Source organism: Lepisma saccharinum, chromosome 1, assembly GCF_977018435.1.
Source record: "Lepisma saccharinum chromosome 1, izLepSacc3.1, whole genome shotgun sequence".
Taxonomy (NCBI): Eukaryota; Metazoa; Arthropoda; class Insecta; order Zygentoma; family Lepismatidae; genus Lepisma; species Lepisma saccharinum.
Window position 1 is genome coordinate 121,513,340 of NC_139229.1, and position 288,358 is coordinate 121,801,697.

At 39.0% G+C, this 288,358-nt stretch overlaps 1 protein-coding gene across 2 annotated transcripts; it reads right to left on the reverse strand.

Annotated features, from left to right (window-relative positions):
• Positions 1–16,658: 16,658 nt before the first annotated feature.
• Positions 16,659–240,867, reverse strand: Tk (Tachykinin). 2 transcript variants are annotated; one of them, XM_083138140.1, is made up of 4 exons: positions 240,810–240,828; positions 156,902–156,976; positions 34,896–35,578; positions 16,659–20,029 (listed from the first exon to the last, which is right to left on the reverse strand). In XM_083138140.1, exons 3-4 carry the CDS (start codon positions 35,575–35,577, stop codon positions 19,962–19,964), a joined length of 750 nt encoding a protein of 249 aa, XP_082994266.1. In that variant the 5' UTR covers position 35,578; positions 156,902–156,976; positions 240,810–240,828; the 3' UTR covers positions 16,659–19,961. The 2 variants fall into 2 exon arrangements, with proteins under 2 accessions (XP_082994266.1, XP_082994257.1); XM_083138131.1 differs by lacking the exon at positions 156,902–156,976 and having other exon boundaries at positions 16,722–20,029; positions 240,810–240,867.
• Positions 240,868–288,358: the final 47,491 nt, after the last annotated feature.

Sequence of the window (288,358 nt, forward strand, 5' to 3'; positions counted from 1 at the left end):
GAAGTGACACTCACAAAGAACACACGCGCCCAGGCCTAGATTCGAGCCCGTATTGTAGTTAAAATATTTCACAATTACAAGTAATCACGTACTTTTGTCACGGAAGATGGAAATGTTGTCTCTGTACTGCCTCTTTTTCAAATCTTTTGGGAAAGTTCCTCTAAAATTAACACTTCTGCACAAGTTTGTTTTCACATAAGAATCGTACATAAAATTTCATTGGTCTAGAGTGTACTTATGTTGCTTTGATTGATTGATTGGTAGATTTGGTGTTTTAAGTCGACTTTATGCACAGTGAGGCTAATCGGGACTGTACCTACAGTTTAAAGTGGGATCCGAACCACTTGTGCCTCCACCGGGTATCGAACCTGGGACCCCTTGATTTCAAGGCGACGACGCTACCGCCATCGGGGAGGCCTCCATTATGTTGCAGTATTATAACAACACTAATAACATTTATCAACCCTCAATACGGCTTACCATTTTACACTTTAGCAAACTACACAGAAATGAATATACACCATTCTTCAACACACCACTTCCGGCCGTATGGAAGCAAATTTTGGCAGACAGAGGGGTGCCACGTTTCGATAGCATGGATCACTTTTTCATAACATGTTGCTGATCAGAGTTACCTCTATTGCAGTGTGCTTACCCAAGAGAATCTTTGCGAAACCTCGACTTGGAAGCTACCAGATGCGCTATGACCTTGAGTTAAGGGAATACGTACATCCCATTTCGGCGGCAAGCAGCTTGCTTCCAGTCGCTAAGTGGACCGCGTTCAAGCGGCACCTTAACGAAACTATGGCACTGTGTGAGGTCGGCCAACCGGTAGGATTTCTCAGAAACCACGTTTATTTTTTACACTCACTTCGTTCTTGCAACACTCAATTCAAGTATCATTCTCGGTACCAAAAATTCACGAATAATTACAGGAATTCGTGGCAGGTAGACATCCTGTATTATTAAATTGTAGCCCAAGCAATGTCAAAAGAATTGGGCGATTTCGGTTCAATTTCTACGAAAATGTTGCCTAGGCTTAGATTTGAAAATAATAAAATTTTGAGCAATCTCAAGTTTGAAAAAATCGTCTGCTGGACGTGTAAAAATATCTTATATCTCTGTGCTTGTGTAATTCTACAATTCTCGTGTGTTTAGTTAACCGTGTGCCATGTGAGGTAAGTACCGTTTCAAAATCATTATCCATGCGACTACTGAAAATGCGAAATTACGAGCTGGAACGGGCTAAGCTCCTCGACAATATTTCGATAGACTTTGCTCAAATGCAATGCCAGATGAGCCAGCTTCTACAAAATTTTGTGCTCAAAGCTATAAAATTAGGGCAATTATAGTGATCACAAAACTGATGAGTTGCCCACCATGGATGTCCGGAAGGGGGAGGGGCATGACCCATATGGAAAATGAATGTCCACTTAAAAAATATATTATTTCACACATAATTTGATTTCAGCCACAGTAATTTATTTTAATTATTATAGGAGGGCGTTGGAGGAACATGACGATTTCTGACTGAAAGAGTGTTTTTTGAGGAGGCATCACTATTTTGGGGGAAAATATGCCTCCTTTGCGCCCCCTGGGGGAAAAAATACCTTATTTGCCCTGCCCCTCCCTGGAAAAAATACCCCCAGCCTTCCTAAACTAAGCACTAGCTATATTTCAAATATTTTATTGTAAAATAGCACAATTAATATTGTATCACTACTTTTGTTCTCCACGTTCCACAATAGTCTTTGCAGGGTATTGAAAATGTCACATGGGAAAAAGGTCTCCGTATATTGCCATATCCGATTTCACAAGACAACAAACAAGCAAGTGGCCAATGTGAAGTTTAGAAGCGCGGTTCTTTCAATTTGTGAACGTCACACTGCTCCAAAGTTGATCACCGTGGTAACCAACATCGAACGCCATTGAAAATTTTCCTCTCGACTCTTCACATCGAACCTCACGCATTCTGCCAAAAATAATAAACTCTCTATAAATGGAGACACTGCATTTTTTTTTTTGGATTTATTTCCAGCACGACACATGAAAAACAACAACGGACGGACTGGAACGGTTTGAAATAGACAAACCGTCACAGAATCTGAAACCAAAAAGTGTCAACATCAATCCGTGGATTTATTTCGTTACGGACGGTTGATTACGTTTGACGTTGTGCTTTTATTTTTGCCTGATGAAGCAATAAAAACGAAATAAGAGTGGAACAGTACGTGTAAAAAAAAAAAAAACATTAAGAAAATGAAAGCATTTTTAAATTGAGAAAACATTTCGTTTAACACGACAATATGGATAGAGTTAACTGTTAAAAGTAAATAGCAATGGTAGCTTTAAATGCAATGACGCAGTTAGACAAATATCGGATCAAATTATAGCAAAATGAAAAAGAAAAGTATTTCAAAATATTTTCATCATTTAAAATAAGAGGAAACAATTAGTTATTCAGTGAAAATGCAGATCCACAGAAAATTTGGCTGACAATCACTATATCAGTATTGTAGAAGCGTTACAATAAACTAATTACATCACAGTAATTTTTTTAAGTTCATTCCATGAGGATTCATATTATTTTAAAATTTAATCCGACTTTAATAAAGTATTAACAGTGCGAATTGTAGAATATACATTGAAGAATATACGTACAAGGGCAAGATGTTGATCTCTAACTAGTAAAAGGTTATTGATAATCTCATGGAGTATATTGTTTACCACAGTTTCTCTTTCATTGAATTTCTCGCAAATTTTTCTAAGTTGTTGACATCGGTGGCATGCGCAGGTGGATGGTTGATGATGGTTAGGAATAGAGATGAGCCGTCGAATCAGAATCGATTAATGTGTTGTTTTAAGTCCTTTATGCACGGAAAGGCTAATCGGGATTGGTCATACAGTTTAAAGTAGGATCTGAACCACTGTGCCATGTTCATCCGCCTGGTATTGAACCTCTTCATTACAAGAGAAAAAATGTTGATCGATTGGGATTTCTTTACTTCCCTTTTCTGCCACTTTTGACTAATCGCAAAGATGAAGATGAGTGATGATATGATGAAACTGACGTAGGGGCACTCACGAAGAACACCCATATCCAGGCCAGAATTCGAACCCGGTACCTCTGGCGTCGTAGCGCGCTGTGCTAACCACTCGGCCACGGAGACCGGCCAGAGAGAAAGAAAAAGAAGATCGCCACGTATGTGAAAATACAGAAGAAGGTCTATTAGAACACTGAACATTAAAAAGGGAAACTGTAACTGCTGCTTGCAAAATCACCGCACCCGATCGACGTATTCTGGCTAACGTCATACGCCAGATCTGAAATTAATATCTTGTCATTCGTTTCCTGCTTTTCTGTTGTTCAAAAATCGATTCTCCATCATGGTTATTCTAAAATGTATGTAGCTGTAGCCTAACACTCTCGTATTGTCTTGTTCGTTGTCGTGGCCTTGCGTTCGACAGATCTGAAGCAGAATATACATATTTGTTTGCAAATCTTATAACAAGTTCTAACTTTTCCGTCTCGTGTGAGTAACTAAGGTGAGACTCATTCATCTCCTCCCACCAGGAGAGTAAAATCCAGCTTCTTGAATTACTCCTTTCGTGGTCGAACAAACTCGAACAGCAGCAACTCGAGAGAAACACAGCAACTGCAAATTAGATGCTCCTTTTGCAAAATTGCATTTGAACTGCACTAATTTCACGCCCAGAAGAAACTCAAGACTTCATTAATGCCTCATAAACATTAATGCAATTAAGGTTGAGATACCGTTACTACGAAATTTTGGGGAAGAGAGAGCAAATAAAGGTTAAAGTGAAATAATCTCTTGCTCTCTTTTAATTGAGGGACAGGTAAGGAAAATTAACATGTTAATAACAACAAGTAATGTAGAGTGTGCTGAAACACCATTTTCTTCCTTTTATTCAAAAGAGACTTCTCAGGTATTTCATAGATCAATTATTTGGAGTTTCCAACAGAAGCATTTTACGAAGATTCGCTTTTTTTTTTTTAAATACGTATCAACATCATTTTCGCTATTTTTACCATGCTTTCTGCCTTGGTCTAGCCTCCTTTTGGTCCAGCTTACCCAAAAAAGAGAACACTAGATCATAAAAAGATGGAAAACTACAGTGTAGTCGCCACTAGAAAAGAAGTAACGCTTTACAGCACACAATGGAGTAATTACTGCACAGTAAATGGAATTAAATCGATTGATTGATTATTTTACATCACTTCAATTTTCTGCCAATTTCGGCTAGCGAAAATGAGGATGTATGGTGATAAGATGAATTAGATGAAAGGATAATCACAAAACACAAATGGACAGCACACAAGTCTCACAGAGGATTACATTGGTTATGGGCCCAGACGCAGGATACTCGATAGTCAGCAAAATGCAGTCCAGGATGTACTACGTAGAAGTGATGTACTCCGGCATACTCTTTATACAGCATATTTGCAGAAGATACAATTAAATACGTATCAATATACGGTGTTTAAAATACACCTTGTTACTAACTTCGTTGTACGTACTACGTGGAAGTGTCTGTTACCTCTTACATCAAAATACAGATCTAATCCACATCTTTGGTCCACAGTGTAAGGGAGGCATCTCATAACGGTGTGGGGGCAGAGTGACATAAAACACAATAAGGACTTGTACAGCGGAATCCATGAGTATTACCATGCAAATTGTCCATTACTATTATCATTAATTTTTCTCTTACATCCTATGTGTTTTTAAGCGATGGATTTTTATGTATGCTGGTGCAGAACTTGTCAACAGCTTGTTTTGAGTTTTCTTTTAATTCTTGAAGCTCTTATTGGATCAAATAAAGAGCACGAACATGGTGATGGACAATCTGCACGGTAATAGTCATGGATCCAGTGGCGCAGGAACAGGGGGGTACAGGGGTACATTGTACCCCCCTAAATTTTTGAAGGGGGGTACTGTACCCCCCTAAATCCGTAAATCGAGTTGTACCCCCTGTAACCCCCTTGCTAATTTGACAGCAGACGCAAGGTGCTGTTTTAAGTTCGCCCAATAAAAAAAGTGTATATTGTTTATAACTTATAGGCCTAAACATTATCTTCATTACCACAGAAATTCAAACCATTGTAAATTTATTCTACTACATTGTGTTTGCTACTAGTTAGTTCATTGACCTAAGTTCGTGGAAACCTCTTTAAGGAGGTGAAAATACTTTAAAATGTGTGCGGAACGATGGAATCAGATTGCTCTCAGACAATCAAGCTGCAGAAGAATGCTCCTTTGCGTAAGGAGGGTGGGGGGCACACTTTTCTAAATAAGTGGTCGCGTCGATTCGAAGATAAGATACAAATCTTCATCAGAAGAGTATATGACTGATCCCATTTTTTTTTTTGAATATTTAAAATGGAATTTTCCAAAGCGAAATACTTACACGAACGAGACGAGACACTACAGACCAACTTGGGGGTACAATGTACTGCTGTACTTCACCCATATTTTTCATAACTTTGTAAGGGGGTGTTCGGAAAACTATACTTAAACCTATATATTGAGAGATTTTGAAAATAGAGTCCCGATCTGAGCATGAAGTGAACCTAAAATAAGTTTTAATAACTTCTGAGTGTAAACCGAAACAAAAATAAACACAAACATGAACGAGAAGGACCTCGCCACACAGGAGACGAGATGAGGCTGTGACAATTCTCGACTCATCGCATCGCGATATCATTCCTAGGTGAAATGATTTTTTTTTTTTTTTAGATATTTAAACAGGGTTCAATTTGCGATATTATCAGAGGAGAGAGGAGGGAATTATTTTTACTTATGTATTAGGTGTACTTATAATTGGACATTAATTACTTAAAATCAAATTTTGATATCGAATGCAACACAAACACAACGCCATTTTAAGTTATCCCCTAAATTTAAACTGTAAGAAAATTACATTAGTCAGATGAATGCACGAGATAAATTAAACTCACTGCAGGTTCTATTGGTAGATTTTGAATTGGATTCGGAAGGTCTTTGAGTGAGATGGGAATGTTTGATTGAGATATTTGGTTTATTTTACTTCTCATTTCTGCCATTTTTGGCTAATCGCGAAGTTGAGGATGAGTGATGATATGATGAAATTGAGGAATACTCACAAATAACACCCATGCGCAGGCCGGAATTCGAACCTGGGATCTCTGGCGTCTTAGCACGCTAAGCTAACCCCTCCGCCTCGGAGGCCGGCGAGGTGGGAATGTGTTTTGGATTTTCTTTGTAGATGCGAAAATATTTAACTGTGACGCGCACATGCTTTTGCTTATATTGAAGTTTACCTTTTCACATAAACGAGAAATTGACATGTCACTCTAAAATACACGCATGTATCTGCATTTAATACCACTACATACAAAAAGAAGCTTTGGCCGGTTCTTCATATGGTCCACCAAAGATTGAAAAGAAAACAAAACTTTTGAGCATATGGCTTTCATTGCTTCCTCCGAGATCTGAAGAATTTCGGTTTTAGTATATGTAATAATGGTACTTTCAGTGCTTGGAGAGTGTCATTAGGTACAGCTAATTATATAACAAATAAATGCTTTGTCAAATGTTTCACAAATATTTCAAAGTTAGACTTCTTATGAGTTGATCGGGAACCATCTCAAGTCAGTCTTTTTCTTTTTTTTAATACAACGCCCTACAGATGTCTGAGAAAATACCAAATACATGGCTTCTAAAATACATTGAATGTGGTACACATCTGTCATAAATTGTTTAAAGATATTTTTATGCGTAGCTATGGGAATTTAAAATTAGAATTAACTGAAGTGGAACTCTATAAGTATGATATATTCAATAATGTGGTTTCTATATCCAGATGATTATTCCTGGTTGGGGTGGCTCAAGATCCTCTTCACCCCCCTTTAATCTCAACCTGCATTAAAATGAATAGCTGTATCTTTTTTCGCAATTTTCACATTTCGAACTCCTGATTTTCCGTTCCGGTAAATTCAAAATGAGCCCAGAACAAGGTTCAGAGCTTTATATGTTTCGGAATTATTATCTGGTCTTAAAATCTGTTTAAAGAAACATAAATTCTAAGAAAAATAAAGAAAAAAAATAGTTATGCAAATTTTGCATTAAATAACAGGACATTCGTGTGTGCTGTTCTAAAATAGAATATTTCCCATGCCTTCACATATACCTAAGTATCAAGAACGTATTTAGGAGCGGGTCCAGACACTTCCCCGAAAGACTTACCAAGAAGTAAAAGTAAATAATCAAAAAATAATTGTTTAGCATTTGTTATATAATCGATGGTTATTTTCGCTGAACTTATTGGAAGTCAAGGAATTTGGCTCATACGGCTTTCAAAGGTTCCAAAGATTTATGCACACAACTAATGATATAATCCATAAGATATTAATCAGAAACTTTACTTTTCGTTAATTGGATCTAACTTTCGTTTATTATTCAATAAATATTCAATTATTTTTCTATTTGACATTAAATTCCTTGCCAGGGCAGTTGTTTTATGCAAATCTTGGCGATCTTAACTACATGCAAGCTATATTCTGTTATATCTCTATTCTTTTACTATATTTTACCTACTCACGTAATAACAACAATACAATATTAATTAACTTACATATTTCATTAATATTTTAATTTAATTAAATGTAATTATTATCATCATTATTATTTATTATTTATTATTATTATTATTGCAACAATTGGTTGGATCCCTCGAAATGTATTTCTAGGTGCAGTAGTATGTGTGTTTATAGTATATATGGGAGGCTGAATTTTGTACCCCCCCCCAAATGAAAAACGTTCCTGCGCCACTGCATGGATCCCATTGTACTGATCGACACCAAATAGCACACTAGCGGGGAAAAGTGTCAAATTTCTCCTCATCGACATTAATGCCACGGACACGGTTCTAACTTGATTTTAAATGTTCCTCTAGCGAGCGAAATCTGATGTAATCTATCTGATTGTTGGTAATACGTTTGTGCTCCAGAGACCTGTTTGAATTCAAGCACTGGGTCAAATAAAATCCCCCACAGCTGTGCATTTAAGAGCACCTCGGTGTCATGGATCAATGTGTGTTGCGCGTACTCTCTCATTGTCTGCCCCAGCCCAGCTCGTCCTCAGGGGATCTCATGTTGTAGTTCCGTCGCTCTTTCTCGTTTCGTGACATGAGGAACAGCCACAGCATTAATTTTTAAAATGGCTGTGTGCAGGTTAAGTCTCGTTCGTACCATTTTCGCCCGTTCCGTGTTGTGCAGTTAAAAAAGTAAAAGGGTGCACTGGAACATACATACATTTCCTGTCTCGTATATTGAATTACATACGGCCTTTACTTCAATTGGGAGCGGATGTTTTTGTACACCACGAGGCATAACTTTCTCATTGTTCCCGCGGAAACGTTTAATGCAGTAGCGCACACGTGAATCAGGTAGCCAACCAGCTTAAGTAGCGGTTAATTTATGAAAAATTTAATGGAAGAAGTTGCTGTTATTATAATTTCTGCGTATGCACGGAGACACAGAGCCAGCAATGGATGACATCTCCTGTCCCCTCCACGTAAAAATTAAAGTTGTATTAGAACCCTACACTCTGTCCTACTATCTCTGGAGTAGGCGAACGAAAACAAGTAGTGACGCGAGACGGCTCCACCAACGAACACGTCAGAGGAACGGGATTGCGTGGAGGGGTGGGTGGAAGCGACAGCAGTTACCAGCTTTCCCAGCAGCCTATACCGCTTTGCTCTGCCCTTTCGATTTCTCCCCCTTCTCTGCCGCAATGCGCGGCCTTGCTCCAGAGATACCTGACACAGGGTATAGATACTTTTTGTCTGGTGCATGCGTAGATGTGGTTCCGTACAGAGAGTACAGACCATTTAAAGCTACGAATATAAAATTCTTGTCATTAAACGAACTTTATAATTGTCGCCCTTGAAAACATCGATCACCATTGGTTTTATGCCAGTCAGTCAACAGACGACATGTTACGGTCGTAATCTAGGTCAAGCAGATGTTTTCTTTGAAAAATCTAGACTGATTAAACTGAATTCCCCATTCGTCTGAAGGAAAAAAAAAAAAAAAAAAACTGGACATTTTCCAATAAGTTCCCAAGGTTGTCTGCAGGGAAATGGTATCACTCCCCCACCCCCAAGTTTGCGACTGATGTTTTACAAACTGTCCTCATATGAGATGTATCGCTTGAGGGAGATGTAACAGGCAATAACACAACCGCTGCCATGTCACCGTTGTTCCTCTGGTCTAATTTAATTCAATATTGCTCTAGAAAAAAATGCCGGCACTCAAAGTATTTACATGCTTGTAATTACAGGCCAGAATACATGAAATAACTTCGGAACCTTCAGCTGTATGATGGAACTGAATCGCTAGAGTAACATTAAAACCATCTACATCAATACAGGTAGAAATGCATAAATTTTGCAAAGCAAATCGTTCATCTCTATGTTCGCTCACTTTATTTTACGCAAGACGAGATTCGAAAACAAAATGAAAAGGAAGCAGTTACCAACCTCTGCAGCACCATCAATGTGCAATTACATTATATTAAGAAGCGGACCTTCGTGGCGGAGTGGTTAGCACATCGCGCTACTGTTTCGGATTAGAATTCCGGGCTGGGTGTTCTTTGTGAGTGTCCCGTCATAAATTTCATCCACTCATACTTTAGCCAAAAGTGGCAGAAAGCGACGCTAAATAACAAAATGAAATCAATCCAATAAACTATCTTACAAAAATTGTGACGGGCTCTTTATGTCTTGCAATATTTATGCACCACACGGCGAGTCAAGATATTTAATACTGTCGTGTCATGTATGGAGAGTAATACAGAAACACATTTACTGTGCTAATGCTGCAGCACAAAACATTGATGCTAATTTTACAACGATGCCCCACCACATCAGAACCGATGTAGAACTTCAAAGTAAGTGAGATAAAAACAACTCTGTATTGCTGTTATGTTTGCACAGAATCCACAGTGACACCAAAACTGCTTTCTTTTAGTTACTTAATTGCCATAAAAATCAACATCATTTCATCTTGAAATTAGAATTTTTAACAGAAAACAACTGACCTGTTCCGAAATGTTGTTAGCTGTGTAAGAAAGCGATAACAATAAGCTGTACCGGTCGTAAGCATCATTATCTTTGACTAATTTTGGGGAGGGGTGCAAGGTTTCAATTCAGCAAGTTCAAAGATATATATATATAAAACGTTTTCCAGAATGATTGGGGAGAAACGTCGTCCAGTGTCTATCTCTCATGAGGCCGGTGGAATGACACAAAAACAATTACAGGTAGACAAAAATACCAGACCAGGCCACAGAAGTGGCCAAGTAACAAACAAGGGAACAGGGAACAAGTCGAAATAAACTTTAGACCTTTTTGTAGTAATTTACATTAGACCCTTTTCAATTCACCACATATCCATTATCTACTAATGCTTTTATTGATAATATTGATTTTCATGATAGAAATGCAAACCTATTGCTGATGAGTTAAAATCAAATATTTTATTGACGTGTACAGTTTCAAAATAATGTACAAAAAAGTTTGCTTTGCCATTATGTTCGTCTTGTATGCCCTTTTCGTCGTGTGATACACATAGTAAAAACGTTAAAGTATAGATATATCAGCCAATACGTATGTGTAGTTTTCTTTGTCATATTTACACATGCATTAACTATTTTTTAAAATGTATTTTTCTGCGGAGGGGGTGGATACAAGTTGTATTTTGAGGTCGAATGGACAAAAGTTTTACTTTCCATGACGACTACGTTGTTGTGTGTGTACCTAAATCTTTCACGTGGAGAAATCGTTTTTGAGAATATGTAGCTGAAACAGAAACTGTATATTTCATCCATCTTGTAGTTCAAAAATGAAAATCTTTATCATACAATATTCTTAAGTAAACTTAATCGTACTTACTCTAGTGCGGTAGCAGGGCACATGTAAACAATGCCATATCTGCATTCCCAGTCCTGGAAGCAATTTGTTTCCTTCTAGAACGACCGAACACCTGAATTCGGACGTTCACAGCGGTTCACATAAACAGCACAACACAATCAGAGCCGTTGTACACTTCAATGTAAAGCAGTTCCTACGTGATACGTATATGCTGTACAGTCACCTACAATAAATATGGGACACATATATCCTGAAATACTCGGCTCCTTGCAATGCGTTGTGTGTGTTTTTAACTGTACGGAGATGAATGAACGTCAACAACAAATTTTCCATAGCCAGTTCTGCCATCGCCGTAGAGCTAGGCAACACACAACTCATTGCACAGAAACTAGTATTTGAGTTTTTTTCATTTTTATTGCAATGACTGTGCATTTGAATGCATCGAATTCTCTCCTGCATACTGTATAACACTGCTGCTAACGCCACGTCACCAGCCAATGCGAAGAGAATTTCTTTATATCATTTTGTTGTTCTAAGCTTTAGATAGCGATACTGCGTGCCAGTCAAACGTTATTTTGAGCCTCCCCGATGGCGTGGTGGTAGCGTGTAGCCTTGTAATCAAGGGGTCCCGGGTTCGATAAGCACATGACACAGTGGTTCGGATCCAACTTTAAACTGTAGGTCCAGTCTCAATTAACCTTTCTGTGCATAAAGTGACTTAAAACATCAATTCAATCAATCAAACGTTATTCTTACGAAAGTAAATAGTTTTTCGCCTAAATCGATAAGAGCATGTTTTGTAAAGATTTTATATAATGTAGTCATACGTTTTCGAAAATGACATTCTTATGAAGGAAAGAAGTAATGAGGCTAAAAAAGTAAAGATCATGTACTGAAGCGCAATGGTAGGGTAGGTCGGACGAGCTATGTAGCGTATATTTGCGCGCAAAGAGCATTTGAATCATTATCAGTCGCCCCCGTTTGGTAATACTAACATTTGGATTACACACTGGATTGTATGTTCTTTTCATGTTTGCAAGTAATTGAAATCGAAAAAGCACTCTGTTGTTGTGACAATTTCAAGAGCAAAGAAAGGAATTCCCCGTGCTAAAATTAGGAGAAAAGTAAGGTATTTAAATAATTCAAATTTGCAAAAGAATTTTTGCATTATTTACCTTGGTTATTCTTCCTCACTTTGATAATGAATGCTGACTAGATGAAGTTGATGCACTTCGCCACCGAGGCGTTCCGTAGAGGTATCATTAAACTTCATCATTTATTTCACCATTGTTGCAAGGTAAAATAACGAAAATAGGAATAATAGCAAGAAACGTATTCTGGGGTGGGTTAGATTCTTTTAGGCAAGTTAAATTGTTCGTTTTTAAGTTTGAGTTGGTGTTTTTTTAAGTCCACTTTATGCACAGTAAGGCTAATCGGGACTGGACCTGCGGTTTAAAGTGGAAACCGAACCACTGTGTCATGTGTCTCCACCGGTTCGTTTTTAAGTGTTTTACACAATTGGAAGTTTCGTCTTACGCTGTTTTTGACCCTTTGTCCTGTTCAAGTTGACTGTTCGTTCCGTTAACATCTGTTTCTTTGTGCACACTGAGGCAATAGTAACAGAAAGAGGTCCACTCTGAAAGAGGGGAAAATATAAGAAAAGAACATTGTACAGATTTCGTCGATGATTGAAATTATGCGCAAAACATTTCGATCGGCAAAAAGAGAAAAAAAAATACTATTTCCGATAAAATTTCATATGCTATAGTATTTTCAGCAATCTTTGCAAAACCAACATAGCATTCCATTACACACAGGCACATGTAATATACACACATTGGCAATACTGGTAGGGAGAAAGCGAGACAAGAGACCTTAAGGTGAAATATGCAGGCACCAACATCCGTGGCGGTGTAGTTAGCAAAGTGTGCTACGACTCCAGGGGTCCCGGCTTCGAATCACGGCCTAGACATGGTTGTTTTTTGTGATTTTGATTTCATGATATCATCATCACTCATCCCCATCTTTGCGACTGGCCAAAAGTGGCAGAAAAGCGAAATAAAATAAACCAAATCATTTAATTGTGCAGACCCGAAGCTTCCAAGCTTCCAGTGTACAGAGGTTCGCTCGCCAGCTTACACAAGAGCGAATGAGTTGCCCAAGTCTGGTCTAGAGCCAGCAAATTTCTTTGCGATTCCAAAAATAAGGTTATTTCTTATTCAGATAACTAAGCCCGCGACAGGTTAAGTTTTCAGCAACCCAAACGTACGCGCAAACGTACGCGCAGAATATAGTTCCGCTGCAATACTTCCGATTTTCTCACTGTGTGTGATATGAACAGCTCGCTGGTTAAGCAAGACTGGCATGGGATATGCTGAGCGCCGTTCTCGCGTGGATTAATATATAAAACCTGATGCAAACTTAATCTGTCTTGGGTCATAGCTTGTTAGATAAGATTTTGAAACCGGAATGACAATGTTGTACGTTCCCCATAGGCAGGAGCGTCGCCAGAATTTTGGATGACCAGGCTTCGATATGATTGAATTGTACGTATAATGTGAACAATTAACTATTTTATAAAACTCTACTCATACACCAGCTGAATGAATATCCGGCACTATTTATTTTCGAAGAACTTGATTTGAGTGATGATATGTTGAAAGGGATGAAGGGACACTTACAAAGAACACCCATGTCCAGGCCGGGATTCGAACCCGGGATCCCTGGCGTCGTAGCACGCTGTGCTGATCACTCCGCCACGGAGGCCGGCTTTGGAAGAACTAAAGCCAATTTATGTATTTAAAGAAACATGATCATGACTTTGGTAAGACGTTTCAAGGAAAGTTTGGCATTAAATAGTGCAAAAAAAAAAAAAAAAAAAAAAAAAAAAAATGCTTAAAGAATGTTAGTTGTTGTTATCATGAATAAAATTAGCTTATTATAACACAACCACAATGTTCATTATTTTCAGTAGAACTTCCCATTCTCCACTTAAATCTTCAATTATTTGAAACAGTGATGTGCGTTCATCTGTGCGAACCTACAGCTTTAAAGCATGGAGAATTGGAAATAAATGGTCCAAGGGTTGAAATGTGTAGGATTAAAGTATTGAAGCCAGTTGCAATACGCCATGTGCCCTCGCCCGCATCTCATCACGTAGCTTCAATTGTCCAGAAATCACGTTCCGAAACAAGAATTGCTTTCATCAATAACGTGAATAATTCATCGATCGAAAAACTTTCCTACAGAATCAGTATTACAATATGAAGGCGACACGTGTACAGGGTGAACTTAAAGTTACCGACAATTTTAAAATATGCACTCTGCAGCATGTATAACAATACTTGTACCACGTGTGTTCCGCTAGATGTTCATATTGTCGGATTACAATAAAGTTACATTCTGAAACCACATTGCAATATATAAGTGAATATTTAGTAACAGGAATAGCCTACACTTCTGCCCACAATAGAACAGTTAAGTAGTTTAATAGGTGATGCGGACTGACATTTATTCCACCTATAAAAAAGACTAGATTATTAACTATTTCATAATTACTGATTCTGACTTAAAGGTGAACGTGTGAATCAGCCTCTGAATTAAAAGTTCTCAAAAAAGTGCTGATTTCGTAAGTCTTGTTAAGTTCCGGACATGTACTGGATGAGAGAATATATTTATCAAGAACTGAAAGAGGACATTCTGACGAATGTCCACGATTACGTGAACAGTATCAAGTGAAAAAAAAGTAAAGTGCTCCCCTGTGCTTAGCACCACGCCATGAAGGCGTATAGGGGGTGTGGGGGTAACTAACAACTAACAAAACAACTAACCCAGAAGTTCAAGAATTCAATATACTCCAACAAACGAGACAAAGTTATTTGCGTAAAGAGTGCCAGAAAGGCTCATAGACTTCTTAATGAAAGTGAACTCTTTGGACTTTTCTTTGTACTTTGATTTTGACTTTTATTATTCAGCGTCGCTTTCTTCCACTTTTGGCTAATCGCGAAGATGAGGATCAGTGATGATGTGATGAAACTGATGAAGGGGACACTCACAGATAACATCCATGCCTAGGCCGGGATTCGAACATGGGACCTCTGACGTCGTAGCGCATTCTGATAACCATTTTGCCATGAATGCCGGCTGAACTGTTTGGAATAGAAATTTTGATATACTTTTCTTCTCGCTCTCATTCTCCTAAAAATAAAATTTGCATGCACGTAATCTTTACCAGTGGTAACAAATTTGCGTGAGGAATGTTCAAAGTTTGAATGGAGAGGTCGTATCCTAATTGCGAACAATGCCTAATTGTCTACCCATAAAAGTGAAAAATAATTCCATGTCAAAGCGTAACTAAGCGTAAATACCTGTTTTCAAAAACAAATAAGGACAGTGACTCAGTGAGACAGGTAGCAACAACAGCAGCCAACCTGACTGACCAATCATGTCGAATCCCAGCCTGGACATGGGTGATCCTTGTGAGTGTCCCTTCATCATATCATCACTCACCTTCACGTTCATGATTAGCCAAAAGTGGCAGAAAAGCGAACTGAAATACACCCATCTCGCTTTCCGTCTGTCGACGTAATCTAACTTTCATTCGCGTGTTGTCTTACAAGTGCAGTTGTTTTAAAAATGGAGATCATCCAGACAGAGAAAGAAGCCCTGCGTTTTGTTCGAAAACCTCTTACTGCCAAAAGAGACGTGGAACTGCTTCAACAGGAGGCATCGGACTAATAATGCAGTGGGGGGATGGAACCACGAAATCAACAGTGAGGTGAGACAGATAGGTCACGTCCAATAGAGGCAGAGAAAGCTTAAAGGTTGATGCAGAATAGTATAATGACAGGATTCTTAGGAGGGAAATTAACATGGAAGATGTAAAGAGTAAGAAGATATGTTTTATGTGACAAAAAGATGGCGAGTGATATTATTCCTAAATTTATAAGAACAAGAGTGTCATATGTTTTCAAATTTGACAAAGCAAAGTTCACATTGTATTATAAATTGACGAAGTTCTATTCAGTTATAAACTGTTTTGTATGTAGTCGTTTGAAAACAGGTCATGTTTTTATCATTAAATTATATATACTTGATCATGTCGGATTTTCTCTTTGTTCCAACTGACATGCTTCAATTGGAACTGCAACTTTCAAACCACCAGTGACCCATAAGATACTGACCAGACTGAATTCCGGAAATGAGTCCTTTTAAAATCTCGTAGTTAAAAAGACTCAGGAAGTGTGAGAAAGTTGTAGGTCCCAAGTGAGAAAAATGTGTTCGGAATTAGGAGGCACGCATCCATGTAATATGTAATATGGTGTTATTCGTGTTCGGGCAGCAAGGATTCCCAATTAGGACTTTTCGGAAATAGGACGACAACGATTTTCGTGAATCTGATTGTTTAAAATACGTATAAATATTATTGACGATGTTATACTGTTGTAAGTACATAATCTATACTGAAGATTCATTTAATACTTTTCACTTTAAATTTATCTTGTAAGAATGAGCTCAGGTGGCATGGTAACTAATTCATAACTTTCCTACCTCTAAAATATAGTTGAGATTAAGTAGTTATTTCAAGAATATATTCACGTTTCTCAAATTAATTTAAGAATAAGTGAGGGATATAGAAGAAACCTTTCCGAAATTCATCATTTTGTTACCTTGAAAAACAGTTAATAATGCTACACTTGGGTTTGTATTGCACATTTACATACATTGCACCAGTTAATAGATAATGTTCTTACACATTCACAGGCAATTATAAGAAATGTAGATAGAAAAATATCATGAAAGCACTTCAATCATAAAAACAAATTTCAATGTTTATTTTTCAGCTTAATATCGCAAACAAATATTAATACAGAAAATATTGTTGTGTAGTAATTTGTACAAATTATTTTTATGATAACACAGTTACTACAATAGAGACTCCTTTATACATTGAATAGTTTCTAAAGGATAGAACCAATTCATTGTCTTACTTATAGAAAGAAACTTTATGGGAAAAACATGGTTGCTATTATTTTAATTGATGGTTACCTAAGGTGTTTTGGTACGGCTATAACAATATTTTCTGGAAGAGTTCAGATTCATGCTACCAGTCACTGAATATTAATACAACAGTAAAATGAATGGCTTTGGATTATGAAAGGATATAAGAGAGTTTTAAGTTCATTCAGCTGCAGACAGTCACTGGTTTGGTATATTGTGAAGGAAGTTGGAAAAATATTTCTCAAGAACTGTTTCGTAAAATTGACTTGTGACTCATATCAATGCCAATGTCGATACTGTACATAATTGTGTAATTACATTTATATTCACCAATTTGTTATTAAAAGGTGCAAGGACGTATCGCTTTCGGCGTCATTTAATTGTAAAGCTGCAGATTTAATCAAATTAGACGAAATGCGACGGTATATAACTACACACTTTAAAATTAAAGGTGCTTGAATGTTACACATATTGAATCAGATTATTAAATACACACACACACGCACAATATGTTTCAATATCATATTCTACATATTCGAATTCGTTTTCACTATAGAACTAAATTAAAAGGTTGATTTGTAAACGGCAAAATTCATTCCTAGCCCATAATGTGAAGGGTTTTGAAATAAATCGAGACTCATATTGATTGACGCTTCTATTTCCAACTCACATAAAACAGCTTTTTAAGTCGTTATATTACCTTTTATTATATGTGTGTTCATGTTAGAAATCTGAAACCAGGTATTAATTGCACTCGGAACATACATTTTATTCGCCTCTTCGATTTACTGACATCCAATAATGAAAACCGACCGAGGGTTTATTTCAAAATATGGGCACTTCTAAAATACCTGAAACTGGATGAATATAGAAACAAAAAAATTAATGGATTAAATGTTCTCTTATACAACAAATAACCATTTGTTCCATTCCTCATGACCTTTGTAAAACGCTACATCTATAAGTATATTTATACTTAATGAATGTACGCAGTTTTCATTATACAAAAGTTTTTCGGAACATATTAATTTGGGTTAGTTATGGAAATCATCTCTTAACTTAAAACTGTACAAGTCAGAAAATTTCTAGAGGCAATAAAATCATTCCGACTGAGATAAATCATTACTTGTTACATATTAAGCAAACAAATCTATTATACGGAAGTAGCTTATTTATGAATCATGCTATTCCAAAGCCATCATGCATCCATGCAAAATTGTGCAACCATTATCATTGCCTAAACCAAAAAAATAAATCCTGTTCCTTGTTTATTGCTAATAACGATATTTATTATATTTCATTTCCCTATGAGACAAACTACTTCTATATTAGTTAATGTTTACTATAGTAGATATTGATCTTTAAGAAAATTTGTATAATCCCATTATTTACAAATTAATATTTCCCTCATTCCATCGACGATAACTTAGGAGTTGCAGATTAATTGTTAAACAACAATAATTATGAAATGCTGGTAGCCAGAGGCGCCAACTAAAGATACATTTCTGGAGGCAAGGTAAATATTTTTGTGTGAAAGATCGGCATAAACAATACTTTATATATGTAAATATACATAAAATGTAACTTTCTACGTAATTTTTTCGGGGGACAGAAAGTTCATTGCCCCCCCACCCCCAAAGTCGGCTCCTATCTCAACATACAATATCTTTTGGAACTTATATGGCACTATAGTAATGAAAACTAAACATATTTGACAATATAGAGCCAGTAAATATTTGCATCCAGCCTCTTTATCAGTTAATAGAAACAATTGTGGTATTGTCAATGAAATGGTCTTTTATTAACCTTTTCGCAATTGTTTCTCATGTTAAAGGAATGCTATCTTAAGAAATTTTACTGTAATGGTTATAAAATGACCATAATATGTTTGAATATTAATATAGCCAATTAATATTGAATGGTTGCCTTAATGTAATGCTATGTGATACGAAATATTTAATACACGTATTTATATTTGTCTTCGTAATGGTTGAACTTATTTATTCATATCTAGCACTCAATGGAATTGTGTTTAAATATATGCAAGTCTGCGAGAAAAAGTAGTAATTTAGTTTTAACGAGCCTATGAACTGCGAATTTAAAATATGTTAGAAAACGTATTCCCTTTCTTACCTTAAAGTTGAATGCAACGTAATTTACATATCTGGTCACATACTAAACCATCGCATTGAAAAAATTAATATGTAACCTTCGTAGATATTTTGTGCAGTGGTCATGTTCAGTAGTGGGCTATCTATCATGGCAATGTAATTTTCAATTATGTCAAGTCAATAAAATTATGAACCAAATTTAAATATTTAACATTTTAATCATCCAAAATGAAGAGAACTATTTTCTCAAGCTAACATTTGACAAGCCTTATATCTAAATGTGATACGCTAAATTTAATGTAAGATATAGCACATATACATTTTAAAATATCTTGTACTTTTTAAAAATATAATTTTCGTGAAGTGACTTCGTTAATAGAACATATACTAACATATTTTATTTGTAGACATGTGTGTGTGTTACAAATAATACATAAGACAAAACAAATGAAATCTTGCATTTTTTTTCAATTGACAGTGAGAACTAACAAAAAGTATAATTTTGAGACATAACTTAGATACAAACATTCTGTACATTTACATAATAAATATTTACTTTAACCACTAAACAATGAATAGTGCAAATATAATTCTTCGTTTTTCTGTTCTTTATATTTCACTTACGAACAAAAATATATGTGAGAGAAATAAATCATAACAATTAAGAACGCAGATTATTGGTTTGGTGCACAAATCCGTCATAGTAACATAACATGCTTATTGTACATAATAATTTTAGTCTATCACATTTCAAACAATGATCTGCAGCGTTGATGGAGCCGCAAGGTATCGAAGAATAGTTCTAAAGAACGTCACCTATGAACGGGATGTTTTGTTTGAAAGGTCACAAGCCAACTTCAGCCTTTGAACTTCAGACGATGAGAGGTTGTGGAGGGACGGGACATGTTCACTTCTTCATTGATTGCCTGCAACTAATTGGTTTGTTGCTTTGCCTTCCCCTTGTGTACCACTCATGTTATCATCTGTTGAGAAAAATAAACATTACAAAAACTATACATGGCCACAAGTCATTCAATTATGTGAATATAATAGTTATGTTCACAAACTGAATTAAATAATTCATATATATATATATATATATATATATATATATATATATATATATATTATATATATATATATATATATATATATATATACTATATATTTTGCAAATACTTAAGTTATCACTACCAGAGAGTAATGCAACGAACACATTGTACAATCAGTAAATAATTATGTAATTAAAAACACTATAACACTCAATAGCTATATGAAGTGCACAAACATGTGTAGGTCTGTATGAATGAACTTTCTCTGTCACTTTAGAGAATCTTTCTTTGAAGTTGTTTCGTAACCACATTTGTTCAATTTGTTCCGGTGGCAGGAACTCGTCAACATATTCTCATTTTAAGTGTTAAATTTATTTAGAATATATGTATTATCTTGCGCAATTTTATCTTTGGAAAACTTTTCATGTACCCCAGGATTCTTATCAACAAATGTAGTTAGTACACGTTTGTTACCGATAGTAGGAATGAGGAGATTCGATAGATAGTGGGCGTAGTGAAACTGCAGGACAAAACTAGACCAGGCAAGGTTTAGGTGATTTTGACATGTGGGGAGCATAAATTGCACATGGAGTGAGGAAAAAGACCAAAGAAGAGAGAATTATCAGTGTAAATATCAGGTACTGGAGATTATGAAAGAAGAGGAAAGTACTAAAGGGATGATGATAGGACAGATGAAGACGGAGAGGTTTCACTTATGCCACCAATCCAAAGACTGGAACTGTGAAGATTACGTTTTGACTCTCGATAACCAACAAAATGTTACAAAATCTAAAACTACTTCATTATTTTTCCATCCCAGTTATGCCATTATCCAAGCAAGGAAATTATTCTTAAGGTAACGTATGACTATTCTAAAACTTGGGCCTGTGCTCATGTTCACTCACCACGCTCAGTTCTCTCCACCACTTTTTCACTTCCTCCTGTCGTAGCCACCCACCATGACCATTTTCTTTCTGCTCTCTTTCTTAATTTTCAAAACTTTCTATAGAGGATAAACATCTCCGCAAGTACAGAATTCGAGAATAACTTTGGATTTTCTTCCAAGGCCCATACAGGGTGTTTCATGATTTCCTCCTGAATTTCGGAAGTCGGTTGCTTAGAAGCCAACTCACCCACGGGGATGAGAGAATATCAGTGAAGAGAGCAGGCGAAGTTTTTAACCCACCAATGTTCGATATATTCTCCTTGGTGACTCGACAGACGTCAATTCTGCTATCTTCCTCGTGTGTGCTCCACAGTGTCAAGCGATGGCCCCGACCTACTGTTCGTTTTCCGTCTGTCGAGTCACCAAGGAAGGACATATCGAACCTTTGTAAGGTGGGTTAAAAACTTCGATATTTACACTCTTCACTGACATGCTTTTATCCCTGTAGGTGAGTTGGCCCCTGGCCAACAGACTTCTGAAATATCGGAGGGAATTATGAAACATCCTGTATGCTATTACGTCGGAAAAAGGCAAAGCTATGTCCTGTGCATTACACCGTGAGGTGTGGTGGTAAGGCTGACACATTCTTTTTGTCACAAGAACACGGTTTAACTAAAACACCAAATAATAATAAAGGACGTGTCAAGGCCGCACAGTACCGACTGTACAACGGCCCTTACATCACACGCACACACACACATACATTATATATAACCCGAGAACACTTGTTCAAATATATACAGTGTGTACAAAGAAGAATGTCCTAGTTTTAAATTGTTATAACTTCTTGTAGAATACGTGAACAGTGTTCATTCAGTGTTCATTCATGACTTGAATGTTTGAAATTTTGTTGGTGTTTATTAGTTCTCCGTTTTCCAGGTTGGCGGCGCTGGCGTAGCAAAGGAATATAATAGGCGAGATGGCGAGCCCAGAGCAGAAGCCCTTCTGTGTTCTGAAACTTTGCGAAATGTGAATCAGTGATATTTGTGCAGCGTGCTTTCCGTGCGAAGTTCCATGTTGAAGCTCCACTTGCGAAGAACATGAGACGTTGGTATAAGCAATTTGAAACGAATACGATGCTTGTTAGAGTGTGGGAAGAGTTGTCTTATCGTTTGGATGTATACCGGGTCACAAAAGGGTCACACATTGAACATTTGTGAGTGTTACTCTTTCGTTTAATATATATATCATTGTTGTACGCCAAATATCTATGAAATAACAGAGGTTCAAAACTAGGACATTCTTTTTTGTACACCCGGTATATCTGTACATATGATTAGATGTGTGTATGAGAGCTGAGAGTAGCTACGGTTCTAATTTCTTGTTGTTTAAAGAAACTAGAACATATTCTTCGCGTACATATTCTTTCATAATTTGGGGTGTCGGGGTTGACCTCTTCCGAATGCATCCAAATAACAACCCCTCTACCACGTAGTACACCTTGGACTGCATTTTGTATACTAATGAGGCTCTGTCCTCTCTACAGCTGTAGGGCTGTGATTGTCCCGTGCTTCCCTACATGTGCTGAGTGCCCCTAAACAGCCTCACCTTTTACTTTAGCGATGAGACTTTAGTCCTCAGAGACACTTGATTTTAGCGGGCATAGTCCCATAAAATTGGACGGAAGCAAATAAATGTTGACGAACCTATAATTTCAACTTCAATCAATCTTTCACAATGTATAATACCAAATCTTTCTGGCCATTCTCTTCGCGTACAAGGGAGAATCCGTATCAGTAGCAAGAGAATATCCTCGACATTTCTCTACCAAGATATTTAGATTAGATTGCAAACACAGAAAAGTGTTTGCAAGAGCGTGTGGATAGATATTCTTCCTCAAATAATAAAGTTCAAGCATAAAGCATTAATTTCGGAAGAGACTGAGGGCAACATTTTTTTAAAAAAATCTCTTAAATCCATTGAATAATTAATGTAATCGCATTAATGCTCACTTACTAACACATTAACGTTGTGACATTCCAAGAAAATATATTTAAGATGACTACAGAAAAATACGCCAATCCTGCATTGTAGTGTTGCTTTTTTCTCTTTCTTTCTTTCTTTTTTACTGAAAAGAGTTAGCATGGAATAGTTAGGGTCAAGTATGATAAATGACCTCCAATGACTCGTGTCGTATGAAAGCTCCATCTGACTACGCCGAAGGTAGCTAGCTATCCATGCCGCTGTTTTTTTTTCCCCCGGAAAGCTCGATCTGATTGCGGTCTATTTCACAATTTCAGTGAAGGTAAGAATCTATTTGTAGTACCTAGTAAACGTTAACTTTCATAATATTTTACGTGATTGTATCCCTCATTGTATGTCCACTTAGAAGGGTGTATTGCACTAAATGTTTAACTTGCGGATTTCACTTCTGAATCCTCTAAACAAATTAGCCCAGCGCAAGCAAATACGCCATGCCAAGTATGGCGTATATTGCCGAATTCACTTACATTGAATGAAAATGTTTTAAAAACACGTTTTCAACTTCGCACCGTTATTTTAAAATGCATTGTCCTAACTGTTCCAATTAATCAAATTGGATTATTAATGCCTTATTTTTTTTGAAAATGTCCTCTATAAATTCTAAATGTCTATATTTTGATTTACATCACCTTTCATTATGTAACTTCCACTTCTTAATTTCGTTTCTTACTTTGGACACTCAAATTCATGATAATATTTTCATTCAATAGACATATTGCAAGAATTTACAATCAGTTTTCAGTAGGCTACTATTCTAACCCTGGAGTATTCACCTGCAAGTGTTTGTAAATACCTAGGTATGCCACTTTGTACCAATTCTTTCTTGACTAGAGTGAAACCATGAGATGACATTGCAATTTTTTAAGCATGGTTAGGATTACTCAAAAAGGCTCATATGCTATTTTATTCATTTGCTAAAAAATATGATAAAACAATTAAAAACCTAACACTGAATATTTACATGCATCTAGATTATACTCTCTCTCATGTATTTCAATGTATAAATCGCTTTGAAAGCTGAAAAACCTGAGTTAAAAGGCGGTTATGCCAAGTACATAACAATAATAATAATAAATAACCTTGCAAGAATTCCATGCCACCCGCGACCCGATGCGAGAGTTTTAATGTGGGATAATAAACAATTCAACTTCCTTGCAACATAATTCCAGGTGATTTCTCTGTGAAGCGATTCAACATGCAAAAGGGTCGCATGACTTACATCTATTAGGAACTTGTTTTCATCTCTCTTCGGAGCAATTGTCATGCAATATCACAATTAGTATATCGAGTGCTTGTCTACTCGTTAGCGACATTGGTTCTTTATTAGCGTCCAACTTTGATTGGACATTATCTATTCTACAGTAGTAGTTAGTTCACTGCAAAGGTCTCTAGTAGGTTCGATCCTAACCAAAGGCAAAATGAGAACAGACGTTCACCTGACAATACGAGAGGAGGTTCTTTTGCGAAACATAGTATTAGAATGGACAAAGGGTAAAAGAGACAATGAATAATGTCTACTTCAGTTTGCGTCGATTAGGTGGTCGAGTGCTTTAAGTTATCGTCTTTCAATCTCGTCACCAAAGTCTCTGTGTTTGAATCGCGGCCGCTATAGTTTGTATGTGTCCCTTCATCAATTTCAATTAATCATAACTCATCCTGATCTTCGTGAATATAGAAACTTGTCGGAAAAACGAAGTAAAATAAACAGACACATAACAGACTTAAATTTACACGATAAATATCTTGGAATTGAGTTTGGGATAATTCCTTAGCTTGTGACGCAATGATCCATTAATAGTTACATTTATTTCTTTAACATCCAATTCCAGATATATACCCTAGACTGATATATATTAACCTGGATATGAATTTTGTTTGAATATGAATTGAGTTGGGACCTTCTTTACACTACGGTTTTTTTTTGGCGGGGGGGAGAGCGATTGAAGATACTTTGGAGCCAGTGGGTAATGTAGTTTTCTGATACAATGTATTTTGAACAAGTTTGCTTCCTGATAAATTGCATAACACTCTACAGAGAAAGTTTTGTGACAGTATGTGACAGATTGGAAGTACTAAATAAAACTGCACGAAACAATAGCTGTGGAATGTCTCTTTGGAATTCAGGCTTTCTAATTTAAATTCAATGTTGTTAACTCATATGCTAGAAATCAATTGCTTCAAATGGCACAAAACAGCTAGTTTTCGAAAACTCGCGTTCCTCCACATGACGTCAATAGCCATGCTCACTGAATTTTTCTGGCGGTTCCATCTCTATATATTCTACTTGGATCACATAGAGATTCACTATTGTTATAAACAAACATTGCCAGTTTTGATAAACCTCCAATTAATACTTCTAATAACCTTGGAATATTGTGAAGAAAATGGAGTCAGTTACAAGTTTATCATTCATGATGCATTGTGGTAACCTATTGTTTCTTGCAAATTAGGTGACAGAAATCTGGAACTTTTGTAAAACACATTTTTGATAGATATCAGCAAGATAAAGTGTAAAAAGAACTTTGCAGGATGTTCAAGATAAGTAAGAACGCCCCAGTTTACTGGATACCACACGATCACCAAAGAACACGGTATGGACAACTCATACTTTTGTTGCTTCTCTTGGTGTTTTGTGTCTTATTTGGAATATATGTAGCAATGCATAAGTTGACAGAAGTGGAAAAGACCGGCAAAGGATCTGGATCCTTGGCAAGACACGTGAAAAACAAGAATATTTCCTTCTACATCTCAAGTGTGGCAGAAAATCTTCAACGAGTAGCCCCAGAGATAATGAAAGAAGGTTTCGAAATACAAGGTGGAGATAACGTTGACCCTGTTACTTTCCAAAGGAGAAACAAAGTAAGAAAAATGATGCTGCATGCTTGGAATAACTATGTTCTTTATGCGTGGGGAAAGAATGAACTTAGACCAATTAGCAAGCAAGGATATAGTTCAAGTGCTTTTGGTACCGCAACTCAACTGGGAGCAACAATAATTGGTAGCTTGGACACTTTGTATGTGATGAAGTTGATGAGAGAATTTCAAGCAGGTCGACAATGGATTGAAACAAGTTTAATCACAAATATAGCCAACTCCAATGCATCAGTATCAGAGATGATACACACGATAATTGGCAGCCTTCTTTCATGTTACTCAATGACTGGTGACGCCATGTTTCGTGAAAAAGCTTTGGAGGTAGGGTTCCAACTTTTGGGTGCATTCAATACGGACTCGAATATTCCTCTCAGGACATTAAACGAAGCATCTCCGCGCAGTGTACGCTCCACTTGCTGTAGTATCTTATCCGAGTTCGGAGCAATCCATTTAGAACTTGAGTACCTCTCCCAGGTGACCGGGGTGGATGTTTTTCGGAAGAAAGCTTTGTTAATTCTTCGTACGTTGAAGAACATGAAAAAGCTAGAAGGCCTTTACCCAAGCGTTTTTGATCCCAGAACAGGCCAAGGTAATCATTTGGTTTCGGTCGGATATAAAGGTGGCAGCTTCTATGCTTATCTATTAAAGTCGTGGTTGCAATCCGGGAAACACAAGAAACAAGTTAGGTACATGTTTCAGAATGCAACGATGCACATTATCGACAGAATGATTCGAATAAGTGATGACGGCAAATACATGTACTTTTCGGATATTAAAAATGGAAAAGTTGTACAAAAAATGGATCATTCTGCATGTTCTCTTGGTGGACTTTTCGCGTTGGCTTCAGTGACTTTGACAAACAACATGTCGAAGATCTACTTGAACATTGCAGAAAGAATAACACGTACATGTCATCAATCATACACTCAAACTCCTACTAAGTTGGGGCCACCAGTTATGAGATTTTCCGGAGGAATCGAAGCTAAAGGATTCCCAAACGATCCAAAATCGTATACACTCAGACCCGAACTTGTGGAGTCTTACTTCGTGTTGTATAGAACAACAGGAAAAAAGAAGTATAGAGACTGGGCGTGGGAAGTTGTTGAAGCATTAGAAAAATATTGCAGAGTTGACAACGGGTACTCGGGAATAACCAATGTGTATAGTAACAAACCTTTTAAAACAGATGTCCAGCGAAGTTACTTTCTGTCAGCAACGTTAAAGTATTTATACTTGCTGTACAGTGATAACACACTTTTGCCTCTGGATGAGTGGGTTTTCAATAAACGTGGACATCCTCTATTAGTACTTCGTGCCAATAAATCACATATATATAAATACATTAATTACCCATATTCACAAAATTTCTAATCCGATAAATCTGCTTACTGATTAACAAGAGATACGAGAATGAATTGAGATTATATGTATGGCAAGAATTGGTGTGCATATAACATTTAAGTTACAGCGATTTGCCTTCCAACTAGCATTTTGGTTACAATGGTTGCTTCCTCTTTAATTTGTTAATATGTTCTTCACTTTATTCATTTGAAGTTTTTGCAGCCATATTTTGACTTGTTTTACGAAATCTATCTTTACAAAAATAAAGATTATACTACATAAAGATGGTATTATTTCAACCTAAGTAACGACACGGAAGCGTAGTTCTCTATATTTGTTACATAAAATCAACTTTATTTAACTTTTGTATTCGTTTGAAAAGCAATGTTTATATCATAACTGTTTAAAAATTTTAATGTTGACAAATACACCAAGTATGCATTTCTATATTGTGTCTTTAATTAGTTAAATATTCGGCTTATAATCAATCACATCACTATCAAAATATTTTTGTGTAAAGTTTATTTAATATCCATCACTCACATGTTGTTACATACAGTAGGTGTGTGTTGATTGAAGATTGATGGATAGATTGAGATGTGTAATTCTGGCAGCGCTTGCTATTTGTAGCTACTCAGAAAATGATTAATTATGACATACTAGAAACTACATATTTAATCAACGAGATAGTTCTGATGGCACTATGAATAGTTTTGTCTGATAAGGAGAAGAAAATACAAGGGATGATGGGTAAACTTTATAACAATTATTCCGGAATTATGCCGCAGAATAGTATTTCACAGAAATCAGAGTTTCATTGAAGATGGAAATGAATATTCTGACACTTGATGTGTAATTATTTACAATTTACAGCGCACGGGAAGTTTTCCAAAAGTGGTAACTGACTGTATCTTTATTGTTTTTTAAATATTTCTAGGGTGTTCAAGCCGGGCATCCCATTTAACTATAACTGCGACTGTGCATATCTCATTCATTTTAATAAAAGCATACACATACCTGCATGTGCCGTTCAAATATCATCAACGAATCACTTCACGACCTTCACCGACTCGCCTGTTATCTGACCATCGTGACGTCATCCAAATTCAGTGAGCAAAACCAAGTATCTATTGTAGGCACTTCATTGACTTTGGCATTGTTCTATACTTACTCTCTCTCGTTGCAGTTAAGGTAGATAGTTAATAGGGAAACATGAAGAAGAAATCGCGGAGAAAAGAAATGAGCGGGTATCATATTGCATCTCATTATTTCAAATTGGAGCCGCATCAGTTACTCACTCGACCAGCTTGCCGTTATAATTACTGAGGAGCGCGTAACTTCACATGATGTTGAATCTCGAAGCAACAAGGTCTCAACTTTGAACTTAGGCGGCCAGCTACTAAAAAATATACTCCGTGGCTCAACATATCTTGGGGCCAACGCCTGCCAAGCAGCGTTTCATTGGGTGACATTCGGAGACCTTAGAAAGGTCTTACACGTAGCGACCTTTCCATCTGGAGAAGTCAGCGGTCCTTACATTGATGTAGACCGAACCTAACTGCTAGTACGTACATGCAGCATAACCATTGTTATTTATGTATCTGTCTGGAAGTCGACAAGCATTTCGTCAAGTGCAGGGTGCGAAATCATTGAAGACTGCTGGTAGGGGAATGAAGATATGACACACACACACACACAGACAGATTATATATATAACATATTATATATATATAACATATATAAGATCTTTATGAAGTATCAAACTAGTTCCTTTACTACACTGTTTAAAAATGTCAATGCATTACAAAATAGTTGTAATTGTTTAATATGTAAGTTTTTTGTTAATATTTTGCTTTCAACTAAATGAATCAATTAGATTTCATACATATATTTGTTTTTCTTTTACTTTGTATAAAATTGTATGGTGTAGTGTCTTTAACGAGGGACAGAGAAGCATGCAACACTCAGAAACACACACAGAGACATTCATTATCCTTTGTTCTTTGTGCTTGTTTCCAATCTCTGTTATAACAAAAACTCTCCCCCGGAAATTTTTGGTGGGGTCGATTTTTAGGACAAGATTCTTGGTGGGGGTTATCCCCCTGTCCTCCCCCCAGGATTTTACACCCGGCTTCAGCGGAACTGAAGTCTATTACACTTGCTTGGCCATGTGGAACTCCACGTAGAGAAACAAAAAATAGAGGATGTCGTTAGCCCAATAGTCTCTTAAACAGGTAATGTGCTTTTAAATGCAGCACAAACAAAAAGAGTCAATTTTACAGTGCTCATAATTAATGACTCCGCGGGTAAAACACCTTTGGGTTTTATTTACACAGTGAGTGTGTTTTAGCTGAGTGGCCCCCAGTACAAACTGATTGGGAATTTGAGATTAGCTTTAAATAAAGATTTTTTGTATGCATTAGTGTTGTTTGGTTTCCAATTACACTGGAACTTCGATTTGGTAACTGGTTCAGGAGAGGGCGAGGGATGGGGGCCGATTGGAAAATTCCGTTTGATGCTAAAGAACATTGACAATTGCAGTATTTGCTTTACCTTCAATTCAAGTGTTTCGATTTTTGCGCATAAGAGATCGCATAGTATCTATAATATACTTTGTTTCATTTAGTTCTTTTCTTTTAACCAGTGAACTTGTAATGGTAGAACCAGTACATGACCCTTTTCTTTATTAAATGTTGGTATATTTCATTAATATTATTTTTCATGGGTTGGTGAAGGTAATATTTGTTATTCAGTTTCTAATGTAACCTGCTACACAGCTGGCCTACGTGTCTGGGAGAGCCAGTTGCTCAGAAAGCGGGTAGTTTTAAAACTTGTCCTTTCAAAACCCGGAGGGGTGAAAAATGAAATCGTTTACTGGCTTTTTCGAATCGCCTATATAAGAGATTCTATTGAGTAGGGGGGGGGGGGGTGGAATTTTTTCGTTGCTTGGGCAAGAGGGGAGACCTTGGAAGTTCTCTCGATGCCGGTAGTGACTGTGGCTAGTCTAGAGGGCTATCGGTGACGACTCAACCATTCTCATGGAGATAGTACTGCTGGCAGTGGCGTAGCAGCCGTCCCCGCAAGCCCCGCAATGCGGTGGGGGGGGGGGAGCTCGAGCTGCAGGGGCCCCGCTATGTTCTCTCTCTGTGATCCTGAAATTTTATATAATCCCAGAAATTCAGTAGTTACTGTCACTTAATAAATGGATTTACGAAACATAAATTTGGTTCCCAGTAACATATCATATGACGACGTCTGCGATAATAAGCATTGGTGGGTTGACTCAGCCAGAGGGGCCCGGGTAACTTGACATTATAAGTCTCCTACGAAATTCAGAATTAAGTTACTTGCTCATAGATGGCAATCGTTCTCTCATCTCATACCTTTATAGCTACGTGGTTTTCGTAAACGTAGTATAGTGTAGTGCAGTACAGTTGTGAATCGAGTAGAAAGATTCAGTTGTTCCACCGGTCGATGCTGTATTGTTACACAATACTTACACAAACAAACTTCATAATTTATGACTTTTTTATTACCATTAATATTACGTGATATTTAAAATGTAACTTCCCACCAAATATTTTCATGGGGGCTCCCCAAGCCTCAGTATGATTGATTGATTGATGGAATTGGTATTTAAGTCCACTTTATGCACAGTAAGGCTAATCGGGACTGGACCTACAGTTTAAAGTGGGATCCGAACCACTATGTGCCTCCACCGGGTATCGTACCCGGGACCCCTTGATTACAAGGAAGCATCAGTATGATATTGAAATAAGATGAGAGATAAATTTCCCACATTTTCCACACCTATTACATTTTACTACAAAGAGGCCCAAAAACTCAGGATGTTGAGCCCATGGGAAATTTTCCCTTTGCCCTTAGGTCCAGTAGCCAGGCCCGTAGCCAGAATTGATTTCCATGGGAGGGGGGGGGGTCCATTTTTCAAACGTTTAACAGTGTTAAATTAAGGTAAATTATGTGTGTTGGGGGAGGGGGTCATTAAGTTACATAAAGTTTAGAAATATCACAGAAATACTACATTTTTCTATATCTTTTAAAATATCACTTGAAGTGCTAATTGGCTGCTACTGAAATCATCCCATACTACACACTCCATAGTACGTTTGATGATACAGATATTTATATCACCCAAGGAAAGATGGACAATATTCAACCATAGTACCTACCGTACATTCCACTCCCCGACCGAAACAATAGAACTCCCCTTCGTTCCCAAAACTTGGGAGCTGTTAACCTTTGACGCAGATGCGGAGAGAATTTGCGTAATGACATCAAAGTCACAGATTTCTGTATAAATGGGAGGTTGCAACAGGGGCAACGAATGTACAGATAAAGATGCTCCCCTGTGAAGAAACTTTCTGAAGTCTAGAGAAGAGAATGTCCTAAATACTTGCCGCTACTTAGACTTCTTCTTATAAATAAGATGAACGAATGTAATAGCTGCTGTTCATGCTCCCTGAATTTATCCTTCACCAAAGTTGAGAGCAAATAATATCTGCTGTCTACATTTTCACTTTTCACTTCAAACAAATTACACAAAATAGTTTTACCTAATGTCAAGAGGGCTGACCTCAGTGCCAGGGGCTCAGCCCCCTCTGGCCCCTGCCTGACAACGGGCCTGCCAGTAGCCCCAATTTCGCCACGCAGGATATACAACGTATGCAGTGGTCAAAGTGTTCCAATCCCTCCAATCGGCATTTCATTGAGTGACAAATTTTCAGTGAATCAAGTCCAGTCGCTGCTTAATTTGCTATCACTCAAGACTTGAGTCCGCCTCTATTTCTTAGCAGCAGATTGCAATTTACCCTTTGATATTAGCTCACCATTGACAATGTAGAGGTCCAGTTCATCTCTCGTAACTGAAATGATACTTTTGTTTGAGTATATAACTCACTATTAGTATCAGAAGCATAATGTGAGCGGCTCTTTCATTGAATCTTGGCCTGGCATAGCCAGAGGATGGCTTTTTGGGCTGAAGGTGCATTCACCTCTGTCCAAAAAAGGAATGTTTACTATCCTTTTAAACAATTTCCCCAAACAGTATTTTTTAAATATATGTTTATTATATGTAACCTACATTAAAAAAGAAACGTTTCGAACAAAAAAAAATACAAAGGATCACGAACAAAATGGTTGGCTGTGTGAAGCCTTTACCCTCCTTATAAAAGAATCCCGGCTGTGCCACCGCTTTGAAGTAAGAGAAAATATTTCTCATTTCTTCATCCAGTTATGTATCAGAGATTCAGACAATTCTGATTTAGTTTCGACAAACTACTAAACTGATATATAGCCTAAGTCTATGACAAAAAATGGAAAGGAAGGGTTAAAGTTAATTCATTTTACAACTGGGAGGGGGTTGCCATCTATTGGGTCTGGCATCATCTCGATGTTTCTTCTTTCCACTGAGGGGGCCCCAATATTTTACTTGCATGGGGGGGGGGGGGCAGAGAACTGCGCTAAGCCACTGACTGATGGTCTAGGCCAACGTACAAATCTCGTTTTGCACCCAAATTTGAATTTTATATTAAAGAAAGGGTGTTTTTAGTAGTGGCTGTGGCTAGTCTAAGAGGGCTAGTGGCCACGGGGTAATCATATTTAAATAGAGATAGTTCTGATGGTCTAGGCCAACGAACGAACCTCTATTCTATATATCAAAAATATGTCATTTCAATTAATTGGGATCATGTGGGGGTTGTTGCATTTGTAATTCATTTGTACATGTTTAAATAAGAAATAAATAGTCTCTTTATATGTTTTTTTAATCTGAACGTCCGAACTTTCATTCATGAGAAAAGAAAGAGTTTCCCTTATATCCATGGTACAGAAAAATAACAAGAAATCGTATGGTAGTTATTCTAAGATGTGTTATTTCGAATGAACCGTATTGTTAGTTTATTATGTTTTTGCATCTTATTCACCTGTTGCAGTAACGGAACAAGTAACAGGTAGAGCCAAGTCAGGTTACTTTCGAAACCAGGGAAAAAGAAGTAAAAGAAACTTGAAAAACACACTATCTATACGCAAAAAAGTACTAGACAGACCTAGCAAATGATGTACGGTGTGTTACAGCGCTTGTTTTGCAATGTTAGCTTCTATACAGTTAAGAGAAACTACCCAGAGTACAATTTGGGAACTTGTATGTACAACGATTGGCGTTTTAATTCCCAAGTCAACAGTTAGGTACTAGCAAGCGAGGTATTTGCAAGTTGACACAGAATGTTTGATCGCATAAAACGCTGCCTCACAAGATACATAATTATTTCATGCAACCACATTTTTGTTCCGATGTCAACTCATGCTCGATTCATTGACTGATTGGTTTGGTGTTTTAAGTCCACTTTATGCACAGTAAGGCTAATCGGGACTCTACCTACAGTTTAAAGTGGGATACGAACCACTATGTGCCTCCACAGGGAATCGAATCCGGAACCCTTTTATTACAAGACGACAACGCTACCACTGCGCAATTGGAGAGGCCATGCTCGATTCATATCTACATACATAAATACATATGAAATACACGAAGTTTATGAATCAATTAATCTTGTTGACCATATAAAAAGCACACTCTCTGAAAGGAGAAGTGTTCAGTTTATCTTTAGATTTACTGCACATTGCTCGACGTGTATTTTTACGAACCAACTGGGAACACAGTGCGGAGGGGAAGGGGGATAAACAATATAGTGTTTCGTAATTATCATTTTTAATCTTAGTTTTAAAAGTTGTTCAAAGGCAAGAATGGTAATCGAAGACATGTTAACGTGGGTTGCATTTGCTACTTTCGTTTTCATGTGCTCTTTACTGCTTTCATTTATTCTCTTAAAATTTCGCAGCGGACTTTAGCCCGCTCTGTACGCCAGTGGACCGTGGAAAATATACAATATGTCTCTTGAATTTGGCTCAGTCGGTAACGCGTCTGACTACCATGCTAAAGGTCACGGGTTCGATCCCCGGCCGGTTCAAATCCGGGAACTTTTCTAACGATGGAAGCGGCCCCGGCGCCCACCCAGCTTCGAATAACATGGGTACCTGGGGGAAACCCTGGGGGGTAAAGGCGGTCAGGGGCGTGATGCTGATCACATCACCCCCACCCACGACCGGATCAAGAAAGTGTGGGGCGTTACCCCCACACCCCCTAAACGCCTTCATGGCGTGGTGCTATGCACAGGGGAGCACTTAACATTTTTTTTTACCAACAAAAATTTTGTAGATACCATGATATAATTGCAGTTAGTAGTCGAGTTGTGTGAAAGTGAGTTGTGGGAGATTTTAGAATTGGAACATTTTCACTATCTAGTCCATACTTTTGTTCGTCGGGGCATAAGTGAACTACTTGTTTTTATAATTTGATGATATTTCAGTGTGGAATTAATCAGGACACAGGATAGATGAATATGCCTAAGGCAGATAATTCATTCTAGTTTTTGGTTTTAAGTTGTCTAAATCATGCTAGCTTGTCCGTTTAATTTTTAGTCATTCTAGTATGTGTTTTGTCTAGAACCTACTTCTTATGTAGTTTTCTCCTTCAGCGACATCCTGTGGGCCTATTTTATATTACCCTGTCTTTTTTAAACACTCTTCTTCCACTGTTGTTACCTATGTAAAAGAAAAAAAGTGGACGAAACTCACCTGCATCAGACCAAGAAACATCCTTCTTCCCCCTCATGCCTAGAAATCCGCTCGGGGCCTTCTTCTGCTGTGCTCTTTTGGACAACTGCGATTCATAGAATCCCTGGATGTCTTCCGGTACGTCATACTCTTCGCCAGAACCATTGAGCAAATAGTAAAGCAGAGCGTCAAGGTTTGGGTCGTCGGAGCCGTCTTTCTTACCCCTCATGCCAAGGAAACCAGAGGGAGCCTTCTTGCCCCTCATGCCAAGGAAACCAGAGGGAGCTTTCTTGCCCCTCATGCCGAAGAATCCAGACGGTACCTTCTTGCCCCTCATACCCAGGAAACCGGACGGTGCCCTCTTGTTGGAGTACCAGGAGTCGCGGTCGTAGAAGTCTTCAAGATCATTGTCGTCCCTCATGAAGCCGCTGTCGTAGGATTCCTTCTTGCCCCTCATGCCCAGGAAACCAGAGGGGGCCTTCTTCCCTCGCATGCCGAGGAATCCGCTGGGGGCTGCCCTTTTGTCGTCGTACGAGAGGAAGTAGTCGCTGTTGTCAGCCAGGTTGTCAAGCTCGTCCTTCTTCCCGCGCATTCCCAGGAACCCGCTAGGCGCCCTCTTGTTGATGTCATCTGCAGAGCTTTGGGCAAGGACGGCGAGGGTGACGAACGCAAGGAGAAGAAGCAGGGTCATCTGGATGCTCATTCTGGAAGAGACGAAAGAAAGAAGTAAAAAGTTAAGTTGCCCCACATGTGATGACTACATGTTATACAGCAAAACCAAACAATAATCACGGGGGAAAGGGGGGGGGGTCGTTAGTTGTAGGACAGTGTGTATATGCGTGTGTGCGTTTTTGTGTGCATTATGTTTGAAAAACGCATAGTTCATCGCTCTGTACAGTTTGGGGACTCATTTGGTATGTAGGTCTATGTTGTTATATAGATGAGGTTGGCTTGCACTGGGATGTTCTGTATGTGAAGACATCTTGCTTTGGGATTTGCTTCTAATGTTGTGAATTATGGTTCGATTAAATTTCTGGAAGTCAATATTGCGAATGTGAACCACCCTGTTGTGTTGAGTGTTATTGAAGATCCTGGTAGAACTGGTCACTTACGTGGAAGGTATTGTAAGTTTGTATTTCACATTTTTTATTGTTGAAGGCTGAGCCCACAATTTTGAAGAATATTGGATGGTTGTTTGGAATGTTTTGGCTTTCTGTTACAATTTATTTGTGCAATTTTATGATTTTGTATGGTTTACTATTGTGCGATGTGTTCTGTAGTACAGCATTATGTGATCTTTTGTAATATTAGTTGCAAAAGCTTGTTTTTATAGTCGAATGATATCTTTTTCGGGATCAAAGTTCAGCCTTCGCCATAAATTTAGGTCGTGATTCCGTATGTTTGGTGTAATATGATAAAGAGGTTCAAGTTGAAATTGGTACGTGGCCGGTCAATCATCCACAAAAATGCTGTAAGTATATTAGTTCATACCATCTAACAAGAACTGTCCAGACACCATTGTCACGGTCAATGATACAGGTGTGAGTCACACCCAGTGGCGGTGACTGGGTTCCAAAACCGGGGGCCAAGGTGCCAAAACTGGGGTCAAAGACAGTTTATTTCCCTTTGTAGATAAGTTTTAGCATAGTACGGGGGCAAAAGTGGCGAAAAGTGTGGGGGGGAACTGCCAGCCGCCAATCGCCGCCACTGGGTGTGACAGACGACAAAAATACGTTCAGTTCAACAAATCTCATCACATCCTAGTAGTTGAACAGAGGCAACAGGTAAATACGAAGTGAACTGAATGGATTTGAGAAACACATCATTATTGGTGGTATGTTCTTATTTGCTATTGCCACTATTGGTTGGACACGATGTGGTATTACCAGTGCAATAAAACTGCCAGGTCGGCCTTCGAAAATGACGAATACGTACGGGAGGGTGTTGAAGTGGGTAGCACAGAAACACAGGCACTAGTCGGTGTAGACTATCATTGAAAATTTCCAGAACACACCAGTAACACCAATACGAGCATGAATACCGTCCAAAGAACATAATTTACTGGGCTGTCGTGGAAGATCGAAGGCACACAAGTCGACCAAAACTGCAACAAAACAGGTGGCATGATGCAAAAGAGCGCCTGAACTTAATTAGATAGTAGAAGACATTTCTATGGGGTCCATGAATCCAGATTTACATGTTTCCAGTCCCATACTAGGATATGGGTGCGGATACCGCCTATCACAGCGTGTCTTGTACCCACAGTGAAGTTTGGTGTGGGGTGCATTCAACTTGTATGAACTTGGACCTCAGGCCGTTGTCCATGGTATCATATATTTTGCTCAGTACCTTAAGGACAATCAGGTACTGCTCACACTGTGGCAGCTCTATGGGCGCACGTTGATGCAGACGTTATGCAACGCTACGAAAAGATGGGTGTACAACATCTGTCCTGGTCCCAGCAGTCTCGACTTCAACCCCACCGAACACCGGTCGAGGTTAAGTCAAATGCGTCAAAAATCTGTGACGGACTGATTACGACTCTACTACAGAAATGGAGATACATTCCTCTTGATTGAGGATTGTGGATTGAGGACTGACTGAAAATTGATGAAGAGCCTTGTGCAAAGTGAACGAGCCGTGATGTAGGTTAAAGGCGGGCATATCAGATATTAGGGTGCGTACAACCGTATTGAAAGTTTCTTACCCTAGTGTCCTGACAATTCTTAGTAGATATTGTAACGTATTGGTGTATTATACTGGCATGCTCCTCTCCCCAGCCCCTATAAAAGGGTAACGATGCTTATGGCGAGTGAAAAGATAGAACCGCTCGAATGTTCTGAAGTTCCACTTGTTTCACCATGGTTTATACATTAACCTTTTCCTCTCTAGTATAACAATTCTGTGCTAGCATGTTCGAACGGATAAAACGAGATGTAGTACATTCAGGTCTATAGAACAGTTTTTGTAATCTAGATGTAGGTTAGTTACTTCACGAAATAATGGATTGCACAAAAATATTAATAATATTAATAGTCACATTATTCTTCAGAAGATCAAGTGCCCGCATGCGATACAATCTTAACGTTGAATATCCAGGTGGAATAATCCATCTTGTGGAGAAACCAATAACTAGAGCTTTATTTTTACTTGATTCCTATATCTCATGCGGGTAAATTAGCTGTAATAGAACTAGATTGACACGGTATTTACCTATTAGTCTTTGTGCTGGTGGCATATTTCTAGCAGAAGTGGTTATTATTTCGTAATGACGAAACAATTAGCTAAAGTGTGCAATAAATCATGCTTTGGTATAACCTTACACATAGGGAGTATCTGATAATGACGACAAATTAATCTAAAGAGTGACATCTGGTTTTGTAGACATATGCAAATCTAACAATATGTCATCTATATTTTACCCAAACTATATTCGACATGTTTGTTTGCTATTATTATCCATGCAAGCAGTTCAATGAAATCGAATTTTTTCTTTCCAATTTATTTACACATTGAAATGTGACATGTAAATTGCACTGATATCGCGTAAAATACCATGTGTGATTTGTTTGATTTGTAATGTACACATTGTTTCGAAAAAAAAAGAGTTTATATCTATGGGGAATTGAACATAGACGGAAATAATGATATTAAATTTAAAAAAAATATTAAACGGAAAAGAAAATCAATTTTGAAAATGCGGGAAATGAAAAATGTTGTATATCCTTATGAAATTAACAGTAACTTAAGTTGGTACCTAGGATGCCTCGATGAAAAAAATACTGGAGTGTTGTTATGGACTCTATTATCTGACCTACATCCTGTTTATATCATCCAACATTGTTTGATTTTCATTGGCACACACACACCGACAGATGGTTCGAGATATTCAAGATCATTCAGATATTTGGTATTTACATCTGTCTACGGACTTTCATCTCTGCATTTGTTGCATTTTCTGAGAAATAACGAGGTATCGAATGGTTCGACTGTGGACGCAAACAGCCAATAGACTGTCCAATAGGCGTGCCAATGTACAAATGTGTATCTTCAGTTGATTCTGATCTATCCAAAGTTCGAAATATATCGATCGTTTCCTCCCATAGCGAGACGGACGTAGCAATGAGATTATTTATGGCGCAGAATTTTATTTAATACTAAATTATATCTTGGTATTTCGAGTAGTTTCTGATTAATCGATAGCTATCGATTGAGTTCGATTGTCGATTAGGAAAAATAAATGGACGGATCGATCGAGGAGGTGAATATCCAATCACGTTGGTAACTCGCATAGTTTCAAAGCAATTGCAACTTTAAAAAGTAACCGTTCGTTGATGTTCGATTTTGTTACGACCACACTAATCGAAACACTCTATTATATTGCTTTACGTTAACATTTTTACATCTTCAATTGTAGAAAATTGTAGATGCTTGATATAGACAGGTCACTTTGGGTCAGTTGTATCTCACTGGCAGGTGGAGTTAATTATGTTTCGTAGAGCCCATCTATAAAATTGCCTTTATAGCTCTGGTATTTTCTGATACTATACTGGTAGTAGACATAGATCGACGGGCATAGCCATCGCATACGGGTACTTTTTAAATCCTCGCCAGTTAGTGAAAAATTATTTGGTTAGATTAACAACAAAATAAAAATGTTAAGCTGAATTTCTTGGTAAATATTGATGATTTTGATCAAATTATTTGGCAAATCTTAAGCAAATATGGTCAGAATTTAGAGAAAGAAATTTGGTTAACAACCATTTCCTTGTCACTTAATTACAAACGTTTTTGGTGATCGGTGTCTGTTTTTGGAGTAAACATTTCTCTTCTTGTTCAATTTCATGCATTTGTAATGAATTGCAAGTTTCTAACTAACATGGATGGATAAACAGATTTCAACGAGGATCTGGTGTGATTTCAACACATCAGGCCTCGAAGGGAACAGAACTAGATGTGGTCACAGCAGGAAAGTGACTCGTTGATGGCGTTTAGTGTTTGGCTAATGCCAAAACAGCTTCCAGGCTAAAACTAACCTGTAGTAAACACGAACTGAGCCCCCAGATGACATCCGCAATGTAGTTGAAATGCTGGTCCAGTAATGAGATCGTCAGATAATTAAGACGAATAGTGCTTCACAGGCATGTGTCAAAGTACGGTACATTAGTTGTGAGCAAATTACTTCAATACTGAGAAGAAAGCATTGCAAATTTACCCAATGTTTGTTGTTAATTTGGTATACAATGAGTGAAAAATGAACCAACTAGCTCTAAAAGTGATCCAGAATAAGTGGGAACATTTATGCAACAGCAGTTCAAAGAATATTATTATCTCTTCTAGGACATTTAGTGCAGGTGAATTTATTATAGGTTTCTGTAGTATTTTGTAACGTTCACAGTCTATTGGAAACATCTTAAAGCTTAGAACTTAACTATTTTATGAACTGTATTATCGAAATAATACCCTCTATTAGGTGAACAATAAAAGACCGAACGAATTTCAGAACTTATTGATCTTGACTTATTTAACGTTACTTTTTGGACCGTCAGGCTTACAACTACAGGAAATATGATAGTGATGGAAGAAAGCAGAAATGGTATTTTTAAAGATACAATCCCAGGATCCACCAAAGAAAAACCTCAATTAGGATGAACGACTGCAGGATATGAACCCACGACCTCATGAATGTCAATCCGTCGCCATAACCGCTCGCTAAAATTGTTCGATCTGCAATAAAAAAATTTGGATGGAGAATACATTTTAAGCTTATCAAAGGCATTTAAACAGAAAGTTTTGTCAAAGTTTGTTCAAAGTTCAATTCATGCTGAGATAAGCTAACCGGGACTGGATCTATATTTTAAAGTGGGATCCGAACTGCTGTAAGCTATGCCTTCTCCAGAGTTCGAACCCTGGACCCCTTGATTACTAGGCGGCAGCGTTAACGCAACACCAACGGGAATGCCCACATTCAAGTTGTTGTAGCGTAAAAGATCATCAGTATAGTGAAAGAGTTTTTTTTGTTTTTCAGCGTCGGTTTTCTGCCACTTTTGGCTAATCGCGATGACGAGGATGATTAGATGAAAATTATGAAGGGACATGAAGAACACCCTTCCTCACGTCTGGATTCGAACCCGGGAAATTCGGTGGCGAAATCGAAAGCGGACCGCTTAACGTGCTCTGCCACCAAGCCGGCTAGTGGAAGATAAGTATATAACTTTTTGGTGCACGAACTTCACCTAAATTAAGACACGAGTTTACTATGTTCCCAAAAAAATTGACTTTCTTGTCAATTTGGGTAATTGGGAAAAAATGCCAGGAATTCTACGTACCTTTCCGAGAAGGACACCTTTTCCAGGAAAGCATCAGCAATGAACGAATCCAAGTACCTTTCAAAGTTTTTAGGCGGGAATAAGACAAAAAAGCATCTATAAACCTTTCAAATGTTGCTTTAGGGGAACATGAAACTCTACGAAAGACCATTCGTAACTAATGGAACATATACGATATACGTATATACTCGTACATCTATGACGCAGAGCTTGGGAAACCAAAGAGGTGCTGAAGAGCTCATGAAAAGAGGGCGAAGTACAGCTGGCGTATCCAACTCCATCTCGCGGTTGAGATTTGAAGTATCGTCCACGGAGTCACAGCCTTAACTGTGACCCAAAATGAAGATGGAATGCCGCAGAAAATATGCATGCATAGAATTATCTATGTGCTGAATTACACACCACAAACTTAATTACACACCTCATTGCTGTCACTTAGCAATTCTTAATCATCATCATCAAGGCATCTATCAAGATATAATTACTTCAGACTGGACGGAGTCACATGGACAGGCGCCTAGCGAGATAAAAATAAAAAATGCAATCTTCAAGGCAATATCGTGCTTTAGAAATGCAATATACAATACAGGATATTTTCATCGCCTTGTCAAATTATGAGCTATAAATTTACGAAAAATAGCGCAAAAAACTTCATATATTCAACTTTTAAAAATAGAACTGGACTATTTCATGCACATACTACATTCTTGACATTAAAGCAATAGTTAAGCAAGATTTTTCTTACAGTTTCTGTGCAATAAATTATGAAACTAAGCACTATTGATTAAACATAACTACCATTAGAATACTTTCCCAGATTTATAGCTAGAGGTGAACAATTTTGTTGTCGCTAGTAGAACACTTTCTATTTAGTTAATAAGAACTTTATTTTAGCTTCTGTGAATTTTCAAGTGTTGAAAAATAAATTATTTAAGACAAAGAGAAAGTAATTGACCTTTGAATATTCTGGTGAAGTTGAAGGGGAACATAACAGTTAAAGGAGAAATTAGTTGTTGTCACGGGTCGGACACAATAAAAAATACAAAACAAAAGTAAATCAAAAAGTTATAATAAACAAACAATTTGTAAAGTACCTTCTACTATCAAGTAAAATATGTATAATAATTGAATTTCAATCCAAATGACAAATTTTAGATTGTTGACTCAAACGATAGAACAAAATTACAGCATTGCATTTATGTTTTAACATAGTAGAAATTTAGTGGCACTTTGCCATGGAATGCCTCAGCTCTTACAGGATTCTTATCTGGGGAAGGGAGTAGACAATTAGGATATGCTTTTAAGCAAGGACTTAGATCTAATTGGATCATATCCAGCTCCGTTGTCCAGGAGTACAAAAGTTTCTGATCCTACGTCAAACATTGCAGATTTGACTTAAGAAACTGAAAGCCAAAACTTTAAAAGACATGGAAATTGTGCAAGGTAAATTGAAGTCTCCTTGTGATTCCTGTCGGTTAAGCAGTGTTTGTTAATCAGCCTTCTTAACGACACATTTTCATGTTTAAACTTCATTACTTTGTAGCAGTGGCGGCAAGCAATCCACTACTTCTAAGACAAGTTTTACCTTCAATTGAATGTTTGTTTTACTTCACGATGTTTTATTCTCCATCAATTTCTTTTAGCATTCATTATTTTGTATGCTATCGAAATGTCCGACTTATGAACGTCGAAGTAGAAGTGAAAACATGGATAGACGAAAAAGTATTCACACTCAACATAAAACACAAACCTTGGTTTAACGACACATTAGTAAATATAAACAACAGACTGCTCGACATATTTGTTCTTCTCATTATGATTATATCGTGATTATACATGATAGTAAAGATACTAAACCATAACAGCAGCTATAAGCTCCATAACGTCATATTTCTGTATTGTCTCACCTTCCATATGCCGGCCTCCGTGGCGGAGTGGTTAGCACAGTGCTCTTGAAGCCAGGGATCCCGGGTTCGAATCGGCCTTGGCATGGATGTCTGAGAGTGTCCGTTCATCAATTTCTCATTTTCATCGTATCATCACTCATGCGCATATTCGAGATTAGCCAAAAGTGCAGAAATGTGAAGTAAAATAAACCAAATCAAAAACTTTTCATATAACTTCAATATATATTTCGTGGTTGCATAATTTATTTCTCAATTTTCTCACATTCCTATCGCTCTACTTTCGTTCCGAGATCAGCTTGAAATGTACTACGCCCTCAAATAGATTGTTCCCAAGCAGGGCCGGATTAAGGTGGGTGCTATTGATGCCGCAGAATTAGGCCCAGATGAAAACAGACGAGAATTTTTCGAAAGCTGAAAAGTTTTCTTTGCTATATTAACCTGAAAATAAATCTTAGAATGAAATTTGGAGCCACAATTTCGGACGCCTAGACACAGCGTTACTTATTATACAGTTACTATTATTCTTTACGCTGTGATGTAACTATAACGTCATTGTTCACCGAAGATTTCAAGCATCAGGCCCAATTTAGTCTTAATCCGGCCCTGTCCCAAGGTCCGTAGCTACAGGCGTTCAGGATGGACATTGCTCACCCTGGTTTACAAACTGATAACACCAGTACATATTTCCAACATAATTGCCCCTCCCCCAAAAAAATAGCCATCCATTCTCTTCTAGAAACCTGACTATGGCATTAGGCATTCATTCATTGTTTTCTGCCTAATTGGCAGGTTTTTCACTGCAATCTCCAGCTTTCCCTGTTCTCTGCCTTACGCTTCGTAATAGCATACGACCCAGTTAATTTAATATCATCCATAAGCTGATATCTCTTTCTTCCACGGACTTTTCTTCCTTCAACCATTCCCTCCAAGGCATCTCTTAGCAGGCAGTTTCTTCTTAGACAGTGTCCTAACCAGTTTCTTTTCCTCTTCTTGATGGTCTCCAGTATAGATCTTTTTTCACCAACTCTTTTCAGTACGGCTTCGTTTCTTACCTTGTCCGTCCATTTTACACGCTCCATTTATCGCCATGTCCACATTTCAAAAGCTTCGAGTCGTTTCTCTTCATTTCTTCTCAACGTCCAGGTTTCTGCACCATATAGTGCTACACTCCACACAAAACATTTCACTAATCTCTTCCTTAGACCTATGTCCATGGGTCCACAAAAACATTTTTTCTTCTATTGAAAGCTTCTTTTGCTATTGCGATTCTCATTTTCACTTCTTGGTTGCAGCTCATGTCACTGCTTATAGTGCATCCGAGGTACTTGAAGCTATCCACTTGCTGGATTCTTTCACTGTTTGCTCTCACATTAATATTCCTTGGTTTCCGTCCTATAACCATTGCCTTTGTCTTCTTTACATTAATCTTCATCCCATACTGCTCACAGCTGCTGTATAACTCTTCTAACATACTATTTAAGGTTATTTCATCCTCAGCGAATAATGCCATGTCATCAGCAAATCTTATGCAGTTTATTCTTCTTCCTCCTAATTTGACACCTCCTGTGCCCTGGAAACAAGCTTTCACTATATCTTCTAAATAAATATTAAACAAAGTAGGCGATAGGCAGCATCCTTGTTGTACTCCTCTTCCAATTTCACAGCCTTCTGTCATTTCGTCTCCTGTTCTCACTTTAACTCGTTGATTCATGTATAAGTTGCTTAGAAGTCTTCTCTCTTTCCAATCTACACCAATTTTCTTCGGAATTTCTAAAAGTTTAACCCAATTCACTCTATCAAAGGCTTTCTCCAGGTCTACAAATACTACAAACACCTCCTTTCCTTTCTCTAAATATCTTTCCCCAATGGTCCTCAGTAAACCAATTGCATCCCTTGTACCTCTTCCTTTCCTGAAACCAAACTGTTCTTCCTCTAACTCGCCACTGACCTTCGAGTATAGGCGTCTGTTCAGAATTCTTAGAAGAATTTTTGCCGAGTGAGATATCAAGCTGATTGTCCTGTACTCAGAACATTTTCTGGCATTGCTTCTCTTCTGCAGAGGTACCAAAACAGTCTCCGTGAAATCTTGTGGCCAATCCCCTTTCTCATAGATTTCATTGCATAAGTGCAGTATTTCTCTTTTTCCATCTCCCAGGCATTTGATAAGTTCAACAGGAATTTCATCAGTGCCCGTTGCTTTCCCATTCCTCATTTCTTTGAGTGCTTGCTCAAATTCTTCATTCAGGATATAGTATCCTTTCTCATCGTCAGGCACGTCGTCTTCATTTTCTACATTCAGACTGTCTGGGCGATTCTCTTTCTGGTAGAGCTCTTCAACGTACTTTCCCCACACATTCGATATTCCTTTTCTGTCTGTGATTTCACATCCTTCCTCGTCTTCTATCATCCACATAGTTTTCCATTTCTTCTTTTGGAAGCCCAAGCAGTTTACTTCACGATACATCAAGTCATACCTTCCTCTTTTTTCCAGTTCTTCAATTTCTTCACATTTTTGTTTCATCCATTGTTCTTTTGCCCTGTCAGTTTCTCTTCTTAGCTGGTTATTCAGTATCTTGTAATTATGTCTTCCCTCTTCTGTATTTACATTCTTCCATTTTCTCCGTTCCTCCATTTTTTCCAGCATACTTTCAGTAATCCATGGTTTCTTTGCACTTTTCCTTTCCCTGTAGCCTATTGTTTCATCCACTGCCTTCTGTAAGCAGCTTTTTATTCCATCCCACATCTCATCCTTATTGTTACAACTAGCTTTAAACTTATTATAGTTTCCTTGGAAATGTTCTGCAAATTTTTGTCTTTCGTCTTCTTCCCTTAGCTTCTCTAAGTGGGGTTTCTTGCTCACCTGGTTTTGGGTTATCTTCTTCAATGTAAGATTGATTTCTCCTATTAGCAAGGTGTGGTCTGAATTAATGTCAGCTCCTGGCAATGTCTTCGCATTTTTCAAACAATTTCGAAATCTTTCTTGTACCAGTATGTAATCTATCTGGTATCTTTTACAATCTCTTGGACATATCCAGGTGTACCTCCTTCTCTTATGTTGCTGGAACAGTGTGTTTCCAACAATTAGGGAGTTTCTTTTACAGAAATTTACCAGGCTTTCCCCTCTCTCATTTCTCTCGCCTAATCCATATCTTCCTACTGTACTTCCATCCTGCCTTTCTCCTACTACAGCATTCCAATCACCCATTACGATAATGCACGAACCCTTTCTCTCTTTTTCCATCAATTCCTCTATCTTCTCATAGTTTTCCTCCACTTCTTCTTCTGACAACCCACTATGTGGCATATACACTTGAATTAACACTAAGTCTTTCTTCTTTCCTTGAAGTTTCACCATTATAATCCTGTCATCCACATAACGCACTGCTATAACTTTATGTTTCACACGTGGTCCTAGCACTATTCCCACACCACGGTTTCCTTGTTGATCACCTCCAGAATAAAACATCTTGAACTCATCACTCACTATTTCACCATTTTGTTCCCACCTCACTTCTGATATTCCCATAACATCTACTTTGTTTCTTCTCATTTCTGCCTTTAAGTTTTCTAGCTTTCCCGACTGTAACAGGGTTCTGACATTCCACGTTCCAATCCTTAATCGTACCTTCTGTTTGCTTCTCTTTTCCCCATCAGTGTCCTTTGTCATAACGTGTCCTTCCCAGACATCCCCCTCCCGGACATCCGAATGGGGGGCTAGTTTACGTCCGGAATATTTTGCCTTGGAATGACTCATCATGATTGCAGTTTTTCTAGGGAAAAGATATATGCGGTAGCTTCCCGTTGCTTTCCGCACACCACTCTCTCTTTCGCATCTTGAAAGATCCCAGGGGGCCCCAGCGAGGAGGTGAGGAGAGTGGATTTGACTAAATGAGCCCTCCGGACTTCACCGAAATTCACTGCACCAAACGTATGGTGTTTGGATATAGGTTGCATATCAGTTCCATCAGGGTTTTTGACTCAAGGTCGAGAAATCCACCTCAAAATACAATTATCCTTACCAAAAAATTTTGGAGGTTGTAATTAATGTAATTTAAAGGTATTTTTATTGGAAATTTCGATTTTTTCTCTTTACTCACATAAAATGATCATTTCTGTCAAGAAAAGTTCTGTAACCGTTATAATGACACCATTGACCTTTGGAAAGGATTGTTAGAATCTAAAAATGTGCCTAACTGTACATGTAAAGTACCTGTAAAAAATTTCACGCGCCTTTAAAAAAAATCATGGAAAAAGAGGTTGATATCAAGATATCTTCGTTTGCACTGAAATCCGACCAAGAAACAAAGAAATCAAATGTTTTCTCCAGAGGTCAAAGGTGGAAACGAAGAATGGTGGGTGAAAGAGAAGACCGAGGAACGTGCTTTGTAATTAAGAGCAGCTGTTGGATGGTCCTTCCGGAGGCTGGAGCGGACGATTGAGACAAGAGAGATGGGATCTTACGGTCATGAAATGTGCGAGGCCTTAATCCCACTTAAAACTTAATTGCTCGTTCGCTAGGCACTAAAAGCGCGTGGGCAAGCTTGTAATAGAAACCACATCCATCCTGTCATCTTCTCTTCCTGCGATATAAACAATTTAAGAAAATCCGCCAAGAAATTTTACGTCAGAAAGTCTTCTATAATTCACTGAAACAGACGGAACTTTCTTTATCTATCAAGGGAAAACAAGCTACTTAGGGTGCGCGAGTTATAAAGGAAATTACCGTTTACCTTTAATCGGGTTATTTTATGTAGACTTTATAGTTCATACCTGGGTAGCTGAAGGGTTATTGTTCTTGCCTTTGGTGAAAGTGGTCCTGGGTTCGATCCAAAGTGTGAGCCCCAAAGTTTTCAGTGCTGATCCGGATTCATATGGACAATTGGGAGTTACTTGAAAAAGAAAAGATGGGCTCTATAAAGCCAGTAAGGAGCGACGATTCCACCGCAAAAACCAGTGGCTGCTGTGGAGTATGAAGTGTATTGAGTCGTGGAAGGTCAAAGGTCACCAACTCTCCCACACGATATTCCAGTCATTTTGAGGCTATCAAGTCTATACTCTTATTTGCATATCTAGATCGATGATATAACCCACGATAACCATTGCTTATTGCCAGATTTCGAGAGGACCTTAATTTCTTCAGCGTTTGCATGTTAGTGAATACTGAATGTCGGCAATCAACAACGTTACTAGCAAGTACATGCATAACCTACGATAGGCTCACATTCAGAGTTTATAAATTAGTCCTGAGAAGCAGTAATGGTGTGTCGTGGGGATCTGCCCATATTTGACTTTCCTGGCAAACATCGTGCTGTGTGAAAGGGAATTATTTACTCTTCGCCGTCTTATCTCAAAAACGAAGACTCTTATAACAAATTTGTACGTTCATGTTTGCTCTGTCGATAATATGATTCATAAAATAATTACTGATAACGTCTGCCCTGTGACAATCGTTCCAGTGGCGTGTGAACATTAGCAAATGGCGCAGAAACTAATAATATATTAGTGCATGTACTCGCTTTCTTTTCTCAGTACCCAAGGAAGCAGAATCCTTTAGACAACGACAATTTTAACTGCTTGATGTCTCATGTGACTTTGCCTTTACATAGTGGATAGCACAGAGAGGACACGAAGATCTGAAAATTGTATTAATATCTCGGGCTAAGCCGATACCGATGCCGATACCAGTGCTATCGGTATCGGAGAGCATCGGTACTTACTCCTTCGGCGTTTTGATCGTTTTCGATATCCGCAAAAATGCCGCGCGATACTTGCGCAAAGTCTAATTATCCTGAAAGTATTCAAAATTCGAATTACCAGTGATTTTTTACCAATTTTATGTAAAAGAACTATATTTTGCGATTACGTATGAGATATTGTTTATATTCTGATATTTTTTTTAACATTAATAACAAAAATTTGTAAATGAGTACTTAATTGGAATGGAATACTCACCGACGAATGTTAATCAATATTTTGAACATTATTTAATTGTTAAGATTTTCAAGTATCGTTATCAGTGGGAACCGATATGAGTATGGGCATCGGTTCAAAGTGGTATCTGTTCAGCCATATTACGTAATAACTTTTCTCGCCTCTGGAGTTTTATTTTAAATTCACACTATGAGCAGATAGTTTATGAAGTTCCTGGTCGAGCCTACCTTTTTCGCTGAAATTTCTACGAAGAAACCTTCATGAATTAACATCTATACGCTGGGAGGAACTAGGCAACGTCGACGTCTACAGTGTTTCAAATGCAACAGATCCCGTTGCAGTAGCACTTGCAGAGACGATCGCACGCAGGTAAAACAGCGACAGAGAAAAATCAAGCGAAGCCAGGCCGGCTCGGTAGCCCAGTGGTAGAGCAATGTCACGGTATGCCAGAGACCCGGGTTCGTGTCCTGGTCGAACCTGGATTTTTCGCTGAAATTTCTATGAAAGGATAAGTTAATCGGGTCTGGAACTAAAGTTTAAAGTGGGATCCTAACCACTACGTGCCTCACCGGGTATCGAACGCGAAACACCTTGATTACAACGCGACAACGTTACCACTGCGCCATCAGAGAGGCACGGTGTTCTTGTGGATGTGGGGTGTAAAAATAACTAGTATAATTTGTGTTTGTTTATGTATGTGTACCTTCTATAGTTAAGAGGTCACCTCTGTTCTAAGGTAATAGAAACTACAACATACCCTGTATGTATACACCCCCCCCCCCAATCACAGATTCACGGTTGCCAGTGACATGTAATCTTTCTGACCAACGCTGTACTAAAAGCTGTAGTTCTTCATGGACAACCCGGAAAACTAGTCAGAATAGTAACTGCCTCTGGTGTGTGAAAAGTCTCTGGACAACATTTGTATATTTCTTGCACTAACAGCTACGACGTGTCTCGCTCACAAATACACATTCACGCCCAGGCCAGGACTCGAACCTTGAACCTTCGGTGGCGAGGTGAGCCAATCACTCAACTCGACGCGACTTTCGAGACAAAAAATACTGGTGTTACGGCATCTGTCTGCCGCTAAGGAGACAAGAGTTCCATTTTCGGCCTGGGTGATCCCGTGTGGGAATATTTGTTGTGGGTTGTCCTGCTTTTCATCAACAGGTACAGCAAACTTCGAATATAGTAGAATATAGTAAGCATATACAGGGAGGTTATTTCAGTCGTTCACCGCCATCATGTCGGCCGGTCGGCGCCGCCTTCATGCAACAGGTCCCGGCAAATTGCGTTAGAGGAAGTCCGTAACAGAAACAGCTTGTTTTGTAATGTTTCCACTTTTCACAATTACAGTTACAATTACAATTGAATAAGCACGTACCTTGTCGCAAGGATGCTGGAAAAGGTGTCCTCCCAAATACAAATATTTCTGGCACCTTATTTCTGACATCTAATCTTAGATTAGACATCGCTACTTTATCCTCAGTTGTCGCGAGAGCACCGGCAGCTTATCGGGGGAGTTGTCAGCCGCGAGACGGCGCTTCATACTGCACGAATGAGACAGTGTCGGCAGTGATACCAACCTTAGGGACTTTTCACTATATTTCGCCCGCGTAGATTTTGCCAAATGAAGGAAAACGTAGGGACTTTTTTCAATCTTGGAAAATAACTTTTTATTGCGCAAAGGTGCAAAGCTTACTCGCCAGTCAGCTGCACTTTCTTCGTGCTCGGTTTGGAATGAATGGATTAGTTTATCTGGATACTTTAGTGAGGAAGAGAAAAAACAACTAACCAACAAGTCTCCATCAGAATTTTGGAACATGTTATCGGTTACCGAGAACTTTCAAGGCAAGTTATTTTTTGAAAACATTTCCACTCTCGCGAAAATAGTGCTAACATTGCCACATTCTAACGCGGAAACTGAAAGAATATTTTCAATGTTACCTAAGTGATACAAAAACAAAAAAGAGAAATAAAATGGGACCAGAATTGTTAAAGACTTCAGGAAATACAGCATCACCAACCAACATCTATCTCTTCACAGCAGCAGCATGTATGACTTCAAATAACAGTAAATGACTCAACGTTATTCAATAGGGGTGTGCGGGATCCCGAAAAGTCGGGACCGGGATCGGGAAAAGAAAATTCCCTTCCCGATCCCGACTTCGGGAAATGACTTCCCGACTTTTCGGGATCCCAAGCAGTCGGGAAATACCGAATGGTCACTTTAAAAAGTCGTTAATTCTCGACGTTTTCTTCATTGTAAGTTTCTGGAACTTATCATAAATTGTAAGTTTTTATTCTAGAAATGCAAAAACAATCACTTAAAGTGAAAATGACGTGTAGAATTCGAGATTTCCTGAGCTTCGGGAAATTTCGAAAATTTCCCGACTTGGTCGGGAAATTGCAAATTTTTCCCGTTGCGAATGTCGGGATTTAAAAAAAATTCCCGTCCCGACCCAAAACATTTTGTCCCGCACACCCCTATTATTCATTAAGGCAAAAATTTACAATACCGGACCCTTCTGTAATTTCTATGCTACGTCTTATACTCACGAAATAATTAGTCGTGATGATTTATCTCAAGTTAACATGTTGGGGTGAGGTGAAAAAATTGTTCATTAACGTGTAGAAGTTGTAAAATAAGCATTTCAATTCTCGCAATGATTCTCCGTATACAAGTATGGTAGCCATATTTGTTGATATGAACAATTGACGTTCGCAATTAGTTACGCTGTCTACAGCGTTGCCACACTGTTGATTTCATACTTGGAGAGCATGGATCGTGTAAGAATGGCGGAAGAGAACAGTAAAAAAGTTGTTAATGTTGTACAGATTTTTAGGTGGAGTGTGCAGGAGGATTTCGTGGGGTAATTAATAAACTTATGGATTTCGGTATATTGCCTAAAGAAGGGGATTACATGTGACAGTGACAATCACGATGTAGAAGAACATGTGGAATGTGGACTGATTTGATTACAGGTAAGCTTGGCAACAGTGCATCGATCGTAAAATTGCAGGATACGAAAATGGTGTCTTCGATGATGAATACGATTTTTTTATCGGTTCGTAATCACAATTAGCGCAAAACCATTCACGGATAGCCCCACTGACCATTCTCGGTAAGGTTAGGTTAAGTTAGGTTAGGCAAGGCAAACATAATTAAAATTTGGGGTCGAAAAACCAAGCACGGGTAGCCCCACAAGCCATTGACGGATAACCCCACGAACCATTCACGGTAAGATTAGGTTAGGTTAGGATAGGATAGGATAGGCAAACATAGTTCAAATTTGGGGTCGTAGCAATATCAGGAATGTATATTTCATTTTTTAAGTATTGGAAACACAAAATCTTCCGGTAAGTAATGAGCAATCGTGCCGATCACGGACCACTCAAATTCACTTATTTTGCTATTTCTACAGGTGACCCACAAATTTTAACTTCAAATTCGTGATTAGGAGGCCTCAATTAGTGAGTATGCGAAATATTACAAAAATCGGGGAGGGGTCCTGTATTGTAAATTCGCTCCTCCATTAATTGTGGAGCACCGAGCAGAAAGATTTGGTAAGTAAATGTGTATATTTTCTCTTCTGTTTTGCATGCTAATGAGGTGTTGTTTTTTTAGACGCTTTACTTGGCGTAGGGACATTTGGTCAGTTGTAGGGAGATTTTTACTATGTCTGTAGGGACATTGCCGGAAAATGGTTAGCAACACTGTCGGCTACCAGACGTCGTGAGTGTAACGTACCCTCATGCTCACTTCTGTTTGCGTTTATCAGTACGCGTCTTTTTTATACTGTGTTATTGAGTTGGTGTGCTAGTGCTTTATTGTGTGTTAATTGTTATTCATTCATTAGTTATTCCGCTAAACAAATATAGTCTTGAACATCGAGTTTTTATGTACGATAATTACGTGAAAACGAACTCTTGCAGAAAAGTGGTCAGGTAATTACGAGAGACAGGATCTCTTGAACCTAAGAAACGTGTTGTATTGCTGTTGAAGGAGGTCATTTTCAATATATCTTATAACACACCAGGTTAGTGATCACTATTATTAATTTTAAATATCATTTTACGGTTTCGGTTCGCTTTATGCGCCGGGATGCTGTCTTCCCTTTCTGTCAACTGACGATAAAGTAGCAATGTCTAATCTAAGATTAGATGTCAGAAATAAGGTGCCAGAAATATTTGTATTTGGGAGGACACCTTTTCCAGCATCCTTGCGACAAGGTACGTACTTATTCAATTGTAATTGTAACTGTAATTGTGAAAAGTGGAAACATTACAAAACAAGCTGTTTCTGTTACGGACTTCCTCTAACGCAATTTGCCGGGACCTGTTGCATGAAGGCGGCGCCGACCGGCCGACACGATGGCGGTGAACGACTGAAATAACCTCCCTGTACATGCTTAATCATTTGCTTTTCAAACAGAAGGTTCAAGAATTGAAAGAATAAGCCCAGGACATTCTCTGTTCTAGCACAAGAACAATTCCATTCACTACAAGCACATAGAATGAGCAGAAAAGGAACAAATATAACAATGGATTATTTGCCTATTGTTATCTTTGCGATCTCCACCATAATGGAATATTTATGGAGGTACTTAGTTCCCCCACATATGCCTTCATGGCAACTTGCAGTGCACAAGTGACATTTTAGAACACTTAATATGGTTAATGAATTAACTATAATTGAGAAACTTATGCCATGAGTTGCAAGGACTAACAACAGAAGAGAAATATTGCAATCTATACCAGAATTAATGGATTTGATACAGATTACAGACCTCCGTCGTGGACAGGTTACCACAGCGCGTTACAGCAGGGGTCCCGGGTTCAAATCCCGGCCTGGGCATTGGTGTTCTTTGTGAGTGTCCCTTCATCATCATATCATTACTCATCCTCATCGTTGCAATTAGCCAAAAGTGGCACAAAAACGACGCTAAGTAACAAAAATGAAACTATCAAACTATCCGTTACACAAGTGCTGGCCAACAGAACCATCTCATGATTGTTAATCATGAGTACCGTTGATTCACGATGGCCGAACTTTCACCCTTCATTAAGTTCACCACGTTAGGCCATGAAACGCGGACCCATCTTGCTTCCAAATTGAGACAGTGGTCATGCACGATACGATTGATTGATTTGGTGATTTGATTTGATCCGAATCACTATGTGTCTCCACCGGGAATCGAACCCGAGACCCCTTGATTACAAGGTGACGACGCTATCACTGCGCCAACGGGGAGGCCCATGCACGATAAGAATAAAGCTATCCCCGTGTACTTCGATGTACTTTTGACTCTCTCTGCACTCGGTTACACGGTGCAACACCGACTCGTCTACTTCGTTGATTTGGTGTCAAGGAGTGTATTTGGTGTCTGCACCGTTTGCACTACATTCTGGAGCTGTGTAATGTGTGGTCCATGGTCAGTGGCGGCGATTGGGTTCCAAAACTGGGGACGGGGGCAAGGACAGTTTACTTTCAAGTTCAGCATAGTGCGGGGGCAAAAGTGAGGGCAACTGCCCCCACGCCCCCCCTAATCACCGCCACTGTTTATGGTCACGTGGTTCGTGCTAACTATTCAAACGAACGTTTAAAGTAGCAGATAGGTATTTGTTGAATCTTCTGAACTTGAACACCGCTATTCATCTACTTGGTTGAATGTCATTTCCTGGCACTAGTCTGACACCGGGCTACACCTGCACTACATCTAGCGTCAAAAAGTGCAGCGAACTAGACGGAGCTAGTATGTGGGGTCAGTTCGCTTCTTCCAAGAAAGCAACGGGACCTTGGCGTGAGTTGCCTAAGAGAAAAGTTGGAGGAAAAGCGCCATTGCAATGTCAATTTCGAAGAGCAAAATTCCACGAACGGCCACAAAAAGAAGCTAATGTAATGTCGGGAGGAGGTAAACACTGAGCGCAAACTACTCTTTGCCTTCCCGAGGGAGAAGCAAGGGGGAAAAACCTGCTTTGAAGGCACGGGATGTGTTTGAAATTGCACAACTCGAGGCTGATTTATACATGAGCAATCCTGTTAGGGTTTCTTGTGCTCCGTCGGTGGCCATCACAGATGGAAAACCGTGCGTAAACATTCTGTGTATAAGGTACGATGGTGGAGATGCTTCAGTGTTTTTCTATAGTGACTAACTTTGGCATGTGTAGCAGAGGACAAAAAAGGAACTAGGGCTGAGACATAGGTGGGATTCAAGTGACGTCAACGACTGCACCGCTGCCAATAAGGTACTTTGGTAGATTCAATTAACTTATTAATTAATACCATGCGTTGCAATCAAGTATTATTACGATTACTTCCAAACAATAAAATTAAAAGTTTGTTCGGATTTGACTGTACACTCTTGCAATAGGAACAATTTGGTTCATATTATTATCTCGAACTAACAGATGCAAATTTTAATGATTGTAAAGAAAAATTAAGATTATATTTTCGTTCATAGATGACAGCACAGTATGAATACTTTTTTCTTGGCTAGAAATATTATCTAATGATAGCAAAATCATTATTGGTATACAGTTTTTAAACAGGTAATTGAACTTTAAAACGTGTAGAAAAAATACAATGTGCTATTGTATTCGTAATAAAAATTCGAAGTTTATAATCACTTTTTTAAGTGATAAATTTCAGCCACAAATTGATAAGAAAAGATCTGAGGCGAAGAATTCCCAGTAAACTGTAAAATATTGCAGAATTTATTACATCCTTCAAGAACGCCAAGTAGCATTTAAAAAAAGGCAAAAGTTAAGTTTTTTAAGCATACTTTATACTACTCAGATAGGCAAATGTGCGTTAGACCTATAGATTGCAGTGGAATCCGAACCACTGTGCAATGTATACCTCCACCGGGTAATCTAACTCGGGACCCTTTGATTACAAGACGACAGTGTACACTGCTAGAAATTACCGGAAATTTTTACAATATTCTACCGTTAAAAATAAAGCTGTATGTTAATTTACAAGAACTGAATGCAACCGTTTTTTATTTAAACTGCAATCTTTTTTCATGCATAAGGATAGATAATGATTATAAATTACAGTTGCTTGCGCCATAAATATATTTCTTAAACCTAAATCATTGAAATTACAAAAACTAGGGGTGCAAGGTCAGTTTAATTTCCCTTGGTACATAAGGTTAGCATGGTGCGGGGGCAAAAGTGGCAAAAAGCGGGGATCAACTGCCCCCCTCGCCCCCCCTAATTACCGGCACTGTTACTAGGGTAGCAAATAGCCGATAATACTTTAAAAACGTCGTGGTACTTTTTTTTACAGTAGTTTGGATGGTAGCGAAAATTTTAGTTGTTTTTTACAGTATAAGCCACAATGACATCGGAGAGGCCCAGATAATAAAAGTAATATATTGCATTGCTATTTTCCTTCGCTTTTTCGTCATTTTTGCTAATCGCGACGTCAAGAATGAATAATGATTCGATGAAATTGACCCTCGCAAGGAAGTTCTCAGGCCAGGATTCGTACCAAAAAGCTTCGGTGGTGAGATCACATTATGTTGACAGCATAACGCGCTTAGGAACATATTGAGTCTATTCATGTATGTGTGTGAATACACATATATAACTATATGTAGGTGCACGCACAAACCGATTCCACAAAGCGGGATAATATTACAATAAACACCCCTTTACCATCAGCCGCAACTTTTTAATCAGTTAGGCATTTCGGTAATTAAATTAAGTATCGCTAACCTGGTTTCCACTCGGAAGGAACGGTACATAAAGAATCTTTCGAATCGATTTATTAAACGTTCCAAACCACGCCAATATCCACGACCGTGCTCGCGTTCGGTAACGAAAGCTATTTGTCGGGCGTGTACCGGTTTTGGAAAATATGCAATTCGCATGTAAACTCACCATTACAGATTCGTTCACTCGCTAATTTCCTTCCCCAGCCGAGAGGAAGTTGACGGTTCTTGCGGCTGAGTCATCATTCGTTGATAAGGGACATTTTGCATGCTCTTGGTACGTGGAAAGCAAGTTGAAAAGATATCTTTATTTTAATTGGCAGTTGTCGGGATGATAAATCGACAAGAGATGAAACTAGAGAGATTAAGGACCTACACATGGTTCTCATCCAGTGACAAAAGGGTTTTATTTTATTTACTTATTTTTCAGCTTCAGTGGTAGTGCTGGACACAAGACAAAAAGAGAGAGAGAGAGAGAGAGAGAGAGAGAGAGAGAGAGAGAGAGAGAGAGAGAGAGAGTATCCTTGAAAAATATATTTTTATCTGTAGATATGTAATCACGCATTACAAATTCATGGTTACCACCGACATCTATTTCTTTTGTCTGGAAGCCACACAATTTTTAGCATGCTATGTACAAACTGTGTGGCAAATCATGGCAATTCCTGTGAATTTTCTTTGGACAAAACCTTAAGTCTCTCTTTAATGCAAAAAGTACAAAACACGATAAGCAATATACGCTTGAATTGAATTGTTGTTTTAAGTCCACTTTATGCACAGATAGGCTAATCGGGACTGAACCTATAGTTTAAAGTGGGATCCGAACTACTGCGAGATGTGCCTCCCCCGGGAGCAAGAAATATATGCATGGAAGATGATACATATAGTGACACACACAAGATTTGTGGGATAGGGTAAGCCCGACGACTTCGCCATGAATTCTTCTCTGCAGAAACATGACACACTTTCAATCACTTTTAGTGTATTACGTATTTCACAAAATCTAAATGTCAGTGGCAACCATAAATCTGTGAAGCTTGGTTGCATACATACAGCATAAAAATGTAGTTTTTTTAAAGGTTTGTAGAGTCTGAACGAGAAAAATTTATGAAGGAAAATTGTTTGTATAGAACAATTGTTCACTCTGTGAACGCTTGTCGTTGTAGTACGGCGAAAACTCTTTTACATGCAGTATATAATGTAATAAAACACAAGCAAGATGCCAGCCAGCCTCGGTGGAGTAACTCGAGAATAAAGCTGCAAGAAACTCAAAGGGGATGCACTGGCAGAAACATTTGAATTCTGTTAGCTTCTTGTGTACGAGTTTCAGTTTTGTATTTAAGTCCACTTTAAAAGCAAAATAGACTGAAAACCAAATTGCAAATATAAATTAATATGTATTCGCTCCTGTGAACAGTCCTATGTTGTACGAGCACAGGACTTAACAACTTAATATGGTAACAACACACTATATATATACAGGGTGACTGGTAATTAGATGTATTCCCTGAAAGGGGTTAAAGTAGAGACAATTTGCAATAAAGTTGATCATATGATACCCCGTCCGAAAATTAGTAGTTTTCGAGATAATCGAATTTCTATTGTTTTTTTTTTAAAAAAATGACAATTTACACATAAAAAGATGAATTGAGAGAAAACTGCTCATTGTATGGAACTTTTTCAGCGTTTTCTGATAGCTAACAAATAAGTGGTTCGTTGAAAAAAGTTTTTCCCAAATAAGAATCACATGTAAGTAACGGGTGGGTCTAAACTTACAAGTGATGATAAAAAAATGCACTCTTAGTTTACTTGGCAACGTATTAATAACAAAAATGGTATGACACGAACCGTACAAATTACTTAAATTACTTCCTTGTGTCATCTGCTATCCAACAAGGTACAAATGTTGCTAACATTCACATTTGTGTACAAGAAATAATACTTCGTTCATCTTCATGTGAATGGAATCAAAGAACATTATACGTCTTGCTCAAAGTGGGCACCTCCGTTACGAATGCAGACACGCAGGTTCTTACGGACATTTGTTGTCTTAACTCGTGATGTGATGGTGTCCTTGATGTGTTGACCAGCTGTTAAGATCCTCTCCCTGAGTTCATCTTGCGAGTTTACCGGTGTCTTGTAAACTAAGTCTTTCATGTGGCTCCAAATGTTAAAGTCGCAAGGCGTCAAAGCGATCGGGGGATCGAGCTGGGCAGTCATCATGCTGATAAATCATGCCACGTCTTGTAACTAGAGGCACATCCTCCAACAACATTGCCATCCCGTTCCTTAAAAAATATTCATAAGTGATGCCATTTAAGATTTGGGGCAGGAGAAATGGCTCGATCAAATGATTGTTGATGACGTCCATCCATACTTCTGCCTGGGCGTGCGACAGTGACTGGATGAAAATTACCCAAAGAAATGGATTGGTCGAGGCGGCCCGACTCCCTGGCCGGCTCGATCCCCCGATTTTTCGCCTTGCGACTTTTACATTTGGAGCCACATGACAAGACACCGGTAAACTCGCAAGAAGAGCTCAGGGAGAGGATCTTAACGGCTGGTCAGCACATCAAGGACACCATCACATCACGAGTTAAGAGAACAAATGTCCGTAAAAACCTGCGTGCCTTCATTCGTAACGGAGGTGCCCACTTTGAGCAAGACGTGTAATGTTCTTTAATTGTATTGTTCATTGATTGCATTCACATGACGATGAATGAAGTATTATTTCTTGTACACAGATGTGAATGTTAGCAACATTTGTACCTTGTTGGATAGCAGATGACACAAGGAAGTAATTTAAGTAATTTGTACGCTTCGTGTCATACCATTTTTGTTATTAATACGTTGCCAAGTAAACTAAGAGTGCATTTTTTTTATCATCACTTGTAAGTTTAGACCCACCCGTTACTTACATGTGATTGTTATTTGGGAAAAAAACTTTTTTCAACGAACCACTTATTTGTTAGCTATCAGAAAACGCTGAAATAAGTTCCATAAACGTAAAGTTTCAACCTTCTAGCAAGGTCTTCTTCATACTCTGTATGAAGTACAAATGTAACAAGATACAAAAACAGGGCATTATATATATACACACAAACATTACTCCCTCCAGACTATTAGAAAGTTTTTCTGGAAACGTTACGTTTAGTTTATGTTTTTAATAAAATAAATTACTGCCTTGGTCAGCATATTTAGTTTCTCATAATCATGGAAACAAAGCTTAATGGTGTTATAATGTGGTAAACGTGAAATGTGGCTGGTAGCCCTCTAAGTAGTTCAAAGGGCATGTAAAGAGGTCACTATTGTGCACGTTCTTACGGGCTGATGTGCGGAACGATGCGATTTCCCAACACTTTCGCTTTTGGCACTTACAACGTTTACCACTTTTAGTCCTCAATTACCTTCAAATGACTTTATCATCTTCAAAATAATCATTAGAGCAGGCAATACACTTTGACCAGCGTTTGTACAGGTCTTGGAAACACTGTTGATAGTCATTGACAGTAGGTTTTCGCAAAATACGCGTAACATTTAATTTAATGTCCGCGGCGTCCTCAAATCTACCAATGATGCATTAAAATGTATTAAATTACACGTCGACATGAATGAAACACTCACTTGCATCATACGCTGCACTTTGTCGTTACTTTGAAAATTATATGCAAAATATATTAAACTGCAAACATGATTCCTAGCAAAGGCCAATTGATGCGCTTGTGGTTCTTCTATTAGATCTGATGCATTTAATTTTCTCTGCGTACAATTTAAAGTGGGATTCGAAACAATATGTGCCTTCACCGGGTATCAAATCTGGGACTCCTTGATTACAAAGCGACGACGTCACTACTACACCATCGGGTAGGTAGTTATTGTGTACGGGTTCATTACCTCAAACACTTTCCCAAATTCGTTCGGTTTGTGTAGAGATTGAAGACGTCTAGTGATAATCCTTATAAATTAAGAGATGTGTTAACAAGACCCAATTGCAAAAAAAGTTTCAACTTGAGCAATTCCTAACAGAATAAAAAAAAAATCTTGGAAGAAAACTTAACAAAGCGAAGAACCATTAATGTTCATTCGTTGTTATAGAGTGCAAGAACAAAAACAAAACAAAAAAATGACTGACACTTTGTTTAACACCAATGTTTCGTTTTGACAAAGTGACTTCTTCCGATAATTGGGTGAATTATTGACAAAGCAGTTTAGGGGGGAAATATTTAAGTTCCCCCTAGGGATTTGAATTTCAAATGCGGAGAGAATTCTTTCCGACTGTCGGAAGAGGAATATTTGAATTCCAAATTCGGTGGAATTATCGTCGGTACTGGGAGATGTTTGCAGCACGTCAACGCCAGAGCTTCAAAAGATTGACGGCAAAATCGTGAATCAAAGTCTTCCCGAATAAATTAGCTGGTTGTTTTTCCAGATGGCCGAGGACATTAGAAGAGGATTTTCCTCACGAATATAAAAGTAGACGAATTGAACCGTATTTATTACTGGATCTATCGTTATAACTTTCGGCCTTGATAACTTCGGCACATAAGTTATCACTTGTGGCTATTTCAAGCGAATCTGTAAGATAAAATGTGGGTCAAAAATCTGTATATATAGTAAGATAATCAGTGTAAAGTAAACTGTAAGCTTAAGTGTAACTCTGCTTCAAGTAAATAATAATAATAATAATAATAATAATAATAATATGAAAAACTCAATGTGCTGACCAAGGCAGAAATTCATTTTATTATAAAACAAACTAAACATAACGTTTCAACCTTATAGCAAGGTCTTCTTCAGACTCTGCACCAAGTACAAATGTAGCAAGGTACAAAACAGGACGATATATATATACACACACACACACACACACATATATATATATATATATATATATATATATATATACACACACACACACACACACACACAAAAATTACTCCCCACCAGACTATTAGAAAGTTGTTCTGGAACATTCTAGCAACTGTACTTTCACCTTAAAGGGTTTTCTTTCATCTGGAATGTGGTTGGACTCTTTATCTCACGCTCCTTTTCTTCATCCTTCTTCTCTCCTCTTTTTCTCTTGTCCTTTCCACTCTTTCTAACACTTTCTTCCATTCTTTATTTATCTTCAGTCCCCCATTCCAGTTCATTGTGTCTTCTTCACCTTTCTTCTCTATTTCCTTGGCTTCCTTCCATTTTCTCACTAGCATTCTCTTCTCCCTTCCTATCTGCTTAGCCTCATCCCACTCTACTCTATGTCATGTCCTATCCTGTTTCTCTCGTGTGTTTAAATATCGCATTTCTCTCTATCTTAAGTCGTACATCATCCCTATGTTGTTTCAACCTGTTTTTCAGCCTCTTTTTCGTTTCTCCTATGTACACACTCTGACATTCTTTACATTTTACTTCGTAGACAATCCCTTCCTCTTCCTCTTCTCGGTTTTCTTTTTCTTGCAAACAAGAAAAACAAGAAAAAAGGAAAAAGAGCCTGAGATGAAGAGTCTAACCACGTTACATCGAAGAAAATATGTTTAGCCTTTTAGGTGAAAGTACAGTTGACAAGGGAAAGTCACCTGTTAGAATGTTCCAGAACAACTTTCTAATAGTCTGGAGGGGAGTAATGTTTGTGTGTATATATATATATCGTCCTGTTTTGTACCTTGTTACATTTGTACTTGTGCAGAGTCTGAAGAAGACCTTGCTATAAGGTTGAAACGTTATGTATAGTTTGTTTTATAATAAAATAAATTTCTACCTTGGTCAGCATATTGAGTTTTTCATATCATGCAAACAAGGCTTAATGGTGTTATAATAATAATAATAATAATAAAAATATGCCGCTATGAAGTCCAACATATACATGCGTTACCAAATACTTTTTGATTCCTATCTTTTCTGGAAAAGAACTGCTACGATTTTCCAGCTTAGATATCTGCAACTAGTTTTGATGTAAAGTTGAAGTTCTGCTTAGAAAGCCACTTTACTTCAATGAAAGTTCCGCAAGATCAGTTTCGCTCTGACCACGACATGTCAAGTGTACGTGCGGCCCAGTATATCCTCGCCTCAAACCTTTCCCATCAATAGCGTCTTTTTTAGGAATGACAGTACTTGTTAGTCCACGTGGAGTAAATGCGATGTCAATTGAGTTTCTTTAGAGATTTCATAGTGAGTTTGCGTGTATCTTTGCTAGGTTATGTTATTGTGTTGTGCTATATATATATATATATATATATATAGAGAGAGAGAGAGAGAGAGAGATGCGTTCACTGGTTTCATGAGCATAAAATGCGGGGATCAAGCTAGTGAACACTTAGGTACCAGATGGTAGAGCAAGGTACGTTTAAGTTCCCCATACAATCTCAGTAACAAGCCCTCGGCAGAGAGTGGAAGGAATCAAGGGATGTCGTCGATGCACATTTTACCTCTCGGCCAAGCGGATGTGTGCAGACGTCAGGCGACAGATCAAGGAGTCCTGAGTTCGACGGCTCACAGTCTTCCGTTTCCGTGGCGGACGATGAAGCTTGCGCTGGTTCTGGCAGGGTGCCTTTTGGGAAGGCGTCTGAACGACGGTCTGACCGACGGCTGTACCTTACGAGCCGTGGTACTGAAGTCAGCATACTCGCATCGAAGCTTAGCGGTTACCCTCTGTGAAAGCGGGGTCTCGGAATCTCGAGCCTGGCTTGATACCTGAATAGCGTGCGGAGGTATCTGCCTGGTAGCTGATATCTTACTGAGGTCCTACTGAGGTCTGAGATCATGAATTCTGGACGATACCTCTTTTAAGCTGCTGGCAATTACTTCCTAGCCGCATACTCAGCTCTTCCGGATTCGCCAGTCGATGACGGGTTTGAACCCGGTAGTATAGAAGAATGCATATGACGTCTCCTGACGTCATATACTTCCGCTATTGCTGGAATGTTGCCTTGTGCAGTGTATTGTCGCTTGGCTGAATATCGATGGCTGGATTGAGATTTTAGCTTTTTACAAAGTCTCCCTTGAGTCTTTCCACAATACACACACACACACACACACACATACACAATGTGGATACCTTGGGAGTGTAACGCCGTCGCAGTTCGTGTTGTATGTCTGAACACTGCAGGTAAAAGTGACAACAGCGCTTCTCAGAAAAACAGGCGTGGCTCGAAACCAGATACGCGTCCGGTCGGCTTCCTCTCGAACTGTGTCAAAGATACCGAACTGGCGTTCGAATCAGAACTTCAACTATACTGTAAATTTATTCTCTATCATAGATATCTAGACAACAACAAAAGTTAAGTACATGAAAAAGCGAAGACAAGTGTGAACAAAACGTACAAACAGTCGTGATATACGTTAAATATAATTTCAGAAATTTCGTTGGTGATGCAGAGCGTACCTACCAGCAAAGCATATTGGTCCGCCACTGGTTGACTCGAAACCACGAAATACTACGCTCCTTTATTAGTTCACGCAAATTTGCAAGGAGTCCCGGGTTCGATACCCGGTGGAAGCACATGTTAGTTAAGTAGCTGCCGGTCCAGTCACAATTAGCCTATCAGTGCATAAAGTGAACTTAAAAAAACAAAACTTCAAACTTAAAGCAAATTTGCCACCAAAATGCAACTGCCTCGTAATGGCTTTGACCGCCGTTCCATATGTCGGAGGTGTCTAAATTTCCGAATGTAATGAGAATCTTGTATTTCATATTTGCATTTTAGGATATTTTATGCAGCTTTTCTAGCTCATTAGGTTAATCAGGACAATGAAACATTCGTGCATTACTCAAGATTCGAACCTTCGTTCCACGGCTTCCTAGTGCGATACGCTGACTATTTCGCCACGGAGTTGGAGATTGTATTTTTGAGTTATACACGATAAGCAGCCACTTAACGCTCAGATAGACTAATCGGATCTGTAGCTACCGTTTAGAGTTGAATCCAAATCACGGTGCAACATTCCTATAACGGGGATTGTACAGTCAACGGTAAAGATAATAGAAAGCAAATTGTCCATCGTTATTTTCATAATTTTTTTATTCTGAAACCTGTGTTGCTTTCAGGAATGAAATTCTGTTGATGCGAAGCAGATGTTGTGCGCTGCTTTTAGACGTTTTCATTTCAATATTGCGGAAAACAGAGTGATTGAAAATGGCGATGGACAATTCGCCTACTACTTATTTTGCCGTTGGGTGCCAGCTACTCTTACAAGGTGACAGCTTAACCACCACGCAGTCGAGGAGACGATTGGTGAAAGGAAGAAACTTCAGGATCAATGGAGACAGTTAATTATATGTGCCGCATTGGAAATGAGAAAGTAATTGTATTACAGGCACGGGGAGGACAAGAAGGTCCATTTAAGCATGGAATGAGAACAGCTGGTAGCGGTCACGCATCTCGCACTGGTCCTCTCTCTACTTTGCCCGAGAGATGCATGGGTTGAGCAGAGGATCAGAACCTTGATTTCATTCGTTACATATATGTGTATCTATATATATATATATATATATATATATATATATATGCAAATATAATCCTATCATATATATACATATAGCCTACACACAAATACTATTTACTTACACATACTTTGAATTAGTTTAATTCCACCTGATGCACATACAAGCTAATCGGGACTGAATCTACAGTTTAAAGCGGTGGGATCCAAACCTCTATGTGCCTCCATGCGGTATGGAACCCGAGACCTTTACAAGGCGACGAAGACAGCACTACATCATCGTAGAAGGCCCTATTTTTGTCCTTTACAGGTATGTAAGAAATAATAAGTTATGTCAGCGTTTCGTTAAAAAACACAACTGATGAAGTTTTATAGTGGCTAAAAAACTTAATTTTGGTTTTTGCGACTAAATCAAGTCTTTTTTTAAAGTTTTTATATATTTTTGAAGGTTTTAACAGGAATTTTATGTCACACAGAGGCATTTGCTTTGTTTGGTTACGAAAAAAAATCAATGACGAATATGTTTGAAACGTAATCTCTGTCGATTTCCCTTCCTCCAAGTACATGGTGATTTTTCAAAGCTCAAATGTCTGGTGCCACTGTTACCTGTACAGTCCAAAGTGCAAACTTCTGATCTGCGTGGTCTTGCTCACTTTCGCGTGACTTCGGCGCTTTGTGGCATTCACGCCTTGCAAACTAACATTTCAGCATTGAAGTTTGCACCACTGACTATGTTTTTGTAAGAAGATTATTTTCAGCATATAAGGTGATCCTCGCAGACAAAATTGCAGAGTTTGACTGGATAACATGAAAAGCGATTGTTTATTTATTTATTTTATTTTATTTTATTTTTATTGCCTAACTATACGGTGAAGAGTGGATTTTAATAGCAAATATCCAATGGTAAGTTCTGCAATCGCCGTAGGGTTAGGCAACACACATAACGTTATGCAAGATAGTGCGTATTTCAGGATATAGGTGACTATACCTAATCAGTACTTTTCAGGAATTTTGAACTATTTTAAGTTTTTTTAACAATTCAGGATTTTTTTAGCCTAACTTAAGATTTTTAGGACCTATTTTAGGAACTTTAGAGCCTATTTTAGGGTTTTTTGAACCTATTTTTGGATTTTTAGAGCCTATTTTAGGAACACTTTTGAAAACCTAAAAATCCGAGGTCTAGTCATGACTGATCGACTCACGATCTTCCCACGTTCCGGGTTCGAGCCTCGGCCTGGACGTTGGTGATTCTTACATAATTTCATCCATTTCATCTAATCATTCGTTCATCCTCATCGTCGCAATTAATTAAAAGTGGAAGAAAAGCAATGTTTACTAACATATACAAATATTCGAATGAAGATATTCTCTCATGTTATTAACCAGTTCAGTTCCCGATATATTTCTGAGCTTTCGACAGCTAACATCACTCTCATCATCGGTGATTGAAGTGAGAGTGATGTTAGCTCTCGGAAGCGTTCGGAGAGTTAACGTCACTCTGAATATCAGTGACGTTAACTCTGGAAACATTCCCGGAAGCATTTAGCTCTCGAAAGCCCGGAACCAAATGACGATCACGATCTCGTATTACGAAAGAATCTCCTCTTTATTCGCCACCAGGAAGGCTTCAAGGATTATTTCAAACATGCAAATATGTACTTATACAGACACACACATACAAGCTTCTGTCGATACTTTGGACACGCATCGCGAAAGGATCTGCTTATTTATGCCTCTATGCTAATCAAATCAAAATAAAATGAAATTGAGAGCATCTTCCGATCAATATAATTCGATTCTGTTGGTGCTTTTTCATCGAGCAAATTTCCCCCTTTCCTCCCCCTTCCCACAAATATGAAGGACCAGTCGCATTGTTTTCAAAAACATGGCGTGGGAACAGCCGTCTCCCCTTTCTAATCCGGCTTTTTGTGGCCCCCAGATGCTCCGAGAATCCACTAATGAGTTCTTAATTATAGCTACTGGACCACAGAGAACCGGCGTTGTTTCAGCAAAAAAGAAAAAAAAATGGCCATTTTAAAAATTATTCTCAAACGAATAGTGGATGTGGAATGGAAGCCAGGTCATTTATGGCTGAAGAATGGAAAAAGGATTCCGCTCTTTTATTTTGTCTTCATACACAAACATACACACCCACCCACACTTATATATACAGGGTGACTGGCAATTAGATGTATTCCCTGAAAGGGGTTAAAGTAGAGACAATTTGCAATAAATTTGACCATATGATACCCCGTCCGAAAATTAGTAGTTTTCGAGATAATCGAGTTTCTATTGTTTTTTCTAAAAATGACAATTTTCCACATAAAAAGATGAATTGAGAAAAAACTGATAATTGTAGGGAACTTATTTAAGCGTTTTCTGATAGCTAACAAACAAGTGGTTCGTTTAAAAAAAAGTTTTTTCCAAATAACAATCACATGTAAGTACCGGGTGGGTCTAAACTTACAAGTGATGATAAAAAAATGCACTCTTAGTTTACTTGGCAACGTATTAATAACAAAAATGGTATGACACGAAGCGTACAAATTACTTAAATTACTTCCTTGTGTCATCTGCTATCCAACAAGATACAAATGTTGCTAACATTCACATTTGTGTACAAGAAATAATACTTCATTCATCTTCATGTGTATGGAATCAATGAACAATACAATTAAAGAACATTACACGTCTTGCTCAAAGTGGGCACCTGCGTTACGAATGCAGGCACGCAGGTTTTTACGGGTCATTTGGTCTCTTAACTCGTGATGTGATGGTGGCCTTGACGTGTTGTCCAGCTGTTAAGATCCTCTCCCTGAGCTCTTCTTGCGAGTTTACCGGTGTCTTGTCATGTGGCTCCAAATGTAAAAGTCGCCAGGCGTCAAATCGGGGGATCGAGCCGGCCAGGGAATCGGTCCGCCTCGGCCAATCCATTTCTTTGGGTAATTTTCATCCAGCCACTGTCGCACGCCCAGGCAGAAGTATGGATGGGCGTAATCAACAATCATTTCATCGAGCCATTTTTCCTGCCCCAAATCTTAAATGGCATCACTTATGAACATTTTTTGCGGAACGGGATGGCAATGTTGTTGGAGGATGTGTTTTTGCTACAAGACGTGACATGATTTATCAGCATGATGACTGCCCAGCTCGATCCCCCGATCGATTTGACGCCTTGCGACTTTTACTTTTGGAGCCACATGACAAGGCACCGGTAAACTCGCAAGAAGAGCTCAGGGAGAGGAACTTAACAGCTGGTCAACACGTCAAGGCCACCATCACATCACGAGTTAAGAGACCAAATGACCCGTAAAAACCTGCGTGCCTGCATTCGTAACGGAGGTGCCCACTTTGAGCAAGACGTGTAATGTTCTTTAATTGTATTGTTCATTGATTCCATTCACATGAAGATGAATGAAGTATTATTTCTTGTACACAAATGTAAATGTTAGCAACATTTGTACCTTGTTGGATAGCTGATGACTCAAGGAAGTAATTTAAGTAATTTGTACGGTTCGTGTCATACCATTTTTGTTATTAATACGTTGGCAAGTAAACTAAGAGTGCATTTTTTTATCATCACTTGTAAGTTTAGACCCACCCGGTACTTACATGTGATTGTTATTTGGAAAAAACTTTTTTTTAAACGAACCACTTGTTTTTTAGCTATCAGAAAACGCTTAAATAAGTTCCCTACAATTATCAGTTTTTTCTCAATTCATCTTTTTATGTGGAAAATTGTCATTTTTAGAAAAAACAATAGAAACTCGATTATCTCGAAAACTACTAATTTTCGGACGGGGTATCATATGGTCAAATTTATTGCAAATTGTCACTACTTCAACCCCTTTCAGGGAATACATCTAATTACCAGTCACCCTGTATATATATATACCTAGTATATATACCGGGTGAGTTTTTTAGCTTGACACAACGAAATATCTCGAAAAGTATGCATCTGATCAAAAAAAAGTTCTGAATGAAATTTCTTCGTCACGAAGGTGCTCATCCAATGATGCCAAACTCCACACCCACCACACCTCCTGGGGCGAGGGGCAACTTTAAAATCTCAAATGGGAACCCCCATTTTGTATTACAGATTCGGATTCTCCAGACAAGAATACGTAGGTTTTGTCTTAAACTTGTTTGTGAATTTGTGATAGATGGCGATGTAATCGCAAAAGTGAAATAGTGCGGAAATGGTAAAAAATGGACTTTTAATCGCAAAATGACGCGAGGCATGTTGAATTTTTATAAGAAACTGCATTTAGCATAACCCAGGAACAAGGACTAGGACGTAGCAATATTTTGTTCAAATCGGGGTGCTTTTTTAAGGTTAGTCCCCTCGCCTCTTACCATCGGGGTGCTTGCTTTTAATAATCATTTTACAATAAGTGCTCGAAAATGTCACCACCCACTTCGATACACTGATTTATCCGCACTTGGAATGATTGGACACAACTGAGAAGCGTGCCCGTTGTAATCTTTCGACATGCATTGGTGATTCGCTCAATCATGTTCTCACGCGTTGTTGGCAGTTCATTATAAACTTCACTCTTCACGTAGCCCTACAAACAAAAGTCAGTAAGTAAGATCTGGCGATCTTGCAGGCCAAGACACTGGCCCACCTCTTCCGATCCACCGACGCTTGTACACGCGATCTAATACTTCCCGTGCTGCAACGGAATAATGTGCTGGACAATCGTCATGTTGAAACCACATAGTTTGTCGCACGTCCAAGGGAAGGTCTGCAAGCAATACTGGAAGTTCGTTCTGCAAGAAGTTTCGATATTTCTCACCATTTACTGTAAGTTCCCATCGATAAAATATGGACCAATAAGTTTATCGCCAACTATTACACACCAAACATTTACATTCCAAGGACGCTGATGTTCAACTTGGCGTAACCAATGCGGGTTTTCGACACTCCAATAATGTATGTTGTGTCGATTAATCGTACCGTGGTTTGTGAAAGTCGACTCGTCATACAACAAAACTCGAGTAAATAATTGGGGTCTCCTTGTATTTGCTGAAGCGCCCATTGACAGAATATCACTCGGTTCTGAAAATCATCGCCATAAAGTTCTTGATGCAACGAAACATGAAACGGATGATATTTCCTACGCTTCAGTATTTGGCACACAGTAGTCTGCGAAATTCCCGATTCACGACTTATCTGTCGAGTACTAACGTGGGGGTTATGAACCACTGCAGCTAATACCGCAATTTCATTATTTTCGCCAGCAATTGTTCTTCGGCGATTCCTTTTTTTTGGTTGTACAGTTCCCTCGGTGGAGAACTGTTGAACAACTCTGCGAAAAGAAGCGTGCGATCGCACCCGGTCTGGAAAACGTTGAGCATAAAGAATCACAGCATCATTCCGTTTGAATCATCAAATTGATAAAGCCGAAAATTTGTTGCATTTTTCAAGGAACCCAACAAGTGTTTTGTCCAAATTAATCCTTCTTTATGCTCAGATAGGTTGACCGAAACTGAACGTACAGTTTAAAGTGTACGGTCTCTGGACCGGATTCGAACCTAGGAACCCTTGATAACATGGCGACAGTGATAGCCATTACACTAAAGGGATGTCCCAAGGAATTAAACAGAAAAGACGGTTAAAATGTCCATGTCTCATGCACCAGAGGAGAGAAGTTATAATGTTATTGGAGAAGGTACCAGATCGTTTAAAGTAAGCTTCTTCTTTCTACAAATATGAGAACGTATCCAATTCTAATTACAAGAGACAACGCAGAAGGATTGTAATGGGCACCAAGAGAGAAAACTGAAGATCCTTATAAGGTATAATAAGATTTACCTCTAGGAACTAAAAATGATGAAACATGAGAATGAATATTGCCTTTATCAGAACGCCAGCACAAAAAAATCTGCTGTTACGGACAAAATTGGAGAATATTTTTTCGCTAAGAGCTGCAAGAGACAAAAGATAGTTTTCTTCTCGAACCCATGCAATGCCAAGGGGAAGAACGTTTCATGCTGTTAACAGCATGAGAGTCTTTCCTGCTATATGTTCTAGAAGACACAAAACGGATAACTTTAGAACACTACGTACGGAACCAGGCAAAAAGAAGAAAACATTCCTTGCCATGAGCAGTGCATAAGCAGCAAAACTGTTTCCTTGTCTAATCTCTAGAACAGTTCAAAACTTAAAGAAACCCCTGTTCTAAGCACAGCACAGACCAGACAAACACAAGCACACATTTTATGTCCCGAACACGGTCATAGTCAAATCACAGAGTTGGGTAAGCTATTCAAAAAACTAACACATTACAGCTGCCGTTACTTTACTTCCAAAAGGTGTTACTTTGCACTTACCGTTATTTTGTTTCCAACAGTAATTCTTTACAGTTTCCGTTACTTTGAATCGAAAAGTAACACGTTAAATTTACCATTATTTGCTTCGAAAAGTAAAGCGTTATACTTATAGTTACTTGCTTCTAAAAGTAACATGTTACACTTGCCGTTAATTTTGCTTCCAACAGCAACACGTTACATTTACTGTTACTTTGCTTCTAAAAGTAACATGTCATCGTTACTTTGCTTCCAAAAGTAACGTGTTATAGTTACTTTAATTCAAGAAGTAACACGTTACACTTGCCGTTAAGTTTGGCTTCCAACAGTAACGCTTTGCAGTTACAGTTACTTTGTTTCCAGAAGTAACACGTTACAGTTGTCGTTATATTTCTTCCAAAAGTAACATGTTACGGTTACCGTTATTTTGCTTCTAAAAGTAACACTCTACCGTTACTTTACATAAGGGCATGTAACCGTTTCCACAAGTATCTCATAAAGTCCCTGCAGTACATGTTTTCCCAGCGTAAACTTACATGCACAAGTTTAAAACACCACCACAAAGCATACTTCGTCCCAGTTCTGAATTTATCACACGGAACTGGAAATTCCAGTAGGAATGCCCTAGTTGGCGCTGGACACGCTACCCATTTGCTTACTTTCGCCTCACACGATACTTATTACCATACTTGTCGATAGACTTTTGTTCCCATAAGACATTGCGCAGAGCAGACAATCTGTAAAGATGGACGAGCAATTTGAAGAATGTAGGATAATTGCTGCTTTGTGCTTCTATTAAAAAATAAAAAAGGAAAGTATGAACTCGAGATTGACTCGAAAAAAATATGGTAATCAATGCGTACCGAACAAGCTTTTTAATTAACTCGGGTATGCATATTCATACATGAGATTCGGAGAATTCATTCGAAAAAAAAATCAAATATTTAATACACTTGTAGTAACAAGGATTTTCATTTTCGGCAAATCAAAATTGACACGTACACATCTCATCGCTTTGCATAAATACATAAATGTCAATGAACTGAAAACGAATGCACTGCACGTCATCTCTTTACCTTTTTTTTGATCGAGAAACTAACAAAAACAGCCAACACTCGGAAACCACAGACAAAAAACTCTTCTTTGTAAACTCAAAGATTATTTTCACATTGCCAAACTTTGCTCTGATTGGCTGTTCCACAGAATCCAGTCGAGGAAAGCCAGTAGCAATTAGAACATGTCCTATTCCTCCAAACCAGCCTAGCAGCCAGCCAGACAGCCATCGCTTCCGATCAGGTAGCCAGTTCAGCGCTAACTAACTGGATATCCAGTTCCGTGTGATTCGGCCTTTAATAAGAAAGTATCGTCATAATTACTCTTGTAACGCATTGTTAATGCAAGTACCGAAAAAGTAATGGTTACTTATGTTACGATACTCTGATGTCCGATTGTGGAAGACAAAATGGCCAATACATCAGATTATATTTCCGATGTAATCACTGCAGAGGATAAATCTGTAAGAAGAACATGATACGTATCTGGGACGCAGCTGCACAATGTCCGCTGAAGAGTAATAGTACGATACGATTCCATTAAAAAAGAAAAAAAAGACACGACACTTGAAGAAATTATGGAAGAGGTCCCGTAATTCAAGCTCCGCCACTTTCCACATTACACTTAACACATTTCCGTCCATTTGTTTTCTCCCGCCGTCGCTTCCCGGAAAGGTCTGAAGATAGAATTACAATAACGCGAAGGAGAAGATGGAATTTATGAAACCACTGCAAGAATTCGTGATAGAAAAAAAAGGGTAAGGCATCCAAACTCGAAAAAAGTTCTCGTTCGCCTCTCTTTTCTCTCTCGCAGCGCCCGCCAAAGGAAGAAAAGTCTGGCGATCTCCGTTTCCATGGCAACCGACCGCTCGAGAGGAGAGTGCATTCCCAGGTGGTCCACGTCCCACTGAGAATTTCGCGCCAAGTCAAGAAAATCCCTCGGGAACCTGAAGAAACTGCCGGGGCTTATGGAAATCACTACCACCAGCCGCCGAGTACAACCGACACCATGTATGAGGATTCCCGCTACATTCGTTTAAAGATGCTGACGTCAGCTCAGCTTCTTTCCCATCCTCCGGATGAATCTTTCCTGCATCCACAGATAAGCGGATGCTGCGTTCGCGGTAAAATCAATCCCTGTTGTTCGAGACATTCTGCGTTTGTCCCCAATGTCCGTGCACGAAATTTGGAGCGCTAAATTAACTTTTCGCATGGCTCTAAATCCGAGCTCCCCGTAGCGGACTGTTGTGTGAATGGTCCGGGTTCGATACCCGGTGCGAGCTCCCAAATTTCGGCGCTGGCTTGTGAGTACAATTGCGGAGTTACTTGAAGACAAGTAGAGGGAACCGACTAGAAAGCCTGATAACAGCGGAGACTGAAGTCGGTGCGCTGCCCAGAAAACACCCAATGAAAAGCTGTCTAGCAGGATTTAACCCACCAAGGCCTCTCACGTCACAGAGTGAGATAAATTTTATAGTCTCTAAATCCAGAAAGTTCAATGAGCAATTCTACAAGACACAGATTATCAAAAATATTTCTTAGGGTGTCTGACTGTCTCGCGGGAGACCCGGGTTCTTTCCCGGGGTGGGTGATCTAAGGTCGGAATTTTTCCGGCCTTGTCCCCGCATAAAGCGGCTCTGCGGTTCACCCAGCCTCAAATAAATGGGTACCTGGGGTAAACCCTAGGTGGTAAAGGCGGCCGCAATGCTGATCACATCACATCGGAAATGGCCAAGATCGAGAATGTGTTGGGTCCTGCCCCCACATCCCCTAAACGTGCCTTCATGGCACGGTGCTATATGCACGGGAAACTTCACATTTTACCTGCCTTGTTGAAACACTAAATCAGACTATACAGTTTTATTCTTCTAACTCAGAAGGGACTGCGCACAAGAAAATATAACAGGTTTAGTTTAAAATATTGCAAAAGGAAAACAGCAGAATATTATCTGCTTTAAACTCTAAAACAAATATCCTCTAAAGCTATGCACTGTGCAGGCTGGGTATCGAACTCAGGGTCTGCGGTAGCAGAGTAAGCTATACCAACTGAACGACCGTGCCTGACAACAGGTAATAGCAAAAAAGTCTTTCTGCTCCAAGAATTACAACAGAACTTCAAAAATACAATAAAAAAAATAGTTCTGTTCTAGACAACGAAACAGAAATCACAAAGTTTCTAGTTCTAAAACGTAGAGAATTTAGAATAACTTAAAATGTTTAGAATGTATTTTAGGGAAAGTGTTTTCCACTACACTAACAAGAAAACTACCAAATTACATAACAGTTGATAAACAGTATGAGCTGAGAACTGAATTTTAAAAACTTTCCATCAGCACTTTCGTTAAGCTGCTATTTATTACTTAAAAAAGAACACTACATTGTTGGAATTAACTGCCTCATAACGTTCCCACCTGATTGGTCGATCGATAAAGCAATTAGCCTGTGGCGAGGATAATTTTTGCATTACATGCGCTTGATATTTTTTTTCTTTCAAAATGCTGCCTCTGGGGAGGGAACAGGCCATGCATGTGGTCGCCAATCTAGAAGTAATGGTTGCCCTCTGGAGTGTAATTTAAAACTTCAATATTTTTTTTTCAAGCGCGCTCACAATTTCACACCACTACACATCGACTTCAAAGCGTGCATAACTGTTTTATACGTGAAAAAAGAATTCTGCAAAATAACTTCCGTTGTTTAGAAAGATTTATATTACGTTAATACGAAAAACCTAGAAGCGTGAAGAAGTCAAATTGTAAGATACCTTGTTTCAGACGAGATTCCTTTTTCCAGTCATACAATAATATACGAAACAAAAGAGACAGTTTTCAATATCACGCACGTTTTAGATGGCTGTTGTGTAAAAAAATGTGAGTCACTGTACCGCATAAAATTAAAATTGATGTTGCTACGAGGGAGAATCAAATGAAAACCGCAATTAATTTTTTTCCACTATTTTAATGCAGGGATAATGTTTGATTGTTCATTACTTTTCTATATAGTCCCCTCCCAGTTCAATGACTTACGCCATCGGATAGGTAGTGCTTCGATACCGCGTGAGAAAAGTTCTTTCGGTTGACTGTGTAGCCACTCGTGCACCGCCGATTGGGCGTCTTCATCAGGTTTGAACCTCTGCCCTCCAAGGTGCTCCTTTAATGGACCAAAGATGTGGAAATCAGATGGTGCCAAATCTGGTGAGTATGGCGGATGTGGTAGGCACTTGAAGCGTAGGTCATTGATGGTTTTCATGGTTGCATGAGCAGAATGAGGACGGGCGTTATCATGTTGAAGCAAAACACCTGCACTCAGCAATCCCCTTCGCTTTGTGCGTATCGCTGGCCTCAAATGGTTCTTGAGAAGGTCGGTGTAGGTGGCACTAGTCACTGTCGTACGTGGGGGCATGTAGTGTTCCAGAATAGGACCTTTCTTATCCCAGAATAAAGTCAACATGACTTTCCCTGCAGAGGGCTGCTTTCGGCGAAGACGAATGTCGCCATTCTTTGCTTGCACGTTTCGTCTCCGGTTGAAAATGGTGCACCCAACTTTCATCCCCGGTGACAATGTGAGCTAGAAAATCCTCACCCTCCTCTTCATAACGCCTCAGCAGCTTTTGACATGCGTCAACCCGACGGACTTTCAGTTCCTGCGTCAGCTGTCGAGGAACCCACCTGGCGGACACTTTTCTGAAGCGAAGTTCGTCATGCACACTATGTGTTGTACTGAACCGAAGCTCATATTCAGCAAGGAAGTCATTTCAGCCAGGGTGACACGCCGGTTTTCCTGAATAGGCCGATCTGCTGCGGCTATGGACTCCTCTGTCACAACTCGCTGAGCCTGACCCGGACGGGGAGCGTCAGTCAATAAAGTTGTACCTTCTGCGAATTTCTTGCACCAATCGTAGAGTTGCCGCTGTGACATACAGGCGTCCCCATACTTCGTCTGCATTCTCCGATGAATATCAACCGGTTTCACACCTTCACTTCATAAAAATCTAATAACTCCACGCTGTTCCTGCTTGGTGCAACTGCGTAGTGGTGCCGCCATCTTGAATCAGCTCTTACTCACATCCAACCCCACCTACCGGCACTGCTTCGTACTACCAGCTCAAAAAGACGTCAAGGACTGTGTCTGCAAATTTCCAAACGCCTAGGAAGAAAAAAATATTTTTAATGGCATTTTTGCGGTTTTCATTTGATTCTCCCTCGTATTTTCCCTAGTTAGTACATTCTAGTTAAAATGGCTTTGTTATATTTGAAATCCTTTCACCCAGAAAAGTGAATGCTAGGGCTGGGCCGATACCACTTTGAATCGATACCCAATACAATGCTTGAAAGTTGTAACAATTAAAATTTGTCACATATACAGGGTGTTTCTAAAGTTATTTTCCAATGCGTAGGAGGTGATTCTAAAAGTGAAAATAAACACAGAAGTTCATGTGACGAAATGCAGAAAACGACACCCATTCGGATTTATTGAAATGGGAAAAATTGAGAACTTATATTTACAAGGAAATAGTGGCTGGACATCACTCCCCTGGACTTCTTTCTATGGGGGGAGATGAAACGCCTCGTATACGAAACACCTGTCGTGTCAGCCGAGGATCTCGTTGCATGCATTAATGTCGCTGCAGCGACGATAGCAGACACCGCAGGGTTGTCTGCTCGCACTAGACAATCGTTGATTCGGTGTTGTCATCTCTGTGTGGAAGTTAATGGTAGAGAGTTTGAAAATAGTCTGTGATGTGGTTCCCTCGGCACTTCCACTCTGCACACAGTGAACATGTCGACACATATGTAACCTAGCGCAGCACCACCAACATCTTTGTTTTTCTACGTAATGGTGATGTCCATTACGGATATTTGTTTTCTTCTTGGTTGTCAGTCTCCACATATCACTTTCCCGTGGACATCTCGCTAAACCCTTCCCTACCCCCATGACTTCAACAGACCCATTCGCTTCCTTTGGGGAATCCCTTGCGCATCAACTTCACACATCTGCCATGTGCTTTTTTGAATAGAGCATGCTGCATTTCTTTGTGGAACGCCCTTCGCCGCGGTCATATGGTTGGCCGTTGTGCCATTATTTCCTTATAATCATAAGTTTCGCACTTTTTCCCACTTCAATAAATCCGAATGGGTGCCGTTTTCTGCATTTCGTCACATGAACTTCTGTGTTTATTTTCACTTTTAGAATCACCTCCTACGCATTAGAAGCGAACTTTAGAAACACCCTGTATATAGTGGGCGAGCATTCCGCTCCAATTAAGCTTCAATATTCCCAGAGTTATGCTTCAATATATTAAAAACTTACATCAGAATATAAAAATGTACGTTATGTAATCACAAAATACAGTTTATTCCACATGATATTGGTGTAAAACCAAGGAAACATCGAATTTTGCATAAATTCCGGGATATTTAGCAGGATTTTTTCTCAAGAAGACAGCAGTGCTTAAAGTGGGGGGAAAGGTGGGCACATGCTTTCCCCCAATTAGGAGAATTCTCATTGAGCATCCCCAGTACTAGGATACGCTTACTCTACATAGCGTTACGAGCTAAGGTTCTGTCCCAGAGCTGGTCCCTGGAGACACAATTCGTGGCGTTGAAACGTTAGTCGTACCGGATTTCACCCTCTGTATTAGAGGGTAGGACCCGTTGACCAATGGGCGACGAGTCAGAGGTAGGGCAGGAGTTAAATTTAAGAAACACTAATTGAATATTTAAGTGACTGAGTTTATTGTTTGGAAAGTACTTCAATATATTATTAAGAGGGAGAAGTTAGGGAAGAAGGATTAGCACCATAAAAGGGCAGATATTTATCTCCGGATCGGCTGGGCACTGGTTCCGCTGGCTGGCCTGAGGCGTCGTCCCGCCTCTGGACAGCCCCCTGCTTGAGCCCCACGGATTCTGGGTGGCCCTGTAGACGATTCTCCTGTCCGGCACTGTCGCGCTCTTCGCGACCCGATCTCGATCCTTGGCGTCCTCGTTGGCTTCTCCTCTTGAGGCAGGTTGTTAACCCCATTTATAATGCTCTCGGGAGTTGGGAAATGCTTAGGATAGGGTTTCCGGGTATGGCCGGTGACGATAGGCACTTCATCTGCTATCTCTCACGGCACCCCTCGTCTGTTTTAACGCTACAACTCCAAAACTGATTTATATAAAGTCTCGAAATAAACCGAGGGGGCAAGTGCCCTGCTGCTCCTCTCTGCAAGTGCCCTTCATAATTAGACTCGGCGAAAGTGTTCTGCGGCATTTTTCGTGGACCCCTCGAACTGTGAAAAAGTATCGGCTGGTATCGGTAGAAGAATTCCAACCGATACTTTCTGATACCGATATTACTGGTATCGGCCGATACAGATACATCGGCATCGCCTCAGCTCTGGTAAATGCATCATTTGAAACAAAAAATGGATCAACATGAAGAAACTGCAGTGGACTGGAGATTTCTATGCAAATTATCTTATTATTATGATAATTTTCTTAATTGTGGGAACAGTATCCTGCACGCTCCGCCTATTTCGAGCACTGCTGCTCCTCCTGGGAGAGAAAAAAAATCCGAGGGCTCTCACCTCCTTAATCCGCCCGTGTCCATCTTTCTTCCAATTCACACTCAGCGGTCCGTCACGCTCTCAACGTTGCTGACATGCATAGAGCTAGCGGCATACCTTCACCTCTAGCTGTGCCATTCTTCAACATACAAAGTACACTGATGGACATGTTGGACCTACAAAACCTTTAAGCATTATAGTTTATAGAAACAATGGAACTGAGATAAGCTACTATCGGGGAGTAGTTTTTGTGGCATTCATGAAAGGACAGAGACGAGGTTAACCTCTTAACTGGGTAATTTCCTCGTCGAAAGCCCAATCTGCCCTGGGAATTTTTGTTGATAAATTGATGAATTTCGTAAACCAATATTTGAGTTAATATTTCTGTGCTCCATGGCATACCATTTAGGTATTGTTTATTCTTTTATTGGTCCTTCTTGTACTTTTTACAATATGCGAGATTTACAACTACAATATATCTCGGATTTCCTCAGCAGGAAAAACACGCCGTCGCTTCCGATTTGCCTGAGCCATTATTGCATACGCGATAGAACTGAACGTCGGGCTGTGCTCGTTGCTTCCCGCTAACTCTAACGGTTAGAACAGTCTGGAAGTCAGAGCCATCTGGTGAAACAAAGAAGAAAGTAATTGTACGAAGTATCTCGTCATACACAACAGATATCAGCAGTAAGAACATGAGAACGTAGTATCCCGTCATGCCCATTATAAATCACTAGAGCCAGAACGGAGTATTACGTCATACCCAGTTAAGAGGTTAAGAGAAAGAAAGGAAAGAAGGCTTACGATGTGGCGCTCTGGGTAGCATTTCGTTTGGGGTTTCCTTTGTTTTCTCCAGTCTCTCGGAATTGTCACAGCGACGTACAGAGGTCAGTTTGAATAGCTCTTGTCCTCATTGTCCTCACCCTTCAGAGTATTAGCACAGTGACGTAAGATTATCTTATTCTCAGAAGAGAAGCTTAGGTCAGTTATCTAAACAGTGGTGGTGTGATAACAGCCCCTGTACTTATAAATCGAGTTCCATAATTTTTCCCACAGTTTCCAGTACGTAAGGTACTACGATATTTCATTTTTCACATTAAAAAATATAATGAGTATTTAAAAATTAAAAATCACGGTGATGCCGTTAATACACAAGAAGAATTCAATAAATGAAATAATAATAATATAGTTACATCGTACAAACTACGTGATTATGATGATGTAATTTACGCACAGATAGTTTAGTTTAAAGTGGAATCCAAACAAGCATGTGCCTCCACAGGGTATCGAATGCGGGTTCCCTTGAACAAGGTGAAGACGTTACCACTACGCTATCAGGGAAGCCCAAACAATGTGATAAATACTGAAGTAGGACAGAATTAAAAATCAGTCTGTTGGTGTTTTCAAAACTTTGAAAAACAAAGCAACGTAGTTTCTGCATAGCCTATCGATCATTTTGTAAAATATTGCATGTTAGCATTGTGTTAATTTCTTATTGGTCAAAAAAAGGAACCTCTATAATTAAACTACATATTCGACTATATTGTCCATAGTGTTTGAAATATATTTCATGTATGGAATTATGAATACAATATATTTTAAAAATACAAAATTACCAATGGTTAGAATCAAGGTTCATTAATGACAGTAGTACGAAATGGGTTCCCTCTTTTTAAGCTGGGGTCTTTTGCACTGCGGGGTTTGAGGGTTCCGTATTGCCGCCACAGTATTCAAAACAGGTAGTGTTTTTCTGGTTACTATGCCCTCATTCCGAAAAAAAAAAACAACCAATTCAATTTACTCTTCACAACGTTTGTAACCAGTAGCGTAACAAACAAGATTTCCCCCCACGCGCAACCTTCAGTTGAGCGCCGCTACTAGTTTCTTCCTTTTTTTTTTAAAGCTATCTTTTCTCAAATTCATACATTTATATTAGGTATGTACAATATGAAAATACATACATGTAATTTGAATCAATGTAAAAACTTGGATGAAAGGTAAAAGCAACAGATAAACTGTAAACAATTTACATATTATAATTATACATGAAAATAAACTGTTACTACAAAAAATTCCATATTGTTAAATGAACATTACCAGCCCTCTGCTTTTTTCATGCTTGTGTTAGTTTCATAAAGTTCAGTTTTCGATCCCGATAGCTTTCGATACTTAATAGCCCTATATTCCTCTTGCCATTGTGCTTCTCAAGTAATTTTTGATCAATTTTAGCTTGGTAAATGATCTCTCAGCTGATGAAGACGACATTGGTAGAGCCAAATACAGCATATAAGCAGTGCATAGGTCAGAAATGCTACTAGCCAGAATTTTGTTTTCAATCAAGAGGCAGGGAACCTGGGTTCGAATTCAGGCCTGGGCATGGATGTTTGTGTATGTCCATTCATCAATTTCTTCACATCATACTCATCCCCATCTTCGCAAATTAGCCAAAAGTGACACAAGAAACGAAGTAAAATAAAGCAAATCAATCAATCAGTCTATCAAGAGGAATTCTGCAACTTCGCCGATGTTCGACATGATTCATCTTTTGATTTCAGTTGACACTACATTCCAAAAACAAACAATTTCTGTAGCTATAGTACAAGATACATCTTCATATTTCTCTCAGAAATTGGTAGCGGATTCCATTAACTGTGTGTCGGTGTGTTCCGTTAGGGGGGTGGGGCTTAAAAAGGTGAAGCTTTCTTTGATTTGTTTCATACTCTGATAACTATTGTTTACTTGATTTACTAGAATATCTAAAGCACGGTATAAAATCTGTACTTTAAGACAATCCAATGGGTCGAGAAAGTCAACATCTGTCAGTTCTTCGAAGACATTTTTTAAATTTCTTTTCCGTTTTGTGGAAATTGACGTTCCTATTTGCCACCTTCAGGCCATTTCTTTAGCTTCAGTTTCTAACACCCCAAAATTATTCCGAGGTTCGTTAAGTCCACGTACAGACTTTTCTAGGAGGCTGCATGCCTCATCAAGGAATACGCTGGGGTTTTGTAAAGTTTTGGAAACAACATTTACATGTTCCAAGATTATACTTTGGAATATAAGCCTTAAGACGTGTGGAATGAAGACATTATCTATCTTAATGCAGATGCTTCGGCCATTTCTGTATTTTTCTTTCATGTTGCGATGAATTTTTGACAAGCAGTTTAAGATTAAATGGAAACTGACTTGAATTGTCAATTAACATTTTCCGTTTGCAGTTGTAGGGGCATACAAATATAATATCTTTGGTTAAAATATATTTTAACGCCGAAAGAAAAACTTTTGTGAACTCTCAGTCTTTCTTAATTTATTTTATCATTTCTACTGCGCCCCCGAAGCTCGTACGCTACCCCCCGCGCCGCGGGGGCTGCGGGGGTGTTATTTACGCCCCTGTTTGTAACTTGTCTACTTTCTGTTCTGCGCCTTTGGTGTTCATCCATTCCCATAATTAGGACCCTTGATCAGCTAATCTATTCAACGTACTATGACCTGTTATTAGGTAATATTTAGAAATAAAATAATACTTGTTAGTATTATAAGTTTGCATTTTTTTAAGGGTATGTACCAGGTCTTACTACCTCTAGTTGCAGCTACTGTTTTTTTCTACTCATGAAAACTCCAATTTTCTTTCAGAGCGCGCAGCAACACGAGGTGAAACCTTCATGAGTGACAAGAGAATTATCTCAGCTCCTGTCATAATTTTCCTGGAAGTACAGGGGTAAAGACAAGACAAGGAGGGCGTGATGAAAACTTGGTTTGTTGCCTATCAGTTTGGACGTCGGTTTAAAGATAAACCTCCGAGACAAGGAAATTATTCTCCACCCCCCCCCCCTCTCTATCCCCCGTCCCTCTCTTCCGGCTGTCCAAACTTACCATTCCGTGCAACGCCGTGAAACTAGCCTCTGCAGACCATTATAATAAAGCCGTCATTTGAACAAGAGTTGGAAGTGTTTCTCGGAAAACGAATTTTGATTTGAATCGTTGTCACATTGTCACTCCGATTGTAATTTACTGTATTTGGTGAGTACCAGGGCCTTGCAATTCTCCGTAAGGAGGAAGTAACGAAGACAGATACAATACACATGACCTTGTGAGAAGTAGTTCTTACCGATTCTAATTCTTAATTCAGTTTGTTTATATTGACCGAAGGCATGTAGTTCATGAAACGAATAGTTTAGTTCAGTATGCGATTTGAAGTTGTGATTTTGGTAGGGAAGAGGGGGCACTGGGTGGTAGGATTCATGCTGTATCTAGGTGTTCGTAGTAAAAACATTTCCTGACGCAAATATCTTTCCCGAGTATTGATAGTCCAACTGATTGCTGAACTAAAGTTTCATTTCTCGTATATTGTTATCCCACTTTGCAGCACATTCGGCCATTTCCTCGTGCTGCAGAACATTATTTAACTGTTATTATTATAGAATATTTACAATAAAAATAATATTTGTAAGTGCTGTATATGCAAAGTCCCAGAAAAAGTGCATCAGTACCGTTTTCCTGTGCAACGATTTAGTGAGAGAATAACAAAATGAAAAAGGCTGGGCATGGTATCAATTTGTCCGTGTCCTATTTTTCATTTAAATTTATTACAAAACTTTTGTTTCAGCCAATATTAACAAATACTTAAAAAGGTGAAGCTCAGTCTTGCTTGATTGCCTTGATGACAGTTGAAATATAATGGAAATATTTGTGTTGCAGTATAAAATATGTATGACTTTCAAAGTGTTACAGAGGAGATAAAATCACCCTTGGCGCGGGGAAGGGGAGAAGGATGAGGTCCCGTTGATTTCTACAATGATTTAGTTCAGTGGCGTCGTTTTGTTACGAGCAATGTATTCGTATACTCAAAATGTCTGTGGAACAGATGTGATCGGAAGAAACCGATACGCGAGTCAAGAACATTAGTATACGTTGTCTTTTCGACAAAAAATAGTAACCCAGTTTAATTTTTTTAGCGCAACGCGAAAGTAAAACGTACGGACATACCTTGCCTAGTTCCTTTATTCTACGGGCTCAATCCAGAAATGATAAAAGTTCCATCCAGTACAATTGATCGATTGATTTGGCTTATTTTGCTTCATTTTTCTGCTACTTTTGGGTAATCGCGAAGATGAGGATGAGTGATGATACGATGAAATTAATGAAGCGATACTCACAAAGAACATCCACGTCCACTCCGCCACGGAGGTTGGCACATCCAGTACATGATGTTTATTTCGAATCCAGGTTTGTTGGGACTGAACCTACAGATTAAAATAGGAACTGCTTTTAAATACATTGTTCAGATCTGTACTGTACTGTACCGGGCAAATCAGACGGAATTACTCAACCGTTCCACAGAAAGTGAGCCTAGATATCCCGACCGTGACAGTGCTTTCAAGGTGTCTCCATTGGTTTACCACTTCAAAGTGAAATTGGTAAAAACACATTCCAGACTGCTGACCGTTCGTACTACATGATATGCTCGATTACTTTTTCAGTGTGGCCACTCTAGGGCCATGATAAAATTCAAGTATAATTCCCGGTTTTCAAGGCAAACTTTCCAAAAAATCAATGGTACAAGCAGATGCTTTCTTTCAACCTTGCGTATTACCACCTCTCACCAGCCTCCCACCCATACATATATTAACAATATAACGGTTTGTGTGATTCCAATGTATCCAAAAATTCTAATTCAATTCAATTAAAATTATAAATGTATATACTATTTAAAATATTTAATTTAAGGTGCAGAGTTTACATTTGCCATTTCACAAACTCAGACTGGAAATATATCTACAAACACAAGTCACAAAGGATACGGAATATACTAATTACGAAAAATTGTTAATTGTATAAGGATTTCAAACTCAAATTTACCTAATCAAATTCAAGATATCTTATTTTGCAATAATCTTCCTTCTGTCATATAGATTGTTCTGCAAAGGACACCAAAAAAGTAAAAGGATTGAGAGAATTCTGTTTTATTTTCCAGGCAGCTTCCTTTTTTTCTTCCTAGATAAACATAAACGTTAAACTGTGAAACACTTGCCTCGGACACATTTGAAATGTATGAATTCATTTGGATTAATAAAAGTTGCAATTTTTTACGTCTACGGAGAAAATTCACGTAGAATTCACACATAATTTCCGGTGCCAATAATTCACGGAATTCAAGGAATTCCCTGTGAGTAGCCACCCTGTTTTTATCATGCTGCATGTATGAAGAGATAATTGTGTTTTATGCACAGTTATGGTCGGAACCATCTAGGCTCACTTTCTGTGGAATGACTACTTCAGAGCTAAATAAAATATCTGTGCCCATTGATGCATTGAGAGTTCTGTGTGCTTTGTTGATAATAATTGAAAGCAACGTATGAGCAAATGTAGAAACCAATCCAAAATTTTGAAGAAAATTACCGCTGTTGAAAGTTGGAAGAAAACAAGAAGACTTGGACGTCTAGGCCATGCATCACAGACATGACAGGAAGGAAAAGTTTACATGATTCTTATTGGTAAACCTGATGGTAAGAGACCTTTCGCAAGACCAAGGCGAAGATGAAATCACAATATAAGATGGATCTGAAGGAAATTGGCAAGCATGGTCTAGAGTGGAGAGATGGATCTTTATGCTGCTGCATCAAGGATTTTTAACTTCGAGTGTAGGAATGCAAGAGAGTTAGTTCTTGTAATTCTATTAAACAATAGCGTAAGAAGTGAAATGAGTACTCCAAATGCTACAAAACAGTTCTCAGTTTCTGAATTAGCAACACTGGCCAACCCCTCCTCCCTCCTCTCTAACGCCCTAAATGTTCCCACGTACACCTTAATTATTTAAGTTTTAATGACGAGCCATTCTTTACTCGGCTTCCTCATTGGCCAAAAAATCAAACATTCCTTTCTTTGTCCGTTTTCGACTACCATCCTTCCTCTGAGGGCATAACTAACAGCCAATGGAATCGTTGCCTTCTCATTTTCAACACACATTTTTCTTCCTATTGTTCTCTCTTATGGCTTTCTTTTGTTGGTGGGGTACGAAGGAGCTAAAGTCGCACCTTTCTGCTTCACAGAGTCTTTCCAAAGATTAATTGCTTCTCTGTAACTTCCAACAAAACTCTTCTGTAGTCTTCTGAACTATTTAAAGGAGGCAATTTTCACCCCACTAGCCGTTACTCAGTAATCCTATACAAAGTTGCACTTCTTGCACACAGAGCATCTGAGGAATGTGCGTGTATGGGTGCGTACGCGCGTGTGTACACGCACACAAAGTGTACTTACTTGTATCTTTATATCAACAAAAAAATTGGAAAACTTCGCCTTCAACCCACTTTTCAGAAAGACAAATTTCAGTGAGTTATTTGTACTTCAGGGTAACAAACTTACAGTGAGTGAGTAACTTTCAAGATTAACTTTTAGTGAGTTATTTCACTTTCAAGATGGTTAACCTTGAGTTGATTACTTTTCAACCCTCCGTATTTCTCGGTAAAATTTCATTCATTGATTTGTTTATGTTTTTTTAGTTTTCTACCACTTTTGTCTAATCGCGACGAGGAGGATAAATGCGGATTAGATGAAATTGAACCCATGATCTCTGTTCTAATTACTTTTCAAGATATCCACTAACACTTCGTATTTCGTTGTACAAATTTGACACGTAGTTATATGTATAACATGGTTTGTTTTAATTATTGTTTTAAGTCTACTTTATACACATAGGATAATGGAGACTGGACTTACAGTTTAAAGTGCAATCCGAACCACCGTGCAATGTGCTTCCACTGGGTAACGAAACCGGGACCCTTTGATTACAAGGCGACGACGTTACCCCTACGTGATCGAGGAGATCCCCACGCAGTTAGGTATAGGATAGTGCATTAAATAGTTAATATAACACATGAATCTGCCACTTCAGTATTGGAATAGGTTGAGCGTTCGACGCTGACAGGCCTGGGTTCGAGTGGCCATAGTTGTTCACAAAATAAACATTCAGAGTGACATGCTACAACGTTTACCCTGCGTGATTACTTTAAAACGAAGAACGTTTCAAAATGAAAACATTTTTCATTTGAGGCAAATATCCCCGTTGTCATTGACATTACGCATCGAAAAAAGAAGCTCCAACCTGAGAATCGATACAGTAATCGTTTCATGTTTACACGAAAACTTTGAATTTTCTGAAACATTTATCAAAAGATCATAAAATTCATTACATACAACTTATTTATAGACGGAATATTGTGAAAAAATCAATGATATAGGTCAATATAAACAGAATATTGTTCGCAACCATCTGATTTCCCACGCAATTCACGGAACCGAATAATGAAACGACACAAACATTGTATCTGTTCATGACAACGAACTTGCAAAGCAAAAAGCCTCCCTTGCTGTGTGGCATTGTAGAGAATAAAATCTATTCCATTCAATTGGCGATCCGGATCTTTGGCCTCGACATACAATATACGCATTGTGTACCAATCACTTCCTGGATGTAGCGAGATTTTACTTTGCAGAGTAGGAAGTAATAATTTAGGCTTTAGTTCCTTATCTATGACAGATAGTATTGAATGTATTGTTAATATAAATTGCTTTCCAACAATACAATTTGAAGCTGCAGAGGTGACTTTTTCATTAGTTTCATATTAAATTTTCAATAGAATTCATGGACAAATATGTACGTAGAATTCTGTGAAGGAAATATTTACAAAACGTAACCAACTTTACTAGTACTCTTATTCAAAATGTCAGGCACTGTAGATGTTTTGGAATATAATTTATAGTTACATACTTATTTTCCAAATTCTATTTCCGGTGGAGGCACATAGTGGTTCGGATCCAACTTTAAACTGTAGGTCTATTCCCGATTAGCCTTACTGTGCATAAAGTGGACTTGAAACAAAGACTTAAACTCTATTCTCAATTTTCATACATTTATTCTTCCCAAAATATTCCTTCCTCATGTTCCTATAGTTAATTCATGCCTTGCAACTGGTTATACAGTAGCTGAACATTCCTGATGTCCAGGATGTAACAATTTTTGTGATGTTACAAAAACAAAATTATGATCTGCCTATTAAAATAATTTTGACTAACTACAAAGTGGACAGTCATTTGTTTTCTCCTCTCGCTTCCCCTTCTTTTCTGCCTATGAGCCCTGCGACTACAGCGCCACAGGGACATTCGTATCTTGTTCAAGCTGCACTATTATTATTGTTGTTATGTAATTATTACGAACATTAACATTTGCGCCTATGCTGCTATGTTGTGTTGTCTAGAACTTTATAGGCGTAATTTCCTAAACATGAAGTTACAGACAGATAACTGTATAATTTATACAACTTCTCAATTTGATTGTAATTTGCAAAAATAATTGTGGAAATATTTAATTGTATTTTTCAATTTGCTTCAGATAAGGAAAAGTATGAGTGAGGTTTTAGCCTTATTTTTATTTTTGCGTCCTACATAAATTCTGCACTCTATGCCTACGTAGCCTACTTTTTTGATGCTTTAATATTTCTATACAACCACAGTAGCAGCTATTTCAGTTTTACTTTGTGTCATTTTCTTCTTTAAAATCTTTCGAATTCTCATTATTTTTCAGCCATCAATACTGCACTTTGCGTTTTTGTGTCTACTCCCAAAACATCCATAATGTGATAGTTAGGGGAAGTGACACAAATATGATTTTAAAGTCTCAACAAGATTTTCTTTTCCTTGAAGTATTATGTATGCACCTTGCCACATGAATATATATTGAATGGATCAGCAAGTCAATTACCGTGTCGCCATAAAACTAGGTAACTTGAAGCAACGTTATAACTAGAATGAAAATAATGAAGTCAAGGCAAAAATATGAACTTCAATACTGGTTCTGCTGCTTTCGACGTTTTAATCTTCAATTTCGCATCTGTAGAGGGAAGACAGAGACAGACAGAAAGCGGGAGAGAAAGAGAGAGAGAAATTGAAAAGCAATGTCTCACGTCTTTCTGTTGTATTTCACGCAGGAGCTCTTCATCAAATACAAATCTTGTGGATGTCTTGAAGGCAGAAACCTTTTTAGCGGCATGAATTTTTGAAGCCATTACACTCCCTGGAGACACTCTCCTTGCATAAAGAGATGAAGATGGAGAGAAGCTTTCTGTCTATCTCTGTCTGTCGTTCTAATCTTAAACAGCAAATAATTGCAACTGACGCATGTAACAAGTGGACGATGTCTGTACGATTCTCGTACCTCATCTCCTATTTGGAATTTGCTGGGATACGTTCCATTTTGCAGTTGGAACGATAATGTAAGCAGTGATTTATGACGATCGTAAAAGTTAATGTGTTCTAACGCACACAAAAGTAAATTCACTATGTCGAAAATTCATAGAAACATTTAAATGCATATACATTTAAATTTATGTTAAGTGAATCAGCTTTTATGATATGGACAAACAAGGCATACATATGACTATACGGCCATTTTATAGTCTAAGTAAGTGTCCGTAAGATAATAATACAACATCCGCAACTATACGGGGAACCTAATATGTGCCAATAAACACAAATATATCTGTTTTGACTCCAGTAAAACATTAATGTGCATTATGGTAATGACGCACTTTCGGTGCAGTAAAGTAAGTTAGCACCTGGAAGAACTTGTACAGAGACGTGTATCAAAGAGTACTTTTTCAGCTGCTGTACACAAGAATCGATAAATTTCGTGCTGTAACTAACAATTAGACGTCAAATAGTAAATCGCGATTGCTGAAGTTAAAAAAGACAAACTCCTACTTCTTGGTGTCTAAAGCCAATAGCAAATTAACACAAGAGTAAGTGCGATCACTCCCCTTGACGTCTAAAATCAACTTACAACCTTCTAAGACCATATCTTGAACTACAATACCTTCAATGTACCGTGCGACACTTAAAGTCATCCGCCCTCCGCAGACAAGGCCGTTAATCCGCCACTGGGTACAAGCAGGTGACATTACGTAACTGCACAAATGATAATCTTAGCTCGAGATATAGGTGCAAATTTCTAGTTATCTTGGCTACTTGTGTGTGTATTTAGTCAAACTGCTCCATACCGAGTGATTGATCTCCCAATATTTCTTCTTCAGCTTCTCTCTCCTAAGCAAAAGAAACGCAAGAGTGCAACTTAAAAGCCATGATTGAAGCGATTCTGTCTTTCAGGAACAAGAAAACGCTTGCGTGAGGATAAGTTACTTGCTTTCTTTACACAGAGTAGCTTTTTAGCACTTGTAAGCTGGATACATTAATGTCGAGCCATTTGAAAGTTGGTTCCACTTTAAGAGCTACGTTCCGGACAGTGTTGCCATTACCAAGTACAAGAAAGATCTAACTCGTTATACCTTGTCACCCTCAAAGCGTAAGATCGTGAAGGGTTAGTAAAGATTACGTAACATTGCGACACACACACAGGGTATGTTACATTTTTTCTGAAAAAAGTACAATGAAAATGCAGCAGCTAATTCCCGGGAAATGATAGAAAATTGGATGTTAGTGACTAGAATTAAAAGCACTCCATCAAGATACATAGATATCCATAGTTATACTGATGCGCTAAGATGCTAGTAATCGTGGGTTCTATTCCAGGAGCTACGCATTCAAATGGAATTGCTCAGAAATCAACACATGTCTGGTTCTCTTTCAGGATGAGAAGGCTACATTCCGATCTGCGTGGCGGAGTGGTTACACAGAACACTACTACGCCAGGCGTCCCGCGTTCGAATCCCGGCCTGGGGATGGGTATTCTTTGTGAATGTCCCTCTATCAATTTCATCATATCATCACTCATCTTCGTCGTCGTGATTAGCCCAAAGTGACAGAAAAGATAAATAAATCGAATCGAATCATGGAATCTCCATTTTAAATTTAGTGCCTGGTTGCGATTTATATATTTCTGAGGAGGGAATGTAAACATTTTCATCACAGTTACCCCGTTGGTAGAAACAGGATACCTTAAGATAGCAAAAAATATATATGTTTTGCATTTCTCGTTTCTCTTCTAAAAAAAAAACTGTCAGTGTGTGACTTAGTCTGAAAGACACATTTACGACAGACCTGGGCAGTATAGTGGTTAGAGTGTTATTCAGCTCATGGATGATAATATTGTTATTATTAGCGTTATTTTCTGTGATACTTTTCTCATCATCCCATGCTTTCTTGGTCATTCGTCGCATTGTAATCAAGGTGTCCCGGGTTCGATTCCCGGTGGAGGCACATAGTACATAGTGTCCGAAAAGTCACGCAACCCGGTGTTTACGACCGTATAACGGAAGAGCGAAACGGAATGAGAAGAAACGCTTTCTTCCAAGAGAATGCCCTGTATATTGGGAAAATTTAGAGACAAACATATGTGGGGTTACTTAAAGGGTAAAGTATACCAAACGAGACCCAGAACATTGGAGGAGCTGAACCAACTTTTATATATCCAAGAAAATGGTGGACACTACCCACATTTCAGGGTTGCAAGGTGTATGTAATTTATTGCCTATGTTCGAGAATAACCAACTTTCTCCTTTGTCGTTAAAAGTGACTTAGTGTAATAGCCTGAGGTGAAACACGTCTAAGTGACACGTGACAGCAACAGTGTTGCCAGTGTCCCTCGTAATATTGTGAAAACATCGATTTTTGGAACAGCCCATTGTTATTAAAACATGGCCATCCAAATTGTTCGTTTGTATTGTGAAATGTTGCAATAATTTACCTCAGTGAGTTCTGTGTATCAATACACACGATTTGCAAAAAAAAAAAAAAAAAAAAAAAAAAAAAAAAAAAAAAAAAAAAAAAAAAAAAAAAAAGCCTTTGGCAACACTTTGCTTATTTGTTATTAAAACATGCATGTTCTTACATATCGTTTCTTCTCATTCAGTTTCGCTATTCCGTTATACGGTCGTAAACACCGGGTTGCGTGACTTTTCGTAGCTCGGATTCCACTTTAAACTTTAGGTCCAGTCCCAATTAGCCTTTTTGTGCATAAAGTGGAGTGAAAACACCAACTCAATCAATCAATCAACTCGTTTGCTCATGCTGTCTCAATTAAGGTAGAAAAGAGAAAAGTGGTGTAAAATTTCAGAGAACACATTACAAATTGTTTGCCAGATTACCATTTCAGCCAATTATTGCTGCTGCACTGGTGTTTGAAAATGCAAATAAGTTTCCAGGTAATATACGACAGCTATTCGGAACTTCCTCTTTAATAGAACAGTTTTATTGCAATAGCGGAAAAGGGGCCAGATTTGGTTACAAAAGAACGGAGCTGGCAACACTCGCTCTTGCCCCACTCAGACTCGAAGCGAAGCCCTTTCCTCTTCGAACGCGAGCTATCACGCTGTTCTTTTGTTCTCACGCGAAAAACACACCATCGGGATCTGGATCGGGATTAAGTTCCTTCCCCCAGCGAAGAGGAGATAACGAAAAGGTGAAAAATTGTAACGTGAGAGACGAGTGTTGCCATACAGATGTTCCTTAAAAACCGATCCCCCCTCTCTCGCAGTCTGTAATCTTCTAGAGATGTTCAATTGTTCTCTGCCCTCCCTCGCCTGCAGATCTTTTCTTTGAGATCTTCATGCAAGCAGCAGAATGAGAACGCCTTGTTTCAAAGGACACGGAACGAACAGCAGGTAAATGAAGATTCGTGATTATGAAGAGTTCTCGTGACTATAAACATGGCTGGATTTTTCTGCTTCCGTTTGCAGAGCTTTCGTTATCTGAGATGCAAATCGTTACGTGGATTGTTAGCTCGAATTAACAGCAAGTTAACGAATGATGCTGTGTGTTTCAAGGTCTATACTCTCTCTCAACAGTCTGCAGATACATGAGGACAACGTCAACTTTAATGCCATTGTACATTAATATACAATTCTTATCGTCTACAAGTTCGTTGCATTGGTTTTGATTGGCTCATTTTATTTTATTTGTGTTCGAGAATTCACAGACAACTAGATTCAGAGTAGAAACTGTTTTGGTTTAATTATATTCAACTCTAAAAGGCGGCATATAAAAGTGTGTTGTCGTGCTTATTATACATAATAAGTTCGTAATATTATGAACCTATACCCTGTCCCAGTATCTCTAGAGCAAGGCCGCGCATAGCGGCAGAGAAGGGGAGGAAATCGAGTGGGCAGAACGAAGCAGTACACGCTGCTCGAAGGCTGCTAACTGCAGTCGCTCCTCCCTCCCCTTCTACGCAATCCAGTTCGCTCTCGCGTGTTCATTCGTGGAGCTGTCTCGAGCTACTACTTGCGCAGAGACTTGTTTGCCTGCTCCAAAGGTAACTGGGACAGGTTATATCTAAATGTATTTGCCTACAAACAAGATTACAATGGACTCTTGGATCTAAAAAGAGGATCAACATTTTCAAAGAGGAATCAGTCAAAACTTTCATTCCAAAGCAATGTAAAATATTTCACGAGAGGAGCGAGCGTCATTCCACAGTGACATAGAGGATCTTCAAATGGTCAGATATCGTCATTCTTTTTATTTTGTCCTCTCGCTTTGTAATCAAGTTCTCCAGCTTCAATTCGCAGTTGGGGAACATTCGAAACCAGAGCCCAGATCATTGTTACTCTATATCAGCACAAAACGAACTCAATATCTTTGAAAAAAGAAAACAACAAACTAAAAACACGTTAACATAGCGTTTCAGAGGTGTAAAAATCCCTGTGGAAGAAAATGCAAAACTCTGCAACGTAAAAACATTGTACATAATCCATTACGAGCACATACAAAAGTCCTGGAGAAACAAAAATTCTTAAATAGAATATAAAAATACTAGTGAATATTCAAATTCTTTAAGAAAGGAAATAAATTTGTAAAGTCTCCCCAAAAAAGTAAATTGCAGGATTTGAAAAATATTCGAACGTAAAAGAATTCTGCTAGGTGTAAAAATTTCCGAAATTCTAGAAAGTGTATGGTCAACGTCAAGAGAAGGAAGGGATCGTCCTTTTCACTTCCATTGACATCTAAACCTAACTATAAATCATAAAATTATAGGCACTAATAATAATCGCATTCCCTTGACCTGTAAAATTAATAAAAACTCGTCAATTAACGTAAACGTATATGAATATTGCCCTCCTCGTTGATATATCAAATTAAACGATCTTCCAGGAGCTTACACCTAAAACTAGAAATAAACTTTCAATGAATCTCGCGGGCGACAGTTGAAAAAGAATATATCATGTACCTTCTACAAGTGAAGGTCGTTAATCTACCACTGAAGAGGTCTATCGCCAAGAGCTGCTACACTTTAATTGCACTCTTATAGGTTCGCGGTTCCTTTGGATCAAACTCATACATGCCAAAGATTGTTGTACTTGTTCAGATCACACATCCTTTCCACACAAAACCCTCAACTCAAGTCTTCATTCAACAAAAGCGAAACGTTGTGACCACAGTTTCGCGTATGATCACATTCCGCTGCCCTTTCTCAGATAATGTTGCAGGTAGTTACTGCAATATTTCATTTCCCTGGACACATTTGCTCCCGAAAAATAAAAGCTATTCTGAAAACTGACAGCAAGACAAATTACTGGAACACCTAACCTCTTCTTTTCTCGAGCTCCAAGACATTTTTTGCCTCAAAGAAAAATAAAAGAGTAATGGATGTTAGCAGAAACGAAACAATCCCTGTGGTGCTATATGTAATTTCGCTCAGGAAACTTCCGTTGTCGTTGATTACTGTTGGCAGTGTCACAACCATTTTTTCTGTTCCCGGTGCATGTCTGGAACCAGCAGTGACGTAGTGGGAGCAACATTTTGTTCTGGTATTTTTGTTAGCTCCACATCATTACATAGAAATAATCACGTTTTCATTTTGAAATAGCAGTGCCGGCGATTAGGGCGGGCGAGGGGAGACAGTTGCCCCCCCTTTTTTGCCAGTTCTTGCCCCCTTCTTTATAGCATCTTAATGATAAGCCTTGTCTACCAAGAGAAAGTCAATTGACCTTGCCCCCTCCACCAGTCTTGCCACCCAATCACCGCTACTGGGAAATATTTTACAGGTAATGATATACAGCACCTTGCCTGAAATTAAACAAGCCTGTGCATATTCAATGGCGAATTAATAACTGAACTTAGGAACTTAATTATAAAGAATATTTATACAGGCCATTTCCAGGACCGATCCTTCTGGATTTTCTGGAACTGTCAGATTATATTTGTTTTGCTGTTACAAGAGTGCGTTTCCTGCACGTTACAGCAGCCAATCAGATGAGAATATTCTTGAATTTTTACCCGCGCATTTGAAGCCAGAAAATCCTGAGTAAATCATAGTATCTGCATTGTATTTGTTCCAGCTGCGGCGCGAGGATTAATCATCTAAGGGTGCTGAGGGTGTGCGGAATGAAATTTAGGGGCGCTATGTTGAAAATATGTAAAACAAGATGCATGCAAGGGCGGTCACAGCGTTTTTTTACCCGGGGAGGGGAGGGGAGCGACAAACTAAGATTTCATATCTTTCCAGGAACTTATATTTTACCTTTATTATTGTTGATGTTGTTACATAAAATCATAAAATTGAAATTGAATTGAAAATACTTTGGCGTTGGTGCCAAGTTCAGGCTTGAGCCCACTATTTAAATAGATATTGGATTCATCTTACATCCTTTCCATAAACATGTAACATTTTGTTGAAAACAGTTCTTTGTCTTTTTGTACCTTTTTACGATGCATATCAGAGAACACTGCTGAGTGTTCAATTTGTGTACGTCGGGTAAAAGAAAATAGTTTTGCAACCTGAAGTTCTACTATTTGCAAATAAAATAACGCGTTCAAAAATACGAAATCAGGTGGTCAGACTGGTTCCCTAACATAGAAGCAGATAGAAGTGTGCATAAACAATAACAACGGAAGAAAAGCAACCATCTCGATAGAACTCGCGTTAAATAATTTCCCGCGCACAATCCGATGATCTGCTGAAAGCAACTAAATATTTTGTTGCTGTGCGATATTGAGAATAGATGAACAATAATTAGGCGGAAAATAAAACGTGTTTTTATCAACAATGCTAAAAAGTTTTAAAAACATGAAACCACTCACACTGAGTTGTAGACAATTATCGAATACGCCACCGGAATAAACAAAAGTACAAACAATTGTTAACAACAATGGTGATGAAAGGAAGACAATAGCCGCTGACATTTGTATGATCGCCGCCGTACAGGAAAGTAAATGTGATTTCTCTTTCAGGTCCAATGGATTGCCTGTTGAATACAATAATTGCGGTATCGCTTCAATACCTAACATTCTACGCTCATAATGACGACATTGTTTTAATAGCATAAGGTAATAAAACATTTCATTACCTGAAAATCAGTTTTGAATAGGGGGTGCGGAGAAAATTAAGGGGTGCGCAAGCACCCCTTCGCACCCCCCGGTTGGTCCCTACACTTATTTACATCAATTTAGTATTAATTCTCATTATCGCAAGTAACTCACACTCACAGAGGTTGAAAATACGTAGAACAGTAACTCAAAATACAAGTACGTACTTACCTACATGTTCATAATGAATTGATAAATTTCTTCTACATAAGAACTAGAAGAGGAAATTATATTAATGAGCGTGAAATAAACATCAGGCCAGAGCCTTAAATCGACCCTTTTTTATCTTGTTTTGTAACGCTTTAAAACGCATCTAGATAGCGGGCAATTGAGCACAGAGTTTCCTATTACATAGGATGAGAATATCTGCAAGCATGTGGACAGCAGCGTGATAGAATTGGGTTTGAAAGCTTTTTGACAGTCGACGATAGAATATCAACTGGCGTGCGCTCTGTGTTTACCCTCTGACAGACAATATTCACTTCCCTCCTCTGCGATGTATACTTTTCACATTCCGACAGTGTTGCGAACTTCGATAGTCGTAATGTGCCTGCTAGTGACGCATTGGCTTTGGACCGATTTCGTACTTTATGATTCAGTCGGATCTTGCGAGAAACGGAAAGCAATATAATTCTTCTGAGGCTTCCCTCCGGACTATCCGGTCAGCTCGGAACATTTGTGCGTTTTCCTTTGTTTCCGAACATGGAAACCTGTTATGTGATGTTTTCCTGGCTACTTGCGAGGGAAATCCAGTTTTTTTGTTTTTTTATGGAAGTCTCGTTCGTTGCTCCACTCCTGGGCTTTCCGGACTCCGGAAAGCAGAGTCAACTTCTGTGGCTGAAGTCTGGCCAGAGACCGGAACCGGAGAGCGTATAGAGGGGGCAAATTCACGCCAATGTTCAACCAGACATCCGGCTGCCGTGTTGACCCACACTGAATGGTGTAGCACCGGATATTGTGAAAGCAGCCTCATAAAGAATCCCGGGCATGATTTCTTGTAGGGTCACAAATCATTGTTTCATATCGCGCAATACGAAGTTCAGGACTGATCGGCATACGTGTACATAAGTGCACAACGTGGCTTTTATTCAAGACTTACACGAAAATTCTGCGAGAATAATGGAAAATTTGGTTACTGGGAATTATCCGTTGTCTTCAACAAAATTAGACTACAAAATTTGTTTGTTTGATTTGCATTTATGTCCGCTTCATACACAGGGAGGCTAATCGGGATCGGACATACAGTTTAAAGTGGAATCCGAACCACTTTGTGCCACCACCACTGCGCATCGAACCCTGGACCTTTGATTCCAAGGTAACAACGTTACCACTACGCCACCTACAATACTTAAAAAAAAAAACTGAAGAAGTTTTCTCATGATTGCACTGGTTTGAATGTTAAAGGTTCGTAGACTGGGTACGGGAGAAACCTTTAGGCAGAAACTCAGAAGCCAACCTCTATTTCACGGAGTACGTACAACCTGCAGACTAACGAGGCCCTGGCGCTGGACCCACGACCAGATCAAAACTCTGTGGACTTTCTTGTTCACTTCTCTTTCTGATTGCCCCGTTCAGTAATTTCATCTCCTGATACTCATCGTCGCGAACAGCCAGAAGTGACGTAAAATGATATTTTAAATATCACTGAGCCTAGTTAAATTACATTACAGTTGGCAACACTGCAGCTTACCCTCGAATCTCCAAGTTTCCGTGTTCCACTGATAATATTAACCTTTGTGAACGGAAACGGAACCTCTCGCGCCATTTCCATTGACGAAACCACATTATGCCGGTTTTTATTGATGCTCCCTCGCTCGAAAATGGAAACGATGGTGGTTGGAAAGGGGAGGAAGGGGGAGGGGGGCGAGGGAAGCAAAATTGTGCGACCAAGCATACATGTCGTTGTCCGCGATATTTTAACGGTCACTGTTACACAAAAATGGGTGAATGTAGTTATGCTAATATCTCATTCAATGGTTCGATAGGGATTTTTCCTTTGAATTCTAGTCACATTGAGCTTTTCTATCCGTCTAGGTTAAACTAGGAGTTGAAAGAATAACCTGATGGAATAGACAATGGAACAAAGGGATAAGGGTAATAGACCATGGAGACCGCCTCTTTATACAAACTCTCATATTGAGAATCGAAACAGCATTAACCAACATGAATGTTTTTTACCGTATTTACGATACCAAAGCTGATATGTTTTTACCTATAATATGGACAAAGCATATTTCCCCAAAAACGTAAGCTTGTATGAACCTTTGGGGTGTAAGGGGTGACCTTTTGCGAAGGCACAGAATGTCAACCTCACTTCCATGTAGTACACCCCGATAACTGCTTATTTGCAGGCCAACGAGGCTCTAGCGTTTGGACCTGCGGCCAGTATAATCCTCCGTAAGGCTGTGTTGTGCTGCGCGTTGTCCTTATGTGTGCTGAGCGCCCCTTTACAGTCTCAGCTTTTAAATAGGTAAGGAGATTTCATTCCTAAGAGACAGGTAGTGATTTCAGTTATTGTAAGGAACTAGACCCCGTATACGTAATGTGAGTAGTGCAAAATAGCCTAAGTGCTGACGCACCCACAATCTTAATTTCAATCAATCAATCAACCATTGTATACATAGGTAGAACCTTCTTTTTCTAAGAAGTATAAAGAGTTTAATTTCCATGTAAAGATGCTGAAACCTGTAACGACCCTGCTTGGTCGCCATTTAATTATTATTAGACCTTGCGTGGTCACTATATTATTTTCAATCGGATGAAAGAGTTAAGCGGAATGTCCCTGCGAGGCGTACGCTTCTAGTTTAAATGTATTCTGAAAACGTTAACGGTTCCACCTCTACGTTTACGAGCTTCACTCATTATTAGACCCTGCGTGGTCGCTATATTCTTTTCAATGTTATCAATTATTGTCATTTACATTGTTCAACGTGTTGTTTAGAATAGCAGAGTCCTGCGAGGCTCATTATTAATTGTATTATCTGAATGCACACAGTTTTAGTTTATATTGTCACGTGCATCTAGTGATTTTCCCACTAGTGATTTCTCAATGTCAAAACCTTGATATTTCTCAGTACGAAGGTTGCAATATGTAAAAAAATGAGTTAGCAACGCGTACTTGTAGTAAAAATTTTCACCACCCATGCGCCACCGCGAGTATAAAACCCAGCACAGCGAGACCGGAGCTCAGTTGGCTCCCGGATGTCAACTGGCAAACATCTTGGGAAAAACCGGCCATCCAGCCAGAAGCCTAGCAGCCATCCCAGAAGGAAGGAAGGAGGAAGAAAGAAGAAGAAGAGCCTAGCAGCAACCTAACTACCCGGTCTAGGTGCCAGGTTCTACCTGCCTGGCTTGTCTAGGAGCACCTAGACCTCCTTCCTAACCTGCCGCCCTTTTTCAGGAGACACCGGTCGGCTTGCCGATTCCTAGCTAACGCCGGGGGTGTCGCGGCATCCTTAAATCCTTTACCCTGCGCCCGCTTGTCGGAGGTGCCGACTGGCTACGGCCAGTTCCTAGCTTTGGTTGGGGGCACCGCGCACATACTACTTTCTCTTACAGGGGAGCCCGTGACGTCAGCAGAGAACAGCGCCCTAAATAAAATTAGGTCCCTATACTCCCCCTGGCGCCTCACTGCGAGGAATAAATTGAATGGTCCCTTTCCCCCTTTTGAATCCAGAAGTGGTGAATGCACGTGTATGGTAAATGTAAATGCACTTGAGTGATAAGGGTTAAAGACTAGTGTGCTAACAGACGTTCTTACGATAAGTTTATAATAAACATATATATATATATATATATAAAGCTGTTGTTCACGTTTTACCCAGCAAGCCCTGAGATATCTAGAATCTGTGTTCAACGACTGGTAAGAAGTTAGCATTTATGGGTAGACTTTTGCCGTCCTCCTAATTGAAGTGTTTAGAGTGTGGTGGGACGTTGCAAACCACTCTTGGATTTTAGATGTATATGGCATCTATTATTTTACAATCACAGTCAAGGTATAATGCACTTTAAACTATAAACTAGAAACGTTTGACATAAAATCTACGCCGCTTCACGTTACAAAGAACCAGCTACTCACAATTTGTCTTCTGGAAACACTGTACATGCCGTTCCTTTTCAAAAACGCTCAGAAAGATATGACAAGATTTCACACAGCAGTAGCATTGCGTTGCACCGCTTTGGGTATGAATATTTTAATTTGTTCCTAGCATTTTGAAAAGAAACACGCATAGTGCTTCCAGGAGACACTATCGACTGGTTTCCAATTCGTTGCGGGAGTATATAAATTGTGCACATATCCTTGTCACGATAATTTCATTGGCCAACACTTTAATTTAGCTTAATCTGGGCAATAGTTTACAGATTAACAACACTGATGGCGTTTTGAGCTCTTCCTACACGATGAATGAAATCCCAAGAGTAAAAATCGAGGATTGACAGATCAGGTGAACGAGGTGGCGGTGCAATTGGTCCACGTCGACCTATCCATCGACCAAGAAATCGGACGGTGTGGTAGTGAGATGGTGCTCCATCTTGTTGAACGTGGATTTGGACAAAACAAAGTGAACTCGCTTTTGACATGTGAAAGCAGCCATTTTGAACTGTCCTGCCGTTTATGGTGGCGGAATTCGGCACTATTCCACAACGCTAGTCAAACTTAATGTAATTCCTTACAAAATGACACCACAACCAGTTTTCTAACATTTCCGAATACATTCTTATACACTTACAAAGTTGTAAAGTCCTTTTTGGACCACCCTATATAGTCGTACTAAGAGGAAACGATTCTCTCTCTCTCTCTCTCTCTCTCTCTCTCTCTCTCTCTCTCTCTCTCTTTGAACAGAATAGAAATGAAACCAACACCGCTCACATCGTTCCTTTAGCATACAAATTAGCCTCTGTCCAATACACATCCATACTATCTTACGGTTTCACGACAACATTCTCATAACGAAAACGTGACCTTCGGAACTCCACCTTCAGTGGCAATTATGCATATCAGGAAAGTTCTAACATTTACATAATGCAGTTATTATTCCTGGAAACAGAACCTCGGTCAATATCGTTATTTTGGTATGAAAGTTATAATATCTCAGTCACAATTACAGAAAAAAAGGCAGACGAGACTAGTAATAACCAGGCGCTGATTAAAATCATCTCATATTTAATTGCTTGTTGATTTATTTATTTGATTTATTTTACTTCGCTTTTCTGCCACTTTGGCTAATCGCGAAGATGAAAATGAATGGTGATAAGATGAAATGGCTGAAAGGAGATTCACAAACACAAATGGACAGCAGGGAATAGAAGATTCTCCTGGCAATGGGTCCAGACACCAGAGCCTCGTTAGTCTGCAAAATGCAATCCAGGGTGTACTACGTGGAAGGGAGGTTGACATTTGAGTGTCTTTCGAGAGGGTTACTTGTGTGCGTATGAATAGGTACATATACCTCCTGCATCTACATATTTCTAAATACCTACATATGACCTGAAGCATAAATAATACTTCTCCACATATCAGCAGCAACGTTTCACAACGTAGCGGAATGCTAGTTAGCACAAGCGTGCGTTCCAGTCAGGGACAACAGAGTTGAAAGAGCAGACGAGTGGAGAAGGCTATACAGTGGAACCTTGATAATTCGAACCTCAACATCTCGAATTCCTTGATAAGTCGAACTTTTTGTAATAGTCTTCAATTGTCCATAACACTCAATACCGTATCACGCCGCAGACGTGAATCGAACCTAGGACCCGGGCATCATAAATAAATAAGCTAATCACGTTACAAAAAGGGTTCCGCTGAAGCATTGAAAAAGAGCTTCTTAAAAGCTCACCGCGACAGCGTCCTTCAGCGGAGTTGGAAAAACTCCGCTGACATGGCATTAGAAAATGAAATCAGGAATCAGCGTTCTTCTTCAGAATTGCCGTTGCCAAAGGACGCGATCGATGCAACCGTCGTAACGGCAATAGTTCGAATTTCACTTAAATAGGTTCGCGTGAGAAAATCTCAGTCTTAGTTGTTTCCCGTATTCCATCGAAGTTAGTAGTTGCGAAATAACTCCGTCTGAGTTGCTTTCAGTTAACGTCAATTCACTTATCGCGAGAGAGCTCCTGAGTTATTGTTAATTAAGAAGGAGGGACGAACAATTGGAAAGTTGACGAATATTATTTAGAACATCGGTATACGCGAGTCTCGAGTTTAGGAGCCCCGCATTGCGCTCCTTCGTCCGACTTTATTCCAGAGTAGGACCTCGTCGATCCAAGGACCAGCGGAGAAGAGATCGCAGCAGAACTTCAGGTAACGAACATTCCTTATGTCTTTCCTCCCCCTACCTGTTCAGTCAAAGGTAGTTTTTTAAATATATGTCCGTGGATTCTTATTTACGGGGTTAGTTCCCTTGCAGTTTGAGTGTTGACGTTGCTCTTCAGAGCTACCCTCCTTTCTCTTACAACGTTTCTCTCGCTTAGCAAGCGAGTAGCTAAAGTCTGTCATAGCCTATCAACGATCCCCAAATATTTAGACTTTCTACGATACTAATTTTACCTCAACAACTCGAATACAACCTTGATAAAACGTATTTTTGTACGGTGTATGGGATGCCGTTCGAGCTTAATAACTCGAAGGTAGAGTATGAAAAACCTCTATGAGTCGAAGTTAAATTCTAATCACCTCTATAACTTGAAGTTTTAGTTGCACGGGCCTCAATAAGTCGAAGTGCAGGGTGCGTACGTTCAATGTCAGGTGATCAACAATCGTGTCGAGACTTGAACTCCCCCACCCTGCCGTGTATGTAACCATCATTGTTAATGTGTTTAGACCTCTATAACTCGAAGTCGGCGATATTGGCCCTCAATAACTCGAACCTTGGTAAGTCGAATTTATTCTTATTCCCCTCAGGTTCGAGTTATCAAGATTCCACTGTATAATACTTAACTGCAAAATTTATAAATTACTTTCCAAATATTATAATAATTAAACAAAAGATGATATCAATGTGACACACATAGTATAGAACACAAGAGCATAGAAAATCCTTGTTTGCAAACCTTATGGTAAAAGATTTAAAGGAAGGCCTAAATGAATTGTTGTACGACAATGTTGCCATGGAGGAAAAAGACAAGGTGGTGGATAAACATTTGATTGCTGCTGTCATCAACCTTCGGGTTTAGGGAAGCCAGATAAGTTACGTACGTTTCCCATCTCTTTTTATAGTTCCTGCATGCTTCCAGCGTGGAAAGACCACCCGACGCAATTAGGGGACGAGAGGATACACACACTCCGCAACTTCGGAAATTAAAATTCTCTCGTCATCTCGTGTCAGGTTATGATGTTGACGCTTGGTTGTCGCCACTCGCGTAACATGTAGCAATTTCGTTTAATTCTAGGTTCTTCCCTTCACGACAAGGTGGCGACTGTCGACCTGGCATCTTGTTTCTCTTGCAGGTGCCTCTACGTGGCACTCTCTTATGCCACGAGCATCTCCGGAAAGGTGTCGGTACAATTTCACTTGATTTCACTGTGCAACAAAGGTTTTGCTTACTGGATTTCGTATGGGGTTTGTGATACGTGGGCAAGAAACAGATATGGCCCACACTTCCATACATCATGCACAGTTTCTGAGAAATTAGTCACTTTGTCTTTGAACTGGTCAGGAAATTGTGGTACGAATACGAGCATTTTGTTTTATGAGTTGGAAACTCTGGGAACTTTTCCATAAGTAGCAGAAGTGTCTTGTATGACCCTGTGTCTTGAGAAGTAAATATTGATTGATTGATTAGTTTGCTTCATTTTACTTCGCTTCTTGTGCCACTTTTGGCTAATTTGCGAAGATGGGAGTGAGTGATGATATTATGAAATTGATGAATGGGCACTCAAAAAAATCCATGCCCGGGCCAGGATTCGAACCCGGGACCCCTGGCGTCGTAGCACGATGTGCTAACCACTCCGCCACTCCGCCCGGCTAGAAGTACATATTGACACTTTGGGTTGAAAAATATTGTTGTGTGAAATAGGCTGCTCTGTGTAGTTCCATGATGCACATTTCAGATTTTCTGAAACTTCTAGTCTCAAACGGCACTTCTGAAATACATGATTTACATGAAATTCTGTTATTTATAACTTCTACTTTACTGCAGTGTGAGGCAAAAGTCCAGCAACATCCTTTTAATTTGAAAACGGCTTGACGGAGGACGATGAAACTTCGGATATTTGCAATGCAATGCGGCCAGTATGCATCATGGCGGCCATCTTGAAAGCCGCCATTTTGAATTCACCTCCACATTTTCAAATGGGAAGGGGGTTTTGGGCGCGTCATTTAAGATGTTCGTTTTCTCAGAAATAAGAATATGCAGTTCTTTCATTTGGAGAGGATATTTTGATAGATGAAGTTCACATTTGGTGTAATGTAATGGGTTGTTATTTTTTCGTTCCAGGTGATGTAACATTGCGCTAAGCCTCCAGAACAGATTGAAATTGTTGTGATAAATGGGGAGCGCAGTGCCAGGGTCGTCGCAGAGGATTTCAACGTCCGGCATCCAGAGAGAGACTACATCTCACGTACCACAGTGTTGCGTGTGTCGCAGAAGTGTGACGCGCCCAAAACCAACTTCCAATTTGAAAATGTGGAGGAGAATTCAAAATGGCGCGTCATTTAAGATGTTCGTTTTCTCAGAAATAAGAATATGCAGTTCTTTCATTTGGAGAGGATATTTTGATAGATGAAGTTCACATTTGGTGTAATGTAATGGGTTGTTATTTTTTCGTTCCAGGTGATGTAACATTGCGCTAAGCCTCCAGAACAGATTGAAATTGTTGTGATAAATGGGGAGCGCAGTACCAGGGTCGTCGCAGAGGATTTCAACGTCCGGCATCCAGAGAGAGACTACATCTCACGTACCACAGTGTTGCGTGTGTCGCAGAAGTGTGACGCGCCCAAAACCCCCTTCCCATTTGAAAATGTGGAGGTGAATTCAAAATGGCGCGTCATTTAAGATGTTCGTTTTCTCAGAAATAAGAATATGCAGTTCTTTCATTTGGAGAGGATATTTTGATAGATGAAGTTCACATTTGGTGTAATGTAATGGGTTGTTATTTTTTCGTTCCAGGTGATGTAACATTGCGCTAAGCCTCCAGAACAGATTGAAATTGTTGTGATAAATGGGGAGCGCAGTGCCAGGGTCGTCGCAGAGGATTTCAACGTCCGGCATCCAGAGAGAGACTACATCTCACGTACCACAGTGTTGCGTGTGTCGCAGAAGTTTAAAGAGACGGGATGCGTCCACGACAGAGAACGTAGTGGACTGCCAAGAACCGCTACCGACGGGGAAACAGTAACAGCAATCGTGGAATCTTTAATCAAGAGCCCGATACGCAGTACCCGACGTCCGGGGCCAGTGTCAGGAGTCCGTCAGAGATCAATACCGGGTTTTGCACCACTACAAAATTCAAATGTAGCAGGACCCACTGTGTTGCCACCTCGTTCCCCAGACCTTACGCCCCTTGACGTTTACCTTTGGGGCCATCTTAAAGCCATGGTTCATCAAGACAAAAATCAATGAGCTGCGACATCTTCCAGCACCGGATCCAGCACACGTGTGACTCTATGGACCCTGCAGTCATAGGCGTAACTTGGCGGGGGCAAGGGGTGGCCGGTTTGTTAAAATGTACAAGTTAAGGATACATTTGAAAACATCCTAAGACCTGTGGAGCTAAGTAATAAATAATATTTATGATTTAAAAAATGTAACAGTTATTTAGCAAATAATCCTGTACACTATTTTTATGGGATGAAAAATTTTTCGACTCTGCCCCCCAAAAGTTTAGCCTCACGTTCGTACCTGCCTACCCCCCAAAGCTAAGTCCCAAGTTACGCCCATGCCTGCAGTGTTATTGCGTGTCCATGAGGAGGGGCGGAAACGTCTTGAATTTTGTGTGGCACAGAATAGGCAAACATATAGTACATTTTGTAGGACGCCAAATGTGAACTTCAACTGTCAAAATATTCTCACCAAATAAAGTTAGGAGAAAAATAACGGCACATTCTTATTTCTGAGAAAACGCACGTCTTAAATGCTGTGCTACATGACCACCTACCTCCCCATTTGAAAATCTGGAGGTAATTTCAAAATGGCGGCTTTCAATATGGCCTCTATGATGTATACTGGCACCATCTGGTGTGCCCTCACCCCCCATTAACCATATTCGAAGTATCATCGTCCTCCGTCGAGCTATTTTTAAATTAAAAGGGTGGTGCTGGACTTCTGGCTCACCCTGTACATTACAAATTTCCAGGTGATAATCACAAGATACTCATTATAACATTTTGCTTGAAAGGTTTTATGGGAGAATTTCATGGTTAAAATTACATTTCAGTATTTCAGAAAAACCTTGGGTGAGAGCAAATATTAGATTCGAACTCTGGGGGTCAAAATCTTTAAGAAAAACTTTCTTTCATGCAACAAACAGAAAAAAATTGAAAAGTTATTGCTCAGTGTTTACAGCAGTAGAGTTTACTTGCTTGTGCACACACGCCAGCAGAAAAGGGCGAACATGATTTAGCTTACAATCAGTTGAAACTCAGCTGGTCAACTGGAGCAACTTGAAACACGAGAGTAGTAAGAGTCTGTTTCAGTGTAGGAAGATCACGTGGTACCAAAGCTGCCAACCTATAGGATCTAGAAATTGTATATTCAAATTTATAAGGATTTATTTATGTGTACCTCATTGTATTTGTCTCCTCAACATCTCTCTTACGTTGTTTCTCTCTTTTCTCTCTGTGTGTTTAACATGCAAATTATAATTTACATTTTTAATCTAGTGAATTTATATCCAACATTTTCATACAAAAACACTACATACAAATTTCAAGAGAACTTGTTCATATGCAAGTACAAAATATTCTAAAAAAAAAGACTTCTGAAATTGATCTAGAGGCTGTAGTCTTGTTATTCTCTTGTGATAATAGTGTAACAGTCTAATATTTGAATCCTCGTAACATCATAGTGATGAATTGGTGAATTTTTGTATCCGATATCTATGCATGAGAAGACACTTGCAACAGCGAATTGCGCTTCTGGTAAAAACATAAAGACCCTTCAAGCAGTTTCTCCTAGCGTACCTTCTCCTGAAAAGATGTTCGAGATTGACTGCATTTAAAATTTCCATCGCGTTGTTCATTTACGACTCTTATCGGAGAAGGTCTCGAGATTAGACGGTGCGATAGAAGTCCTTCTTTTCATATCCCGGATGATCTGCAGGAGACATCTGAATGGGGGACTGTGGTGACAATAGTTCCTGCTTTGTAAGGCGGATGCGTCATGCTATAAAGGCCAAAGGGTCGTGTTATTCGTTCTCAAATACGACTGGTTATGTCGGAAAATGCTGTCACCATTCTCGGCACACATTCCTAAGATAGCTGTGCTCTTGACACAGCTTTGGCGAGAAGAATCGGATTTTGTAGCAACACAGAGAAAAATCCTCGATCTATAAGAGTGAGCCAGTGAAGACAAGCACTTACGAAATCAGAGCAGTAACTTTCAGGGTTGGGTTAAAGGAATCTCTCTTGCGTTCTCTCCCTTGAATTCAAATATTTTAGGGTGGAATACAATGCATAGAATTATTCGTGGGGGCCATTAACCCACTGTACCACCTCGAGATTCATGTTGATTTTTTTAAATCGGCATGTTGTACATGATATAAAAATGGTTCCAGCGGACGGAAAACACAAACAACTGACATATTTGATCCCAAAGTACAGTCCACGTAAGTAAAAACCTGCATCTCCGAGTACTTTCGCTTCTCTTGTTAGTAAAAACAGTTTGTGTGCACACTAAAATAGCAAGAGAACACGTCGGGAATTACTATCAACTCCAAACCTAACACTTCTAATCTAACGACGTAAAATTGTAGCTGCTATTGTGGAATGTCGTGTTGGGTGCTATATATGGGTTTACCTTCATAAACCATGCAAAATATTTCACTTTACTGAGGAAAGCACAGAGGGTCAAGGGTACATTATTCGTTAATTATTTAGGTTTTGTCAGTCTCATGAACCATTAGGAAAACGAGGCAAGATAAACCACATCAATATACCAGTTTTAAATAACTAAGGCTATTTGTAATACACAAGATGAATATTTTATAGCAGTTTTATGGCATTGTATTTCTGTTAAATTGATTAAATATTGACATCGGGAATGATTCAGAAAATATTGGCGAATACATTGTAATCATTAAATACCCTGCTTCATTGCATTACTATACACTCGACAGAGAGAGAGAGAGAGAGAGGATGGAGGGAGGGTGCAGGAGAACTCATGAAAAAGCCACTGTAATTACGGCAAAATGCCCCCTCCCCCCATGCATCGTGCATACCAGGATGTGATGAGAGACTGTTCCTTCCAAAATGCACGAGAACCCGCTAACAATTACCATGTGAAATGGTGGACCGGGAACTCTTGACAATTTAGTTCGCGCTGTCCAACGTAACCGTGGACTGAGAAAATAACAAAGAACCCGCAATTAACACAGAACGACAGTAATTGATGGACTTTGAGAGAAGATAGGTGGAGCGAAAATGCATTCTTCTCCCGTGAAGTTCCCGTCGGGTATTTGAACCACGCATAATCGTCACACCGTACTCGACAGCGCGTGTCTGTGAATGCTACAACGAAATATTAACATCATCGACCAGGTCTGGTATAAACAATAAATTTGAAACCCACGGGGGCCATCTTCAAGAAAAATGTTATCAAGCGCGGGAAACGAGGCTGGTTCCAGAGAGCGAGGTATGAAAACATGCACGACACAACACGGTAGGTTTCACACCAGAACTTCGTTCGTTTACATTCGTTTGTTTTGTTTATTATTTCTTGTTCTTGTGGTAGCTTTTACAACTCTTGACTCCTCTGTTAAGGTATTTTGCAATGTTGTTTCAGTAGAGGACAATTTTCACGGAACATGTCTCCCTAATCCGTTCAACTATAATTTTGCCACCGGACTCCTCCGATTGGCGCATGCGCACTTATGTCGATAGTCACGACTAAGGCACACGGACTGTATAACTGCATGTGGGACGTTTCGTTGCTTTTCTTCTAAAAAAACCATTTCAAATCGAATGATGTACCAAGAAATATGTTATGCTTGTTTTGACGTTATTTTATGCACGTGTGAAATAAATAGTAGAATAGTTGCACATAAAAGTGTACTAAAGGATTTATTAAATGTAGATTGACATTAAAAACGAAATACACGGACCATATACTACGGTATGCGTTGACGAATCTCTGGTTTCTCTTACATAAATTAAATAGAATGGTAACTAGAGTTCGAACCTGGAACCTCTGGCTTCGCAGCGCGCTACGCTGACCACTCCGCCACGAAGGCTATCTGGATGAAATGCCAATAATTTTAACTTTCAATGCAGTTCACGAAGCTATACCACCCAAGGGAGGTGGTATTATCGAAGTTGATCGATAAAGCAGTCGACACCATGTGCTGAGTATTATAGTTATTTCCATTTGAATTATTGAAAATCAAAATTCGAGTGCAGTAGAATATACTCTGTCCCGAGCATCTCTGGAGCAAGACACGCATAACGCCAGAGAGGGGGGGGGGTTCGAGTGGGGAGAGCGAAGCAGTATACGCTGCTGCGAAGGCTGGCAACGGCAGTCACTTTTCCCCTCCACGCAATCCCATTCCCTCTCACGTGTTCACTGGTGGAGCCGTCTCGCGTTACTACTTGCGCAGAGACTTGGTTTCGTTTGCTTACCCCAACAAACCCCTGACTAGCTACGGCACTTTAAACAGTAGTGTAAGGTTGGTTGCCGCGCTATTAGGGGCTGAGCGAATGAGTGTGTGTGCTATATGGCATATTTTTTCTTCCACTTTTGGCTAATCACGACGACGAGGATATGTAATGATTAGATGAAATTGATGAAGAAACCCTGGAGAAAATAACACACATGCCCAGGCAGTCACTGGAACCCGGTAACTTCAGCAGGGAGATCAAAAGTTGACAACTTAATGCACACGGCCACCGAGGTGGCGGCAACGTCAGTTACCATACCGTCGATGTTAAACTACCAAATTTCAGTTCCCCGAAAAAAGGGAAGTATAAAAACTGAATATACTTATAGCATTTCACTTCTTGACATAGTAGTATTCAGAACTACGAGAGTGAACTTACGGTTGCCCTAAAGTGTAAAATGTTGACTGGGGAAAGACAGTCAAATTTCTGCTTCCGTCCAACAACCGTAAAAGAATTAACATGGTCATTTTAAAATTATTAACGGATATTATATAGTTACCTTCATTAATGTAACTTTAATGATTCAGTTTTTTAAAATATATATATGGTGTACACAACTACAATATATAACCATTATCGATCTTTATGCATGATAAAATGTTCAATTTTTTAAATTTTTTGGGAAGAACGTTGAGTCTCTGTTTTGTAAATCAACAGACTGTTAGATTTTAACGGTAGAATATGGTAAAATTTATAGTCATATATGACAGTGCAATAACATATAGAACATAATCATTACACACACGCACACACGCTCATATACAGGGTGTCTCAAAAGTAATAGCGCAAACTGACACAGGTGAAAGTACACGATAATAGAAGCAAAAAGTCTCAGTAAACATGGGTCCGCAAACGAGCCGTTTTCGAGATAATTGCGAATGTGTTATTACAAGCAGCCACTGACTTCATTGTTTGTAAACGTCGTCCTAGTTGGTAAAATGCTAATAATGTCTGCGAATGTGTGGTTAGAAGCCGTCACTGATTGCATTTTGTAATCACCGAGTGATTTATCCATTCTGTTTGATTCCCACGCTACCTCTCGTAAATGTTCTGTTTTGTAAACGAAGAGCAAACCTCGGAAAACGCAAGGATTAAAGCACTCGGTGTTTCCAAAACAGTGACGGCTTCTAACCACACATTCGCACACATTATTAGCATTTTACTAACTAGGACGACGTTTACAAACAATGAAGTCAGTTGCGGCTTGTAATCACACACTCGCGATTATATCGAAAACGGCTCGTTTGCAGTCCCATGTTTACTGAGACATTTTTGCTTCTATTATCGTGCACTCTCACCTCTGTCAGTTTACGCTGTTTCTTATGAGACACCCTGTATGTGCACTTTTCCTCCTGACGTTTTTGGCTTGTAACTATTCCATGCAGTGAAACAAATTTTCTACAAAACATTTATTTATATTTTTCATGTTTCACATTGCTTTTCATCACGGCTATGATGATTAAAATAATGAAGCGATGAGATAGACGAGGGAAAAAACATTCATGTCCTACACCGTATTAAAATCCAGGATCGTAACATACTTTGTACCGCTCTACGATCACCTATCCGCCACGGAAGCTGTGACTAAATTTTTTAATTAAAATATTTTATTCCCTGATAAGAGTAGTAACTGTAGTCTTGTTCGACCCCGCGAGGTCATCGCAGATGTTATTATTTCTGGATTCATGTTTATGTAATTTGATGTTCATTAATTCAGATTTTCATCTGTAAACGTGCTATTAACTGTCACCGTGTGTAATACTGTCCTGAGAGGTTATTATTTCCTTATTTGTATCTCGTAATTATGTCCAGCATACATTTAACTATGTTTTCGCCGAGGGTACAAGGTTTTGGGTACATGGTGTGTTTGGCATTTGCATTTCAAACACCTTTTACATCTTCTTCAAAACACATACTAGGTTGTCTCATACATAAATTAAATTTTTGGCATCATTTTAGCGAAAAATAAACTGTCATCATCTCTCTTTCACTGTTTTAGAAAGAACTTAACAGAAATGTCAAATAGTGAAAATACCTTATACAACACGGGACAAGCTTAGTTTAGGATGGGAAAAATAAAAAAGAAAGCTTCATTCCCAAGACAATCGGGTGATTGACGTTGCGTGCCAGGTTGACTGAATAATATAAACTGTTTGCTGGTAAAGCGTTGTGTACAATATTGCACAACATGACACTATCGCGATGCCTCGTCAGTTCGTATCTTTGATCTCACGTGACTTCCAGACCCTATTCCAAAAATTCCAGATCTTGCTTCAGGCCACGTCATTTCACGAGTTGGCAGGAGAAGAAAATTAAACCCACACGAAAACAAGCAGAGAAGGGATTCTTTCACTCTGAAAGATAATAGAAAAATTGTATACAGTCTACGCGAATGGAAAATTTAATTTCCAGTGTAGCCAACTCCATGTCGTAAGTCTGAGCATAATTAAATAATATTTCACGCATATCTAAGCATACTTACAATCAGTACCATACATTAAGTTCGTTTTAGCGGTTCGAAATGTTATGTTATACTCAGTACACCTCAGTGCATTGTTGGGTCTCCCTGATGGCGTAGTGGTAATGCTGTCACCTTGTAACGAAAGGATCCCGGGTTCGATAGCCGAAGGAGGCACATAGTGGTTCGGATCTTATTTCAAACTCAACGTCCAGCCCTGATTAGCCTTACTGTGTATGAAGTGGACTTTAGATAAGTCAAACCCAATACATTGTAGTTTAGTTTTTTTTAAATTCATTATATATTGCATGAGTAGTACTTACAGAATAAGAAACCCTTAGTCAAGAATCCTAACTTCAATTTTTGTCCGGTCAGATGATATTTTTAGCGGATTCAAATCCAAGTTCCCTGTCTTAAATATGCCACAGCTTACAAGGAACTAGTCTATGTTCGATTCCTACTTATTATACATTCCGTAGGCAAAAACAAAATCTACCTACATTAACTTTTGTACTTCCTATGGGCTGTACTGTCAAGAGATACAGTGTTTCTAATATTGACCTTAATGGCAATGAGGAGGAAAGAAATTAAGAAATTAATTTGAATGCAATATAATATAGTGTGGAGTGGTAAAATTGTGCAAGTTTAATTTAACAGGGCAAGTGTAGAAAACATCAATGTCAGCAAATCAAAGTACAGACGTAAAGACTTCTTCCAATGAACTCCCTGGATTAATTCAAGGTAATCACAGTTCTCAAACTCTCAAGTGATAGCGTTTGGAAAGAACCATAATATTCTTCGCAACAGCGACGTTTGAAGAATGCAAACAGAATGACATGCGTATGTCAATTTGGCAGGTGGAACTAGAAAAATTGATCAAGGGTTGGAAATTGTGAAAATGGCACATCTATGACATATCTTAAGTTGGTTGATACCATTACACTTCCTGTTATGAATCTCACAAAAAGTTTTAATTTGAGTGACCACATATGCTCTATCATATGACAAGTGTCGCATATTCTGTTTATTAACTTGCCCATGAACATAAACATTAGCTTTGTTGCTGTCAAGAACTTTTCATTCCAATTGAAGAGTCACACTGTGATTGTTCTAGAAAACAATTCATAATGCTCAACTCTTCGTGGATGTATCCGATTAGAATCATCTACAATGACACGTGAACTTCTCACCCTAGACGGCAGTATGATCTCGATGCGATACTGACACGTATGAGGTATAATAATGTTTTTTTTTCTGACACCTAGAAAAGGAAAAAATGGGTACAAGCATTCATTAATAACATTTTACTGGTTAAAGATACGTCGAGGAAACCTTCACTATTGCATTTCTTGTGACTTTCTAGCCGGATTTGATATGTCACATCACCGCCTTCTCATTTAATATGGTTCCCCTAGGCTTAACCTGTTCCTATCATGACCATGTGTACCCAGCTTAACTCCTTTACATATTACAGGGTATTAAGGGACTTTTGAATCACCCTGTAGTTTGCTAGGATCAATTTCTTGAAATCCACACTCGCTTTCTTCCAACATCTCTCGCACATAACTAATATTTAACATTGTTTCTCTGTCCAGATCTCCGCTACAGATACAAATTTCTTTGTTAATTATGACCATCATTTGACCCTGTTATGGTTAGGAAACTTATTACTGCTGCTTGGGATATTCTGTAACATACTTATTTGAGGGCTGTAAGGGGTGACCAACCTTCCACGTACTGCACTCAATTGTCAACCTCACTTTCCAGTAGTACGCCCTGGACTGCATTTTGCAGACTAACGAGGTTCTGGCGTCTGGGTCTACGGCCAGTATAATCTTCGTAGGACTGTTTGTGTGTGTTGTCAAGTGTTCTGTCCTTATGTGTGCTGCGTGCCCCTTTACAGCCTCAGCTTTTAACCGAAGTCAGAATATTTTAAGGTTTTAGTTATGCGGCCCTATGTAATTTTAGTTATGGTAAGGGGCTGGATCCCGTATAACGTGATTTGTGCAAAATAGCCTAAGTGCTGACCCATCCAGAATTTCAAATTCAAATTCAAAATTCAAATACTCATTTGCTAATTGTGGATGGAAGGAAAAAAGGATGTCATCACTAACTGAAGAAATGGGACATATTTGTTTCATTAACACAGTTTACATTAATAATTTGCCCCCATCAGAAGCTGCATTGTTGTGCGACATGCAAACTCGCCTGTCTTTAATGTAATTTAGATTATTTTCATGTTCAGAGTAGGAGTTTTTATTGTTGAACACTTTTGACACTGGGTGTACAATTCTATGATTGTTTCTAAAATCCCCCGTTGTTCTTCAACGCCACACACAATTCTCAATTATGCATTTGTGTTTCTTGGGAGTATTTATAGAAGATCGTTAATTTCTTAGTTAGCAAACACGAAAACGAGACGAGAATCTAAATATTGCGTGTCGCCGATCTGATATGTTAAAAAAAATAAAAAATCATGCGTGCATTTCGTGTTTGGCCATTCACCCTCGCTTGAAATTCAGAATGACGGAATGTCCATTCTTTATCAAGATTCCTGTTTTGTATCCCACTTGACGGAATTCAGAACGCTCAGGAAACTGGTCCTGTTTTATTCACATTCCATCTGGAATACTTGTTTTGTATATTCAGAAGTTCTTCTCCCATAAGAACGCTTGGAAAACTAAATTTGTTCCTTTATTCTAAAGTTACGTTCCACCCGAAAGTTGAGAAGATTAGTTGTGTTTTGTTTATTCAGACGTTTATGTTCCATTGGGAAAACAACGTTCTCACCATAACGCTGAGGAAACTGAATCAGTTTGGTTTATTCAGAGAGTTATGTTCCATATCATGTCCCATCAGAACGCCGAGGAAACTAGTTGTTTATTCAGACGTTTAGATTCCATAGCGAAAACAACATTACCATCAGAACGTTGAGAAAATGTGATCTGTTTTGTTTATTCAGAACTTCATGCCCCATCGGAATGCTGAGGAAACTGGTTTTTTTGTTTGTTCTGAAACTAAAGTCCCATGAGATCGTTTGAAAAGCTAGTTTTGTTTTTCTATTCTGAAGATTGCTTCATACAAAATTGCCAAGTAAACTGTCCTATCAGAATCTGAGGAAACTGTTGTTTTTTTAGCTTACCGGAAAGTTCATGTCGTAAGAAAAGCTTAGAAAACTGACTCTCTTTTGTAATATTTAGACTACTAAATCTTCTGCTTGGAATAAAGCCTCGCAAAACTAGAAATTTATTTTAGCGCTTCCTGATAGGCAGGATGGTGTTTGACGGGGGACACAAGGGAATTCCCTTTTGGTTGCAAATGTTTAGCTCTTGGAGAGGGATTATATATTTCCTTCATTAATAATAACTCGATGCTTCGAAAGAAATTACTGGAATATTTTCCAACTCCACAATCTTATAAATAAGCACTAGATTATCATTTCGAGAAAGTATTCTGAAGGTAATATGTTCAAATTCTAGATATCCCGATAACGATTTTACGTGAATCATACAGGCCATTACAGATGAACGTTGATTTTAAAGAAGACCAAGTACGCCTTCTTTCCCACAATCTTGTCCCCTTTCACCTCCCTGCTCCTTTGTTCATGGAATATATCATTCTGTAATAAACATCGAAGTTTATCCAAGAGCGACAGTGTTTTGTGATGGAGTGTTTATCGTACAGCGTTAAGAAAGCCAACGATTCTAGGTTCGAATCCTGGATAAGCATGCCAGTTTATTTGAGTCTGCTTTTAATATATTTCCTCGATTTATTTATTGAGAATATTCCAGATACATCACAGATGGCCATTTTACACTGAAATTGTGAACAATGAAATAATGAAAAATAAAAATAAAAAATAACAAAAAAAGAACAAATATTAACAAGAATAAATTCACCAGCCATCCAAAAAATACGTGTTTTGTTTTCCAGCAAGCAATGTTTCAGTGAGAATAACAACCCTAGGGATACAAGAGATACTCGAGTTGGGATTTGGAAAAGTGCTCTTTCCACTAGGCTTACTTCCGTCGCTGGTTGATTGAGCTAAAGCGAGGTGGAAACATTGAGTAAGTAAGACAGGCTAATAAGACATCCCACAAAGGTTGGAGCAAGGGTTTCCCCAAGATCGCTTCTTCCGTAGCGACCGGGAGAGCCAAGGGCGATGCGTGATATCACAACCGCACTTCGCGGAGTTGAAATCTTCCCCTCGTGGGAAAATAAGGTGCATTTCCCGTCGCTTCCAGTCGTTTCACGGATTGGTTTTCTCTCCACCTAGTTTCCAACAAGCGCTGTTTCCCTTTGCTCTTTCTTCGTCGGAATCCACTCCGTTTCCAATAAGGATGTCTTCGCACAGGGCAATTTCTTCAGGGCCAAATAACATACGAAAGGCTGAGAGACACGGGTTTGACTACCAGAAGTGGGAAGGGTGTTAGCATACGATTGCAAACACAACAACACTACTGCTAGTTTAATTCGAATTGCAGGGTGTTTGGAAACATAGGCTCCGAGACAATTCCCACACACATCTACACTCCAAACACAAGAGTTTCGACTGAATAATTTGCATTTTTAAGCCGATCTCCTTGACGGAATGATTAGCATAGCGCCCTACAGCCAGAGGCTCTGGATACGAATCCAGTCTGGGCGTGGGTGTTCTTTGTGGATGTCGCTTCATCAATTTCATCACATAATCACTCATCCTCATCTTCGCGATTAGCCAAAAGTGGAAGAAAAGCGAATTACAATAAACCAAAGCCGTTATTAAATTTGCATTTTTGGTCGCACTCCATACATAAATGGATTGTTTTTGACAATGTAGGTTATTATAGTGTGTCAGTCTGTCCACAGTATAGTAAAATTGTGTTCGAGCAGTGTAACGAACCTGAGTGTTTAAGGTTTTATATTTGTAAGAAGTTAAGATTTTTTAAATGTTTGTTACTTCAAATAATGTGCAAGTTGTCACAGACAACTATAGTTAGATTGATACAGTTGTGGTTGGAACTTGTGTATATGTTTAGAAATACGTAATAATCTGTTCGTGTTGACGTCTCTTTCTCATCTCAGCAGAGGAAGTGAACCCACCTGAATGTTTTTCACCTGACGACAGACTCAGTTAGAAAACAGGTGAAGGTAAGAAATCAACAGAAACGTGGTAACGGTTAATGGAATGCCCGAATAGTGTAATTGGTAATTATTTTAGTTTCATTCTGGCTATACTCGGAAATAATAATTAAGTACAGAAACTTTCGTGTATTTACGTTTGTCTTGTCCAACGTTAATTCTATATGCAAGTGTGTTTAGTGATTGTGATGCGATTTAATATGCTATGGAATTGTTACTCTTCAGGCAGAAACGTAAGCAAATCTGTAACTTGCTTGTAAGTCCCCATACGGTAGGAAATATAAGTGATTATAAAACTGCGTTTAACTTGGAATACTGTGATGTGTTTCTTTTCTACCCAGCAAGCCCTGATGATTTGCAAAGATTCTCATATTCCCGACTAAAGGAGTAGCGGACTAACTTTCTGATGACTGGTGTCCAACTGGAGTACGAAGCAGCAGGAAAAACATTTCAATGACAACCATGAATCTGTACTATCTGGTTGTATGAATACCGGATAAAGTTTGTAGTTTTTCTACATAATTTTCTACGTAATTTTTCTGAAATAATCATATACTCTATGCCATGGCCAACGACAATTTCTGTTTCTTTGTGTAGTTTTTGATTGATTAATTGATTTGGCGTTTTAAGTCCACTTGATGCTCATTAAGGCTAATCGGGACTGGACCTACAGTTTAAAGTGGGATCCGAACCACTATGTATCCACCGGGTATCGAACTCAGGACCCCTTGGTTACAAGGCGATGACGCAACCACTGTGCCATCGGTGAGGTCCTATTTGTGTAGTTAAGAGCTACAGCGGAGAAGGTATAGAATTGCTAGCACGATCTGAAATCGGTCAGGTTCCAAGCTATAAAGGCAGTTTGCAAGGTTTTTTGCAGTGAAGAGAAAATTGCCGGTATGAAATATTTAAAAATGCACTAAAATTCGTATAATTCGTATTTGCTTTGGACAGACAAGAAAAGAAACGGTGGAAAATCAAGGCAATACCCGATTCAATGTTGTTATTGATTTCTTTTATTTTTCTTCGTTTTTCGGACACTTTTGGCAAATCGCGAAGATAGGGATGAATGGTTATAAGATGAAAGATGAGTGGACAAACACATATGAACAGAACGCACACAAGAGAGTTATACTGGCTAAGAGTCCCGACACCATAGCCTTGTTGTTCTGCAAAACGCAGTCCATGGTGTACTACGAGACAGAGAGGTTGACAATTGGGTTTCTTTAGAAACGAGAAACAGTCATTATTTTACACCTAGAAAGGTTGTGGTAAATTCATCGTGTTTTGCTATAGTTTTCTAGCAACGGAAATGCACTCCTGCCTGCGTTCAAACTGCTTGCATTGCATTCAATTCTTATATGCTTTAGTGTCTGTGGTCACCTCGATGTGCATGCCTCGTGCACTGCATCTCTGCATGACCTGTGCTCCAATGGCGTCCCGGTCACCGCGGAGAACACATTGAGATGCTGCATAATATCTTCATCGGACTGCCCGCGTAGGAAGAAGGTATGGTTAAACGAGTAACCGCGGATGCTAAGTACATGAAGTTTCCCCTCCTGCGAGAGAACCTGGGTGGATCTTCGGCCGGCAGAGTCCACGTCGGGATTAGTTAGCGAGATGAGGCGTGGAATGGACGCGGCGGATCTCAACGCCAGAAAGTCATTACTTGGTAAATGACGTTTTCGTACACTCGGGAGGGTCGTCTGAATTAACCTGACGCGGGGATCAGGAAATTGCGGCCTTGCTCTTGCACGGGTGGGATGGGGCGGCGGATGAATTCTGAATCAAGAAGCTCTTGGACCGGAGTGAGGAGGAAAGCAACCGTTTTCGTGACCGCTTTGCTTCCGGTGAGTCATCGCGAACTCTGCTTCAAGTGGAAACCCCTCTGCTAGTAATTTCCCGAGATTTTCGCGTCTTTTCAAACGCTGTGTTTACTCACGGAAATGGGCATTGGTTTAGGATTGATTTGGCGTTGCGATCGCTTCTGCTTGTATGACTTTCGGTCGAATTTCTACTGTTTTCTTGCTGGCCGATCCGCCATTATTCAAAAGGACTCCAGAGTCCATCATGAGACCCTGACGCTTGTAAAATAAATGCACACTGTTTTTCGCCACGGTCTTGAGCCGGAAATTACGTCACAGCCTACACTAGCTCGGCCGAAACAGTCGAAAGCAGTATAATGGGGATACTCTTCGGAGGAACACTAGCTCGGCATCCTATTAATACCCCTATGTACTTCACGAAGACAGAATAATGAATGATTCGTTTTTCCACTTGTAAATGGATGCCTGAGCTCCTTCTATATGGCTAAATGCGTAGTCGAAAGATGTAATTTTCCAGCACGTATTCCCTCGCGACTTTCGATGACCAACCTGCAAACAATTTGTCTTGCCATTGAGTGTGACGCCACTTAAACTCTTGCCACTGCATTCACGTTTTCTGCATAAGCTAACATCACAGTGGGTTGCGTGGTAATCATAGAAATAATTATTGATATCGGAAATTTTCTTGCTCGTTTTTCAACTCCTTGAATCCGAGCATAACCTGCTACGTTAAAGAAATAAAAATATACTAGTGTCTCGCACAAACGTCTATGTATTCTCTTGTAAGCTAACAGGTGGTGTCAGAAAACAACCATACCCATTCAGGGGTCAATGATCCTGCCGATTGTTGTTTGACAAGCCGGCACAACTATAGTGACAGATCCACCAACGTCATTGGTTTTCGGGGACACACACATACACACAGATAATTATATAAATGAACTATTATATTTAGTATGTGTATTGTTTATTATACTATTAAAAATACTATATGTAGAAAAGTAAATCTACCACCTGCAGATTGCAACATACCTTGAAGACACATATAGAGGTAATGTGAATAGCAGCTCACTCCCGAGGCATTTCTTTATTTGAGGCTGGGTGAACTACAGAGCTGTTCCATGCAGCGACATTGCTAGAAAAAGTCCCTCCAAAATCAACCACCCCGTGATATCCCGCGTGGAAGTTTGACGCTTTAACGGCTTTTTTCTTCTTAAAGGAAAAGCTCCAAAAGCGGTAGTTTCCCAGTCATTACTTTTCTCTGTTTTCACACATCTCAGTTTTACTAATTCTCGATTTTATCATTAAGGTCAAACACGAGCATCAATGTCTTAACCGGGATTCGAACCAGGGACTCGTGGCGTCGCAGTGCGCTGCGCTGACCACTGCCCCACGGAGATCGACACTGGGCCACTGCGGCTATTTACTTCAATTAATAATAACTTAATACACTAATTGAGAGAGGGAGAGATCTTGCTAGAAAAAAGTGTCAAGCACAAACACACACAGATCGATATTAATCTTAGTTTTGTTGTATGTTGGTTTGTCTTCTTTGTTTCAAAAATAGAAAAAACTAAGGGGGGGAGAAACTCCTCCGCTCCCATTCTCCACAGGTGTCCTGCAAAAACACCTTTTAATTCTATTTCTCAAACATCATGAAGTGTCGATTTATATGTTGTGCCGCATACAAAAGGAAAATTGCACCATATAAACACTCGAGAAAGAGAGAACGAGAGGAGGAATGGGGTGGGCATGGGGGAGATTACAAAAAGCACCATGATTGGAAGACTTTCTTCCTACAATCTACAGAGATGAAACACATCTAAACAACCGTAGCTCTACAGCCCTGGAGGGTTGGTATCCAAGAAACAGAAGTATTCGTTTTACTCTCCTTGCGCAAGTAAAATGCAGTTGCAAAGTCAGCAACGAATACTGAAAAAACAAATTTCCAATATGCAGATGCGAAACGCCCGAATACATGGGAAATAGTTGTGTCGAAACACACGTGGTGTTCAACATGAAACATGGAAGAAACTAAATAAGGTATGACGAAGAAAGGAACCGATACATGGAAACGAGTACAACTGTAATTTTGATAACTGCATAGTACAGTGGGATCCATGAGTATTTCCGTGCAAATTGTCCATGACTATTTTCATTAATTTTTCTCTTACATCCTGTGTGTTTTTAAGCGATGGATTTTTATGTACGCTGGTGCAGAAGTTGTCAACAGCTTGTTTTGAGTTTTCTTTTAATTCTTAAAGCTCTTATTGGGTAAAATAAAGTGCACGAACATGGCGATGGACAATTTGCACGGTAATACTCATGGATTCCACTGTACAATACTGCCACACAAATGTTCGTACAAGTTTGTATGGATAAGTTCATATTACGTTATTAGAACACATGTCAATTGCCCTTGCACATTTGCTGTTCTTAGCCTTGATCATACTCCTCACTGTTTAAACTATAAGAGGTTGAACATTTAAATGTAACGCTAAAATTCTCATAGCTGAAATTTCGTTGTCTCGTAGATGTGTTGTACCTTTATTGTGCAGAGTGAACAATGTTTGCTCAACTGTCATGATTAATTTCGAACAAAGTTTGTACGTTACTTAATTCCCATTGTAGGTAGCACAGGAAACGTACATGACTCTCCACACGTTGCAGGAAAACATTTATTTCTCGCGTTTAAATTATAGTTGAAAAGCAAATTCATCCATACCACCATATAACATTAATATTACGCATAATATAGAACTTCGATCAAAATGTAACATGGAAAATTAATTTTGACAATATAAAACACTAGTATACAAATACAGGTCAATAGAGGCTTTAATAAACGTAAATCATTGCTCTTCCCAAGTTAATTTATGAAGGTAAATACTAAATATTTCCTGTGAAAACTAAACATTTAGTGTCCGCCCACATTTATACATAATTGCATCAAGATAAATACTTAAGCTAATTTAAGTTATTATCTATATACACTTATCGGTCTGTGATTATTTACACAATGCAGATAATTATTTATGGTAGTCGAACTGTGTTTTCATTGCAGTTTGAAACTAATATTAATAATAGTATCAATGAAATAATTGTAGCTACTTTTCAACGCTCAATGTTTTTGGCAGTTTTAATTTAATGCAATACTTTCACCTTGATTTGTGTTAACCTTATATTATGTATTCTTGCATTTCAATTTGAAATCATATTGTTTTAAATTGCATTTAAAGTTTAAAGGTATATGTTGTTTAAATTGTATTAACAGGTTTTCCGCGAAGCTGATTAGCTTGCGTATAGACTTCAACAGCAATGAAAACCTCTCAACACGTCAAAACCGTGACACGTTCATTTTACTTTATTTCAAGTATTATCATACTATTAAACGTATTATATTTATTAATAATAACTAATAATACTCAGCGGTGAACGATGAGACTCGGTGAAGTATACAGACTCCTCTCAGGTACAGGGATAGTGTTAGGCAAAGACAATATTCACAGCACAGAGAAATAAAACCACATTGCTGCCGTAGATAAACTAAAAAGTTTTATTCTTTATTTATGACAATTATAATGCGAATATACTTGAGACGAAGGCGAGGATTTAGCTTTGTCGATGAATTGACTCAACTAAAGTGCATAAACTCAATGCATGGCTATCGGCGTACCTATGATCACATAGGCCTAGCTTGCGCCCCGAACTACCATATCAAGATGTATGCACAACACCGAGGAGTCTTTTTAGGTTTAAAAGCTTCGTCGATCCGTGGCGAAAGTGTGATATTTCTTACGCGATATCCTCGCTTTAATACTATTTCGAGAACACAGATTCAAGTACAGTTGAATCACTCACTATTTACAAAAAGATGCTACCAACAAAACTGACATCTATACATGTTTAGAAATACAAATTCGATAGTGCACTCTCGCAAACATGAAGATACATTAAACTACTCATAATAGAGCATAAAATACAATAAATATTAAACAAAAGATATACATTACAAACAAGGTGTAATATATCATAACAAGGAAATTACGCTTTCTTTCACAAAAATAAATATATTAATGACATATTTTCTATTGGTGACGTCACATAAAAATATAGATCATATTAACCGTACGTGCATCTCAAGAGGACCTTGTATTTGTCTCCTGGACCGTACATTTGTATTTCAGGAACTCTTGTTCGTGTGTCTATGTTTGTGCCTCCTTTTGCAAAAGCGTTGTAAGGTTAGCTTTGCTTAGATGTGCTTTATATTGTTTTTGGTAAGGCGTTCATCTTTATAACATTTCTTCCAATCGAGAGTTTGTTCTATTAATTTGCTGAATCAAATTAATTTTATTGTTGTTGCTAGTGGCGTTCTCTGAAACTTTGACCTGGTTTACAATAACAATTCATATTCATTTCAGGTATTTTTTAATGTATTAATTAGATATAATAGAAATAAAACATGAATGCAGGTATGCAAGTAAAACAAAAACCAGGCAATTTCTACATCCACTGAAGAAATTGTTTATCAGCGGTATACCAGGTAACATACGTCACTTGTTGTTGTTAAGAATCTCGTGTCACCGTATAAGTTGAATATCGCGAGTAGCCTCAAAGCTGACGCATCCATAATTTAATAAATCAAAGTGTCAAAATCAAACTCGTAAAGAATCTAATCCAAATGTGAGTCGACCAATCAAAGTGCTCGTCACGAAATGCAAAGCCGTGTGCTTCCCAAAGGGTTATATTGTGTAACAGAGTAGAAATTTACTTAATGAAGATCATGAATGAATTTAGCATAGCAAAGCAATGCCTCTACGGGCAACAGCACAACATTGCTATAAATCAATGAAACCACTGAACCATCGCGATGCACTCGTGTCTATTTGCTGCATCAAAGACCACTGGCGTAGGTTCCCCTTGCAAAAATCAAAGCTCTGTTCTTTTCTACGAGTTTGGAACGAGAAACCTTTCGCCGCTTCAAACGTTTCAATGCCTCTCTAGCGACTGAGAAGAATGTGCGAGTTGAAAGAGTTCTATCGGAAAAGAGTGAGAGTCAAAGAAAACTGGAGACATTGTATTAATTCTTCACGGTGTGGATTTCTATTCAGAAGTTCCTGTATCGAAAATACCATTGATTCACAGAGCTCTATTCAACTGTAGGCTACATGCCATGTTCGCCTTCAATTGGTGTTCGACGTGAAAGAGGCGGGTGGAAAGAAACAAGGTAATTCCTCCCTTCTTATGTTTCTTGTCCGAGATTAACACTACTATGTTTCTACTCAAGGAAGTGTTCTGACGTTATTCGTTTTTATTATTGTGTTTTTATTATTTTACATAACATTTCTGACACTAAGGCTAATCGCAGCGATGATGATGAATTGATGGGTATTTGCGAATACTTATGTCCACGCCATGACTCAAACCTGGTACCGTCGGTGGCTAGATCGTGAATCTAGCACTTAAAACGTCTGGCCACAGAAGCGACTATTATTGTCATTTTTGTTGCAGGGGAGTAAAGGGTGATCATTTCGAAAGTCTCTCAAGTGGCTATATGACGAGTATGGTCATAATTTGTTAAATGTTTGTCAATTTCGAGTAAGTCATTATAAAATTCGATTTAATGTTAGAATTTCACGATATATACTTACGGGTCGGAAGTGATTGGTTCATTTAATTGCAAGAATTCACGCCAGGTGGCTGGTGAATACGGTTTGGTGTGATCTCCACCCTAAATGCAAGAATGTCATTGTTAGCTGTTTCTCTAATTATTTTCCAAATTTCAGTTATATAATTTCCTCGATTACTAAATTTTAATCGACTTATTTGATTGTCTAAATCCATATTTACGTTTGTTAATAAGTGTGTTGTAAATCGGTACACTCCTCGTGTTACCCCCACACCCCCTATACGCCTTCATGGCGTGGTGCTAAGCACAGGGGAGCACTTTACTTTAACTTTTACACTCCTCGTGTTAAATATAGCCTTTTTAGCATATTTATGATGCTTCTCGTTAACGCTCTGTTTCGAGGCTAAGGGATATTTCGTTTCGCGTGCAGCGTGAGTTCAAGATTTCATATGAGAAAACACACACTTTAGGAACGTTAAAATTTGCTTAAATCTTTAATGAATAACTATGGATGTGGGGAGATCATGCTGTAGACACCAAACATATATATAAGATCCTTGTCACACTCTGCATGTATATATTTGTAATGTTTATGCGTGTGCAACTTCTTACAAAGTTAATGGAACCTGCGGTTTTTGAAACAGATGAATTGTTGAACCGCGACGCGGGAATGTGAATTCGTGCAAAAAGGCGGGCTGATCTCGCAACATGGACGAGGAAGGAGATGGTTTCAGCAGCTGATCGGTGCAAGAAAAAGATTTATTTGGATAATATTCCGGAGAGTAGGAATACATGGCTACTCTGAATAAGGAATACAGTTACCAGTGAAAGAATTCTGCTGTTATTTCCTTTGGAGATGCTTCGTCGCAGAGTGGGAAGTGGTGAAGTTTATCCTTGTCTGAATTGACCTTGAATCGACCCCCCACCCCAAGATCGTAATTAAAAATCTTTGTTCTTTAGTGCTCTCGAGAGACCTTTTGTATCGAAATTCAACGGTAAAAAAAAGGTAAAGTGCTCCCCTGTGCATAGCACCACGCCATGAAGGCGTATAGGGGGTGTGAGGGTAACGCCCCACACTTTCTTGATCCGGTCGTGAGTGGGGGTGATGTGATCAGCATCACGCCCCTGACCGCCTTTACCCCCCCAGGGTTTCCCCCAGGTACCCATGTTATTCGACGCTGGGTGGGCGCCGGGGCCGCTTCCATCGTTAGAAATCAACGGTATTGTTGATTAAGATACCCCGTTCATAGCTAGCTTTGCGTGTGCAGTGTGGATTGACAAAAAGCCGTGTCTGATCTACTCAGACATGGTGCACATAAGAAAGAAAAGCGCGAAGCCATATTGAGAAAAAGTTGCAACTGAACGGAAACCTTGCAAATTTCAAGTGTAAATCGCTATATCGATTGACTTAAGTAATAAATGATCGTACGATCACACCGTGTATGTGAGTAAAAAGTTATAGTGTTATTTTAGTAGGTGTCACGTGGCCAAAATAAGTAAGAAAGTAAAGCACTTATCATCAGGCGAGTACGAATGACATTTAAACTAGTTTACACAGAGCATGCCAAACTCATGTAAAAAAATCGGTACTACTTTACTATGGGGGTGGCACCTATAAATCATTTATTTTGCACTTTTTTACATTGCTAACGTACTATTATGGAAAGCGGAACATTTATTAAGGTGAAATAATGCATTTCTAAAGAAGATAATGTCAATTTCTTACATTTACTAGTACTTACTGTTACTCGTTATTTCCATTCTGTAACACACATTATGGCGATAGCGTACTGGTTCATCGCGCGTTGTGCGAGTGTTTTGTCGATTTATGCAGTGTTGCAACCTTGTTTAACTAAAAATACCTACTTTCATGTCCGGATTTGAAATTACGCTAATACCTCGCAAATTATGCTAATACCACGCAAATTATGCTAATACCTTGCAAACCATTGACGTTAGCCCCACAAACCATTTCCCGTAAGGTTAGGTTAGGTTAGGTTAGGCAAGCACAGTAAAAAAAAAGAACACTTCAGGAAATTTAAATTGATTGGTTATTTTGGTGTTTTAAGTCCACTTTATGCACTGTAAGGCTAATCGGGACTGGACCTACAGTTTAAAGTAGAATCCGAACCACTATGTGCCTCCAGCCGGTATCGAACCCGGGACCCCTTGATTACAAGGCGACGACGCTACCACAGCGCCATCGGGGAGGCCCGAAATTTAAATTGAATTCTTTACTTACTCATATCACTTCTTCAGCTTCATCACAATATAAATGGTGCTTGAACATTCTAAAGTTACATATACTTCATGGTACCGGCTTGTTTAAAAAAAATTCATGCATTCTTCTGTCCAGTGGAAAATTACTCTTGAAGATGTACTCAGATAAGTAGCCCGTGAAGTGATATTTCTTGCATCCAAAAACTGGCATTGAATGTCTAACATTATTCCACACACTCTCTATATTCTGAGAGTGAACTGGAATGTCGTCGTTCATCATTCGCTGCAGGTTTTCTTGAAGAATATGTCCACTTGCCGGTGTATCAATGAACTCCACACTATGGTTAACTCTCAGGTGTTTGTAGCCTGCTCCGTGCAAGTTGATATATGCCTTCCAGCAGTCGGAGATTATAGTTGTTCCAGGAAGGATGAATTTGCGGATGACTTCGAGCAGAGTTTCTTCGCTTCGATTTTGTACAGGAACCATGAAAAAACGTTTAGAGTTTCCCCTTTCGATTCCTCCAAATACCCACTGTCCGTCAAGAGGACGTGACCTTCTATTGATACATTTCTTTGATTTTCCAAACTTTGCTTCATCTATTTCTCCAATGACTCCCTGATCTCCTATTGGGGAGGAATTTTCAATTACCCATTCCTCACATACTTGCCTACAGTGGTTTGACCAGTCCACAACGGTTGTTGAGCTCATGTCCAGTTCATATTCTATGAGAGCATTTCTTGGGTATGGCAAAAATAGCCACATATTACAAAATATTACAACCTTCGGTACAGGAAGTTTACTTCCTCCTATAAATGTACCGTTTCATGGCATATTGTCTAAATCCACACGGAATTCTTTTGAATTTTAACTTTCCACGTCCCTGGACTCTCTTCGAACAGATGTACTTCCACTTTCCATCTTGTCCAATGTGCAGTTTGCATGCACTTCCACATTTTCCACATTCCACTTCTTCCTTCAAAATTCCGTGTTGAATTAAAAATTCAACGGTATCTTCCACACCTGGCAACAACTTCACCGCGCATCCTCTACACGTCATCTTGTAGCGATAACACGGCGTGGTTTGAAACACTCGCTACGGGGTTTACGTCATCTAACACACGGAACATTGTGCTCTCGTGCAGAAAGCAAATGGCGGCGGCAGCAACAGCGTGTCGGACAGAGATTTTCTCAGAAAACAACATGCATTCGCATTAAAATGGATCAAAACTACATTCACGAACTTACGCAAATCATTTTCTGTAGCATTTCACCTGAAACCAAGGTCTCTAATATATTTAGTGTCAGATATAATTGTATTAATGTGAAGTTCCTTTCCAGCAAGGGGAAAAACTCACGTTCGAGTCAGTTGTTATTAACTGAGTGTATAAGGGCAGATATTTGCACTTCGTCCTGTTTAAACTTCTTGAAGGATGAAAGGTTATGCAAAGAGAATTGATCTTATGTGGCGATGTCCTGTCAATAAGTATCCAAGTGGGTGTGTAATTAACCAAATAGTTTGTTTGAACTTGTTAATTTGAATTCACATCAACCAGTGTATATCTTGACATTCAGGGTATCGTACATCGGTCAGCTGTTCAGTGTTGGGGAGCGTTCATTAAGTGAATACTCAATACAATGACAAATTATTGGTCATTGTTTGATATTGAACTTCGATATATAACTCAACGATCAGTTACTAGTATCGAGTTAATTGAAATAAATCAGGGTGAATAAATTGGGAAAATGTCAAGACATACACAAGGGTTGGTCAAAAAGTAAGCAAACGTAGATAACACAATACTTCAATGGTAATCTTATATTTGGTGGTGTTTTTATAGAACTTGATAGTAAGGATTTTATTTCAGTTATCAAATTAGTGGTCCGTCAATCCTGCTTCTAGCGCTGTAGGCGAGACACACAAAGACAGTGAAAGTTTAGTGGAAATTGAAGGATGGTATGGGTAAAAAGGGTTTGGCGTTAGAGTTGGTTGTCTTTGTGAAGCGGGTGGTTAGCAGGTTGAACACAACGTCAGCTTAACGTCTCAGCTGCTTAACGAGGCTCTGGCGTCTGGACCTGCAGCCGGTGATAATCCTCTGCAGAGTTGTGTGTTGACCTTTGTCTTATCTTTACGTGCGCCCAGTGACCATTTACAGATTCAACTTTCGTAATTGGTATGGAGATATTAACTGTAGTCCTCAAACTTTTCTCTGTTTTATTTTTGACAAGGAGTTCGTTTCCGCACAACGAATTTAAATAGACACCACTTTTGTCTCTTAATTTATGCAACTAGAGGTTTATTCATGTCTCAACCAAACAGTTTATTTTCAATCACGTACGCAGGATTCTTATCGGAGGGGACTGGAACGGGCTATACAATAAAATATCTCGTAATTACCATTTGCAATCTTCGTTTTAAAAAAGTTGTTCAGGGACGAAAATGGAACTCGGGGGTAATTTTAAGAGGAGAGTTGAATTTGCCACTTTCATTTTGTCGAGAACTTTACAGCTTCCATTTGAAAATTTTGTTCTTCTCAAAATTGCGGGGCTGTGACCCCTTCATATGCCAGTGATTATTGGATTATTCACATTGTTTTGTACGCATTATTAAACTTTATTTAACTTCATTTTCCCACCTATTCGTTTAACCGCGACGATGACAGAAGAAACACAATGTAACTCGAATAGCCTATACGTGACTCGAACTCACATCCTTTAAAGTGAGGACGTGAGTCGAGGCCACGGAGTCGACAAGGGTCGGCACGAACCAAGCAGCCTAAAACACTTCAATTGAACAATTGAGTCTCTAACAGGCACAGTAAGCTTTTTGCCGAAGGGAATAAACGTGAAAGATTCTAAATCCTTTGACATCTCTGACCGAAACATCCCTGCGTGAAACATTCCGGAAGAGGGTGTCTCACAAGGTTCCAACCATTTTGAGAAACAAGATTCTTCTACCATGCCTTTACACGCCCCTCCGCCCCCACCGGGCCCGAAGACATCAAAGAGCGCGAAGTGAGGCACTTGCGGCGCTAATAGTGTGCCGAGGGCTTTCTGATCTTCACTCTGAGGAGGTCCCTAAATGCACCTTTCTGATTTTCTGCAGGGGGAAATATAAAAGGTGGAAAAACCCATAAAACAGCTCTCAACCACCGTTAAATGTAGAGGAGATGCTTTTACCAGTGTAGACGACCTTTGAGGTGATTCCTGGATCTCGTGCGGAAGTTATTTTGCTAACGTTCAAGACGTTTTACATTATCCTATTTTAGTTCCAGCCAGCCGTAAACATATGGACAGCTAAAATTTCTTAAATTAATATTCCCTTATGGCAGACAAGCCAAATAAATGCCAAAATTGAAGCCACACAGGATGTAATGAACAATATAATTTCCTAACAATTTCTCCTATCTGCACAAGGACAGATTTGCAGGAGCTAAAACTACGCGTAGCCAAATATGTAACTACAACAACAAGAAAAAAACGCATTAAAAAGTTTGAACTTTTTCGAGATTGCCTCAAAAGACACTTCCAATTTATATAAGGTTCCATCGTGTTCATAGTGAAGGTGATGTAATAAGCAACACACTCCAGTTCCTTTACTTCAAACTACTTATTGATGTGAGCCTGGTGACCTCCAAGTTCACATCAGTCTTGTTCTTTCAGTATATTGTTATGTATTCTCTGGTCTAGACATCTAGTCGCAATTAACAATGCCGGCATCAGTTGCGGAGTGGTTATCATAGCACGTAACTACGCCAGCTGTCCCAGGTTCGCATCCAGGCCTGCGTGTGTGTGTGTGTTCTTTGTGCTCCTTCCTCACCAGCAACTGACATTGAACTGTAGGCTCAGACCATAGCAGCTGGGGCTACTAGCATCGGCTCGTATGTGTGGCACGAGCTGGTTTACCGTATTGACGTGTATCGCGTAACATGCAGAGTATATACTCAGCACGTAAACGTGATATGTTTTCATACTGCCAATATCAGATTATTTGTGAAGTATGTAAATGAAATCAGGGAGTCAGGGAGTTTTTTTGTAGTAGCCCTCTACGTAGACCTACGATTAACACATTTTAGTTGCCGACCCCCGTGGAGGAGTGGTTAGCACATCGCGATACGACGCCAGGGTGCCGGGTTCGAATCCCGGCCTTGGCATGGATGCTTGTAACTGTCCATCCATCAATTTCATCATGTCATCATTCATCCCTATCTTCGCAAATTAGCCAAAAGTGACACAAAAAGCGAAGTAAAATAAAGCAAATCAATCAATCAACACATTTTAGTTGTTCGTAAAGGATAAATCATGCAACAATCTGATAATGTTGTTGCTTTTGAATACCAGTATTCTCGTTCCCACACGCAGTGGTTGGAATCCCAATCTAAACTGTACATCGAGTCCTGATTAGCTTATCTGAGCGTAAAGTAGATTTAAATAAACTTTGGTAGTATTCACGTGTACGACAAAGAAATGTTAATCGTCGAATAAAATTGTAAAGACTCCACTGCATACAAGCTACAATACAATACATGAGTAGTATAAGCAGTACTAGTTCAGAATAAGAACATTGACACTACACGATTGAAATTCTATCGTCACGCTGCATATCAATAAGGTTTACGTAAGTTATGTTCTCTTATGTGCAGCTTCAGTGCGGATCGAATGTCTGACGTCAGAAACAAACACCTTCCACCCAACATTTTCCGCCCTTTAGTGCATGCGCAGAATGTTACGGTATGCGCAAAATGTTACAGCGCATGCCAAAGCCCACGGCCTGCTTTATAAAGGCCGGAATTCTGAAATGTGGCAACTCTGTCTCGCCGGCCTAAACATTCAGCTACATAGCATGGGCGCGAATAGCAAAATTGTTGTTGACTCTTAAAGAAACACGGAAATCTGTGTAAAACGTTTTCCTTTTTCCAAATCTGGACAGAAGATTGACATTACGATGTAAGTGGAAAACATACATTAACAATTGAAATATAAATTTGCCGTTAAATAACTTGAAATAAGCAGAAAATACTACAATGCCAACTTTGCATTTCATACGCAGTATCAAGTACAGAACTTTCCAATAATGTGTAGCTTGCCCTTATTTTATTTGCTAGCATTTCGGAATGACATTCGAATCTAACAACTAAATATTTAAATGATGGAAGATCTAACACACTGGACTTAAAGTTCTAAAAGTAAGACGTACAAAGTAGTTGTGGATGTGATAAACCAGCATGAACGAGTGTTACATTCAGAGTTTAAATAAATCTTAGGTAGCCTACATATTTCTGTACAACGTCATCATTTTAGCAGTCTATGACATAATTGCCAAGATTTTGTTCAACAGACAGTACATTGTAATTACGATGTGCATATGTACAAATATTTGTTTTGTTTGCATATAGCCCATGTATGTACAAGGCTAAAATAATGCCGACTGCTGGTGACTATCTAGTCCCTGCAAGAAAGTGGATAATTTTGCATGGTTTAGAAATTAGAAGGTGTTACATTTCCGTTGTTTTTCTCTTGCGGAGATATGTTACAGTGAAGGAATTAGTGATTTCGTGTTCTACAGTTTTTGTTAGGTTAGGCAATTTTATGCTCTTAGAGGTTCGTTTGAGTTTGTATTGTTTCCCGAATTCTCGTTTGAGTGTTGTAGTTTAATCCTTGTACTTAATACAAGTAAAAACTTAGCGTGTGCTGCCTCCTGCACACAACTTTTCTCAGCGTCAGCGTGGAATTTGCTTTTTGCGTAAACATGTTTTAAGCCTCTATGTCATGGTTATAGTTCTTCGACGTCGCTAATTTATTTTGCACATGATAATTAAGAATATTAATTACATCAATATGCTATATTTATTATATTCGATGATTCACCGCATGTGAAACTCACGGAAAGCTCCGTGAAATGCTCATATGCTGCTCAAAACATGTAATGTATGTTTTTAGCAACTTGATAACATACCGCTTTACTCAGGAAAAATAACGTTCAATACACTAGCGAATACAATCTGAGCGAATAAAGTTATTACGGGATGCAGGCTACATAAAAGTATTAATTTTTTTTTTACTTTTGGACGTTCACTCTCTCATGTTTCTTCCGAGAAACATCGGCCGGCTGATGTCACGGTTTACAGGGTTGCCAAATTGAAGGATCCGGCCACTATTAAAGATGGCCGTGCAAAGCCTCATTCCAGTCGAGGATCGCTGACATCTGTGCTTGTGAACGTGAGAGAACTGTAGCTGTGAATAATTGCAATGTTTTTTTTGTTGCAAGTAGACGTTGAGGACTTTTCGTGTACGTGGAGAATATTTTCAGAAATCTCTACATAATTGAAAATCAAGTATGTTTTACATGAAGTACTTATTCACCAAAGGCGGCACTTATAAAATAAATAGAATTCTGAGACTGAGTGATTTTTTTCAAGTTGAAGGTGTAAAATCTGGGCAGGTTGAAGTCCGAGCTTGGACGTGGGGATTCCTTTGTGTTACGTCTTCGAATTCATCTAATGATCGTTCATCTTCATCTCCATGATCAGTGAGAAGTGGCAAAAAGCGACATAAAACAGAAAAAAATACAATGTACTTATTTCCCGCCAAATTTCTGAGTTACCCATCACTCAACTTACGACGTTGTCATCTGTTGTATATGTACACTTAGAGGTCATCTGATCGTAATCAGACGGATAGAAATCCTAAGAAAAATAATTCACTTGTTTCCTCCGAAGGGCAAGAAACGGCAGGTAAATGTATCTGAGGAAAAGGTAGACTACACGAAAGCAGGCAAGAAGATCAAAAGATGTAAGCACAAAGAGCAAAGAGTCACGTGACATAATGCACTGCCTTCTGTTGCATCATTAAGCAGTTTTGCACATGAAAGAGACAGGCTTTAAAACCCACAGCATCCTCAAGAAGAACAAAAGAAAAATCTTTTCTTCTTTAGTTATCCATCACAAGGAATATTTTAAAAGTTTTCGAAAGCCAAAAAAAAGACGACTGCGCCTGAACTCTGCCATCTGTAGACTTTCTCTTGCACTAGCGATTCGGTGATGAGGTCTCACGTTCTAGACTGTCAACTTGAACTGTCATGCACGTGAGGATAACTTAAATATTTATGAGAAGCTCTGCATTATTTCTGAGTTCCTTAACGTGTGATTTCCATGTCTGTCTCAGTTATCTATAGCTCTGAAACTATAAGGACTACAATGCTAAAACCTCATAGTTTCAATCGATATCGATATACCCAATACAAAGGGAGACAATTAGAAACTAAGAGAGGGAGAGCGACAAGGAAAATATAAGAATAATAGAGAAAAGTTATAGTCAGAGAACAAGATAGAAAGACAGAAAAGTAAGAGAATGAAAGAAAGACAAAAGCAAAGCGAGAGAAAAAGAAAAAGAGAGAAAGGATATTGTGAGAGTGACCAAGAGAAAGACAAGCAGAATGAGAGGGAAAGAAAAAGAAAGAAAGGGATATTATGAAAGTGAGAAAGAGCAAGGCAATTAGAAAGAGAGGGAAAGAGAGAGGGTGAGAAAGGGATATTGTGAGAGTGATAAAGACAAGTAGAATGAGAGGGAAAGAAAGAAAGAAAGGGATATAGTGAGAGAACAAGATGGAAAGAAGATGGAACAGAAAGTAAGCACATGAAAGAGAAAGAAAGAGAGGAGAATGAGAGTCAGAGAAAGAGAATGGCATATTGTGAGAGTGACAAAGGGACAGAAAGAGTTAGAATGACAGGAAATGAAGGAGAGAAGAGGATATAGTGAGAGAACAAGAAAATGATAAAGGAAGAGTATGAAAAAGAAAGCGAAAGAGGGAGAAATTGTTGTCCTTGTAGTTTTAGAGCTATAGATAGCTGAGACAGACATGGTAATCACACGTTACGGAACTCAAAAATAATGAAGAGCTTCTCATAAAATATTTGTTATCCTCACATGCATATAGATAGACAGAGAGATAGATATAGACAAAAAAAAACAGATAGATAGATACCTATAGATAGATAGAGAGTAAAAAAGAGCGACATATACAAATAGAGAGGGAAAGAATGGAATACAGAAAAGAGATATGCAGAAGGAGAGAAAAGCTGGGACTGAGGGAAAAACCCTCAACAGCCATGATCACTGACTACCGGTAACGCCATATTTATTTGACTAATTGCAATCTCTCTCGCTATCACACATATCAGTATTTCACCTATTTAGGTCGCTCATTTCAAGATCTGAAATCGAACTTGCATATTCCATGCAAAAAATTACGAGTGGAGCGTACATTTGCATCAATTAGCATGTCCCTCAACATTTAGTGCCTAGCTTCATGGCCGGAGAGGCAATTGTTAGTCGGGAACGAGAGAGCTGCATCGGAGACCACACTTTGCCCCGATCCCAGCCTAGATTGCCGATTTCCCTAAGGCAAGCAGAGACGCCGGCCTGAAATTGCTTTCGGAAATACTTCTTGGAGCCGGAACGCAAGATGAGTGGGGAAAAGGATGGGTCCCCCGAGGCCAGGATAAACGAAGTACTTAGGCTGGGTCTGAGAAATTAAGGAGTCTGAGAAGTATTATAATTCCAGAATTGAAGGGAATGTGGGATAAGGTAATAAATTATTCCTGAATTATATTACAACGGTTCTGGTTCAGCCCCACATTTCTATCTGTGTACTTCCGTTATTGGCGACACGTTTAATGTATTCATGCAAATCTAAACTGTTGAGAAAATACTGTTTTTAGGCTGGACAAGCAAGCATACCTTATTATCTCTCTTTCTCTCTCTTCCCCATCGTCTCTATATCTCTGTCTGCCTGGCTCTCTTCTTACCCTCTTTATCTGTCTCTATTCCCTCTCTAGATCTCTATCTGCCTGTCTGAATCTTTCTCCTTTCCTCTCCAGATCTCTGCTTCTCTCCCATTCTTCCTCTCTAGATCACTTTATGTATATACATATATTTTCTCCTTTCCCTTCTATATCTCTGTCTATCTATATTTTCGGTCCTTTCTTCTCTAGATATCTTTCTCTCCTTATATCTCTAGATCTCTGTCTCTCTCTCCTTTCTTCTCTAGATATCTTTCTCTCCTTATATCTCTAGATCCCTGTCTCTCTGTCCTTTCTTCTCTAGATATCTTTCTCTCCTTATATCTCTAGATCCCTGTCTCTCTCTCCTTTCTTCTCTAGATATCTTTCTCTCCTTATATCTCTAGATGTCTGTCTCTCTCTCCTTCCTCCTCTAGATATCTTTGTCTATCTATACATATTTTTCTTTCCTGTCTCTCTATTTTCCTTTCTAGAGCTCTGCATGTATCCTTCGCTTTCCCTTCCTAGAACTCTTGTCTGTCTACTACTTTCCTTCCTTCCCTCTCTATGCTCTGTCCCGGGAATCTCTGGAGCGAACGAACGAAAGTACGAATCTGCGCAAGTAGTGACTCGAGAAGGCTTGACCAATGAATATTCTCGAATATTCTCCGAGAGGTCAATTACATTTAACATATCCATATATAATAAAAAATACATAAATAGTCCAAAGGGCTTTGTATAAATCTAGTTTCTCTTGTTGGCAGTAAGATCTGCAACATCATTCCTGTGTGGTAAGCAGGAGGGGAGAAAGAACAAAGAGAAGACATGGAGATGAAGACTAGAAAGATTGAGTTGGAATTAGGGGAGGGAGGCAGCGAGAAGGAAGGAGAGGAGAGAGAAAGAGAAAAGGAGAGATACAAAGAGAGAGAGAGAGAGAGAGAATCGAAGAAGAGAGGAACACGTACAGAGAGGCGAAAAGAAGAGAGGGAGAGAGAGAGAGAGAGAGAGAGAGAGAATGTCGAATTTTTGCAAGAAATCCTACCATGTACCAAATCGTAAGGTAACGAAGAGAGAAGCAGAAGAAGTCAACGGAAGGAAGAAAACAAAAGGAGGGAAGGAAATGGGATAAAGATAAAAAGACAGAGACACAGAGATAATTGAGAGAGAGAGAGAGAGGCGCACATAGAGAGAGGGAGAGGTAGGGAGAAACAGAGAATATATTGGAGGGAAGAAAGATGAAGAAAAAAGTGGAGGAAGAGTAACAGATTACACGGAAGGTAAACGAAAACCAATAATTGCTTGCGTCAATCTAAGGGGAATCCCAGAAGAGACCCCGTGTTGACATCATAAAAGAAAAATAATGGAAAGACATTGTTCCAAGCTATTTACTCTCCCTGGTGCAAAATTTATTTTATTTTCTTTGCCCGCGGTCACTAAAAACAACGTGAACCTTGCAAACTTCATTCTTCTTCATGAAACGCCGTCGAACATTCCTGGACGTAAAGATGCCTTCGAGCAGTTCGTGATGATGAGCTCCTCTGTGTAAACTGAGATTCTCTTTTTTCCTTCTCCCCGAACGCAAAGAATTCCTGGGAAAAGAATAAGTGACGACTAATTTAACGTGCTCTGCATTCGAATGGCGTCTTCTGCAAACATTCCTCCTTCACATACATGTTCGCGAATCCAGCTTTACGACTAGTGGCAATTTTTGGATTCTTTCATCCGTTGACAGTGAGTGAGTGATTTATTTTTAGTTTTCACTTTTCTTTGTGTTACTGGCTTCCGAGCCAGATTCAACTTTTGTACATATTCAGATAAAAAAAAAATGTTGCTGGAACATGACAAGAAATAAAGGTGTAATTATTTTTTCTCTTTAGTGCTTACATACGTTCTGTTGCCATAGAGTATCTACAAATCTTGCATGAACTCAACATAGCCATTTACAACATAAAGAAAAATGTTGTACGATATCGTGGCTTGGCGTGTTCCTAAGAGGTTTCGGATGTACATTGTAACACCGAACGTATATTTCCACCCCTTTTGTATTACATTATATTGATTCTACTGTAGAAGTTTAAACTTATTGCTTCTTAGTTGAACTGAAAAGTTTCCACGACATACAAGTCCTCTGTTGGAAACTTCCAGAATTGACCTGGTCGATATCCCGCAAGAATTTATTCATCATTCGTCGCCAGGAAAGCCTCAAGACTTACTTCAACTACTCTTCATGTTCCTACAATTCTCAACCAATAAGAATGTATTGTATTTGATTTATGCTTAATTTACATAACTTTTCTGCCGCATTCGGCTAATGATTGGATGAAATTATGAAGGGAAACTCACAAAATAACGTCCATGCCAACCGGGCTCAGCCCAGAACCATCGGTGGTGATATCGTGAGACGACCGCTCAACTCTTTTTGCCAACACAGGCGGCAGAAATAACTATTTTCCCATGATTATCTGTTTGAAGCTACTTTCGACCAATAACTATGTTTTCACTACCATCAACCGTCAGTCATTCTTTTTCAAACAATTTTCAACCAATAACTATGATGAAGAGGATTTCTCGGGATATCAACCAGGTGATTTCCAGATAGGCTTCCGAGCTCTCAAGGGTTAACGTCACTCTCATCTTCAGGGACTGAAGTCTATCCGGAAATCACCTGGTTAATATCCATTCGCCGCCAGGAAAGCTTCAAGAACGATTTCAACCAATAATTATGTTTCCACGATTAACAGCCATTCTGCTTGAACTCTCAACCAGTGGCAATGTTTTTACGACTATCGGTCCTTGCATTGTAAACAACTTTCAACTCATAACTATGTTTCCATGACAATGTCATTCTCCTTCAAACCATTTTCAACGAATAATAATGTTTTTGTACGATTATCGGTCCTTCTACTTCATACAACTTTCAATCAATAATTATGTTTATACGCTTACCAGTCACCACATTCCTCTTCAAACAAATGCTAACAATTTTTTGTTTTTTAACCATCCACTTCAAACATAGGATAAAATATTTTGGAAACTTTAAAGGCATGAATCTATATTAACTATCCCACGACTAAAAATTTCTAAGAAACTTACGTATAAAACGTTGAGGCGTTGCCCCGCAGTCTGGAACTACTCGAAGCATGCTTACTTCTGCACTTCATAAAGTTGCTCAGACGGCAGAAAACAATCTAATTAGATGACGCCAAAGGGGCGGAGGCAGAAGCCTCTCAGACTTAATTTCCATCCTTGCCATCGGATTCAAATTTAGAAGATTGGCTGGTCCATGAGCGCCAGAAGAAGCTCTGATGAAGCCAATGAAGGCTCTTCATTGAGGAGGGGGGGAGGCGAGTGGAAGGTGAGACGTTTTTAATTAGGGCCATTCCACCTTCGCCATCGAGTGGGAGGAACGGGGCGTGGGAAAAAATGTACTCGCCGGCCGAGGAGATCCCAGAGTTCCATTTCTGGAATCGTGAAAGGTGTCGCCTTGTCGAGTGTCACATTTCAAACAGTCCCTGTCTCGTTGGACGAGTGCTGCGGGTTTGGGAGAACATCTGAAGTAGTTCCCAAAGCGCTCGCATGAGGGAATCGATCCTATGAAAGAATGTTTTTGTTTTCAAAGGAGCGGGATCCTCTTCTAAGGTATTATTTGCAGGTAAAAATATACACACAAAGGATAATGAATCTTCATTAATTAGTTTGCGCCTCAACCCTCTCAAATACTCGCACCCGTTTTTGCGTTCACCATGATGCTAAATTTATTGGCAACCCAAGTTATCAGCATCTTTCGCTGAAAATGAGGCTCTGGCATAGTTGTATTTCACGAGAAATTTTAAAAATATGATTTTTATAAATTTGAATTACCTCGGTGAATTTTCCATCGATCACGAGAAAAGTGGTGTTATTGGGCTATAGATAATTCGACATTTGAAAACCAAATCACTAAAAATATAGAAAAACCGATATAAAATATCAATATTATTCTCAATTTGCAAAATATTTAGTAAAAACTTCCTCCCTCGCTCCGCTGATAATAATGAAGAAGAAAAATATTAACTTTTGCATACATGAAACAAGGTAACCGATCTTACGACCAGATGCAGAAAATCAATTGTAATCTATCTAGCAGTTGTTTATTTCTAATGACAGACAACTCATCTAATGACGTGCTCATCAAAGAGTAACAATTAACTACTTTCTCGTTGTCTAGATCACAGGATTCATCACCCTTTCCCTCAGAGAATGGTAAATCTCTGATGTTTCACGCAATTGTTGGAAAACTTAAGCAATAAATAGTGTCACAAAAATCAACGAGGAGGGGGAAGAGGGAATTTCGCAAAAGACATCTCGCATCGTAAAAGTAGCCCCTTGAGGGGAAACTACAAAGAACACGCAAAATGAAACTCAGCTGTTGCGGGGAATCCCCCAATGAGCTGTATTCCTTGACCATTGTTGGTTTGATGACTCTCCGCGGGACGCTTAACCGGCAACGGAATGGAATTGATTCCTTCCGAGGAAACCTTTATATTTTTCCTCCGCTTCGTGTATGCGATATCTATGTAGCGTCACGAATAAGTGTATTCGAGCTCTTTTCCACCCAGGCCGGAATTCTACGTTCCCAATGCGCTCGTAACTTCACATGCATACAGTCTATCCTTAGCCAATGATATTAAGGATTGGATTTTGATTTGATTTGATTTAGTTTATTTTACTTCGCGTTTTGTGCCTCTTGGCTAATTTGCGAAGATGTGGATGAGTGATGACATGATGAATGGACATTCACAAACAACCAAGCCCGAGCGGGATTCGAACCCGGGACCCTTGGCGTCGCAGCGCGATGTGCTAACCACTCGGCCATGGGGTCCGGCAATGATATTAAGGACATTCCGCTATGTGTAAAACAGTTTTAAAGATACTCATATAACATCGATATAAGAATATTGCAAAGTTTTGTGTATTTTTTTTATACATGAAGAAATTTTTTTAACGTGTTAAAGAAAAGAAAGATTTTAGATGTTATGAGCACATAGTATGGCTCATGTGATAACGTCAACTAGACCTCTATTATCATGTGACTAAAGCAAGTTCTGCTATTGGCTGAGCTGTATGAACGAAGTGTTTGTGGTGGAGCCGTTTAATAACGTTCCATTTGAAGTACCTCTCATCGTCAAAACAACTTTTACTCGTACTTCTAATTATAGTTGTATTACTGCATTACTTGGGTTTTAAAATTATTTCCTTTTCCTTACTTATGTAAATGGTTAATGTTTAATATCCATCAGATGCAATTGGCTACCACTAGCTGTAGGGCATCACTTTATCCTCAAGCTTCCTCAAGCTGACGTACTGTAAATTCTTTGCCGATCTCCGGGGCCTAGTGGTTTGCACAACGCGCTAAGACGCAAGGGATCTCTGGTTCCAATCCAGGCCTCAGCATGATGATCTTTGTGCGTGGTCTTTCATAATCTAATAAAATCATCACTTATCTTCATCGTCACGATTACGAAAAGTGACAAAAGCGACGTAGAATAACCAAATTAATCAATGAATCTAAATTCTCTTGCAACGCTACTGATGTGTTCATGTAATGATTTTAAATGATGAAATACGTATTTATTACGTACCTCACATTTATTGTCTTGAGTTACCTGTGTCTATACGTGGGATTTAAGGATAGAAATATCGTTATTTAAGCAAGGCAACCGTTCTTCTAAAATCCAGACTCACACACTTCACGCATTTCACATGAACACAAACCTTCTTCGTAGACTGTTTCCATGCCCCAACTCGGTGGCAGAAGTGGTGCCTGTTTAAATTAAGGAAACCTAATCAAAGGGTGGGGTATATCCCCAGCAGCCCCCTCTAGGAATGCAACTTACCACTATTTTTATTATTCCCTCTAGAAAATACCTATAGTTGGTAAGAAACTTTGTTTAATTACTCAACTTCTTTGTTTGTTTAGGTGTAAATTAAGCGACGCGAGGGGGTTAGTGAAATATGAGACTGCAGCCATCTGTTCTCTTCCTCCCTCGTCAATGATAAGCCGATAAAGTAAGAGAACTATGCTTCGCCAAACCATTCTGTCTGTATATTTTACACGTAGCAGTTAATACGTTTATCTATTGTTACAACATGGGCTTAGCGTTTGACCGAGAAGTCTTAATCTGACAAATGAAGACTTATTCGCTCATACATGCACCATACGCTTACGTAGGTTGCCAGAAGAGTTCGTAGCAAAATTATACCACTTGTTGAAGTGAAGAACCTGCTTTTTTCTAAGCTTCTAAAATTAACGGTGAAATGCAGTCATCACACAAAGCCTAATTTACATGGTTGCTTAAGCGAAATATTTTAAATGTTTGTTACAGGTGAGGAAAAAAGGGGGGATGTTGCCAATGAATACACGGCGTCCTTGTAAATTTTTTTAACGAATAAGTTAGGTTTATATGCGATCTTGTCGACTTGTAATCAAGGCCTTGCGGGTTCCGAAATAACTTGACTGGTAACCCGAGAACACTTATTCGAAACACGTGGCCAGGAAACCTATAATTCTTACTGGTGCCACGTTTGTTATTACGGTGAAGGATTGATTGATTGATTGATTGCATTGATTACATTTGTGTATCACATATGTGCGTTATGTAAACATCTTTGATATCTTTATACTGTAATATCAGACATCCTTGGCCGAGTGGTTTCAGGTTCGAATCCCGGCCAGGGCATGAGTGTTTGTGAGTGTCCATTCATCAATTTCATGATATCATCACTCATCCTCATCTTCGCAAATTAGCCAAAAGTGGAACAAAAAGCGAAGAAAAATAAACTAAATCAATCAATCCGTGGCCGAGTGGTTAGCACAACGCGCTACGACCCCAGGTGCTCTGAACTCGAATCCCGGCCTGGGTATGGATGTTATTTGTGATGTCCCTTCATCCATTTCGTCATATCCAAACGCATCCTCATCCTCGCAATTAGTCAAAACTGGCAGAAAAGCGAAGCATATTAAACAAGACAATGAATCCCTGCTTACGCAATTATTTTTCTTCTTTATTTTCTTCTAATTAATGCCAGTGCTGTAACAGACAAGTTCATCGTTGAAAATCTCTTAAAACATTGCAGTTAGCACAATCGGCAGGCTTTTTATACAGAAAAATCGATATACTCTGTGAAGAAACCAACACCAGACTCACGTTGATCGTACCTTGACGGGAGCGAAGCTTGATCGCTAGTGTAGATACCCTCTGACCGTGAGCGGAGCGTTAGGGGACAGTGACCTGAGCGTTGCTAGAGCGTAGATGTGAATAAAGCGTTAGGGGAGAGTGACCTGAGTGTTGCTTGAGCGTAGATGTGAATCAAGCCTCATTGGTCCCCCGAAGGTTCAGGCGGGATGTTAAATTGTGAACATCTAAAGAGAAAAATAACGTCACAAGCTCGCAAACATGCTGTGGCTATGGAACGTCGCAACTAAAATGGAAATGGAATTTCACTCAGCCTCAAAGAACCTTGGGACACTTCTTTTAACATGACGAAAGGAGACGCAAGCCCACAATAGGAAGGAAAAATACAGTACGCATCTGACAGGCAAATTAAACTCCTACCGTTTCAATGAATAATAACTACTTGCACGGTTTCATTCAAGTTTCCATTAGTTCGGCACTTTCCGCACAATCAAACGCCACGCACAGAAAACCGCTAACACGTAGGAAATTGAATGGTTTCGGACACAGGCCTCTCTAGATCCAGACAAAATTGTTTGAAAATTAATTGCGTATTGATTAATCGTAGCCACCGAATTACACGCGGAACATTTCAATTAGCCTTTGTCGACAACGTCCTCCGTAGATAATGCTCCATTGCCTTTGCATTTTACTTAATTAATGTCGCTTTCTTCCTCTCTGGGCTAATCGCGACGATGGCGATGAAGTACTGAAGCTCGAATACATAAGTATGACAAGATCGACAGTTGCCAGGACTCTATCCCACAACAGAAGAGGGAGGTTCAACTGTTTAAAAACATTTTGGATTTAACTAAGAAGGCGAAATAATTATATTTTCACTTTTTAGTCAAGAAAATGAAGTACAAACGGAGGTTATATATATAACCCTCCTTCAGCTACGACTTCAATTATAATTTTCTCTGACGATTTCTCAAAGAAATATTTTAAAAAATTCACAAACATTATGTTCTACAAAAAAGCTAAAGATGCAGTTCAGTAATTACAATTACAAGAAAGCAAATGGGCAATAGCAATTTCACCTTCAGTTTCAATAATGTTCCAACTAACAACATGGAACGTGACTATTAACATTTAACAAGTCCAAAAACGTATTTCTAATGAAATTCGCTAGATACTGAATAGAAACGCCAAAAAAAATGGACAATAATATAATAAAATTGTAAAACTAAATTCCGCTGCACATTTTAAAAAATGCAAAAAGATGTAAGTATAGAGGCTGCTGCCATCTTGTGAGGACGTTTGAAATTAACCCGACAGTTTCCGTTACCACAACGCAAAAAAGACCCTCTCTTCTCATTTGCGAACCTACATTTGCGACTGCAATTAAACCTGTTATTGCATATCCCAATTCATAAGGGGATTAGTCTGACTCCAGTTGAGTACGTGATGTCTCGACTGCCGACTTGAAACCTCCGTGGGTTGCGCTTGTAATCTCCCGCGGCAGACGTCGTTCGTTCTTGGATCACCTCGTAACACCACCGACATTTTGGAAAAATGCATCATTTTTTTTAAATACCTCGCACTCGTACCGTATCGACCCGCTTCTCATTCATGATATGACATGTAAAATTATTTGAAAGCTGTCATAAAAAAAAGAGGTCCCCTGATATTTTTGTTTAAAAAAACAAGTTCGAAGGAAGATAACGTTTTGTGTGGAAGAAGTGGCATGTTTTATGGAAGGTTTTTGCGATAAATGCATGTAGCTAAATTTCAGTCAAATGCACAAAATTTTACAAGATAACGGATACATTGACTGCCGGAGGTGTCGGTATGATTGGTGCGGTTCCAGCCACGAAAAACCTCGAAAAAAATACCTTCTTGATTAATGAGCTTGTTTGTCATACCACGGTTCTCTCATTTTTCCTCGCACCCTACGTTAATACGTCAATCTTCCTTTTCTCTCTGTTTCCCTCTTTATCTACACTTCCCTTGTTCTTCTTTACTTTCTTCTGAATCCTCATCCTTTCTCTCTCTCTCTCTCTCTCTCTCTCTCTCTCTCTGTCTCCCTGTGCGTGTCTTTTCTTCTCTCTCAAAATGTTCCTATCCTTCCATTTCTCTTACTTCCTCTCCCCTTACATCTTTCCATCTCTGTCAATTTCCGTCATTCCTTTTCTCTCTTTTTGTTCGTCCTCGATTCTTTCTCTTTTGCATCTTTCAGTGTCTCTGAATTTACTCTTCACTCTCTCTATCCCTTTATCATTTATCTTTATGTTTCTTTGTTTCCTCCTCTTGTTATTGTTCCTTCTCCTTATTCTGTTTTACCTCTTTCCTTCTTGTTGTCTCCCTTTTTCTTTGTTTTCACTTTGCCTCTCTTAGTTTCCCTCTTTCTATTTTCCCTTTGAAATCTCCCTTTTCAGCTATGCTTTTCTTTCTTTTTGTTTTATCTGTCTCTTTTACCTTTTCCCTTCTCTTTGTTTTCCACTCTTCCGTTCTTTCGATTTCCCTCTGTTTCCCCACTCCTTCTATATCACTCTCAGTTTTCCCCTTTTCCTTCTTACTTTTCCCTTTTACATATTTCATTCTCTTTGTTTTGCACTCTTCAATTCTCTTAGTAGTGTTTCGGTTTCCTTCTTTCTCGATCTGTTTCCCCTCTTTCGTTCTATAATATAACCCTCTCAGTTTTCTCATTTCCTTCTTACTCTGTTTACCCGTGTCTTTCTCTCTGATCCTCCTTTCTGCCTCTCTTCTCTCAAACTTAGCGGTGAAGGCAAGGGTAGCCGGGCAATGAAATTTTCGGTGCTGCTGCAGAAGCTCTGTTAACGCAGGTTCGCTTCACTTCGTTAGAGCATGCACTCAAGATCACAAAATCCGTCTGGAGTAGAATCGAAGACATGTACTGGGAGCTGGCAGAAGCACTCGTTCTGCGAATGCCAATGCGTTCTTTCTAAACTTCATCAGCGAACAGCGGCAGACAAAAATATCCTTTCGAAATATTCCCACGCACGCAATGCACTGGAGGTCTCGAATTATCTCTGAATCACGTTGTAACTTTATCTCGTCGCCACTCTTCACGGTGAGCTAAAAATGAGAAGATAAATTCTGCCAGGTAACGTTAAATTAGTTAACTCGGCCACATTGTGGACGCAGTTCGAGCCTGCCGTATATACCGTGGGAGTCGGCACATTTGCTCCCAGAAGATTAAGCGCATAAAGTTATCGCTTTTAATATCTTCATTCTGGTCGTCAGTTTGTATGGGCGTCCTCTAGTGCAGGACAATTACAATAAAAAATACCGCGAAGTTCTGCGAACTTTAATTGAAGTTGTCCAAATGGACTGTTCAAAATAGTAGGTCCATTCGCAAATAGCTTAACGGCTTAGCAGTTTTATGTGTCTATTGGCCTACATACCTAGGTACATAAATATTTTGTTTTTGCATAACGAATCTACTCTAATGAAAGGAGAACGTAATATCTGCACTAATGGAAATATGAGAAGGGGGCAGGTGGGCGACGGACAAAACCCGCCTACAGGCTAATATTTTATTATTATATTAACGTTACAGCTATAAAATATTTGCATTGAAATACTTTAGTGTAAATAAATATTAATTAAATTTTACATTAATTCTATTGCCTGCAGCCAGCCAGATTATTTTAATTTAATTTAATATTGCTGTTTTAATGATACCAATTATATATCAAATAGGTCATGCTTATTATTTTGAATTATAGGGTGAATTACTGACTATGCATAAGTTTACATTAAATTACTTCTACGATAATTTATTGGAAATAGTCCTAATGTGCACATCCGCGGTGGCCCAGTCGCCCTCAGTGGAGTGGTGGTTATCACACCGCGCTACGACGCCATAGGTCTTGGGTTCGAATCCCGGGTAAGACATAGGCAGGGTGGCTACAAACAAGCAGAAATGAAATTCCCTGACTTTTCCAGGTTTTCCAGGACAAAATTTACATTTTTCCCTGACAATTACGAACTAAACTAAATCGATGTTTTTGCAAATGGAAATAATGAACTCATACAGGTCCAGGTATGAATTTGTTAAGTACCAATATTATCTTCTATGAATTTGACTTAATTTCTCTATTCTCTATGATTTGAATTCAAACAGCAAAATAGTGAATTTGGAAAATTATTACAATTCACAAGCTAGAGAAGGATTACGGAATTTTATCATACTCGGTAAGTTTAAAATAAAATGCTTGATTATTTTTAAAGTTACGACAAAATGAGATAAGAGTGAAGAGTGAGTGATTAAGAAATATATTTTGTAATTTATCAGTCTCCTTATACATTCTCGGTATTATATGTTGATATTTCCCTCTGCTTGCAAGAACCATGAGTGCAGACTCAATTTTCGATGGATAAAGCTATTTCTCTCTTATCTGTAAAGCAAACAACTTAACTCTTGCATGTAAGTGAAACAATTGAATTGTACAAAAGAGAGTGTCATATTTCCTTACATTATCAATGATATTGTACTGCTTCAGTACAGTATCCAAGTGAAATACTGTGAAATTGACAACATGCAGTTATACCATTATTGCTGACGAAAAGGGTATGTAGGTATTAGAAATTTAACGCAAGAAATTTATAGAATTGCATTGTATAGGTACCTAATTTAGCTAACGAAACATTAAAACAGGAACACTCTGTTAATAACAGCTTCTGAAAGTTTATATACAAGGGGTGTCCTGAAAAAGCTCCAATGGTGCCTGTACGCAGCACTAGTAGCCGGAGAGCGACACACACACATGCAGGCAGGAAGAAGTGGCATGTAGCTGTAATCTCGTACAGTCACAATGCAACCGTTTTAGGACAGTTCTAGGTTAAAGATTGCAGTTCTCATACAGTCTCCCACCGACTACGATGTAGCCTACGTGTAGAAATCAGATTTTTGCACGCTCAGAATTTGGCATAGAACCACCAGCAATCGTGTGAGGTGTGCAGACCGGACGTCGTGAGTGATAGTATGGTCAAACGATGGTGCAGACAATTCACAGAAGGCCAATCGAATGTGCACAACCCCATACAGCTGAGAACACGCGCGACCTTTGCATCACTTCAGGTGAGAGATCTTGGACCACTCTCTGTACACCCCTCGCCTTGCATGTACCGACTTTCATCTCTATGTTCAACTGAAAAGGTTTCTGGAAGGACAAGGATTTGACAGCTACACTGCGGTAGAGATAGTTCCAGTCTTTGCTGTCAGATACATATGCCATGGGCATACAAAATTTAGTGCCATGCTACGACAAATGCCACAACAACGGTGGTGATTATGCCGAAAATTAGGTTAGGACTCACTGTTACTAACGCAATAAATTACTTCTGATATTCTTGTTATATTTATAGCTAATTGGTAGGGACCTTGATTTTTATTTTTTCAAAATGCTGTTTTTATTTTTTTATTTTTTGCTATTCGGTGTTATTTTTCCCAAAATTCACTTTTTCATTTTAGCGCCTTTTCTGGCAAATACCTGAAATTATACCTTCATGGTGTATTTAAACTACTGCTTCAAATTGTAAGTCACATGGCCTACGCCTCTTCGTGAGAGTTTGATATCTTGGAAGTTATTTTGGGAAAGTTATTTTCCATACCCCTTTTTTAATTTTAAGGTAAGGGTTTTAGATAATGGAATTTCCCTGTATATACTGAAGGGTGCATAATGACCATAAGTGCGACCCACCAAAAACTTTTAAATCAATCAATCTCACGTGACAGATACCAATATATTATGGCACCAAAAATTGGCATTATCTTTTTTTGACTTGTTGCTGTTACGTTTCCCAAAATTCGCGTTCTTGATTTAGAACATTTATCTGCCAGATATACCGAAACTTAATACTCCATTGTGCTTTTAAACTATTATTTTAAATTGTAGGTCACATGGTCTACGTATTTTCGTGACTATTGGATATGTTGGATTTTTGAGGAAGTAAAAGTAAAGTGCTCCCCTGTGCTTAGCACCAAGCCATGAAGGCATCTAGGGGGTGTGGAGTTAGGGCACCACACTTTCTTGATCACGGCCGAAGGTGGGGGTGATGTGATCACCACCACGCTCCTGGCTACCTTTACCCCCCAGGTACCCGCTTGATACGGCGCTTGGTGGGCGCCGGAGCAGTTTGAACAGGTGGAAAAGATCCCTGTTCTCCCCCGCAGGGGATCGACCCCGGGTCTCTCGCATGGTAGTCAGATGCCCTATCGATTGCTCGCTCGACAAATACCAATGGTGCACACTTAGCTTGGTAATTCAAAACACATCTCGCGTAACAAATACTGAAGATGTGGCTCCCGTGTGACGGTAGATAAGCACTCAATCTCCTGTTAGAACCCTCCCACTTTGCTCTGTGATGCAAATTGTTTTGATAGAAGTTGAAAAAATCGTGGGAAATACATGATTTAATGTGGCTGTCGGAATTATTCCATGTATAACAAGCATTATAGTTTACTCTTGAATAAAATGTTGGAACACTTCTATGTACACAAATATGGTACATTTTGTTTCTTTAAGCCTAGAAAGGACAAGAATGTTGGATTTCACGGAATTTTTCGTTGTTTTTTTTTTTTTTAAAAAAAACGCTATAAACGCCAACAATTCGCATTTTATGCCAAATTCGCGTTATTTCGATATTTCGAACGGGCGAAAAATGTGTCCAGACATCACTGCACATTCTTAAACAAAACTTTGCAGCAATTAACATTTTTCACGGTTTTCGCGTTTGCGAAAAATCAAGGTCCCTACTAATTGGAAATTACTTTCTGGTCACCCCTCGTATAAATCAGTAGATGAAAAGTGAAAATTTAGCAGGGCTGGCAGAGAAAAGTCAATTCTTGAAGAAAGTGATATGCTTTTATGATTGAATGATTCGAGTAAATATGATATTAAAATATTTACGTATTTATTATTAGTATTTAATTTCATAATATTGAACATTAACCTTACTCTGTGAGAGATTAATGACCATCTCTCACGAGTTTAAACAGACAGGACAGAGAGTGGCGTTAATTTCATTGCAATACTAGTGTTGCAGAAAATTTAAGGTTGGGCGCATGCAGTTGCCAAATATAACATTCACCAGTGCACATGTTTCGCTTTTTCGTGATAGTATTCAATATATATCCCGTTTTGTTGGATTCTTCTCGATATCTAAGAATAGTGCAATGTCATTGTAAACGTATGTTAACTTGTGCGAAACCAGTAATGCGTCAGGATGATGAAAGAAAACCTTCGTAAGCACTGCTACATTAAATAAGGTGAAGTGAGCCAGAAGAGTAATAAAATTCCAGCAGCATATTTGCAGTCTAGAGCTCTTCTTGTTTATGCATGCGATTTTTGTTGAATGTTGCAGTCCGAAGACATCCACCAAAAATCAATTCCATAAGAGTGCTATGCGTGCAATTTCTGTCGTATGTTGTAGTGAGATACTTTGTCGGATGGCGATATTCGACAAAAATCGTATGTATCAATGGAGCCTATTTGTTTCCATGTTCCTTCAGTTTGTCCAACAAAATGCCTTACTACGACGTCCGATAACTATCGGACGGCGCCGCCCTCTCCCATCCCCTCCATCTGTTGACAGTTCTGTCCCCTTACTACTCCCATACGGACAAGAAAAATGATAATTCAATGTATTTTCCACGTAATATTTAGACACTTAACACATTTTGCTGCCCCTCCGGAAATTTCTGTGTGTCTCTCTCTCTCTCTCTCTCTCTCTCTCTCTCTCTCTCTCCTCCTGCCATCACTGGTCTCTGGCGATGTGGTTGTGTTGTGCATAAAAGGGGCCAAAAATTGAGGCCGAAACTTAGCAACAACATTTCCTGTTCCCGTGCCGAGTTCCATAACGATATCTATATAAAAAAAAAGTCAATGAAGACAAAATTCTCTGACATTTCCCTGACTTTTGACACCTCAACTCCCCTGACTTTTCCCGGTTTTCCAGGTCTGTCGCCACCCTGCATGGGTGTCTGTTTGTTTGTCCCGAGTGAAAAAAGGTAAAATGGATATAAGAAAGCAGAGAAAAAGAATGGCGGGAAATTGCCACTTAGAAGTTTTTTGTTCTACATAAAAGGGCGCCTGATTGTCAGGCGCAAGACTGGAGTTCGATTCTCTGGATGAGTGGTTTCAGGTGGGAACTTTTCAAACACTGTACCTGGACGAAGTGGCTCTGAGGTTCACCTAGCCACTAATAAATGAGTACCAAAGGAGATACCCTGGTGTTAAAGTAGCCGGAGTATGGTAATGATTACTTCATACCCACAAAGTGGCCGACCTTGCGACTATGTAAGTTCTACCTCCACCCATCTCCCTCATATGCCTCCGTGCTATGTTGTAACTTACGGGGCATACAGAAGTTACCTAGCAGCTAAATGTAAAAAACAAATCCTGACATAGGCTGTCATGAAACATTTGCTGCTGAGATGACCAACAAAATCGTACGAAGGAAATTTAAGGAAATCCATTATTGAAAATTTAGCGTCAAAACTATTATAAATTACAAACCTTCAGAAAGGTACCGAGATAGAATAAAAAGAAATGGATAAATCACTGGGAAAATTCTAATTTTTCACAGCCTCTACAACATTCTTGTGCCTAGATTATTAATGAACGGGCAGGAGTTGATCCTTTAAAATGCTCATTGTGCTGGAAAGCTAATATAGGTCGAAAATTACATATGAGTAATTTTATTTCAATTACAGTTTTGCATTAATTATTATACGGGACTGTTAATTACACTTACGATGGATACATTTTAATTTCAAATTCAAGCTGTGTGTGGGTGGGAGAGCGATGTTGAGGAAAATCATGAACAAAATCTTGCAGATGTCACAGCTATATCACTTCATCAGCCTGTGCCACATGCAGAAAGCCCTATTTTGCTTCATTTTCCACATATCCGTTCCATGCTTGAAAGGAGATTACTACCGTGCGTTCATTTCGATCTGCAGCCGAGAGATCGGGAGAAGCGTGGCGGGCGGCGCTGACGGAGATGCCGACATTTGCGGCCTGTAATGCCCGCTTATTTTTATAGACATATGCAGACATTTATATAAATATTGCAAAACGATCACTAACCTGTGTTATAACACGCAAAAGTTCTTATGTAATTCATCCAAGTTCTGATCTTATATACAGAAATAAATACGCTATAGAAACGATGTTAAGAGCCACAGATAAGAAAGCATTTTAATCATAGTTTTGACCAGTAACGTCCTGTTTAAGTTTATATCCTTGAAAGAGTTTTGTGGCCATGGGAATCGTTTGGCGGTTTCGAATGTGCAACACTGTATCAGGATTACACTGCAGACGAAACCGATAAAAGTGAATGGTTTTCGTGAGCTTCCTTGCAATCCGAAATATCCGAGCTCGAGTTTTTTGTTCCTTCGCGACTAGATGAAGACAGAGTTGTAAATATAGTGGCGAGCAATGTAAACCAAGAGCGTGTTAATTTCGTACTGTGCGCAAGAGTGTTATTCTTGGTTACTTGCAGTTACTTGTTTGTGTTATTGTAGTGTGTATGTGTGACGTGTCAGTGAGACGATTGGAATGCCAGCCGCAAGATTCACGTTAGAACAAAGATTTACCTACGTGAAAACAAACTCGTGTCGAGACGTGTGTAGATAATTTGTACAGAAATTCCCATGCGTTTCAACTCCACACAGAGATACGGTTAGACATCTTGTCCTTAAATTACGAGAAACTGTATCGTTAAATTTTAAAACACCTAAGCAAAAACGACGGATTCTAACCGAAGCAAAACTCGATGATATTGGTGCAGCGTTAGAACGTTCTCCAAACAAACCTCTATGCAGTGTTTCACAAGAGGTGGGCGTGTCAAAATCATCGGCACATTCAGTCACTAAGCTACTAAAATTAAAACCATACTCTTATAACACAGGTTAGTGCTCGTTTTGCAATATTTATATAAATGTCTGCATATGTCCATAAAAATAAGCGGGCATTTCAGGCCGCAAATGTCGGCATCTCCGTCAGTGCCGCCCGCCACGCTTCTCCCGATCTCTCGGCTGCAGATCGAAATGGACGCACGGTATTATTATATTACGTAAAAATTTCGCAAGAAAAAGATACATGAAAATCACCTGGCTAAGAAATAAAAACAAGGAAAGTGACTCATTTCAATTTGTAATTCTTTCAACTTGAAATTGCTATTTGGTATCTCGGGATGCGCAATGGTAGATTTGCCTACCAAGTGTCATACTCTAGCAACCAGAAGGGATGCAGTAAAAGTAGGGGAAATTCTCACTTATCCTCCTTTCAAATACCATCATGCCTGCCAACATAAAAGACTATCGCTTGTGAAAAAACTTAAAACTTGGTTTCGCAATGTACAGTCGTCCGTGAGGAAGGTTTTGAGCATGTACGGTCAGCAGTTAAGAATATTTGTATTTTTTTCGTCGCCTTTCTGTCTCTATATGCTAATCGCGACGATGCCAATGAGTGATTATTATTATTAGGTGAAATTTAAAAAGGAACAATCACAGAGTACGCCGATGCCCAAGCCTTGACTCGAATCGGAACTTTCGGTGGCACTCGACTCGTCTGTAATATCATTCTACACGATCAGAAATTTCGATAAGTAGTCAACCACGACAGCTATAATGATAACGATAGGTTTGCTTCGAACCCTGTAGGTCTACATAAGTCGCACCGCTACTAGAACATGACAGAGTTCGATCAGTCAAGTGATCGTGGCGGAGTGATTAGCACATCGCGCTACGATTCCAGGGGTCCCGGGTTAGAATCCCGGCCTGGGCATAGATGTTTGATTATATGATGAAATTGAATGGACACTCACATTCATTCACATCTACGCAAATTAGCCAAAAGAGCACAAAAGCAAAGTAAAATAAAGCAAATCAATCACTCAATCAGTCGACCAATCAACAGGAAGCACGTTGATTACAATGTGATTATGTTACCACTCAACAATTGGGAAGGTCTCCACTTCCAACAATAAAGCACTCACTGCATACAATTTATGCACTACTGGTTTAACGTTCAACCACTGCATAAAAACACTGTGGCATGGTACATGCTTTGTTAATTAATCACTAATTGTTCCCGATACTTGTGTTCAATTTGGGTAAAGTGGCTTTTACTCTAACTGGAAACCAAAATGAATAATATATTGAAGGGAAGTGCGTCATTAACTATTACAAGATGTTTAATTCATATCGGAATGCTAGTAAATTATGCACACTCAGTGGCGTGCCAGTATTTTCGCTCAGAGTCTACGTCTTCTTTCCTTATACTCATCGCATGCCCAACTGGTAGCTGACCTACTTCTTGCTACATAGCTCCATCTGTCCACCAATCTTATTCGGGGGGATGTGTGGGTGGCTCGATGAGCGTCAACAACCTCACTTGCGAAGTAAAAGCTGTAGGGGCAACATCGCTCTCCCGTTACAACGTTGCCAAGCGTACGCCTGTTTTGTCAGTTGTTCTTATTAGCTTGTTCGTTCAGTGTTTGGGTGTTTTGTGGACTAATTTTCCGTGCTTTGTATACTATTGTATGACTTTTATCCAGTAACGGCACTGGTCAACTCTCTGTCTCTCTCCCCCCCGTTTTGCGGTACGTTGGCAACATGCTCTGTATCCGACGCTCATTTGTTTCTTCCCTCCAGCAACATTCGGTGCCTTGTAGCACGAAAATGTCCGATGTCAGTCGAAGAGAATTCAACTGATCGCTGATTCGTTGTTTCCCGCCCGCAAGTTGGAATTGCGAGCGGTATAGTAATCCGAGATTTTATAATATTTTGATGTATCTGACGTAGGGTTTCCTGTAAACGTTTATATTATATTGTTTATCCACGGCGTAGGGTGTAAGCTGTAAGGGGTTATCTTATCAATGTTGCAGGTCAACGAGGCTCTGGCGTCTGGACCTACAATCAGTAATCAGTATAATCCTCCGTAAAGCGTGTGTTGTACTGTTTCGTCCTTATATGTACTGAGCGCACCTTTATAGCTTCAACATTTAACTTAGGAAAAGTAAATTTTAGCTCTCAGACACACGTCTTGAGTTTAGGGACTTGGCTCCATATAATGTGACCGGTGCAAATAGCCTAAGAGCTTACGCATCCAAAAGTTTTATTTCAATCAATTCAATTTTCCATGACGCAACAGTCCTCCCGAAGGCCAAGGCTTCTCAGACGGATTTTTTATTGGGTGGCGCGAGTCCCATCGCAGCTGCTTTCTTGCTTCTGAGACCGAAGGGCGCTAGTTCAAGTAACCCCCGTCGATAACACACGTGGGTGCCGCCTCATGTACCCGTGCATTCCTTTCTGGTTTACTCAAAATGGAATATGTATATATACACAGTGTGTTTCCGTGACCTTGATTCACAGTTGCAGGGTAGATGGAGACTGAGCCAAGTACGAATATGAGATAAGGAATCCCTGTCCGGAAACGCACCATTAGAGAGTTACGAGTCAAAACTATTTGGGGCTTCCTATGACAGTGGAATAAGACAACTGAATGATGCGGCTTGTAGATTTAATACGGACGTTACTACAGTGTATCGTAGCACTCTACGACGAAAACGTTACAGAAGTTGCTCAAAATGGCGGCCCCCAGTGTCGATCCAGGCACGATAGCATCGCAAGAAGCTCTGCCGCATCTGCTGTAACATCCCCGGAGTCATTCTGACGATATCACAGGCAGCAAGGATTCTTGCCAGGAGGGGATGCAAGGCGTGTGCCTCAGCACCCAATCGTCAATCGTTTGAGTGAGGAGGACCTGTTGGCAGGAATCCTTGCCATATCGTCAGAACGAAGCAGAGTGAATACGACGAAACTTCTTGCGACGCTGGGGCCGCCATTTCGAGCAACTACTGTAACGTTTTCGTCATAGAGTGCTACGATACACTGCAGTGACGTCCGTATTAAATCTACAAGCCGCATCATTCAGCTGTCTTATTCCACTGTCATAGGAAGCCCCAACTAGCCTTGTCTTATAACTTTTTAATGGTGCGTTTCCGGACCGAAGTTCCTTATCTCATATTGGTACTTTCGTCAGTCTCCTTCCACCGTGTAAGTTTGAATCAAGGTCACGGAAATACCCTGTATACACACATATATACACAAACGAACACCATTAAATGACGTCACATAGATGTCCTTCACTTGCTTAATCATAACTTGACAGTATTATGCAATTCATTTCTCACGTATGCGTTAACACATGTTAAAATAATCTCTGGAACGAATTATTTAAGGCTAAATGGTACAAGAGGAGCCGTTTTGTGAAAATTTGTGAGGCTGTTCTTTAAAACCACATCACACGAAAATTTTAAAATACAAAAGTGTTTCATGGGTTAACCTGTGTGGGCTACATACAATCTTGGGTTTACTCTATAATAGGCCATGTGATGTATGTGACATATCCATCATAATACGATATTAATAAATCCAATACAACAAACCTGATCTCTTTTAGTGCGAATGAAAATACTCTCAATGGTCAGAAGACTTGTGCGAATTCTTGAAAGTTGACTCACCTGCAAAGAAAGAGAACATTGTTATTTCTAACTATTGTGTTGAACCGTTGTAACATTTCTAATTTCGATAAATTAACTTAAATAATAATTGAGGCTGGATTTATATTTATGGTGGAATTTAAAACACCGGAATGTACGGTTACCGCCAATAAAAATGGAACACCTAGATCCTGAAATACTCGCTTCGCTGCAAGGCATTATGTCTAATACTATTATTAACATCCACTTATCGCCGTGAGTTAGGCAACACACATAACGCCTTGCAGAGAAGAGAGTACAGCTCACCGCTCACGAGAAGATCCCCAAATGAGGGGAGAGGACGTGCGGAGGGAAAGGGGAAGACCGGTCTATTTGCAGATTTTAGGGGTAGCAGGAAGTCTTCCGCTGCGGTCATTGTCGTTGTGGAAGTGCTTGTGCGTGGGTGTGTTATTGTGATTTTTGGGGGATTTTGCGTGGTTTTCGTGGTGTTTTAAGAGTTATGGCAGGTGTAAGGAGGAAAGGTGCTACCGTGCACAGTGAAGCGCGTGAGATTATCAGCAAAGTTATTGAATTCTGAGATCGTGAATCTGAAGAAAAGAAATCTGTCAATTAAGCAGAGCACCAAGCGTGCGTCTGCAGCAACAGGTTTGTCGGAGCCGACAATCAAGAGGATTCGGAAAGAATCGCTTGAACGGAATGATCGGCCACCGATGAGAAAACTTGTTTCCCCGGAAAAATTAGGAAAACACCACTTCACCGTAATGTGATTCTCAATGATTTTGACATGAATGTCATCATGAATTCAATTCGTCTTGAATTATGAATTTGTTTATTTCTCATTGGTTGCTGTTTTTTGTTTTCAGTGTACAGAATATTTTCGTATTGCTTATCCTGTACATTATTTAGCCGTGTTGTGTCGGAAACGTTCGAATAAAAGAAATTATTATGTCAATATGAACCAATCAGCCCAAAAATTTTCATGCCAAACCTAGATCGACAAAGTAATGTTTACCATTGTTGACATTTGTAGCTCTGCACATTGTAAGTGCAAATAAATGTTCCTTTTTTTGCCATTTTCTTCGAACGCCAGTGCTGTAACAGCGAATTCCGTCGTTAAAAATATCTTAAACATTGTAGTTAGTACAATCGTCAGGTTCTTTATTAAAAAAATCAAAAGAAAAAATCGGTATACTCTGTCAAGAAATCAACACCAGGTTGACAATGATCGTACCTTGACCGCTAATGTGGATACCCCCTAACCGTGCGCGGACAGTGATTTGAGCGTAGATGTGAATCAAGCCTTACAGCTTACAGCGAGACCAAAGCGCTTGTTTCAGACCCAGGGTGCACTCCCCCAACGTTAATAGTGGAGTCGCCTGCCCCTACGTCACTTGAATTCCGGCAGGGATCTTCTTCTGAGCGGTGGTCTGTATTTCAGGATCTAGGTGTCCCATTTTTATTGGCGGTGACTGTACCTACACTAGAAATTGAACCATAGTTAAGTGGATGTTAACACTATGTTTTCCAGGAGGTCAAATTTCATCAATAAGACTGAATTATTAATTTTACAAAACGAGACATGCAGAAAACCTTAAGTCGTACAAATAAATGCCTCGGGAGACAGTTTAAGAAAAACTGTGGTTGTAGCACCCAACCTTTGTGGTTGAGTTGTTACTCTAGCGTGGCACAGCTCCAGGGGTTCCGGGTTCGAGTTCCAGCTTGACATGGGTGTACTTTGTGAGTGTCCCTTCATCATATAATCACTCATAACTTACGGTACTCTCTACCTTCATACTGTCCGACATATCTATATTTCACTTCATGTTACCTTTTGGTACTTTACTGTTCGGCAGTGGCGGCGATTAGGGGGGCGAGGGGGCAGTTACTCCCCCACTTTTAACCACTTTTGCCCCCGCACTATGCTAAACCTTATCTACAAAGGGAAATATACTGTCCTTTTCTCCCCGGTTTTGGAACACAATCGCAGCCACTGCTCTTTGGTTATATTATGAAAATTCATTTAGAGTACTGTCCTCCATAATTTTGTTAAACCTGTGTTAATATCCTAATAAACTTTACTGCAGTAGCGACGGTACACTGCAAAATTTACTCTTCAATCAATACTTGCAGATACAATTCTGCGGCAAATTTACAATTCAATAAATTCATTTGACAGTTACATGTATGGACTTCATTTCCATATACGCGTGCGATACACAAGAGAAGAATAAAAATCAGGTCATTTGTTGTGAGTGAATGATGCATGGAAAATTATACACGATGTGGTGTTGCCTGGCATTAGTTCAGATTTCCATATGGCAGAAAACAACGAACAGCTTATATTTTAAATTATTTACCTGCATCGAATTAATCACAACTGATTGGAAATTTGATTTATTCCACAGTGTAGAATGCAAGAAACTCACGACGGGGCAGAGGTTGATTGAGGCTGACTTTTTAAGTTATAGACGTGTCGAGTCTTTCTTCTGTGCATCGCTAAATCAGACGCCTCCTGATTACATTCTCCTTACTCTATACCCTGTCCCCGGAATCTGTGGAGCAAGACCGCGCATTGCTGAAGAGAAGGAAGGGGGGGGATCGAAACTGCAGTCGTTCCACCCCCCCCCACGCAATTCCTCTCACGTGTTCACTGGTGGAACCGTCTCGCGTGACTACTTGCGCAGAGACTTGTTTTTCGTTCGCTTGCTCCAAAGGTACCCGGGACAGAGTATAGCTGTTTTGCTGTGATGAATAACAAACACTAAACAGGCGCTCGTGGCTCAGTTGCTCGTTCAGTTAATCACCGGTGAATCGTCTACTCGTTCAGTATTGCAAGCGCCCGTGATTTGGCTACTCGTTAATAGGAACAACTTTCTGTCACTCGGCTGCCGGTTCAGCCAATCACACGTGATTTGGTTATTGGTTCAGCCGAGCAAGCTCCCAAGATTTGGCTACTCATCAGCCGAGTAAGCAGCAACCGTGATTCGGCTGCCTCTTTAGCTACACACCTGCGACTGTGCCCATAAAAAAATATCAGTCATATTTCTATCATGAAAATTTTCCATTGGATTTTCAAATGGAAATTTATGTACACACTTCACGATTTCAACCATCAGTGCTATCGTTCACAACAGAGGTGAGTACTGTGAAACGGACAATGTGCACCACTCATCAACAGAGTTGTATTTCTTGTTACTGCATAAAAACAGTATTGAAAAAGGTGCATCACACCATTACAAGACTTATTACGTTACCGGTGTCACATTAAATCGGTGAGTATGTTCGCGTTGGCTCCGTACCGAAGGTTCAATGTTCGAATTCCAGGAAGGGCGTTGATGTTCCTTTGGACGTGTCTCTTCATCAAATTCGTGTAATAATGATTCATCTTCATCGTCGCAATTATTTAACAAGGAAGAAAAACAACGTAACAAAAAATACAAATACAGGCAGGGTTGTTAATGAACTATTTTAAATTAAATTAAAATACTGATTCTACTAGAAATGAACTTTGGTTTAAAACGAGGAAATGACCCCCAATATAATTCTTAATCCTCCAAATACCACCTAAAATGTCTCAAAAAGGCAACAATTTAAGTCCATTTTGGTGCTAAATTTCAGTTACACCGTGTAAAAATGCATTTCCATCCCTCCAGATTAAAGATTCCAGATACATCCCTGCATCTAATCATCTTTCTTCCTTATCATCGCGATTAGCCAGAGGTACCAAAGAAGCGTCATGTAATAATACAAACGTCGTTTCATACCAATGTTTTAAAGGAACCTTTCTTACAATCATTGGTAATTTGATTATTAAAAGAAGTACATTTTCCAATAATGAAGCTGAAAACGTAGTGAAGCTTTATTATATAGGACGTGCTGCTTGCGTGTCAATGAATCAACCCAGATCATCTGATTAGGCCTACTTCCGTTGCTCAAAGTTTCAGTTCGCTATAGTATATAGCCACTTTATCATACAGGGTGTGCGTATATTTATTGAACCATAAAGATAATTATCGTAAGATACATTTAGCATCTTAAAGAATCGATAAACGCATTGTATAACTTTACGAGACCCTTTTGGACTTAGTAACTGACGTCAGTCTGGTTTGTTGGGAAACGGACGTTAAACTCGACGGGATATTTGCGCAACATGTTTACTAATTCACGAGTTTTTAAGCATCCACCGTAAAAAAACAAACTATCATCCCAGTGTTGCCGTAATTACGGTTTATATCCAGGTCAACACCGACTAATTAATGCATCAATTTCATTGCGCCTGGAACAAACTTCGGTGCCACACGTCGTCATCACAAAGGATCCCAATTTCGGACTCTTTCATTGCTTCGAGCGGTAATTGTTTTAACACCAACTTGACATGCATGGTCTTGGCGTTTTGATGAAAATTCAGCAGCAGGCCCCCGTTCGTATGCGTCTTGCGCCATTTCAGGTGGCAGTTACGACGGCGATTGCAGTTTGGCCAACCTCAGAAACATGCACCTAGTCTTGGGGATTTTTCTAAAACCTTATTTTGTCAATAGAGTTGCATGAATTCTGCCAGAACGCAAAGAAGAACGTTCGGTTAGTACTATCCACAAGGAAAATTGCTTCTTAAGTGGGAATTTATAATTGTTTTAAATCATACCTTTTCGATTAATTTGATTTTAGTAAGTTTGAACATTTTTATTGCATTGTGCAATTGACGTAATTGATAAAAGAAGAACATGTTGAAATACCATACTGAAACGTATGAGCTCGCGTACAAGTAAAATTTGCCCAGGCAGTGTTTCCTGGCGTACGCAGAGGGGAGCTGAAGGGGTTACAGCCCCTCCGAAATTTTCAGAATATCAACATTTTCAAATAAAAGCGGTGAAGAACTCGGGAAAACAGAGTTCATACATGCAAATTTCCCCTTAAAATCCCCCCCTCCCCCGATTGTCATTTTTCAGAGTGGAAAGTTTTTAATATACGAACTATATAATGTGTATGACGCCTCCCTTGAAAGCAGCTATGCACTAGCCACCTTTACAATTCCAGTCCCTCCCGAAAAGAAATCCTGCGTACGCCAGTGCAGTGTTTATACGGAACTAAGGAAGTCTCACAGATAATTCAAGGTCTCGACAGTCGGAAGAGTTTACAGGAAAGATACCGAGAAGGGTGGTCTCAGGTACTAATTGGAAATGATCAATACAATATATCTATATATTTCAAAATCAGCTGGGTAAATTTTACCCATACATGCGACTGTACGGGCTAGAGGCAGCAAGTTTCTTTTGTGCTGGCCTTAAGCTAAACACCTTGTTTTGCTACATAATTTACAAACCACGATTCGGTCACAGAGCGGTGGTGAAGCGGTACGTTCTGTCGCCTTGTAATGAAGAGGTTCCTGTTTCGAGTACTGGTGGATGCACATTCAACAGAAGGTCGGATACCATTATAAAGCCTCAAACTCTACCGTAGAACTTTCAAAACAGAAATTATTTTGGAATATTTTCAAAATTTTTATTTCGGAAGTTTTATTCGCTTTACATAAAATTCTCATCACAGGATATACCGAATTCACATCTCATTGTACTAAGTTATTAAAGCAACGGGAAAAAAATAAGACATTCGAATCAGAATATTTAATCAGTATTTCAATAAGGCCACGTTATTAAAGCTCAATATTACTGTTATGAGCCACTCTGGGGCCCACTCTATCTTGAGAATCTCTGGGGCAAGGCCGCGCATAACGGTAGAGAAGGAGAGAAAGCGAGGGAGTGGATGAAAAAAGCAATACACGCTGATGCAAACAGCTGGTAGCTGCGGTCGCTTTACCCCCAAAACGCAATCCCGTTCCCTTGTACGTGTTCATTGTCCCGGCCCTTTCGAGTCACTACTTTGATTTGATTTGATTTTTGTTATTTAGCTTCGCTTTTCTGCCACCTTTGGCTAATCGCAACGATGAGAATGAGTGATGATATGATGAAATTGATGAAGGGACGGACACTCGTACACTCATGCCCACGCCGGGATTTCAACCCAGGATCGAGACTCGCTCTCGTTCGCTCCCTCCAGAGATTCCCTGGACAGAGTATGGCATATGTAGAGGCAACTGCTGTAGCTAGAGGCGATTGCCACATCACTACCTCTATGGTCCATATCGAGAATCGTCAGTGGTCTTCATTAAATGTACCATCCTAGCATTTTGCCTGCAGTGGCCGAGAAAACGACGGTTTGAACTTTCGTCCTCCTGTAAAAACGTGAACCGTGCTACTGGCGTTCATAGGGGTATAACACAAGAACGGGTTTGGCAACACTGAGCGTATGACAGCGAGACCATTCTCTTGCGTTATGTGATGGTGTTGTCGCCAAGGTACACCAGCTGGGGATATTGGTAAAGGTTGAAAGAAAGAAAAAACAACAACGAAGCCAATGTCGTAATTTGCTCGTCGTCCCGGAATGAAGACATGAGTTGCACAATATCGCAGCAGCGGTGTTGTCGGATCGATGGAGATCCTGCATGATATTGTCAGCCGTTTATGAAATATAACCAAAAAGAATATGCTGGCGGATAATGGTCGCTACGCTTCGACGTCGGCAGAGAATTGCTTGGAGAGGGTGGAGGGAATATTATCATTTGAGCTCCACTCCTTCTATCTTTTACTGGTTCTTCCTTTGTTTCACTATATCTTTCTCCCTTCTGTTCCTATTTCTTTCTTCGTCTTCTTCTGTCTTTCTTTTTATCTTTGCTTTCTCCTTCCGCTTTTCTATCTTTTATTCTCACTTTCTCTCACTCTGCCTCACGCTTTCTATGGGGGATTTCAGATCGAAACGACACGCGACAAGTAGCGGCGGCGGGTGGTCCGAATTAGGTGAAGGGCTAATAGGAAATAAATGAAAAAAATAGATCAATAGTTACACATACTTATTAGGAAATGGTGTTTCCAATAAGTATGTGTAACTGTTGATCTAATTTCCTGAGATTTTTCTCTGTTACTCAGTTTTCTTCCTACTAGCTCTTCACTAAAATCGGACCCGCCAGCCACCGATCGACAAGTGGATTTCACATCTAACCGGCAAGCGACAAGCGACATGGGCCCCTTCACTCTACAGCAAAACATCCACCACGCATGGACGAATAGACCAAGGCGACACGGTGTATGGTATTGAGAAAACTACGACACGCAAGGTTGCATTTATAACTGAGGGTTAGCTTCCAAGCGACACCTGTCGCTTTACGATTTCACCAATCCAACGCAGGCGTGTGTGGCTGGTCATGTCGCTACGGTGAGAAACGTTGCTGTTGATTGGAGGGACATTTCTCGCGTGTCCCTTACTGCTTCAGTGTGAAATCTTCCTAAGGAAGCTGCCCAGTCCGAGCAACACGTAAGCGACAAGCGACATCATCATCAGTCGATTCACTTCGTAAGGTAGTATTCATTACTGATAGTTCGTTTCCGAGCAAAACTTGTTGCTTGTTGGAATTGATGTTTTAAGTTCACTTTATGCACAGATAGGGTAATCAGGGCTGGGCCTACAATGGGATCCGAACCATTGTGCAATGTGCTTCCACCGGGTATCGAACCCGGAACGCCTTGATCACAAGGCAACGACGTTACCACTACGCCATCGAGGACGCCCAAAGTGTTGCTTGTTGCTTGGGTCTGACAGCTCCCCCTTTCTTTGAGTGTTAATCCTTGCATTTTTTTTTAAAATTTCCTCATGTATTTAAGTGGCCAATGAATCGTTAGGAATCGGGCATGGCCCGTGGTCGTATGCAGCAGGGTAAGGATTGGGGGTGGGAGGGATACTTACACGGCCATTTTCTGTTTAGTGTCCATCCTCCCAAGCACTCTACAATGCTGCTCACTCCTCCACTTCTATATCAAGCAGCCCAACACCTTCCTAATTTCACAGTGGCTATTCCCGGAAGGGTTCCAAAACGTTGAAATTAATTAAGATACGATCGTTAGTGTCTGAAGATGAGGCAGCCGAACCCGAAAGAACTCTATAATTGGCAGTTCCCTGAAGATATAACCTATCAAGTCCACAAGAAATCCAGACACCCTCGTCATTATTTGCATCTCCTACAACGGAAGTCCACATCCATCCTTCAGTCAAGAGCCGAGAGAATCAAAAGAAAAGTTGAAAGTCGACCGGAAATTTCTTCCGCAAATATGAACCTCCACGTTCATTGTGTTTGTCTAAGGTTTTACATTCCTCCTGGCTTCCTTGTCTTCGTAATGGCTCCAGGAAGAACCGGATTAAGAGAATGAAGACTTTCTTCTCTGTTCTTTGCAAGTCGTTAAAGAGAAGTAACAAAAGGCAGCTAGCAAATTTTAGGGTCAAACGTGCACTCTTTTTCTTCCTTCAGCAAAGCCTACAGCGCGGTCTGTTCAATTAGAATACGTGAACTTCCTTCAAAAACAATGAATGTTAATACCTGAATCACAAGTTGGCTCATTGAGAAGTTTAATAATGAGCAAAAGACAAACAAGGATATCTGCTTTAAGTTGTGAAGACGCTTAGAAATTATATTAAGCATTTTAATTCCCCGTCTAATGCTTTGTAAAGAGATGCTTGTATTGCAAATTCTTCTTCGTAAAATCGGTATGTTGTATGCAATAAAAAGTGACAAAATTGTGCATGTAAATATGGACGTAAAATGCAAAAGGATAAATATACGAGGTGTGACAGTTTAATTCCCGGAATGGCCTTGTGATAAAAAAATTGCTCCTCTCTGTACTAGTGGCTTCTGTTGCGGTCGTGAAGCAATGCGCTTCGTCAGACGATGGTGCCGGAATACCTCGCAATAATATTGTCACATTGCGTTGGATTTCAGGAATGTCAGCAAATTTTTGTCCGTTCAGGATACTTTTAATTTTGGAAAGAATCACGCGAATGGGTTTCTTACCCAGGAACTCTCGAATCATTAACGCATCGTTCGCAGAGGCATTGTCATGGTGGAGAATCTACCTGTCAGGTCAGAATATTGGTCTGTTCCTCCGAACAGATTGTCTAAACTTGTCAGCACTAAACTATGCACTAACAATTCCTAATCATTGCTTTTCAAATTATTACACCGCGCAAGGTAAACACACGTTTGGGTCGGAAAGCGGACAAGGGTGCTCAACCCTGAACACACAAAATACCTAGGTATACTTTCTTTCTTCTTCAGTTAATTGATGTCCCTGTTGTAGCTATTGGGTTAATGAGATCGATATGATGAACTAGTAAAATAGACGTTGGGACAGATAAAATGATACACCATCAGGGTTGGACCCTGAAACCTCTGACATCTTATCGCGTTACGCTGGCCGCTCCGCCACTTATACTCTGTTCCTGGAATCTCTGGAGCGAGCGAACGAAAGCAAACTTGTGCCCAAGTAGTGACTCGACCAATGAAATCGTGGTAGAGAACGAGATTGTGTGGAGGGGGAAACGACTGCACTTACCAGCCTGTGCTGCTTCTTCCGCTCACATGCTCTCTTCCCATCTCTACCATTATGCACGGACTTGCTCCAGAGATTCCCGGGATAGAGTATGGAGCGGGAAAATAGGCATTAACCAAATAAATATGACCTAAATGCCAGTTTAAAGCAATTGAATTTTCGTGAAGTAGAAAGGTAAAGTGTATTTTGTAAAGTGCCCGGCGAGGAGCTAGGTTAAAATTTGGTTTTGGTCGTTAGGGTCGCATGCTCATTATGTAATAACACAAACTGAACCTTGTAGTGTTTCTTTATAACGGTTTAATTGGTGGGTTAAGTAAATGTGCATAAAGCTATTTGTCTTTAGTTATAGGTGTTCTTAGCTTTATGACCAGAATATACGTTATCTTAAGGTTCCCTTGTAATAAGTTTCGCTGGATATAATGAACCTTATTGCCTTTCACTCCGTATTGAGTTTGTATGTAAGGTCGATCTTTGGTGTACATGTTATGGTAATATGACACCAGTTGACTAGTATCATATGGTTGTGCAGAACGTTGGTAGTTCCTCGCGGCGCCGCAACGGCGCTGATCCGAGTATATACAGGGTGTCGCAAAACTCTTTCAACAACGCTTGGGTGCTGGTAGATATCATAAAAACAAGTAACTTTTCCTTATAAAGTTTACCTCGAAAGCGCTTAGTTTCTGCGCTATAAGCGCTTAAAATCTATCCTGTACGTATGCAACCCAACACAGCAAACGCTTGCTCTGACATAACTACCAGGGGCGCGTGGCAGGGTTGCCACTAGCGTTCCTCGTTAAGAGAGACGACTTGAAAACAACAACTTGGGAGTCTTGCCTGAGCAAAATTCAAAACATTAATGATACTTGCGATGTTATAAGAAGCATTGACAGTATTTATAAACTGACCAAGACAAGTAATGGGCAGACTGAAATTCAAGATTACTCATTCTAAAATATCTCCATAATTGATTGATTGATTTGGTTTATTTTAATTCGCTTTTCTGCCACCTTTGGCTAATCGCGAAGATGAGGATGATATGATGAAATAACAAATGACACCAATGTCTAGGCCAGGATTTAAACCCGAGACACCTAGCGCCGTAGCGATCTGTGCTAACCACATCACCACGGAGTGTTTCGTGTATCATGCAATATCAACAATTGCAAGGGACACGTGAGATAGGGGAAATCTACGAACGAACAAATGTAAACATGATATGCTTGCTGCCTCGTTTCGAACACGCAGACTGTAATGTTATTACAATTTATTTGGAAGTTATTCCTATCTGTGCTAATGTTATTGCTAATCATGTTCGTCTCACAAGTAAGTAATTGCAAGGCTTTTTTAATTTAATGATTGATTGATTAATTTGCTTTATTTTACTTCGATTTTGTGCCACTTTTGGGTAATTTGCGAAGATGGGGATGAATAATAATATGATGAAATTGATGAATATACCCTCTCAAACATCCATGTCCAAGTCGGGATTCCAACCCAAGACTCCTGGCATCGTAGTGCGACGTTCTAACAACTCCGCCACGGGGCCGGCTTTTAATTTAATGAAACACGTTGTTTAGACATGAATAAATTCACACATTAAAACTAGTGCTTAGTAAAAGCCAAAGCCAAGAAATGCATACTTATATCAAACGCTGAACTGTAAAGGGCACTCGTGTTGCACAATGACAAAAAACAATTTTGCGAACAGTAAAAGTCTATTGAGTCGCCTCGGTGATCGAGTACGTTTAGTGATCGACACGTGATCTCTTTATCGAAGGTTCCTGATAAGAGCTCCGGTCTGGAGAAATATGCCACTGGATCATTCGTCTTCGTAGTTCCGATTATTCTGAAAAGGGAGCACATACTGCACCGCTACACCTATTGCTGCATTGAACTTAACGTTAAAAAAAAACACTGTAAGAAAACTGAATTCATAACGTCTGTTAGTTCTCTGCTCTTAACGAATATTTTGACTCTTGGAACAATAGTGGCGTTAGAAAAATCAAGAACGAATATACTGACAAGAAAATTTCATTTCTGCAGTAAAGGCATGTTTTGCTGCGAATGTGATTGCAAACACGATGGTAGAGTGTAATGCACTAGCAGCCAGCAGTTTTTGTTCGAATGTCAAATGTTCGAACCGAGGCAGAAAGCACGTCATGTTTACATTTGACCCTTAGTGGATTTCCCCTATCTCACGTGTCCCTTGCAATTGTTGATATTGCATGATACACGAAACACTCCGTGGTGATGTGGTTAGCACAGATCGCTACGGCGCTAGGTGTCTCGGGTTTAAATCCTGGCCTAGACATTGGTGTCATTTGTTATTTCATCATATCATCCTCATCTTCGCGATTAGCCAAAGGTGGCAGAAAAGCGAATTAAAATAAACCAAATCAATCAATCAATTATGGAGATATTTTAAAATGAGTAATCTTGAATTTCAGTCTGCCCATTACTTGTCTTGGTCAGTTTATAAATACTGTCAATGCTTCTTATAACATCGCAAGTATCATTAATGTTTTGAATTTTGCTCAGGCAAGACTCCCAAGTTGTTGTTTTCAAGTCGTCTCTCTTAACGAGGAACGCTAGTGGCAACCCTGCCACGCGCCCCTGGTAGTTATGTCAGAGCAAGCGTTTGCTGTGTTGGGTTGCATACGTACAGGATAGATTTTAAGCGCTTATAGCGCAGTAACTAAGCGCTTTTGAGGTAAACTTTATAGGGAAAAGTTACTTGTTTTTGTGATATCTACCAGCACCCAAGCGTTGTTGAAAGAGTTTTGCGACACCCTGTATAAGCAGCGAGCTCGTAGTTAGCAGGAAGATCAGTGATCGGTTAGTTCGTATGAACTTTCCAGCCTGATCATTACCAGTGCTTAGTTAGAGATCGGTTAGTTCATTGAACTCTCCAGCCTAACTATTGCCTATTTTTGTGGAAGCAGGAAAAGGTTTATTATCCCCGTGGAAGTTAGTTGGCGAGTTGACAGCGGCCAGCGAAGAACCTGAGAGACTCTCCTCTCCTCAAAACCTCTCTGGGTTTGATGCCTACCCTTGGCCGAGACGCACAGTCGGACCCTTCCCTGAGGTCTGATCCTGGCTCCCCAGCTGAGTGGATTGTCGGACCAATCCTTACTCCTGAGATCTGATGCCGGCCCTGGCCAAGATGTTCTGTCGGATCTAACCTTTGGGTCTGATGCCGGCTCCCCAGCCGTGTCGGCTTGTCGGTTTCTTCTTCTTCACAGGTTCGATCCCTGTTCCCGCTCCTTTTCGAAACAGTGTCGCTTTGTCGAACCGCTCGTTATCTCCGAGTTTTTAATTACATATTAATGTTGTGGGGGCGTGTTTTTAATTGTTTGACGGGCGCGTGCTTTCTTAATTTAACGTTAGAAGCTTTAAGGGAGTAAAGGTTCAGTTTCAATTAGAGGTCAACTAAGGTGCAATTAAATTCAAGCTACAGTGTGTTAGTAAATGCAAATAATACTGTTCAGTGTAACATGTTAATGAGGTAAATTTTAACCTAGTGTCATCTGTTGGCCACTGTGTAATTGAACTCTAGAGTATTGTAATTTAGAGTTTGGCGATTTTTGTAATTTAACGTTCTAAAGGAAAATGTATAGCACGTGAACTTCGCGCCATCTTTTGGGGCAGCTAGTAAATTAAGAACAGTATTATTCAATGGATATTTTGTAATATTTCATTAAGGTAATCTATTCTTCAGTCACGCTATGTCATGTAATAGTTTGTCTATTTATCTGCGCCATGCCTTTGAAGTCGTTAAATCATTCTATTGAAATTATACAGTTCTGTTGATAATTTCTGAGCCTTACCTTTTGTATTTGGTGCCCTACACCCAGTCAGCCCTGAGTGTGTGAGAGTTTTATGTTTTCCGACTAGAAATGAGTTAGCAGCATGGGTAAACTAAGGCAGCGCTTCCTGGCGTAGTGTTGTTGCAATTTATGAAAAACTTGCACACGGCTGATAAATATCAAACGGCATGTTGATGGTAAATCGGATGAAGTGCAAGAATAAAGCCAAAAACGGACAAACAGGTTAACGCATCCGAATAATATATGCCTCAGGATTTTTGTTTCCGAAGATATCCGTTTGCCTGTGGCTGGGGGAAACCGCAGCTGCTGCTTGCGCGGTTCCCATTCAGTGAAAAGGGAAGGCTCTCCCTACGCAACATGCTGAGGTAATTCATGGACAGTTCAGTTAAAAAAAAGGCGGTTAACCCAAAGGTATGAATAAACAACAGTTAAAGAGCCAACCACCGTTCCTTCCCTATGTAAGTTCATTTATGTAAGCGTAGATTTTGGCTTTCATCTCCACCCTATTCGCAATAATGCTGCTACCTAGATTGTAACACCATTATACCGTCACGGTAAATTTGATAAAAGTGTCGGTAAGAGTAAAGAAAATATCATATTCTGAAACCGATATTATTAGCATGAATTTTAAAAAATGTATTAATTTATTAGTAATTCTCAGCAAAAGGAACCCTTACTCCCGGCAGATAGTAGGTTTGTGGCTAATTTTTATTAATGCCAAGCCAGGATTTACATGTATTGAGAACAGGGCAAACTACAGTAAACTCTCGATTTACGGTTCCCGGGAAAAGGATGGTATTTGAAAAAGGTCGTTATTGGAATTTGTACTGATTTTGATGCAGCCCCGACTCACACGTTATATGATGATGCCGCACGGGTGGATCCACGCCGAAAGATGTCAAAACAATTGAAAAACCAGAGCGCGGAAAGACGAAACGGCGCGTCAATTGGCCTAACGGCTGCGCGCTGGAAAATTATCAGTTCTCCATAAACAAAACGTCATTATTTTAACAGTGGCCATGCTCCAGATTACAGTGATACCCCATTAGTGCAGTTACAACAAATGATCATAGTCAAAATTTAAAAAAATGCGGGACCGTTAAACGGCTTAACATCGAACCGCGGCAAGGGACATATGGCCAGAACTTTGCCAAGGATCTCGCATGGTTTGCCCAGCGGTGCAAACCTCGTTGGCTGAGAAAATGCAGTTGAAGAAAGCGGTCTCAAATGTACCGACGCGTAGTACAGCGCTCGCGAAGACAATCTCGGTACCATCATGCATTGCGACAAAACAGTAAAATTGTGGTGGTCCAGGAAAATGCAAACCATGTGTTGTGGTTGTGGGAAACAAACGTTCCCAGAACCTGACGCCCCTAGATTTCTTTTTGTGGGGTTACATGAAGGACGTCGTCTACAGCAAGAAAGTTCCGGATTTGGTGGAATTGAAGTCCAGGATCGAGGAGGTTGTGGCATCAATCTCCGTGGATATGATCCGCAACACGTGAAGTGAATTCATCAATAGACCTGATATTGTGAAAGGCACTCAGTGTGCCCATGTAGAGGTTTATTAATAACTATGTTCACTAAAAATTATTTCAGTCAATGATTGAAATGCCATGTGTGTTCTTTCCGATAAACTTTATACAGTAAGATATTTGGATCTATTTTCGGATGAATAATTTATGGACACACACTATTTTTCATCAATTTTCCTCCAAATTTACGACTTTTTCACCCAGTATTTTCACGCTTCCTGGGAAAAGGGTGGTTACTTCGATAGGGACGCTACTACTCCTGGGGTCTTTTGATTGATTGATTTACTATATTTAACTTCTTTTGTTGTGCCACTTTTGGCTAATTTGCGAAGATGGGTATAAGTGATGATATGATGAAATCGATGAATAGACTCACAAACAGTCATGTCCAGGCCGGGATTCGAACCCGAGATACCTAGCGTCGTAACGCGATATGCTGACCACTCCGCTACTCCCGGGGCCGTTGTAGAGAGCGTTAATACATATTCCTACTGGCATTGCTTTAAAAATAAGAAGCGCAACATATATGATTTCGAAATTTGCAACTGTTATAATAATTACAACTTTTTAGAGTAGGCTGCGTAGTCCCTTATTTCTGATATTTTCATTCACATCCAAGGATCTCATTTTGCGGTCCTTTTTAAAGCCATAAAGGTCCATTGCGGAGATAGAGCTGAAGTCCCACCCCAAAAGCTCTCTGAAATTCGGGCCTGATTGATGCCTATAACAGTTATTATTTACATGAATGATTGTTTATTAATTTGGCACCTGCTATGTTACATTCAACGTCCACATGCATATTTATTGCGTTGAAATCAACCCCTCTTGTTTTCATTTATCATCATGTATGATGTTAGAATTTTACAATCAGACGGTCTACAACCAATCGATTGAGCTTATACGCATGAACACACAGCAGTAACACTCAGTAATTATTGTGCCTGATGAATGCATATTCTGGATATAATTGGAATATGTTCAACATATGTTGATCTCGTATGTATTTATCGAATTTTATACACCCTAGGCATCGGTAAACATACGTGTTAAAATCGATAGTGGGAATTATCAGAGCAGGTTGGGGGTACATGAAGAGTTTCCAAGGGTACCTCCTAAAAATATATCTGGAGCAAGGCCACGCATAGCAGCAGAGAAGGAGAGAAATCTAGTGGGTAGAGCGAAGCAGTACACGCGGCTGCGAAGGCTGGTAACTGCAGTCGCTTCCCCGCTCTACGAAATCCCATTCAATCCCACGTATTCATTGGTGGAGCCGTCTCGAGTCACCACTTGTGCAGAGACTTGTTTCCGTTTGCTTGCTCTACAGATATTCAGGACACAGTATAACAGATGCAACATTTTACATGACTTGCAGTGAGATTCAAGCTCCCATAACGTCTTTTTCCGAAAGGGGCTAATCCGATAGATCATTTGTTCCAAATTTATTGTCAGTAATACCCATCTATGAGTCTATTATGCTTGGTAAAACTTATAAATGCTATGGTATTTCTTTTACTACCTAGGATTACTTAAGGCTGAACAATTTTCAAAAACATAATACCAAACATTGAAGACAATACATGCCTACAATCAACTCAGTGAATGGAAATGACACACAGACCCAAAGGTTAATTCTTTATACTATGTTTTTTGCCTTTAATATGGCTCTAAATAAAGAATATAATTATAGGCTGTGGTTAATATCATTGCTCTAATGGTACCTGTTGCTGGTTATGGGCTCTTTGCCTTCTATTAAGTTATTTTACGTCATTTTCTACTTATTTGGATAATCGCAACGACGAGGATGAATGGTGAATTTATGAAATGGATGATTGGACAAATACAATGATATATCCATGGTTGAAACCTGGGACCTTTGTCCTTTGGTTTTGTAGTTCGTGGGACACATTATAATGGGACACGTAGATTTTACATCAGAGAAACCGAACATTTTCCTAGTGGATGGATAGAAGCAACCGTACCTACATCATAGACATGGCCATACCTTTCAAGGGAACATTGAAATAGAAATAGAAAATATCAGGAAAATAACATTAACAATACATAACTAGCACAAGTATGGGAGCGGAAATGTAATTGTTGTTCTATACAACAATCCTAGTATCACCAACTGGGGCTGTGCTAAGGAGACACTAGGTGTTCACTATGGTCTTCATAATTGTCTACAGAAATATCTATCTAATCCTGCCACTCAGGAAGAAGATTACTAAACTAGAAAACCTTGCACTGCATCACCGCAGTGCCTACAGGATGGTTATAAAGTCTCGATGCATTATGGAGAAAAACATTAACTTTTGGTGTAAAGTGTTATGTGCATTGCTACCAACCTTTCGTAGTGGTCCGAAGAACATTTTTCACCGTATCTGCTGTAATTCAGTTTCTTCAAACTTGAGGTTTATGAAACAAAAGTGGATATTTTCAAGGCACTGGAAATACAATTCGAACTATGTTGACAGTATTTCAATTTTTGAAGCTACTATGAAACTTTGGCAGCAATGTCGAAGATAAATCACGTTGAATTATGATAAATTGCAGTGTAGACTTCATGACCATTCATGTAGTAACAATTTTCATCATAATGTATCTAGACCCGTAGTCAACCCGTATTAGCTCAAGGTTATTTCGTTTTATGTGTTATACTGAAATTAAAAGTGTGTATTCCCAGAAATGAAGACAAAGACAGTTAATCAGTAACAATAAACGAAAGTATAGAACGCATGGTTGGCTTTGAACATATTTGTGGTTTGCACTCCTTTGCTAATTGAGAATCTCTGCAATAGAGCATGGGGAATGGCAGTGTTATTTGAATATCCCTTAGGGAGAATGAAGCCTCACCACTTCACTTCTCTTTTTTTTACCAATTTTGCTGAGTAGCTTCGATTTCCACGTGTAATATAATTATGGGCAAAAAACTTTGTGGTGCTAGGAGAAGTTCTGGAACAAAGGGAATCTTATTTAATTCAGTTAAAAGTTTGCAATCCCCGTTGAAATCTGTAAAGTTTTTCTAGGAGGTCATTAATATAATAACGGATTCACGTAGTTGCCTTCTCGCCAAGCAAAAGTTATGAAAGGCGTTTATTCTCTGTTCAAGAGTTTCTTAAAGATGTTGCCAAAGATTATGCTCATCGGAGGTGACTGAACACGGTGGTCTACGCCCAGGGGAAGGAACCCTCGAAAATTAAATGTCAGATATATGAAAGGGCAGCGAAATATTGAATCAATTACACAAAAACGCTTATAACACCGTCTATTTTATGGTAACGCCTCCCCCTTTTCGAAATTCCTGGCTACGCCTCTTCACAAATTTTGTTTTTGGAGTGATAGAACCGATAGAGCGTGAATTTGTCCTTCTTCCATCTTTAGACAAATCATCACCTTTGAGATGATTTCGCAAGGTTTTAACTTTGGCAAGATAGAAAGTTTCGGTTGATGCTTTAAGCTTTTTTCGTTATTTTAAAGCCCCAGGTGAATCTGGTGATTATTGAAGTACTATAAAACTAATTTGTAATATAAGTAAATGGTATATTTGACCGTTGTGAGAAAGTACGTACAATATCATTAAAGTCATCCAGGAAAAAGACACCATTTTGAAAATATGAAGTCTTGAAGATACTCTCCGACCAGAGTGTGGTTTGAAACACTGTCTTGTAGGAAAATGTCTTTGCTTACAGGAAAAAATCCTCATTCGCGTTTTGACGACACGAGCTGTTTCCATCAAACCGATATTTCTTCCAAATTCTCGTTGGTCTGTCACGAAACTGTCATTGTTATTTTAAAATGCTTTTACATTGACAGCACGCTGAGAATCAGGTCGCGACTCCATTGTAACTAAACGCTTTCGATTACTGTACCGAATGGTGGTATTAATCTGACTAACCTCCACTGGGAAAGTGGGTAAAACAGTGGTGCCACATTCCCCATATCACTGCCAGACCATGTACCCTACGAACCAAGAGATACTCGAAAGGAGGAGGTTGTAGGACATTCACGCTTCATTTCGCGCAGATTTTTCATATAAAATATAGGAATGCAAGATCCACGGGATAAAAGTAAAATCTACGTACAACTGACTACTAGGCATGACCGTGAGTTCCATGACGGCCAATTTCTCCTTTGAAATTTATGGGCATACCAGTGTTCACTCTTTCTACCAATTATTCTCTGTTTCAATTATTTTACATAGCTCTCGACCTCTTTAGATGAATCGTTACCGGTGATATGATAATGGGACAATGTTAACAACGCATCCATTCGTCATCTATGGCTCAAACCCAGAACTCCTGGCTTCGTAGCGCATCATGATAAACATTCCGCTATAGGTTGTCAAGTAATAGTTTGAAGCATTTTTCATGATTTTTTAAAAGAAATAGGAGTATTTGTATTAGTGGTGTTTAAGAAATATTGTAGATGTCAGCACAGCATGATTTTTTTCTTATGGTAGGAAGTCTTAAATTTTTCTATTTGATTTTATATTTTTCTACAAGATTTGTTTCACAGATCTTCAAATGCTAAAAATAACATAAGTCAGTATTCCAAATTATAGAAATTCCACTGTAAAATTTAGTTTGGTGCCTATCTGAAACTATTAGGTCTCTGTTTTTGGCAATTATGGAATTCCAGCCCTTATGAACAAAGTGTACATTTTCCATGGTCTTCTTTGGTCTTACGCTTGGTGAAATTCACTAGATGACAATCACAAAATCTACTATTCTGGTACCTCTAGGTTCTTGGCATTGGTTAATTTGTGTTCAGTACACAAATTTTTAACATATTGACAGAGTTTCTGTTAATCATACGTTCTTGTGCATCAATATATTTGGGGAAAGTGTCGAGTAGTAGTTAAATTCAACAGCGAAAAATTATAAAAGTGTGAAATATGTTAAAATAATGTATCATTTTAAAAATGAATTTAAATCCTAACAATGTCACATTGTTCATGATTTCTGAAAACGCATGTTAACTAAAAGTTAATGAGTGTCATTATAATCAAATTGAATTACAGTTCTAGCTTTACATGGTAGTGCGCCATGCAGCCTGCAAATCACATATGTTTACTGCGGGGTTTCTGCCATGCAGTACACAATTACTGCCCTCAATTACCTATTATACATAATCTGGTTAATCGTGATGATCAAATACACGACAAATTGAGAGAACAACATTGCTTCGCTCGAAATTCAAAGCAAACAATGCACTAATCGCCTTACCAGGAAAACAGAAAGGCAAGAGCGACTAATAGTGCGACCACATGTTACGTTCTGACCGTTTTAAAGTTGCCTAGTTGGATGTTCGTAAAACGTCTATTTACACTCAGTTTATTTGTGTAGTTTTTGATACTACCAACTTTTTTCGGAATAAGATTCTCTCCAGTCAGCTCTCAGTGGCTTTAATGAAGTAGGCAATAACATGATTGACTTTATTTTGGTTTTCTGTCACTTTTGGCTAATCGCGAAGATGAAGATGAATGGTGATGAGGGGAAATTGATGAAAGGGTAATCAGAAACATATGGACAACACAAAGAGTCCGGACGCCAGAGCCTAGTTAGTCTGCAAACTGCAGTCCAGGATGTACTACGTGGAAGAAAGGTTGACATTTGGGCAATTGGAAATAACAAAACGTAGAATAGAATTATCTCTCTATCAATTTTGGTAATTCATTTTTAGAGATTAACAACTCGAGGAAATCGTCCCTAAAGTTGAATAAATGGAACAGCGGCCACCATGTGAATTGATTTGTTGCAGAGTTGATAAAATAACATTGCTTACTTGTACCACAGATAAGTACTTGTACCTTTGTCTCAACCGTGACATGGAGGGAGGAGACATACAGGAAAGGAAAGTGAAACAAACTGGAGGTAAGCAAATCTGACCTTCATTAAATGTACAATTCCAACATTCGACGACGGAAGACCACATTCAGGATGGACGCCTGTGGGAACTGAATCCTCAATCTTCCCAATACGAACCCGCAAAATTACCAAAAATTGAACGGATCACATAATTATACTGATTTTCCAACACCGATGCTACAAGAATTGATTTGCTATGCATCGTCATTAATCCAATCGGCAAAATGCACGAGACACACTCGTGATTTACCGGTATTTCGGCATGTAAATTAACGAAGTTGTTGTTTATTGCATTAGTATAAATTATGACGGGCGTCAGTTTGTCGATATTTGCTTTTAACACCCGATCCTCCAATTATTTGAACAATTTACTCGATGACCTAAATTAGCCTTTGTTTACGTTGCAATGTTACCCAGTCTTTTATATTCAAGTCAATTATATTGCAAGGGCAATAAGCTTCTACTGTATAATTTATCCGTAAATTCATGTTTGGTCCAATTTTAACTGTAACGTACGGCGTTTCCTTGAATTTTACGTTCGAGACTTGCTTAACACTATTTCTTTAGTGTTTCAATTGATTGATTGATTTGCTTTATTTTACTTCCCTTTTTTTCACTTTTGGCTAATTTGCGAAGATGGGGATGAGCGATGACATGATTATATTGATGAATGGACACTCAAAAACATTCATGTCCATATCGGGATTCAAATCCGGGACCCCTGTCGTCGTAGCGCGATGTGCTAACCACTCCGCCACGGGGGCCGGCTTTGGTGTTTCAAGAATTAATGTATTTTAACAGATTTAGTAGTGTACTCGTGGCACTATCTGGTTGCAAAAGTAATTAAATATTTTATTTATTTTAAAGATTCTCTTACATTTTAATATGTTGTAATAACCGCCATGTAAAAATAAAAAAAATATGACCTATTGTTATAAATGTTTTTGCCATTGCACATTCTCTTATTTTGTCATGTGTTGTGCATTACTTGGAGATACAAGATGTCACTCCTTAATGTAATTTTTAGTCAACACCTCCTGACGTGAAGTTTGTTATGTCATTTCGAAATTTTTGAAATTTTTTTTTCGAAGTTTTCATCAATGTAACGAAGAATCTTTGAAAATAATTTAAGATCATTACACCACAATAAAGACAGAATCTAATCGTTAAAGGTTAAATGTTCATTTAAACTTTACCGGAACAACAAAGAGTAATTCTCAACTAGATAAGATATTGAAAAGAGTTTTAGAAATTTTATCATCTATACACATTTTCCTTACTTTGCCTATTGGGTTGCTTTTAACATTAGATATGTGAGAATTCTTTGCTTTCTCGTCAACTTTATCGATGCGACAGGAAGTAATTTCATCTCTCAAACAGTATGAAGTTAAAAATAATGGTAAATTTCTCGTATCGGTCAGACGGATATCTTCAAATTTACAGGAGAAATCACTTACCGAATGCAGTTTCTTTATATTTGTGGAAGTCCTGGGAAGTGTTTTCTCGCATCGTTCATTGAATTTTCACGGTAACATATATTTTTAGATATAAATGTGTGACCGATTCACGAAAGCTCTTGCATCCATTTACTTCCAGGTGGATGTAGCCTGTGTGTGATGACGTAATCCCGGTCAGTGTTTCCAAACACGTATTTTTGTAACTGAGAAAGGTACGTTCCCGCAAATGGTTTGTGGGGCTATGTGTCAATAGTTCGTGGGGCTATGCGTCAATGGTTCGTGGGGCTATGCGAGAATGGTGTGTGGGGCTACGCATATTTTTTTCGAAACCAATTTTTAACTATTGTAACCTATACGTAACCCTACCTAACCTAACCTTACCGGAAATGGTTCGTGGGGCTATGCGTCAATGGTTTGTGGGGTTACGTAGGTATTTTTGGATGCAGTGGGGTGGAAACACTGCATGCCGAGTACGGTAGTGAAACTGTGATAGCCATTTTGTGTTTACCGAAGGCAAAAGTCAACGAAGAAAACTTTCTCGATATGTCGCAAATAGAGCTTATTTCCGTGAAATAAGCGAAATGCCACCTTCAACAATATTTCTCAATGCAGAATACGTAAGTACGAATATTCTAATTAAATGAACTAGCAAATTTCAGCTCTGTCCCATACGAGAAATTTACAAAAATAATTTGTTGTAAGGTATAGCAAAAAGTAAGGCTATTCCCTGCCATGTAGCCATGTAGGTGTAGAAGAAGGGCTCGACACATGCTCTATCTCGGTGGTGATCATGTGATCATCATCACGCTCTGGCTGCCTTTACTCCCAGGTATATATCATTAGAATCTGATTGAACACCATAGTTGTTGTACATAAGGACAATGTCGGAAAAATTCTAACCTAAAATCACACACCCTGGAAATCGATACTCCGTGTGGTAGTGAGACACACTATCGACTGTACCGCACAGATTCATTTAATATGCGCTTCAAAATATTGTCTCACGTGCGTGGCGTGCAATCGCACCAATGAGCGCTTCTGCAGCATGGGACTAAAGCTGATTGGATATTTAGAGTCACGTGCAAGCCACAATTGTTGAACAGTTCCAAGTAGAGAATGCATTGATTAGTTGAATGAATATTATATTGAATAAAAGTCCAGTGGATTAATATTTGTGGAATATTTAATATGCTCTAGCACTCCTTTCGAGAAGTTGATGAATGAAAATTACTAAGTAGAATTTCTCTCCCCCTCTTCCCCCCCACCATGGAAAGACATGTTAAAACCGTTTAACCCGGACAAAGGAAAAGTGACAGTTGAACGGAAGAGTGACACGTTTAAGATCAAGAACGTTCGAAAAGAAGAGGGAACAGAATTATTTAACCATAAACGTTTGACCTTTACATGACGTGTTTCTTCCAAATGTGACGTCACAATTCATGCTTATTTCCTTTTTGATCTAATTTTTAACGTGCGTGTCTTACCGGCAGGTACAGGAAAAGGGCACGCACAAAATCTTTACTGACCAACATCACGCTACAGGAAAGGGTGAAATAAGGGGGCTGGTTCCAAAAACCAAACTAAAGATGGAGCACGTGTTCGTGGATGTCATGTTTCTCAACGTTACATCTTTGGAAGCAAGAAAAGTACTGAAAGCTGAGCTGGAAACACCGAGACTCCAAAAAATTTGTCAACAGGTATGCAATGGGGAATATTTTTGAACTAAACACGGTCAATTTGGCAATGTTTCTTTCTTGCTCGTTCTACTTGAGGGGGAGGGAATTTATTCTTTCGCTTTGAAATTATTTCACAAAACTGTGACATTCATGCGATCGTTCACCTTGAATTTTGAAGAGTTCCAGTTTCACCGTAACCGTTAGCTAAGACTTTGGTTCTGAACTTCGAGGCTACTGGATTTACATTCAGGAAGAAAGATGGCAGTGCGTAGACGATGTTGATATACAGGAGAATGTAACTTCAGTGAGAGAGACCATTGAATGGATTCCATGGGAATCTGCCGCTATTTATCACTCCTTGTCTGAAAGTAGCATTCGGAGGATATTTTACTAAGTTTTACACTCTACAAAATTCAATGAATTAATATTCCACATGGACAAGGTTATGAAAACCAAGTTAAGTTTGTCGGAAGTTGTTAAAGTTGATTAATGAGTGCACAGTTAGAGATCTGTTAGTTCATCGAACTATCCAGCCAAACTATTGCCTATTTTGGGGGGAGCAAGAAAAGGTTTATAGTATCCTTGCCTTGACTCATCTCACCCAAAACGTCGCTAGGTGCCGGGGCTTGTCCCGAGTTCATAGCTTCCTGGAGATGAGGCCTGTTCGAAAAAGGTTTATAGTAAAGTTGATTAATGAAATACCTTTTGTTGATTAGTGTTTATTGCTCATATTCATCAGGTTTTAAAATAATAAACAAACTTCTGATATTTGTGAATTTTGAGAACCGAAGTCCTTTAGAGCAGCGGTTCTTAATCTTTTTTCTAATTGTACCCTTAAACCGTAACTAAACGTCTAATGTACCCACATTATAGGTTTTCTCCGAATAGTGGGTTTTGGGGAACTTTTTTGGCTGCCTGGTAGGTGGGGCGGTTTTCATATGTTGGAAACATTTATCTGCAATAGAGTAAACTGGCATTCGGGCTGTATGTAGAAAGATGGTAAACAAATAAACATCATTGGGTGTTCCCTACGTTTAAAATATTCATGATTAGTTAAAAAAAATAAAAATAAGAAACACATGTACGAGTATGCTAAGTATATAAAAACTCTTAATATTCATTTATTTTTCCCAGGGTTATTGAAAAAAGGTAAAGAACAAAAATAAGTTTGAAAACAAACTGTCAAGCACAATTTTGGAGTTTATACGTATTGTAAACTCTCAGAGTTTATTGAGAAGGATGTGCCTGCCTTGATGTCTGATTGTGCACTTGAAACGTTCAAGCGGAGATTCGGCTCCAAATTTAGGTGCACCAGGAATGAAAAACCACTCTCACATAAGTATGTAGTGGACTAATGGATCATAAACTTTATTGCTCGGTCAGCAATATGAGGAGAATCGTCCACTCTCTGCAACCAAAAATCACTTTTGGTGATGTTCACTTCAAACTGAATTTCAGAGTTTCATCACAAGACAGTTCAATAACTTCTTCCTTCTCCTTCGTTGAAAAGAAATGAGGTAGACCTAACTTCACCAACAATACACATAGTCGTAGTAGAGGACGTTTTTCACATTTTAACAAACGTTTGTGGGTTTTTGAGTTGAAGAATGAAATGGGTTGAGATTTCGAACGAGTATTTAATTTCAAAACATATGAAACAAAGATAAAGAGTGTCAGTGAGCAAATCAGCCTTATTTTCCTGTTCAGTGTTTAAGCTTTGAAGTCTGAAACAATGAAGTCTGCTCTACACATCTGCAGTAAAAATGTTGTCATGTGGGTATTCTCAACATTTCTCTTCGGAACTGATCGCGTATCCCCTTCAACTCATTCATGTACCCCTGGGGGTACGCGTATCACAGTTTAAGAACCACTGCTCTAGAGCGCACAATTCAGGAGTAGTAACATCGAATCCTGCTGGAAGTCGACCGAATTGATGTGGAGATGTTGCAATGAGCAATGAACGCATTACAAAACAGACTACCGAGTACCGATAGCATGATGGTGGTCATCTACATAATGTGATTTTTAAGAAATAGGACGTTTGTTTGTTTTCAATCTATACCCTGTCCCAGCTAACTGTATAGCAGGGCCGCGCATAGCGGCAGAGAAGAAGGAGGGAAATTGAGTGGGCAAAGCGAACGCGAAGCAGGAAAATCGGTTAACTCCAGTCGCCTCGCCCTCCTCCATTACACAATCCCGTTCCTCTCACTGTTCATTGGTGGAGCCGTCTCGCGTCACTACTTGCGCAGAGACTTGTTCTCGTTCGGTTGCTCTACAGATAGCTGGGACAGGGTATACGTGTAGTTCTTTTATGTAATGCATAAAATATGTTCATATTTGTTAAACAAGTGCAACGATTTAGATTTACTGTTTATTACATTTTTAGAAGCGACTGGTTCACTGACGCACCCTGAGTAAAAAGCCCATGGCATTTCTTCAGGTTACTTGCGAACCCACCTGGGAAGGCTCGACGGTTCCCTGGAGATCCGCTGTATTCCAAACTGTATTCGAGGAGTATGTGTAGCAAGCCTACGAAAACAAGTTCTCTGCGCAAGTAGTAACTCAGAAGACCTCTACCAATGAACGCGCGAGAGGGAAGGTATTGCATGGAAGAGGTAACGCGACTGCAGTTACCAGCCAATTGCAGAAGCGAGCACTGCTCTGTTCCACTTACTCACTTTCTTTCCTTCCCTACAGTTATGCGCGGCGTACCTCTACAGCTTCCTGGGACGAACTGTAGATAATTCTTTTCACCAAGTTTTATCTTTCTGCCACCAGTAGTTCTTTGGGTATTCAAAGTTACTTTCCAACACAGCTTTCCTGGTTCGCAACTATTCTTTTCATTTCCAAACAAGAAAAGCAAATCAGTTAGGCATAAATGGCTTCCGTGTGACACGAATTATGTATGCAAACTAGCATATTTCGTGCATGCAGGCAGAAATATATGTACGCAGCCAAATTTTAGAACCACGCCGTTCTCGTATTTTACGTTTGATGTTTATCCTCTACTACTTCACAACGTGCAATTCGCCTGTGATACCCTGTCGATAAGTCGTTAAGTACGTATGTCTGCTTGGAATAAGAGGTTGAAGTTCTAATCAGGTGAGAATTGCGGCATGCAACACTAATGTAACCCAATATCCTTCTCAACAAAGACTAGTTCAATAATCCAGAGGAAGTGCAGATATTATTTTATTCTGGGTGTATTGCTTGACACGCATCCAGATACACGCACGAAAAATATCCGAGTGGTTATAGTAGTCACGTTCGAATCCTGGATAATGGATGGCACGTTCATTCTAGTAATCGTGATTAACCTAGAGACGTAGAAAAGTTTATTTATTTATTGAACTCAACAGGTACATACCTAATTACATCCCATATGAAGGGTACATAGTGAATACAATTACATATATTTCTCTAATATAGAGATAGAAATTAAATATATATTTAAAATTATTTATTTTATATATATATACCTAGGTACACACTTTATCACACCATTTCATTAGGAACTTATGTGTTTAAGCTTAGGCCATTGTGTTAATAGTGGCTTTACTGAGGTCCCTTAGGTTCATAGAAAATATGTCAATGGTGTTATTCTTGATTAGTAATTTATTGTAACTGGTCCATATTCTCCACCGTGGAGATTTCTTTTTAATTTCCGATTTAGCCTTCTTTATAAGAAAATCTTCATTCTTCAGTCTAGTTTTCGACGACGGGATTCGAAAATTAACCTGGCAGAGTAGATGTTCAGCATCTACTTCGTGATTTAACAACTTCCACAAGAATACCATTTCATGTAACGTTCTTCTGTGACACAGCTTTGTAAACAGACATTCATATATTAGGTTGTCGTAGTGTTCAAATGTGGGGTAAACTTTCTGAAATTTGTATTTTAAAAATCTAAGAAATCTCGATTGGACTCTTTCAATTGCTACACTGTACTTTGTTGTAGATGCATATTCAATTTTTGTCTTACATATGAATAACAAAAAAGTTTTAGTGTCTCTATACTCTTGAAATCCCTCCCCATTCTAAGAATAAACCCAAGGTTTTGAACGCTTCACTAATTATTTGTTCTACGTGTTTTTTGAATCAAGAATAACCCCTATATCCTTGACTATAAAATTTCTTGCTAGAGTAGGGTTGTATATTTGATACTGAAATTCAACTGGGTTTTTCTCTCGAGTATATATTACATAATGGCATTTACTGATATTTAGTGTTAAATCATTGATTTTTGTCCACGTTTCTAACTTTGTAACATCATTTTGAAGTTGCACACTGTCATCTTGTTTGCTTATTTTCCTGTAAAATTTCCGGTCATCTGCAAACAGCAATTTGTGTGAGTTTTCAAACGAATCCGGCAAATCGTTATAAGTAATGTGAAAAGAAGTGGCCCAAGGTTAGACCCCTGAGGTACTCCTGAGGTGACTCTTATCTCGTCGGATGTGTGGCCTTTATACGTTACGTACTGCTTACGGTTCTGCAAATAGGAAGCGAACAGTTGACGCAGTGGTTCAGAATAATATCGTGGTTAACCAACTCGAACGCTTTGCAAAAGTCTGTATATATTGCGTCAACCTGACCTCCTTCGTCCAAGGTTGAACTAATAAAATTGGTAATATCGGAGAGATTGGTCAACACTGATCTACGTGGTACAAAGCCATGCTGAAACGATGATATTACAGGTTTTACGTGGGTAAATATGTAACAGTGTATGATTTTTTCGAATATTTTTGCTGGAGCTGATAGTATACCAGGCCTGTAGCTAGAGGGGAAGAATGGAAGAAGGTGTTAGAAAGAGTGGAAATGACAAGAGAGAAAGAGGAGAGAAGAAGGAAGAAGAATGAAGGAAAAAGATTCTAGATGGAAGTAAATATGTTTATCCTTTTAGGTGAAAGTACAGTTGACAAGGGAAAGCCACCTGCTAGAATGTTCCAGAACAACTTTCTAATAGTCTGGAGGGGAGTAATATTTGTGTATATATATCGTCCTGTTTTTGTACCTTGTTACATTTGTACTTGGTGCAGACTCTGAAGAAGACCTTGCTAGAAGGTTGAAACGTTACGTTTAGTTTATGTTTTAAAATAAAATAAATTACTGCCTTGGTCAGCATATTGAGTGTTTCATATCATGGAAACAAGGCTTAATGGTGTTATAAATGTGTAAAATATATGTTGTACATGAAAGTTATACTGTCATGTGTAGAAAGAGAATATGTTCGTCATGCATATTGTGTCTTTCAAACATACAGTTTGTGAGCTTGTTTTCCATTATTAGCTAATATGAAATTGAAGATGTTGGAAAAATAACGGGTGATCCGTTTCAGTTGTCAGAAAAGTAAACCTTTATACACAAGAGGTGTGTATGGCATGGTAACAATGTGGTGATCACGTCACAACAGCGCACACAGTAGGTCGTATGGTATGCGAAATTTTCGAGTATTACATGCATGCTATTGCCGCCATGCAGCTGAAGTCCGTAAACCTCCACTCATTCGAAACGTCCATCCTTTCTGCTTACATTACAACAAACTGAGATACGTACATTAACGTACATTAATCTCTTGTAATATAAAATAATGCATTACAATTTTTTACACAATTCATCAAAGTGTAGATAATATGTAACCATTATTATTTAATTAATTTCATTTTTCTTGCATAACACAACACAATGGTGTTGTTGGATTCTCGTTAGATTCCTTTGTGCGTAAAAATCTTGCATACTGGAAACTAAAGGGAAACATTATGAAACACGATTTATAAAGACTTCCTTAATCAGTTCTGCAGAGAAGCCCAAAGCTGTTGGTACATCGTCTATTAACATTTTCGACCTGTAAATATAAAGTATAGATACAGTCGCTATTTATGTTAAACTTTATCTTTGTATTCCGAAAGGTCATTATTGAAATATTGTTATTTGATGTTGCTAGAACTTTTTTGTTCATTGGAGTTTCAAGATATCATCCCTTTCCTGTTACTTATCACTTTTGGAGGAGGGGGACAAGTGCCCCTCTGTACCCTGCTATATCTGCCAATGTAACACAATATATTAAAAATTTGCCCCCTCTAGGATTGATTTTGCCCTCCCCCCCAATAAAAATTTCTGGCTACGGGCCTGTAGTATACTTATTGGTCGGTAGTTTGTACGTCATGAGTGTTATTGCTTTTGGGAAGTGGACAAATTGCCGTGGCTTTCCACTTTTCAGGAAATTTGTGTCTTGCAAGTATTAAATTGAAAATTAGATATAGTAATGGGTATTTCAATATAGGTATCACTGCAACCTTTAACTACATAGGGGGGTATCTTGTCCGGTCCGGCTGATTTCTTAGGTTTTAAGTTTTTAATTGCTTTTTCTATGTCTTCAATTCTTATCTCTGTAATATTAAGATTATCCAAAGCTTCATATTTTTTATGGCTAGACAATACTTTCACGTCATATCTAGGAGTAAAGCATACAAATAAGTCTGGTTGTACCATTAAGTACTGTGAAACGCTTATCATCAACACTTACCAGAAATTTTTATTCATATTCATTATTTATTGTACACATTGCATTGTTTATCAAAACGTGCTTCATTTTCTACCGCAATACAAGGTTTAATTTGACATTATTATAGTATAAATATTGGGACTGAAGAAATACAATTATTCATAAAATCACAACTGTTTTAATCTGGTTGTTTAACAATATTGAGTTTAAAATAATTTTCTGATGCTACGAGTTGCAAGGATTACGATGTGTCTTATTTGTTGTGACAATGTTGTTGATATTGTGTGTGTGTCCTCATTAAACAAATTAACTTTCATTGATTACAAATTCGGTTTACTTAATCCTGTATTATGACAGAAGAACAATATATCTTACTTGATTCAAATGACACAACTTACACGCTGCTAACTATGATTAATTTTGGCTAAACGGTTCCATTTGAACGTTATCCTTTAATAGGTATCATGTAAAGGACAGCTGGTATGCTTCCCATATGTTACTTAACTGGGAAGATCGAAACCTATCGATACGCCTACTTGCCAACAGTGTTCAATACACGTAGCGCAGAGTCAATTACCCGCGCTGGAACAGATGGCAGCTACGACCATCCGATATCTGGGTAGGTTTCTGGATTCAACTCAATTTTACGACTGTTGAATGTTCTGATTGTGGCCGGTAGTCAGAATTTTATTTCGGGGGCTCATCCTTTATCAGCAGCAGCCAAAAAAGTAGCGGGTAGGAGCCCTAAAGTTGAATTTATCAGTATATTAGATTTTTATACAAGATGTTTAATCCTGCTAAGGAATAACATAGTATTTTTGGTGTAAGATAACCAGAGCGAGCTATGAAGCCAGGGTTCCTGAGTTTGAACTGGGAAACACATGTTTGTTCTCTTATCTGTCTCATCAATTCATTTTCTTATCATTGTCATTAACCTAACCTAACATAAAATAACAAACATTGTATAAATGGAGGCTATAGATAGCTTAATTATTCCTTTTGTTGTATTAGTTACTAGATGTAGAGATATTTATTTGTCTTATAATTTGAAATAGTTGCGTGAAGGTATCATTTACTTTTTGTCCATATAAATAGTTGCGAACGATAACATAATTGCTACACCATGCTTACAAAACTAACATTATTGTTAGCTCTCCTTGATGACAACTTGACTTTACACCTGTACATCATTGTTGTCGAAATAATGCTTGAAAACGGAAACTTGTGTTGGAATTTTTATCGTCTTCATCTTACACTCACCCTTCACTTCGTCCATGTAATTATAAAGATAAGTTAACGAAAGAAGCAAGCCTTTTGTTACGTATTCCTGCCTAACGACAATCTGTAACCTAAGCACCGTTGGATGGAAACATAATCCTCTCTCAACGTTGCGTGCAAGTGCTGTACAGTTTACAATTTTTTACCTCGTTACTGCCTTTCTTTTATGTGCACGTTGTTAAAAGGATACCAAAAAAGCACAACAAACAAGCAAGATATTTAGAGTCACGCAACTTTGGTGACGAAGCCTGAAGTTTAGTGCACAAGATATAACTTATCGTTTAATGCCGCCGGTGAAAATGTCAAGAAAATAGGAACGCGTTACAACTTGATCAACTTTCCTAAATGTTGACACATCATTTTTTTTATATGCTTCAACGCATCTTGCATAAAAATGTAGGTGATGTATTAAGTAGCATCGTCTACCAAGCACTCGGCTCATATTTTTCGCTCAAGGGGATGCAGATGGGATTTGACAGCAGCGTGGTTTTTTGACGTTGCTACTTAAAATCTTATCGGAGATGCAGTATTTTCCACGAGACTGCTGTATATATCAACATACAAGGGTTGGATAAAAATAATAATAAATAACAGTGGGGCCATGCCTTCAGTTATCAAATTAGTATTACCAAAACCACTTGCATTACCTGAGTAGAATCCCACAAAATGTCTACAACATTCTGCTTCATTTTTAGAAGACACCTATGTTGATGTAGTGATCGACCTACATAGCACGGATAATCTCTTCTCTAGCATAATAACGTTACCTTCGCAATGACTCTCACACCTTCCCTAAGGGATCGTAATCGCAAAGTCATGTCGAGGTAAGGGAGATTAAGACAGACAATATTGCGACACCTTGCATCGTCATCAAGGAGAATGGTCACCCTGGGCGTTGTATCCTTAACGGTCTCCCTGACCTTGCGGAACGCTTAACCCTTAGACGACCGAGCGTGTTTCCCGGTAAACGCACGAACGACCGAGGCATTTTGAGCGGGAATTTTAAATTTCCGCATGCTTTTATATAAAATTTTATATCTCTGGAACTAAGAAAGCTGAAGTTACAAATTATACCTCGTTTTGTTCAGTACAGATGTGGCTATAAGCGTATGACATAAAAACCAAATTCTCCGTTATCGGGTAGAAGAAGAAGAAAGAAGAAAAACTTTTCTTCTTTTTGTTTACGAAATTTGAACATCGGCGGGCCCCACGCGGCTACGCCGCGACGTAAATGTGCGAGCACATTGCCTGATATATTTTGCACTTTCGTACAAAAAATTATACACATATTCGAGATACTTTCCGGGGTAAAAATATTTCCCAATATGAAGCACAGTTTTTTTTTGAGCGGGAAATTTGAAATTCGGCGCAAGAACATTATTTTTTTTTAAACTCTGAAACTAAGAACACTGGAGTTACAAATTATACCTCGTTTTGTTTAGTACAGATGTGCTTATAAGGCTATGACATAAAAACCAAATTTTCCGTTATCAGGTAGAAGAAGAAAGAAAGAAAGAAGAAAAACTTTTTTTATCGAAATTTGAAAATCGGCGGGCCCCCACGCGGCGACGCCGCGACGTAAATGTGCAAAATTATTATTTTACTGCATTCGTTCCCTTGGTAAAAGTGCCATTACAAATTCCAGAACTGAGCAAATAACGATAATAAAATTAAAAAACTAAAATGTAAGGAGATTTTAGGAGGGCTGCCCCCCCCCCAAATAACCCAAATGAAATTAACCTTACTGGTTGTTTATCACTAGAGCCCGGAAGTTCAGGCATTTATTTTCGTTAAAATAGGCAGGCAAAAAGGCATTTATAATGTGGTAAATAGGCACTAAAATTAAAAAGAAAGGCAAAATAAACCGAAAAAAGGCACATTTAGAAGTCGCTTTCTTTTATCTATAATTTCTGGCAAAATGTTAAAATCTAAATTGGGAAGAGCATTTCAATTTTCTCCGTCTTGATTGCACCTAACTTCCATGTGCTTTTTAAGTTCTAAACATTCATTGATAGTCGTCTGTCAGAGAGAATGTTTTTCATAATAGAAAATGATCTTTCTACTTCGACAGAAGTTATTGGAGCATACATATAACAAGCTAATGTAGCTGGACTCATTTTGGTAACAGCATTTTTACCTTTTAGAATATCACAAATTGTTTTCAATTGTTTCAAGTCCTCATTTGCACTCACTACCCGTTAGCACTTTTCCGCAACAGCTGACCCCTTTTCTCCTGGCACTTCCATCATCTGCTGCATAGATTCCTCGAAGATTTTCATGGATGCTATAATTGTAATTGTCTCTGGCAATGCACCATAATGTGCAAAAGTAAACTTGAATAGCACAGGAGTTTTTTCACTTCACGAATTGAAGCCGCTTCATTTTCTGGAAGAGCATCGATCACCTCACTGATTTTTTGAAGGTTGTTAGCATAATATATAGCTGCTGATATCCAGGTTCCCTATCTCGTCAAGACTGGTTGCTGAGGTAAACTAAGCTCAATAGCAACTTCGTGAAATTTTCGGGTTCGAGAGGGAGATTTCAGAAATATTTTCTTTGTGTTCGAAATCAACCTGTCCACTTCAGCAGTCAATCATGCACAAGAAATGTTAACCGAAAGGCAATATCCTGACTCAGCATGAAATACTTTTTTCTCACACTTTTCTCCTTCAGCAATGTTGAAACATGCGTGAGTTCAATATTACTTAAGTAAGGCGAAAAGTATTCACATAATAAACGGAAGAAAAATAAATGCCAGCAACGTTTTTTGGGAGAAAAATAACTTATATACACATTTTTTTTTAAAAAAAAAATGTCAAATTTCATTGAAAAAGGCAAAAAAAGACATTATAATTAAAAATAGGCAGTGGGGTCCCAAATAGGCAAAATAGGCAAAATGAAAAGGCTTCCAAAACATTCGAAACAACATAAGAAACGTATATCCGGAAAAATTTTATCAATATATGCAGTAGATAAAAAGAGGCATTTTGCCAAACTTCCGGGCTCTATTTATCACATACCTGAAGACTCAAGCACAACTAAGAACATGAACAAAAACAGAGTCACAGTATGTCCCAAAAGTCAGATACTACACGCAAAAGCATCGTCACCCATAGGTGACACACGGTCGATGGCGTAAATACCGGCTGTTACCTACAGGTGACGGGCAGTCGTTTAAGGGTTAAAGAAAGCTTGATTCACATCTACGCTCAAGCAACTCTCAGGTCACTCTCCCCTAACGCTCCGCTCACGGTCAGGGGGTATCCACACTAGCAGTCAAGCTTCGCCCCGGTCAAGGTACGTACGATCAACTGAGTCTGGTGTTGGTTTCATCACAGAGTATACAGATTTTTCTGTATAAAAAGCCTGCCGATTGTGCTAACTGCAATGCTTAAGAGATTTTCATCGACGGACTTGGATGTTGCAGCACTGGCGTTAATTAGAAGAAAATGACAAAGAAGAAAATGAATTGCGAAAGCGGGGATTCATTGTCTTGTTTGATTTAATTTGCTTTTATGAGAGTTTTGACTAATCTTGAGCGTGGTAATATGATTAAATTGACGATTGAACACAATGAACATCCATGCCCAGGCCGGGATTCGAACCTGGTGTCGTAGCACGCTGTGCTAACCACTCGGACAGGCGGTCGGCTATTATAAATATAATGTTGTTTATTGATGTTATACTTTTTGTTTGAAATCGGCAAACTTTTATTTGCAACTACAATGTGCAAAACTGTAAATGTCAACAATGGTAACACTACTTTGTCGGTATAGGTTTGACATGAAAAATTTCGGGCTCATTGGTTCATATCGACATTATTGACCATTTGTTTCATTAAAAAGTTTCCGATACAACGCGTGACAAATATAGAGCAGGTTGTAAGCCTAGTTTCAAGGAGCCGATTGTTACGCACATCATCGTGTGAAACGTGGCCTCCCTAGACTTTTAAAAAATATAAAAAAATAAAAAAAAGGAATAATTTTGTATCGTAGAACAAGTTCGTTGTTAATCTTTATTCGGGGCTAGATATCAAGAATGATTTTTCCCTTGGCAGAGGGTCGACCACCACCTCCTTTCCCTTTGCACACACAAAAATGACAATTTGTTTGTCCGGGAAAATATGACCACCAATAGGTTAGCTTTTTTTGGTTTAAGGATTTTAATTGATGCAACGGGTTGGAAAAAGGTCGTTGCAACTAGTGTTTATGATCATATTTGTGGTTAGTCACCTAGTATCTTTTCATTTGCTAATCGTAATTTGGTTGTTTCGGTCAGTTTTGTTTTAAAAATTTATTTTACTCGGGTTCATGAAATCGCATATGTTGACCGATGTTTTACAAACAGAATTGGAAGGAAAATATTGGGATTTTTTTTGCTCAATGCCCCCATCAATCAATTTTATCATTACTCGCCTGTTTCTGTGTTTCAACAGGTCTTTGCCTTCTGACGGTTCATCATCTACGCACAAAACTGGGTTACGTATCCTCTGCAACGGGGCTGAAGATTGCTACTGAACCTTATCAGACGTTTACATCAACGATCGAGCTTCTCAAAGCCAAGCTCCGCCCCCCTCACGCTCCGGTCAAATATTCTTTCCATCCGATCGTGACCGGACCCCGAGCTGAGTGCGATCGAACGAACCTTGACGGGAGCGCCAGGTGTGAATGCTTCTCTTTAAAAAAACATTCAACGATATTTGACCGCACCATGGGGTGAGGGTGATCCGAGCGTTACTGGAGCGCAGGTGTGAATCATGCTTTCCACCGATCGATGAGACAAACTTAGTATTCTAACATGTTTCACGCAATCCCTAAAAACATTCTTATGCACGATGGCCTTGTGCAATCCAATACTTTTTACGCACGAAGTCGCCCCACTTTAGTGAACATATCTTAAGGATGATTGCATTTTCCTTCTTCACTCTGGCGGCTCTGTTACGTTCATTCACACGGCTATCGTACATCCAACGCCACCCAACACTGCAATGATGCCACTATATTTGATCCAACCCTCGTACAAGTTTGGCTAAATGTCAGTGCGGTGTCTATGCTGGGAACTCCTTGTTTGCGCAGTTTGTGTGCCTACAAAATTAGCAAAATCAACATTCAGTAAATTAAAATGCAAATCTTTTTACTGTTTAGTTACAGTGCTTAAGACAAGTTTCTTGCTCTGGTCGTACAACTCGCTTCTGGATGGCTAAATCGACCTTACGAACTTAAAAAGAATTTCCAAAGGTCGGAATTCCTCCCTCTCTTCCCCGAATACACTGGAAGATATCCTATACACAGTCACAAACTGCGGCAACACAAGACAATTTTCAATCGCCGAAATTGGTGGACATGTTCAGAAATATATCTCTGCTCAGAACCCGTGCTTTTTTCTGGGAAGAAAGGTTCCGGTACTATTGAAGTTGGTTTTTTCCTGTGTATATCATGAGAACTACTGAAAACATTGTGGTATATTCATAAATCACCTACCGAAAGTTTCCGATATGGCGTGCCGTTGCGTACCGCCGGACAAAAAGGTAGTACTCAGAAATAACAATGTGAGGAAATGGGGTAAGGCAGTGATTGTTTTTATCTAAGGCCTCGATATACAGATATACTAACCGACTTACCCAAGCAGACTGTAGCGGGGAGTAATTTTCCACGTGGAAAATAAATATGCGAGTACGTTAGAAAGGACTCATGCTCGGACAAGGAATAAAATCAAGTTTTGAGACATCACTATCAGATCTGTCCAGTGATGGTCCAAACATTGGTAGTGACTAACGAGATAAGCAAAGGCTACAACGCATGCGTACAGAACTGACGTGCCAACAAGAGCGACAATAGCAATAGTCTATTGTTGATTGATTGATTACGTTTTTTACGTCTCTTTTCTCCAACTTTTTGGCTAATCGCACCAATTGAGTGATGATATGATGAGATCGAAGAGAGAGATACAAAGAATTCATAGACCGTCGAACGATTTTAAAGACTCAATGTGAAATCTAGTTTATTTTATTAATCTGTGGGTAAGACTTCTACTTTCAGGTATTATTCAACGTATTAAAGATTTATAATTATGAAACAATATCGAGTATGGCATCCTGTGATGTGTATCCAAATTGCAGCGTAGCAGCTTGATAAATTTATTTGCTTCGTCGCTAAATGAAACGCACTGTGATCGGCACCACGCTCCTACTGCAATGCTCTGTTTGAGAAAAGTCTCTTTATTCTTCCTTCGGACAAATGGATTATGTAATATTTTTTTCTCAAATTGGAAACTGCAGTCATTTTGTATATTTTTGAACAATCGCTTATTCTTCTTATAAGTGTGTAATCTAGAATCGCATAGAAGAGTCCGTTTTGGTGAGCCTGCTAAAATGTAATTGCTTTGGGAATTAAACCAGCTTCGGCTTGTTTGTACTTTCCCATGCATTGGAATTAGCTTGGTGTGTTCTCATCACAGTTCTCATCCTGACATGATTTTCTTGGGCTCTCAAACTTGATTTATTCATTTTGAAGGCAAAATTCCTTTGACTGTTCAAATATTGGAAGGGAAATGCTATCTTTTTAGTGATAAATTGATAGACATACACACGGATGGGTAATATTAAATCGGCCCCATAATTTTAGGACTTGACATCCCATGAAGTACAATTATGGCAGAACAATAAAAATTGTCGTATTCAGTACTACGCCTACATCTTTGTTGTCGCCCCCAAGAAAATATTTTGTTATTGGCTCATCCTTTTTGTTCCTGCTGTCGGTGGCCACGCAAACGGAATGTAAGTTTGTAAATACAATATTTCTCCTATTGGTTCTCAAATGCTCCATATAATGTCAAGAGGTGTACGTAATCACTCTTTCTTCCGCGTTTCTACATTTCATACTGTGAATGTCCATGCTTCTCCTTTTCACGCTCTTACTTACGGCTTTTATGTTTCACGCGCTTTACGCGTATATCCTAGCTTTTATATTTGACACTTTTATTTCCCCGATTTTTATATTTCACTCTTATTTCGCTTTCCTCTATTTCACGCTCTTTATTTCCCAGTTTCTATTTTTCACATTCCTTTCTTCCCAGTTTTTATATTTCTCATTGTTACTTGCCCCATTTCTGTACTTGAGCCTTCCCGATGGCGTAGTGTTAACGTCGTCGCCATGTACTAAAGGGGTTCCGGGTTCGATACCCGGTGGAGGCAGATGACACAGTGGTTCGAATCGCAGTTTAAACTGTAGGTCCAGTCCCGATTAGCCTTTCCGTGCATAAAGTGAACTTAAAACAACACTTCAATCAATTCAGAAACAGTTTTCATATATCACCTTTCTTGCACAATTTTTATACCTCTCTTCTTCTGTTCTTATGTTATTTTTCCAAAACTTTTTTTTCTTCTTTAACTCTCCACTTCTCTCGAAAACTAAAGAAGGTAAAGTCCTCACATAAAAGAATTTAATTTCTCTCATAAAAACCACCTAGTGGTGGTAAAATAGCCTTTGCGATACTGTCTGAATGCTCACTGTACTCTTGTGGCCAATAATGAAACGCTGCATTATTAACGAATGCTTCTGTATCAGAACGCGAAAAGCAATCCGCGCTGGTCGGATGAATGTAAAGTGAGGGGTATTCAGCCTATTGTTTCTCGATGCTAACCCGGATGAAATTCCAAATATGCCCACAATTCAGGAGAAATAATAAAAAGCTCGTCCCCCTTTATTGAAGTGTGTGCAATGCCTTGTTTCTAATTAGTGACATCGGATTACAAAAGCGAAAAATTCCTATTGTTAAAAAAAAATGTTATTTTGCACATGCTTCCTGCAGAAAAGGTGGATTTATTCAGGTGGGTCATACGAAACGTTCAACGATCACGATCAGGTACGTCACTATGTGGAAATCGTAATTTGTAATAACTTTACCACGTATGCTTTAATTGAGGCCATCAGTGGCGTACGCAAGGGGGGGGTTACGGGGTTTAAACCCCCCCCCCTTGAGCTTTTGAAATATTATGAAAAATGTTGTGGAAAAAATAAAAATGACCAATTTATCACTGTCAAGGACCTGCGACAGTACTACTACTACTACTAATAATAATAATAACAATAATAATAATATAATTTTAATTATTATTCCCATGCAGCACGGAGAAAAGCACAGCATTTCAAACACGCGTCTTTAAGAGTGAATGCCTTGAAAATAAACACGAATTCTTGAAAATAATGTATAAGGGCAACCATGATTTTAAAGAGCAGAAAAGTTGTTTTGTATCTCTGCTGCAACAATGTTCAATGATCATTTATTTTTTTGTGTGAACAATGAGCATTAACTATAGAAAGTTCTTGGTTCGTTGAAAGCGGCTAATGTATAGACAAAGGCTAGGCCGACAAGAATAACTCAGTCACCAGTCCACCTTCCCGCGGCACGTTTGAATTTCTGAATTCAAACGACAATAAGCTTAATTATTGTACAATGTTTTGTTGGTAATAACAGTCAGACAATCCAGATGAGAATTATCGGGGATATTTATGCGGCGACAAAGCCGGAAAAATTCCAACCAATTCCGGGAATCGAATCCGGATCTCCCGAATGGTTTTCAGATGCCCTACTGATCAGACCCCCGCAGCTTTTTGGATGAGTTCCGTACTTTGATTATTTCAATTTACAAGTATTTTAATATATTTTCTAGTTTTTATGGATTTTCTTCACACTTAAAATGTCTCATCTCGTTAAGTAGACAATTATTTCGTAAGAAAGAAAAAATGCTCTAGAATTTGTTAAAAATCGAATTACTAGAAATTAATTCCGTTTTATTGCTTTCATAAATACTATATTTATGTAGATCTCTACTACTTAATAGTAGTAGTGGTATTAGTAGTATTATTAGTAGTAATTCAACTAATTAATTAATTATAAGTATTATTAATTAATTATGAGTATTATTATTTAATTAAAGTATAATAAAACAATGGTAATGTGAATTTGGAGAAAGTTTTAGATATAACCCCCCCCTTGATGAAATCCTGCGTACGCTACTGGAGGCCATTGTACTGTACGAAACCACTCGCTAAGCAACATACTCACCTTGTATTGTTCAGAGTCTGATAGAATGTCCAAGGTGGATAAAAACAGGCGAATTAATTAAAGACAGTAAACGATCATTGGTCGATGAGATGACCTCTCACTTACGTATGTGGGAAAATAAAACAGAAACTCATAATTCTCCAATGTATGTCAGACAACACACTTGCCGAGTTGTTGCGCACCATTATCCCACTATTTCGTTACTTAGTTCAAACCAACCGTTTGGTGGCGCTAGTATCGTGAACATCTTACAAGCAAGGGGCGTACGTGGCTCCGTGTGAAAAGGGTCTACACAACAATTTATAACTTGTCCTCGTATAATTCCCGCAACGAATTATGCGTGCGTAGACATCATTGCAAGCCCTACAGGAAGTAAAGAACATGATATCAAAATGAATGCAAATTGCTATGCGTGTTGAATGACTTTACAAGGTCAAGAAGTGGACAACTAGCTACAACATAAGTATATGTAGCAAATGGGAATATTGTAATGGAAATCAAAACGCGTGTTCATACTGCATTGAGATTGAAATCACGGATTTCAGTTGACAACCTTAGGAAAGAATGTAGTTGAGATGTAGACACGAACTGAGATATGAAATAATACACACACGCACGACATATGTGAGTTAAAAGAAGCAAAGAGAAGTTTAAGGTAGTAAATTAATCTAATCTAATATTAGTGAGCACTCAAACATTTATAAATTTATAACTAAAAATGAAATAAAATATTATAACCTTTTACAGACACATATTGCAATCGATATTAACATTCAGAAATGATCGAGATCATGCTATTTCTCTTTCTATTTTTGGCTACTTTGCATCGCTTTTCTACCTTTTGGGTTAACCGCGATGATGATAATGCACTATAAACAAGATTATGGTACAGTGTCTCTCAAAAGTTTTAGGACAACGACATTTTAAACTAGGCAACCCAATTTACACAAGGCGTTGGTGGGTTGCGTGCAGAGTTAGGCTCAATTTCAGGGTTGCCACATGCACAATAGATATTTATAAAACACGCGAAAGAAATAAAAACAAGTATTATTGTATAAAATTATTAAAAATATCACTATTATATATCAAGTGACAAAATTCTTTCTCAAAGGGAAAAAATAGATTTTCTAGTATTTCATCGCTGATGAGTCTACAGAAAGGAAAAGAGGTGACAGAAAACGAAAGATGAAAAAGGAGAGGAGAAAAAGAAAGCGAAAGGAGAAGAGGAAAAGTATAGGAGAGAAGAAAGATAGGATAGACGAGGAGAGGAGATGTAGTGAGGAGAATGGAAAAAGATTCGAGGAGAGATGAGGAAAAAAGAACAAAGAAGAGAAAAGAGGAGGAAAACGAGAGGAGAGGAGAGGAGAGGAGAGGAGAGGAGGAGACGAGAAGAGGGAAGTGGAGAGTAGAATAAAGGAGAGAAAAAGAGAAGAACGAAAAAAGAGAGAATAGTGCAGTGGAGTCGGAAATATAAGACAGGAAAGAGGATAAGAGGAGTGGAGAAGTGTGGGATGGAGATAAGATGCGAGAAAAGTAGGGAAGGCGATATGAGATAAAAGCAGAACGGAAAGAGGGGAGAGAAGAAGGAGAAGGAACTGGAGAGAAGAGGTAGTTGCAGAAAATATCGTCTGAGCGTCAAGAATGGATGCATTGGTCAAATTATCGACATGAAACATTCAATAACATTTTGAAATGTATTGGAGAATATATTAGATCGGTGGGAAATGCCTTTTGGCTGAGTTCAGAGCAAATTAAAATCTTCCATGTAAGATCTTTGATTTTACCTGCGATTACACCACTAAAAAAATGAACGTAATTTTTAATATTTATAAGAATTATTCAATTTTTCTCCACTTCTCGGTTCGTTGAAATGGAGATTTTGTAATTCAATATTTCCCCTCCCCCCATCGTTAATTCCAAACTGAATCATTCCGTTTCACACGGCGTGGACAATGAACACAATGGGATATGTCTAAAACTTACGAAAATTTTCTGCCACCGGAAGGGTTTGAACCTACGACCATCAGATTGACAATCCTGAACGGTAACCACTACCCTACAACCTTTAGCTCAAACCAGGTAGAAGAACAACTACACCACGCCTTTACCTTCGAATGAAACAATATTTTTTTTAAAGTATTCTGTCCCTCCAATATTGTAAATGTCGTTTGGTATACGTGTAGTTGAACTTTTACTTTAATTTTGATTTGCTTTCTTGTAGTATAACCGATATCTTCGACAAATAATTTTCGAAGTGATTAAAAACGAGAATATTGGTAGTTGTGAAAATGCGAGTTATTTCTTCTAACTTATTATTGTGATTAGACATTACTAATGGAAAATATCTAGAGGCTTGAACATTACATGACGATGTTCTTTTCCTGTGATACTGTAACAGACAAAATGCTTGTTTACTGATGCAAGTTTTGTGTCCAGAACAGTCTTATGAAATGTATTTGCTGTTGCGTAAGATAACACGAAATAATTACACAGTGTGCGAACTACCAAATCTGTGCAACGTTATACGTAAACAGGCGGAAAATTTTATTCATAAAATCACTTCACATTTGACAGTGTTAGTCAAGAGAGACTCGTGGGACACTGTGTTAAGGTGCTGGACTAAATCCTTCTAATTTTTCTTCCTCGAAGAACAACAATTTCTAAGGAAGAGCAACAGTGATGATCTTTCTTATTTCTTCTAAATGCTTACACTTTCCTTTAATTGGGTTAAAAATAAATAAGAATATTGCTTGCATTTCTGTCATTGACGTAGACCAGAGAGAGAGACAGACAGACAGACAGACAGACAGATATTACAAAATAGTTCAAATAGTGCGAGCGCCATTAAAAAGTAATGATAATTCTATGTTGCGTACTTAGAATTATTCATACAATAAAGAACATGTCTAATTGTGAGTTAACAAAAAAAAAACAATAATAAAGAGATATTTTCGCATTACGATTGCAGTTCGAAAAAGTCGGGACAGGGATTGAAAGTAACGCACTGTCCTGACTAAATCGGTGAATCGGACGTCCGGTAGCCTTGCATCAAAGATTATAAAACTAAAACCACCCAATATTGCAGCTTGAAGACTTTTGCGCAAGAAAAAGATTCATTTATACAAGAGCAAAATTGAAATTTTTACACATTTCAAAAATCTACGATGTTATTTTCGTATTTATTTATTTATAGGTTCACATTTAAATATTTTAGGGTTCGAGGGGGAAGCATGGCCCACATGGCCCCTCCCCTGGGAACTGACCTTACGTAGACAGTGTAAGAGAAATTTTGGAGAACCTTTCTATTAAATTTAGTATTTACATTCACCTTGTGCTCAGATAGGTTAAACCGTTTATTGACAATCGTGAACTTTTCGTTTAATAGATAATATTTGGTTTTAAACGACGGGAGAACATTGGTCGAATTTCCTTTCTTGCTCTTTTGAGAGAATATATACTTCTACAATAACAATCGCGTTCGGAAACCGTGAAAGAAATGACTTGGTTTTCAAGGGCAGACAAGCTTGGTAGTCTAGCTTGCTCGCGATCAAAGTGACTCACTCACGTTATTCAAGGACACTGTGCATGCATCGAAGCAGTGTTTTGCGATAAGAAGCGGCCTTGAATAGCGTGAGTGAGTCACTTTGATCGCGAGCAAGCTAGACTACCAAGCTTGTCTGCCTTTGAAAACCAAGTCATTTCTTTCACGGTTTCCGAACGCGATTGCTATTGTAGAAGTATATATTCTCTCAAAAGAGCAAGAAAGGAAATTCGACCAATGTTCTCCCGTCGTTTAAAACCAAATATTATCTATTAAACGAAAAGTTCACGATTGCCAATAAACGGTTTAACCTATCTGAGCACAAGGTGAATGTAAATACTAAATTTAATATAAAGGTTCTCCAAAATTTCTCTTACACTGTCTACGTAAGGTCAGTACCCAGGGGAGGGGCCATGTGGGCCATGCTTCCCCTTCGAACCCTAAAATATTTAACTGTGAACCTATAAATAAATAAATACGAAAATAACATCGTAGATTTTTGAAATGTGTAAAAATTTCAATTTTGCTCTTGTATAAATGAATCTGTTTCTTGCGCAAAAGTCTTCAAGCTGCAATATTGGGTGGTTTTAGTTTTATAATCTTTGATGCAAGGCTACCGGACGTCCGATTCACCGATTTAGTCAGGACAGTGCGTTACTTTCAATCCCTGTCCCGACTTTTTCGAACTGCAATCGTAATGCGAAAATGTCTCTTTATTATTGTTTTTTTTTGTTGTTAACTCACAATTAGACATGTTCTTTATTGTATGAATAATTCTAAGTACGCAACATAGAATTATCATTACTTTTTAATGGCGCTCGCACTATTTGAACTATTTTGTAATATCTGTCTGTCTGTCTGTCTGTCTCTCTCTCTGGTCTACGTCAATGACAGAAATGCAAGCAATATTCTTATTTATTTTTAACCCAATTAAAGGAAAGTGTAAGCATTTAGAAGAAATAAGAAAGATCATCACTGTTGCTCTTCCTTAGAAATTGTTGTTCTTCGAGGAAGAAAAATTAGAAGGATTTAGTCCAGCACCTTAACACAGTGTCCCACGAGTCTCTCTTGACTAACACTGTCAAATGTGAAGTGATTTTATGAATAAAATTTTCCGCCTGTTTACGTATAACGTTGCACAGATTTGGTAGTTCGCACACGGTGTAATTATTTCGTGTTATCTTACGCAACAGCAAATACATTTCATAAGACTGTTCTGGACACAAAACTTGCATCAGTAAACAAGCATTTTGTCTGTTACAGTATCACAGGAAAAGAACATCGTCATGTAATGTTCAAGCCTCTAGATATTTTCCATTAGTAATGTCTAATCACAATAATAAGTTATGAAATATAAATATGCTGACCAAGGCAGTAATTTATTTTATTAAAAACATAAACTAAACGTAACGTTTCAACCTTCTAGCAAGGTCTTCATCAGACTCTGTATCAAGTACAAAAGTAACAAGATACCAAAAACAGGGCATTATATACACAAAACATCACTCCCTCCAGACTAATAGAAAGTTGTTTTGGAACTTTCTAGCAGGTGGCTTTCACTATACTTTCACCTAAAAGGCGAAAAATATATACTTTCATATAGAATGTGGATTGGGTTTTATATATCACGCTCTTTTTCCTTCATTTTCTTCCTTCTCCTCTCCTCTTTCTCTCTTGTCCTTTCCACTCTTTCTAACACTTTCTTCCATTCTTTGTTTAACTTCAGTCCCCCATTCCAGTTCATTGTGTCTTCTTCACCTATCTTCTCTATTTCCTTGGCTTCCTTCCATTTTCTCACTAGCATTCTCTTCTCCCTTCCTATCTGCTTAGCCTCATCCCACTCTATGTCATGTCCTGTTTCTCTCGTGTGTTTAAATATCGCATTTCTCTCTCTCTTAAGTCGTACATCATCCCTATGTTGTTTCAACCTATCTTTCAGTCTCTTTTTCGTTTCTCCTATGTACACACTCTGACATTCTTTACATTTTACTTCGTAGATAATCCCTTCCTCTTCCTCTTCTCTGTTTTCCTTTTTCTTGTTTGCATTCTTCGCTATTCCTAAGATGCTTCTCCCTCCCTTCCTGTAAGTTTTAATGCCCGCTTTCCTAAGCACTTTGCATATCTTTTCTGTGGTCTCCCCCATGCTCCTTATTCCAAACCACCTCTCTTTTTCTTTCTCTTCATCTTTATCTTTCTCTTCCAATTCTCCCCTTCCTCTTTTCTTCCTTCTTCTGTTTATTTCCAGTCTATCCTGCTTCTCATAGCCATTCTTTTCCAGCTGTTTCCATAGGCTATTTATTTTGCCTTCTTTTTCACATTCCTTCGTGCATATTTTCGTTATTCTGTCCTCCATATTCTTTATGAAATAAAGAGGACAGAATAACGAAAATATGCACGAAGGTATGTGAAAAAGAAGGCAAAATAAATAGCCTATGGAAACAGCTGGAAAAGAATGGCTATGAGAAGCAGGATAGACTGGAAATAAACAGAAGAAGGAAGAAAAGAGGAAGGGGAGAATTGGAAGAGAAAGATAAAGATGAAGAGAAAGAAAAAGAGAGGTGGTTTGGAATAAGGAGCATGGGGGAGACCACAGAAAAGATATGCAAAGTGCTTAGGAAAGCGGGCATTAAAACTTACAGGAAGGGAGGGAGAAGCATCTTAGGAATAGCGAAGAATGCAAACAAGAAAAAGGAAAACAGAGAAGAGGAAGAGGAAGGGATTATCTACGAAGTAAAATGTAAAGAATGTCAGAGTGTGTACATAGGAGAAACGAAAAAGAGACTGAATGATAGGTTGAAACAACATAGGGATGATGTACGACTTAAGAGAGAGAGAAATGCGATATTTAAACACACGAGAGAAACAGGACATGACATAGAGTGGGATGAGGCTAAGCAGATAGGAAGGGAGAAGAGAATGCTAGTGAGAAAATGGAAGGAAGCCAAGGAAATAGAGAAGATAGGTGAAGAAGACACAATGAACTGGAATGGGGGACTGAAGTTAAACAAAGAATGGAAGAAAGTGTTAGAAAGAGTGGAAAGGACAAGAGAGAAAGAGGAGAGGAGAAGGAAGAAAATGAAGGAAAAAGAGCGTGATATATAAAACCCAATCCACATTCTATATGAAAGTATATATTTTTCGCCTTTTAGGTGAAAGTATAGTGAAAGCCACCTGCTAGAAAGTTCCAAAACAACTTTCTATTAGTCTGGAGGGAGTGATGTTTTGTGTATATAATGCCCTGTTTTTGGTATCTTGTTACTTTTGTACTTGATACAGAGTCTGATGAAGACCTTGCTAGAAGGTTGAAACGTTACGTTTAGTTTATGTTTTTAATAAAATAAATTACTGCCTTGGTCAGCATATTAATATTTCATAATAATGGAAACAAGGCTTAATGGTGTAATAATAAGTTAGAAGAAATAACTCGCATTTTCACAACTACCAATATTCTCGTTTTTAATCACTTCGAAAATTATTTCTCGAAGATATCGGTTATACTACAAGAAAGCAAATCAAAATTAAAGTAAAAGTTCAACTACACGTATACCAAACGACATTTACAATATTGGAGGGACAGAATACTTTAAAAAAAATATTGTTTCATTCGAAGGTAAAGGCGTGGTGTAGTTGTTCTTCTACCTGGTTTGAGCTAAAGGTTGTAGGGTAGTGGTTACCGTTCAGGATTGTCAATCTGATGGTCGTAGGTTCAAACCCTTCCGGTGGCAGAAAATTTTCGTAAGTTTTAGACATATCCCATTGTGTTCATTGTCCACGCCGTGTGAAACGGAATGATTCAGTTTGGAATTAACGATGGGGGGAGGGGAAATATTGAATTACAAAATCTCCATTTCAACGAACCGAGAAGTGGAGAAAAATTGAATAATTCTTATAAATATTAAAAATTACGTTCATTTTTTTAGTGGTGTAATCGCAGGTAAAATCAAAGATCTTACATGGAAGATTTTAATTTGCTCTGAACTCAGCCAAAAGGCATTTCCCACCGATCTAATATATTCTCCAATACATTTCAAAATGTTATTGAATGTTTCATGTCGATAATTTGACCAATGCATCCATTCTTGACGCTCAGACGATATTTTCTGCAACTACCTCTTCTCTCCAGTTCCTTCTCCTTCTTCTCTCCCCTCTTTCCGTTCTGCTTTTATCTCATATCGCCTTCCCTACTTTTCTCGCATCTTATCTCCATCCCACACTTCTCCACTCCTCTTATCCTCTTTCCTGTCTTATATTTCCGACTCCACTGCACTATTCTCTCTTTTTTCGTTCTTCTCTTTTTCTCTCCTTTATTCTACTCTCCACTTCCCTCTTCTCGTCTCCTCCTCTCCTCTCCTCTCCTCTCCTCTCCTCTCGTTTTCCTCCTCTTTTCTCTTCTTTGTTCTTTTTTCCTCATCTCTCCTCGAATCTTTTTCCATTCTCCTCACTACATCTCCTCTCCTCGTCTATCCTATCTTTCTTCTCTCCTATACTTTTCCTCTTCTCCTTTCGCTTTCTTTTTCTCCTCTCCTTTTTCATCTTTCGTTTTCTGTCACCTCTTTTCCTTTCTGTAGACTCATCAGCGATGAAATACTAGAAAATCTATTTTTTCCCTTTGAGAAAGAATTTTGTCACTTGATATATAATAGTGATATTTTTAATAATTTTATACAATAATACTTGTTTTTATTTCTTTCGCGTGTTTTATAAATATCTATTGTGCATGTGGCAACCCTGAAATTGAGCCTAACTCTGCACGCAACCCACCAACGCCTTGTGTAAATTGGGTTGCCTAGTTTAAAATGTCGTTGTCCTAAAACTTTTGAGAGACACTGTACAAACGATGCCTTCCAATGATAGAAGCAAGAATATCTGGCTTCGTAAAGTCTAATGTTGTACATTACGTCATAAACGTCGGCCGTTTGAGATAATGCTGTCAATAAATAAATAATCAAATATATGATCTGTTCCATGTTAAGATATTACAATTTTATTATTTAAAAACTAGTGAAATTTTCACTTCTTATCTTGTCATGAAAATCCATTGTGCGAATGTTAAATTCAGTTGCTATATTATCATATCTTTCCGGTAGCGTATTGGTTAATACTGTAACCTTGTAGTCAATGGAACCTGGGTTTGATCCGCGGTGTAGGCACATTGCGCAGGGGATCGAATCCCACTTAGAAGTGTGTTTTCAGCCCCGATTGACATTTTTGAACATGGAGAGGGCTACAATTTTGGTCAAACTTTAAAAGTTTGAGGAGTTCAATTCCATATATATCTCAGGCCATGTGTATAAAAAGAGGTACTTTATGTTCAAAACACAAAAATAAAAAGAGACGATTTTCAGTTCTTTCAAATAGGAATCAATGAACGTAATAGGTCCTATGTTAAATTAAAAGACAAGTACGTATTTTAAGGATAAATTATGAACATTTTCTTTCACAAAACGTTCCAAACTATACTATATAAAATATATTTAAATAGCGCCATTGAAGAAGCTCCATGTCAATATATTTTCTAGATGGTATGGGCAAATAAAACATATACCATTATTGTTTATGATATTCCTATCTAGAAGAGGCAATTGGGTTCCAATGGGGCAAGTAAAATTTACATTTCTTGATAGACGAGGCTTAGCATTAAGAGGCCATAGTGCGGGGGCAAAAGTGGGAAAAAGTTGGGGGATAACTGTCCGACACGTCCCTCGAGTCGCCGAAACTATTGATATATGTATTTCTATTGTAATATTATAGCTGAGTAATTCATTCCGTGTATTTTGCTTATACTCAAACCTAGGGTGACCAGACATACTCTTTTTAAGAGTATTATACTCTTTTAGAGGTTCATATACTCTATACTCTTTTCAATTTGCAAAAATCCCCAAATATACTCTTTTCCTTGCTATTTAATTTCATTCATTATTTTACGCGTAAAAATGCCTTAAAATCAACAGAACGGAAAAGGTCAAGATGTCAACAAACTGAAGTATTTACTCCTGACTCAATAATTTCCTATGAACAATTTCAAGTGTTATTTTCGTATTCCATCAACAAGCAAAACATATTTCAAATTCATTGGAATTTAATGATAATGATTAGGGCTGAGCCAATACCACTTTGAACCGATACCGATGCCGATACTCTTACCGATTCCCACCGATACCGATACTTGAAAATTGCAATAATTAAAATTGTTCAAAATATTGATCAATATTGGTGTGTAAATATTCTCCTCCAATTATATGCATCAACATACCAAGAAATTTGCTTTAGAATATTCAAGAATTGCATCAGAATATTGAAATAGATATTATGTAGTCACAAAATATAGTTTTTTGTGCAAAATTAGTGTAAAATAAAAAGGAAGTTTTAATTTTGCATAATTTCCAGGATAATTAATTAGACTGTCAAGAAGTCGCGCGGGATTTATTTGCGGACCCCGTGAAAGAGCAAAATGCATGCGCACCTTCAACCTATAGACTATACTCTTTTTGGTCAACAAATATCTGGTCACCCTACTCAAACCACATACTTATTATGTACATTTTGTTTTAATCCTAGGGGATCGTTTGACTTTGTGCACAATTCATTACTGCACTGTTTCACAACCATTACAATTTTCTAACTACATGCGAATCAATCTCTGCAATTCATAGCCCGTGTAAACATTTAAAAAAAACAACAACATGAATTTTGTGCTCAGTTACGGTTCGATAGATAGAATTTATGTCCGTATTCTGTGAGCAGAACCGTACAAAATGAACCAGATAACTTGAGTTCTGGCCATGACGTAACAATAGATATATATTTTTTTTGTTTTCGTGTTTAGCGAGGACTGCACTGTCGATAACAATGAAAGCATTGTTTTCTCTGTGAGCTACGTTCGCATTGGGAGTTAGGTACACTTCACGCACTAAGGAACGCAAATTTAAGAGTACAATTTAAAAACTGTAGATAAATGTTATCGAATTCAGCACAGAGACGGCTACATTCGAAATCAATTTGGCAGAAATGACATTTTGATATTGCTATTTATCTGGTTTTAATTATCTCTTTTCTATAGTTCTTTTGAAGGCTTAACAAGATATAGGGTCTCAAACATTGCATAATTATGAGACGGAAATTCAAAACTAACAATGTTTTGTGTCCGAGCTCTTGTTTTAAATACACTTTTTGTCAGAGGCGCAACCACGAAGTTTTGTCTGGGGGCAAGTACCAGGATAAACGTACCAATAATAATAATAATACTAATGTCAATAGCCGCATTATTATTATTATTATTATTATTATTATTATTACTATTATTATCATTACTAGTGGTAGTAGCAGTAGTATCAAAAACGTTATTATCCTCATAAATTACACAAAGAAGGGGTAGAAGTAGGTACGAAAGCATTTGTTTGGAACAAACTATTTGAAATATTTTGTTTTTACACAGTCAATTTCATATTAGCTAATAATGGAAAAGAAGAACACAGACTGTATTTTTGAATGGCAGAAAATGAATGATAAATGCATTCCGAATATAATTCTTTTCGTACATATAACATGTATAGCTAACTTTAATTTACAACAAATGTTTTACACATGCAACATGGAGTGACATAAAATAAGAAAACACATATTCAACATTCTAACACTAAATTGTGTATGTTTTCAAAGTTTATTCAATACATATATACAACACATATTATTTAAATACAATATATTACAGAAAACAAGCAAATTGCGAGCGAAGAGAGCAAGAAAATTCTTAGATCCAATTTATTATTATTTATTATTGCAATTGATTTAATAAACAAATAATTTCACCGGACGCCATGGCATTCTCTCTTTTACAACTATTTTCATTTAGAACGCTCGGCATCCATGACTGATTCCCGCCGCCCTCAAGCTACGGCTCTGAATCTGACGATTCCGAGATAAGCAGTTACGAAATGTTACGAAATGTACTTTTATTTGCATAAAATTTGAAATTGAAGAGTGCTATTCTCCTCTGTGCCCCCCCTGCAGGTGCCCTTGGACGTCAATGTTTGCCCCCCTGGAATTTACTTCCGTCGAAGGTTGGGAAAGGCAAGCCCCCCTGCTCCCCTCTGTGGTTGCGCTACTGCTTTATGCACAGATTGGTTAATCGAGCCTGGACATACAGTTTAAAGTGAGATCCGAACCACTATGTACCTCCACTGGGCATCGAATCTGGGAACCAAAATTAGAAGGCGACAATGTTGCCACTACGCCATCCGGGAGACCTCAGTGGTTCTTTCATTTAAAAAAATACATTTTTCAATATATTTGTTTCAGAAATTTAGAAATGTTCGAAATCTAATACTCGTTAACTTGAATAAAATTGGTGCAAGTATGCAGTTTCTCACTTTTTAAAATTTTTATTCTTAAATGAAAAATCATATAGGGTGGATGTTCCTAAAGTCAGCCTCCTCCAGTAGTCAGCCACATTACAAAAAAATGTACATTTATAAGGCCGCCACTAAACCTTGTCTCTATACTTGGTAAAAGACTTGGAAAACCATATTCCAGTAGTCAGCCAGCCTTTGTGTGAAAGGCGGTGGCATCTGGTTAAGAAGGAATGAACCATCCAGTGGAGCTGTTTGTGTTACTGATCCAAGCACGAGTTTTTTCTAACGAAAAAGTAACAAGGTTATTTAGTGAAGAATTACCAATATTTTGTTTGTAGTTGTGTTAGAAGGAATAAGGATTTGTTTCAAAGACGTTTTAAGCTGTATATTAATGTCCGTACATCGACAGGAGGGAGGCTGAGTACAGGGTTGTGAATTCTGGCTTCCTGCCAGTGGTCAGCCTTCAGGGGCTGACTACTGGATTTAACCTTGGTTGGCTCGTTGGGACTATCTTACCATGTTCTGGACATAGAATAGTAATCCCTGTAACATGGTTCTGTTTAAAATGCATTGAGACAAATCCTTCCAGTGGGCAGCCCCCATATCACGAAAGTGGCTGACTACTGGTGCCAGCTTATCCTGTAGTCAGCCCCCTCTGCTGAAGAAGGAAAATCACAGGCATTTAAAAATTCTAGCTATTATAAAGTGCCTCTTTCACCTGTCGCAATAAGTGCATTGATAAGCAGGTTGTTTATTTGGTATGAGCACATATTAAAATAAGAAAAATACATTGAAATTGTAAGCTGGAAGCTGTAGTCATATTATAATTAGCCTACAGGTAACTGAATGAGGGGAGTAGGTCAACAATAATTTACTTTTCATGCTTTTCCATTGATTCACATGTTATAAAGCAGAGTAGACCCGTAGCCAGGGTGTAGGGGACTAGGGCAGGCCTTACCGACTGAGCCACCAAGGCCGTAGACTACACAAACTGTGTGCAGAATGCTTTGGAGCAGATGTCTTTGACCACAAACTTAGAAGAAGGTAATACTAATATTCAAGTGAAACCAACAAGAGATGAATGTGAAGTTGCAATTGTTGTAATTAAACACTTCTAATCTAGACTTGAGAGAAGAGGCATTGATGTGGCAGGAGTTATTGAAGAAATGAGCAGTGTAACAGTGACTTCAGGAGAAAAGAAACTACATGCGTTTCAACAGACTCACTTGCCCCTACCTGTGTTCAATCAGAAATGCATGAGGTTCTCCCCGTTTCACCAGATGATGCAGACAGCCTTTCTGCTGATCAGATTGATTCTGACTTGGGAAATCATGCGCCTGGAATGTATCAAGGAACTAACTACCAGTGGACTTCTGGAGCCTACGTTTGATCTGACACACAGTGAATCTGGAATAGGTAGTTACTCTTCCAACAGTTTCTCCACCAACAACCAGTTCGCTTTCCCCAGTAGCTAATTCTTCAGGTGGAGCAGTACAGTGCCTACCACCAACTGTTTCTTCCTCACCAGAAACGACATGACATTCTCAAGAAACAATTTCCCCACCAGAAACAAGACTTCCCCCATCAGCAGCAACCACTGGGATCCATGAATCTCTCTCTCCACCTCCAACAACAGTGTGCCATTAGACACAACTCCTCCATCACCAACAGTCCCTTCACCAGAAGGATTTGAAAGCCATCTGTTTTGGCCTGGTCTTATAAGAAGAAAGGAACCAAAGGACAGAAAAAAGGAATAAAATCCACACGCAATATTGTCAGAGGCATGGAGAAAACATGTGGCAGAAAATTTAGAAATAAAGAAGAAAACTGAAGAAGAAAATACCATGCGGAGAATGACAAGAGAAAACTGGAAAGTTTAAAGACAAAACCTCAAAAGAGACACCGACCTGGCCCATCTAACAGTAGCACTGGAGAAAGGAAAGACAGTCATGAAAAATGTGCAGTGTGTGATGTCGAAGATGATGATCTTAAAAACATTGGTTCTGATTACTGCATTCGCTGGTTCCACCTGAAATGTACAGAGCTGTGTAACTTGCCTTATAGAGATGTAACTCAGCAAGTGTTTGCGTGCCCAGAGTGTGCTCAGTTGGGCCAAATAATGAATGATTCTCACAAAAGTATTTTTTCTTTCATAAAACCTATACTAGGGTCTATCCTTAATGTTAAATAAACAACAGTCCAAGTGAAGTCAGGTGTTCTTAATGTGACCCACAAGTATACCTATTTAATGTTACTAGGCATACATAATGTTACTTACATGATAAGTTAACCTTCATTTTTAAATATATACTCTCTTAAAATGTTTTATGCATAAAAAGAACAGCTCTGTGAAACAATATCTGACCTGGGGCAACCTATATTATCTTTGTGCAGTTGCAGGCTGACTACTACAGTACGGACGCGATAAGAAGCGGCGTGCAATCAGAACGCAGAACGGCAGAACGTGACCAAATTCTGTCTCCTCGTTGGCTGCCATGTGGCTGGGGGGTTTCTACGTTGCCACGTTCGCACAAACACACGGACAGGCTAGTCAGCTGTTGGCAAGCTCGGGAAAAAAGTGTCACGCGAAATTAAGCACGTACGTATCAGTATGCTAATATATGTTATTTCTGTCGTAAAGTGATAAATTAACGAATCTAGAAGTTTGAATCTGAAGTTTCTTGTAGGTTGACGTTAACTACACAGCAACCGAAAACCTTCACTGAAAGATCATTTGTTGTGTTTTTATTATGGTACATTGCAAGCATCAGCTACCGGCATCTTTTTACTTATGTTGTATCGTATCACAATTACCAACAAAAGAAAATGCGTCTTGTGTTATGAACAACACTGTGGCAAATCGTTCTCCTTTGATTTCATGCCGCCTCTCTTTGCCTTCTTTGTCACGCCGCGATTGTTGAAGCTTCAGAACATACAAATGAAATGTATTTCTTGAAAATTATGGCAAATTACGTAGAAACAAATTACGTACAACTCCGTTTCGTTAACACGTTTTTAAATTATATTTTGGAGAATCTACAAAAAATCACCTCCAAAACAGAATTTTACAGAACTGAGTTACTGTATTACGGAGAAGAATTTATCAAGAACAAATCAATTGTGTGTGAATTGATTGATTGAGTTGGTGTTTTAAAGTCCACTTTATGCACACTACGGCTAATCTGGAATGGACCTACAGTTGGAAGTGGGATCCGAACCACTATGTGCCTCGACAGGGTATAAAACCCAGGACTACTTGATTACAAGGCTACAACACTTACCCTACCACTGTGCCATCGGGGAGCCACATGTGGGTGTGTGAAGTGAGATAATTTGGGAGCTATATGAGAATGCAGGCTCTGGCAATACAGAGTTCAATAAATTACAACGAAACGCGTGGCAATTGCTCGATTTCCTTAACATTAATGATACATTTGGTACATGTGTTATTAATGCTTTGAGCTACCTGTACGTAAAAACATAAAAAATGAATGAAAGAACAGAAGTAGTAGTTAAAGAATCAGTTGTTTTTGGTTACCGGCTACCATTACAGTGGCGCTATCCCAAGATCATCTTCATTGTTGGTTGGTAAAGGAACATCTTCATCTGAGCTACTACTGTCACTGCTGTCTTCCCGCCCAAGTGAAATTACAAAATCCTCCATTTGCTGCTCTTCAACTCCCTACTTTTCCCATGCTTCGGAAATAATCTTCCTTGTGTGTTCTATAGCCGAACGCCACCTATCTGCTGTCACATCCCCGATAGCCTGGTCTGTCAATTGCAAAATTTTAGACGGTGTAAAAGGTGGCAAAGTGTTCCTCTGTGCTACCAGCCCTTTGACCTGTGCACAAATAAGTTTGATTGCATTGTACATACAATAATAAGGCGCGAGACGGACCACCGTATGTCCCGCTTCTTCTGCAAGCTTGTCTATTCGATATATGGGGAACTGGGGTTTGTGTAACATAAGGAGCTGCAGTAGTTCAGCCTTCCTCATGTTTCTGTGGGCTCGCGAAAATCCTGAAGTAGGTCAATCCGGCAACAGCGCGTCGCTACCAGAGTGGGTGGTCCCACGCCGCTTGCTAGCGCGTCCCGACTGTAGTGTTGACCATGGCTGACTTCTGAATTTCAGTGGCTGAGTACTGGGATTTTTGCTCTCTTTACAATGTGAGCTTAATTGCTATATTTTGTGGTTTATTTGTGCTATAATAAATACTGCAGACATAAAACTGCAATTCTTCATTTTATTTACATCCTGATGTAAATGTACTGGGATTTTTATTCACGCGAAATCACTGAAATAAAAAATTCTCATAAAATGCTGACTACTGGCAAAATCACCCTCTCTCTCTCTCTCTCTCTCTCTCTCTCTCTATATATATATATATATATATATATATATATATATATATATATATATATATATATATATATATATATATATAGAGAGAGAGAGAGAGAGAGAGAGAGTTATACGAGTAGTACTGAATACCCTCTGTACATATTTTAATTTCCTTGTTTTGTCATCATTTCATTTTGAACATCTTGTGTGTTATCATTCATTACTTTCAAATTCATCGAACAACATTGCATTACAATTCAATTTCCCGATGCTTTCAGTCTATCATTAAATGACAACATTTAGTTCAAATGGCTTCTTACAAATATAATATATAAATCAATTAGAACAATAATAACATTGAAAATCTACAAATCTAAGTTTCATTAGTAAACTCGCTGAAACGAATGACAAGCATTTGAAGGGGGAAAGCCTGATGAACGGTTTTTAATTAGCCACCAGGGTAGACTCGAATGGCTCTTTTTGGTTTTCTAGACTAGAATGCAGAACTGAATCATATTCATTGGTTTCCGAATTACCATCACAACACATGGTCAGTGCAAAGAATGTACGTTATTAACGAAAATAAAATTTGAAGCCGTTAACATTAAAGATGAAATGATGATAGGCTACTAATTCAAAACTTTGTTCTTCGAATTACAAAATTAGGTTTTTAATTTCTATTTTTTTAGATAATTGTTGCGACAATTATATGGTAGAGTGCGATGCATTAGTATTACCAAGTAAATTGTCCATTTCCATGTTATTGTCCTTATTTTACGAACTGAGAACACCAAACTTCTGCAACAGTCACGTAAAAATCCCTTCCATAAAACACACAGGATACAAGAGAAAAATAATGAAAATAGTCATGCACAATTTGTCTAGCAATACTTGTACATCCCACTGTACAAAGATTACAATTAAACATATGTAGTATTTCTGGAAAGAAGTAAGTTGAAGGAGTGTGTTCAAGAACAACTTATGTGAGAGAATAAGGCATATGAATATTTTAAATATTTCATAATCGCAAAGTAATTGGTGAAGGCCTCGAAATTTGTTCCATCTTTTCCTCGGGTTAGTAGGTCCTAACCTAAGGGTGTACGAATTCTGGAAGAGGGCTGAAAATTACCCTACAATAATCTGCTGAAGGAATTCCCTTTCTTATATTTTATTTTCGCTTTAAGCAATTTCGCGAGAGTTGTGGTGGTGTGCACATTACGTTTATTTCGCGTAAAAATGATATGGTCAAGGACAACATCAGTGAACAAAGTTGGAAAAATTGATTATGTTATAAACGACTTTATTGCTAAGTATGTGTAGCTACCGAAAAATATTTTTTTGGAAAGGTGACGTATCATAAAACCAAGTTTTCCACTCTCAATTTTCAAAATTATTTTTAGATTTATGTTGTGCTGTTAACATGTTTCTAACTACAATCAGTGTTGTCACAGCTGCGCGTCTTCTTCCTCTTGTTACTAACAATGTAACTTCATAAAATATATCGCTTCTTTGAAAGCATGTGCAGTTCTGAGTTGCAAAAAACGTATCTCCAAATATGAGATGAACTTACTATGTTATCAGTGCATTAAACCCTTTTCATTAAATGAACTAGTTCTTTAGTAATCTACATCCGCACAATCCATAAAATCTTCATCGAAAATAGTACAGGAGGGGCGAAATTTTCACACTAGAGTAGGAGTGGCAACATTTCACTGCTCTTACGTCCAATGAGAATTTATCGTTGGTTTTAGTCCTGTAATACCCTCCCATGGTTCTTTTCCTATCGGCAGATGTTTGAAGAGCGCTGCGATCCAATCGTAATTAGTCCTCCCCGGATGACGTCATATGACGTCAGTCGTCATCGAGGGACTTTAACCATAACAAACTTGTCACCCTTCAGACGTCGCTTGTCTTAACTTGATGACACACGTGACGCCTGACTGACACAGAAACCATTCACAAGTTTCCACTGTAATATGCGCCTACAATAAAAGCAGATTTTTCTGGCCTGGATCCGAGCTATAAATGCTTACGAAGCTGAGATTTCCAGCTGATTAGCTCGTTGAAACTTTTCATGCGAGCCGTCCACAAAGGGTGCTGCTCAGCGTGGCATAAGGTTGGCCTGTTGGTCGGGGGGTCCTTCAAGCGAAAGGTAAACGCTCCCGCCACGGATCGACCGTCGCAGCGGCCGTACGCGCAAACGTTTCGTCGCCGATATGCATAAGCAGCGTGGGAGTGATGCAGGCCGGCGTTTGCTGGCGCGATATCAGAATCTGTCTCCTGCAATGAGCCCCTCGGGAGTCGGTAATCTTTTTTTGGACCGCTTTTTCGGGAAGCTCGAAGTTTATCTTCTGTCCTGTTGTTTAGTCCTTTGGCGCCTTATTCCAGCGCTTTAAACTCTTGCTATTCCGAAACATGCCTTTTACTATGCCATCACATCAGCATACTCTATCCCAAGAATCTCTGGAGCAATAAGGGTAGAGGAGGGGAGAAAAGAAGTGGGCGGAGCGAAGCAGCACACGCTGTTGCAAAGGCTGGTAACTTCAGTCGCTTGCCCCGTCCACGCAATTACGTTGAGACGCACTAGTTCATTGGTCGTGCCATCTTGAGTCACTACTTGCGCAGAGACTTGCTTTCTTTCGTTTGCTCCAGAGATTCCCGAGACTGAGTATAATTTCCAGCATCCTCTTTTTGGTTGGAACACATAAATAACTACTTACTGTAAAAATTCGTTTTTGTTGTTGTTTTTTTTACTTAAGTGCTCTTTCCCTAACAGCCAAGAATTACTAGATCTGATAGCTAGTAGCTCAAGCAGACAAATTCAAAAATGAAAGGGGAAATTTTCGATCTGTATTCCGCTTGTTTACGATCATTTCTTTATTAGCGTTCAATATTTTTCTGTTTATGATTTGTGATGTTTGCAACAACCCGTAACCTACAAGTGGAACAAATACAATTTTCGCGTTGCACATGCAGCTACCTCTACTTTGTCATTGTCTCGTCCAGTTAGTGCAGGCGCACTTCAGTCGACCTCTACTAACGCAGACGGACAGTAAGTCGAAAACGACTAATGTCCATTAGCAAATAATCATTAGCCCATTCCGCTGATTATGTGTGGATTCTAACCCAATAGTCGAGAGCGTTGAATGCCCTGCGTTTGGTTGTTCTTTGGGTCTCTTCATCAATGCCATCTAATCATCTTCACCTTCTCGATTGATCTCAAATGACAGAAAAGCGACGCAAATTAGAAAGATACAATTCCAGCCAATACATTTGGGGCCCAACTTAACTAACACGTGTTGTTCCGGTTGACTTAAAGAGGTCTTGAAGAAACGATTTGGAAGACGGCAACAGAAAGAGAAGGAAAATATTCCATCGGATAAGCAATGGAAATATATTGGGAACTAGAAAAGAATGGTAATTTCTTATGATAGTATTGCATGTGTCAGGCGAGCCAGAAAATGGTTTACTTGATATATGACCTGTACAAGAAAACCAAAGATATCCTCACGAAGTTTGTAGCCTCAGGTGAGATATCTCAGGTAAGGACATTTTTTACCGGTGAGATGGAAATAGTCCCATGTGAGAAGGTTTGGAAATTCCACAAGGAAGGGTGAAGAAAACGGGCAATAGGAAAATGAGAAGAGTCGCTTGGGAAAAAGCCACAGCCTTGTTTCTGACGAGGAGAGAGAGAGAGAGAGAGAGAGAGAGAGAGAGAGAGAGAGAGAGAGAGAGAGAGAGAGAATAATGGAACTGTATGATTAAAGTTTTAGTATACGGTCACGTATTGTAGGGAGGAAAAATTTAAGAAACCAGTTTGTAACTCAAACCTTGTTCAGTTATTTAGTTAGCAGAAGTCCGCACTCATTCAGCTCTGGATGACTTCGAAACTTGGGAGTTTCGTCTCAAAGTCGTCTTGTTCTCACTTCGAGTTTTATGGATGTACGTTTGCTCGAAACGCTCAACTTCGTCACTTCTATGTTGGGTTTGTCCGCAGGTGGGTCGGTTGCCAGTGATTGAAACAGATTTTATCGATGAATTACAAACATCTCGTCTTTGATGCGAAGAGAGAGAACCAAGAAAGCGAACCGAGAAAAGTTGTTCCAGTATTCTCCCACTATCAGGACCGCCGTTAGGAAACACGATGACTTTTACGAACTGTATTCGCGAAGGCACTTTTATTTTGAAAAGTGAAAATACAGACGATTTCCATTTCTCGTAACTTTTTTTATTAGAAGGTAATATTTACATAGCCACGGATAAAATTTGACAGCGTGTAGAGAACATCAGTACAAACAATTTTTCCTAATAGCTTTTGCTATACTGTTAGAAGTTAGTAAAATTTTAATTTGCCTGTTAATTTACAAAAATAGGACGCAGTCTCAAATCTGGTGTGTGTCAGCTTCAACTCAAAGAATCATATTGTAGTGCATGTATCCTCTGGAGCAATGGTTTATGACTGGAAATCGGTAGAAAGTTAGGGTCACAAATAAACCAGATGGGCCACTCTTCCTTTTTCGTGTAGGAACCGAGCACTTCGATGTTTCTCGGAATTTTGAGGGAGCGGTCTTTCCACCCCCATTCTCTTTGTTTCCACCCCTCGCAGGTTATCAAGAGGCAGGGTTGGGTATCGTCGTTGCGTCCAAACAATGTTTCCACTTTGAGTATTTTGTGACCAGACTGAAGAATGACCGCTTGCGCGGCGGTAAACCGCATATATGCAAACAGTTGCAAGTGGTCCCGAATCAGAGCGCAATACACGCAAAAATAAGTATAATGCTGGCGGGATGCCTATGTAGATTATCATATCTCAGGGCAAATAGTATTATTCGTAGCAAATAACTATTCTTCTGTCGAGACAGTATAAAATACGCAACGTGTTAAAAGTAATTCTCTTCACAAACTATACGATTTCTTGAGTCACATATAATTTTTCTGGATTTTGTGAAGATCGATTTTTAGAATCCTCCTTAACAAACGATTCCTCCCGATGCCGCAGTGATAGCGTCGTTGCCTTGTAATCGAGGGGTCCCGGATTCGATACCCGGTGAACGCACATAGTGGTTCAGATCCTATTTTAAACCGTAGATCCAGTCCCAATTAGTCTTACTGTGCAAGAAGTGGACTGAAATCCCGTCGCAACTCCTTAACGAACCTTTCGAAGAATCAAAAAATTAAACAAGTAAATACATTTTTGTCACTTTGAGGCAACTTCTCATTTTTGGTTCATATGAATCTGCCTTTTCCTCATCCGTGGTCGTGCGGTCTAAGGCGCTGTGCTTTGGGATACGACTGCTGGACGGTATGGGTTCGAGTCCGGGGAGCTACGATTGAGTAGCGTAAACCCGGTCATAAACATTTCATATAACGACGGGGGGCGGGGGGTTCGACGTGCTGACCCACGTCACACCATTACCGGTTCAATATCTCCACACTCTAGGTAGGATTGTGGGAGGGAGACTGGCAGACGGGAGATAGGTCAAGGGCTGTCGAGCCACTGGTTATTATTATTATTATTATGAATCTGCCTCGCTCAATAAGTTTATTTTATTGAGTCAAGCACAATAGCCAACTCTTGCAATGAGTCATTGGAAAGACATACATGCGTGGACACATATTTAAGCATCTAAGGAATAATTATATTCTTGTGGTCAGGAGTCGTTGTCATTTAACAAACTTTATTGATTTATTCTATCAGCATTATTGAAAATATTGTGCCATCCTGAACTTAACCAAGGCACATTAATTTGCTTAATGAGGCATTTTTCTTGTGTTGCAGAGCAGGTTCAGTTTTTGGAGTATTAGAATGCTTTACACAGTCCGTTCGAAGAATTTTGAGAATACTGGACCACCCCCGAATAATTATCTGATAAATATCATTGCAATTAATATGACAATTTTCCGGTGCAACATGTCTGTTGTCACTCAGGCTGAAGGCCCTGATGACGTTGACAAAGTTCCGATTCATAGGTGGCAATACTTACAGGCAGGAACGACATTGGCACGAAGGAACTCTGATTGGCACCATGTTGACAACTGACTCAAGAAGCCCCGCGACCGACAGAACTCGAAATGCTCGGATCCTACGCTGACATAAACGTAGCACCGAGTTGTTTGACCATTGGCAAGGCACAGACGTCAGTTGGAGGAATGATTGATTGATTTGCTTAATTTACTTCGCTTTTTGTGCCACTTTTGGCTAATTTGCGAAGATGGGAATGAGTGATAAGATGAAATTGATGAATGGACACTCACAAACATCCATGCCCAGGTCAGGATTTGAACCCGGGACCTATAGCGCGATGTGCTAACCGCTCCGACACGGGGGCCGGCAGTTGGAGGAATGATAGTAGCCCAGACGCTTCTCAGTGGGTTGTGATAATGTTCAAGAAAATTAAGACGCCCTCGGTGGGTGAGGTGATGTGAGGTCTGTGATCCGATATTTGAATGTGTCAGCAGGTGAAATCCATAGTCAGATTGGTGGGATGTATGAGAAACATACCATGGGTGCCTCAATGGTACGGAGATGGGTGCGACAGTTTAACGAAACAATGTGCACGATGAGAAACGCAGTGGACGACCATCTGTGGCTGCTGACGACTTTGTCCGTGGAGTAGAGCAGAAGATTACAGAGAACAGTGATTCACCCTGTCGACACTTACAGTGCATTTTCCACACTGAGGTCCAACACGCTGTTACCACTTGGTTATCATCACAGGCAGCATAGTTGTACGATACGGTGATCCAAAACATGGTATCTTGTTATAAGTTTCTGAACAGTGCTGGCAACTGCGTTTGAAATTAGTTCAAGGCATGTACTTCAATGTGTGATAATGGTCTTTATTCCACTACATTTTGTATTCTTGTAATTGGCAAAATAAAAATAATAATAAAGTGCTCCCCTGTGCCTTGCACCACGCGATGAAGGCGTATAGGGGGTGTGGAGTTAAGGTCCCACACTTTCTTGATCACGGCCGAAGTTGGAGGTGATGTGATGAGCACCACGCCCCTGGCAGCCTTCCCCCCCTCCAGGTACCCACTTTGTACGACGCTGGGTGGGCGCCGGAGCCACTTAAAAAAAAATCCCGGTTCTCCCCTGCCGGGGATCGAACCTGGGTCTCACGCATGGTAGTCAGACGCCCTTACGACTGAGCTGCCGCGGCTAATTGTAATTGGAAAACTGAACTTATTCTCTGGATGGCCTCTGTATTTAGTCCCCCCAAATCGCCTAAAACACGAGAAATGAACACATCTTTGTAAGATGATCCGGAATGTAAGAGAAAGATGTCCACTGCGCATTATTCTTTACTCTTAGCATAAAAGTTAAAAGCCCATAAAGCCCTATGCTGAGCTCTTAACTTGAGATCGCCTATAGTCTTGGCCTTGCATATCTTGTCACAATAATAGATCGTTTCTCTAATTTCCAACGTGGATAGGACAACATATCTCATGAACCTTTCTGTTGTTTTCATTTTGTCGTGCAAAACCAATTCACCTCAATAATAAACGCGTTGCAATCACAACACAACTGATCTATGTCCACGATGACTGAATTTCTAACGGTCCGCTTTCTGCCTTATAATACCATGGCCCGGGACACGCCAACCGAGTAATCCACAGAAAATCTCAGACACGCACGTGTATTTAGTTCCCTTATCACATGAAAAGCCCATTGATCCAAGAGAGTGTAAAAAAATCTCAGACTCTGCTACGCCCCTTGGGGGTACGTACTTAAATGTTATTTACCACGGCTACAGATATCTTAATCTCAGGGGGATAGGTTCTTTGTTTGAGAATTCCAAATAAGAAAGCGTTTTATAGCCAAGAGGATATAGTAAAATGCGGATCTATATTCTGAGAACTTGACAAAATACAGAGAAAATATATGTATATGTATAATCGAAAAGGCTTCTTCTTCTTTTAAATGGCTTCTTCTTCTTTTAATATGGAAAAGCTTCTTCTTTTCTTATGGAAACGGCTTCTTCTTCTTTTAAATGGCTTCTTCTTCTTTTAAAAGGCTTCTTCTTCTTTTAATATGGAAAAAGCTTCTTCTTTTCTTATGGAAACGGCTTCTTCTTCTTTTAAAAGGCTTCTTCTTTTAAAAGGCTTCTTCTTCTTCTAAAAGGCTTCTTCCTTTTTTAATATGGAAAAAGCTTCTTCTTCTTTTATTATGAAAACGGCTTCTTCTTCTTTTAATATGGCTTCTTCTTCTTTTTCTTTTGAATTTCTTCTTCTTTTATTAAAGCGTAATCTTATTTATGTGCTCGCTTTCCCCCCGCTTCTTTGTCAAACAATACAAGCTATACTTGTAGAAAGAGTAGGGTCGACTAAACTGACAATAGCGCCACCTCCTATTTGACGACCAAAGGGGAATAACCAGGATCGCTAATAACGAGCGCTGCCAATGGCCCAGTGCGACTAATAAAAAGCGCAACCGAAAAGTGCTTCGGGGCGTCTAATTTGACACAGCGCCACCGGAGAATGGACAAATGCAAAAGCTGACGATGTTCTCCTCGTCAGAGAATCAAAAAGAAATTGAGATGAGATACATTTCTGAATTCATTTGCTCGCTTAATGACTTTCGTAAACGTTTCATCTGCGGCTATATTCTTAATTCTTTTAAATTACTATATACATCATTCTATTTACTTCTATTATAGTATTTGAACTCTTCTTTTATATATTTCTCAATTTACTATAATATATATAATCCCTCTTCTCCGCTCCAAGTTTTTACAATTAGCTCTGATCCTCTTTATATGGCGTGCTGCCATCTGTTGTCGCTCTCGGGAAACTTCTTACTTGCAACTTTCATTGTGTCGTGTGAAACTGGCACGTGACAACTCCTTCACACAATTGGTTGAGAAAAGAAAAGGCAATGACGTCAATGAGTGGTAATATCAGCAATTAACTTGCACGATACCTTTCTTTCAAGCCATCCTAACACGATGGGAGGTCAAAGCCAAGACTACTAGAAGGAAAGGCTGGGATCAAACACGCCTCTTTTCGCGATTAGCGTGGTTGTGACGTTATCAGCGGACAAAACCCAGATGAGCCTTTACCCCATACGGAAAGAAACGTGTTAACTGTTTAGAAAGGCTGATCTGTTTTGTTCTTTTTTCTTGTATTTGTGGATTGTTGGTTGTGAAGTGTTGCAGTTTATAAGGCCTTCAGAGTGAAGTATTGCGACGAGTCGTGATCTGCGACGAAAAACAGAAAACGGGGAGTGATAATTATATATAACTGAACGAACCGAACGCATATAACGAGACTTGATAGTGAATTGCGATATCCTAGTCTCAATACACAACATTAGGCTACCATACACTTCAATTGGGTTACAATTATTAGAAAAAAAAATAATATTGTAATTTATAATAAAGATTCTCACGAGTATATATCGAGTTCAGTTTCGGTTGGGAGGGTAGTCCGCAAAAACAGAACATCTTAATGGGGTCCGTTGGTATAGGAAAATCTCAAATCAGTATACCAATTTTATACCAAATCGCTAATTTTTTTCCGCCAAGATTTAATATTCGACCCTGCTACATTACAGAAATCAATTGACCATGTAAGATCAGAGTTGCATATCCCCCCTCCCCAATTTAATATCCAGTCCCCCACCAAAAATTCCATTTCAATTTTAGGTTTACAGTTGGTATTGAAGAGTTGAATATCGACCTCCTCCAATCGACATCCTCCAAATAATTTAATTCTCAATCGCCACACCCACATTCCAACAACAGTCTAAGCGCAAATAGTGATACTCAAGACTTGGATATCTCCCAACCTAGTGCTCAATTCCTTACTAGAGTTGGGTCCCGGGTTCGTTACCCGTGGAGACACATAGTGGTTCGGATCGCACTTTAAACTGTAGGTCCAGTCCCGATTAGCTTTTCTGTGCATAAAGTGAACTTAAAACAACTTTTCATACCAAGCGCAATCCCCAACTAGAATTCACGTGGCAATACAAGGTTTAATACCGGTACTTAATAGCTGGACATTGTGCACCTCAGATAGTAGATAGTGTTGCCCAGAGAAAACACTTGGGTCTGTCTCGTCTAGTGAAATTTCCATCTCTTCTCGTGTCTAGTCTCGTGAACAACAATAATAATACATAATAACTGTTATAATTCCCATGGGAATACACAACTTGCTATTTATATAGCAGTGATAGCCTACTTAAATGACAACGTAGTCAACTTCCGTCCTCCATTGCTCTACTGTTTATTCTGTCAAATTTTCATCACAATCCTTCCCCCCATAAAAGTTAAGTGGACGCAACCAGCTTCCACAAACCCGCCTGTGGACACCCCTATTTCACAAGCTACTGATTAATTTTTTGTAGATGTAAAGAAAGTGACCCCCCGCCCACTTTATTCAGTATGTCCTTAAAAGTTTTCGTTCAAAATCGAAAGTTGTTTAAAGTATTTGTGAACTTCCTCACATTCCCCCTAGTGTAGTTCAAAGATTTAGAAGACTCTGAACTGGAATCCTAATAAGTGAAGATATAAGTATAAATATAAACACATCAAAGCAAAGTTACCAAATTGAATAAGTTAAAGTGAAAACAGCCCCTCCCTCACTCCTAAATGCGAGCAATAGATACGTTTTCTCTTTTTTACATTTCCTACATATCCATACCTTTAACAAAACGCATGACCAGGCATATTAACTTCAATTTTACGTGAAACTTTACGTTTCACAGAGAAATGTGACGACCTAAAAACTACCGATGTATTAATAGCCGTGTAATCCAATTCTGAAGACATACGTTATCTCGGATCCTAAGTGAATCTTTGTATTCAGTCCCAACTAGCTTCTGGGCATAACGAGGGATTCTTTTTGTTCATAATTACTGCTTTGATTCCACTGCGAAATCGGAGAGCGGAGCGATCTGTCCGCCCGGTGACGTCGCGGTTTCGTCAAGGATCACGTGATCAGGTATAGCCCCAGCCTTCTTCTAACAGTCTTGGGTCAAAGCAGCTCAATCACGTACCAAAAACTTTAGTTCTAACTTACTTGTTGCTAGGGCTTAAAACTTTGTGACCTAATAAAATAACCTTGATATCATAAGGAAATGGCTTAATTAAAAAAAAAGAAAAAAGTTCCATAAATTGACCTGAGATAGAATGTATGCTTGATTTTTATATAAACAACAAAAAAGTCATGTACTTGTGAAAGTACTCAACACATCTGAATGTTTTGTTTTGTCTGACACGCAGTATCTCAATTCAAAACGTTAGTTTTTTTCATAGTCTGTCGTTAATTTACAGCAAGTCTATCCAACATTGAAGGACAAAAGAAACAATGATATAGAGGAGGGGACTTTGGGAGAGGGCACGCGCTTCCTGCCTTCCAAATTCCTTTAGGGATGTAGGTATGTACACATTAGAGAAATGCATTGGTCCACTTTTGCTTGCCCGTATTCGTTCGAGTCTCCCACGCTTGAGTGTTTACAATGGAATATCATTTTAATGTGACATTAATTGTATACATACATACATACATACATATTATATATATATATATATATATATATATATATATATATATATATATATACACATACATACATTTACATATGTGTGTGTGTGTGCGTGTGTGTGTGTGTAAAGTATCCGTCCTGGCAGTTTCAGCCTACAATCATCGGTTTCATTTAACACTGTATTGGTAAGATAGTCTGTATGTTTACTTAAGTTCCAATGTTACTGCGTCGTTCACCTCACGGTCCACTTGAGGGCCCACTTCCACAGACAAATTACGATTATACGTGTACTACCGAGATTCGGCGTATACCGCTCGTTTTGCCTGTTCGAGCGTTATTCGCTCGAGCAAAGAAGCTCTCGATTCCGTACGCTATCTAGCGTCGACCGTGCGAACTATTTGGCGCTCGAGCGAAGTGCCCTTCCTGCAGAATTCTAATATACCTACGCGTATATACATATACTATATGTCTATTATGCCAGTACCCCCAACACACGTTTAAACAAAATATTAGTACGAGTGAATGGTTCGGTAGAAATGTTTTTGAGTAGAACATACGAAGGCTGTTCAAAAATAAAGTAACAAGACCTCCAAAGTCAGCTTTATAGTACATATAATCCCTATAGATGCAAGAAGTTTCAAACAAAATATGTCCTACTTGATGAAAAATAAAACACACACACACACAGGTAAGCCTCACATGAAGTCAGTCTAATGGAAAAGCTGGAAAATAATCTGTAAAAACAATGACGAAGCACCTACTTATCAATCTCCACGGAGCGGTACGATAATATCGCCATCACTCTAATCTGACCTACAGGGGAGCGCACACTTACTTGTTTTGCCTTCTGCTCGAATTCCTAACACACATACGCAGATTTGGCCCTGAATAAAAGATTTCCTAATCGAAAATATTTTTTCGAGGTACAACGAATCGGTATATTTTAAAGGTCTCTTTCCCTGTTCGTCAAGTGTTGTTTCTCTATCCCGGAAGCTAGCTGCTAGCAAGCCAGGGGATCTGCATTGAAATCATAGGTAAGGTATGCACATTGCGTCATGTTCACTCCTTCATCTATTTTAAAATGTAACGTAAAAAGTAACTAAAAATTAGGAGGCATTTCAACATTCTAGAAAGCAACTAACAAATGCTATACATTTCCAAATCCATGCCATCCAAAAGATTACCCGCATAATACAACAATAATCCCACCCATTACAGTAATCGTTTCAGGGGAAAATGATACGTATATAGTCTCATTTTATATCAATTAGCTTTTCATATCTTGTCATCCAGCGGAGCGCTTGTAACTGAGTACGATAATTGCGCTTGGGTCGAGGCCAATATTTTGTTTTCTTTGTGACGTTGTCGCCCGCATTTTAACTGCATGGAGATAATGGGATTTCTCGCTAACAGGTTCCTTTCTATTGAGTACTTTGTGTTAGGTTAATTGCGCGGTATGCAAATCTGTCAGTGCGGTAATAGAGCGTTCCACAAGCCTTCATGTTTGCGTGTGACAAACGGAATTACAATTTCCACATGTTTATACGAACTTAACTATGTGAATTTGTATAATTTCTACCAATCGATTCCTGATGTGTGCGAATTAAAATTTTCCCTAAAGGGTTGACGCAGGAACTTTTGTGGAGATATTCTCAGATTCATTTTAAGCTTTGCCACCTAAAGGAGGGAGAAGGGGATATCGTAATAATTCAATGAAATTGTCGCAAGGATTTACAAGTCAAAAGGACGAGAAATATGTGCTATGTGATAAATTAATTTGGTATTTATGGGCGAGGCCAAGTGCTCAAGATATGTAACTCAATTTCGATCTCTCATACAAAATTATAAATGATAAATCTGTTTCATGCATAGGGTATTTCACCAACTCACATGGTCCGACAAAAAAGGATTCCATTAAGACAATCCGTTATGATTAACCTACCAAATTTCATCGTTCTGATTCTTGTAGTTTCTAGGACTACTATCACTCTGACTCACCAGGTTAGTTTATAGTTATGAATTATTATTTTGAAATGAATACTCAACAGTTACTCTCTCTTCCTCACAGTACACATACAAAAACGATTTCTTTATTGTTTATTGATTTGGTTTACTTTACTTCACTTTGCTGCCACTTTTGGTTAATCGCGAAGATAAGAATGAACAATGATGCGATGAAGGGACACTCACAAGCAACGAATTAGTAAACCTAATATTGATTTTACTTTCCCGCACTGTATTTTTTGTATAAATTTCAGCATTTGGAGAGGAGCAAAGCCCTCTGCAACCACACGTCCCTAACGGCGTCCCCTTCTACTCCAAACCTTGTTTGCCGTCGCCTGTGAATATACCACGTATGTTGGCACTGCAGAGCATTGTTCCAATGGTAGCCTCAAGTTATAAGCCCTCAGGGTATTAGCAGAGCAAGTACATTGATCCCTCATCATCCTAGAACATGTGCAGCCGTGCTTCAAAATACAGGAACTCGAGTGTGAGGGAAGGTTGAACATAACTCGTTAACGTGAACAGCGTCCTATATGTTATTCCATTATGACACACAAAAAATAGCTTTCACATTCCCAAGATGTGGCTAACTAGCTGTCAAAAGGACCATTTTACACATGCATCCAGTTGTAGGATATGTTACCACATAGTTACAAACATATCAAGAGATTCACGCTGTTTAAAAGCAAAATGAAATTATTTGTGTTGAAAAATACTTCATATTCCATTGATTAATAATTTTATCATGACCCTGAGAGGACCTTGACAAAAACGGACAAGTATCAACGCGACATTGTCTTAAAAATCAAAGCTAATACAGTATTAATAACACCAAGGACCCAACCAGGAATTCCACAATGTTTTCTAAAAAAAATTAAATATAACATTACACATTATATACTTGTAACCAGAGCCTGTATATTTTATTTCATAACAAACTTATTTAGTATTATGTTTCCTCTCCTCTCTTTGAACTTTTCAATGCAATTATAAAAACACATTTTTTTCACTCCTGTTGGCACATTTTTTATCTTTAAATTAATGATCCTTCACTTAGAGTAACCTTAAAAATCCTTACCTGATTCATATGCACAATTTCTAATACGAGTATTAGTATCGTAGTATTACTGATGCTTCCTGCAGCGGATGAAAGGCAGCAACGCTTTCCGCAAGTTCTTCGCGGGGCCAAGAAAGAGGCTTTCAATAGGTTAATTTCCATTATGGAAGTTCTTTAGGGGATTTTCTAAGCGCAAGCATAAGTGCGCACACACAAATTTCTCAGACCTTCTTGTACCTTATCCGAGATAAATTGTACCAGGAACTGTGCGGATTGAAACAAACATTTTTTTGTAAACACTCAGAATAAACACGCACAAATCCCGAACTTAATACAGCAACAAACAGCTTAATGGCCTTTTCCTGGCTCAACCATAACAAAACAACGCCAACCATTTAAGATTGTTCCACAAATTGCCATAGACATCTAGTATCAGACCGGAAATGGTTATCATAAATATCGCGGGTTAAAACTTGAGGCAAAGAACTATGCGATGTTTGGTCTTATCATGGTCGAATCCCGGCCTGGGCATCCATGTTCTTTTCGAATGTCCTTCATTAATTTCATCATATCATCACTCACCCACCCTGGTGATTAGCCAAAAGTTGCAGAAAAGCGAAGAAAAATAACCCAAATCAAATCATGATCGGTTTATCCTATTAAGCACGTTATAGTAGTAGTTTCCTCCTAGCAATTTGTCGTTACACGGCTAGTTTCTACGATTTTTGATGAGTGTCATGGCCACTTTTCTATACATAGTAGTAGTTTCCTCCTAGCAATTTGTCGTTACACGGCTAGTTTCTACGATTTTTGATGAGTGTCATGGCCACTTTTCTATACATATAACTGTAAGCCAGTCTCGTTTCATACCAGTTGCCTTTGCTCACAACACAATAGCAATTTCTCGAAAGTCCAGCAAGCATGACGGAAACACACGGAATCGGTGCGTGGAATTTCCATGCGAGATCGAAGGTTTGCGGAGAATACATTTTTAATTCGCTGCGCCTCCGAGTGCACTCTCGATATTCCTTGTACAAACAAGAACAAACACACGAACGACAAGCTATCTTGTGATTGTCCTTTTATCAAATTCAGCTAATTGTCCGCCTCGTGATTATGCTACAGTATGGCCGGAAAAGAAGTATATCGAAACCTGGCAACATTGTACAACTTTCGGTATACTTCTTTTCCGGCCGTACTGTATATAGGCAGAGAAGTGACAAAAAGCAATAGAACTACAACAAAAGAGCAAGAAATTTGCTGGTATGAAAATGCGAGTTTAACTATATTTATTTACACGTTCGTTATGCAATATTGACAAAGAAAACACAGTACATGCCCACAAAATAAATCCTGACGCATTTAACATTGCGAAATAAACGTATTGTTGGCGCAAGTTATGACGTGCCTTTCTAAAACTGAGTAAATATTTATTCTGTCCATACAGTAATTGTTATTCTGCCTCTAGCTGAATTTTTCTCTGCTATTCGTCACACAGCACACAATGATCCATAGGTTGGGTGTAAGCATAGCCATGTTCCCTCGAGGCAATACAAAACATAACGAATGAAATATTACATCTGCTTTTTACGTTACAAACATTGATGATCCACACGCGCAGATAGAAAGCAGTCGGAAGTAACAACGAGGAAAATCATCTGAAATTCACAAAGGTTTTCGGTGCTGCGGATCAGGTGAACAATAATTTGCTCCTTATTACAGATGTTTTACACGGAAAAATACAGTTAAAATTAACTGTTTCGACTTAATGGAAAGGGATCATTAAAAAATGTATGTATCTATATTGCAAATACAGTGTCCGGGATAGTATTAGTTATTGTTTCGTAATTTACATTATCCACAAGAGAAACTCAAGTAGTTTCCATTCTGTCTTTACCTTTCGCCGAATGGCCCAGGGGTACATTATATCAGATTTCCCACCTAAGTAAAATTTTCGGCGAAAGGGGAATTTCTGTTTCACCGAATACTTCGAAGGGAGGGAAGTAACCCGCTGCAGGGAGGCCACCTGTTTAACTTTTTTTCGACAAACAGAAATATTTTAAATAAGTTATATGGCGAAAGATACCTGGAAAAAGGAACTGCTAGTATTTCTTGATCTGGAGAAGCATTTGATAAAGTGAATTGGATGAAACTACAGAGTTAGTGAAATTATTGGTGTAGAGTGGAAAGAGATGTTTACATGAAATAACTATATCCAATATATACCTAAAAGAATTAGTAATGAACTGTTTTCAGAATATGAGAGGTAGTACTAGGAGTAATATGAATAAAACGTACAAGATTTGCTGAGAACATGGCTTTGTTAGCAAAAGACGAGAGGACGGTGAATAATTAAATGCCCACTGTGAACATTTGGGATGGAATAAATGTGAACAAGACAAAGGCTCTGGTTATTCGGAAGAAAACAATGAAAATTGCCTGAGAATTCGAGGCTAAAGTACGAGATTGAACAAGTGACGGCTTCGGATTCACGGGATGTATCATACGCATGACATGAGCAGCAATCAGGAAGCGAAAGAGAATAGCAGTAGCAAAAGAAACTTTTAATAGAAGAAGTGTTTGTGGACCTTTGGACAAAAGTTAGAAAGAGACTAGTGAAGTGTTTTGTGTGGCGTTGTATGGCGCAGAAAACTGGACGCTATGAAGTGAGAAAAAGCGACTAGAAGCTTTAGAAGAATGGAGCTTGTGAAATGGACAGACAAAGTTAGAAATGAAACTGTTGGAAAAAATTTGTGAAAGAAGATCAATGCTGAAAGTGATAAAAAGAATTGACTGAGTCACTGGGTAAGAAGGAACTAGGGGCTAAAAGATGCGCTAGAAGAAATGGTTAATGGGGAAAGGACCCGGGAAAGATGAAGACAACAGATGATAGATGATATTAAATTGAGGGGATCCTACGCTGACATGAAGCGGAAGGTACAAGATCGGAAGTCCTGGATGTTGTTGTGAAGCACCTGGATGTGCAATAGAGTTCCTTTGTTTCAAATAGTCCAAACCTACTTAACATTCACTTTCATCAGCGAATAGTGTAACATACTCGTTACGAGGTAATATAATGAAAGGATCTGGTACTATCGTGTAAGAGATTGTCTTTTGTTTGATCACGTGACGTTCTCTGCTCGGCGAGAAAAGGCTCCGCCTGTTAGGGAATTCTTCCTTCCTGAGCAGCCGCAGAGTGCACACATATGTTCTAGGTTGGTTATATGGGTTGTACTATTTTTGTCTGTAGGTAAATGAATACGTTGAGTTGTGTTAAATTATGATGATACTTAAGGAATGTAAAACAAATTGTGGCTCAATTATTTAATCATATTTGTAATAAACAAGCAGATAATCCAAAATTAAATACATGTTTTAATTAATGAAACAACAAGACATCTGGTAAAATATTCATGGGTCCACTGCCATACTTTGTTATCTAGTGTAGTTACCATTTGTATCTATCTTTCTTTTGTTTTAAGGTGGTTACAAATAATAGAAATATACAATGATCATCTGACTTCGATGAAATTATTTTCACTTCAGTCCCTGAAATTTCCTAGTGTGGGAAAATTCCCCTCTCTTTAAAATATTGGGCGAAACGAAGAAGTCCCCCTTTACCGAAAATTTGGCTTATTCGCATTCCCTGTCCCCCCCCCCCCCCGCGTACACACGTACATGCCCATGCTTCAATTACACGTCCCATGCTTCCTTCCAACATAAAAACATTTTGAGTTTCTCTTTTCGATTATGCGAACCTCGAACCAATATATACAGTAATTTTACTGATGCGTTGTATTTTTTTCACTAAATTCTAGGGTATTCTGTATGTTTTAGTAGTTCATGTTCCCTTTATACTTTCTTTTCAAAAAGTAAGAAATGCTTTATCTTTAATTCTCTTACTTATTTGCAACTCTTTATTCCATCCTTCTTCGATTATTCACCTGTCCATGGAATCTGTAAAGGAAGGTCGCCATAACGGTAGAGAAGGGAAGAAAGCGTGTGGGCGGAGCGAAGCAGTACGCACTGCTGTTAACGGCTGGTAGCTGCACCGCATTTTCCTCTTCATATACTCATTTCCTCTGTCACGCGTTCATTGGTTGAACCCTCTCGAGTCGAGTCACTACTTGCTCAGAGACTTGTTTCCGATAAAGTCGACGCGCTTTCTACGTTAACGACCGGCTGGCTTTGAAGTCCACAGAGCGCGCCCACCAGTTGCAACAATCACACTCAACGCACAGTGTTGTCATACATCTACTCTACGCCACCTTGTCCCTCCGCGCACAAGCACCTTCCCACGGTCTCCACATTGAAGTTGCAAAGTACGGCAACAGCCTATCCGCAGAAATGTGACTGAGACTCCACGTGGAATAGACGAGCAGAATGACCGCCCATTGGCTGAAGGTTGAGTGTGATTGGACGAAAACAACTCGCCCGCTATTTAACCCCACCCACGTTCGTGGCGGTGGCTTATGGACTATATAGTTCATGTTAATCGCGAAGAAGAAAGAAGAACAATAAAAATGTGTGTTTGTATACAGTGCTTCTTTGTTGGCGGTACGCCAATGTATAAGGGTGAGAATAAAGCTAATAATATTTTATTTTAACTAACGAAATGTGTGTCTTGAAGCGCAATCATTCATTGAATATAGACTACCACAATATTTTTTGTAGTGCTTATGATGAATACAATAACAAATCAACTTGAAGAGTACCAGAACCTTTCTTCCCATAAGTCGGCCGGGTCGAGTCAATCTGTAGACCACCAGACTGCCACCCGAGAGACGCAGATTTGATTCCCGGGATGCATGATTTCAGGCGGGAATATTTAAAGCAATATCCTTTCATGGCAGGGCTCTAAGGTTCATCCAGCCTCTAATATATGGGTATAGTGGAACACGAGCAAAAAAAACCTTCGCAGACCCGCGACTCTTGTGCACCGTACTCCCGCGTGGAGGGAAGGTGCAGAGTGCATCATGCTTTCTTACGGCCCGAGCTGAACGGAGGAAGGGAAAGCTGCGCGAAGTCTTTTCGTCGAAGGTTCCTTTCCTTGTGGTCGCTCTATATCTGGAAACAGCCTTGGGTGAGAGGTAAAGGCGGTCAGACCGTGGTGTTGATCACATCACCTCTACAAATGGCCGGCATCTTGAATGAATGTGGTCCTACCTTCAGATTCTCCCCTACTCCGTAGATTTACTTCATATATTACATACGTATATTCTGGGTGAAACTTCCTCGACTTCGAGCGAGTAATTCTACCTTTATTGTTTTATTGCTAACAGTCCAAAGGTTCCCGCCATGGATTGTATAATGCAGTGCTTCTCAAACAGTGATACGCGTACCCACAGGTGCACATGAACGACTTGAAGGGTGTACGCGATCAGCTCGGAACAGAAATGTCGAGAATACCCACATGGCAACATTTTAACAATAAACAGGAAAGTAAGGTTGAATTCGTTACTGATACTCATATCTTTGTTTCATATGTTTTGAAATAAAATGCTCGTTCGAAATCTATAATAGACTAAATTTGTGCTTGAAAGTTTCAAGTATACAACAAGACATCAAGAAGCTGTGTCAGACTATGCAGGCACATCCCTCTCACTAGAAGCTCTGAGGATTTATAATAAAAACTCCAAAATTGTGCTTGACAGTTTGTTTGCAAACTTATTTGTGTTCTTTACTCTTTTTTTCAACAACTCTGTAAAAATGTATGAAAATGAAAGTTTTTTATATACTTCTTTGCACACATGTGTTTCACATTTTTATTTAATCAGTCATAAAGATTGCAAACGTAGGAACACCCAATAAAATAATAAAGGTAGGATTCTAATGTTTATTTGTTTATCATCTTTCCACACACAAACCGAAAGCCATTTTGCTATATTGCAGATACACGCCTCCAACATATCAAAAGCCCCGCCAATTAGGCAGCCAAAAAATTTCCCAAAACCCACTATTCAAAAACCTATGGCGAGGGTAGTACATTAGTCGTTTAGTTGGGACTAAAGGGTACAAAGAGAACGCGCTTGTATTGTTGATGTCGCAATGCAGAAGTCCTGTTTTGCGTGCGAGAATGACACGGACAAGTTTCGACATGTTTGCAGTAAAACCGTAGTGTAGGCTGATGTCAGATAAAACAAAGCATATTTCTACCCACAGGTGCTTTTCTGATAGTAGAGAGGGACAAACTCTCTCCTCTGGAAGATTAGAGAAATATAAATAATTCTCGGGAAGTTACTGTGCCCAAAAAAACAACTGAGCTGTTACAGTAACCTTGCTAAAAAAAAGTGACAGTTTTTTACAATTACTTTGCTCACAAAGACACCGATGTTTTAATTACTTTGCTCAAAAAGTAACCGAGTTGTTACAGTTACTTTGCTCAAAAAGTAACCGATTTTTTACAGTTTCTTTACTCAAAACGTAGCCGAGTTGTTAGTTACTTTGTTCAAAAAGTAGCCGAGTTGTTATAGTTACTTTGCTGAAAAAGTAGCCGAGTGTTACAGTTACTTTGCTCAAAAAGTAGCCGAATTGTTACAGTTACTTTGCTCAAAAAGTAGCCGAGTTGTTACAGTTACTTTGCTCAAAAAGTAGCCGAGTTGTTACAGTTACTTTGCTCAAAAAGTAGCCGATTTTTTAGTTTCTTTGCTCAAAACGTAGCCGAGTTGTTAGTTACTTTGTTCAAAAAGTAGCCGAGTTGTTATAGTTACTTTGCTCAAAAAGTAACCGAGTTGTTATAGTTACTTTGCTCAAAAAGTAGCCGAGTTGTTACAGTTACTTTGCTCAAAACGTAGCCGAATTGTTAGTTACTTTGCTCAAAAGTAGCCGAATTGTTAGTTACTTTGCTCAAAAAGTAGCCGAATTGTTAGTTACTTTGCTCAAAATGTAGCCGAGTTGTTACAGTTACTTTGCCCAAAATGTAGCCGAGTTGTTACAGTTACTTTGCTCAAAAAGTAGCCGAGTTGTTACAGTTACTTTGCTCAAAAAGTAACCGATTTGTTACAGTTACTTTGCTGAAAATTAACTGACAATTACTGTGCTCAAGAAGTAGCTGAGGCAGTTACTTTACTCAAGAAGTAACGCAGATACACAGTAGCGGCGCGGCGAATGGGTGCCCAATGCCAAAACGGGGAGAGGGGGGCAAGGACAACTTACTTTTTCTTAGTAGACAAGGCTTAGCATTAGAGGGCATAGTGCGGGGTCAAACAGTGGCAAAAATGAAATCTCAAGCTCATCGCTCTCTTTTCGTAATCATTGTAAATACGTACAGATAACGTAGAACGATTTCCATGTCACAAAAAATGCTTATGCTATCATCTTGTAATCAAAGGGTCCGAGGTTCGTTTCCTGGTGGAGTTACTTTGCACAGTGGTCGGATTCCACTTTGAAGGTCAAGTCTCGATTAGTTTATCTGACCACAAGCTAGACATAAACCTCACTATTGTAATTGTCGTGATGTGAATATACGTGTAGAATAGATGCATATGAGCATCGTGTAATATAGTAGCCTATATATTATATGATGATTTTTAATATCTAGAAAAATCTACACATTATATTTACTAAGTTACATCTTATATGCTTACAGATAATTATGTGCCCCTCCAAGGAAAAAATTCTAGATCCGCCTATGCTTACACTGTCAATCATTTCTCCAGTCCACCTTTTCCGACCAATTTGTTAACGCTTAACCACGCGGCAACAGAATGCAACAAATCTTCTGTTCTCTGCTTCTATTGAAATCAAATGGTGTAACGCCCACGACAGGGCAACGCGTGGAACCGAAGCGGGAATTTCCGTGCCAGAAGTCTGCAGGTTATCCTAAGGGTTATCGCCCACTGAGACGCCGGAAACGCGTCTCAGTGGACGGCAAGCTTGACAATGAACTATGCAAGGACGAAGGTGGAAAAGATTTAGAAACAAACAGGTAGGCTCTAAGGGACTTGTATAACTGTTATATTTGAACTTGACTCCACTCAGCAATGAAGATAAAAGAGTCTGGGGTACTGCATATTTATTACATGTTTACAATGGTTTGTCGAAAACAACTTTGTTTTATACTGTGTCCCGGGAATCTTTGGAGCAATGCCGCGCATAACGATAGAGAAGGGGAGAAAGACTGGACGGAGTGAAGCAGTAAACACGCTTCTGCTAACAGCTAGTAGTTGCTGCCGCATTTTACCTTCATGCAACCTCTAACCCTCTCACGCGTTCATTGGTCGAGCTCCCTCATGTTACAACTTGCGCAGAGACTTGTCTTTGTTCGCTTGTTCCAGTGATTCCCGAGATAGACTATAGATCGCTGGTTCTCAACCTTCGTGAGACCGCAGCCCGGTAAGTTTTGTTTTTTCCAAGTCAAAGTCCCGATCACAGCAATTTTATTCGTAAATGCCTTTCTTGGTATTTTTGATACATTACCGAGTATCAAGGGTGCCCGCAGAGGAGCGGGTGGGCACTTGCCTCCCCCCCGAGATTTCTGGAAAGACTTCATATAATTCAAATTTTGAAATTGTAGCGTGAAAATATGGACGAAGGGTGCCGTGAAAGACGGCAGATTAAGTGTCTATGCAAATTTTCCTAGTGGTGGGGACCCTTAATGAGAATTCTCTTAACTGGGGGAAAGCTTCACCCCACCTTTCCTTCACTTTAAGGACTGCTGCCTCCCTCCCGGAGAAAAATCCTGCGAGCGGGCTTTCTGAGTACCCTTGAAATTAATTTTAAAAAAAACTTACGTCATAATCATAAAGAGTAATAGTTCGATTACGTCTAGGCTTATTGACAAATATAAAATTAGATTTCAATTAGTTGTCAACCATTGGATCTAATGCAATTATGCTTTCCTCGGCCAACACAATTCAATTACTTTATTAAGTACCGATTTTCATTGGCAGTTGGGAAGTACGTGAACTTGTCGTCGAAAAGTGCTGCGCAAACTAAAATCACAAATTCAGGAGAACCTCCCGAGGCCTGGTATTATCGATACCAGTATCCTGTACCGGGCTGCGGCCCGCCGGTTGTGAAACACTCCCCTAGAGGGTGGAAGAAGAAATTCATGAATGGCAAAATAATATTCGTCGGACGTAGGCGAGGAAAATAAAAATCACAATATCAAATCAAGAAGTTCGAAATATCTGTCATAAACATTCACTTAGTTCGTTGAAGCTTCTCACTGCGGCTTTGAGAAACTCGACGAAGCGCCAAGTTGCATCGCCCTAGCTATTTGGGTTCCAGAGATATCGGCAATTATGAACAGACGAAATAAACACTTTTGTTCTATTGAACATTCCTTACTTCTTACAATTATCCTTCGATGATAAATGGAGATTCTCTTCTACCTTATCATCTTACGCAAATATGTGAATATTACTTTTCTTCAATCAATGTCAATCTGAAGTAGTGAAATTGGCTAAATAGGATCTACCTTATGTTTATAGAATAATAAGGAATAGATCAGCAGTACTGCGTGGTATTCATAGAATATTAATATAGGTTGACTAAATTTATGAGTAAAGGTTGTTTGAAAACCTATTTATTCAACTGATAAATACGAATACCATAAATGCTCCTTTAGTGGCGGGACCGAAAGTTACAGGTTCGAGTCCTGTCCAGGACATGGGTTTTCCTTTACGAGTGTCCCTTCAGTAATTCAATCTAATCATCATTCTTTCTATCGTCGCGATTAGCCAAACGTGGCACAAATACTTATTACAATAAGACAAACACAAATGAATAGTATAGTAAAAGGAATAATGATTAAAATAGTATAAACTTCTTTTGTAGTAAAAGAAGAGTTTGTTTGAGTTGGTGTTTTAAGCCCACTTGATGCACAGATTGGCTAATCGGGAGTGGACCTACAGTTTAAAGTGGGATTTGAATCACTATGTATCTCCACTGGGTATCCATGATAATCGATGAATGGACGTAACGCACATCCATGCCGAAGCCGGGACCAACATTCTTCTTCTTATTATTAATAGTAGTAGTAGTATCAAATACATTATTATCCTCGTGAATTATGCAAAAAGAGGTTAGAAGTTGGTGCCAAAGCACATGTGTTTGAACAAACGATTTCAATTATTTTTCAACACGTTCAATTTCATAATGAAAAATAAGCGCATAAACCATTTTTGAGACAGGCTTGATGCATTCCAAATATATATATTTTTTACATTAACATGTATAACTTCCGTGCACGATATATGCAACATGGAGCGACGTGGAAACTTAATTGTGTACGTAATCCAAGATTCTTTAATACATATATTATATACAACATATATTATTTAAATACATTACACAACCAATTCATCCATCTCACAATAAACCAACAGCACAAATTACATAAATTGTCTCAAATGTGCACGCTCCCTTTTCTCAAAACAATTGTTCGTGCATTTAAAACTAAATTAATTAAGACAAGTGTGATTTCTCTGTCTGAAAATTTACAATACAATGCATTAAGGAGAACAATGAAATAACGCGAGCGATGCGAGGGAGAAATTTTTTGGATCTAATTTTTTGCAGGCTGAAATCAATATTGATTTAATAGGGTGCAAATAATTTCACGGGACGCCAATGCATTCTCTCTTTTACAACTTTTGAGCCTCCTCGATGGTGTAATGTAACATCGTCGCCTTGTGATCAAGGCGTTCTGGGTTCGATACCCGGTGGAGGCACATGGGACAGTAGTTCGGATCTCACTTTAAACTGTAGATCAAGTCCCGATTGGCCTTTCTGTGCATAAAGCGGACTTAAAACCACAAATCAATCAATCAATTTTACAACTTTTTTTCCAATTAGATAGTTCGGCGTCCAGGGCCGATTCCCGCCGCCCCCTAGCTATGTATATAAACTGGATAAGACTAAGAAAGCAGGATTTGCGAGCGAAGCGAGGAAGAAATTTTTACGAAAATAATTTTTATTTGTATAAAATGTGAATAGGATTTGGATTAATAGAAGTTGTAATATTTCACGTCTACGGAAAAAAACTTCAAGTAGAATTCACGCATAATTCCCGGAATTCAAGGAATTCCCGGTGAGTAGCCACCCTGTAATATCATGAAGAGCTATAACGCCTGAGTTTGGGGGAAACTACTTAATTGCAATCTCATTAAGTTTCTATACATATTATCTATAAGGAATAACTGAAAATTAAAATTAAATTAATTGTCGTTAGTATCCTCCAACAAATGCTGCAAGGTTGCCTTCGAGAGAATGCTCGATTTAGTCTATCAGTCCACTTACCACTTCATTTCACTTCGTCGCCTTACTAACTCCTCAGTTGAATCTCAACAACGAAGACGAATGGCGAATTGATAAAATGGATGGAAAATAGCTGTCAGAGCGGGTTATCCTTTACTGTAATGTTTTTTTTCTTACCTCGTGACACCTTTCTGCTTCTTTAGGCTAATCGCCACGATGAGAATTAATGATGATGATGAAGGGACACTCACAAAGAACGTTTTTGAATAGGTTCTACTTATTGATCATAACAATAAAAGTCTAACATGCCATGATTCGAACCTGAGACTCAACATTGTACTAATGAGGCTTATGCGATCAGGTCTGTTGCCAGTGAGCCAAGAAATAAGTTGAAGAATTCAAGCAATTGAATAGTCGTTGTAAAATGTTCATTATAACAGAAATTAATACAAGAACAGATCATCTTATATGAAGTTGTGTCAAGTCGGAAAGTAGGTCCAGCAGAAAATACAATTGAAGAGAGCTCCGAGTGCCATTTCTGGTATATAATGGTGACGATGACTGTGTAAAATAGATAGAGGTAAAAGGTCCACTGTTTGTAACAAATTCATGTTTCTATTAAGGGTGGGGTAAAAGAAATGAATAAATTATAAAGAGAGAGGGAAATGGCTTCAAAATTATATCTTAAAGTACCATCGCAGTAGTTGCCCGACGTGGATGAAGGAAAAGGCCAAGGAAAATTTCAGGTAAATGACCAAATATTTTCCCCCAAAGTCATTAAAACTGTTTTGAACTTATTCCAATTGATATTTTATTCAGTTTTTTCAGCTTCGGTAACGCGCGTCGCACATTATCGAACGCTTTTGCAAGTTCATTTAAACACGGAAAAGTATATGTGTGTGTTTCTTCTCGAAGCTAAGGAGCAAGAGAATAATTTCTCAGATTTGTGTTTCTTCTTTAAATTGATTTCTTCACTGGTAACGTTATGCGTTTGGTGAAAAGACTCATGGAATGTTGTACTAAGTTGTTTTTTTTCTTAAAAAAGGAATATATATATATATATATATATATTTTAGAAAATGTTCAATTGCTAAAGAATTAAATTAATTGGTGGAACTATTATTTTATCTTTTGCGAAGGTGCGAGGTGGAAGAGTGACAGGGCGGCAACCGGGGAGTGCATGCCTGCGGTGCGTGTTGCGGGAGTTTCAGGATGGATTGGCGTACTCACCTCTTTTCGCCAGGTTGCAGCGTAGAGTGGTGGCTGGTGCGCTGTTCCGTACACTCTTCGCAGGCCAGCACAGGCGGCGGTTATATGAGGCCCGCGGAATCAGTCAGTTAACGTTACGTCAGAGGTGGCGCGGCCAATCAGAAGTTTGTTCGCTCCCCCTTCGCCCCCCGACTCGGTTGATGAGGTCGATAGCAACTTGTGGAGCGGAATTTTCAAGGCCCGAGATGCCCACGTATGGAACTTTATGAAGCACGTCCCACACTGTGCCGCGTTTCCTCCCCAATATCTGCGTTTGATGTCTTAATACCTTTCTACGGGGTGGGGTGTGGGTGGGTGGCATTTTCACACCACTTACGTCCATCTTGTACTACAATATTTCACGGTAAGATACACATTTTGAACCGTTAATAAGATTTAAGTATGATCGAAATCAGTACGATGTTATTAGCTATTCTTTCATCTGTTTATGCGATATTTGAATGACGATATAGGGCCTCCCTGATGTCGTACTGATTACTTCGTTGCCTTGTAATCAAAGGGTCCCTGGTTCGATACCCAGCGGAGGTTAACAATTGTTCGGACCCCGCTTCAAACTCTAGCTCCAGTAAGAGTAGCCTATCTGTGCATAAATGGACCTTAAAATAAGTTCCAATAATGTCGTTGTAGAGCTGGTGCTATTTTTCCGATATACAGCCATGAACATTTCTGGGTTGTAACGATCCCATTCTTAATGCGAGTGTTATAACTTAGAAGTGTCCGTGGCTGTACAGCTGAAAATCTCTCTCATTTAATGAGAAAATAAGATTCAATTGAAACGTTTAAAGAGAAAGTTAAGAAGACGCTTTATGGAATAATGCTACAGCTACATACTTTTATTTTTGATTTCAGTGTAGTCCTGAATAATTACATGTTTGTACATGTTTCACATAATAAAAATATTGGCCTGGCGTGTGAATGTCTACGAATCGCTTTTTTTCCTTACTGTGATTTGTCTGTCTATTGGGAGGTATACGTATGTTTATTCTTTTCTGTGAATTAATATAATGATCTAATGTATTGATACTTGTTATGGTTGAGTCTAAGACAAGGTAAGAGCTATCTTCGGCATGTTGAACAGGAGCTAAATGCATTTTGACACCGATCTACAACGAGGAGAGGAGCTGCTACTTTCATGCTTCACATAGACCACCTTGAGAGTGGATTTTATTTAGGCGATACAATCCAGGATATTCGATAAAGACAATTAGGCTCTTGATTTTATGTAGAATACTTCTATGTTAATTTTTACAATTTGGTGAAAGTGGTATTACCTTATATGCCTCAACCTTTATTTAATTAACCTTGGAAAGTCAACTTTAAAAAGGTACTCCAGCACAGCCATTTTGTGCAACTTTGTGAGACTCTCAAACATATGAAAATTTCCGAACATCAAATGTACTCTAGAAACCTACCTGTATGTACCCACCTAGTACCAGTATATTCACAAATACGTCAATTTTGCGTTAAAAGCATTAATGTAATTATCTTTGAAGAATATTAGTCACCATTTTCATTGATGGATTTTTATTTTAAGAATCTTTTGTATTAATGTTGCTTAAACTTTTGTAAGAACTTCCACTAAGGTATTACAAACTTTATCCGCTCAATTATGTTGAATTTTATTTGGGGTTTGTAGGTTTGGGTAGGTTATCGAAATCATCTGCTTATGATGAACGAATCAAACATGAGACGATCAATTACAACCATTAGGAATACACTCTCCTCGAGGTGCTGACGTAACAATCGAGCAATCCATTATTAAATGTTAAATGCAGTTCACTACCATCATCAAAATCAGACATAACATTTAGTTAAACGAAAAGTAATCTTGTAACAATACTGGAGGGAGGGTGAATATCGGTGATTAATCATGAAATTGTGGTCATGACTTCTAAACGACAACGCTTCAAAATGGATTTTGGCATAAATTTTTCCAAATTCCACCATTAGATCATAAGAAACAGGCACGAATCTTTTCTGGAATGATTCACAAAGCAATCTCTTTGACATCTACACCTGATGTTGAAGTCGATCAATTGAACCATGCAAAAGATCAACAAAGTGAGAGGACATTTTCGTTCAACATTTTTCACGGGATAGCTCCAGCGGAGAAAAATGTTTTTAATGTCACCTTTAGGCAGTTCCACCGCTCGTGTTTGCGTAATAGAAAACGTTTATTAGCGAAAGAGAATCGATTTATTTAACTTCGATTCTTCGACCATGAAACATTTGCTCCCAATTAGCTGGTCAACGAGTGTTCTGACAGAGAAATTCCCTATGCCTGTGTCCAAGTTAGGCAATTGGAAATTTTTGCAAGTGAACTGCTTGTAGTCCCATGACGATGTCGCTTGTTGAACCTCTTTAATTGCGTCGCCGAGGATGAATTATAAATTGACGAATGCAATGTCCATGTCTTAGTATTCGAACCTAAAAGCTCTGGCTTCTTAGAGCTCTGGATAACCAGTGCGTCCGGATTGAATCGAAAAGTCTGTTATATTTAATAAAAATATTCTTATTTGTTTATTTACTCAACTTCTTAACCTTGAAGGATAAAATTGGAATATAAATTGCAATTCTAATAGTACAATGGAAACTGTCTTCAGTGACAGTATATACATTTTGTAAATTTTGAGGTGGGAGCTCCGAAAATTTCGGTGTTGATCCAGCATTGTTAGGACAATGAGGGAGCTACTTGGAAGCATTGTAGCGGACTCCGGTCTCGAAAGACAAAACAGCGGCGATGTGATTCGTTCTGCTATCCACGCGTCATCCAACACCAAAGAAGAGCCGCTTCTAAGAGCTTGACTCTAGACGAGTAGTTTGTGTCATAGGGTTTTACTATGTAAGCTTTAGTTCCAGGAATAAAATACGAATTTTAACTGGAAACTTACGCTCATATAGCCCAGGCGATAGCCTCTTCAGTTTGACTCTTTATACAACGAAGATCCATGACTTGATGACGATGAATTTAACTTCGAATAACAAGAGTTAAAGCAGCTAAAAAAAGCAACGCGTTAGAATTAAGTTTTCTCCCAAAAGTAACACATAAGTTTGGCTAAAATATATACGTTACATTGTTTTGAAAGTGAACCCCGACAGAAGACACACATGTGTACCATCAATCACTCCATTGTTACAACAAGGGGTAAGGGGCGACCCAAATGTCAACCTCACATCCATGTAGTACACCCTGGACTGCGATTTGCAGACTAACGAGGCTCTGGCTTCTGGACCTACGGCCAATATAATCATATATAGGGCTGTGTTGTCCTGTGTTTTTTTCCTTATCTGTACTAACAATGAGTGCCTCTTTACAACTTCATCCTCGCGATTAGCCAAAACTGGCAAAAGGGAAGTAAAATAAATAAAGCAATCAAACATCATTGTTACTTCGATTCTAGTGGTTTGAGAAACGTAAAACAAAAAAAATTATTTATTACGAAATCATGTTTTGTTCTGAAGTGTAAATTGTCCAGTTTTGAATTCAGGACGGTTAAAAAGCGGAAGTAAAAATTGTAACGAGCATTGACCATCTTGACTTTCTTTCCGAAGAATAACACAATAACCATTCCAAACGCAATATACTTAAGAGAAAATAAATGTAGATTCGAAAAGTTGCCGCACAAAAGGGCACAGACGTGACATTTGATACAAAAATGCTCCCTTTCAGACCCCATCTCTTGGCGATTCCACTTCAAACCCTTGACATCTCGGATTTTGATCAATTTTTGTGAGCGGGTGATTCTCAAGAAGGATCCTAGGTACGGTGGGACAAAGATTTATTCCGAATTGCAAATTTCCTTTCCTGGGAAAGAGCACATAGATATTTTGAGAAATGAAGAACGTTTGATAAGGATGTTTCGAAAAAAATATGATTCACCTTCCAGATATGGTTACGGATTTACGTTTCTTTGTGCACTTTAGAGTAATCGAGACTGGACCTACACTTCTAAAGTGGGATCCGAAGCAGTGTGCCTCCAAAGCAAAGCCCTAGGTGGATGCGGAGCCTGGGGCATACAGTATACGCGGGACCTATAACAAAAATACAGTAGTTCAGAGGTCTGCAAAAATTAGATTGATTGCTCCTTAGGCTGAAGCACACATGCCCTATACAGGGTGACTGGTAATTAGATGTATTCCCTGAAAGGGGTAAAAGTAGAGACAGTTTGCAATAAATTTGACCATATGATACCCCGTCCGAAAATTAGTAGTTTTCGAGATAATCGAATTTCTATTGTTTTTTTTAAAAAAATGACAATTTTCCACATAAAAAGATGAATTGAGACAAAAATGCTCATTTTATGGAACTTATTTCAGCGTTTTCTGATAGCTAACAAATAAGTGGTTCGTTGAAAAAAAGTTTTTCCCAAATAACAATCACATGTAAGTAACGGGTGGGTCTAAACTTACAAGTGATGATAAAAAAATGCACTCTTAGTTTACTTGGCAACGTATTAATGACAAAAATGGTATGACACGAAGCGTACAAATTACTTAAATTACTTCCTTGTGTCATCTGATATCCAACAAGGTACAAATGTTGCTAACATTCACATTTGTGTACAAGAAATAATACTTTATTCATCTTCATGTGAATGGAATCAATGAACAATACAATTAAATAACATTACACGTCTTGCTCAAAGTGGGCACCTCCGTTACGAATGCAGGCACGCAGGTTTTTACGGACATTTGGTCTCGTAACTCGTGATGTGATGGTGTCCTTGATGTGTTGACCAGCTGTTAAGATCCTCTCCCTGAGCTCTTCTTGCGAGTTTACCGGTGTCTTGTCATGTGGCTCCAAATGTAAAAGTCGCAAGGCGTCAAATCGATCGGGGGATCGAGCTGGGCAGTCATCATGCTGATAAATCATGTCACGTCTTGTAGCTAGGGGCACATCCTCCAACAACATTGCCATCCCGTTCCTCAAAAAATGTTCATAAGTGATGCCATTTAAGATTTGGGGCAGGAAAAATGGCTCGATCAAATGATTGTTGATGACGCCCATACATACTTCTGCCTGGGCGTGCGACAGTGGCTGGATGAAAATTACCCAAAAAATGGATTGGCCGAGGCGGCCCGATTCCCTGGCCGGCTCGATCCCCCGATTCGAAACCTTGCGACTTCTACATTTGGAGCCACATGAAAGAATTAGTTTACAAGACACCGGTAAACTCGCAAGAAGAGCTCAGGGAGAGGATATTAACAGCTGGTCAACACATAAAGAACACCATCACATCACGAGTTACGAGACCAAATGTCCGTAAAAACATGTGTGCCTGCATTCGTAACGGAGGTGCCCACTTTGAGCAAGACGTGTAATGTTATTTAATTGTATTGTTCATTGATTCCATTCACATGAAGATGAATGAAGTATTATTTCTTGTACACAAATGTGAATGTTAGTAACATTTGTACCTTGTTGGATAGCAGATGACACAAGGAAGTAATTTAAGTAATTTGTACGGTTCGTGTCATACCATTTTTGTCATTAATACGTTGCCAAGTAAACTAAGAGTGCATTTTTTTATCATCACTTGTACGTTTAGACCCACCCGTTACTTACATGTGATTGTTATTTGGGAAAACCCTTTTTTCAATGAACCACTTATTTGTTAGCTATCAGAAAACGCTGAAATAGGTTCCATACAATGAGCAGTTTTTTCTCAATTCATCTTTTTATGTGGAAAATTGTAATTTTCTAAAAAAAAAACAATAGAAATTCGATTATCTCGAAAACTACTAATTTTCGGACGGGGTATCATATGGTCAAATTTATTGCAAATTGTCTCTACTTTAACCCCTTTCAGGGAATACATCTAATTACCAGTCACCCTGTATAATTACAATATATAAACATTATTACAATTAATTTGTATTTTCGTATTATTATCTAAGAGCAATAAGATGAACATGCTGAAAGTTAAAGCCAAGAATTATGGGAGGGAAATAAAAGTTTCTAAATTATTGTGTTCTTTTTTCATTTCCAATGTGACACTGATGCGACGTTCAATAATTTTAATTACAAACTGGTATGTTCTATATCTACTATTACTAATATTTAATCTACCAAAGTGGCCACTTTTAATCATATCCAATAACATTTTCTACCACAACTCTCTATTGTTTACTTTTCAATGAATTTTGAAGCGTAACGAATTTACTTTGTTTTATATAAAATAATATTATCGATTCATGACTTCACTCTATAATTAAACGAAAAATGCATAATAAGTAATTTTGATTGAAATATTTGAACATAATCTTTATGTAGGCAATACATGATTTAAAATAGGATTTTTGATACTTTTAAGAGTGGCAAAACAATCAATTAAGTCAGGAGAAATTACAAACCGTACACAAACAATAAGTTAAAAAAATATATAAATAAATAGTTTATGTACGATTATGGAAAATACACACTAAAACTCAAAATTTTCATTCATATGCACTGTGCAAATGAGTTACCAGGCTCATAACAACATGAAACGAATTTGAAACATTGATCCCTGTGTTTTAATACCGTGCGTTCATTTCGATCTGCAGCCGAGAGATCGGGAGAAGCGTGGCGGGCGGCGCTGACGGAGATGCCGACATTTGCGGCCTGTAATGCCCGCTTATTTTTATAAACATATGCAGACATTTATATAAATATTGCAAAACGATCACTAACCTGTGTTATAACACGCAAAAGTTCTTCTGTAATTCATCCAAGTTCTGCTCTTATATACACAAAAAAATACGCTTTAGAAACGATGTTTAGAGCCACAGATAATAAAACATTTTAATCATAGTTTTGACCAGTAACGTCCTGCTTAAGTTTATATCCTTGAAAGAGTTTTGTGCCGATGGGGATCGTTTGGAGGTTTTGAATGTGCAACACTGTATCAAGATTACGCTGTAGAAGAAACCGTTAAAAGTCAATAGTGTTCGTGAGCTTCCTTGCAATCCGAAGCAGCGTTAGAACGTTCTCCAAACAAACCTCTACGCCGTGTTTCACAAGAGGTGGGCGTGTCAAAATCATCGGCACATACAGTCACTAAGCTACTAAAATTAAAACCATACTCTTATAACACAGGTTAGTGCTCGTTTTGCAATATTTATATAAATGTCTGCATATGTCCATAAAAATAAGCGGGCATTTCAGGCCGCAAATGTCGGCATCTCCGTCAGTGCCGCCCGCCACGCTTCTCCCGATCTCTCGGCTGCAGATCGAAATGAACGCACGGTACAAATCAGCACCTAGTAAGTAACTTCATATTGTTTTCTCCAATGTTGGAATTTTGCAACATACAATGCATTGCAGGGCATAAAATTTGTATGAATATATAATTTCAGTAACACCAAACTAACGTAATTACCAAGCAAGTAATGCGTTACATTATTTCCCCCACCTTTTCGTAAAACTTGTACTCCACTTGCCATTCACAGCCCGGAACGGCCCATTTAACACCTTCACTCCAAGGGTGAGATTTTGCAAATATTCCCCATTCAACACGGCTGCGCATTCTGTTATCGCAAGTGTCAGCACATATCCCCTGACAATTTGACAATTGAGCAAACCGTTGTAACATATGCAACCTATAATGGATGCATACATATTCGTGCCGGTAGCACATCCTCAATGCGTTTCACACTGCGTTTGCATTCGCTAACTAATTGTAATTGTCAATTAACCTTACCGACAGACAAAGAAAAGTGCACTGGAGCATTGGGGCATAAAACATACATTTCAACCTCTAAAATGATTGTGTTAATAGTGTAAGTACAGCACAATCTCAGCATCGAAATACCTTCAACTTTTATAAGCATAAAATTATATTTTTATGTCTTCCAAGCGAATGTTTTTCTTCTTTAATGTAAAAAATATAATACCTAGGCCATTCTTTACCAAGATAGCACATGATTCAATCTCACGTCTCAATTTTATTATTTTTAAATTTACAAAATGGATAGACTTCGATTAGATAATATCCACATTTTAAATATAGAAATTTTGTTTCCATGCGAGTGATGCTATATTCTAAGGTCGTTTGAGAAGTAAAGGAAGTCAAATGACTCCATGACAATCTCTCTAACTCCATTCAAAGTTTCATTCAAAAATTGAAAACCATAATTGTCAAAAAGTGCCAAGGTGATTTTCTGACCTAGAGGCATTCCATTTTTTTCAAAAGAAATTCTATAAAAATGCAAAAGAGACAGAGGGTTGAGTTGTTTTTGTTTAGTTAACCTACAGTTAGTGGTGGCTCAGTCGGTAACGCGTCTGACTACCATGCTAAAGGTCCCGGGTTCGATCCCCGGCTGGTTCAAATACGGAAACTACTCTAACGATGGAAGCGGCCCCGGCGCCCACCCAGTGTCGAATAACATGGGTACCTGGGGGAAACCCTGGGCGGTAAAGGCGGTCAGGGGCGTGATGTTGATCACGTCACCCCCACTCACGGAGCGTTACCCCCACACACCCTATACGCCTTCATGGAGTGGTGCTATGCACAGGGGAGCACTTTACCTTTTTAACCTACAGTTTAAAGTGAGATCCCAGCCACTACATGCCTCAACTGGGTATCGGACCCGAGACCTCTTAATTAGAAGGCGGCGACGTTACCACTACGCTATCGGGGAGGGCAAAGGGAGAGAGGGGGCGGAGAATTGATGCTGAATCGTTATATTGGAACACACACATACTCTCTCTAATATGATGATAAATCCTGCAATCAAGGAGTTCGATACCCGATTGAGGCACATAAGTGTTAGTAACCCACATTAAACTGTAGGTCTAGTCCATATTAGCTTTCTGTAGACAAAGTTGACTTAAAAACAAACTGAAACTGTAGTATGATAAAATATTAAATTTAAAATTAAAGCAGGAATAAGGCGCTCTAGAAAATAATACAATATTTTGTTTTAGAAACTGGTATTCCTGAAAGCAAGCCTTAAATTATTTTTAGAAATAACTATCAAAATTGCATTTTAAAAACACCATATATGTTTATCATAAATCACGGATGAAATATGAATATACGTATGTTGTAGTTTTGGGTAGTCCCGAGATGCTAAGCATATAACAACATCTGGGGCGGTATGTAAAGCAATCGAAGTGAATCTAAGCAGTAGGAAAGATTACACATTTCTCCTCAGAGCGGGACTCTTGTCGTATCTCTAAGATAATTAGAGAGAAAAAGGGAAGACCCGAATCCAGAGTCTACGTAGTGTCGACAAAAAATCTGTTCTGCCACACTGAATGTAGTAATAAATGCAATTGCATACAGTGGATAAATGAACGAGTGTAACGAGACCGATTACTTTACGTTTTGTAACTGTATTTAGGAGAGTAAATGCATTATGATGTATTGGCAACAGTTGCAGTTCTGATTAAGGGGTTTTCTAAAACAGTTTCCAAAGGTGCACTTTGTTGTGGTCTTCGTCAACCAGCGAAGACATCCTTCATCAGAAAATGGCTTGAGTAGTTTAAAGTTTGAGATATTGAATGGTTGCATATTGTGCGAAGGAAAAGGATAAGAGTAGTAAATCGGTTCTGATGAGACGAAATCAAAATCCAACACCATCTAATCGTAGAATCCTTTCCTACAGTTGCTTTTCTTTTTCATCTGGGGACGTTGGACAATGTACATAGATGTTCCTGAGCACATCAAACATTCGAGCTTCAGTTGAAAGAGCCATTCCATTTCTTAGCTTCAACTGCAGACTTCATATTTTACGACAGCTACTTGTATTTTGAAGTTTTTGGACCATCTCCCTACAAAGGGATGATTAAGAGAGTTTTGAGTCCATTGATAAGTACAATACTCTTTGCTGTGTCCGTATTAAGTAGGACTGGCAAACGAAGAAAAATAAAAAAAAGTGTCGAAATCGTTCCAAACTGAATGTCGGGACTGGCTTCATTTGCAAACACTACAAGCAAAGGTTTGTTTCATCATGTTGTAGCCGGACAAGGTACAAAGCAGACGCAATGGTTCATTTTGCTCCACTTCGCTCCTTCTCTGAATCTAAAGCTTGGCATGTAAATCTCGATTTTACATATGGTCATGTTTCAGAAGAGTTACTAGACAACTTACCTTGGCTTATACACACATACCTACGAACACACACGCACTATATAAGAGCTCTGCTGAGTGGACATTGCTCAAACGTCCGCCTTGCAACTCCAACTTGTGCTTCGTTCGCGTTTTTCACGTGAATTACAGCGAAGTATCGGAATTCGCCAATGTCGAGACTACTCCAAACCACCCTGTCAGTGGCGGCGATTGAGGGCGGCAGTTGTCCCACCCCCACTTTTTGTAACTTTTGCCCTCGCTCTATGCTAAACCTTATCTACAAAGGGAAATACAGTGTACTGTCTTTGACCCCCTCCCCCCGTTTTGGCACCTTGCCCCCCGGTTTTGGAACTCTATCGCCGCTACTGCGCCCTATATATGGTGGGGGGAGAGTGCAGTGCAGTAACTTTGCATACACACATACACACACACACACACAAATCAGAAACATTTGTATGCCATTTCTGCAATGATTGAGGTCTTGACTTTGCAGAACGGTGTATTTTTTGCTTAATTTCAACTGAATATCACACCAATAATGAGGATTATTGGAGTAGTTCTATCACAAAAATTATTTCCACGAAATAACTTAGTTTAACTACGTTCTAAAAGGTGAGTATTACGCGTGTGTGCACATAATGACCTATAAACAAATAAGGCAGAGTTGTGGACTATTCAGCCTGTTGAGGGATAATTCTTCACTTTATAGTTTGTGCGCTTTCATTCCCCATTTTTTTTCCTCCATTTTTTTTTTTTTTTTGCAACTTTTAAAACCAGCCCGAGCAGTGCGCGCCAATAAAACAACTTTTAATTGTTAGCTTTGACACCGGCTAATTGGCGCTTGTCGCTATGAGCATGTTTGGCGACTCCTAATAACGGCTTTCTCATGAACGTCGGGGGCCATAATTAAATTGACGTGGACAATCGGCACTTTTATTAACCGCTCTCCACAAACTGAAGTCCGCTTGATTAATTCAGCCCGGTTGGCCGTCGCTCGAACGACGTGTCATAGACAGATGTCGAAGGTTGCTGGCTATGAGTCGACTAGAGAGAGAGAGAGAGGATTTCCAAACCCGTGTGAAGTTGTCCACCATATGGTACAAACGGTTTAGGTGTGCCACAAGATTTCCCTTCGTTTGTACCGGGGTGATTTTGGGTGATGTCACAATCAGTAACATTAACGTTCATGATATTCCAGGTTAATATTTCATAAGCAATTTCTCCAAGAGATGTAATCGTACAATCATTAATTATAACGCTACAACCTAGTTCAAATTATGTATTAATTAGGGCTTATGTATCGGTATCGGAAAGTATCGCTTGAAATTTATTTATCGATACCTGCCGATATTTGTCCGGCATTTAAGGTCTTTCAAGGGCTCCGAAGAAAATGACGCTGGACACTTTCACGGGGTCTATTATTATTATTATTATTATTATTTATTATTTGAAGTAGGGTTAAAGTTAAGCTTACAGTTTACTTTACATTCATTATGTAACTATAATAACAGCTTTTTTCCCTACATGAAATAATATACAGTTATGCTATAAGTATACATAAAGTGGAATATTATAAATTTATATATTTGAAAAACATAAGAAATAGAAGAAAATAAACATTTTTGCAACTACTTTATATGAATGAGGCAATGAGGTACGACATTACGACATTTCCGGGAAAAAATGGCAAGATGCAGTAACATTACTTGCCTAACGGAATGTTCAGACCTTTTATTTTTTCAGGAATTCCGTGATCCCTGTTCCGGGAAATTCCGTCCGTCCTTCGAAAGTCAAAACGTCTACATTTTCCGTGTAATTTACCTGTCAACCTGCCTAAAGGAGGAAGGTTTTAATGTCTTTAAACGACTAAGCGATTGCTCCTTGGTCGCTGGCTATTAATTTCCCGTTCATCTTCCTTGCCTAACTCATAAATAACGTGAAGAGGGTGTTGGGAAATCAGGATATTAACTTCCAGAGATCTCGCCTGTTCGTTTTAATGAGTATCTCGTCTCCGTGGGAAGGGAGGCATGAAGAAATATGCTGTTGCATCAGGGATGAGCTGTTGAAGCTCGGAATAAAAAATGATTCTGTTCCGAAGTCTCATGCTGTAAAAACCCAACAATCTTTCTCAGAAATCGTGAAACGTCGAAAATTTAGGTTTTCAGTCAGAGGTGAACTTTTCCTTTCGTTACTTATGAAGATTGGTGTATTTGTTGAGGTTCTTTGGTTCGGTTTCAGGTGTCAAACCAAAATGTTGGTGTTGATTGATTGAGTTTATGTTTGAAGTCCACTCTATGCACAGTAAGTCTAATCGGGACTGGACCTACAGTTTAAAGTGGGATCCGAACCGCTACCTGCCTCCACCGGGTATCGAGGCCGCGACCCCTTGATTACAAGGCGACGACGTTACCATTGTACCATCGGGGAGGCCCTCCAAAATGTTGTGACCTGAATTGAAGATCTGCTTGCTTGATTGATTTAAAATGTTTGGGTACGTCGGCACGTATGGGAATTTTGCACCCATCACTACATACCGGGAAAACCCACACCTTAAAATTAAGAAAGGACGGGTGTAAAGGGCCCCTTTGTAAATGTTAAAAATTCAAGTTGTAAAAGGACCTGCTTGAGACAAACAAAACACATTAAAAAGGTAAGAATGGTTTATAAACTACTTTGGAAACAGTGGAAAAGCCATGCTCTTCTCAAAAAAGCTAAAACATTGACTACAACATGATGTACGGACCACGCTTAACCCAGCAAACAGCCTCCTAACAAGCCTTACTCCCCAAAGAACTACTGCATCAGGCATCTACCTTCACTCACGTTCTTTACAAGACAAGTGTCCCAGAATCCTGTATGCTACGAAGAAGTGAATAAAAGAAGTTAGAAGCTTTCGCAAAGTGGCTTTGGCGAAGAAAACAGTGGGTGAAAGAAGAGTAATACTGGAAATGATCAAGGAAAGGGGAAAATATTGCTGGGACACTGTCTAAAACACGAATTGGAAGGAATTGTTAGCGGGAAATGGATTCGGGAGAGACTATAAAGACTGGAAAAACTTGCGCATTGGGTAGAGAACAATGAATATAGCCTATGAATAACTTATGCTGAAGATAGCAGTCAACTCTTGGTGTTGAAACATAGTATCGTCGCGTTTGAAGCGTCGGTTGAAATAACAAGACATTTTCCAACACATTTAAAACATTCTAAAATGCATTACCCATAATGAGAATAGGTACTTTGCGATCTTCCATACAGTGTGTGTGACTGCCAGGTGGGAGACTCGTGTTCGATTTCTTGAGGGTTTGTCCTTCAATGTATTTGCATAAATGGCTCTGAGGAACACCCAGCCCTTCAGCAACGGACATCAGTGAGCAATATTGGGGGTAAAGGCGGGAGGAACGTGGTGCTGATCATATCACCTTCATTTTGGCGTGGAGTCCAAACTCCTGACCATCTACGTGTACGGTGAAATGCACAGTGGACAACTTTACCCTTTTTTTTTTGTCTGTATCGACAAACACAATACAACGAGCAGGGAAGGGAATTATTTAAATTCCTTGCGTATAGATTTGACGCCTCAGCAACCGTTCTTTTAACATTAGGGGCTAAGAGAGCCACTCTATTCGTCCATGAAGATTTAATGAGCGACAGCATGGCTCAGGCACTACCGGTGCGGAAAACGTTCGAGACGCGGCTGGGAGAAAGATTTCCTCAAACGGCACCAAAGAAAGCTCGGAAGCCGAGGGAAGAGAAGAAAACTGAAGCCCTCTAGCATCTTCGTCCGTCTTTCCTTTCCTTTCCCCCCTTTTCCCTCACGCATCCCTCGGAAGAAAACAGGGCGGCAAAAGAAGCGGCCAAGAAGGGCGCTCGTGGGGCGCAGGGGGGGATGGGGCGAAAGCACACTTAACAATCAAGGGAAGGATTTAAAACGGGCCCACTGCCACAGAGAGGACTCGGGTAAGTTCGTTATGTGGCCCACGAGAGAAGAAAGACTAGCAATGTTGCATGGCACTCAAATCCCTCAGAGGTGGAGATTTTCCCTTTCTTACATTGAAATTCCCTCATTGAAAATTATTTTCCATTCTTCTACAATAATTCACTAGATTTATTGATACAGCCATTTTGCGCTGAAATTATCAACAATGAAAAGAGCAAAATTAAAAATAACAAAATAATACAAAAAAAAACAGTAACAAAAATAAGTCAGAGATGGCACACCCTGATATTATTTACCAGCATTTGTTCTGATGGAAGATTGAAAGTCATACTCTAAATTGAATATGTGAATTGAAGAGAGGTCATTATATTGTGTGGGAAGTCTGTAGAATATTAATAATAACCCACAGCGCGACAGCCCTTGAGAGCATTGGCTTACCTACCGACTGCTGGTCTCCCTCCCACACTGTTCCTCCGTCACCTATTATAGCGTGGAGATCTTAGACCAGTATTGGGGTGACGGGTGGTCAGCCCGACGAACCCCCAGCCGTTGTAGGTCTTCTCGACCGGGTTACCGCTCACTCATTCGGAGCTCCCCAATTTCCTCACGATAGTGGGTTGCCACCGGCCCTATACGTAGGGCGAATAAATTCCGACTAGAGCCGGATTCGAACCTACGCCGTCCCGCAGCGAACGGTCTCAAGACGAGTGAACGCCTTAACCCGCTCGGCTACGGAGGAGGACCTGTAGAATATTGATCTCTTTGAATTTCCAGTCTAACATACTTGTGTAAAAAAGATTTGTGTTTGGTGTTGTCTGCATAGGTACTCGAAAGTAGAATTTCTTAACCAGTGTGTTGCAGTGAATTTTTCCTTTGACAATTTTTCATAATTGAAACCATTCAATTCGGCTGAAATTTTTAAATAAAAATGAGTGAATTCTAAATAGAAAATTTAAATCAAAAACATTTTTATAATTAGAATTTGGTTAACCTCCCCCTAACATGGAGCGAAATCTACTGTAGCAATCTCACATAAGTTTTCCGGGGTGTAAGAGGTGCCTCTTCCACGTAGTACACCCAATTGCTAACCTCACTTCCACGTAGTACACCGTGGACTGCATTTTGCAGACTATCGAGGCTCTGGCGTCTGGAACTACGGCCAGTATAATCATCGTAGGACTGTGTAGTGTGTTGTCCTGTGTTTTGTCCTTCTTTGTGCTGAGTGTCCCTTTACAGCCACAGCTTTTAACTGAAGCCAGAATATTTTAGTATCCGACATTGTGTTCTTAGTTATATGTTAGATAAGGTAAGGGGCTGGACCCTGTATCATGTGACGGGTGCAAAATAGACTAGGTGCTGACGCACACAAAATTTTAAATTCAATCAATCATATAAATTTTCCCTTTCCCTTTGATACCGTTTCGAAACTTCCCTCCTTAGAGGGATATTTCCCTCGACTTAACATTGGATGGCCACACTGTACCCTGATCGGGTTTTACAGACTCCGGAAACCTAGAAACACCGTTGCAAACCGCAATTCCAACGGTTCACGCAAAGAAAGAGAAACAGGGACAAAAAGTAGACAGGGGGGAAAAAAGAGAGATCGAGTAGGTTAATCAGAAAGGAAAACAAGAGCGCTCCCTGTTGAATACCAAAGCGGGGGAACGGTGGGATTTTCGGAAGGGGGGTCTACCGCACGGCACAAATCACTTGTTGGCTGGTTGATTCGGTTACCGCGAAGGGCGAGCAAGGGCTGACTGAGCGGGAATCTCTACGTCCCTAAAAAGGGACTCCCAGGTCCTAATGAAGTGTATTTTTTCTTCTCTTTTTGGAAAAAGTGGTCCCTTCTTTACCACCTGCGCTTCTTGCTTATTCATTAATGTGCCCTGCTTTGGGAGAAGTTGCTGACGGAAATACAATGAAAAAATGTGAAATAAAATGCTTACACGTACACAAATGTCGCGATTAGCCAAAAGTGGCAGACAAGCAAAGTACATAAAAAAACAATTCTCATACACGAATAAATTAAGGTTTCCCACTATTGTGAATGCGGACTTTGAAAAACATACCGATTTCGCCCGCAGTACATTGAAATTAACGTTTCAGATAACTTACCGATTTATAACGCACATTTAGTTCTTCAGCACCAGGGGTCCCTGGTTCGATTCGCAGCCTGGGGATGGCTTTTCTTCGTGAGTGACCCTTCAGCAGTTTCATCGCATCATCACACATTCTCATCATCGCGGGAAAAGCTTGCAGAAAACAGGCGCTAAATATCAAACATCAAATCAAATCAATTCGTTTGATTTGGTTCCACTTCTCTTTCCCTCTCGCTCTCACAGATTCTCTTTTTATGCACGAATTAATTTTAAGTAAAGGTTTTGTGCGGCCAATGACAAGATGGCAAAAAAAAATGATAGTGGAAAGCCAATGGTAACAGTGTTGCCATCTCTTTTCGCATAGAGTGGAAGATGTATCTGTGCGTGATTTGTTTCATGTACGTGTATTGGCAAGTTACAGAGAAAATACCAAAAAGGCTCAGCTAGAATTGTAGTTGGAGCAGTTCGTAGCCTCTACGGAAAGATATCAACGACAGGGACAAGTTTTTAATTAATTTAGAATGCGACGAGCCTTGTTTGATGAGCTGTCGGTCACGATTAGAACGATTCAATCTGTAGAGAGAAATGTGAACAGGGAAAGCGGCAGAAAAACGTAAACTTGTCGATGACGTACTTATTACGTCCACACGCCAAATATTTACATGTGCAAAGTATGTAAATTTTGTATTTGCTAAAGAAAATTGCTGCGTAAATAAATTTCAGCAGAACCTCTGGCTGCCAGCTATGTAACTGATGCACCGGGGGTTGAGACTGACCTATATTGCTGATTACAGAATGAGACATAGTATCTGTAACGAAGAGAGAGTATGAAATAGGGTTGTTAAAGGTCCAGGAATTTTAAATAAATTCAATTCCGGTCCAGGAGAGAAAGTCATCAAGCGTAAACGAGTTCCGGACCGTAAAGAACCTTTTTATCTGTAAAGTATTTCAATTCGGTCCAGGAACCTTTATTCCCGATCAATTTAAATACGGTCCAGAAACCTTCTTTCAGAATCAGTTTAAATAGGGTCCATTCTGTATTGAAAGGAAACAATACGCAACTTGGATCGAATACGGACCTGACGATAAACAATTATCCACTTGAGAGCATGAAAGACTAATCCAGGTGCTGGCTGTCTCAAGAATCTAAGGTACAAGTTAGAAATGGGCGAAACGCAAACGCTGCAGCCACGTTACCACTCTCCATATACGTAGCCCTAATATCTTCGTTGTAGCAGCCCTGCCGTTCCCTGTTGTAATATCTGCTGGGAACACAGCAGCCTCACGTTACCTCATCGACGGCCCCTATTAGCTGCGGTTCCTCGATCGGATGCCGGAGCAACACGTGACGGGTTTGTTTGAACTCAATGTGAAGCCATGTAGTTATTGCGTTATGTACAGTAACTGTTCGACAAGGGAGTTTTTGAACCTGGCCCACGAGAGAAAAACAGCGTTTTGATTTATTCCCTGCGCTACGTTTTCTACAAACGCAGTGTGACATTCAAATGTAAAACGTACTCGTGGATATTTTTAGAAGGCAACTTTTAATCGGTCAGGCCTGGTCTGTAATTGTACATAAATTCAATCCCGGACTGGTAGAGAAAATGAGCAAACGTAAATTAGTTCTAGACAGTGCATAACCTTTTCATATTTAAATCATTTCAATTCGGTCCAGGAACCTTTTTTCCGGATAAATTTAAATACGGTCCAGGAACTTTTTTCAGGAACAATTAAAATACGGTCCAGAAACCTTTTTAATGAAACAATACGCAACTTGGACCGAATTTAAATTGTGCGAGAAAAAAGGTTCCGGTCCTGCAGCAGAACACAATAGAATTCCTTATTAAGTGGCTTCAATGGTAATGTCGTCCCGGGTTCGATACACGGTGGAGGCACATAGTGGTTAGAATCGTACTTTAAACTGTAGGTCCAGTCCCGATTAGTCGAATAATGCTCAAAATCCCGAACGAGACCGAGAGTCTGCAATTATGTCTCGTTCTCGTCTCCTCACCACCCCTACTTGCAACAGGCTCGTGATGGAGAATGTCGCGAATATGTACCTGGTGCCGCGAGTAAAGCTCCAAAACCTACCAGAACCCTAAAACTTGAGTTAGACAATTCTCTTACGAGTGTGCCTATCGTAACATCCCTTCCCTACTTGTACCAGCTGGCCACAATTAAAGTTGCCCTACTCGATTCGCCACCAAGTCGAAATGTGGCGCTGCAATCTGGTGCACAGTGAACAACATCCCGGATTACGCTTTGCCTTACACTTCCAAAAGGTCATTCACTTTGACAGGGCGCATATTGAACACTGTTGTACTGACAAACTCAAATTTCAAGTTGTCGTTACTTTAGCGCCACATTTCAACCTGGTGGTAAAACATTGAACTATTTTTCCCATCAGAATGTCTCCATAGTCTCCATACCAAGTTTCAGCACAATCCGTTGCTTCGAACAGGCTCCAGAGGGCTCTGAGTAAGGCAACTTAAATTGTACGAGATCGAAGTTCAGTAAGGAACCAAAAGAAACATTTCCCTATCTAACTAAGCAAGGAGATGCAGAACCTCATGCAAAATCAAGTAGATTACCTGGAGAGACTTCCTTCCTGGACCAATTCTTTTCCAGGAGCAAGGCTAAGTGGCGGCTCGGGAGCCGGAATAACCCAAATTACCTCCTACCGGATTCTCTCCCGCGAGTCACGATAAGAACGAGCGTTGCGAGGAAGTTGAGAGATCAAGATGCTGCATAAAGTACCTGAGGCTCTTATAATGGCTAAGGGACGGATTTGCTAAAGCAGGAGAGCGCTGTCTGCATCTTTCATGATGGTCTCAAAAATGCTGTATACGAGGGTACAAAAGAAAGTTGTCAAGGAAGTGAAAAGTTGTGGCTTGCGTATTTCGAGTACCATAGAAACAAATAGGCGCCGTGATCAGCATTACACTCCGGACACCTTTACCCTTCAAGGTCGTCCCGAGGTTATTCCTACCTCAGGAATTAGAGGTTGGATGAACTCCAGAGCGACGTGTACAGGGACATAAACGGATGATAGGGCTGATGTGGCTACAGCCCCTCTCGAAATTTTGAGAAAACAATAAACTATTAAATGAAAGCAGTAAAGAGCTCGGGAAAACCCAAGATTAATTGCAACCCCGCCTTAGAATGCCTCTCGATTACACTTTTTTTTGCCTTTAAGACGAAGGTTAAAAATGGTATTTGTTATCCCTAGAACGCAACTATCTAATATCCACAGTTACAATTTTAGCCCCTTCCGAAAAAAAGTGTTTACGCCAGTGCTCTTCACCAAACAGTTATGTATGTGTAAAAGATGTTCTTCTTTAGGGCGCCGGCCTTTACGTTAGATATATGCATTCCCCAAGGCAACCAGCGGATAAAGGAAATTTTCCCTCATTTGGACAGTCGTAAATGCCATCAAGAATAATGGAACAAAGATCAGCGCCCGACAGGCCACAAAAATGGCAAATTTATGATCTACAGTCTAGGTTCTCTAAGTTCCCCAGTAGTTCTTTTTAACTGGGAATCTTTAATCAGATCTATAACATATAGAAATTACGTGGACAAGTTGAGTTATATATATATATATAGTGTGTGTGTGTGTGTAAAAAAAGAAAAGAAAAAAGAAAAGAAAAAAAGAAAAAAAAAGGAAATTGTTAACTCATAAATCTGATAATGGTTTATATTATCTTGAAACAAATTAGACTTCCGGCAAGAAAATTCTACTTCATTAAAATGAAGATAAAAGGATTTACGAGAAATGTAAAGTGAGCCCTTAAATATATATTTAAAAATAATAATAAATTACTTTCAAATGAGGAATTAAGTTACTTTTACAGAACTGAAGCTGAATATGAAACAATATAATGTTAAAAATAAAAGTGTACATTTGAAAATCGTTGAGTGTCTGTGCTTATAACGCAGTGACACCTATTAGTTCAATTTAAATATAGCTTGAATGATATGGTTTATAAATTATTTCGTACAACAATTATCTCTTTTTAGTCTACTAATCCAGAGCAGTCGGAAGGGCATCTGACTGCCAGGTGGAAGATCAAGGCTCGATTCCAGGAGCGAATGACTTAGGAAGGAGTTGGGTTCACCCAACCTCTCATCATTGGCTATGTGGGGACAAGGAACTAGTACGATTCATCTCTTTTCTGGGTTCATTACCGACAACCAAACGGGCAATGATTAATTCACTACGCTTAGCGTTATTATCGATTCGAAACGAACGTGATGTACCAAGTCTCTCGTGGGGGACATAACGCAGTTAAATCCTTGCTTGCTTCTGGTTTTATGATGAAACGATTCTGATTTTCTTAATTTAATTCACTCGGGAAAACCCAAGATTAAGTGCAACCCCACCTTAAAATGCCTCTCGATTACACGTTTTTTGTCTTTAAGACAAACGAATTCGAGCCGTTTCAGCCGTTCTTTTAATCCACAAAGCAGTATCCTAGAAACAGGGTGTGTTGTAACCAGAGTTGGCAAGGTAATTTACTCGTTAAGTTTTTTACGTAAAATACGCGTAATTTACTTCGCGTAGAAAACCAGTTTTTTACGCAGATGTAAAAAACGATTTTTTTTCCGTAAATTAGTAATATAAAAACTACTTTAACTACATTACATTTTAAACGTTAATTTTCTTACATATTTCAGCACAAAATCATTATTTTCTGACACATCACGCCCTCACCCGTACTAGCAGATTTTTAAAAATAGAACTGTTCTTTCACATATTGTAAAAACTGATAAACCTGTTGATACATACGTAGCCTAGGTCCTGCACTAGTACTTGCATTTACAACAAAACATAACGATTAACAACAATTTATATCGCTTAATTTCAAAGTTTTAGTAACAGCTTGAAATTCCATTTTCATGCGTATAATACACTTGCATAAGCTAATTATGTGAATGTGAATATGGCAGTTTGTAAAATTGCAATATAAGAGTACATACAAATTAGGAAGAAAAGTTTTTCAAAGCCTTTTTCTTTTGTTTTGTACCACTGCTAACTGCCATACATAACAATAACCATTTCGAAAAACATTTTTTTTGAAATCATGTTTGGTTCTAGTTTTTTACGTACTTTACGTACGTATTTTACGGGTTTTGTACGCTTAATTTACGTGTCATGTAATTGCACAATCCTGGTTGTAACCTGTAGATACTTGACTCCTAATGAAAAACTTGCATTATGCTTAAGCAGGTCTTTCATATACTATCGCACCTGTCTCTTGCTATTTAAATGCTTTAGGTATAGAGAGGTCACGTGATGTCGCACGTCTTGTGTTGAGATAATTTGTCATGTCTTTCTGTAGCTTAAATGTTATCCTGAAGTACAACTAGTTTTTACGGCCAGAAAAATATATTACATAATGCATATGCATATGCTTGAAGAAGTTCAAAGCGAACTGGAATTTTACCACCACTCAATTAATAACAATTTGACTGATCAAACAACTATATTATTGTATAATTATGTTACTGTCTATCTATAATATATGTATATTATAGATAGAACAGCTAAGTGATGTAGATACCTACATCTTCTATGCACTAGTGATATGCTGCAGACTGCAAGTCCACACCTACATGTAAAAAGTGGCGGCGATAGGGTTCCAAAACTTAGGGGGGGGGGGCAAGGACAGTTTACTTTAGTAGATAAGGTTTAGCATAGTACGGGGGCGAAAGTGGCAAACTGTCCCCCCTAATCGCCGCAACTGAATGCAATATGTGCGTAGTTACATTCGATTATAGCTTACGTAGTCCACGTAGATAACGTAAACTAACAGGTGCGGCAGTGAAACGGGCGATTTGGCAACCCTGGAAGTAGCAAGTTGCGTAAGGAATCAGATAACGGGAGTGGTGCCATCTGGACAACAAACCTTTGCCATTGACACTGATATCGGTGTTCAGTCGAGATGGCGTCGTGGACCGGTGAACAACGCGCTTTTGCCGTAAAGGCGTTTCACAAAAACAACGACAGCTACGTGGCCGCGCAGCGAAGATGGCACACTGTGTCAAGACTCTGTTTATCTGGAATTTGTGACCAGAATACGGCTTATTCAGAAATATTAAGCAGATGGTTATTTGAGTATTTATAAGTGGCTTACTTGTTTCACTTAAGGTTCAAAATCCTATGTTTTTAGTTTGTTTTAATAATAATTTGTTACATTTGCATATAACGAAACTTCAATTTTGATACGTAGATGAGGCGAAGAGAGAAAGGTATGTTTATTGATGAGAGGAGGTTGTGACAAGTCTCGTTTAATCTCGGTATTGTTACACTGACTACGCGTAGATGTATGTTTTTTACACGCAGGTGCACACCCCTCGCTCCATGATCCATTCCTGTGCAGTCTAACTTGACATTGAGAATTATTTGCGTGTTTAGCAACGAAGTCAAGTGCACGAAAATGTGTTAAAACCTCGTGGTAGGGCGTAGTCCACAGGCAGTGAATACTTTAAGGGGAATAACTTTTCGCCAGATTTAAAGCTTAGTTACACACTACGCAAGTCCACCTATTTGAATTGACTACTCTTAAGATACCCGTTGAAGAAGAGCTAATATGTTCACCCAGTTGGTACATGGATACGCTTGCAGCGTGGTTTATTGGTTAAAGCTCTCGCCTTTGGTGAAAACTGTCACTGGTTTGAGAACGAAGAGGTGGTATTGGATAGGACAACGTTGAGAGTTGACGAGATGTGCTGAGTACGTGTTATTCGGCCGAAGACAACCTGTAGGACCTATAAATGGCGACTGCGATTTGAGATTTTCTCCAGAATAGGAACAGACTCATTTACAAGTAGTCGCAGCAATTACAATATGCAACACGCCTAGTGCTGCATTTTGCAGAAGTAGACTTTCTTGAAGAACGCTCAACAGGCCTCTGAAAACTATCAGATTTTCTTATTACCGGGTAGTTACTCCAGGACTATGACGTAACGCGAAAGTCTGTTTTCTTACATGCAACCATCACCTACTGCACGATGCTTCATTCCAACACCATTGTCAACGTTGCCAACCGCAATTAAATTTTGTTACACATTAAGAAACTTAAGTTCTGAGTCACGGTAGCTCGGAATTATGAAGCCAATCAGATTTTGCAACTTTTTTTAACTTAGTCATTTTCCATTCATAAGAATATATCGGGATTGTATCAAACCAACTATCGCACATCATTCAAATTTGTTTTGAGAGTATTCAAATGTGGGGTGTTTTCTCACACTTGGAAAATGAGACATTTGCGACAATCATGCAGTAATAACAGTAATAACCTTTTCCTGATTAAAGATAGGTTGAAAAAACCTTCACAATTGCATTTCTTGTGAAATTTTAGACTTATTCGATACATCACATCACCTCCTTCCCATTTCAAAATTTTGAGTTGAATTCAATATGGCCGACGTCTGCTTCGAACACACCAATATGGTTGGTTCCCTCTAAGCCTAACCTGTTTGTATCATGACCATTTGTACCAGCTTAACTCCTTTACATTTTATAGGGGTGTGTTAAGAGCCTTTTGAATCACCCTGTATTTCGCTTACAAGCGATAGACTGATAGGCAAACGTCTACACGGCAATTGCAGATATTGATCATAGCGGTTGTGTGCGATTTTCTTTCGCAAACAATGTAAGTATGCAACCCGCCACTCACTACTGATATCCGGGCTGCCTTACATTAAGGCGTAGCAGGAAATGGGGAACAGCATACTTGCATGCGCGATTTCCGATGCAATAGATTGCTTCCGAAAACATCTCGTGCCTTACTAGTGCTGAAATCAATTTCTTAAGTAATGGGCTTAGTCTGCTAATTCCCTTTTTGTTCGTTGGAGAGAGAGGGACATGATTGGGTACGCAGTTCACAACGTTGAAGCCAATTGGTTTGCGATTACAATGTGTTGTCGAATCACCGATTGCTCATTAGTGAACGTGTTTATTCGAAAGCAACGTCAGTTCTTTCTGCGCTCGTGCATAATATCTTCATATATTATAAATTAGATTCAAATTGTTACCGCTCTCGGCTTTCGTGCGGCGAGAAATTTAACATTCTGGCGTTGACTCTGCATCGCACGGGAATTGGGGGGCTCCTTCAAAACAAAACTAGTGGGGAGCAGCAAATAATAATCAACCAAATAACTAGGGCTCGTAAGTTTATGAAAAATATTTTTTTTTGATCCTTAAAAACAATACTAAACTTTATATCGCTCCATTTCACTTCAGGTAGAACTAAAAAAATATAATTTTTATTTTGCTTTTCTTTTCATTTTTCGGGCTCTTTTGGCTCTTAGGTCATTTTTCAGTATTTTTCGCAGGTTTTGTTGCATTTTTAAAAAATTTAAAAGCGTATTTTTTTTCTTCCCTGTTTCGGGAATTTTAAGTGCATTTGCTAGTATAATTTACATATTTAAATTTCCTGTCATGGTATTTTTATCAAGTTCGCCAATAAGCGAAAATACTGTGTGTGAAGCCTACTTTGATGTTCCCTTCCTGGCCACCATTACCGTTTAAATCTGTGGTTTTAAAGTAAAATTAATCACACTATAAAAATATACGGATATGTAATCTGATGTACACGAAACACAACTGTATTTCAGATTCTGATCGACTACTGCATCGTACAAGAACCAGTTTGAAAGGAGGTGAATGATTTACACAGAAAAACCTTGCGGTATATTTTATGTAATCTTAAAGTAAAAATAAGGAGAACTACATTAGCATTCATTGATTTTCCCTTTGCTTCAGTAATTTAAACCAGTAAACAACTTGTTTTATCGAATTATTCTACTACTTTCTTGTAATTTATGAACTAAAATAAATATTTCATTTTAAAAGCAAAATATTTTTTTGTTATTTTCACCATTGTTAGTAATTTTTTAATAATTTTAAAGTCATTCTATAGGTCATTTTTTTATATTTTTAGGTCATCAACTTCCAAGCCCTACAGTCTGTGTGTAGGTAGAATGGTGAGCATATGATAAACTCTCTTTCCGTTTTTACAATACAAAATAATTTGAAGACTTTAGAAGGAAAATGGCGAAAATATAGAAAACGATGAATTTAGTAGATCTGAATTTAATTTCGGATATTAATAAGAATCCCTTGCACGCAAGTTTACAAATAATGAATTTCACGGAAGCTTAATGTATAATCCCGGGACATGATGCCCAAGTGTACTGGGATTAGATTTAAAAGCACGAAAATAAATTGTGAATTTTTATTATGACGTAAGCAGCTGTTCGATCGATCATATTGAGCATAAAGAGAGAACTGAAAATTGTTTATGAAACGATGCACAGAAATATATTTGAAACTCACGTACTCATGCATTCAACTCAACTACATAAATACTAATTTTTCATGTGGGAATGCAGTGCATACGAAGTAAAATCTCCAACTTCAAAAGCTTTTTCTCCATGATACGGTAACGACAAAGTTATTCAACTTCCAATTCAAAGGTACAGGATTCAACTCGTGACGAGGAAACTCATAAATCAGCGTATCGAATCCTTCCAATAAGTATGGAAAATGCATTAGAAAATATTTTAACGATAAGGATGTTATAACCAACGTTTTTACTGCCAATAAAGAATGCAGAGGACGAACTTATACACTAAGCTAAGCGATTATATAAGAACTCCTGGCGGCGTTCCCGATGGCGCAGTGGTAGCGTCGTTGCCTTGTAATCAAGGTGTCCTGGGTTCGATATCCGGTTGGTATTCGATATCCGGTTCGGATCCCACTTTAATAGTGTGCATAAAGTGGACTTAAAACACCAACTCAAACAAACAAACAAGAACTCCTGGTACACTAAGGGAGCCTATGAACAAAACTCCTGACACACTTATCGTTCTTAGAAAGAATTCTTGACACACTAAGGATGTTCAAAAAGAACTACTGACACTAAGGGATCCTAAGAAGAGCTACGAAACGAGGAAGTGTTGAAATCACTGATATGAAACATATACGGATAGGAAGTATCTTCATTTTAATGAATGGCTTTAAAAAGGCATAAAAGCAAGTTAGTTCATCGACAAGTCAACAACTGATGTCCAGTCGGTACATCAGTTTCAATACCTCATTGACTGTGATTGCTTGCTTACTGGAAGCCGCTTGTTTGCAACATAGACAATGGAAAGGTATAGGGAAATGGAAGTAGCCGTGGCTTTCGTTAAAGGCGTAATTCCAGCATTCGCCAGCGGTGACTGCCGCTGGAAATCCTCAATCAGAGTGCCCGGATGTAGGATTTGAGCCGACGATCTTCAGAATACTTACTCGCCAAACACGTTCGGCACGAAGGTGTAACGGTGCTAAATTTTCGATCTGTAGCCTCAAGACAACCTGTCCCGGACCTCACTCTACATATGCCCGTTGAGAGACAACCAAATCCCAAAACCAAACACGTTCTCTTGTTAGTGAGCAAATTGCACTGGGGAATTATTCACGACTTGTCCACGACCAGGCCAATCCTCGTACGAGAAAACAACATGGCCCTCTCTCGTGATCGAATGAAAGTAAACGTCTTGCTATGACTGGGTTCACTCAAGAAGCTTCTTCGAGTCGCTCTTTGAACAGACAGAGAAGCAAAACCGAAGCACAAAGAAGGAATCCAACTTTAAATAGTTGCACGCGAGACAAAACACACGCGACATGAAAGGGAGTGAATAGCCAACATGCACAATGACATCTTCAATTAGTCAAAAACCCCGATGACGTCCTGGAATCAGCCATTGTCCCCACGCAATGCATGGTTACTAGGTACATTTATCCAGCTACATTAAGAATTAAGACATGACCCTAGTTTAAAAGGAACAGACGTGAATGGTTGAGTATTAAGACACGCACAAGGCAAGCATTTAGATAGTATTTGTGTGGTGTTACTACTGTAATGTTGTTGACAGACATTGTTCGCTTGTTTCTTTGTGGTTTGTAGCGACCCTTTACGGTCACGAAATTAGTATCATTTTAATTCATCTACTACGCAGTCAAAAGTAACATTAATCTAAAAAATGTATGTATGTATGTGTGTATGTTTGTTCCGGCACAACTCTCGAATGCCTGGAGCAATTTCAACAAAACTTGGTACACATATGACTTATAATCTGGAAATAAATACTGCGGAGGTAAGACACCCCTGGCACCATAGGGTGGGGGTGGTAAGGGGTGACATGTAAAAATAATCGAAAACGATCGATATGAGGGTGGAATCCATACCTTTCGGGGTCGCTAAGATGAACAGTGACACTCTCAATGCCGTTCAATTTATTTATTCTTGCTCCTGGAGGTGAAACTAAAAATGTTGTTTATAATCAAGTTTTGAGTTAAATTAATATTATAGTGAATCTGTAAATAAAATTAGTTATATTTTACACTATAGTTAGAATTCATTATTTTCCTGTCTAATAGAAGATTGGTATAAATAAATTACCCGGGCAACTCCGAGAGCAATAAATATCACTTTAATGTAGTTGATAGTTGCTGATAATTTTTTGTTCTCATATAATGCGGGCATTAGTAAAACTCTGACAACTGTGTTGAAAAGTGATGAAGTGTTTTCAATCCTATTGTACATATTCTGCTAATTAAAAAAAATATTAAGGTTAATTTTTGACTCTCCTATGTACAAGTACATTTAATAATAAAAATTATAAAAATGCGGATGTGAAAACTAGACTCAGGGGAAGAGGAGAAATTAAAAGCTAGACCTTCAGGAATTTATTTGTCTCTAAGTTAGTTAAGACAGGGCAGGGCAGGGCAGGGCACACACAGCTTCCATATCAAAACTAAATGCTAAGATCTCTAAACATCATCCTCCTACCCTAACATGTCGTCGCCTTGTAATCAAGGGGTCCCGGGTTCGATACCTGGTGGAGGCACATAGTGGTTCGGATCCCACTTCAAATTGTAGGTCCAGTCCCAATTAGCCTAACTGTGCATAAAGTGGACTTAAAACACCAATTCAACCAACCAATTCCTACCCTAACAATTACTAACCTACAATTCCGCTTAGGCCTTCAGTTGTGACGTTTGTGGAAGCTGGGAGTGGCCCGCACTAGACCAACTGAAGAATACTGAATCGATGAAATGAATGAAACAAACAGAATGAAACAAACAGAATGAAACATGCCGCCACCTCGGTGGCAAAGTGCATTGAGTGGTCGACTCGCGATCTCGACACTGGAGGTTCCGGGATGAAATCCCTGCTAGGGGATGGGCAATTCTTTCAGACTGCCTATTCATCAATTTCATTAAATCATCAGTCATCATCGTCGTCGCCATTAGCCTCTAGAGACAGAAAAGTGACATAAAATAATAAGAAAAAATGCAAATGCAAAGAAACATCTTGATTCTACCCAATTCTCGAACCTAGAACTTGCGCTAACCACTCGCTACGGAGATAGATTTAAATATATATATATATATTGTTATATAGTGTCGCTTTTCTGCCACCTAGAACTTGCGCTAACCACTCGCTACGGAGATAGATTTAAATATATACATAGTCTTACCATAAATACTGTCCCAAAGTTGTAAGTAAATAGACACAAAATGGTGAGAGATATTGTAATATCAGAATAACATGAGGTGCATGGATGCATTATGAACCAAAATCACAAATAATTATTTGAAATGGCCACCTTTAGCACTGACACACTTCTGAAGTCTTCGTGGCCGCGCATCAATTGAATTACGCAACACATCGACTGGAAAATGAGCAACTGCCTTCAGAAGAGATCGACCTCTTTAAACTTTCAATATTGGGATGTCTCTTGTTCCAAGCCATCTCCTGAAGCTTGGACCACATTTTGTAGTCCAAAGGGTATAGGTCCGGACTTGCAGAAGGCCAATCTGAAGTGGAAATGAAGTCTGGAACATTTGCTATGAGGGAACGCTCCATTTCTGTGAAAAAGGGGTAAAAACATCAGCCAAAGTGTACCAGCAGACAGTGCTTGAGAAACGATGCAAGAATCTTACCGACACCATCTTCCATGGAGAGAACTGGAGCTTCCAGCAGGACTCAGCCCCAGCACACAAAGCACGCACCACCCAGCAGTGGTTGGAGGCAAATGTTCCTGACTTCATATCCACGTCAGATTGGCCCTCTGCCAGTCCAGACTTAAACCCTTTGGACTACAAATTGTGGTCCAAGCTTCAGGAGATGGCTTGCAAGAAGAGACATCCCAATATTGACAGTTTAAAGCGGTCTCTTCAGAAGGCAGCTGCAGAGTTTCCAGTTGATGTGTTGCGTAATTCCATTGATGCGCGGCCATAAAGACTTCAGAAGTTTGTCAGTGCTAAAGGTGGCCATTTCGAATAAGTATTTGTGATTTTGGTTCATAATGCATCCATGCACCTCATGTTATTCTGATATTACAATATCTCTCACCATTTTGTGTCTATTTACTTACAACTTTGGGACAGTATTTATGGTAAGACTATGTATATATATTGTTATATAGTGTCGCTTTTCTGCCACTTTTGGTCAATCGCTACCGTGAGGATGAGGGATGATCTGGAAATTGATGAAGGAACACTCACAAAGGCCCAGACCGGGATTCGAACACAGAACAGAACCCCTGGCATCGTAGCTTGCTGTGATAACAACTCCATCACGGAGTTAGAGAGAGAGAGAGAGAGAAATATAAGCAGAAAGAGACAGGTACAGAATGTGAGAGAGGAAGAGAGATTTGTATATAAGAGCCATCCATCTCAGTCCTGACTTCCGACAGCTCGGAGATTCCCCGGGCGACGTCGTTACAAATTACATCATGCGTAACATGTGACGTCTTTGTCGCAGAGCACGGAAAGAACAAATCGTGCCTCGAATCGTTACGATTTCTCTCTTCAGAAGAGCAGCCGAGTTATATCTCAAGGACTGCTTTCTTCGGGTGTCAGGTGGAAATGAACAGAGAGAAGAAAATGCCGTCACAGGAATTAGTTTACATAACGAATCCTGCTGAGATTCTCTCTTAAGACGTGTATGCCTGGAATCAAGCAGCAGGCCAATTGTATCGGCGTGACAGTTTGTTCGCTCGAACTCCAGAAATGTTTTTGCTATATATACAAGAATGGCCCATTTGCTGTAAAAAGGAAGTTACACTCAACTAAAGTTTATAACTGAATAAATGTCAGTAAAAGTAATATTTATCGATTTTGATTGATTGATTGAGTTTCTGTTTTAAGTCCACTTTATGCACAGGAAGGCTAATCGGAATTGGACCTAGGGTTTAAAGTGCGATACGAACCACTTGTGCCTCCACCGGGTATCGAACCCGGGATCCCTTGATTAGAAGGCGACGACGTTACCATCGGGGAGACCTATTTATCGATACGTGACGAATAAAAACAATACGGTGGTGAAAAAAAAATGTTCTATTTTATGGTTATTTTTTAAGCATCTAACCCAGTGGTTCCCAAAGTGTGCGCCGCGGTGCCCTGGGGTGCCGTGTCTAGCTTACAGGGTGTCGCGAAATGTTCCAATATTTTCACTGAAACGACACTTTCTTGTTAGACTACACATGGTAGTACTTCTTACACATAAAATGTTTCTGAATTTGAAATAGGCTGGTGTTTTTTTTTTAAGGCAAGCAACCTAGCCACACTAACTAAGTGTTGCAAGTGTTAGAAAGGCCTACATTCTGATTGGGTGCCGCGGAAAAATCTTGAAACGCTAAGGGCACCGTGAAACGAAAAAGTTTGGAATCCAATGATCTAACCCTTTAGGTGGCGGAGTGGTCCCTGCTTTAATCCTTGGTGGAAGCCCTTTGCACAGCGGTGCAAGCCCTATTTAAAATGTAGGTCCAACTCCGATTAGCCAATCTGAACATAAAATGGACTTTAAGAAAACTCCATCATTGCATGGTAGACATTTCTTTGTATTTCCTGCGAAGAAGAGACAGATTTGTGATTTAAATATTTCCAATTGTTATTTCCAGTTATTCTGGGGGGGGGGGCGTTGATCACTCCAAACCCCCATATTGGCACGCCTTTGACATCAGCAAGTGACATATTGTGAACTCTCATGATATACAGTCATCTGTCACTTCAAGCAAAATAAGGGTCGACGCTCTCTATCGGCCATTGTGAGAATCAATGCAACACTGTAATTCTTTACACCACAGAGAACCTCATGTAATCTCCAGCCCAGATCAGAATACGTCAAACGATAAAACTTGCTGTATATGAATCGTTCCCGTCAGTCACATACGTATGTTACGTATCACTTGATCATGCCAGGATAAAATAAAAGTAAATTAACGAAAAATCCGAATACAGTGGCTCCCAGGTTGGGTATAGAATATTGTTAATTCCGTACCTTTGTGTTGTGATTTTTCCATTCATTGATAATTACTTAGTAGTATTCACGAGGAAATACGTGTTGCAGAAAATCATGGAGACTTTTTTATTTGTTCAGTAAAATTTCCAATAAACAGGTAGGTTCAGTAACACCACCTATATTTTGTCTATTAAATGTACGACCAAAACTTGCTTCCGATTGATTTTCATAATTGGGGGGTCTAGTAAGAGAGGGAGCTATGCCACTTTGAAAAGAAATGGAAATAAATTGAGTTTTCTAAAGCATTGCGTTGAGTCATAATTTGTATAACAAAGGTTAATTTTTTTTCTGAACACATTGTTAGGTAAATTATTCAAAAGGAAAAATGTTAATTTCAATATAAATACCATTTATTATGAACATGTATGGTATATTGTTGTAGTATACGCATGTGGAAAAATCAATCTGGCACATCAAAGACTTTGAACAAGGCTTAAATACTTTTGCCTGAGTATAAATCATGTTCACAGGGTTACATATGATCTACATAAAGACAACTTCATATGTCTTCTGGAGGATCTTCACAGTCCATTGTTTCTGTGGATTTTAGTTTTTGATAAACACCATGAAAAACTGGAGGAATATGAGGCATTATTGCCATGAGATCTTTTAACTTCAGGGCTGATATTAAATCTAGCATCGGTTACTGCAACACAACCTCTGCCACTCCTATTGCAGACACCATCAGTAAATGGCATAGCTCCTTCTCTCACTCAAAATGCTGATGAGGACGTATTCAAGAACTCAGAAAATCTGCTGCAGAACAAGCGGGAGGTATGCCACATGGTTGTAGATCACATGATAGATGGCAGATGGTAGGAGAAGACTGAAAATGGCAAAAAATAAAATTTTCAAGATTTGTGGCATAGCTCCCTCTCTCACTACACCCCTCAATTGTTGTCTCGCTGTACTTAAAATACAGCTGAAATAGTATGATATTCTAATGTAGTACTGAAACATATTAAATTAACAGAATTCAAAATTAATGGAAAAATTGATAATGGGAGAATAGGCAGAGTAAAAATAAGTAGGCACGAAAATGGTAATCAGAGAGAAATTGATATAAAAAAAGAAGAGAAGAACAGAAGTACATTGGTATGTAGATAATGCAGTAAATAGTGGGAGATGTAGGGGAAGGTTTGAGTTAAAGAGAGAGGGGTTATAGGGGATTCTCCCCCCTCTAAGTCCCACGAGATTCAAGTATCCGTGGAAACAAAGGTAAAATTTCATGCCTCCCAGGAAGTGTTACCACCCCACAAACCACATTTGTAATACAAATGTTCCTATTAGATTTTAAATGAAACTTTGTTCATAATACAAGTATAGGTTTACGATTTCAAATCTCATCAAAGCAGTCATATAAGTAGTGTGACACTCAATTATAATAAAAATACGCTGAACATTAATTTATGTAATTGTTATTGTCAGCTAAAAAGTTGTATTTATTTAATAGCCAAGCCGACGCATCTAAATTGTAAATATCTCATTGAAAGCCCACGGAATGGTTACTGTACAACAAATCAGTTACAGAGTTCGTAGAAGATACTTCGATCAAGAAGAAATGAAAGTAGCCAACGCGATAATCCGACCTCACGAACTCAGGACAATTTATCGATCTCCTATGCAAATAGTTCTTTTTCATCTCTTACCCGACCGAGCTCCCACGCTCCCCACAAAACAGGGCCCCTGGGAACGAGGGTCTCATTTCGCAGCGGCCAACCAAGTGGAAGATTCAGATATTCAAGTTCCTGGATTTCGTATTCCGGCGGTCGGTTTTTATAAGCCCTGCCTCCTTATGCAACTTCATAATATGCAAAAAGGGTTGGAGGCAGTCATTTATAGGAAACAAAGCGTCCTCGCAGTTTATCGAGTGCTATTTCGGAATATAGGAAGGTTGTGATTTTTGTCTCGGAACGTCTTTTGCTACACGTGTTGATGCTTAAGGTAAGAATGGACCAGGTTAATGGGGCAAATATCCGTTTTAACATTGGGCTGTAAATTCAGAGAGCAACGAAGGGAAAACAGCAAACGTTTCTATGTTGTAAGTCCAATTTATTCTAAGATTGGGTTAATCAGCACTGGACCCATAATAATGTGTAACAATAACCCGTGGCGCAACAATGGCCACGGTGCGGGACAACCTACAGTTTAAAATGGCTTAAAAAGTAGGCTTAAAAACTCGAACGAAACCAAGAGGTTGCGCTCTTATAGACTCAAGTGAATGATTTGGTTTCTTTTACATTTTATTGTGTTCTGCATGTCCAGGCCGGGATGTAAATATGTAAAGATCTGGGGCTGACAACATCGTCAGCCTCCTTATATATACAAGTTCATTTCTCTTTTAGGTCAAGTTATGTCAGATGGTTAATAAATGTTATTTATATTTTTACCACATTTTAAATATCGAATTATCTTCACTTATTGACCATTCTGAAAGAAAATTTTCCGTTGGAAAAGAGATATACCCGGGACTACAGCCCTATAGCCTCTTTGTGCTCACCATAGCTGCTACAGCCTCAAGAATGCAGAATACCAATCACAAATATGTTGCAAATCAACAATAAAAGCAAAATTGTATTTCTATATAAGGTACGAATTTGCTGAACCACATTATAATAATGAATATAACTTATCCTAATTCTTAAATAACTTTCAGTTGTGAATCAGGATAAAGACATAACATTAAATGGTCAATGGTTCTGAACCCCTATCATGCACACGTAACAACATAACTGGATTACTATTCTTAGTGCTAGAAGCGGAAAACTACCCTGAACTAGGATCATGTAAATCCTCTCACTGAAACTGTTATTGTGAAACCTGGCAAAATGGCGGCCAGAATAAAATTAATAAAAATACAGGACACATTCCTTTTGATGAACAAAGATCTTGTCACCAAGAAGGGCGAGAGTGTGACGTAACCTCACATTCAAATAGTCTCAGCTCACTCCCCTCCCCCCCTCCCTACACAGATTAGTAGCTTATGAGAAATGTTCAGAATCATAGTATAGAACGAGTCGTATTTAAATAAAGGGATAAAGTCGGAGACAAACAAGACATAGAGAGAATGAGAGAGAGAGACATAGAGAGAATGAGAGAGAGAGAGAGAGAGAGAGAGAGAGAGAGAGAGAGAGAGAGAGAGAGAGAGAGAGAGAGAGAGAGAGATATTAGAAACTGACAGGAAGATATATTATACAGGGTGTCATTTTAATGGCGCCCACGGACCACGGAAACGTATAGAGGACATCAAAACAAACAACTTTTTTCAGTAACATTTTTCTCGTTGGAGCGTCGTTTCGGCGCTACAGTCGTTCAAAAAAGCCCGTTTTGCCGCCTGAATGCTGGCAACCACACACAACATTTGATTGCATTTGTGACGTCATATCCCGTAGTGAAGCGATGCGTTACAGGGTTGCCAGGAACACACATATTCTGTGAAAATGACATAGCTACAATCAGCCACATTATGTACCGTCAAACAAAACGAGAAAACACGTTCTTTAACTTAACAGGAAGTAAACAAACGATACGAAAAATGGTAGAAAGAAAATAGTGGAAGTGGTCATATCGAATTTTGTATCAGCTTGCATGTCAAATATTTGCAAATCTAGTTACCAAGTTGGCATCTACAATTTAGTCTATCCAGTTCGTCCTTCTGATACTAGTTTTCTATGACACACTGAACAGATGACAAAATAGAAATGAAAGAACTCAAAATTCCAAAGGTAAGCAACACATAATATAATGTATATTCAGGGCATTATGAGGCAAGTGACAAAAATGGTTGAAAATAAAGGGATATAAATAGTAGTAAAACAAACTCTCCGACGACTGTGTTTATCTACGCACCGGATACACATGTAATAGTTTGCAACTCTGAACAGGGCAGTATAGTCGCTACAGATTCATCATTAAATTGTTACTTTGGTTATACGTGTTTTAGGCGTAATGTAACAACGTGAACCTCGGATACTTTCGTTATCAGCACAAAGTACCACAAGGCATCTGGACACAAACCTGTAGATATCAACCTTGCAACGAGATTTGCAAATATAATTGACATGTAGATGGGCATAAACAGCCACATGTAAGTTGTAAGTACAATAAAAGTTATTGTTGTTGATATTTGACATGACATGTAGACAAAATCCGATATTGACTCTTCATTTTGAACGTTTCTACCATTTTTCATATCGTTGGTTCACTTCGCCCTTCCCCTGAGATGACTGCTGATCTTCTGGCTGGTAGGCTATGATGTTTGGTCCTCTGGACGCGTTTCTCGCTTCGTTAATGTGGTTGGTAGTTTGTCATTTTTCACAAAATTTGTGTGTTCCTTGCAACCCTACCGTGCGCTGTTTCGCCGCAGGAAATGACGTCACAGATACGATCAAATGTTGTGTTGGGTTGCCAGCATCCAGGCGGCAAAAGGGTCTTTTTTGAACGGCTGTAGCGTCGAATTGACGCACCAACGTGAAAAATGTTACTGAGAAAAGTTGTTTGTTTTGATGTCCTCTACACGAATCTGTGGTCCGTGGGCGCCATTAAAATGACACCCTGTATATATATTAGAAACTGACAGGAAGAGAGAGAGAGAGAAACAAGGAAAGTGATATATTGAGAGACAGAGGAGGAAAATTTAGTAAGATAGAAAGGGATAGAGACTCCGAGGAAGTAAGATACAAAGTCAGAAAGAGAAACTGATAAAGAAAGAGAACAAAGGATAAAGGAACAGAAGAAGAAAGTGACCGACGAAGATATAGGGAAGGAAGGATAAACGGGAGAAGGAAGGATATACGGAGAAAAAAGAATGAGAAAAAGGACAAACGAAAATAGAAAGAGAATGAGAAAAAGATAAACGGAGGAAGAACGAGAAAGAGAAAAATATAAACGGAGGAAGAAAGAGAATGAGAAAAAGGACAAACGGACTACGAAAGAGAATGAGAAAAGGACAAACGGAGAAAAATATAATGAGAAAGAGAGAAAGAGAAGAAAGATAAACGGAGAAAGAAAGAGAATGAGAAAAAGGATAAACGGAGAAAGAATGAGAAAAATGATAAACGGAGAAAGAAAGAGAATGAGAAAAATGATAAACGGAGAAATTGATTTGAATTGAATTGAATTGAAAAGTCTTTTTATTTACTACAGAGCGAGATTCAGCCTTGGGCTGCTCTACCACCTAACTCTGGTGAATAAAAGTTACAATACATACATTTATAATACTGAATAATACTGAAATCAAATAACAAAACATGAATGAATTTGACATAAATGAAAAATAATAAAATTATAAGAGAATACAATGACAGATACATTAACACACACACACACACATACACACGTGTACATACGTAATTTCCAAATCGATACTAAAATAGCATGCCTACAGGATGAAATAAATATTCGTTGTGTCAGATAAGTGTTTGCAAAATACATGGTTTTACTTTACTTGATTCCTGTTGCTTAGCCGTACGAGCTAATGCTCAATTGTTGTCTTTGCAATAAAGAAATAGGAAATAAAGAGAATGAGAAATAGGACAAACGGAGGAAGAAAGAATGAGAAAAAGGATAGACAGAGAAAGAAAGAGAATGAGACTCATGAAGAAACAAAGGAAGAAAGAAACACACAGAAAGAAAGAAACGGGGAAGGAGAGACAGAGATAGAAAGAACGAATGAAAGTGAAAAGTAATGTAGGGGAAAGGGAGCCAAAAATGACAACTTAAGCAAACCCCACCTGAAAATATTTCCCACACCCTGAGCCCAACCGAAAGAATTTCTCTGGCGACTCCAGTGTTGGAACAATGGTAGGTCACAAAAGGAAAACAACTCTACACAACTCTGTAAAAGATCTGAACTGTTGTAAAATTGCCCTCTGCTTTCTTATCTCTCGCTTCAAAAGCACTTTGAAGCCAGCGAGGTGAGACGACGAGTTGCAGAAGTTTATTTACGGGAGAACTGTAGTGTTGGACAAGACTGTTTCCCTTCCTTTGCTATTATGGAACTATGATGACTGAAAAAACTTGACTGATATGCAAGAAATAAGCAAGTTTATATCGAATAGTGGGGATATTAAATGAGTATTGGCTTCCCGATGGCGAACTGGTAATCCTGTCGCCTGGTATTCTGGTATTCATGGGGGTCTCAGATTCGATGTTTAGTGGAGGAACACTGCACAGTGATTCAGATCCCACTTTATAGTAAAGGTTGGCCTTTCTGAGAATAGAGTGGACTTTGTCAAGTGGGATGTTTATCTTGCCCGGGGGAGGGAGGGTTGGTGGTAGTCAAAAGCGCGATTTGGCTACCCTTTCTTAAAAAAAAAAAAAAACGAAAAAACAAGAACAAACGGTAAAATATAAATGTGGCTCCCAAAAATGGAAAACATATACCTTACCCTTTTACACAAAATTCTCTACAGAATTACATATGTAATTTTATTATTCATAACCTAACGTGGCAAGCTGGAAGCTCGAAACACTGTTACTTCATTGGTTTTAAGTCATTGAAGGAACCATAGCACAGAAGAATGTGAAAGAGTATTCTGCTTCTACATGACAATGCTCTCTCTCTCACATAGCGGGAAAAGATGTTTTGAAAGATTTGGGGTTTCAGTGTATACAGGGTGCTCGGAAATTCCCCTTACAAACTCCTAGGGCTAGTAGAGGGGACTGAGTAGACAATATTTTGAATAGGAACCCATGTCCGGAAACGTTCCGTTTCCGTGCTACAACCATGACAATGTGTCGGAATTACCTGTGTTGGTATGCAACCGGGTAGGTAGTACATGACGTCAGAAGATCACCTGATGGCACGTGACGTCCGTCAGGAACTGTGGTTTCAGCACGATGTCGCACCGCCTCACTTTACATGTGACGTTCGGAGACATCTTAACAGAAGATTCGGGCAAAGGTGGATAGGCCAAGGTGGTCCAACCGCGTGGCCCCCACGATCGCCGGATTTAAACGCCATTGAACTATTTCTTGTGGGGTCGTTTGAAGAGTATGGTGTACGAGACTCCTGTAGACACAGAGTACGAACTGCTGGCAGGAGTTATGATCGCTGCACAAGAGATTGACAGGACACCAGGTGTGATGGAGCGATTGTACCGGAACATGATTCCTCGGTACAATGTGTGCAACGACGTTCGTGGTCGTCACATCAGTGCCGTATGCGACACATCTAGTGCAGAAGACAGAAACAAGTTGTTGCGTTCCACGGTCGACACAGGTGTTATTGTGAGCAATGAATAGTACGTTTATTTCTTGTTTCCTTGGCATTGTTACCACATAAATTTGCTTGTATTATGGACTGAGTCGCACGTCATTTACTTCTGTACCTTACGTAACACCTCATTTGACATGGTTGTAATAAAAGATTACACTTTAGGCCATCAGGTGATCTGTACTGCCTACCCGGTTGCATACCAATACAGGCACATCCGACACTTTGTCATAGTTGTAGCACGGAAACGGCACGTTTCCGGACATGGGTTCCTATTCAAAATATTGTCTACTCAGTCCCCTCTACTAGCCCTAGGAGTTTGTAAGGGGAATTTCCGAGCACTCTGTAGATCATCCACCATACTCACCAGATCTTGCTCCATCTGACTCTGTACTTGCTCGCATGTGATAATGAGAAACTTGTGTACACATTTGGCGAAGAATTCAAATTTCAGATGGTGTTGAAGTTTGAAATTTCTCTTGGTCGATGTCGTTGAGTGGCCACCAAAGGTTCCGATTTCAAGTTCCGGGCTGACCATGTGTGTTCCTTCGTTAGTGTCCCTTCATTTAATCTAATTATCAGTTATTCTCATCGTCGAGGTTGACCTGAGAAGGAAGGAAGGCGGCGTAAAAGTTATGAAGTCAGTAAATGCAAGAAACAAATAAGATTACAATGAAGAACGTAAAGGCAATTCTAGAAGAAAATGTTTGTGGATTGTAGCGGCGAGATGATAGTAGTAAATGGGAGAAAGCGTCAGTGACCTACTTTAAAGGCATCATCCTAGTATTCGCCTGCATGACTAACGGAAACCACAGAGGAATTTCAACCTTGAAACTTAAATTAACTTCGATTAATATGTAAGTAGTATGTTAAAATAACTGTATTCATGCATATCCACATATTGCACTGTACATTGCATTACAAACTGCATTGTACTGCATATCCAGTACATACATATCCAGAAAAAAGTGTAATGGATGTTATGTACGAGGAACAAATTAGAAGTAAAGCCTCCGATTCTATAACACCGATAGATGGCAGCATCAAGCACAAGCAGTTGTACGAAAAGAGTGTATTGTTATAGTTCTTGAAATGGAAGCATTTAACGACTTAAAACAAATACTTAGTTACTTCACTAAGTAATATGGGCAACATTTTACGTTTACTTGATGATCAAACAGATAAATCAGGACTGAACCTACAGTTTAAGTTGAATCAAAACCTATGTGCAATGTGCTTATACCGAGATTAAGTAATGAAAGATACACATGTGAAAGCAGCGCTTATCGACGACGTCTGTTACAGTCTACCATGGGAAAAACTGGTTTTGTTCTTCTTTAAGCAATTCCATCCGAACAGTCTATGACTGAAAGCGATTCGTTGATGCTTGACCTGCCTCACTGGAAGCAACACTGCACAGCTATTGATTCTCGCCATAATGGCCAGAGCCTTCAAATCTCAACAGCCTCCACTTCTTTATCGAACTGCCAACCTTTAATAACAAACACGGTGTTTCTAATCACAATCAAACGAATTTGTTCAGTCTGCATAATAGATGAGTGTGCGCGTGTGATTGCGTATGTGTTCGCAGGATCAGCAGCGATCGGGGATCGAAGTTAGATTGCAGAAACCTCCTGTAGCCAGCTAATTGTAGGGTTGTGAGTGCTGTGACGTGTTTTTCGCGCTAACGGACTTTTTGTGACGTTTCTTATTGCGTCCTCGATTGCCAACATTTTCATTTCGACTCTTGTGCGAAAAGGGGGTCTCGGTGGCAGTGTTGCCAAACGCGAGTATTAGAAAAGATGTCTGGTTTGATTTGGTGTTTTAAGTCCACTTTTATGCGCAGTAAGGCTAATCGGGACTGGACCTACAGTTTAAAGTGGGATCTGAACCACTTGTGCCTCCACCGGGTATCGAACCCGGGACCCCTTGATTACAAGGCAATGACGCTACCACTGCGCCATGGGGGAGGCCCTCGAGTATTAGAAAAGATGTCAATCGAACTTTAAAAGAAAATCGAAGTAAACATAATTTTTAAGCAGAAGCAACTTGTCTCTGTGCCTTACGAGACATAAGGTCAATAACCACCCTTTGACGCAGATTACACCAGGAAAAACCAGGCAAAATATAGGACAAAAAGACGAGGACGTGCTGTCAAGGACAACCTCTGTGGCCGAGTGGTTAGCACATCGCGCTGCGACGCCAGGGGTCCCGGGTTCGAATCCCGTTCTGGGCACGGGTGTACTTTGGGAGTGTTTCATCATCAATTTCCTCATAACAACACTCATTCTCATCGTCCCGATTAGCCAAGAGTGGCAGAAAAGTGACGCAAAATACACAAGAATTATTTGACTATGTAGCAGGAATAAATTGCTGTAGGCTACTTGAATTCCTCGGTGGATACCTAAAGTCTGAAGATAGTTGAGTGCTTTTGGCACAATTTCAGTTTCTGACAGTACAATTTTCTGCTTCTATAGTGGTTCTTTTCTTATCGGCTATAGGCTATTGTATTGATATTTTATTTCCACTGTTCTTGCCCAGATATATGGCTGCCGCTATGATGTAGGCCTATGCAGTATGTTCTCTCTTCTTTACTCGGATTGTTATTTATTTATTTATTTATCGAACTCAACAGGTACATACCTAATTACAGAGCCCATGTGAAGGATACATAGTGAATACAATTACATATATTTCTGTAATATATATATATATATATATATATATATATATATACACACCTATATAAAATACATTAAAATTATTTCCTATATATATATATACACACACACACTTGATCACATATCATTTCATTAGGAAATTATGTGTTTAAGCTTAGGTCATTGTGTTAATAGTGGCTTTACTGAGGTCCCTTAGGTTCATAGAAAAGATGTCAATGGTGTTATTCTTGATTAACAATATATTGTAACTGGTGCACATTCTCCACAATGGAGATTTCTTTTTAATTTCCGATCTAGCCTTCTTTATAAGAAAAACTTCGTTCTCGAGTCTAGTTTTCGACGACGGGATTCGAACATTTATCTGGCAGAGTAGATGTTCAGCATCTACTTCGTTATTTAACAACTTCCACAAGAATACTATTTCCTGTAACGTTCTTCTATGGCACAGCTTTGTAAACCGACTTTCATATATTAGGTTGTCGTAGTGTTCAAATGTGGGGTAAACTTTCTGAAATTTGTATTTTAAAAATCTTAGAAATCGTGATTGGACTCTTTCAATTGCTACACTGTACTTTGCTGTGTCTGTATTCCATATAACAGATGCATATTCGAGTTTTGGTCTTACATACGAATAATACAAAACTTTTAGTGTGTCTATACTCTTGAAATCCCTCCCCATTCTAAGAATGAACCCAAGGCTCTTGAACGCTTCACTAATTATTTGTTCTACGTGTTTATTAAAAGTAAGATTTGAATAAAAAATAACCCCTAAATCCTTGACTAAAAAAATTCTTGCTAGAGTATGGTTGTATATTTGATACTGAAATTCAACTGGGTTTTTCTTTCGAGTATATGATACAAAATGGCATTTATTGATATTTAGTGTTAAATCATTGTTTATTGTCCACGTTTCTAAATTTGTAATATCGTTTTGAAGTTGAACACTATCATCTTGTTTGCTTATTTTCCTGTAGAATTTCAGGTCATCTGCGAAAAGCAATTTGTGTGAATTTTCAAATGAATCAGGCAAATCGTTAATAAGTAACGTGAAAAGAAGTGGCTCAAGGTTATACCCCTGAGGTACTCCAGAGGTGACTCTTATCTTTGAAGATGTGTGGCCTTTATACGTCACGTACTGCTTACGGTTCTGCAAATAGGAAGCGAACAGTTGACGCAGTGGTTCAGAAATATTGAAGGATGCTAGTTTATTTAATAGAATATCGTGGTTAACCAAGTCAAACGCTTTGCAAAAGTCTGTATATATTGCGTCAACCTGACTTCCTTCGTCCAAGGTTGAACTTATAAAATTGGTAATATCGGAGAGATTGGTCAACACTGATCTACGTGGTACAAAGCCATGCTGAAACGATGATATTACAGGTTTTACGTGAGTAAATATGTAACAGTGCATGATTGTTTCGAATATTTTTGCTGGGGCTGATAGTATACTTATTGGTCGGTAGTCTTGTACGTCATTAGTGTTATTGGTTTTGGGAAGTGGACAAATTGCCGTGGCTTTCCATTTTTCAGGGAATTTGTGCTTTGCAAGAATTAAATTGAAAATTAGATACAATGGGTATTTCAACACATCACTGCAACCTTTAACTACATAGGGAGGTATCTTGTCCGGTCCGGCTGATTTCTTAGGTTTTAAATTTTTAATGGCTTTTTCTATGTCTTCAATTCCTATCTCTGTAATATTAAGATTATCCAAAGTTTCATATTGTTTATGGTTAGGCAATACTTTCATGTCGTATCTAGGGGGATCTTTTTTATACACCGACTGAAAATGCTGTGCAAAAGCTTCGACTACTGAACGTTGGTCTGACAACACTTTATCCTTGAACAGTACAGGATCTTTGTTGCTTTTCTTACGTTTATTTGCAACAATCGACCAAAACTGGGTGCTATCTTTTGCAATATTTATTTCCGAATTGGCAACATAACTATTGTATGCATCAATAATTTCCTTACTAACTATTGTTCGAAATTCGCTAAATTTATTGTAGTGGTATCGAAAGTCTCCCGCCTGTTTTTTCCACTTCTTGTGGTGGTAATGTTTCCTACTTATACTTTTAATAATGCAGCTCGTAAACCAACACGGGTACTGTCTTTTGCGGCTTTTCTTTAAGGGGACACATTCATCGAATATTTTATATATAATTTCATAAAACACGTCTGTAGCCTGATCAACGTCATTATTTGTTTTCATTACATCCCAGTTCGTGTTAAGCAGTTTGTGATAGATAGATGGAAAGTCGGCCTTACTGAAATTGTACTGTAGATTATCACAAGTTTTATAGCGGGTTTCTTTGACATGATTAATATCTACTAGCAGCGAGGGATGGTGTGTGTCTTCAGGAACTAGTGGCTGTGTGCTCCGTGTCACTGTTATTCCCTGTCCATTTGTCAAAATCAAATCGAGTGTCTTTCCGTTATTATTCTTTACGTCATTTAGGCTTATTAAGTCAGAGAAGTTTATGAAATTGTGCAATTCTAAATAAGGTCCAGTCGAAGTCGTTAAGTCATAATTGGAATCAGTTATGTCAGGGAGATTAAAGTCGCCGGCCAAGAGGAGTTTAACTTTACCAGGTTGACAGTGCATTTCTATGAACCTAAAGAATTCGCAGTAAGTATTGCAGTTGCTACCTGGTGCTATGTACAATACACAAATATACAACATCCCAATGCCTTGAATTAACACTTTAACGAGGATGCAGTCTATGTTTGGATCTAAACGCGGAGAGTCGACTAACATTCTTGTCTATCCGTCCATATTTCCTGTCGACAATGACAATGTTATTGGGAAAGTTAAGTATGTAGCCATCGAATCCCATCCTCGTCCCCACTTACCTTTCATATCTTACTTTTTTAATATTTGGTATTACTAACACAATTTATACAATAAAACTTAAACATTTGTGTTCGTACATTTCTATATTACATCTCCATAACACATACATAAAATCAAAAACAAGTATCCATGGCAACAAATATATATATAGGCTATATAATTTGAATTTATGGCTTTTTCAACCCATGGCTGCATATTTATTTTTCGCAATTATATACGTATAACAGGGTTAAAAGTCCAGTTTCTTTCCAATTAAGCAATATAGCATTTCTCTTTACCGAATGTTTAACGTTTAATTATATATAAATGGATATATATGGTCCATAGTTCAATGCTCTCATAATGCAGTTATAAGGAGACAGAAGATGCGACAATCCAGTTATGAAAATTAGCTTGGAATACAATGAAACAGAAGAATATAGAACATTCACTAAAATCACAATTTTTATAAACCCGCTATAAACATTGAACTCGTCTGATTTTAGAACAAATGCAAATTGATTATTATACCTGTGGGATAAGTTTAGTCCACGGCTAAGTAAGCGGAAAACCTATCAAAAAGGAACTAACAAAGAGGAATGACCAGATCTGGTATTAAAATATCCAAGTTAGCAACAGTGGCCGGTAGAGAGAGAGAGCGTAACCCCTAAAGATGATAACGAAAGTTTCTTCGAACGTTCGAGTTATTGAAAATGCCAATCTTGCAACAGCCAATTCAACCTTTTCTCCTTTGACTCTATTTGGCTGGCAGTTCGGACATTCTTGTCTATCCGTCCATATTTCCTGTCGACAATGAAGGAACTGAGAGAAATATAAGACAAGAAGACACTGCGGTAGTGGATGGATCTATTGAAAAGGTAAAAAACTGGTGGATCTTCTCTTATCAGTATCATACCTTCGGGAAATTAATAAGTCTTTCAACAAATACCATTGGATAAGGTCCTCTACGAAGGTCTAGTACACCCAACGGCGAAAGAAACAGTAGTCGAATTGTCCACCACCATTTTCATTCGGTCTGTATTACACAATGTGGCGACAATGAATTGAAATATTGACGTCAATAAGCAGAGAACAATGCTTTCTTGTTCCTTAAAACAACACAGGATGTAGAATAAAAAAATAATGAAAATAGAGGTGGACAATTTGCCTACCATTTATCTTTGCCGTTGACTGTACGAAACAGAACGGAAAATGATGTCACTTTGGATGTACACATACAGGGTGACACGAAAGAAATAATCCAGTAAAGAAGTAAAAAAGTAAAGTGCTCCCCTGTGCATAGCACCACGCCATGAAGGCGTATAGGGGGTGTGGGGGTAACGCCCCACACTTTCTTGATCCGGTCGTGAGTAGGCGTGATGTGATCAGCATCACGCCCCTGACCGCCTTTACCCCCCAGGTACCCATGTTATTCGACGCTGGGTGGGCGCCGGGGCCGCATCCATCTTTATTTCAAATTAGCCGTTTTTCGTGGCTGAGTGGTGAGCACAGCGCACTACAGAGCCATGGGTTCCACGTTCGAATCCCGGTTGGGCATGGGCATTCTTTGTGAGTGTGCCTTCGTCAATTTCGTTATACAATGACACATTCTCATCGCGATTGACCAAAGAATGGCAGAAATGCAAAATAGAATACACCAATTCAATCAATCAGCTTTTTAAAATCAGATCAAGTCTGATCCTTAATATATTTCTGAACCTGAATACTACCCACCACTTCAAGAAAAACAGTTTAAAATTACATTGATGATTATATTGATTATAATCCATTGTTAATCCACAATTACATTGAAATTTGTCCTTCCTGTTTAAGAACTTCTGTTAACAGCTTTCTAGAAGCAATGTAAGAAATACTTCCATTACTGTCAACATGTAGAGTAGAAAACGTGGAAAATTTCCATAATAATTTTACTCTCCCATTCCGTTGTACGTACTTTTGAACTTTGAAATCAGCATTTAACGTCCGTGCGTTGGAATAACAATTATCAGATAAATCGTTTTTCATTCACGTTTCCAACAACGGGAATAATTAAATGTCAGTGAAGGCATAGATATTTTTTTTATTTGTTTCAGAAGCAAAATGCTCCCCTGGTGGAGGAGATAATTCAGTTAACACTCATTTGTTTCGATATATCTGCTAAAGAATTAGATTACATTTTGCAACCTGATTATGGATAACTGGAAACGTGGCGTGCTTTTATATATACTAAATGTATTTCCAATATTCCTATATGTTTGCTACGTACATATACAAGGGTTGTTCGAAAAATAAACTGCACGTGGAAGACCTGATAGTATGTTTAACTAAACATATTCAGGTTTTCTATGGTGTAAATCAAAAACCCTGAGACCTTCTGTAAACAAACGGTCTCACCGATTCGATGTATCACTCCGCGTCAGCTGATTCATGACCGCAATCATCTGCTGTTACACTCATAGTTCGCCGCACTTATTCATTTTATATAAGAGCCTCTGAATGTGAGAACCCGCTCTCAAAACATCAGACGAATATGCAGCCGCATACAAAGTTACTCTCCCGGTCATTCTCTCTTTCATAACCCTTAAAACTGCAGACAGTGACACACCACTGCACTGGGATACGAACTTAACCACTTCATTTACTGGTTTCTCAGGATACCACTGACAGAACGTTACATAAATATTGAGTAGAATCTGTTTCTCACCCCTTTTCAAAGGCTGTCCTTGCTGGTGTTTTGAAAACAAGCTCGGAGAACACTGAGACTTTCCCGCTCGCATAGAACTTGGCATGTTATTTTTCTAAGGATAAGTCAGGCAATATTACTAAGTTGCACTACTTCCTTGCTGTTCACATGATTATTTTTAGAAAATAACCAATGTTATAAAATATCATTATGTTCACAAATCTCTAAGCTCATTGAAAGTTACAATGCATATTACTACAAAATGTTCACACTTATCTTTCCTTGCCATGTCACCAAGTTATTTTACGAAGTGCACTATATTTGGAGGAACAAAAATCGTTATTAGGATGCTTGTCAAAGTTTCCAACCGCAATAAATTTACGAACTTTTTGTCTTGTTTTGATCATCATCATGAATATATTTATTGGACTTACAGCAATGCATACGGCTGTTTATGCCCATTATATATTTTATTTACATAAGATACAATTTACATAAAATCTACAAACAAATTTCAAATACACTCCTATCTATATCAAACCTTAGAAATATACATTACCATGTTATATCATTTTGTCAAAAAAATGCAAGTAAAATATATTCAATTCGCATGCAAGAAAGAAGCTAAATTTATGGGAAATGAT

Bases quoted from the DNA above. Each gene is read 5' to 3' on its own strand.
- Tk (XM_083138140.1), bottom strand. From the start codon at position 35,577: ATGAGCATCCAGATGACCCTGCTTCTTCTCCTTGCGTTCGTCACCCTC. The intron at 20,030-34,895 runs GTGAGTTTCGTC...TTTTCTCAACAG, and splicing joins TGTTTCTTGGTCTGATGCAG to ATGATAACATGAGTGGTACA.